This window comes from Mastigoproctus giganteus, chromosome 3 (assembly GCF_048544385.1).
Source record: "Mastigoproctus giganteus isolate SK-2022 chromosome 3, ASM4854438v1, whole genome shotgun sequence".
Lineage (NCBI taxonomy): Eukaryota > Metazoa > Arthropoda > Arachnida > Uropygi > Thelyphonidae > Mastigoproctus > Mastigoproctus giganteus.
In genome coordinates this window covers 144480030-144715311 of record NC_143577.1, presented here as the reverse complement: position 1 = coordinate 144715311, position 235282 = coordinate 144480030, and the positions used below count along the sequence as shown (strand labels likewise).

Sequence of the window (235282 nt, the reverse complement as noted above, 5' to 3'; positions counted from 1 at the left end):
TGCCAAGGCCATACTCACATCTGGTGAGTATGGAGTTTGGCACAAACAAGGTACTCAGCTGGACATGACCAGTCTTCTCTTTCTTGGTGATTCCATTCTATTTCTAACTCTCGCTCTCTCTCTCTCTCTGCCCCCCCCCCCTACTTCCCTCTCTCTCAGGGGTAACTCAGAAATTTTTTTTTTTTTTTTTTTGCCTGGTGCAGCAAAAGCCTCAGGCTTCATTGCACCATTTGGCAAATAATAATAATAATAATAATATGAGACACAATCCGAGCTATATGTTCCATAGGCAGTGGGACTTCTACCCACCGGTTCGTTCGCTGTGATTGAAAGATCTGGTCCTGTGAGTAATTTTCTGCATTTTTTCGTTAAATGCGTGAAAGCCTGTGTATTGAAGGTTACAGAATGTGTGTGTGTGTTTTTACTAAAGATTACAGAACACACTCACACATGTACATGTGCTGTCGGTAATCTTCGATCAGTTCCTCCGTTCTTCGCTTAAATCCCTTCCGAATTAGTAGAGTAGTAGTAGTAGTAGTGGCATGTGATGCCAGAAAGCAAGCATATGAGCTTCTGTAGCATCAGCCAAAAAAAAATATACATATACAAAACAATCCCCTCGAAATATTTGTCCAGTTCCTCCTTAAATTTATTTAACCTATGGAAGTTTGTTTCAGCAATTAACCACCCGCCGGCAAAAGGCACATTTACACACATCTATTCTGCATCTGTCTTTTCTTAATTTGAATTTATGCCCCCTTAAGTTCGTAATCTGAACAAGTGGAAGAATCCCATCAGAATTCAGCGTGCTCAACCCGTTCAAGGCCTTAAACACCTCAATCAGATCACCGCGAAGGCGCCTAGTCTCATGCTGCTGCAATTTGCAGAACTTAAGCCTCTCTTGGTAAGAGGATCCCTTCATTCCCCTCACCAATCTTGTTGCCCTTCTCTGTACACGCTCAAGCAAATCTACATCCTTCCTAAAATGAGGCCTCCAGACCTTCACGCAGTACTCAAGGCGTGGCCTGACCATTGCCTTATACAGAGGGATAATCACCTCCTTTTTCCCTGCTAACAAAATTCCTGTATATCATTGACAACACCCCATGACCTGCCCTGACAGCCTGTCTTCATTGCTCAGAAAACTTCATATATGACTGCACAATTACTCCCAGGTCTTTTCATTTTCTACCTCCTTAAGTGTAGTACCACACATTTGGTACGTTTCTCTGGGGTTACTTTTACCCATATGCAGTACTTGGCATTTTTCAATGTTAAACTTCAATTGCCACTTCTCAGCCCATCTGCCCAAATTTTCTAGATCCCGTTGCAGTAACACCCTGCCATTAATTTCATTAACAACCCTACCAACCTTTGTATCATCTACAAACTTCGATACTAAGCCTGATATACCTTCATCAATATCATTGATAAATATACAAAACGACAGTGAACACAACACCGAACCCTGTGGAACTCCACTAATAACATTAGTCCACGAAGTGCAGCACCCATTGATTAACACCTTCTGTCTTCTCCCACTCAACCATTCTTTTATCCATTGTTGCAACGTACCCTTAATACCATTCCGCTCCAATTTGTACAGTAGTCTTCCATGCGCAACAGTGTAAAAAGCTTTCTTGAAATCAAAGTATATGACATCAAAATTATTTTTTGCATCCAGTTCCTTTTTAACCACATCATAATAACCAATCAAATTTGCCAGACAAGACTTTCCCTTAACAAACCCATGCTGTGTCTGAATTATTGCTGCACTCTTGTCTCGATGATCCTGCAATGCATTTTTAACGAGTGATCCATTATTTTACCCGGAACGGAAGTTAAACTAACTGGACTATAATTACTCGTGTCACCCTTCGATCTTCCTTTGTGAATTGGGGTCACATTTGCACATCTCCAGTCCGTGGGAACCTCCCCTGAGTCCAAGGATGCTCTCGTGATTATGGCTAAGGGTTTGCTTAGTGCTTTGCCGCCTCCTTTAATATAACTGGATAGATCCCATCCACCCCAAGTGCCTTTTTTTTTGTTTAACTTCAACAATTTCTCCCCCATTTTGTTCTCAGTTATAACAAAATCATTAAGCATCCTGTTTCAACTTGATAACCTTGTAGCATTTTCAAACCTCAATAACTCCTCATGTATGAATGTAGATGCAAAATACTCATTCAGTTTGTTTGCTATCTGAGCAGGATCATCAACGTTCGAACCAGCGATATCAAGTGGACCAATCAGATTCATCCCCTTCCTTTTAGAGTCAAACGGCACAAGGGGTTTCCCCCATCTCCGCGTAGTATATACATTATATAAGTAAAGAAATCCTTGCACTTTTTCTTAGCATCCTTTGCCAAAGATTTCTCGTAATCTGCCTTCGCCTGCCTAACCTCCTTTGTGACTTGAATACATACTAGCTTATATATCCTAAATAAATATCGTAACCTGTTTTTGACTAACCGAATATGAAAGGACAATATCCATTATTTGGGTACCACTTGTCGTGCATTGGGCGTGGTCGTAGAACAGATTAATGGTATGGTCGAGTTCTGTGATTCGGTGATTTTTGTACAGGTGTTTTCTTTCCGATTGTTTAGTATCGCCGAGGAGGGGGATGTTTTACTTAAGTCGGGTGTTTATCCCCCCCATCCCGCTGTTTTAAAATTGGAAAACGAGTTCGCGATTTAAAAACAGCGGCAAAGTGGGGTGATAAACATCCAGGGTATATCAACCTCGGAGGACTGGGGATGGAGAAAGCATTGAGTGGCACCTGCCTTTCTTCTGACTTTAAGTCGGAGAATGAAGTGGTACCCAAGATCTGGAGATTTCCCTATGAAAGATATTAGGGAGGGATGGGAAAGTATCGAAATTGCTAATCTATCAACAACGGAGGTAAGGTTTACCGGTCTCTATATGGTATTCCTGCAGGCTGTAGTCGTTTGAGAAACGACATTTACTCTACGCAAATTCGCGGTGATTAGCACTCAACCGAAGGTGGGAGCTAGACTTGCCTATTACTTGTAGCACACTGGTGTGGAGTGTAGAGTGTGTTTAGTGTCAAACGCACAAGGGGTTCCCCCCTTCTCCGCGTAGAATACATTGTGGGTGTGGAACAGAACACTGTCAATGCCAGAGGTTTAAAAGTGTATGGGTTTTCTATATGTGTAGTGTCGTGTACCATTGTTCCTCTGGTCATTTAGCCGCTGGGCCCCTAATGGGTTCCAACGTGCTCCACACTCTGCCCCTGGGAGGCAGACCAAGTACACCAGTATCATAGTTATTTACTCTGGCAGGTCCGGCCACCTAATTTCCTGAGATTTCACTGGCTAGGACCTAAAAGAAAAACAAAAAAAAAAAGACGCTACAGATAGGGGTCAGCCAAAAGGATTACTGATTACGCAAATGATGTTGTTATTAAGTTTTTGAGTGTAGGGCTCAGGCAATTTAGAGATTGTTCAGACGCTGGTGATAAGTTAGAGAAGGGGGAGGGAGACTGAAGGCTGAGGGGAAAAGACAGAGATAAGGGGGTGAATAGAGAAGATGACCCCCAAATCAATGGAGCAGGCCCATGCCACACCAGAGGGAAAAGAGGGATGGTGCAGGGGCATGCGACCAGGGGTAACCTCCCCCCTGCCTGGGTGGTGGAGAAAAAGAACCACGCAAGGGAGCGTGGCAAAGAAAGCTTAATGGCAGCAGCTGAGCTGTGCTTTGGAGTGTCATAGCTGGGACGAAGGTCCCACGAAGGTCTCGTCTTATCTTCTTTTTCAGAGTCTGGCAAGGCTGTCACACTTGGGACTGTACGTAATGTGTCCCACCCGATGTATACTTGTCACTACGAGTTCGAAGCTTTCAGGTCTGGTTGTCAAGTGTGCGGTTATCACTAGACTGTGTCACTAGTACGGGTCTCACCGCGGATTTGTCCGTTTTATTAAGTCAAAATTAGAGATGTGTGTTCACTGCAGTCTGACTTGGGGGCAGTTTCAGGGATTCTGTGCATTTGGTGACTGGGTTCAGGGCTTCTGTCCATTTGGTCACTGGGTCAGCAGAGCTGCATAATATCACAATTTATAAAGAGTGTAAATCAGGAAGGTCCAAAACAGTGTTGTCATTCATGGAACAGAGGTCCCATCCCAATAACGATGGTAGTCATTGACAGTCCAGCTTGAATTTGGGAAAGATGAGTTAATCAGGTGCACGTTCGTTCCAGCGATAGGGATCTTCTTCTTCTTGTGAATAGCTCCTGGCAGTATTGCGAAAAGGCCATGTACTCTCTGTCGCTGTCCAACAAGTAATGCTCCTGGAGTTTTGGATTTAAGTTAATTCTGGTAATCAGAATGTAGCGAGACCAACTTTCCAGCTCTCCACAATAGCAGAGGGGATCATCAATAATTCCAAGACTTGAGAGTTTAGCTCTGATTGATCCGTGACCTGTTAGCATGAAAGTTGTGTACAGTCCGAGAGAGAACCACGAAGGAGACTTGAGATATAACTTGTTGATATGTGGAATAAATTTCCTAGTGTTATCTACTTTAGTAGAGTTAGCCCATTTATCTTGCGATATCTGCTGTAAATGGAGGCTAAGGCGCTTCTTTTGAGCAATCAAATTATTAGTGGGATCAATGGTGTGGTCCATGAACGTCACCGATGTACCTTTTCATAGTTTGTAGAGGAGCCTGGAAGTTATCACCTCCAGGTTCAAAGGAAGGGCGGCTGCCAGCACCTGAAGGGCATAGGTGCTGACAGTACGGCAGGCCCTGGTAATGGTGAAAAGGATAAATCCTTGAATAGTTTCGAGCTTCTTTCTGTTTATTGCTATTTTTGCTCTCGGATACCATATCCCTGCAGCGTTTGTAATCGCCGGTAGAAATACTGCTTTGTAGAACAGCGAGAGAGTGCGGCGGTTGAGGCCCCAATCCCGACGCGTAACTTTGGTGACCAAGGCAGTATAGTTCCTTAACTTTGTCTGCGGGTGTTTCAGATGTGGGAGGAATGTAAGTCCTGAGTCCAGGATTATTCCTAGATATTTCAGTATGGCTCCAGCATGGTTCACGCCGGGACTCCACACGACCTTCCTGCTAACAGGACATGGTGCCTTTAAGGCTAAACTTACAGCCCTGGGCATTACAGATGACCCTACTTGCTGCTGTGGAAAGCTGGAGAGCTGGCACCACCTTATGCATGAAGGCCAGATTTATGATGACCTCCGCTGCCAGCTTATCAGCCGGATCACCTTTTTGCCCAGAGATAGAGAACAACACCTCCTGGACTGGAGGCAGGAATATATTGCCTTCTCAAATTTCGCTGAAGCCTTGTACAGAAGAAGACGGGACCTGAATGCACACTAGCCACATAATGGCTGGAAGCCAAAATGTGCATAACACCAAAGATGACCTACCAAGCAACCATGAAGATAGACAAAAAATCTGAATGAAGGATGAATAGCAGCTGTTCTGGCGGCCTGTGCCAAGCACTAGCCTGGCTCTCCTTTAATACCCCTTCCTGGCAGGAGGACGAGATGACCAGTCGCCTCGTTCCCCTGCTAACGTTATTCTCTGTTTTCCTTTGTTTGCGAGACCTGCATGGTCATCATGCGGCTCGAGGAGGGAGAGTAGAGAAGTGCTCCGGTATAACGCGGCCGCCGCGCTAGGATCTGGCCCTTGACTTGGGAAGTGCTTCAACGTGCTGCAATAGTAACTTTGGACAGGGAACGTGTCTCAACCTTTCCTACCAAACTCTGTGCAATTTCAACCAAAGAAATGATTTTTGTGTTTCTTCCCCCCAGACCATAGACTTTCCATGGTGAGGACCCATCAATGCTCTGAAACACATTACAGCAAATCTGATGCCACCATTGTCTTTGCAGATAAGGGGAACACCCTAAAGAAAAAAATCCCGACCTTGTAGGGATATTTTTGCACTTGGCTGTTCTCTTCCCCCCCGCAAACTGTCAGTGGGGGATAGCCAAAAATTTCAAAAGTTCGTTAGAAACCCCCAAATTACACCACAGACTTCTGGAAAACACCATTCGTCAACATTCCCAAAAGCCCAATCCAGGCATAGAGGTGTAACCCCGATAATCCGAACTGTTCTCGATTGACCGGATTACACTAAAAATGGAGGGAAAACAAGGTAAAAACGGCGATAACCAGTTGCAGAGGACATAGTGACATAGTGACATAGTGTTTTTTGACAAGCGGCACCGGTGCTTTCGCACAACTCCGCATTTGAATCTCTTGTGAAGTAAGACAGTACAGTACTGTCAAGGCCAGATATCATATGTTAGTGTATGTTCATGTTTGCTTAGTGCGGGTTATGTTGTTCATCTGGCCGCTTAGCCTAGGGTCTGTGGAACACCACAGACTGCTAGTTACCGTCACTGGCACTGGGAGCCGGACCAGGTATGTGGAAAGAGAACTCTGGCTGGCCGACCCTGGGGTTAGCCTGAGCTTCCCAGGGAGGGCCGAGAAAAAAAAAAAAAAGTAAAATAAAATAAAAAAGAATAATAATAAAATAAAATAAAAATAATAAATAATAAATAATATAAAAAAAAATAAAAAAATAATAATAATAAAAAAAAATTAATAAAAAAAATAAAAATAAAAAATAAAAAAAAAATAATAAAAAAAATAAAAAAATAAAAAAATAAATAAAATAAATAAAATAAATAAAAATAAAAAAATAAATAAAAAAAAAAATTTTTTTTTTTTTGAAATAGGAGAAGGGGTGAGAGATTGAGGAGAAGAAAGAAGGTAAGCAGAAGAGAGAGGGTGAGGTAGTGTGGGCTCCCCCCCTGGGGGGAGCCCACCCTACCTCAGGAAGAAGAGAAAAGGTTGTGAGGTCAAGTGACCCACAAAGTCAGATTGCCTATAGCATGATCCTGCATTTGAAAGTCAAATGCCAGCCCCACTCCCAGAGGAGTATTTATATGAGTTCCTGCACAAGTAGGAAAATCAGATATTGTCATACACCTTGAAGAGAAGAGGTGCCAGCAAGTGAGTGGGTCCCACAATGGGCAAGGGGCCCAGTGTCAAGCAATTTAATCTTCTTCATCCAAGGGTGACTTGTAGGCAATGAGCAGTGTCCCACACTGGGACTTGGATAATCTTCTCTTAGGGGATGAGAGGAGGCACATGGATTCATGAAACTCAAGGATTGCTTGGAGTTCTTGGGGCTATTGTAGAAAAGTCCTTTTTGGGTTCGTGGGTTTGTCAGATAGCTTCCTTTGTGAACGTCGAGAGATTCCTGTTAGGTCATGACAAAGATCAATATTCTGCAGAGGAAGAAGGATGATCCTGTCATCATTTACCTACAGGACGAGGGGGAGGACATTCCATCCGGGTTCCCCCCCAATGAAGCGGAAAAACCGCAAAGAAAATGTCCCAATACCTGAATGGGAAATGCGCTCCAAGACGGAGAACAGGGAACAGCCAGAAGCTACTTCGGTGCAAAAGAACACCAATGAGGACAAGCAGCAAGACTCACCCCTCGACTCTGCCCTACCACAGAGAACTGTTTACGAGAAGACCCTCTTCCTTAAAACAGCATTAGAAAATATATTTAAGGAGAATTCAAACAGAGTGTCCGCCGGAGTTAGATCTCAAATTGTGACAATTTTCCACAAGATGGAACCAATATTACATGACCAGTACCTTGAAAGTAAAGTGAAGTGTGTGTGTTTAGGGTCAAGGGGCACCAGGGGTTTCCCCCATCTCCGCGTAGTTTACATTGTGGGTGAACCAGTTGACTGGAAAAGCCAGAGATTCAAAAGTGTATGGACTTTGTATATGTGTGATGCCTTGTACCGTTGTTCATCTGGTCATTTAGCCGCCAGACCCCTACTGAGGCCCGATGTTGTCCCACTTTCGTCCCGTGGAGGCAGACTAGTATATAATTCACTCTGGCAGGTCCTGCCACCTAATTTCCTGAGATTTCAGTGGCTAGGACCAAAAAAAAAAAAAAAAAAAATCGCGTACGCGTCGCGGGGAGCGCTAGAAGTCCAAAATGTTGGGCAAAATTAATTTAGATTGGTGATTTTAGATTGTCTGGGGCATGTTCACGTTGCTGTCAGATAGAGTGGGGTGAAGGCTGAAGACTGGGGGGGGGGGGCAGATAGACAGAAATATGGAGCCGAAAGGAAGGCAACTCCAGTTTACAGTGGGGCATGCCCATGCCCCACCAGAGGGAAGTAATAGGGTGGCAGGGGGGAAGGGGACAGCAAACTGCCCCCTCCCCGCTCTGCCAGGAATAGGTAAGACAGTGAGCCAAACAAGGGAGCTGGCTCAAGTTGCCAACGTGGCCTGTGTGCACGAGTGGGAGCAAACCAGACCGTAGGGTCAGGACCACACCATCCAGAAAAACTTGAGGCCCAGCAGAGGCGATCCAATGTTGGTTTGGCTGAATAGGTTGTGCAAAATGTCACAGTTGGGAGTCATTCATGGGACTGTTGTCCAGTGCGGTAGTCAATGTTCTGGGAAGTGGAGTTTTGTCACTTCTCATAAGAGTTCCAGTTTTGTCTTGCATGAAGGATCAAGCAGTGAAACTTGACATCTGGTTGGGGGTCTCTGAAAAGCTTTGTTTGACACATCTATTCGAAGTTTGCAGGCAAAGGAATGGTCAAGCGTCTAGCATACAGGTTCTGGGCAAACTTGGTGAATGTTATATATGAGGCTTCATCTTCCAGTACGTAGTGTTCCCGGTTTTTGGGATTAAGGCGCACTTGGATGATTAATTCAACACGAAGATCATCATAAAATTCGCAGTCATACATCTGGTGTCCCCAGGTCTCCACAGAGCCACATGCACACATTGGAAGTGTGTGTGTGTGTGTGGGAAGTAAAGTAAAGTGTAAAGTGTTTGGGGTCAAACGGTACAAGGGGTTTCTCCCATCTCCGCACCAGTACCTTGAAAGTGAGCGAGCCGCCACTCGACTTCATGCTTACCTAGAATGCGGGGCAAGTCAAATGCCACAGCGCGCCCCGACATATTCTGAAGCGCTGAGGCATAAAGACGCTACTGCTGCCGATACCATGACCACTACAACCACAAAATCAGCAACTAGGAAGACGCTGCTCCCCACCCCACATCTCGTGCTACTCAAACCGACCAACTCAGATACGCTGAAAACAAGTGAAGAAGTAAAAAAAACAGGTTATTGACTCGCTAACGCAGGAATTTAAAACAGCCAGAATCCGCTCCATACGGAAAACTAGAAACACTGGTGTGATAATCGAAACGGAAAATAAAGAAGACGCTAAATTGATTATCAACAACACCAAGATCCCTACACTCGGTCTCATGGCGGAAATTGGTGTAGACCCGAAGCTGACTCCGGAGACAATCTGTAAAGAAATCTTCATGCGAAATCTGCAACAAGACTTCCCTGACGGAGACTACAAAAGTTTAGTAGTGCCCAAACATCAAACTAGGACCATGGATGGCAGCTCGACCAACTGGGTGGTCGGATTGACCCCTGAAGCCTGGAGAGTCATCACAAAACAAGAAAGGATCTACATATGCTGGAGCTCCCACCGATTTAGGGAACACATCGCAGTGCCAAAATGCTTCCGATGTTGCCTATTCGGCCACACCACCCACACGTGCGCCCAACAGGAACCAACCTGCGGACACTGTGCCGAGCAGGGGCACAACTATGCTAACTGCCCGAACAAAGGAAAAGAACCAGCCTGCGCAAACTGCAAGTGGCAGAAGCTTCCCCATACGCACTCTGTACGAGACAACAAATGCCCGGCATACGTAAAAGCAAGAAGTGCACAACAAATAAGAATAAATTATGGGAACTCTCCCTAAAAGGTACAATAACAACTGTATCAAATTTCTTCAACTGAATGCGCAGCGGGCTATTGCTGTAGCTGGTCAAATTAGACAAAAAGCTGAAGAAGAGAACCTGGACATCGTTCTGCTGCAGGAACCTTACACCTGCGCAGGTGCTGTCCGGGGTTACCCACTCAGCTACAAAATTGTTCAGGTAGAGGGAGCAACCACCTGGGCTGCGGTGGCTGTCAGGAATCCCGACATAACTGTAACAAGAATAACACACCTGTGCTCGGAATGGGCGGCCTGCGCTCATATTGTTACTCCATTGGGAGAGCTATATATCATCTCTCTGTACTGCCGCCCAGGAACAGACATCCAACCAGCCATCCAATACCTAAATCAAGTACAAACGGAACTTTTGGGTTCAAGGATCCTCGTATCTGCGGACCTAAACTGTCGTTCGCCACTGTGGCATAGTGACACTCCTGAACGTCGAGGAATTAGGAATGGCCAATATGTGGAGGAATTCCTGGCTAACAGCAGCTTCGTTGTCCTAAATCGACCAAACAATCTCCCCACATTTAGTTCAACTCTCTGGGAGGTCACTATAGATGCAACAATGGCTACCAGATCTCTTGCTGGGCACCTGAATGATTGGACGGTGCAGGAAGACTGGACCTCCTCAGACCACAGGGCTATCACCTTCATGATGCACAGATCGCTTCACCGGGCTCCAACAAACGCTACAAACTCAACAGATATGCCGTTGACAAGGCCAACTGGAACAACTTTAAAGAAGCCATAATTAGGAACACTGAGAACCTGTTTTCCAATAACCTCAACAACCAAATCCCCGATCAACACCAGCGTGCTGTCACTAACGCCATCCTACAAGCAGCGGACCAGTCGATCCGGAGAAGGGCCCCCGGCCAGGCGCTGTGCCGTGGTGATCGCAGGAACTTGACCTACTTAGGAGAGATATGAACAGGAAAAGACGTGCCTTCCAAAGAGCCAGGCGGTCCTGGTCTCCTCCTGAGGTTGAATCCCTCAGACAACAATACAGGGAGGCCAGGAATAACTACACTGCGATGATCAGGCAGCGGAAGAAACTGTCCTGGGAGCATTTGGTTTCCACAGTCGGCAATACAGACCCATGGAGCATCATATATAGAATAACCACAAACAAGTTACCAAGGGGAGAGGTTACGCCCTCCACCATCACCCTACAAGGCGCCATGACCAACAACTGGCACGACACCGTCAACAACATTCTCAATGCCACCTTCAAACCCATCAAAGAGGACAACACACCTCAACAGCATCAGCTGTGCCACGCCAACAAAACCTACCAATCGGCCCGAGTGGAACAACCATTCACTCTGCAAGATTTACAAACTGCCGTACAAAAAATAAAAAACAAAAGAACCCCAGGACTGGATATGCTTGAACCAGAACTGGTAAAAAAGGTGGCCGAGTATGCCCCGAACTTGCTATTAGACTTATATAACCACTGTCTTCGTCAGGACTGGTTCCCCTCGGATTGGAAGGTAGCCAGCATAAAATTAATCATAAAAAACTCATCAAAGCAGCCACATATACCGGAGTCCTACCGACCTATAGCCCTTCTGTCTGTACTCAGCAAAGTCCTGGAACAACTTCTTAGACTGAGGCTTGAAGTACATTACACCGCGGCAAATTTAACAACAGGCAAACAATTCGGATTCAAAACGGGGAAATCCACTCTGGATGCACTAGAATATATCATGAATGCCGCGTCAAACTGCCAACGAAAATACCTTCTTCTCATCTCTGTGGACTTTGTAGGGGTGTTCGATGCCCTCTGGTGGCAGAGCATCTTCGCAAGACTAAGAGCTGCCAACCTGCCAACAAACCTATATGGATGCATTCAGAGCTACCTGAACAAAAGGAAGATCCTAGTGCAGGCTCCCTACTGCAAGGTTGAACGCCAGGTACACAGGGGCTGCCCTCAGAGCTCTGTACTGGGTCCCCTCCTATGGAACTACGTGCTGGATGAGTTCCTCTCCCTGGAACTGGGGGGCGTGCAAGCGCTCGCATACGCAGATGACCTCTCCCTAATTCTCTCTGCTGATTCAAGAGCACAACTGGAAACGCTTGCCAACTCAGCACTTTCTACATTAAGAGAGTGGACTGAAACTCATCACCTTAATATCTCTGCCACCAAAACCCAATCTATCCTACTAAAGGGATATCTAACTCCTACCAGACCACCGCAGATAAAAATCTACAACAGAACGATCAAGTTGGCCACAAAACTCAAGTACCTCGGAGTGATTCTGGACCGAAATTTATCATTTACACCCCACTTAAAATACATCCAGAAGAAAATGAAAAACTATGCTGCCATGCTTGCCAGGATTACCCACCGCGACCGGGGGCTGAATCAAGAATCCTAGCAATACTTTACAAAGCAGCCATTATCCCTGCGATTGCATATGCTTCTGGTGTCTGGCACCATAAGGCCTCTACGGCGGTAAATCGTCGGCTACACAACATCATTCACCGACCGATTTTATAAACCCTCACCAGAGCGTGTCGCACTGTATCTACTCATGCGCTGCAAGTATTCACTGGGACCCTCCCTCTTTATCTTGAAGTGTTTCGCCTAGGCATCTTACAGCAGCTTAGACGCGGAAATCCAACTACCTTCCAGGTTCACACCACAGACCCAACTGCAAATCGGACAGTGGAGAAGAAAAGACTCCAGATCTATTTGCGCTCAATATGGCAGCAGCGCTGGACGACTTCCACAAAAGGGAAAGTCACGCGGAGGTTCCTCCCCGATCTACAAAAAATATACCCACAGTATCCGGTATGGCTTTGCCCTGGATAGTACAGCACGTATCTCCTAACAGGACATGGAGCGAACCGCCACAAATTACACCTTCTCGGACTCGAAAACAACCCAATGTGTGCATGTGGCTTTGTGGAGACCTGGGGGCACCAGATGTATGACTGCGAATTTTATGAAGATCTTCGTGTTGAATTAATCATCCAAGTGCGCCTTAATCCCAAAAACCGGGAACACTACTTACTGGAAGATGAAGCTTCATATATAGCATTCACCAAGTTTGCCCAGAACCTGTATGCTAGACGCTTGACCATTCCTTTGCCTGCAAACTTCGAATAGATGTGTCAGACAAAGCTTCTCAGAGACCCCCAACCAGATGTCAGGTTTCACTGCTTGATCCTTCATGCAAGACAAAACTGGAACTCTTATGAGAAGTGACAAAACTCCACTTACTAGAACATTGGTACCGCACGGGACAATAGTCCCATGAATGACTCCCAACTGTGACATTTTGCACAACATATTCAGCCAAACCAACATTGGATCGCCTCTGCTGGGGCTCAAGTTTTTCTGGATGATGTGGACCAGACCCTACGGTCTGGTTTGCTCCCAGTCATGCACACAGGCCACATTGGCAACCTGAGCCAGTTCCCTTGTTTGGCTCACTGGCTACCTGTTCCTGGCAGAGCGGGGAGGGGACAGTTTGCTGTCCCCTTCCTCCCTGCCACCCTATTTCTTCCCTCTGGTGGGGCATGGGCATGCCCCACTGTTAACTGGAGTTGCCTTCCTTTCGGCTCCATATTTCTGTCTATCTGCCCCCCAGTCTTCAGCCTTCACCCCACTCTATCTGACAGCAACGTGAACATGCCGCAGACAATCTAAAATCACCAATCTAAATTAATTTTGCCCAACATTTTGGGCTTCTAGGGCTCCCCGCGACGCGTACGCCATATTTTTTTTTTTTAGGTCCTAGCCACTGAAATCTCAGGAAATTAGGTGACAGGACCTGCCAGAGTGAACTATATACTAGTGAGTACCTGGTATGCCTCCACGGGGCGAAAGTGCGACAACATCGGGCCTCAGTAGGGGTCTGGCGGCTAAATGACCAGATGAACAACGGTACAAGGCATCACACATATACAAAGTCCATACACTTTTGAATCTCTGGCTTTTCCAGTCAACTGGTTCACCCACAATGTAAACTGCGCGGAGATGGGGGAAACCCCTGGTGCCGCTTGACCCTAAACACGCTTTACACTTTACCCCACCTTTCCTTCTGGTGAGGAATGGGCATGCCTCACTGACCACCTGGGGGAATCTCTTCTGTGTCCCCCATACTTCTGCCTTTCCCCCCAACCTTCTTCCTCCCCTCCCCCACTCTATCTATACACAACGCGAGCACCCTACACACTAAATTTAATATAGCCCAAAAATAATCTTCGCCCAGTCTCGGCCTAATTACCCTACGCACTGCTCTACTCCTGCTTGCATGGATGCGTATATATTATATACCACTGTTATGTATATGTGCATATATGTGTATGTGCTTGTATGTGTACGTGTACATAATTTTTTTTTTTTTTTTTTAGGTCCTAGCCGCCGAAATCTCAGGAAATTAAACGACAGGACCTGCCAAAGTAAATTTTAGTCTACTGGTGTTTGTTGGTCTGCCTCCACGGGGCAAAGGTGGGGCAACGCTGAACTTCAGCAGGGGTCCAGCGGCTAAATGACCAGATGAACAATGGTACACGACATTACACAGGTACAATACCCACACACTTTTAAACCTCTGGCATTCCCAGGAAACTGGTACATCCACAAAGAAAGCAACGCGGAGATGGGGAAAACCCCTGGTGCCGCATGACAACAATATACCTTACACCTTAGATATTTCAGTTCAGTAGTGAAACATATTGTGGTCTCGTTAATCTTGATTTGTGGACGTCTTCTGAGGGACCCTTTCAGTAAGATGGATTTAGTCTTCATTAAAGAGATTTGAAGATTATGATCCCTTGCCCAGTTTTGTAATATCAAGGGAGCCTGATTTGCAAAATTTTCTAGCTGGGCTCTGCAGTCCGCAGACAGGGCCAGGAGCAGATCATCTGCATAGGCCTGGGAGACAACTTCATTCAGGTTAGTATTGAGGAAGTCATCAAGTGCGACATTCCAAAGGAGCGGCCCCAGCACCGAATCCTGGGTAGAACCCTGTAAACCTGGCGTTTGACTCTGTAGTATGGTGCATTGACAATTATTTCTGTGGCTGTGAGGTAGCTTCTTATGCTGTTATAAAGGTTTCCGGGAAGACATGCAGGTCTTAGTCGGCTGAGGATGCTCGGCCACCAGAGTGAGTCGAACATCCCAGTAAAGTCTATGGCAATAATCAGGAAATATTTTCTATTGGAGTTTGTGGCAGTTGTAAGGATATTCTGGAGTTCGTCAGCTGTAGAGCATCCTTGTTTGAAACCATATTGGCTTGTAGAGGATAAATTTGCTGCATTATAACGTACTGTAATTCTACTGTGTATTAGGTATTCAAAAAGTTTGCTTAGCACTGATAACAAGGCAATCCGTCTATAAGAAATGGGATTTCTGGAGGCTTGGTTGGGTTTTTCAGAATCAGGTGTATGTTAGCTGCCTTCCAATCGAATAGAAAGACTCCTGTCTGCAGGCAATGATTGAACAGGTCAAGGATGAGGTATGGGGAATGCTCGACAGTCTTCCTTATAATCTCTGGTCAAGTAGGTCCGGTTCTGGACATTTATTGTTGCGGAGTCTGTCAGTTGCGGTGTGCAGCTCCTCAATAGTGAAGAGCGGCTCTTGATGTTCTGGACTGTATATACTGTTGTCCTGGCAGAGTTATTGTTGTTGACTTGTACCAGGATCCATTGCTGGTTGGATAATTGTATCCAATATGTTATTGATGGATCTGTCCCATGAGGTTGTTATGTTACCTTGAGGGGTTATTGTTGCTGTCATTACCTCACCCTCTTGGAAGTTTGTTGGTTGTGATTTTATAGACTACACCCCGGGGATCTGTGTTTCCGGTTGTGGAAACTAGTTGTTCCCATGATGTTTGCTTGCGTTTCCTCATAGTAGCCGTGTATATATTTCTAGTCTCTCTGTTTGCTGGCGGAGAGCCTCTACCTTTACAGCTGGCCAGGACCGTCGTGCTCGTTGGAAGGCTCTTCTTCTGAAGTTGACCTCCCGCCGAAGGCGCTGGAGTTCTGGGCACCAACACGGGACAGCACCAGGAATGGGTTTCTTCCTAGGAATGGCGCAGTTGCTAGCTTCTATAATTATATTTGTGACTTTTCTCTGGTAGGCATCAGGATCAGTGAGATGGTAGTTATTAACTTGCAGCTGCTGGGCTAAGGAGCGCAGCTTCTCCGCGAAAATGTCCCATTTTGCTCAGGAGATGGCATACCTTTGAGGGGTGAATCTTGGAGTTGCGATTCTATCCAATGATCTTGTTATCTGGTATGTTATGGCCCTATGGTCTGAGGTGGTCCAGAATTCCTGGACGGCCCAACCCACGATGAAATTTGATATATTTCTCCTAGCCAAGGTTTACATCAATTGTGAATTCCCACAGGGTATTACAAAAGGTGGGAAGGTTGGTTGGCCTGTTTAGAACAGTAACCTGGGAATCTGCCAGAAGATCTTCAAGTTTTTGGCTGTTTCTACAGCCACACCTCTCAGCAGTAGTGCTGAACCAAACAGGTGAATTGAAGTTTAGGTCAGCACACTGCATTGCAAAACTTAAGGACCAACACTGTTTCTAAAGGTTACAACCACAAAATCAAACGAAACAGCCTGTGGCGATTTGCATAACTGTGGCCGTTCAGTAGAAAGCAGATATACATGCAAAAACAAAAAAGCAAAAGCAGATATACACGTAAACAAAACACCCAATGATGACCGCTATATACTCCTCCAGGCCAAGAGGGACCGACATCAGACGCCGGATACATTGCAAACCAGTTCCACAGGATGCAGGATATTGTGGTTTACTGTGGCCAGGCTACTCCACAAAGGTGGACTGTTTGCCCGATGGCCAGCAGACTTTGTCCCTTTAACACCTGCCCATCGGAGACACCATTTAAAATGGTGCATCGAACGCAAGCACTGGACAGCAGTGCATTGGGGTAAGGTACTCTTTACTGATAAGAGTAGATTAAGTCTCAGCAGCGATTATGGACGTCAGTTAATTGGTGAGAGGTTGGCACACTCTCAATGCACCATTCGTAGCTCATGGTGTATTGTCAATGATGTATAGGAATTTTTCCAGCGGGGATAAGGAGGTGATTATATCCTTGTATAAGGCTATGGTCAGGCCACACCTAGAGTACTGTATACAGGCCTGGAGGCCTCATTTCAAGAAGGATGTAGAGCTGCTGGAACGAGTACAGAGAAGAGCAACAAGATTAGTGAATGGAACAAAGGGATGCCCTTACGAAGAAAGGCTTAAGTTTTGCGAATTACAGTGTCTGGAGACTAGGCACCAGCGAGGTGATCTGATAGAGGTGTATAAGGCTTTGAATGGTTTGAGCATGCTCAATGCTGATGGGATTCTTCCTCTTGTTCAGAATAATCACCTGAGAGGGCATAAGTTCAAATTGAGGAAAGACAGATGTAGGATAGATGTGCGGAAATTTGCCTTTAGCCAGCGGGTGGTTGGTAGGTGGAACAGGCTTCCATCCCTTGTCGTGGAAGTTGATAGCCTAAATAAGTTTAAGGCTCAGCTGGACAGTTATTTCGAAAGAACAGAGGGGTGAAGTGGAAGTGGTTATTTTTTATTTATTTCTTTTACTTTATTTTTTTTTTGGCTGATGCTGCATAAGCTTGCTTTCTTGCATCAAATGCCTCTACTAATGCTAATGTTATACTCTATTTTTACATTAAAAATGAATGTTTTATAAAGATTGTTTAATGGTTAAAACATCTTAAAATAAAAAAAAACAAACAACAAATTAGCATTTACCTTCGACTTGAAGTGCACAGCTGATGACATCAGCAGGTGGCGTAGTGGAGGTGTTCGGACTATATCAAGAATTAGTTGTCTTTTCCGTCTTTTGTCTTTTTGCTTGAATTTGGACAATTTCTTCGTCCAAAGTGAAATGAAGTAAATTACTATTACTATATTAGGGTTACCCGTAAATGATTACATTAACCCGTATTCATGTCTGTAAATTGCGTGTGTTCTCTGGTCGATTTGCCTGTATTGCTGGAAGAAAAAACCTCAGTTTCTGAGGGGAAAAAACCTTGCTATCTAAGCTTGAGACCGACTAACTCAGCCACGGAGTGAAAAAAAGCCCGCTAAAGTCCTCGCGTCATCGACGGCATTCGAACCCGGGCCTTCTCCACCCGGTGTGGAGAGGACGGTGACGCTACCAACGTGCTACCCACGCAGACTGAAATGAAGTAAAGTGGTGTTAAATTTGAATTGAACAAAATCAAATTGCGATTCAAGAGACTGAACAAGTTTGGGATCATGGCACCTCGCACTATCCAGCAGGAGGAGTTCCTACATAGGAAGCTTATTTTTCTCTTCACTAAAGCATAGAAAACTTCAAGCTCCCATTCACTGAAGAATACAGTATCCTGTGAACTAGGCCTTCTTGTTACTGCGTCAAAACACTCCCAACATTCCTTTGTTGACCTTCTGTTGTTTAAATAATATGGGGTTGTTAGAGTGACACAGACACAAGCAAAAGCTTCAGCTTAAAATCACAAGAGGCATTGGTACCTAACAGGAGAATCAGCCTATGATTCATCAACATTAGCATTACTAGAGCCATACGAAGCAAGAAAGCAAGCATATGCAGCATTGGCGAAAAAAAACCCCTCCTATTTCACCCCTCCATTCGTTCCAAATGCCTCTTCAGCTCAGCCGTTAAATTTATTTAAGCTATCAAATTCCACAACAAAAGATGGAAGTCTGTTCCACATCAACTACCCGCTGGCTAAAGTCAAATTTCCGCACATCGATTCTACAACTGTCTTTCCTCAATTTGAATCTGTGTCCTCCCAGGTTCTTAATCTAAGCAAGAGAAAGAATCCCATCAGAATTCAGCTTGCTCAACCCATTCAAGGCCTTATGCTCCTCAATCCGATCACTTCGCAAATGACTACTCTCCAGGCGCTAAAATTTGCAGAATTAAACCTTTCTTGGTGAGAGCACCCTTTGTTCCCCTCAGCAATCTTGTTGCCCCTCTTTGTACTCGTTAGCAACTCTACATCCTTCCTAAAATGAGGCCTCCAGACACGTACACAGTAATCTAGGTGAGGCATGACTATTGCCTTATATAACGAGATAATCACCTCATGTCGCTGCTAGAAAATTCCGATATATCATTGACAAGAATCCATGACCTCCTCTGGCAGCCTCTCTGCACTGCTCTGTGAACTTTATATTTCACTACACAATTACCCTAATTTCTTTTTCACTTTCAACTTCCCTGAGTGTAGTACCACACAGTTGGTGCGTTTCTCGTCGTTTATTGCTACCCATATGCAATACTTTGTATTTCTCGATGTTAAACTTCAGTTGTAAATTTTTCAGCACATTTTCCCAACTCATCTAGATCCAGTTGGAGCAGCATACCGTCTTAACTGCCGTTAACAACTCTGAAAACTTTTGTATCACTTGCAAACTTGGATATTTTGGTAAGAAGTAATCACAGAGTAACGTATCAACTCTATGGTACTACAGTGAAAGTGGTAGAGAACGAAAATGACCTGGGGATAATTCTGCAGGCAAATATGAAGTTTTCTGAGTAGTGCACACGGTCTGCAAGATTAGCTCATGGTGTCCTGTCATATACAGGAATTTTTCTAGCAGGGATAAGGAGCTGATTATCCTCTTGTATAAGACAATTGTCAGTCAACACCTTGAGTACTGTATACAGGTCTGGAGGCCTCATTTCAAGAAGGATGTAGACTAACCTTCTTTGTGATTTGATTACAGACTAGTTTATATCTGCCATAGACTTCTGTGTCACCTGATACTTTATATGCAACCGATACATTTTTCTTCTCTGCTACGTGCCTCATTACTTTCTCTGCCATCCATTTAGGCCTAAACGTTGAACACTATTTCTTAGTTGGAAGGAAAAGCCTAGTAGCCTGCAAAATGATGTCCCAGATGGCTTCCCATTTAGAATTCAGCTTTGGTAACATCGTAAGTTGATCCCATTGTACAGAATTTAAAACCTGTCTGAGACCCCTGTAGTCACGTTTACGAAAGCAAAAGCTCTTCCCTTTAGCTTTGATGGTAGTTACATCATTAAGTATTTCCCACATCAGTACATTGTGATCACTGTCTCCCACATGGTTCCTTTATCTGCAAATCCTTAATGCATGATTAATCACTGGTGATAATCAGATCAAGAGTGTTACTCCCTCTGTTGCCTCTCGAACATGTTGCTGTAGAAAACAGTCATCCAATAAATCCACAAAAGTCTTGCTAGTGTGTGAGTGATACAAGACCGAGTCAGTATCTCGAAAGTTAAATCCCCGATTATAAAACATTCTGATTTACTAGTTCAGTCTATTTGTCTGCACAATTGCTCATTATACTAATCAGATTCATTAGGCCTATAATACATACCTACTCTCATTTTTCTTTCCCACTGCTTATGTTCCACCAAAAAGACTCAACATTGCATTTTCTACCAACATCAATTTGATGCTCTTTCTTAGATTTTTATGTGTTTCTTAAATACCAGCCTAACCCCTCCTCCCTTCCTGTCCTGTCAATCCTTTCTGTACACATTGTACTCCCCAAATTCCAATTCTGCACTGCTTATGTCTGTGTGACACCACGTTTGTGATCTACCAACAAGATGTGCCTTTGATGTCTTCACTAGCACATCAAGCTTATCAAATTTATTAACTATACTCCTAGTAACTTTTTTTTTTTTCATTCATTTATTAATTACACACAATATAGTCTCAACATTATGTAATAAAAGTATATACATGATTTATATACAAGATATATTTACATATAATTATATGCTCTGACAAACATTAAACTCTCGTGTGTGTGTGTGCAAGTGTGTTCTTATTCAGGGTAGCTCCCAGGCATAAGCCCGAATCTACCTTGAGAACTTGGGAATATATAGTCTTTACAAAGCAGTCCTTAAAAAGTATGTTAAATTACCTGAGTCTGATTTTACTGTAGCGCTATTCGCACTTGAAATCCCGCACCCACTGGAGGTAGTGCAATACCAGTGAGTGCCAGCTGTGAAAAATATTTTCACTTTTCAGTCCTTTCGCTTACTTTCAAGAAGTAATTTTGCCTAATAGTGCCTGATATTTTTTTTTCACGGTCTGTACAACGAACATAGCGTCACTAGACAGAGCTAAGCTTTTACTTTCGATTCCAAACACCCCAGGGGTGCGCTCGCCGTAATGCTACACTCGTGACGTCACCTGTTCTTCGGTGTAACTCCGTGCATGGTACAGTATCCATTTAATTCTTCCCCCCCCCCCATAGTTGACTCGTGAGAATAACACATTCTTAGGGAGCGCAGTTGAGGGGAAGTGGGGAGGATATATTTAAAAGGGGAAAAACAAGACACAGGGAGACACACAGTTATCTTTGAGCAAGACATGACTGAAAGAAAGAGTAGTGATAGTTTTGGCCGATTTTTGTCATTGTGTAAAGAAGAGCTAAATTAATGATTACGAGGGAAAAGATGAGAAAAGAGCTATATTGATGTCTGGAACAGATTTCCCCCTTACCGACGCGGTCCAGAATATTTTCGGGTAAGTCAACCCTTATTGTAAATAACAAACGGTATTAAATCACTCAAAGCCGAACTTACTACCTGCATACGTTTTAATGCATTTATAAGACATCTTTTCTCACATAAATATATATAAATATACCCCGACAATTGTATTATTTTCTTAGAACTCAGTTTGATTGATAATGCAACTTACTAATTAATTGTCGAATATTAATTACACTATTAAGTTAATTTAATTCCCTGTTCTAGTGTTTGAACAAGGTTATGTTAGGAAAAACACAAGGAATTGTGTACTTGATAGAGAATTAGTGTAAAAGCCACATGAAGAACATTACAAAATTATAATATTGCTAAAACAAGATACTGCTTGTATCCAGTTAGTTTGCTTAACAATTACATACCAATTAATCTAACTTATGTACCAATTATATTGTACTTATTTGTATACATATATGTTAAATAAACCTTTTTGTTTGTTATAATTATGTCGTGATCATTCTTCTTAAATACATGCAAATCACTAACAATCATTTTTTAAGAATCATTAATTGCGGCATTTCGGGTCAGCCCTTAGTTAAGAGGTGTCCCGGGATGAAAAACACAACGCGTCTAGATGTTGCCATATGCTCTTTACTTCTCAGAGTAAATGTAGAACACTAGATATATTTGTCCTAACTTAAACTGCTAGAGAGATCACTTAAAACCCAGGGTTTCTGGATTCACATGATATTGTGGTCTTGCTGTAGCGAGGATTCACGAGTACATTGATTGGCAAGAGCATAATATAACGGAAAAGCCTGTGGAACACAGCAATCCCACGCCCCGGGTTGCCCATACCAGGGAGCCAGCAGGGAAAAAAAATAATAATAATAAAATATATATATATATATATATAATAAAACAACAATAATATTCAGTAGTCTGGATGGCACAACTATAAACTTCAAAAATCACAGTTCAACTGAATATTTCCTCAGCTGCTGTTTCACATGCACTGGAACCTCCAAAACCAATAACGGTACTATCCAGCAATCTCCAACTGTACGCCATGGATAACATGGAGGCAAATTGCTGCTATGGATAAAGGGGTGGTTGAGTGGGAGAAGACAGAGAGTGGTAATCAATGGACACTGCTCATCGTGGACTAATGTTATTAGTGGAGTCCCTCAGGGCTCAGTGTTGGGTCCATTATTGTTTTCTGTATTTATAAATGATATTGATGATGGTATTCAAGCTTAATGTCCAAGTTTGCAGATGATACAAAGGTTGGCAGGGTTGTCAAGGACACTACTGACACTACACTGCTGCAACAGGATCTGGAAAGGTTGAGCAGATGGGCTGAGAGGTGGCAAATGAAGTTTAACATTGACAAATGTAAAGTACTACACATGGGAAACAGCAACCCCAGGGCAACGTATCAACTCTGTGGTACTACACTGACAGTGGTAGAGAATGAAAGGGACTTGGGGGTGATTGTGCAGGCAGATATGAAGTTGCAAGAGTAGCTCATGGAGTATTGTCAATGATATACAGGAATTTTTCCAGCAGGGATAAGGAGGTGATTATTCCATTGTATAAGGCAATGGTCAGGCCACACCTAGAGTACTGTATACAGGTCTGGAGGCCTCATTTCAAGAAGGATGTAGAGCTGCTGGAACGAGTACAGAGAAGGGCAACAAGATTAGTGAATGGAACAAAGGGGTGCTCTTACGAGGAAAGGCTTAAGTTTTGCAAATTACAGTGTCTGGAGACTAGGCACCAGCGAGGTGATCTGATAGAGGTGTATAAAGCCTTGAATGGTTTAAGCATGCTCAATGCTGATGGGATTCTTCCTCTAGCTCAGAAAAATCACCTGAGAGGGCATAAATTCAAATTGAGGAAAGACAGATGTAGGATAGACGTGCGGAAATTTGCCTTTAGCCAGCGGGTGGTTGGTTGGTGGAACAGACTGCCATCCCTTGTGGTGGAGGTTGACAGCCTAAATAAGTTTAAGGCTCAGCTGGACAGGTATTTTGAACGAACAGAGGGGTGAAGTGGAAGTGGGTTTTTTTTTTTTTTTTTGGCTGATGCTGCATAAGCTTGCTTTCTTGCATCAAATGCGTCTACTAATGCTAATGCTAATGCTAATAGAACCTTTAGACCACCAGACCCGACGCAATGAATCTGATCCAGCACGGCAGAATCCAGAATGGAGTATTCATGATCGCAGCACAAAAGACAACCAACCATAGCACCAGACCCAACACCATGAATCAGGTCCTGCACCCCAGCCGCCAGCCAGATGTAGAAACATATAGTGAAACTCCATGAAGACAATTAAGACACTAGGTTTGCCGAAGAAGAACGGCTCTGAGAACAGTTCTTCTTGCAAAAACAGCAGCTGAAAACTCCTGAAATAAATTAAAACAGTCACGATTTGCAATAAGCATATGCACTGTATCAAATGATAAGTCAGGAATATGCGCCATCAAAATCCGCCTTTGGCGGATTTTGATGGCGCATAAAATACTCCCGACATAAAAAAATTACATGCATCCAAGTCTCCTGCTCGCCACATGTACAGAGAGGATCTGTCTCCAACCCTCTCTCATATAATTTGGCCCTAAGTGAGCCGTGTCCTGTTAACAAATAAGAAGTGTACATAGAAGGCGTAAACCAAGATGCCACGGTTTTTGCCAATGCATAGTTCACCTGGGGAATATATTTCCTCGTCACAGCTCCAACATCACCACTTTCCCATCTGGTCTGCCATAAATCCATTAATTTGTTCCATATTCGTTGTTTTTCTTCTTTAATATTATTCTCCAAATCAATTGTAATATCCAAAAACGTTACTGATGTACCCTTTTTCAATTTGTACAAAAACCCTCTGTAGACAATAAATAAATCCAATAGCATGGTACCAGCAATTACCTGTAGGGCGTTTGTAGACGCTGTTCTAGGTACTTTCAATAAAGTTAATAACATAGAGCGCTGAAGCCATAAAAGTTTCGATCGAATCCTAGTTTTAGTTGCCACAGAAAACCAAACAACAGCCGCATATGCCACTATCTGGAGCAAAATAGTCTTATAATACAATGACAACACCCTCTTATTCAATCCCCACTCCTTACGAGAAATCCTAGCAATGGAGCCTGTAAAGTGTCTTACTTTTACATTTAGGTGTGAAACATGTGGGAAAAAGGAAAGTTTGTCATCTATGATTAATCCCAAATACTTAGTTTTAGCAACATAAGGAATTTGAACTCCACCTAAAAGAACTCTTGGAGGTCTGCCGTAATCAAATTGTTTCTTAAAAACCATAAAACAGGTCTTACTTGCAGAGATCTTCAATTTGTTCAAATTGGCCCACTGCATTAAATCATCTAAAACTGACTGTATTTTTCTTTCCAATATAAGTCTGGAGCGCCCAGAAACTCCAATCACAAGGTCATCAGCATAAGCTATCTTAGCAATCTCTGTACTCTCCTTAACAAGCCACTGATCTAAAACTGCATTCCAAAAGAGAGGTCCCAAAACCGAACCTTGAGGACAGCCTCTCGAGACACTGGCACTATATGACAGATGACGTGCACGGACAGTAATAAATCTGTCCTGAAAGTATGACCTTATAGTGTTAAATATGTAACTATTATACTCTGCAAGCACTAGAGGTCGAAGGGCACTTTCCCACCATACCGAATCAAATGCTCCTTCGAAGTCTATAAAGACCATAAGAACATATTTCTCAGAAGAATCCTTAATGTACTTTAAAAGAGATGTTATGGCGTCCTCTGTAGAGTGCCCCTTCTTAAATCCATGCTGAGCAGCAGAACACAGATGCTTATCCTCTAACATCGCAGAAATTCTGGGAGCAAGTAACCTTTCATAAACCTTACCCATGTTCGCCAAGAGAGAAATTGGTCTGTATGCTCTCGGATCAGTCCTGGGCTTACCAGGCTTATGCAATATCTTTAGCAGTGCCATCTTCCACGGTCTTGGAAAAGTACCTTCAGTGAAACATTTATTAAACAAATTTAACATAATTTGAGGAAAGTAATCATAAAACTTAATGATTACTTGATTTTCAATTAAGTCCAAACCTGGACATTTCTTAACTTTCAATTTAGCTACTGCTGCACCCAACTCCACCAAACTGAAGAGTTCAGCTTCAGCGTCACCTGCTCCTGTAAACTCAGAGTTCATCCGAAGTATCTCCGCTTGTTCGGGTGAATCATCTTCAGGAAGATCCTGAGGAAATAGTCTTCTAACAATCGTTTCCACAGTAGAAAACCAATCCGATGTCTCATCATTATTGTTCAATACAGTGTTGTATATTTCCCCACAAAGCAATTTATTACGAGAAATTTTATACACGAGACCCCAGGGATCTCTGTTACCAACTTCATTAACCAAATTTTGCCAACAAGTTCTCTTGCTCTCAGCAATAGCCTTAGAAAAGCCTTTCTTCTCTCTTTATAGGTATTTTTAAATTATTTCTCATCAACACTAGAGAGATGTCTATTTCTTTGGTATACTTTCCTAGCCTGGCATACCTGAGACCTCAGAGAAGACAAAGCAGGAGTCCACCACGGCACAGACAACTTTTTAGTCCTTTTTCTCCTCGTGGAGTGCACACAAGCCTGGAAAATATGATACTGTACATAGTTTACATATTCATAAGCTGTCATATCATTTAAACTCTCTCCAGGTATCTCACAATTATCACTATCGAAAACTGTAGTCAAATAATTTTTAAAATTGTTCCAGTTAACACGGTCCATAGAAAATCTAGACAGATCACTCGTAGCGAAGCTCTTTTCCCTTACTTCGAAACAGAGATCAAATGAAATTGCACGGTGATCACTATTTACTAAACCAGAATTGACTTCCCAATTCAAAATAGAATCGCACATACGAAGAGATGTCAGAGTTACGTCAATATTAGACTCTCCATTTACAGTTGAAAAGGTGAACGGCTTATTTGGAAGGTTTTGAACAACAAGATTATGAGATAATAAGAGGTCTTCAAATTGGTTCCCTCTCACATCAGTATATCCACTGTGCCAAAAATGTGATTTTGCATTAAAATCAGCAGTCACAATGAGATTATGGGATGCATATCTTAAACAAATATTTTCCAAATTATGAAGCGCTATCTGAATATTTTCCGATGGAGGACAATACAGTGACACTAGGCAGAAAGAAGAAACTTGTGAAGACACAATAATGCTTGTCATACACGCCGAGCACAAACCCGTGATTGACGTTACAACAAGGTCTTGATTAAAAATTACAATAGCGGATTTTGGAGGAACATCCACAGCTGCTACTATTCTAGTAGAAGAAGGAAAACCCATAATCTTATGAGCTGCCCCTCCCACTTGTGAGGAATAAAATGGCTCCTGTATACAAACAATATCTATACAATGCTCCAAGGCAATCACCCTTATTTCATCAGCAACTGCCCGACAGCGCTGACCATTTATTTGCAAAATTTTTAAATCTCTATGTCCTTGCAAAGCTCCAGAGGTAAAATCAGAGGAGTTATTATCCATGATTGATGCGCATGTTTGCTAATTCCACTGCTCTCATGTACTCAGGACACTTAATGTCCCTTACGGAGTGATTACAATCTCTGTTTCTTCTCTTACAATTAATACATTGTGGAGGATCCTCCTTGTGAGGGCACTCAGCGAAAACATGACTCCCATTAGCACAGTGACCACAAGAAACAGTCTTGTGTGAACATGACTGTGCATCATGTCCAAAACCCAGACATCTAAAACACTTGTTCACCACCGTGAATTTCCGAAACCTGTGTGAACCGAATCCAAGGAAAATTCTTTCATTATGAAACAAGCATTTATATAATCGAGGGCTGAAACCAATGACCCAATTAGTTGCATTAGTTCCAGATCCAGAATTAAATCTGAATGTTACTTCATCTTTTACCTCATCCTGAGTAAATTCATAATCTTTAAAATTTTTATAATATAAATCCTCCAGGATTTCGTCCTTTGTAAACTCCTTGGGCACCCCGTATACAAGCACTGTTGGATCTGACATTTTAGGCCTCTCGATCAATATACCAACTTCCTTTAAAGCTGAAACATTCCCTATCCTAGTTGCATCTTCCGAGTTTGTGGTTTCTAATAAAACCCCTTTATTCCTCAGGAGACGAATATTTTTAATTTTCATATTCTTATAATCCTTCTTAATTGCGTCTGCCACCGCATTCCTGACGTCTTGGCTTGAAGCCAAAGCAGAATTCTCTGTTGGTCTAAGTATAACAATGTTTTTAGGGTCCGAAATACCACGAGGACTAACCGAGGACAACCGAGTTACTCCTAGTAACTGTGCTCATAGGCTTATGCCCAGGTGAACTAGCCTCAACCTTAATGATGTACATTGTGGGTATTAGTTTCCAGAAGAGGCCGGTGTCGCCAGTGTTAAAATTCTGCTGGGGAAGATAACCCTCCTGGTCAATAAACACTTGGAATTCAATTTCAGCTGCTTTTTTTTTTTGTCAGCACTGGATGCCTCGCCATGCCTTTCAACACTTTTGATATTCGTTCTTTTATTTTAGCGCTCGAACCAGCCGATGCTGGCTTTAAAGTTTTCAAAGCACAGAGCACTGCCCCAGGTTAATGGAGCTTGAAGTTTCAGATCGTCATAGATCTGAAAGAATCGTTCGAGTGATGATCCGCCCGCCGCATGGGGGCTCACATCTGGTGAGTATGGGCTTGGCAAACCCAGGGTCCTGAGCTGGATATCATCATTCTTCTCTTTCTTGCTTTCTTGGTGATTCCCTTCCCCCCCCCCCCCCTCTCTCTCTCTCAGGGTAACACAGGAATTTTTTTTTTTTAGCTGGTGCAGTATAAGCCTCAGGCTTCCTTGCACCTTAAGGCCAATAATAATAATAATAATAATAATAACAGTAACGTTGTTGAACGATAACAAAGACGCTTATTTAGATAGGCCGCCGTAGCCTAGTGGTCAGGCGCGCGGGTGCATAAGTACACCTGCCTTTAGTGACCGGGGTTCAAACCCGTGACTGCTGAATACGGTGCTGTTTCTTATATTCTGTCTATCTTGTGAACTCCTCTGACCGTTTGGTCGTCCCAGAGTATAAACAGAATATTTATTATTTGTTGAAAACAATCGTACGAGGGATGAAAGTGATGACGAAAGATGAAAACTTCCACCCATGTATCGGAATGTCATGGATACCTGCAAATATCATCGATCCTTAAAATAAGATATTGTATAAAAGGTATAAAACCAAACTATTTTATTTAGGTCACCCGAATAATTAAATTCATCTGCCGTGCTGTATGTCTTATGTTTGTTAATAGGAAGTGTTCTATGGTTGATTTGTCTATTTTTTTCTGGACGAAAAACCCCGTTTCAGGGGAAAAAACCTTGCTATCTAGGCCTGAAACCGACTAACTCTGCCACAGAGTAAAAAAACCCTTTAAAATTCCTCGCGTCGTTATGGAAGGTATATCGGTTCCTGAGAATATCGGATATCAATGTCATCATAAGTCTAAGCCCGACAGATGCATTCAGGGCCGATGAAATCCTATGTGTCACCTGTAAGCGAAATCAAATTTGCCACCCCAAAATATTTTGATTTAAAAAATAGAATAAGGCTTAAACAATATTTATTTTATTGAAAAAAAAAAAAAAAAAAAGTATTACAACATATCTCACATATAGTGAAATGAAACAACAAACAAAAATAACAAAATCATTCTGGAATCCAGGAAATAAAGTTTAAATTCTAAATCATAGTAATCGTCACGGCTGCTGCAACCATACGTGCCGCCGGAAAGCAAAATCATATTTTTCGTCCCAAAATATTTCAATTAAAAAATAATATAAGGCGTAAATAATCATTATTAATTTATTGAAAAAGAAAAGAATTATAACAAATCTTACATATACTGTATAATATAATGAAACAACAAATAAAAATAGCAAAAGCATTCTGAAATTCTGGAAATAAATTTAACTTCTAAATCGCAGTAATCTTATTCTATCGAAATAATAAAATAAAAGGAAAATTATAATATATAAAAAAATATTATACAAATTTATGTTTCCTTGCTTTAAGAGATGCGAATTTATTAATTATTTCATTTATGTTTATTTTTATCTAAAATTTCATTTTCTATTGAAAATATTGTAAAATTAGAGTCATTGTTGAGACATTGTCGATCGTAAATAATTTTTGATTAATTTTAATTTTGAAAATCTCCGTTCACATGAGGCAAAATGGTAAACTCAGAAAAGGTATTAGCATTAGTAGCGGCATATGAGGCAAGAAAGAAAGCTCACCTCTCCATCAGCTCCAAAAGTTTGTTCAGTTCTTCCTTGAATTTATTTAAGTTATGAACTTCCACAACGACAGTTGGAAGTTAGTTCCGGCAGTCAACTACCCGCTGGCTAAATGGAAATTTCCGAACATCTATTCTACATCTGTCTTTCCTCAATTTGAATCTATGCACCCTCAGGTTCGTAATCTGAGCAAGAGGAAGAATCCCATCAGCATTCAGCCTGCTCAACCCATTCAATGCCTTATACACCTAAATCAGATCACCTTGCAGCGTCTAGTCTCCAGACGCTGCAATTTGCAGATATTAAGCCTTTCTTGGTAAGAGCATCCCTTTGTTCCCCTAATTGGCATAAACTCTTAATGCACCTACTACATTTGGAAAAGTACCTTTAAAATTGTTTTTAAAAATATATTGTAACACTTCAGATAGAGTAATATTGCCTTTAATGTAAATTTGAAGTAATCTTAAGTTCTTTAGTAATGCTAAACCGTCAATATCAGACACATTACGATTAACTTCATTTAATTTAATATGGAAATCTTTTCAAAGATTTAAGAAATCGTTATATGACCACTTTTTTAATTCACAAATATTATAAAATATTTTAAATATTTTATAATATTTAAATGCAAGAAAGTAAGCTTATATAGCATAAGCCGAAAAAAAAAAAAAAAAAAAAACACAGACCCTTCTCATTTCACCCATCCACTTGTTCCTAATGTTTGTCTAGTTCTGCCTTGAATCTGTTTAAGCTATCAATTTCTACAACGACAGATGGACGTTTGCTCCAGGAATCAACCACCCGTTGGCTAAAGGCTAACTTCCGCACAACTTCCTACAACTGTCTTTCGGGCGCTTCCGTAGCCAGGTGGGCAGGAGCAGTAGTGCCTAGCACACGCTTCTTGATTAGACCGGGGTTCGAGCACGTGACCACCAAATACGGAGGATGTAGAAAGTTCAGGGAATGACCACCGCATATCCCTGGAGCAATATGGCCTTAGTTGCTAATGCTCCTAAAAACCAAATAACAAACAACTATCTTTCCTCAATTTGATTTTATGCCCTCTCTGGCGATTATTCTGAACAAGAGTAAGAATCCCATCAGCATTATTATTATTGCTGCTCTTATATTATTTCTCCCTGATTGGGGGTTCCACCTCATGACGGGTATTGCTACCAAGTTCACAGGGTGGTTGTTGTCATGTCTGATGTTACTTTTGGTCGAGAAACTCTCTGACATTCCTACAGGTGTTCAGGATTGCGACTTTCTGGGGTTCCTTGTAGTTATTCGCTAGGAGACCTATTGCTGCTAGGCTGTCATATAGGGTCTTTGGCACCATAGCTGTGGTTGACACGATGATCGCGATGGTCGTTACTTGTTGCATATGCCACATCTCTTTAATCTCCTGTCTTAGGTTCGTGTACTTCCTGATTTTTTCCCCGTTGGTTTTCTGCAGATTGCCAGCGTTGGGTACCGCTATTCAATCAGATATGTAGTCTTTTTCTTCTTGTCCACGAGGGTTATGTCCGGACTGTTGTGCGTGATTGTCCTATCCGTTATTATGGCGCGGTCCCAGTACAGCTTGTGGGTTGGGGTCTCTATTACTCCCTGGGGTTGATACTTGTTGTACGGTACACTTTCTTCGATCAACTGGTATTCCCTTGCTAGCTTCTGATGTATTATCCTTGCTACTTGGTCATGTCTATGATTGTATTCAGTCTGGGTGATCACCTTGCATCCTGGGGTTATGTGTTGGACCGTTTCTGAGGCCAGGTGGAATCGTCGATATGTGTCATCTAACACTCTGGGCTCCTTGACAATGTATTTTCTATAGTTCCTGGTGTTGATTACTTGGTCTTGGATGGCGAGCATAAATCCTTCAGTCTCGGAGAAGAGCGTCCCGCTCGTGAGCCATGCATTGTAAGCAATTTTATTTATGTGACTCTGATGGAGATCATTGTAGTGTCTGCCATGGAATGTCTTTTCTTCCCATCTTTCTAGCTTCATTTGTACCTCGTCGTTGGGGGGGACTCCTCACTTAATTTGAGTAGGGTATACCGCTTGTCTGTCTTCCTTATGGCCTGGTGGAGTGCTGCTGTGTGTTTCTGGAAGTAATCCTTCAGGTTTACTATCGCTATCTTCTGTTGTTCAATGAGGTCTATCAGGCCCCTTCCTCCTCCTTCCCGGGCAATTGTGAGTCTCTCCACGGCACCTCTTGGGTGGTGTTGGTGGCTCTTGGTCAACATTGTCCTTGTCTTTCTCATGATATCTTCCAGTTCGGTGTTAGTTCAATCCATGACCCCGAAGGAGTATGTTAGCACTGGGACTGCCTAGGTGTTTATGCCTTTAACTGTGTTCCCTCCGTTCAGCTTTGCTTTCAGTAGGCTTCTGAGTCTGTGATGGATTTTTCGGTCAGGCAAAATACTAATATTTTTCGGTCAGGCAAAATTGCAAAATCATCACCAGATGACTTTTGCAATTATAGACCAATAACAATACAGTCAGTTATAAATAACGTAATAGAAAATTATATTTTTTCCTATATAAGCGAATATCTCAATATGGACTGTTAAACAACTCTCTATTCCAATATCAGAAGTGCAAGAGCACAAAGATATTATCAGAGAATTTAGTAAACTCTTTTAACTTACATTTAAACAAAAATAACTTCATAATGATTTTATTTATAGATTTGATTTTGACTTAATTGATATCACAATATTGCAATAGGAATTACTGATATGTGGTATAAGGGGAAGAATCAATAAACTCTTAGCATGTTATTAACCAAAAGAAAAATAACAGCTGAAGTAGAAAATACAAAGGGAAAATCATATAATATAAAGAGAAGAGTACCTCAGGGAACTCATGCAGGGCCAATCATGTTCAACGTCTACATGGTGTCTCAAAAATATTGGTACAAACGTTTAGGGGAGGTAAGTATCATCTAAAGGAATGCGAATCGCATAGGAACCCATAACCAGAAACGTCACGGGAAAGTAGCAGCAGAGGCACAAAAAGCAGAAATGACACAAGACAGTAATTAGCGGCAAACATTTATTTGACATAATATTAACAATGGAGTACGAAATGGATGTATTTCATGATGTTACAACAGATGCTCTAAGGTTCCACCATGAGAAGCGATGCAAGCTTGACACCGACGCAGCATGGATTGGCGGACACAGTTGAACACACTTGGAGTTTCTTTGGCAGTAACAGCAGCGCAGACGAGTCTCGCCACGAGATCCATTTCCGTCTCCACAGGCGATTCCTACACGACAGGTTTGAGGGCCCCCACAGAAATAATTCAAGGCTCGATAAATCAGGTGAGCGTGGGGGCCAAACAACGGGTCCACCACGGCCAATCCATCGACGCCCAAAACGCCTGTTCAAATGGTCACGAACACACCTTCCATAATGGGCAGGCGCCCCATCATGTTGAAAACAAATGTTGCGTCTCACATTTGCTGGAACATCGTCAAGTAACCCCGGTAGAACTTGTTCAGGAAAGATCCGATATTTAGCGGAGTTCATGCGGGATGGTAACAGGTATGAGCCAACTAAGCAGTCACCGACCATACCTAGCCACACATTTATTGCGAAGCGATGTTGTGCCGCATGGGGGCGCACACCGTGTTGGGTGTCGTGAGCCCACACATGAACATTGTACTGATTGAATAAGCCTTTCCCAGTGAAATAAGCCTCATCCGTGAACAAACATAGGCTGGAAAATTCAAGTCTTGAACACTTTCTTGGAGAAATCACTGCACAAAAGCCACACGTGCAGGATGATCTTGGGGAGCAATAACTGAACCCTTTGGAGATGAAAGGGGTGTAAGGAATCGTTGTGCCAGACACGCTGTATACTGCAACGAGACACTACTAAGAGGCAACGTCACGTGTGCTGGTAGTAGGATTATTCTGGATGGCATTCAACACACTTTCTTCCATGGCGGGAATTCGCGTCGAACGTGATCTGCCCGCACTACTCCTGTTACCTCTAAATGACCCATAGTCGCACAAATTTTGATGCACGCGCGCAAACGAATGGTGGTCCGCTATATGCGTGTCGGGGATGCGTTCTCCATAAATTCATTGAGTGGCTCGTCCATTGCCCTCTGCTAATCCATAACTGGGTGCATGTCTGCCAGCTCACAGTTCGTATATCGATATATGCTCTTCGGTGCAGCGACTACTGCTTGAATGAGTAAACCAGAAATTTTCCCTCTCGCGAACTGATGAACAGCGCCATGTACCGACTTACGGTGACGTTTGCGGTTATGGGTTCCTATGCGATTGGCGCCTCCGTAGCCAGGTGGGAAGGAGCAGCAGTGCGCAGCACACGCTTCTTGATTAGACCGGGGTTCGAGCCAGTCACCACCAAATACGGAGGATGCGGAAAGGTCAGGGACTGACCACCGCATATCCCGGAGCAATATGGCCTTAGTTGCTAATGCTCCTAAAAACCAAACAACAACAACAACAACCTATGCGATTCACATTCCTTTAGATGTTACCTACCTCTCCTAAACGTTTGTACCAATATTTTTGATACACCCTGTATATAAGTGACATGTTCGAAGTAATAAAGAACTCCTTTAAAAAATTTATGCAGATGATATAATCTTATATACAATTGGAAAGAACCTGACAGAAATGGCTAAAGATTTACAGCAGGATGTAATACATTTACAAACTTGGTTGCATGATAATAAATTAGCACTCAGCTTTGAAAAAACAAAATTTTTGTTAATCAGTCCTCCTCATCATACCTTGGACATTCATCCCTCTATTAAATTACATAAACATGAATGCCTACATGATCACAATTTCCAGAATTGCAAATGTCTAACTGTGGAAGAAGTTTCAAATCATTGTTTCCTTGGGTTATGAATTGACAATGTTGGGCAATGCATATAAAAAATTTGTATAAAAAAATGAGATTTTATGTGTACTTTTTTTACTACATTAAGGAAAAGTTAAATTTTAGAACAAAAGTTACCTTATATTATGCATTAGTGGACCCCCAACTCAATTATTTAGTAAATATATGGGCACGAGCAAATATAATTGAAATAAGGGTAATAAACAACTTAATTAACAGGATTTTGAGATAAACTTTTAATGGGGATAAACTTTTGGAATGACCTGAATAAGAGAAGGCAATTTTTGTTGAAATATAAAATACTTTATCCAGTTCGAAGTTGAAGTTTTTTTTTTTTTTTTTTTTGGCTGATGCTGCATTAGCTTGCTTTCTTGCAGTATATGCCTCTACTAATGTTAATGCTAATATTTCTTATCCATTTAATGTCGACTTAGATACGAAACAAATTGCAGAAAATATCGCTTAATTTTTCACAATGAGAAAATATTACTTGAAAATTAAATTATTACATCGTGAAAAGATATCTTCCTAAAAGCCAGATCATCAGAAAAAGAGTTTTGGAAATATGTTTGAGAGAAGTACCCAAATGTAAAAAAATGCAATGAACTTTTAAATTACTGTTTCTGTTCCAATATTTATGTGAATCGACCTTTTCGCATTTGAAACAAAGAAAGACGAAGAAACGCTGTTCTCTTACGGACTTGCATACAGAAGATTCTTATTGTTGGCCTTATCACAGTATATCCCCCATTTTGAAAACTTGGCAGAAACTTCACATAAATTAAAAATTTAAATACGTATGAATTTAAAATAAGAATTCTGAATTATATTTAATTTTAAAAATTTATAAACAACATTTTTCAATGTATTGATTAACTTTTTTAACCATGTGCAATGAAATTCTTGAGATGGTAGATCGCGGCACATTTTGAAGGAAAAAGTAGACGCATCACAATTTAAGTTGGCCACCTAACTGATATATCGGAATTTTGCTAGCAGGGACAGGGAGTTGATTATCTCATTATACGATGCAATGGCCAGGCCACACTTAGAGTACTGTGTACAGTCTGGAGGCCTCATTTTTGGAAGGATGTAGAGTTGCTAGAACGAGTACGAAGAAGGGCATCAAGATTATTGAGGGGAATAAAGGGGCGCTCTTACCAAGAAAGGCTTAAGTTCTGGAAATTGCAGTGCCTGGAGAGTAGGCACCTGCGAGGTGATTTGATTGAGGTGTATAAGGCCTTGAATGGGTTGAGCAAGTTGAATGCTGATGGGTTTTCCTCTTGCCAGACTAAGAACCTGAGGGGGGGGGACAGTTTCAAATTGAGGAAAGATAGTTGTAGAATAGATATAGATGTGCGGAAATTTGCGTTTAACCAGCGAGTAGGTGATTGTGGAACAGGCTTCCATCATTTGTTGTGAAAGCTAATAGCGTAAATAAATTTAAGGCTTTGCTGGACGGGCATTTGGAACGAATGGAGGGTTGAAATCGGAGTTTTTTTTTTTTTTTTGGCGGATGCTGGATAAGCTTGGTTTCTTGCATCTTACACCTCTACTAATGCTAATGCTAAATATGTATACAACCATTACAAAAACTACTGCTTTCCTATGAGGTGTTTCACTTAAATTTCCCCGTTGCAATTTCCAGAAGTTAAGCTATCTTCGTAACAGTAACCCTTTGTTCCACTGACTAATCTCGTTACCCTTCTCCGCACTTGTTCTCATAGCACATCTTTCCTAAAACGAGGCCTGCAAACTCGTGTGCAGTACTCAAGGTATGGCCTGACCATTGTCTTGTTCATGGGGATAATTAACTTCTTATCCCTGCTAGCAAAATTCCTACAATCTTTGACAAGACCCCATGAGATACTCTTATAGCCTGTCTGCATTACTCAGAAAACTTCATATCTGACTGCATAATTATTCCCAGGTCCTTTTTATTCTACACTACGCTGAGTAGTGTAGAATAAAAAAGACAGTAGGTGGGTTACTGTGGAGTTTTTTGTAAGTTTGATTGATCCATTCAACTATATCAATCCACATAGACATTCCTCCGCTATTCATCAGGGGGTTTGAGCGGTGAAATATTGTATATTATTATGAGCCGTATGGTGCAAGCAAGGCTGAGGCTTATGCTGCACCAACGCGGGGAAAAAAAAAATTCTTGCGTTACACTGAGAGAGACAGAGAGTCAGAAGTAGAAGGGAAATACCAAGAAAGCAAGAATGATGATAACCAGCTCAGGACCCTGGGTTTGCCAAGCCCATACTTACCAGATGTGATCCCCTGGGGTAATATATATATATATATATATATATATATATATATAATACTGTACAAGTGTACAACAATACAGAGAGAGAATATGACAATATAAGTTTTAAAGTCTTTTTTTTTTTTTTTTTTTTTTTGCATTTAGACTAATTTTGTTTTTAATCATGATTATTATGCTATGGTGTAGCGCTGAAGTAGCAGTATGATGATTTCTGCTTGATATTTTGATTGTGAGTTCTTTCGTAATTAAGGAAACTTCTGCTATTACTCTTCTGTGATGTTATGTTGCTATCTTTCTGTTAGTGTTATTTGCACTTTGACGTGCAACATACAGTATTGTCAATTAAACTGGAGATTAGTAATAGGTCATGCATCAATAAACTGTATGTGTGTGTATGAAGTTTACTTACGTAAATATGAGTTTGATTTTAACGTACGGTTATTTATGTAGCAATTTCAATTTATATGTAATATCATCTGTGGCGGTATAGGGGTTTCGTTGCCCATTGCGCAAGATATGGGCTTGACTTACATAGGGCGAAGGGTATTGTTTTTTAACTTGTCAAGAAGAATTATGGCATTTCATGCTGTCGTTCATTGCGCAGATGTAGGTCTTCCACGCTCCACTCACATTACTCCATGACAAACTTTTATGTTCTACTTCGTTTCGTACACATGAAACGAAGTGTACATAAAGCATTTTTCCAACCCATATACCTACTCCCCCCCCAGCATTTCAATAGTTTTCTATCAAGTATGCCCCACCCACAGAGTAGTAACATTACTCGGAGTAGTATTATCTTCTCTGTGGTCCTACCAAAAATTTTACGATAACTTTATACACTCTGGAATAAAAGGACGACATGTATTTTGTTTGCCTGTATTGCAAAAATATGTTCCTGTCATGTAATTAAACTGAATTAATAAAAATAAGTGAAAATGAAATTTAAAATTTAATGAAGTTTCATGTATTTTTTAATTTTTGTATTAAATCTTTGTATATCCGAATAGTTAGTAGATTCGGTGTTCCGACAATGTTTTATTCAGTCTAATGTGTGTTTTTCAACAACCAAGGAGGCGAACAACGCTAGTAATAGTACTGAGATGATTGTTCAGCGGCGAGGGAGAAGGGAAACTGAATTCGGAACCACGTTTAGGCGACTTCCCCAATATCGTTTAACTGTATAAGGTAGGCAATTTTTTTTTTTTTTTTTTTTTTTTTTAACTCGGTAAATGACATTTAGTTTGATAAAGATAAAAACAGTCACCTGTTATCAAGTCCAATTTTATCAGCAATCGAAAAAAATTGTAAATCTTTATTACGACAACAGTCTTTGGAGTAATTATTATTATTAGCAATATGGTGCAAGGAAGCCTTTGGCTTATGCTGGACCAGCCAAAACAAATTTCCCCAAGTTACCCTGAGAGAAAGTCAAAAGTAGAAGGGAATCAGAAGAATGATGATATGCAGCTCAGGCCCTTGGGTGTGCCATAAATGTCTTTTCAATAGAGCAAATAAAATTTAATGCGAAACTTTTTTTTTTTTTTTTTTAACTTAGGGTTTGAAATGGATTTATAATATTTGACAAGTGTTAACTAAATTTTATTTTAAGATAAGATTACAAGGTCACAACTATACAAGTGTGTTCATAAAATATGTATTAAATTCTGTTATGAAGCAAGACATGTGACAGGATCTGTGTGCAGTATTAGGAAACCAACAGCAGTCATATTCCTTTGGAGTAGTTAGGGCTGCACACAATTCTTCCCCCCCCCCATTATTACATCTTTTGGAGTGCAGAGTATGATCAGAAAGTTAATGTAATTTGAGAAGTTAAATATGAATAATAGTGAATTTTAAAAATTGTTAATTTGTGAATAATTTTTTAGTGAAACAATGACGACAAATATTGTTCAAAATAAAACCAATGCAGAGAGTGTAACTACTATCAAGGGTAAAGGGAAGGGATTTTGCTTTCATAAAGGTGGTTTCAGTTTTTAAATTCTGTGCAGTGGGACTAACTGATGATGTTACCATCAGCAAATTCTAAATGTGAGGCATTCAAGGAATTAATCATAGAAGCAACTAGGCTTTTCATACCAGCTATGGCGCCTCCGTAGCCAAGTGGACAGGAGCAGCAGTGCGTAGCACACTTCTTGATTAGACTGGGGTTCGAGCCCGTGACTACCAAATATGGAGGATGCGGAAAGGTCAGGGAATGACTACCGCATATCCCCGGAGCAATATGGCCTTAGTTGTTAATGCTCCTAAAAACCAAACAAACAACAACATGCCAGCTAAGAAATACTCTTCAAGCTATAAATGGATGACAGATGAATGGATGGGACTTGTGGCAGAGAAGAATTCATGGGATGCATATAAATTATCAGGCAACACAGTAGCCTATGAAATAGTCTGTAATCAAGCCACACAGGAGATTAGTCAAGCAAAGGCTGATTACAAGAAATCTTTGGAGAAGGATGCAAAGAAAAACAGCAAAGACTTTTTTACCTATATAAACACTAGAAGGAAGGGGATGAATCATTGGTCCACTTGATATCAATGATTTGACTGTTGATGATCCTGCTCAGGTTACTGACAAACTGAATGAGTATTTTTTTTGTCCACATTCATACATGGCGCCTCCGTAGCCAGGTGGGCAGGAGCAGCAGTGCGTAGCACACACTTATTGATTAGACCATAATTCGAGCCCGTGACCACCAAATACAGAGGATGCAGAAAGTTCAGGGAATGACCATTGCATATCCCCGGAGCAATATGGCCTTAGTTTCTAATGCTCCTAAAAACCAAATAACAAACATTCATACATGAGCAATTCTTTAGGTAAGGAGATGCCAGAAGTTTATGAAACTCTTAACAGAGAGATAAATGATTTTGTAATACTGAGAGAAAATTGGAAGAGAAATTGTTGAAGTTAAACATAAGAAAGGACCTAGGTTGGATGTGATCTATCCAGTCAATTGTTAAAGGAGGCAGTGAAGGAAGTAAGCAAACCCTTAGCCATAATTATGAGAGCGTCCTTGGATTCAGGGGATTTTCCCGCAAACTGAAGATGTGTGAATGCATCCCAAATTCACAGAGGTAATTAAAGGTCACGCAAGTAATTACAGACCTGTTAGTTGAACGTCTGTTCCAGGGAAAATAATGGAGTCTCTTGTAAAAGAAGTAATGTGGGATCATCTAGAAAAGCTGCAATTATACTTCAGACACAGGATGAGTTTGTTAAGGAGAATTTTTGTATGACCAGTTTGATTGGAAACTAGGATGTGGTGACAAAGGATCTGTATGCAAAAAATAATTTTGATATCATATACTTGGATTACAGGAAAGCTTTTGATACTATTGCACATAAAAAATATAAATTGGAAGAATGTGGCATTAGCATTAGTAGAGGCATGTGATGCATGGAAGCAAGCTTATTCAGCATCAGCCAAAAAAAAACACAACCATTACTCCCATTTCACCCCTCCTTTCGTTCGAAATACCTGTCCAGCTGAGCCTTAAATTTGTTTAGGCTATGAACTTCAACAACAAGTGATGGAAGTCTATTCCACAAACCAACTGCCCGCTGGCTAAAGGCAAATTTCCGCACATCTATCTGACATCCATCCTTCCTCAATTTGAATTTATGCCCTCTCAGGTGATTATTCTGAGCAAGAGGAAGAATCCCATCGGTGTTGAGCATGCTCAAGCCATTCAAAGCCTTATACACCTCTATCAGATCACCTCGCCGATGCCTAGTCTCCAGACACTGTAATTTGCAAAACTTAAGCCTTTCTTCATAAGAGCAACCCTTTGTTCCATTCACTAATCTTGTTTCCCTTCTCTGTACTCGTTCCAGCAGCTCTACATCCTTCTTGAAATGAGGCCTCCAGACCTGTATACAGTACTCAAGGTGTTGCCTGACCAATGCCTTATACAAGGGAATAATCACATCCCTATCCCTGCTAGAAAAATTCCTGTATATCATTGACAAGACACCATGAGCTACTCTTGCAGCTCATCTGCATTGCTCAGAGAACTTCATATCTGCCTGCACAATTACCCCCAGGTCCTTTTCATTCTCTACCACTGTCAGTGTAGTACCACAGAGTTGATACGTTGATCTGGGGTTACTGTTTCCCATATGTAGTACTTTACATTTGTCAGTGTTAAACTTCATTTGCCACCTCTCAGCCCATCTGCTCAACCTTTCCAGATCCTGTTGTGCAGCAGCATAGCGTCAGTAGTGTCCTTAACAACCCTGCCAACCTTTGTATCGTCTGCAAACTTGGGCATTAAGCTTGATATACCATCATCAATATCATTTATAAATACAGAAAACAACAATGGACCCAACACTGAACCCTGAGGAACTCCACTAATAACATTAGTCCACGTTGAGCAGTGTCCATTGATTACCACTCTCTGTCTTCTGCCACTCAACCATCCCTTTATCCATAGCAGCAATTTGCCTCCAATGCCACACTGCTCAAATTTGTGCAGCAGTCTGCCATGCGCAACAGTATCAAAAGCCTTTCTAGGATCCAAATATATAATATCAAAGTTTCCCTGCATCCAGTTCTTTTGTGACTACATCATAGTATCCAATCAAATTGGTCAGACAAGACCTGCCCTTAACAAAATCATGCTGTGTCTGAGCTATAACTGAATTCTTGTCTAGATGATCCTGCAGTGCTTCTTTAACCAGTGCCTCCATTAATTTTCCTGGAACCGAAGTTAAACTAACAGGTCTATAATTACTTGTGTCAACTTTTGATCCTCCTTTGTGAATTGGGGTTACATTTGCACATCTCCAGTCTATGGGTACCTCCCCTGAGTCCAAAGAAGCTCTCATAATTATGGCTAGGGGTTTGCTTACTTCCTTTGCTGCCTCCTTTAATATAACTGGATAGATCCCATCCACCCCGGGTGCCTTTTTTATGTTTATTCTCAACAATTTCTCCTCCACTTTCCTCTCAGTTATTAGAAAATCATCTAGCTCACTGCCAATGTTTACTTCACCTACGACATCCCCTTCCTGAATAACTCCTCATGTGTGAATGTAGATGCAAAATACTTGTTTAGATTGTTAGCCACCTGAGCAGGATCCTCAACTGTTGAACCATCAACATCCAGTGGACCAATCTGATTCATCCCTTTCCTTCTTGAGTTTAAATAGGTAAAGAACTCTTTTCTGTTTTTCTTTGCATCCTTTGCCAAGGATTTCTCATAATCTGCCTTTGCCTGCCTAATCTCCTTTGTGACTTGGTTACCGACCAACTTATATCTATCATACGCTTCCATGTCACCCATTAATTTGTATGTATCCCATGCATTTTTCTTCTCTGCCATATGTCTCGTTAGTTCATCTGACAACCATTTAGGCCTGAACCTTGAACAATATTTCTTGGTTGGTATGTAAAGCCTGGTAGCTTCCAAGATTAGTTCCTTGAATGCTTCCCATTTTGAATTTGCTGTTGGTAACATCGTCAGTTGGTCCCACTGTATAGAATTTAAATACTGTCTCAGACCATCATAGTCGCCTTTACTAAAGCAAAAACCCTTCCCTTTACCTCTGATGATAGTTACGTCCTTGAGTAAATCCCACTTCAACACACTGTGATCACTGCCACCTGGTGGTTCCTTTATCTGCAGATTCTTAATGCATGAAGAATCACTACTGATAATCAGATCAAGAGTATTACTCCCTCTAGTTGCCTCCCGAACATGCTCGTGTAGAAAATCATCCAATAAATCCACAAAAGCCTTGCTAGTGTGTGAGTGACCAAACCACAAATTCCAGTCAATATCTGGGAAATTAAAATCCCCCATTATAAGACTCTCTGATTTACTGGCCCACTCTATTTCCCTGTACAGTTTCTTATTATACTCATCAGAGTCATTAGGCCTATAGCACACTCCTACTCTCAATTTTGATCTCCCAATGCTTATGTCACACCAAACTGACTCAACACTGAACTGTCCAGCGATGTCGACTGGCCACTCCCCCCTTCCTATCCTGTCTATCCTTTCTGTAGACGTTGTACTCCCCAAATTCCAGTTCTGCATCCCTTATTTCTGTGTGACACCACGTCTCTGATATCCCAACAATATCTGTCTTTGATGTTTTGAGCAATACCTCAAATTCATCAAATTTATTTACTAAACTCCTAACATTGGTGTACACACAAGTATACCTGCACCTGTTTCTATTCTTAGCTACCCTAACACAACCCATGTGTTTACTTGTACCGCAATGGCTCCCAGCAGTCTCTGAAATATCCTGCATCTTGTTTTTCAGGCTTCTGCTCATTCCAATAGAATCAGTGCAAGAATCTCTTTCACCTCTGCCTGTGGCTACTGTTAATCTATTAGTCTTTGTCTCCCCCCAAGCTAGCAGTTTTCCGACCCACCTAACACTGCCTCGATAGCATCAGCAAATATTCTTGCACCCTTTCTATTTAAGTGTATCCCATCCCTGTAGAAGCAATCTCTCCTGTTAAGAAGTACAGTCCAGGCTGAAAAAAATTCTACCCCTTGAGCCTTGCACAATCTTTCCAGGGCTGAATTGATCGACAAAGCTCTCATCATATACTCCCTCCTATCGTGTCTGGGCAGAATTGCAGACACTTTCAAATTCAACCCTACTTCACGGCTTTTTTTTCAACAGTGACCTGTACTTGTTAAGTAATTCCGCTGGTCTCCTACTCTTAATATCATTAGTGCCAACGTGTACAACTATATCACCTTTTGTGCTCTTAAAAGATGATATCCGCTCTACAACGTCATCAACCTTTGCCCCTGGCAGACATACCCTGGTCCTGTTCCACCTATCCTTTTTACAAAGCATGTTCTCCGTTTCCCTGACAATAGAGTCACCAACAACTACTAGTTCCTGTGGGCCAGTGCATTCTGCCTTATGGGCTGCCTCTGTTTTAAGGGCAAGTTGCTGCTATGGATAAAGTTATGGTTGAGTGGTAGAAGGCAGAGAGTGGTAATCAATGGACACTACTCTTCATGGATTAATGTTATTAGTGGAATACCCGTGATTCAGTGTTGGACCCATTGTTTTCCTTATATTTATCATTCATCGTGGGCACTGGCTGGATATTTTGTGAAATGTGCATGTGGGCATAAATTGTTTGTTCGCCAGATTTTCGAATATATGCAATATCTTAATTAAGTCTCACGTTTCACTGATTTACATGTAAAGCGGAGCCAACCTTTCGTGATTGGTGGGATAAAGTACTGCACAGTACTTTCTAATTTTGTTCTTGTTTTGATAAATTATTTGTAGAATTTTTGTTTTAATGTTTCAATTAAATTATTGAAAATATTAGAAATTGTGTTTTACTTCGAAATCCAAGGTGGTGCATTTGCACCATGGTGCTGGCACCTATGTCAATGATAAGAATCTGCAGATAAAGGAACCACTAGGTGGCAGTGATCACAGTGTGATGAAGTGGAATTTACTCAAAGAGGTTAACTACCATCGGGGGTAAAGGGAAGGGTTTTTGCTTTCATAAAGGTGACTATGGTGGTCTGAGACAGTATTTAAATTCTGTACGGTGGGACTAACTGATGATGTTACCAACAGCAAATTCAGAATGGGAAGCATTCAAAGAATTTATCTTGGAAGCTACTAGACTCTACATACCAACTAAGAAATATTGTTCAAGGTTTAGACCGAAATGGACATCAGATGAACTAATGAGACATGTGGCAAGAGAAGAAATGCAGTGGATACATATAAATTAATGGGTGACATGGAAGCCTATGATATCCCCTATGATATCCCCATTTTGTGGGTATGGGCTTGGCACACCCAGGGTCCTGAGCTGGATATCATCATTCTTCTCCTTTTTTTGTTGATTCCCTCCTTCTTCTCTCTCACTCTCAGGGTACCAAAATTTTTTTTGGCTGGTACAGCATAAGCCTCAGGCTTCCTTGTACCATATAGCTATTATTAACAATATAATAATAGATATAAGCTGGTCTGTAACCAAGTCACAAAGGAGATTAGGCAGACAAAAGCAGATTATGAGAAATCCTTGGCAAAGGATGCAAAGAAAAACAACAAAGTTCTTTACCTATGTAAAGTCTAGAAGGAAAGGGATGAATCAGATTGGTCCACTGGATATTGATTGTTCAACTGTTGATGATCCTGCTCAGGTGGCTAACAAACTAAATGAGTATTTTGCATCTACATTCACCCATGAGGTGTTATTCAGGGAGGTGGGTGAAACTCTGGCAGTGAGCTGGATGATTTTGTAATAACTGAGAGGAAAGTGGAGGAGAAATTGTTGAAGATAAACATAAAAAAAGGCACCCGGGGTGGATGGGATCTATCCAGTTATATTAAAGGAGGCAGCAAAGGAAGTAAGCAAACCCTTAGCCATAATTATGAGAGCTTCTTTGGACTAAGGGACAGTACTCATGGACTGGAGATGTGCAAATGTGACCCCAATTCACAGAGGAGGATCAAAGGGCAACACAAGTAATTATAGACTTGTTAGTTTAACTTCTGTTCCAGGAAAATTAATGGAGGCACTGGTTAAAGAAGCACTGCAGGATCATCTAGACAAGACTTCAGTTATAGCTCAGAGACAGCATGGTTTTGTTAAGGGAAAGCCTTGCCTGGCCAATTTGATTGGATACTATGATGTGGTCACAAAGGAACTGGATGCAGGGAATAAATTTGGATCTTAGAAAGGTTTTTGATACTGTTGCACATGGAAGACTGCTGCACAAATTGGAGCAGTGTGGCATTGGAGGAAAATTGCTGCTATGGATAAAGGGATGGTTGAGTGGGAGAAGACAGAGTGGTAATCAATGGACACTGCTCATCGTGGACTAATGTTATTAGTAGATTCCCTCAGGGTTCAGTATTAGGTCCGTTGTTGTTTTCTGTATTTATAAATGATATTAATGATGGTATATCAACCTTAATGTCCAGGTTTGCAGACGATACGAAGGTTGGCAAGGTTGTTTAGGACACTAATGACAGTATGCTGCTGCAACAGGATCTAGAAAAATTGAGCAGATGGGCTGAGAGGTGGCAAATGAAGTTTAACATTGACAAATGTAAAGTACTATATATGGGAAGCAGCAACCCCAGAGTGACGAATCCACTCTGTGCTACTACACTGACAGTGGTATAGAACGAAAAGGACCTGGGGGTAATTGTGCAGTCAGATATGAAGTTTTCTGAGCAGTGCAGACGGTCTGCAAGAGTAGCTCATGGTGTCTTGTCAATGATAAAAAAGAAATATTTCTAGCAGGGATAAGGAGGTGATTATTCCCTTATATAAGGCAATGGTCAGGCCACAGCTTGAATACTGTATACAGGTCTGGAGGCCTCATTTTAAGAAGGACGTAGAGCTGTTGGAACGAGTACAGAGAAGGGCAACAGGATTAGTGAATGGAACAAAGGTTTGCTCTTGTGAAGAAAGGCTTAAACTTTGCAAATTACAGTGTCTGGAGACTAGGCACCTGTGAGGTGATCTGATTGAGATGTATAAAGCCATGAATGGTTTGAGCATGCTCAGTGCTGATGGAATTCTTCCTCTTTTTCAGAATAATCATTTGAGAGGGCATAAATTCAAATTGAGGAAAGACAGATGTAGGATAGATGTGCGGAGGTTTGCCTTTAGCCAGCGGGTAGTTGGTTGGTGGAACAGACTTCATCCCTTGTTGTGGAAGTTGATAGCCTAAATAAATTTAAGGCTCAGCTGGACAGGTATTTTGGATGAATGGAGGGGTGAAATAGAAGTGTTTTTTTTTTTTTTTTCGGCTGAAGCTGCATAAGCTTGCTTTCTTGCTTCGCATTAGCATTAGTAGAGACATTTGATGCAAGAAAGCAAGCTTATGCAGCATCGGTCAAAAAAAAAAAAAAAAAAAAACCCACTTCCACTTCACCCCTCTGTTCGTTCAAAATACCTGTCCAGCTGAGCCTTAAACGTATTTAGGCTATCAACCTCCACCACAAGGGATGGAAGTCTGTTCCACCAACCAACCACCCGCTGGCTAAAGGCAAATTTCCGCACGTCTATCCTACATCTGTCTTTCCTCAATTTGAATTTATGCCCTCTCAGGTGATTTTTCTGAGCTGGAGGAAGAATCCCATCAGCATTGAGCATGCTTAAACCATTCAAGGCTTTATACACCTCTATCAGATCACCTCGCTGGTGCCTAGTCTCCTAGTCTCCATATGCCTCTATTAATGCTATTATTGATGACGCCTTATGAGTCTTATCAAGTTTGCAGATGATATAAAGGTTGGCATAGTGGTTAAAGATTTGAATGACAGTAATCAACCCCAGAGGCTCACATCTGGTGAGTATGGGCTTGGCACACCCAGGGTCCTCAGCTGGATATCATCATTCTTCTCTTTCTTGGTGATTTCCTTCTACTTCTCACACACACACACACACACACACACACACACACACACACACACACACACACACACACACACACACACACACAGGGTAACTCAAATTTTTTTTTGGCTGGTGCAGCATAAGCCTCAGGCTTCCTTGCACCATATGACTAATAATAATAACAAGCCCTAGAAAAGTTAGGTAGATGGGCTGAGAAATGGCAATTGAAGTTGGATATGTGCAAAGTACTGTATATACACTGGTGTTCAAAGGAAGTGCATCACCCCTTAAAATTTTAATTGTCGTCTGAATAACGTAAGTATATGGTAGTATTTCTTACAGATTGCATCAGATAAGATTGACACGCATAGATGATGATGTAATATTGCATCAGCTGTTACTTTCACCCATACAGTATAAGCATGCTCTGCAGAGTTGCAGTCATTCCTTGCTTGTGTCAGGATAGTGAGTTACATGCAGTTGACCCACAAAGAAAGAGTTATTGTTGCTTTACGTGAGGAAGGATGTTCTTCCCATCATATTGCTTATAGTGTCTTTTAATCAGTCGACAGTGAGTAGATTTCATTCCAAACTCAAGAATACTGGTTCTTCTGATAGGAAAGAAGGAACCGGATGCAAACGAGTCTCTACGCCAAAACAGGACTGCATTTTGAAGCACTTATGCCTTAAAAACCGTAAGTTTCTTTGTCTGAGCTGAAAAGAGAATGGGAAGAACATACAGGAGTGGTAGTAAGTGCAGTAACAGTCAGAAGACGACTCTTCAGAAAAGGACTTGTAGCCCATTGTCCTAAGAAGCCCTTCCTCACACAAAAAATGAAAAAGGCCTGATTAATTTGGTGTAAGGAGCATGTCAAATGCACCTCCGAGCAGTGGAAGTCAGTTATTTTCTCGAATGAGAAAAAATTCAACCCACATGGCTCTGATGGGAGACAAATGATTCATTGTAGACGTGAAGAATACCATCCGGACTGTATGGTGTCTTCAGTGAAATTCCCTACCAGGCAAATAAAACGGGAGTGCATTTTGTATCGCGGTCTAGGTCACCTGCAGTTTATAAAAGATTCCGTAAATGCCAATGGATACCTGGCTATATTGGAAGGCAAATTGCTGCCAACCATTGGAGACCATTTCAACCTGCCAAGCAGCTGCATCTTTCAGGAGGACTCTGCTCCTTGTGATTGTGTGAAGAGTGTAAGTAGACGCTTCTGTAGTTGCTTTAGCTTCATTTCTGCATTAGAGGTTCAACAGTAATATGTTTACATTTGTTACAGGTGAAGAAATGGTTGGAAGAATGGTCCATTACAACTGTTAGCTGGCCAGGAAACAGGCCGGACCTGAATCCTATAGAGAACTGTTGGCATCGTGTGGAATCTGCAGTTGCCAGAAAGAAACCAAAGACCCTTCATGAACTTCAGGAAGCCATAATTCATGTTTGGAACCATGAACTATCAGATGATTATCTTCAGAAATTGATTTTGTCAGTGCCTCGACGGTGTGCTGCTGTCGTCAGGGCCAGAGGCAGTTCAACTAAATATTAGTTTGCACCTGGTGAACTTTTGATTTTGTTTTCCATTTAAAGTAGTAGTAGTAGTGCACGTGATGCAAGAAAGCAAGTGTATGAGCTTATGCAGCATCAGCCAAAAAAAAATCACACCATTCCCTCCAAATGCCTATTCAGTTCCTCCTTAAATTTATTCAGTCTATCAACTTCCATAACGACAGATGGAAGTTTGTTCCAGCAATTAACCACCCGCTGGCTAAAGGCAAATTTCTGCACATCTCTTCTACATCTGTCCTTTCTTAATTTGAATTTATCTCCCCTTAGGTTCGTAATCTGAACAAGTGGAAGGATCCCATCAGAATTCAGCGTGCCCAACCCATTCAAGGCCTTATACACCTCAGTCAGATCACCGTGCAGGTGCCTAGTCTCCAGCCACTGCAATTTGCAGAACTTAAGCCTCTCTTGGTAAGAGGATCCCTTCATTCCCCTCACTAATGACGAATTGAAGCAAATTGAGGGCTTCTGATAACATTTCAGCCTAATTGTCATGTTTACCAAAACTGTTGTTGTTGCATAAAGGTTGCAGATGCTCATTTTGGAATATTTTGAGAGCACCTGTCAAATATTACTTATCTTTGCGTTAACTAGTAATAAATCTCTTTTGTTTATATTTCTATTTGTGATGCTAGTCATTAATGTAACATGCCATCGCAAAAAAGGGTTAGAAATGTGAAATTCCTAGGTGATGCATGTTATTTGAACACCACTGTAGAACTCCAGAGTAATAACAGCTCTGTGGTACTATACCCAGGCTAGTGGAAAATGAAAAAGATCTGGGGAGTGGGTAATTGTGCAGTTAGATATGAAGTTCTTTGACCAATGCAGATAGGCTGCGAAAGTGTGCCAAACGAATGCAGTAATTGTGGTCTGACGAATGCTAAGCTCAAGGCAATGGTCAGGCCACATCTTGAGTAGTGCATATAGGTCTGGAGGCCTCCTTTTAGAAAGGATATAAAGCTTCTGGAATGAGTACAGAGAAAGGCAACAAGATTGATGAGCAGAACAAAGGATTGCCCTTACCGAGAAAGGCTTTGATTCTGCAGCGTCTGGAGAATAGGCACTTGTGAGGTGATCTGATTACAGCCTTGAATGGATTGAGAAAGCTCCACGCTAATGGAATTCTACCTCTTGCTCAGACTACGTACGAGGAAGCACAAATTGATGAAAGATGGTTGTAGAATAGACTTTCAGAAGTTTTCCTCAGCCATTGGGTAGTTGATTGCTGGAACAAATTTCCATCTGTTGTTGTGGAAGTTGATAGCTTAAATAAATTCAAAGAAGAACTAGACAAACTATTGGGAGGAATGAATAAGTGAAATGTCATTGTTTTTTGCCTGATGTTGTATAAGCTTGTTTTCTTACATTATTTTCTACTACTAATGTTGTTTCTTGAAGAATTAACAATCAAGAACAACTGAAGTCTGAAAATCCAGGTTCAATCCTGTATCTGTTTGTGAGATTCTGAAGATATTCCACTATAGTAGTTACTTCAGAGAATGGCTAATTGGCACAGACATCCTAGTTTTGAAATCTAGATTGCAATTCAAGGCCAAAGAATTTGTCAGTACCAAACCCATACCAAAGGAATTCAGTTCTTGTGAAATACTTAGAGAAGCAATAATGATAGAGTTTAAGAGAAGTAGAATTACCACCATACTCTGGTGAATCTTAAGTTGTACTCAAAGCCAGAGAAACTATGCAGATGATACAAAGGTTGGCAGGTCAGTTAATGATAGTAGTCGGGTATGCCATTGCACCAAGATCAAAAAAATTAGGCAGATGGATTGAAAAGTGGCAATTGAAGTTTAACATTGACAAGTGCAAGATACTGCATAGCTATAGAAGTAATCCCAGAGTAACATACCAGCTATGTTGAGGATAGTGGAGAACAAAAAAAGAACTGGGGTGAATTGTTCCATCAGACATGAAGTTCTCTGAACCGTGCAGACAATCTGCTAGGACAGCCTATGGGGTTTTTTCAGTGGTATATACAGAAATTTTAACAGCAGGTGATTTTTTTTATATATTGTATAAAGCAATGCTTTAGCCACATCTCTGGAAGTCTCATTTTAGAATAGATGTGGATCTGTTGGAATGGGTGCAGATAAGGATAATGAGATTGTGAAGGGAATAGAACAGCACTCTTGCCAACAAATGCTAAGTTCTGCAAATTGCAGCATCTGGAAACTGCTCACCTGTGAGGAGATTGGATTGTATTTATTGCTTTGAATGGATTGACTGATCGAAATGCTTCCTCTTGTTCAAATAATACACATTAGAGACAAAAAGTTAAATTGAGGAAGGATGGATGTGTGGAAATTTACTTTCAGCTAGCAGGTAAGTAGCTGATTGTTGGAACAAACTTCTATCTGTGTTGTCGAAGTGGGTAGTTTGAATAAATTTAAGAAAGAACTAGGCAAATTATTAGAAGGGGTAGAGAGGTAATGACAGTAATGGTAACTTTTTTATTATTTTTTGGCTAATAGTAGTCAATTGCTTGTCCAGTTCCTCCTTAAATTTATTCAACCTATCAACTTCCACAACGACAGATGGAAGTTTGTTCCAGCAGTTACCCACCCAGCAGTTAAAGGCAAATTTCCGCACATCTGTTCTACATCTGTCCTTTCTTAATTTGAATTTATGCCCCCTCAGGTTCGTAATCTGAATAAGTGGAAGGATCCCATCAGAATTCAGTGTGCTCAACCCATTCAAGGCCTTATACACCTCAATCAGATCACCGTGCAGGTGCCTAGTCTCCAGCCACTGCAATTTGCAGAACTTAAGCCTCTCTTGGTAAGAGGACCTCTTCATTCCCCTCACCAATCTTGTTGCCCTTCTCTGTACACACTCAAGCAAATCTACATCCTTCCTAAAATGAGGCCTCTAGACCTGTACCCAGTACTCAAGGTGTGGACTGACCATTGTCTTATACAGAGAGACAATCACCTCCTTTTTCCTGTTAGCAAAATCCATGTATATCATTGACAACACCCCATGACCTGCCCTGGCAGTCTGTCTGCATTACTCAGAAAACTTTATATCTGACTGCACAATTACTCCCAGGCCTTTTTCATTTTCTACCACCTTAAGTGTAGTACCACACAGTTGGTACATTTCTCTGGGTTTACTTCTACCCATATGCAGTACTTTGCATTTGTCAAGGTTAAACTTCATTTGCCACTTCTTAGCCCATCTGCCCAAATTTTCTAGATCCTGTTGCAGTAGCACACTGCCATTGCTGTCATTAACAACCCTGCCAAATTTTGTATCATCTGCAAACTTCAACATTAAGCTTGATATACCTTCATCAATATCATTGATAAATATACAAAACAACAGTGGACCCAACACCGAACTCTGTGGGATTCCACTAATAACATTAGTCCATGAAGAGCAGCACCCATTGATTACCACCCTCTGTCTTCTCCCACTTAACCATCCTTTTATCAATTGTAGCAACTTACCCTTAATACCATTCTGCTCCAATTTGTACAGTAGTCTTCCATGTGCAACAGTGTCAGAAGCTTTCCTGAAATCCAAATATATGATATCAGAATTATTTTTTGCATCTAGTTCCTTTGTAACCACATCATAATATCCTATCAAATTTGTCAGACAAGGCTTTCCTTTAACAAACTCATGCTGTGTCTGAATTATTGCTGCAGTCTTGTCTCGATGATCCTGCAATGCATCTTTAACTAGTGACTTCATTATTTTACCTGGAACAGAAGTTAAACTAACTGGTCTGTAATTACTCGTGTCACCCTTCGATCCCACTTTGTGAAGTGGGATCGAAGTGGGAACCTCCCCTGAGTCCAAGGATGCTCTCATAATTATGGCTAAGGGTTTGCTTAGTTGCTTTGCTGCCTCCTTTAATATAACTGGATAGATCCCATCCACCCCAGGTTCTTTTCTTATGTTTAACTTCAACAATTTCTCCTCCACTTTGTTCTCAGTTATTACAAAATCATTAAGTATTCTGCTACAATTTGATAACCTTCTGCCATTTTCAAACCTTTATAATTCCTCATGTGTGAATGTATTAGCATTAGTAGAGGCATTTCATGCAAGAAAGCAAGCTTATGCAGCATCAGCCAAAAAAAAAAAAAAAACCCACTTCCACTTCACCTCTCTTGTTCGTTCAAAATACCTGTCCAGCTGAGCCTTAAACTTATTTAGGCTATCAACCTCCACCACAAGGGATGGAAGTCTGTTCCACCAACCAACCACCCGCTGGCTAAAGGCAAATTTCCGCACGTCTATCCTACATCTGTCTTTCCTCAATTTGAATTTATGCCCTCTCAGGTGATTTTTCTGAGCTAGAGGAAGAATCCCATCAGCATTGAGCATGCTTAAACCATTCAAGGCTTTATACACCTCTATCAGATCACCTCGCTGGTGCCTAGTCTCCAGACACTGAACTTTGCAAAACTTAAGCCTTTCTTCGTAAGAGCACCCCTTTGTTCCATTCACTAATCTTGTTGCCCTTCTCTGTACTTGTTCCAGCAGCTCTACATCCTTCTTGAAATGAGGCCTCCAGACCTGTATACTCTAGGTGTGGCCTGACCATTGCCTTATACAATGGAATAATCACCTCCTTATCCCTGCTGGAAAAATTCCTGTATATCATTGACAATACTCCATTAGCTACTCTTGCAGCCTGTCTGCACTGCTCAGAGAACTTCATATCTGCCTGCACAACCACCCCCAAGTCCCTTTCATTCTCTACCACTGTCAGTGTAGTACCACAGAGTTGACACATTGCTCTGGGGTTGCTGTTTCCCATGTGTAGTACTTTACATTTGTCAATGTTAAACTTCATTTGCCACCTCTCAGCCCATCTGCTCAACCTTTCCAGATCCTGTTGCAGCAGCATAGTGTCAGTAGTGTCCTTGACAACCCTGCCAACCTTTGTATCATCTGCAAACTTGGACATTAAGCTTGATATACCATCATCAATATCATTTATAAATACAGAAAACAATAATGGACCCAACACTGAGCCCTGAGGGACTCCACTAATAACATTAGTCCACGATGAGCAGTGTCCATTGATTACCACTCTGTCTTCTCCCCCTCAACCACCCCTTTATCCTTAGCAGCAATTTGCCTCCAATGTCACACTGCTCCAATTTGTGTAGCAGTCTTCCATGTGCAACAGTATCAAAAGCCTTTCTAAGATCCAAGTATATAATATCAAAGTTATTCCCTGCATCCAGTTCTTTTGTGACTGCATCATAGTATCCAGTCAAGTTGGTCAGGCAAGACTTCCCCTTAACAAAACCATGCTGTGTCTGAGCTATAACTGAAGTCTTGTCTAAATGATCCTGCAGTGCTTCTTTAACCAGTGCCTCCATTAATTTTCCAGGAACAGAAGTTAAGCTCACAGGTCTATAATTACTTGTGTCAGCCTTTGATCCTCCTTTGTGAATTGGGGTCACATTTGCACATTTCCAGTCTATGGGTACCTCCCCTGAGTCCAAGGAAGCTCTCATAATTATGGCTAAGGGTTTGCTTACTTCCTTTGCTGCATCCTTTAATATAACTGGATAGATCCCATCCACCCCGGGTGCCTTTCTTGTGTTTATCTTCAACAGTTTCTCCTCCACTTTACTCCCAGTTATTTTTGAAGATTCTGTAGCTTACTGCTAGAGTTGAATACACCTCTGGCATTCCCCTTGCTGAATAACTCCTCATGTGTGAATGTCGATGCAAAATATTCATTTAGTTTGTTAGCTACCTGAGCAGGATCATCAACAGTTGACCCATCAATATCAAGTGGACCAATCTGATTCATCCCCTTCCTTCTAGAGTTTACATAAGTAAAGAACTCTTTGCTGTTTTTCTTTGCATCCCTTGCCAAGGATTTCTCGTAATCTGCCTTCGTCTGCCTAACCTCCTTTGTAACTTGGTTGCATATCAACTTGTATCTATCATAGGCTTCTGTGTCATGTGTTAATTTGTAAGTATCCCATGCATTTTTCTTCTCTGCCATATGCTTCATTAGTTCATCTGACATCTATTTTGGCCTAAACCTTGAACAATATTTCTTAGTTGGTATGTAAAGCCTAGTAGCTTCCAAGATAGGTTCTTTGAATGCTTCCCATTTTGAATTTGCTGTTGGTAACATCATCAGTTGGTCCCACTGTATAGAATTTAAATACTGTCTCAGTCCATCGTAGTCGCCTTTACGGAAGCAATAACCCTTCCCTTTACCCCTTATGGTAGTTACCTCTTTGAGTAAATCCCACTTCAGCACACTGTGATCACTGCCACCTAGTGGTTCATTTATCTGCAGATTCTTAATGCATGAAGAATCACTGCTGATAATCAAATCAAGAGTATTACTCCCTCTAGTTGCCTCCCGAACATGCTGATGTAGAAAAGAATCATCCAATAAATCCACAAAAGCCCTGCTAGTGTGTGAATAACCATCCCCCAAATTCCAGTCAATATCTGGGAAATTAAAATCTCCCATTATAAGACTCTCTGATTTACTGGCCCACTCTATTTCCCTGTACAGTTCCTTATTGTACTCATCAGAGTCATTAGGCCTATAGCACACTCCTACTCTCAATTTTGATCTCCCAATGCTTATGTCACACCAAACTGACTCAACACTGCACTGTCCGGCGATGTCGACTGGCTTCACTTCCTTGGTTTTTATGTGTTTCTTAACTAATAGCATAACCCATCCCCCCTTCCTATCCTGTCTATCCTTTCTGTAGACGTTGTACTCCCCAAATTGCAGTTCTGCATCCCTTATATCTGTGTGACACCAAGTCTCTGATATCCCAACAATATCTGGCTTTGATGTTTTGAGCAATACCTCAAATTCATCAAATTTATTTACTAAACTCCTAGCATTGGTGTACACGCAAGTTTATTATTATTTATTATTATTATTATCAGCCATATGGTGCAAGGAAGCCTGAGGCTTATGCTACACCGGCCAAAAGAAAAAAAAAATTCCCTATTACCCTGAGAGAAAGAGAGAGAGAAATAGAAAGGAATCACCAAGAAAGAGAAGAATGATGATATCCAGCTCAGGACCCTGGGTGTGCCAAGCCCATACTCACCAGATGTGAGCCCCTGGGGGTACAATACCTGCACCTGTTTCTATTCTTAGTTACCCTAACACAACCCATGTGTTTACTTGTACCGCAATGGCTCCCAGCAGTCTCTGAAATACCATGCATCTTGTTTTTCAGGCTTCTGCTCATTCTAATAGAAGCAGTGCAAGAATCTCTTTCACCTCTGCCAGTGGCTACTGTCAATCTGTTGGTCTTTGTCTGCCCCCAAGCTGGCAGTTTTCCGACCCACCTAACACTGCCTCGATAGCATCAGCAAATATTCTTGCACCCTTTCTATTTAAGTAGATGGAAATACTCATTCAGTTTGTTTGCTATCTGAGCAGGATCATCAACAGTCGAACCATTGATGTCAAGTGGACCAATCAGATTCATCCCCTTCCTTTTAGAGCAGGGGTGGGCAACCTTTTTCGTCAGCGAGCCGAATGAAATTTTCGTATCATGATGCGGAAAGGAATAGATTGAACGATTTAATAAAAAAAATCAGAACCTAAAAATGTTATATTACTTGAATTACCAAATTATTATTTTTTTTTTTTTAAAAAATATCTGAATGTCCAATTATCATTGAAAATGCGGCATTCGGCATCAATTTTTCTTTTTTTTTTAATTGGCTCATTTTATGGGCTATAAATTATATTAAATTAAAAATTGTAATAATTAGAAAAGGCATAAAACATAAAATATCTTGCACCAATATTATTTTTTTCAATAAGAAGTCAAACCCAAAGGAACTTCGTTCGATCGATGCTACAATAATAATTAGGAAATAACTCTTTGACGCTGCGTAGAATCACTTGGTTACTGTTGTACTGGCCGCGATTCCCAATTGAACCGAATTAAGCCGAACGTTTACGGCGAGTGTAGTCAGGTATGGATTTTCTATATTTATGCATTTACCGAGGGGGCCGGATCCAACATCGTTGCGGGCCGGATGTGGCCCACCCCTGTTTTAGAGTTTATATAAGTAAAGAAATCCTTGTTCTTGTTTTATCCTCCCCCCCCCCCCCACTGCTAATATTAACCACAGATATATTCTATAACAGACTGTTAGAGACTAATGCTGAAATGAAAATTAAAAAGATTTATGAGAATTTTGTCATGTAGGACTTATAATCAGTTTGAATAACAGTTATCTGAAATTGCAAATGAGGTTTCCTAATTATCATATAAAAGTCCAGAAGTATATTCTGAATCCCTTTCTTACAATAAAATGTCACAAAATAACTCAAATTGTGGAAGCACCCTTGTTTGAATAAAATTGAAATATAGACTGTGTGATGTAATTTAGATGCTTTTTGAACAGAATATGAGAGCTAGATTGTTCCCACACAATGCTTTTTCCTTTTGTTTTTTCAGAAAGGGGAAAGCAAGAACCATTGTGAAAAAGTTTTTTGTGACTGCGTTATCAACTTTTATAAAGCAGTTCAAATTTATGTATTTGTGTGTTGTTTCAGATAAGTACAACAGTAGAGCTTTGTCATCAAAAAGTGACAAAGGTTTGATATGACAAATCTGGTTATGTATCTGCTTGCAAATTGTTTGGTTTTTGTTTTTATGACATGATGTGCTGATATTGAGCTGCTACGTCATTGATGTTACAGAAACACGAGGTTAGTACTTTTTTATTTTTCTGATGCTGTATAAGATTTCTTGCTTGCATCATTTGCAACTGCTAATAATAATTTCCAGGTTTGTTTAATATAATAAGATTTCCACATATTGAAGGTCCAATGTTGGTGCTGACTTGCCCATGTAGGGTGCAGTTTCTTGTGTGTCTCAGTGAGCATGGGTATCTGTGATAGCTGTCGACTGCCATTGTATAATGTTAGCTAATGTCTGGTGCATAGTCCATTTGGATATTGGCTTTGCTTTTCTAAATTTTACTGGATGGATAATTGGGCCGCTGTGCTGTATTATGAGACGAGATACAAGATGCTCACCATGGCATCAACCACATGTGGCTGTCCCATGTGTGACCTTTGGTTGGTTGTTTGATTACTGTTGAGCCAGTCACAGTAGACTGGTGACACAACAGAATGTGAACACCTGTGTTGACTGTTGTTGATCTTGTCCACACGATCATTCCACGTTCAAAGTCTGAAAGATCATCATGCCGACCCATTCTTTCTTGCAGATGTAAAACTGATCGCCATGTGTGCGAAACTGCAGCCTTATATCAGCCATTTTCGACTTTAAGCATTCACCAACACCACAGACAGCCCGTTCCTACACAAAGGGGTGTTACCAATGCAAAGCCAACTCAATGTATGTTTGTGAAAGTATAGGTGGCATCATAATTTAATTTTCTCAACTCGGTTAAAACCTTTAACACTTAAATTAGGTTACCATGCAGATGCATATTCTTGGACATTTTCAATTTACAGAAGCTCAATATTTCTTAGTAAGAATATCCTCTTGTGTAGTGTTTTTTTTTTTTTTTTTGTGCATAAAGTATTTCTGTATTTCTTCATTGTGACTGTTTTTAATTTTGGTAAATGAATTTTGCCTGGAATGATGCAACATTTCACCCAAATATCTGTCACAGTTAATGTTTATGCTATTTAATTCATCAGTCGGTAGATAATTTTCTGTTTAAAACTTTTTTTTTTACTGAATAACGAAGCAGTTCTAGCAGAATTCAACATAGTTCTCCCCTTTTTCTCAATTGTTACCCTTTCATCAACGTATTTGGGTAAAAATGTGTCTGGGTATGTCTGCCAGGGGCAAAAGGTTGATGACGTTGTAGAGCAGATATCATCTTTTAAGGGCACAAAAGGTGATATAATTGTACACGGCACTAATGATATTAAGAGTAGGAGACCGGCGGAATTACTTAGCAGGTACAGGTCACTGTTGAAAAAAGGCCGTGAATTAGGGTTGAATTTGAACGTGTCTGCAATTCTGCCCAGACACGATAGGAGGGAGTATATGATGAGAGCCTTGTCGATCAATTCGGCCCTGGAGGTATTGTGCAAGGCTCAAGGGGTAGAATTTTTTTCAGCCTGGACTGTACCTGTTAACAGGAGAGATTGCTTCTACAGGGATGGGATACACTTAAATAGAAAGGGTGCAAGAATATTTGCTGATGCTATCGAGGCAGTGTTAGGTGGGTCGGAAAACTGCTAGATTGGGGGGATACAAGGACTAATAGATTAACAGTAGCCACTGGCAGAGGTGGAAGTGATTCTTGCACTGCTTCTATTGAAATGAGCAGAAGCCTGAAAAACAAGATGCAGGATATTTCAGAGACTGCTGGGAGTCATTGCGGTACAAGTAAACACATGGATTGTGTTAGGGTAGCCAAGAATAGAAACAGGTGCATGTATACCTGCATGTACATCAATGCTAGGAGTTTGGTAAATAAATTTGATGAATTTGAGGTATTGCTCAAAACATCAAAGGCAGATATTGTTGGGATATCAGAGACGTGGTGTCACACAGATATAAGGAATGCGGAACTGGAATTTGGGGAATACAATGTGTATAGAAAGGATAGACAGGACAGGAGGGGAGGAGGGGTTATGCTATTAGTTAAGAAACACATAAAGTCCAAGGAAGTGAAGCCAGTCGACATCGATGGACAGGGCAGTGTCAAGTCAGTTTGGTGTGACATAAGCATAGGGAAATCAAAATTGAGAGTAGGAGTGTGCTATAGGCCTAATGACTCTGAGTATAATAAGATATTGTACAGGGAAATAGAGTGGGCCAGTAAATCAGAGAGTCTTATAATGGGGGATTTTAATTTCCCAGATATTGACTGGAATTTGTGGGTTGGTCACTCGCACACTAGCAAGGCTTTTGTGGATTTATTGGATGATTGTTTTCTACATCAGCATGTTCGTGAGGCAACAAGAGGGAGCAATACTCTTGATCTGATTATCAGTAGTGATTCTTCATGCATTAAGAATCTGCAAATAAATGAACCACTAGGTGGCAGTGATCACAGTGTGTTGATGTGGGATTTACTCAAGGAGGTAACTACCGTCAGAGGTAAAGGGAAGGGTTTTTGTTTTCGTAAAGGCGACTATGATGGTCTGAGACAGTATTTAAATTCTATGCAGTGGGACCAACTGATGATGTTACCAACAGCAAACTCAAAATGGGAAGCATTCAAGGAACTAATCTTGGAGGCTACCAGGCTTTACATACCTACTAAGAAATATTGTTCAAGGTTTAGGCCTAAATGGTTGTCAGATGAACTAATGAGACATGTGGCAGAGAAGAAAAATGCATGGGATACATACAAATTAATGGGTGACATGGAAGCCTATGATAGATATAAGTTGGTCTGTAACCAAGTCACAAAGGAGATTAGGCAGGCAAAGGCAGACTACGAAAAATCCTTGGCAAAGGATGCAAAGAAAAACAGAAAAGAGTTCTTTACCTATTTAAACTCAAGAAGGAAAGGTATGAATCAGATTGGTTCACTGGATATTGATGGTTCAACAGTTGAGGATCCTGCTCAGGTGGATAAAAATCTAAACAAGTATTTTGCATCTACATTCACACATGAGGAGTTATTCAGGAAGGAGAATGATGTAGGTAAAGTAAACATTGGCAGTGAGCTGGATGATTTTGTAATAACTGAGAGGAAAGTGGAGAGATTGTTGAGGATAAACATAAAAAAGGCACCTGGGGTGGATGGGATCTATCCAGTTATATTAAAGGAGGCAGCAAAGGAAGTAAGCAAACCCCTAGCCATAATTATGAGAGCTTCTTTGGACTCAGGGGAGGTACCCATAGACTGGAGATGTGCAAATGTAACCCCAATTCACAAAGGAGGATCAAAGGCTGACACAAGTAATTATAGACCTGTTAGTTTAACTTCTGTTCCAGGTAAATTAATGGAGGCACTGGTTAAAGAAGCACTGCAGGATCATCTTGACAAGAATTCAGTTATAGCTCAGACGCAGCATGGTTTTGTTAAGGGCAGGTCTTGCCTGACCAATTTGATTGGATACTACGATGTAGACACAAAAGAACTGAATGCAGGGAATAACTTTGATATTATATGTTTGGATCTTAGAAAGGCTTTTGATACTGTTGCACATGGAAGACTGCTGCACAAATTGGAGCAGTGTGGCATTGGAGGCAAATTGCTGCTATGGATAAGGGGATGGTTGAGTGACAGAAGACAGAGAGTGGTAATCAATGGACACTGCTCAGTGTGGACTAATGTTATTAGTGGAGTTCCTCAGGGTTCAGTGTTGGGTCCGTTGCTGTTTTCGGTGTTTATGAATGATATTGATGATGGGATATCAAGTTTAATGTCCAAGTTTTCAGATGATACAAAGGTTGGCAGGGTTGTTAAGGACACCACTGACGCTATGCTACTGCAACAGGATCTGGAAAGGTTGAACAGATGGGCTGAGAGGTGGCAAATGAAGTTTAACATTGACAAATGTAAAGTACTACATATGGGGAAACAGTAACCCCAGAGCAACGTATCAACTCTGCGGTACTACACTGACAGTGGTGGAGAATGAAAAGGACCTGGGGGTAATTGTGCAGGCAGATATGAAGTTCTCTGAGCAGTGCAGACGAGCTGCAAGAGTAGCTCATGGTGTCTTGTCAATGATATACAGGAATTTTTCTAGCAGGGATAAGGAGGTGATCATTCCCTTGTATAAGGCAATGGTTAGGCCACATCTTGAGTACTGTATACAGGTCTGGAGGCCTCATTTCAAGAAGGATGTAGAAGTGCTGGAACGGGTACAGAGAAGGGCAACAAGATTAGTGAATGGAACAAAGGATTGCTCTTACGAAGAAAGGCTTAAGTTTTGCAAATTACAGAGTCTGGAGACTAGGCACCGGCGAGGTTATCTGATAGAGGTGTATATGGCTTTGAATGGTTTGAGCATGCTCAATGCCAATGTGATTCTTCATCTTGCTCAGAATAATCAGCTCAGAGGGCATAAATTCAAATTGAGGAAGGACGGATGTCGGATAGATGTGCGGAAATTTGCCTTTGGCCAGCGGGTGGTTGGTTGGTGGAACCGACTTTCATCACTTGTTGTTGAAGTTGATAGCCTAAACAAATTTAAGGGTCAAGTGGACAGGTATTTCGAGCGAACGGAGGGGTGAAATGGGAGTGGTTTTTTTTTTTTTTTTTTTTTGGCTGATGCTGAATAAGCTTGCTTTCTTGCATCATATGCCTCTACTAATGCTAATGCTAAAATGAAAATCTGCATATTTGGAAAGTTTTTTTATTTTTTTTTTGAAGAGTTTTTCGATTTTAATTTCTGATTTGGAGAACATATCTAAAAAAATTGCATTCAATAAATTTATTGATTTTAACAATTCTGCTTCAGTAGTTTCATTGTTGATGTTCATTTGATTTGAAATAATCGGGAATTAAATAAATAAAATATATGAGTTGTTTCCTTCTAAAATTTAATTTTCATTGCAGGGTGGTCATAAAGTCCTGCACCAGTTTTAAATTTTAATAACTAAAGTTATACTAATGAAAGAACCATTTAGTAAAAATTACATGAAAGTTCAAGTCTTAAAGTTTTTTATATAATAATTTCATCCATATAAATATTATTTTTCTTTTGTTGTATTTATATTTTATCAATTTCTGTTTTATTTCCAGATATTTAATGACCCCAAATGGTAACAATTGAAGAAAAAGTTAACTGCGTGCTTTGGCTTGCAGAGTTTAAATCAATAACAGCTGTGAGAAGAAAGTTCACTACTCATTATAAAAAAGTTGCACCTCATAAAAAGTCAATAAGTATTTGGATGAAAAATTTTAAAGAACTGGATCAGACTATGTACAAGTTAGTGCAAATGCATCATATCAGTACACAGCCAGTTCTAGATTAGCAAATTGTTTGCAAACGCGGCATCGTTTGAGTCATATCTCATATTGTGAATACCTTCACGACGAGTTGCCATGACGTTGCACTACTTCAAATAAGTAACGCTTCACCAAAAAACTCTCTTGCAGCCTGAGGCATAAGCCTTTAATGCATTATAGTCTTAATTCATCTTATACACCATCAGGCATCTCTCATATTGTGGAGTTAACTGTTTTGCCATCATTATATCACTTGGGTACCTACTCCCTCACTGAAGAAGGGCCAAATAGCCCTGAAACGGTGCCGTCTGGGTGGTGGTATTATCCACTGAGAATAAGTAACAATAGTCTTCTCCTTTAGGTGAAGCATTACTTATTTGAAGTAGTGCATTGTCATGGCAACTCGTCGTGAAGGTATTCACAATATGAGATATCACTTAAACGATGCTGCTTTTTCAAATAATTTGCTAATCTAGAATTGGCTGTGTACTAATATGATGCATTTGCAATAACTTGTACATAATCTAACTCTCTTGCAGCCTGAGGCATGAGCCCTTAATGCATTATAGAACTGGATCAGTTAAGGAGAAACCACGATGTGGGAGACCCCCGAATCAGGCAACAATGATGACAGCCATTGAAGTATAATAATTAAAAACTGCATTAAGAATAATTTAAGACTTAAACTTTCATATAATTTTTACTAAATAGTTCCATGGGCTGAGAGGTGGCATATAACTAAAGATATACATTATTTGTATATCTTTAGTTATAAAAATTTAAAACTAGTGCAAGACTTTATATGGCCACCCTGTATTTTTCCTTGATACAGGGTGGTATCTAATTTCTACCTAACTGTAGAAATGTGATCAAAAGGTTGGATCGCACTTGTACAGTTAGGAAGAAATTAGATAATTTTTGCACCTGCTCTTATGTGATCAACACTGCACAGTGCTAAACTGCAAGGCAATAAATTTTTGTTGCAGTCCTTCACTCCTTTATGAAACACATCAGAACCTTACAGAGAAACAATGCCACTGTTTTAATTGATGTTACCCTCTCACATTCCTTGTTGCTAGGTGTAATAGCATTGTATAATAAAAATAACAATTCTTCAGTTGGAAACTCCATAAGTTATAAGATATTCAGTTTCAAAAATTTATTTTTAGTACATGTAGTATTGCTTTTCATGTTTTTGTATTGTGGCATCATTATTTGTTTTTGATTAAAAAAAAAAAAAAAAAAAAAATCTGTAACCTGTTTAATCTGTTGGTGTGAAAACAGGCAGTATCATCATTCTACTCTTCCATTTGGCATGGGTTGAATCTCTATTTAGATCTTGTCCTCCATTGTTATTGATCTCTTGAATCTTGCATCATTTGTTGATAACTCTGAAAGCAGTGTTTTCCTTTAGTCATTGGAGCCATTCTCTTTTGGGTCTTCCTGGTGGTCTCTTATCTCCAATTCTTCCTGTCATTACTACATTAGGCAGCTTGTGTTTTTCATCCGGTTCACATGTCCAAACCACTGAAGTTGTTTTTTGTAGATCTGCTCTTTTATTCTGAATTCAAAATTTAGATCTCTCCTTACTTGTTCATTAGTTTTATGTTCTCTAAAACTTGTTTTATTGATTTTCCTTAGACATCTCATTTCAAATAACATTTATTTTTTGCCTTTCTGTCTTATTTATTCTCCAATTCTCTGATCCATAAGTTGCTGTGGGTATGATGACAGTTTCATATAGACTATTTGAGATTTTATTGCTCTTCCATATGTTTTTGCGTGTTTGTTCATGTTTATCCATCCGATGTTCAGTCTGTGATTAATTTGGTCAATATTACTTAGGTTTCCGGTTATTAGAGAGCCCAGGTATACAAATTTTTGTACTTGTTCTATTTGTTGATTTTGGATGTTTGTTTATGTCTTCTATGTTTTATTTATATTAATATTAATTCCATAATTGTTGCTTGCTTTATTGATGTTTGTTAATATTTCTTTTAGTTGTTCTTTGGTTTCTGTTAAAATCACAATATCATCTGCATATTTTGTGGTTTATATTTTTTCCATTTATTATTGTACCTCTTTTTTCTTCAGTTGGTTTCATTAGTTCTTCTAGGTAGATATTAAATAGATATGGAGATAAAGGGCATCCCTGCATGACTCCTTAATCTATATCAAATTTCGCTGTTTTAAGGTTGTTTAATTTTACTATTGCTCTTGTATTTTTGTAGAAATTACTTACAAACGTAATTATTTCATGATCAAGTGGGATTTTTTTGTAGTTGCTTCACTAAATTTTCTCTGTTTATAGAGTCAAATGCTTGCTTGAAATTGATGAAACACAGATAAAGAGGTTTCTTCTTATTCCAATATTTTTCTGCAATGATGTTTAGTGTGAATATTTGGTCTATTGTTGATGTGCCTTTTCTAAATCCTGCTTGTTCTTCCCCTATTGTTTCTTCATATGTTTTAAGTATCCTATTTTGTAAGATCCTTTTAAATATTTTATATTTATGGTTTAAAAGGGGTAATGGGTCTGTAATTCTGACAATTTTCTTTATCTCCTTTTTTGTGTATAGGTACTATTATTCCACTTTTCCAGTCTTCTGGTATATCACCTGTAAATAAAATTAGATTAAACAATTGTGCGAGGTGTTTTTAACATTGCATTGCCTCCGAATTTCCATAGTTCTGCTTGGATATCGTCATTTCCGGGTGCCTTGTCATTCTTCATTTGGCTAATTGCTTACTGAACTTCTTCTTTTGTTATTGAGGGTGCTTTATCTCTTCTATTATCTAAGCAAGAGTGTTTTTTCCTTTCCCTTTGAACAGGGTTTGGTAATATTCTTAACATATTTTTTTAATTTCTTGCGCGTTTCCTGTTTTTATTTTTCATCGTGTGTTTTCAGGATGTATGTTTTAGAGAGTTCCTTTATAACCTGGTAAGTTGTTTTAGAGTCGTGACATTTGCCTCTTCACACTGCTTTGCTTTGTCTTCCAACCATTTCCTTTTAGCAGCTTTGCATAGGTTGTCTATTTTGTTTTTTAGGGCTTTATATTTTTCCCTTTTGTCTTGACTATTTTCTTTGTTTAGGAGATTTTTCATTTGTCTTTTTTCCTTCCATACATCTAAAATTTCTGCTGTAATTCAAGGATTATTTGGTTTTGTTCCCAAGGTTTCTAAGACTGCATCTTTAGTCAGTTGTTTGGTTTACTCCCATATATTTTCCACAGATAATGAATAGTTTATATCTTTTAATTTTTCTTGTAGTGTTGAACATTTTTCGATACAGTATGCCCCCGACTTGCGCAACTTCAGACTTACGTAAATTTTTTTTCCACTTCTTTTTTTTTTTTTTTTTAGGATTGTAAAATTTAAAACAAACAAAAAATAATAAACAATCAATAGCGACGATCACAGCATGCACAAATTGCACAAGTGAGATATGGAGTAACAAGCAAAAAAATAGGAAAGAAGAGAAGATTCTTAAAATTTATTTGTTTTTTTATATGACTGAAGATTTCAGGGGACACACATTTCACCATAATAACGGAAAAATTCACAGAATTCCAGCTAGCTATCTATCATCAGAAATGCAATAAGATCAAGTTTACTACCCATTTATAATTAATTAGATGCACTAACAGAAAAGACCAATAAACTGGAAAGTGCAAATTGTTTTTATGGTAGTGACCTCTAGAAATGTACTTTAGTAAAAATGTGAGCTCGCGTGGAGTGATAATAGTGAGTTTTTGCCTTAACTCTGAAGTTCTTTACAGAAAATTATTTTGATCGTTATCATGGTGCCGACTAAGAGAATAAGTGACAGCAGTACTAGTAAATCTACCAACTAAAGGAAAGCGATCGATTTGGATCAGAAAATTAAAATAAATTAGGATGTATGAAAATGTTCAAACATTAACAAGTAACGTGCCGAATTCAGATTTGTCAATAATAATGTAGTAGCATTATGTTATTAGCCATTCCTGAGTTACGTAAAAGTCCAGTTACATAAGTAGTCCTGGAACGTATCTCTTACGTATGTCAGAGACTTCTGTATTTTTGGATTAACTGGGAAATCGATTATTTGGGATTTTTTTTTTTACCATCTATCCCGGAAAATCGAGAGTCTACTGTATTTATTAAAATGTAGTCGATAGAGTTTTTTGTATTTCCATCTGGTGATATTCATGTATACTTATAAAATCAGTATACTTATAAGATCTTCATAAAAATAATCCAGGTACACCCCAGACTCCTCACACGATGATACAGAGACAGCTGCCTTTTATTTTTTATGAAGATCTATGATAGAACAGGTGTTGGTGATGAATAGTTTATTTTCTTTGCAGAAGTTCAAGAGTTCTTATCCTCGCTCATTTCTATTTCCTATTCCAAACTTTCCTAATACGTCACTGAAATCCGTCAAAACGCCTCCAACATTTGCGTTAGTCTCTCATTATTATTAAATTATCTTTTTTGTTTGTGTTATCTATGGTTTCTTGTAGGTCTGAATAGAAGGCAGCTGTCTCTGTATCATCATGTGAGAAGTCTGGGGTGTATACCTGGATTATTTTTATGAAGATCCTTTTTCTTTACCTTCTATTCTTAAACTTATTATTCTTGAGCTGTGTGGGTGAATTTCTATTATTGAATTTAATAGATATTTCTTTACTATGACAGTGACTCCTTCTCTATGTATGTTGTCTTTTCTCCCTGAGTAAAATATTCTTCCTTCTCTCATATCCAGTGTTCTTGTTAGACTGGTTGGTTCCTTCTTCTGTCCAATGTGTCTCTGACATTCCTACGATATCCCATTTGATCTTTTTCAATTCTTCTTCTACCAATTTTATTATCCCGGTCATGTAAAGTGATCTTATGTTTAGCATTGAGAGATACATTTGAGTTTTGGCTGACCATATAGCTTTCTTCACAGCTGTTCTCCCTGGTATAAGAACAGTCGAGCCGGCTGTTCTTATAACTGCGTCCAGTTACCCCGGATGTGGTAGCATGACTGTTTATCTTACAATAACTGAGATCCATAGGGCTTAAGGCAAATAATGCAGTTGGCTTGCCATTCCTCTGCTGCATAGTCCACAATTTAGATGGGACCAGCATCTTGGAAGAGTGACAGATTTCCACTGTTGCTGAAGATAGATCCTCCGTCTTCACCTGTAACCCAGGTACTGTAGGCCAGAGACAGCCGAGCCCGGGTTTTTTTTACATGAGGTATGCTCCTTCCCCTCCTCCTTTCTCATCCGGGCTTGGGACTGGCAATGGTGGAGTTAAGAGGCAGTTACCTAAACTAATTTTTAAAAATGTAAATCTTTAAAAAAATGTTTGGAATTAAATCTGCTGACAACAAAATGATGCTTGCTTAATACAGGTGCCTCATGGGACTGAATGCACTGCTTGCTGTTGTTAGACTGGTTGGTGCTTAATAAAGGTTGTTCATAAGACTGATTATTAAGGGACCAATACAACGTCTTTGGACTATACTGATACATTTGGCAACCCTGGATGACTATACTTTGACTTAGATTGTTGCCATGCGTTATAAACTCATACCTATTTGGAACAGATAGTGGTGAATCGTACATTACGATTATTTTCTTTGAGTACTTTTAACTTGAAACATTATCAGTATAATGTCTTACTTTTGAAACAACGTTACAGGTAAAAGTGAGATCAGTTTATAAATGGAAAAATGATGTCTTGATGCCTTGTAGAACACTTCAGTGCTGATACTGTCCATAGTTGAATAATTTTATAAATAGATTACATGTATTCCACTCCCTCATAGACAAAATTAATGATCCCATTCTTTGAGTAAGAGAGTACAATATGGTCATATTTTAAATGCTTTGAAACCAAATAAATACATAGTGAATCTATACTTTTAATACTTTAAAAACTAATATTAAAACATAAAAAACATTAAGAATCCTCTAAAATATTAAAGAGACTAAAGAATTTTGTTACTTCCCTGAAGTGAACTGGGCTTTTCGACCAGGGTCATGATTACAGGAAAGTGAAACTGCAGGTATTGTGGAGGAATTTTATAGCATGGAGATTAGTTGTGATCCTGGTGCATGCATGTGAAGGACCATGAATCTGAGATGGGGTAGGGGCCGACGTACATTGACTGAATTTTGACGTAATTTAATTTCAAGCGTCTCTGAAATTAATAGTTTGGTGTAATCATGCTGGGTGCTGAGAATTTTTGCTTCATTGAATAGAAAGGTGTGGCCTTCACTGATCGCATGGAATTTGAGTTTCGAAGCTGAGGAGCAGGATGAAAGGACAGATGTTGAATGTTCTCTTTCTCATATTGAGTGTACAGTGAGTGGATCCCTGGTATGAGGAATTGCAGTCCTTGCAAGATACATTGTAGACTGAGTCATTTAATTGGAATGTGGAAGAGGATTGGACTTCGTGATTTTTTAGGGCAGCATGCAGTTTTGTTATGGGTTTGGCTATGATTTTAAATTGTGTTTCTTTGAAAATACTATTGGTACAGAAATATACCAAATTAATACTTAGATATTCAACCCAGGATCACCACAAAACTTTCCTAAAATATTGCCTGAAACAAAACATTACTCAAAATTTGCTATGGTCAAATTCAACCAAAATTTACCGGGAATGAACAAACTAGCTTACACCACATCACTTAGTATCATTAACCTTGCCCTGAGATCTCATTATTCTATCATACAACAATATCTGCATCAAGTCAAACACATCTGTAATAAATTAAGAAAATACCTTCACCCTAACAATTAGTCAACCTTGAAAACCACTATAAATTTTTGTCGAGAAGCACTAGCTTTGGAAATTAGAGACCGTCACAGAAATAAACTAAACAGGCTATCCCAGATATCTGACATTTCACACACTAATTGCCCTGAACCGCCACTCTCAACTTGCGGCACAGCTTCCCAGCCCTGTCATTAATCTCTCTAAAAGCTCCCTAACCTGTGACCGGATTTTGCTTCTGTCCAAATGCTTAAACTACAATCTACCTCTCCACAATTTGCCTAAGAAACAGCTTGTTATAGACGTCGAATTTGGTCTTCAGAATGCCCTGCAGAAAGACATAATCATTCAACAGATAAACCAGGTAGTGAACAACCCTAAAAGCCCACACTTTCCCAAATTAAATAGTAAAGAAACCTCAGCACTATGTAACCTTAAAAAAAAACAAAGATATCATGATACAAAAAGCAGACAAAGGCAATATGGTTGTAGTTTTAGACAAGCAATATTATATCAACAAATTAAATTCGATAGTATCAGATACTTCCACTTACGAAGAAGTCAATCTGGACCTTTTTTCCAATTTAGTCACCCAGTGTAATAAGACTTTAACGACATACTGAAAAAACAATTACGTTTTGATGGCCCAGTTAAAACAATTAAAAGCTAGAACATACAATATACCCACACTTTTTTGGCCAGGTCAAACAACATAAGACAGGTTTCCCCATTTGTCCCATTGTTTCATACAAACATTCTGCATTTGCAGTGTTAGCTTCCCACATATATAGTCAAATTGTTCAGACAAACCATAAAGTTTGGAATGAAAAACTGTGATTCACTATTTAACATCCTAAAAGATAAAACACTTATAGATGATGACAGCCTATTTTCCCTAGATGTCACCTCTTTATATACCAATGTGAATGTTGCATACACCCTGGACGTAGTGTGTTAATTGTCTGATGGCACTGGGGTTCCCCCATCTCCGCTGTGCCATACAAACCTCCTGATTACTGCTATATTCGACCTTATAAAACTTTTAACTGAAGCCAATTATATCACCTTCCTAGGTAAAGTCTTCAAACAGGTTTATGGCCTACCACTGGATTAAACCTAAGTGGTTTACTTGCAGAAACTTATTAATGTTTGTATTTCTGTGTTTAGGGTTGAATCAGATGTTGAGTATTTGTAGGCATTAAGAAATTGATTAAGGATAATGGATTATCCCGCTCCTCGGCAGATATTGGTAATATCTTACCAATATCGAAACAATACATTTAGCATCCTTTCTTCCACGGATCACCTACACTTCCACGGTAGATATCTACTATCACTTCCACGGTAGATATCTGGACGATATGCTCTGCATCACAGATGCTGGAACCTGTATAGGACATCCTACAAAACTTTAATAATATCCATGCAAGATTAAGCTTCACACTAGAATCTGAAAATACTGAAACAAAATCATTACATTTTTTTAAATTTCACCCTCACACTAGTTATGAACAAAATTGAATTCAGCATATACAGGAAGGTCACCAACACTGGAATGCTTCTTCACTACAATAGCTACTGCCCCTTCATCTATTAAAGATCCTTAATCAATTTCTTAATGCCTACAAATACTCAACATCTCTGAATCAGCCCTAAACACAGAAATACACTAAAAAACAGATTTCAAAATAGAGGTTACCCTCTACCTGTTATAAACGAAATAAGAGTACAAACAATAAACAGATTATGTAATACCTCTCCTGTTATCAACAATAATAACATAAAAAAATATTTTGTTGCATTACCATATATTGAACAGTGGTTCAAGCAACTAAACAGTATTTTCAAAGACATACAATTCAAAATCATAGCCAAACCCACAAAGAAACTACATGCTGCCCCGAAAAACCACAAAGTCCAATCCTCTTCCATATTTCAATTAAATGACTTAGTCTACAATGTTTCCTGCAAGGACTGCAACTCCTCATACCAGGGATCCACTCGTACACTCAATACAAGAAAGAGACAGCATTCAACATCTGTCCTTTCATCCTGTTCCTCAGCTTCGGAACTCGAATTCCATGCGATCAGTGAAGGCCACACCTTTCTATTCAACAAAGCAAAAATTTTCAGCATGATTATGCCAAACTTACGTCAAAATTCAGTCATTATGCATCACCCCTACCCCATCTCAGATCCATGGTCCTTCACGCACACGTGCCAGGATCGCAACTTTTTCCTGTGATCATGACCCTGGTCAGAAAGCCCTGTTCGCTTCAGGGAAGTAACAAAATTCTTTAGTCTCTTAATGTTTTACAGGATTCTTAATGTTTTTTATGTTTTAATATTAGTTTTTAAAGTATTAAAAGTGTGTATTCACTATGTATTTATTTGGTTTTAAAACATTTAAATTGTTTTTAAAATACTGACTTATTGTATTCTCTTGCTCAAAGATTAGGGTTGGTGATTTGATGTATTTTGGGGTCGGGCTTTGGTGTCTACAGGTCTCTGATCCCGTGGTGTATGAGATCATTGATTTTGTCTACGAGGGACTGGAATACATGTAATCTATTTGTGTATAGTTATTCAACTATGGAGAGTATCTGAACTGAAGTGTTCTACAAGACATCATAGAGGTAACTCTTCCATTTCTAAAGTAATTTATTTATAACATAGAACGTATCGAGCATTTGCTGCTCTGTTATCTATTAATTAGATAACAGTGAAAAGCTTATTGGAGGCTTGAAGTGGTGAAACCCATGTTTAATCTCTAGAGCAAAGTTTCCGGCATCCCCTCCCCCCATACTTCTCCTTCAACTCATGCACGGTACTAAGTACTATAGGCTTTGATACCTTTCGTGTTTGGGGTTTTCATAAAAAAAAAAAAAAAAAAAAAAAACACGCTTCTCTTAGATACAACAAAGTTGTTTATAGCAATTCCCTAGGGGAATTGGAAGAGTGATTTTTGCATTGAACGGACGTCATAATGACAATTATAAAATCAGCAGAACAACAAAGAAAGGGTTGAACATTTAATGTAATTAGCATTAGTAGAGGCATATGATGCAAGAAAGCAAGCTTATGCAGCATCAGCCAAAAAAAAACCGCTCCCATTTCACCCCTCCGTTAGTTCCAAATACCTTTCCAGGTCAGCCTTAAATTTATTTAGGCCATCAACTTCCACAACAAAGGATTGAAATCTGTTTCACCAACCAACTACCCGCTGGCTAAAGGCAAACTTCCACACATCTATCCTACACCTGTCTTTCCTCAATTTCAATTTAAGCCTCAGGTGATTATTTCAGAATAATCACCTCTCAGGTGATTATTCTGAGCAAGAGGAAGAATTCCGTCAGCATTGAGCCTACTCAAACCATTCAGGGCTTTATACACCTCAATCAAATCACCTCGCAGGTGCCTAGTCTCCAGACCCTGTAATTTGCAAAACTTAAGCCTTTCTTTGTAACAGCAACCCTTTTTTCCATTCACTAATTTTGTTGCCCTTCTATGTACTTGTTTCAACAGCTCTACATCCTTTTTAAAATGAGGCCTCCAGACCTGTATACAGTACTCAAGGTGTGGCTTGACCATTTCCTTATACGAGGGGATAATCACCTCCTTATCCCTTCTAGAAAAATTCCTGTATATCATTGACAAGACACCATGAGCTACCTGTATACAGTACTCAAGGTATGGTCTGACCATTGCCTTATACATGGGGATAATCACCTCCTTATCCCTACTAGAAAACTTCCTGTATATCATTGACAAGACACCATGAGCTACTCTTGCAGACCATCTGCACTGCTCAGAAAACTTCATATCTGCCTGCACAACCACCCCCAGGTCCCTTTCATTCTCTACCACTGTCAGTGTAGTACCACAGAGTTGATACATTGCTCTGGGTTTGCTGTTTCCCATATGTAGTACTTTACATTTGTCAATGTTAAACTTCATTTGTCACCTCTCAGCCCATCTGGTCAACCTTTCCAGATCCTGTTGCAGTAGCATAGTGTCAGTAGTGTCCTTGACAACCCTGCCAGCCTTCATATCGTCTGCAAACTTGGACATTAAGCTTGATATACCATCATCAATATCATTTATAAATACAGAAAACAATAATGGACCCAATACTGAACCCTGAGGGACTCCACTAATAACATTAGTCTGCAAAGAGCAGTGTCCATTGATTACCACTCTGTCTTCTCCCACTCAACCATCCCTTTATCCATAGCAACAATTTGCCTCCAATGCCACACTGCTCCAATTTGTGTAACAGTCTTCCATGTGCAACAGTATCAAAGGTTTTTCTAAGATCCAAATATATGATATCAAAGTTAATCTTTGCATCCAGTTCCTTTGTGAATACATCATAGTATCCAATGAAATTAGTCAGACAAGACTTCCTCTTAACAAACCCATTCTGTGTCCGAGCTATAACTGAAGTCTTGGCTAGATGATCTTGCACTGCTTTTTTAACCAGTGCCTCCATTAATTTTCCAGGAACAGAAGTGAAACTAACAGGTCTATAATTACTTGTGTCGCCCTTTGATCCTCCTCTGTGAATTGGAGTCACATTTGCACATCTCCAGTCCATGGGTACTTCCCCTGAGCCCAAGGAAGCTCTCATAATTATGGCTAAGGGTTTGCTTACTTCCTTTGCTGCCTCCTTTAATATAACTGGATAGATCCCATCCACCCCAGGTGCCTTTCTTGTGTTTATCTTCAACAATTTCGCCTCCACTTTACTCTCAGTTATTACAAGATTATCTAGCTTACTTCCCAAGTTGAATATACCTCTGGCATTCCCCTCCCTGAATAACTCCTCATGTGTGAATGTCGATTCAAAATATTCATTTAGTTTGTTAGCTACCTGAGCAGGATCATCAACAGTTGAACCATCAGTATCAAGTGGATTAATCTGATTCATCCCCTTCCTTCTAGAGTTTACTTAAAGAAATCTTTGCTGTTTGCATCCTTTGCCAAAGATTTCTCGTATGTGTCTTTGACTGCCTAATCTCCTTTGTAACTTGGTTACGGACCAGCTTATATCTATCAAAGTCTTCTGTGTCACATGTTAATATATATGTATCCCATGCATTTTTCTTCTCTGTCACATGTCTAATTAGTTCATCTGACATCCATTTAGGCCTAAATCTTGAACAATATTTCTTTGTTTGTATGAAAAGCCTAGTAGCATTCCAAGATTAATTCTTTGAATGCTTTCCATTTTGAATTTGCTGTTGGTAACATCATCAGTTGGTTCCAACGTATAGAATTTAAACACTGTCTGAGACCACTGTAGTCACCTTTACGAAAGCAAAAACCCTTCCCTTTACCCTTGATGGTAGGTACCTCTTAGAGTAAATCCCACTTCAGCACACTGTGATCACTGCCACCTAGTGGTTCCTTTATCTGCAGATTCTTAATGCATGAAGAATCACTACTGATAATCAGATCAAGAGTATTAGTCCATCTATTTGTCTCCCGAACATGCTGATGTAGAAAACAATCATCTAATAAATCCACAAAAGCCTTGCTAGTGTGTGTGTCCAACCCACAAATTCCAGTCAATATCTGGGAAATTAAAATCGCCCATTATAAGACTCTCTGATTTACTGGCCCGCTCTATTTCCCTGTACAGTTTCTTATTATATTCATCAGAGTCGTTAGGCCTATAGCACACTCCTCTCAATTTTGATCTCCCGATGCTTATGTCACATCAAACTGACTCGACACTGCACTGTCCAGCGATGTCAACTGGTTTCACTTCCTTGGATTTTATGTTTCTTAACTAATAGCATAACCCCTCCTCCCCTCCCCTCCTGTCCTGTCTATCCTTTCTATACACATTGTAGTCCCCAAATTCCAGTTCTGCATTCCTTATATCTGTGTGAGACCACATCTCTGATATCCCAACAATATCTGCTTTTGATGTTTTGAGCAATACCTCAGATTCATCAAATTTATTTACCAAACTCCTGGCATTGGTGTACACACAAATATACATGCACCTGTTCCTATTCTTAGCTAACCTAACACAACCCATGTGTTTACTTGTACCGCAGTGACTCCCAGCAGTCTCTGAAATATCCTGCATTCTGTTTTCCAGGCTGCTGCTCATTCCAATAGAAGCAGTGCAAGAATCACTTCTACCTCTGCCAGTGGCTACTGTTAATCTATTTGTCCTTGTATCCCCCTAAGCTCGCAGGTTTCCGACCCACCTAACACTGCCTCTATAGCATCAGCAAATATTCTTGCACCGTTTCTATTTAAGTGTATCCCATCCCTGTAGAAGCAGTCTCTCCTGTTAACACGTACAGACTAGGCTGAAAAAAATTCAACCCCTTGAGCCTTGCACAATCTTTCCAGGGCCGAATTGATCGACAAGGCTCTCATCATATACTCCCTCCTATAATGGTTGCAATTAGCAGGAAAAAAACACTTAATAGGTAATGTTTTTAATTTACTTTCATTTTTGTTTAGTGAAAAAAGGTTAGTTTTTTTTATGCAACTTCGGGACGGGTTCAAGCACAAGAAGCAGCATGTCATCCATTTTGACGGTTCATTGGGCAGTCCAGGGCTAGTGGATACTAAATTTTTACCTTTTTTTTTTTTTTTTTTTTATCTGCCACTGTCAGCATTGAGGTCCAATTTTCTCTCTTCATCTGGTGAGTTAAGCACCTGAATATTGAACTAGTAATTATGTTTAAATATAAGGCACAAAAAGAATCCATACATAAAAATACTAACTCCTTGGTCAACTGCCACTCAGTGATGTCATTGCTTGTTTGCAAAGATTTTAAATGTTTTTTTCTCATTTATATATTTATTATAAGTACATACATTACATTATATTTAAACAGTTTAGTTTATCTGCCATGTTAGTTTTTTGATGTCTCACTGTTTGATTGTTACATGATTGGTAACTTTATATATGTTTATTATTCATTATTATGTTTATTATTGTTAATCCCTTTAGCTTTGACCATACAGGACACTTCTTGTGAAATTCCTTATGACAAATTTATTTGTATTTATGAATTTTCTCTTTATACATCAGGATAATTATATGGAGGTTTATACTTCAGGATAATTATATGGAGGAATTAACTATAGTATAATTAATGATTTTAGAAATATTACTGTAATTTGTAGTAGTATTACATATACATGTATTCAAATGTTTGCAGAACTGCAGACCAACATTCTGATCATTTGAATGTGGTCTTCATCCAAATGAACTTTTGTTGATGCTCCCAGAAACCTGATGTGTATACAGAAACCTGTATACTTATCAGGTTTCTGGGAGCATTGGCAAGAGGAGTCTGTCAGTAGCATGGTCTGATGTGTATTGGTAAGATACCTGAAACATCACCTTAACATAAGCTAGTTTAGCAAATAGTTTAATAAACTACCATGTTAATTTCACATGGTATGTTGTTTGTTTGTTTGTTACTTGGTTTTTAGGAGCATTAGCAACTAAGGCCATATTGCTCCGGGAATATGCGGCAGTCATTCCCTGACCTTTCCGCATCCTCCGTATTTGGTGGTGACGGGCTCGAACCCCGGTCTAATCAAGAAGCGTGTGCTACGCACTGCTGCTCCTTCCCACCTGGCTACAGAGGTGCCTCACATGGTATAAGAGTGGTATTAAATATAGTAATAATCTTAATGGAAAACAAGCACATAACGTCCTTCCCTAACTGTATTAGATGTTTATTTGCTTATCAGACCTGAATTGGAATAATCTGAAATTGAACTATTAGAACAGTGGTTTTCAACCGGGGTGCCACAACAACATTCCAGGGGTGCCACGTAATTTGGGTTTAAGTTACTTAAACTTATTATTATTTTTTAATTTATGTTTATTTCATTATAAAAAGGAGTACAGTATCTTTTTAATTTTGTGGTGATCTAAAATTGCCGTTTACTTAATACCTCTAAAGAATAAAATTATATACTGTATATATGTAATTTTTATAATTATATTATTGTAATAAATATCATATAACATATATATTTTTTAATATTATATATATGTATATATATTGAGAAAGTAAAATAAATTACTGGTGCCGCAAAATAAAATAAAAATTACTTAGGGGTGCAGTTATTAAAAAAATGGTTGAAAACCACTGTATTAGAAGAATATACTAGTTCTGAACTGTTAAGTGTATACTTTGTGTGTATTAATAACTAATTCCAATTGTATTCAATGTTTTGATTGAAGAATGTATAAAATGGTGTGTGTGTGTGTGTGTGTGTGTATATATATATATATATATATATATATATATATATATATATATATGTATATATGTATATATATATGTATATATTAAATCTTTTGTTCAGAAAAGGAATGCTATAGTTGTCATTCTCTTTTGGGGGGGGGACAACAAATTAAGAACTTTTAATGATAATTTTTTTTGAATTGTATTATGTTTGTAAGATAAGAGATTGAGACAGTATTTATTTTCTAATTTTTATTATTATTTTATTTTTCTAGAAGAAAACTAAATGGATATGATGACTACTGATGTTGATGCAGCAACTTTCAAATGCCGAAAATGCAGGCATTATCTTTTTACAAGTGAGAAAGTCTTTAACTGTCATGGAGAACCAGTAACAGGATCAAAGCTAATAAATAATTTTTCTTGTAATGATCAGAATATAGAAAAGTTATGGTATTTGAGAGATGATAATCTTGAAAATTGGATTGAACAGCAGCTTAATATGGTAACTAGATAAATTGGCAAGAATGTAGTTTCTAAAGAATTCTTAACACATCAGCAATCCCCAAGGCAGAATGACCTGGCGGTCCCACAGGAGGTAGTTATTATTGGTGACTCTATTGTCAGGGAAATGGGAAATATATTTTGCAAGAAGGGTAGGTAGAATAGGACGACCAGGGCATGGCTGCCAGGGACAAAAGTAGATGACGTTGTAGAGCAGATTTTAAAGGCACAAAAGGTGATACTGTTGTAAATGTTGGGATTAATAATATTAAGAGTGATGATATTGATCTGCGGACTTACTTAAAAAGTACAAGCAATGTTGGGATTAAGTCATGAGTTACGATTAAATTTGAAAGTATTTGCAATTCTGTCCAGACACACAGGATGGAGTACGTGTTGGTAGCCTTGTTAATTAGTTTTGCCCTGGAGAGATTCTGCAAGGCTCATGGGGTAGAATTTTTAACAGGTAGCAGTGCTTGTTAACAGGAAAGACTGCTTCTACAGGGATGGGATACACTTAAATAGAAGGGGTGCAAGAATATTTGTTGATGTTGTCAAGGCAGTGACAGTTGGGTCAGAAAACTTCTAGCTTGGTGGGGGGTGTATAGAGATTAATAGGTTAACTAAAGCCGCACACAGAGGGGAAAGTGATTCTTGCACTGCTTCTATTGAAACATGCTTCCTGGGAAGCAGGGTGTTAAGGATTTCAGGCAATGCTGTAGATCATCATGAAACCTGTAAATACATGTGTTGTGTTAAGGTAACTAAAAGTAAGGACATGTGCATGTATACTTGAATGTACACTAATGCTAGGTGCACTGTAAATAAATTAGATGAATTTGAAGTACTAATTAAGTCATCAAATGCAGTATCCCCCAATTCACAAAGTGGAAACAAAAGGTGACATGAGTAATTACAAACCATTTAGTTTAGCATCTGTTCCCAGGAAAATAATGGAGTCACCGGTTAAAGAAGTGATACAGAACCATGTAGGAATGCAGTTATACGACAATCAGAGCATGGATTTTTTAAGGGTGGTCATGTCTCACCAATCTTATTTGATATATTATTATGCAGTTGGATGCAAAAAAAATAATTTTGATATCATATGTGTACTTGGATTTCAGGAAAGCTTTTGATACTGTTACACATAAGACTGCTGTAAAAAAACTGGATCAATGTGGTATTAAGGGCAAGTTACTGCTATGGACCAAAGGATGGTTGAGTGGCAGAAGACAGAGAGTGGTTAACAGCCACTTTCTTCATGGACTAATGTTATTAATGGAGTCCCTCAGGGTTCAATGCTGGGTCCATTGTTTTCAATATTTATTAATGATATTGATGAAGGTATACTACGATGTATATCAGGCTTAATGTCTAAGTTTGCTGATGGTACAAAGGTTGGCAGGGTGGTTAAGGACAATAATCAGGGTGAGCTGCTGCAACAAGATCTAGGAAAATTAGGTCAGTGGGCTGAGAAATGGCAGTTGAAGTTTAAAATTGACAGATTCAAGGTACTGTATATAGGTAGCAGTAATCCCAGATTGACATACTAACTGTGGTACTACACTCAGTATAGTTGAAAATGAAAAAGGCCTGCGAGTAATTGTGCAATCAGATATGAAGTTCTCTGAGCACACCAAACAGGCTGCCAGGACAGCTCATATTTGTCAATGATATACAGAAACTTTGTAAGCAGGGATAAGGAGGTGAGTATCCTTTGTACAAGACCATGGTCTTTAGGACAGATGTACATGTGTTGAAACAGGTGCAGAGAAGGGCAACCAGATTGGTGATAATAGCAAAAGTGTTCTCTTACCAAGAAATGTTTAGTTCTGCAAATAGCACCTGGAGACAAGGGACCTGCAGCAAGATCTGTTTGAGATGTTTAAGGACTTGAATGGATTAATTAAGCTGAATGTGGATGGTATTCTTCCTCTTGATGATCCCACACACATGAGGGGGACATAAATTGAAGTTGGCAAAGGATGGTTGCAGGATAGATGTGAAGTTTTGGAGGGTGTGGATGGGTGAAGTGTGTAGTTTTTTTTTTTTTTTGGCTGAATCTTTATAAGTTTGCTTTCTTTATGTCATATTAGCATTAGATGAGGCATACAATGCAAGAAAGCAACCTTATATGGCATCAGCCAAAAAAAAAAAAAAAAACCCTTCCCATTTCGCCCATCCGGTCGCCCCAATTGTTTGTCTAGTTCAGCCTTAAATTTATTTAAGCTATCAACTTCCAGAACAACAGATGGGAGTCTGTTCTAGCAATCAACCACCCATTGACTAAAGGCAAACTTCTGCACATCTATCCTACAAGTGTCTTTCCTCAGTTTTAATCTATACCCCCACTCAGGTTCTTAATCTGAGCAAGAGTAAGAATCCCATCAGCATTAAGCCTATTAGCATTAGTAGAGGCATTTGATGAAAGAAAGCAAGCTTATGCAGCATCAGCCAAAAAAATAAAATAAAATAAAATTAAATAAATAAATAAAAAATAACCACTTCCACTTCACCCCTCTGTTCATTCAAAATACCTGTCCAGCTGAGCCTTAAACTTATTTAGGCTATCAACTTCCACGACAAGGGATGGAAGTCTATTCCACCAACCAACCACCTGCTGGCTAAAGGCAAATTTCCTCACATCTATCCTACATCTGTCTTTTCTCAATTTGAATTTATGCCCTCTCAGGTGATTATTCTGAGCAAGAGGAAGGATCCCATCAGCATTGAGCATACTCAAACCATTCAAGGCTTTATACACCTCTATCAGATCACCTTGCCGGTGCCTAGTCTCCCGACACTATAATTTGCAAAACTTAAGCCTTTCTTTGTAAGAGCACCCCTTTGTTCCATTCACTAATCTTGTTGCCTTTTTCTGTACTCGTTCCACCATCTCTACATCCTTCTTGAAATGAGGCCTCCAGACCTGTATACAGTACTCTAGGTGTGGTCTGACCATTGCCTTATACAAGGGAATAATCACCTCCTTATCCCTGCTAGAAAAATTCCTATATATCATCGACAATGCACCATGAGCTACTCTTGCAGCCCGTCTGCACTGCTCAGAAAACTTCATATCTGCCTGCACAACCACACCCCAGGTCCCTTTCATTCTCTACCACTGTCAGTGTAGTACCACAGAGTTGATATGTTGCTCTGGGGTTGCTGTTTCCCATATGTAGTACTTTACATTTGTCAGTGTTAAACTTCATTTGCCACCTCTCAGCCCATCTGCTCAACCTTTCCAGATCCTGTTGCAGTAGCATAGTGTCAGTAGTGTCCTTGACAACCCTGCCAACCTTCGTATCGTCTGAAAACTTGGACATTAAGCTTGATATACCATCATCAATATTTATTTATAAATACAGAGAACAATAAAGGACCCAATACTGAACCCTGAGGGACTCCACTAACAACATTAGTCCACGATGAGCAGTGTCCATTAATTACCACTCTCTGTCTTCCTCAACCACCCCTTTATCCATAGCAGCAATTTGCCTCCAATGCCATACTGCTTGCTCCAATTTGTGCAGCAGTCTTCCATGTGCAACAGTATCAAAAGCCTTTCTAAGATCCAAGTATATAATATCAAAGTTATTCCCTGCATCCAGTTCTTTTGTGACTGCATCATAGTATCCAATCAAATTGGTCAGGCAAGACTTCCCCTTAACAAAACCATGCTGTGTCTGAGCTATAACTGAAGTCTTGTCTAGATGATCCTGCAGTGCTTCTTTAACCAGTGCCTCCATTAATTTTCCAGGATCAGAAGTTAAACTAACAGGTCTATAATTACTTGTGGCGCCCTTTGATCCTTTTCTGTGAATTGGGGTCACATTTGCACATCTCCAGTCCATGGGTACTTCCCCTGAGTCCAAGGAAGCTCTCATAATTATGGCTAAGGGTTTGCTTACTTCCTTTGCTGCCTCTTTTAATATAACTGAATAGATCCTATCCACCCCAGGTGCCTTTCTTGTATTTATCTTCAACAATTTCTCCTCCACTTTACTCTCAGTTATTACAAGATTCTCTAGCTTACTGCCAGGGTTGAATACACCTCTGGCATTCCCCTCGCTGAATAACTCCTCATGTGTGAATGTCGATGCAAAATATTCATTCAGTTTGTTAGCTACCTGAGCAGGATCATCAACAGTTGACCCATCGATATCAAGTGGACCAATCTGATTCATCCCCTTCCTTCTAGAGTTTACATAAGTAAAGAACTCTTTGCTGTTTTTCTTTGCATCCCTTGCCAAAGATTTCTCGTAATCTGCCTTCGTCTGCCTAACCTCCTTTGTAACTTGGTTACAGATCAACTTATATCTATATTCTGTGTCACGTGTTAATTTTATGTATCCCATGCATTTTTCTTCTCTGCCATATGTCTCATTAGTTCATCTGACATCCACTTAGGCCTAAACCTTGAACAATATCAAACCATTCAAGGCCTTAGACACCTCAATCAGATCATTTTGCAGATGGCTAGTCTCTAGATGCTGCAATTTGCAGAACTTAAGCCTTTCTTCATAAGAGCACCCCTTTGTTCCTCTCACCAATCTTGTTGCCTTTCTCTGGACTCGTTCTAGCAACTCTACATCCTTCCTAAAATTAGACCTCCAGACCTGTATGCAGTACTACTCATGTTGTGGCCTGACCATTGCCTTATACAAGGGGATAATCACACCTTATCCTTGCTAGCAAAATTCCTATTTATCATTAACAGAATTCCATGACCTGCTCTTGCAGCCCGTCTGCACTGTTCAGAGAACTTCATATCTGATTGCACAATTACCCCCACGTCTTTTTCATTCTCCACTTCCCTGAGTGTAGTACCACACAGTTGCTACGTTTCTCTTGGGTTACTGCTACCCATATGCAGTACTTTGCAATTGTCAATGATAAACTTCAGTTGCTACTTCTCATCCCATCTGCTTAATTTTTCTAGATCCTGTTGCAATATCATACTATTGCAACAGGATCTTTACTGTCATTAACAACCCTGCCAACCTTTGTATCATCTGCAAACTTTGACATTAAGCCTGATATACCTTCATCGATAAATAGATAAAATAACAATCGGCCCAGCACCAAACCCTTGGGGACTTCACTGATAACATTAGTCCACATAGAGCAGTATCCATTTATTACCACTCTCTGCCATTTCTCACTCAACCATCCCTTTATCCATTGTAGCAACTTGCCCTTAATGCCATATCACTCCAATTTGTACAGCAGTCTTCCATGTGCAACAGTATCAAAAACCTTCCTGAAATCCAAGTATATGATAACAGAATTATTTTTTGCATCCAGTTCTTTTGTGACCATATCGTAGTATCTAATCAAATATTCATCCAAACCCTCCCTTTAACAAACCCATTCTGTGTCTGAACTATTACTGCAGTCATGTTTCGACAATCCTGCAGTGTTTCTTTAACCAGTGACTCCATTATTTTCCCGGGAATAGAAGTTAAACTAACAGGTCTATAATTATTTATGTCACCCTTTGAACCCCTTTTGTGAATTTGGGATACATTTGCACATCTTCAGTCGATGGCGACTTCCCCTGAATCTAAGGATGCTCTCATAATTATGGTTATGCATTTGTTTACTTCCCTCGCTGCCTCCTTCAGTATAACTGTATAGATTCCATCCATCCCAGGGGTATATTTTTTTGTTTTACTTCAACAATTTCTCCTCCAATTTTCTCTCAGTTATTATAAAATCATTAAGCATCCTATTACAGTTTGGTAAACTTAATTACTCATTTGTGAATGTAGATGTAAAATTTTTTATTGAGATTGTCAGCTATCTGAGCAGGGTCATCAACAGTCAAACCGTCAATTGGACCAATCTGATCCATCCCCTTCCTTCTTGAGTTTACATAAGCAAAGAAGTATTTGTTGTTTTTCTTTGTATTCTTTGACAAGGATTTCTTTGAATCAACCTTTGCTTGCCTAACCTCTTTTGTTACTTGATTACAGACTAGCTTATATCTGCCATAGGCTTCTGTGTCACCTGATAATTTTATATGCATCCCATGCATTTTTTTTTCTCTGCCATGACCTCATTGCTGACCGGGCTAGCAGGGTAGGTAAGGTAAGTGTAAGTGTTTTTAGGGTCAAGGGGCACCAGGGTTTCCCCCATCTCCGCCTAGTTTATGTTGTGGTGTATTACAGTACACTGTAAATGCCAGAGATTTAAAAGTGTATGGATCTTGGATCATATAATGTTGTGTACCGTTGTTCTTTTGGCCATTTAGCCGCTGGACCCCTGTTGGGATCCAACGTTGCCCCACTTATGCCCCGTGGAGGCAGGCCAGGAACTCCGTAGACTTAGTTTACTCTGGCAGGTCCTGCTGCTTAGTTTCCTGAGATTTCAGCAGCTAGTACAAAAAAAAAAAAAAAAAACTTTAGGTGGCACATTCCAATGGTCATCAAGAAAATAAAATAAAGTGATTTTTATTATTTGCGTTGATGTGGGGGATATTATCGCTTTAATTTCTTAGGCCGAATGCTGGGCGTATGGCGGTTTTGATGTATTAATTTTGATGTGTGGGACTTCTCTAGCATGAAGATAGAGGGGAAGGAGGCAGAAGACTGGGGGGAAAAGGCAGAAGTATGGAGCCAATAGAGAAGGCGGCCCCAGTTTCAGTGTGGCATGCCCATGCCCCCACCAGAGATGAAACAGGGGATGGCGAGAAGGGGGGACTGTGTGGCTGTCCCCTCCTACCAGGGAGTTAGGAATTATAGGTGAAGAGGGCTAGAGTGCCCTCTTCAGGTCTCCAATATGGCCTTTGTCTCACATCTGTTTCTCTTCATTGTCACCCATGGGGCAAGTCGCATCCTTGTGTTCCTCTTTCTTTGGTTCAGCATCCTTCTCTGATTGTGTGATAGCTTTTTTTTTTTTTACTTCCCTATCAGGTGGGTTCTGTTATCTTAAACGGGTGGCATTCCGTTCTCAACTTTGGGTGGCCTATTCCAATGGTCATCAATCATTGGTTGATATCCCCGTCCTTAGTTTCTCGTATTCTTTGGTGTCCATATTTGGTTTCATTACTCCTGTTGGCCTTGGTGGATGGCTATTTGAAGTTTTCTTCTGGAGAAGACGTCCTGGGCAAAGGGACTAAAGGCCGCAAATTCTTCTGGTGTGTCCAGAAGATGGTGTTCCTGGGTGTTAGGGATGTATTTAATTCTCGTGATCATTTGACATCTGATGTCTTCGTATATTTCACACTGATGCATAACGTGATGCCATGTTTCTAGTTCGCTGCAGAGACAGTGTGATTCCTCGATTATGCCCATGGCATTTAATTTGGCCTTGAAAGGCCCGTGGCCAGTGAGTAGAAAAGTAGTGTTTAGGCCTGGGTACAGCCATGTGGGAGCCTTGGGATACAGCTTGGTTACTTGGGGAATAAATTTTTTTGTTACCGCTCCTTTTTCCATGTTTGTCCGTCTTCTCTGCCAAATTTGTACAAGGTGGTCCACTATTTTTTGTTTCTCGTTTTTCCTGTTATTGGTGATGTCAATGGTAAGACCGTTGTAGGTGGTTTGGGTTCCTTTGGCTAGTAGATACATAAGTCCGCAGCGGGTTACCTCTAAATCCAAGGGTAGGGTCCCGGCAAGGACCTGTAGGGCACTTGTACTAACCGTGTTACATGCTCTTGTTATTGTTAATAATATGTTGCGTTGGATCGTGTCCAGTATCCTTTTATTCACTGCTGTTCCTGCTTTCTTGTACCATATGGGAGCTCCATATGTTATTATCGGGACGAAGTTGGCTTTATAATACAGGGACAGGGTTCTCCTGTTTAGCTCCCAGTCCCTGCATGTAACTCTGGCAACGAGCGCTGTGTATTTCTGCAGTTTCTTTTTTAGATAGATTATGTGCGGTTTAAATGATAAGTTCTGATCGACGATCAGTCCCAGATATTTAATTTGCATTGACAGTTTGATTGTTTGTCCTGCCAGCTTGATTTGTAGTGGTCTTCTAAGGTTTAACCTCCCTCTCAATGGTACTGAGTCCATCTTCGTTGTCGAGATTGTTAAGATGTGTAGTTTTGCCCAGTCCTGCAAGGTTTCAAGTGCTTGGTTTGCAAGCGTTTCAAGGTTCTGTCTGGAATCCGCCGTGATCATCAGTACGAGGTCGTCTGCGAAGGCCTGGGCCTCCACCTCCCCCAGGTCCATGGTGAGGAACTCGTCAAACACTATATTCCACAGGAGCGGCCCCAGGACAGATCCCTGAGGGCCAGCCTCTGCGGACCGGCCAGGTCAACTTCTTGTAGGGCGTTATTACTTGGACGTTTCTGTCTGAGAGATAAATAAATAAATAAATAAATAAATTTTCTGTTTATACTCCGGGACTACCAAACGGTCAGAGGAGTTCGCAAGATAGATTGAATACAAGAAACAGCACCGTATTCAGCAGTCACGGACTTGAACCCCGGTCACTCAAGGCAGGTGCTTATGCACCCGCGCGCCTGACCACTAGCCTACGGCAGCCTTAGTTTTGATGCTCCTGTACAAATTGCTTGGTGTTCTCGCTGCCCTGAGCCTGCAAAGGACGCTCGGCCACCAGAGGGTGTCGAACGCCCCAGCAAAGTCGATGGCTACGACAAGGAAATATTTCTTGGTACACTGCATCGCTTTGGTGATTAGGCCTTGGAAGGCATCTATGGTCGAAGATCCTGATTTGAAGCCGTATTGCTTGGGTGAATTCAGGTTTGCCTCATTATAGTGGTTGTGGATCCTTTTATGTAATAATCTTTCTTAAAGTTTGCTTAATGTCGACAATAAGGCTATGGGTCTATATGAATTGGGATTTTCCTGGTGTCTGTTTCGATTTTTGAGGATCAGTTTTAGATTGGCCGTCCTCCAGCTGGTGGGAAACTGGCCCTCTTTGATACAGGTGTTGTACAGTCGGAGCAGGAGGTCCGGCATAACCTCCGCTGCTTTCTTGACCATTTCCGGCTCGATGAGATCGGGGCCAGGGCACTTTTTGTTCCTGGTTTGTGATACCGCTTCTTGTAGTTCGTTGGCTGTGAAATGGGGTTCTAGTTGTTGGGTCTCATATTCTTCATTTGCTTGGCAGATGGCTTTTTGGTCCTCTGTTAGTATGCCTGGTGGGTCTTGGATTAGATTGCTGATTATGTTCTTTATTGATTCCTGAAATGTTGCAGTGAGTGTTCCTTGCGGCGCCTTTGTTGTGGTCATCACTTCGCCTCTGGGGAGTTTCTTTGTGGTGATTTTATACACCACTTCCCAGGGTTCAGTATTTACTGTTACTTGGACAAGTCGTTCCCAAGATGTTTTCTTGTTTTTCTTAATGGTTTCTGTATAAAAGTTTCGGAACTGTCTATATTGTTGTCTCAGTTCCGTGACTTCCGCCTGGGGCCATGTTCTTCGTGTCTTTGATACTGCTTTCTTTTATCCTGTACTTGTCTTCTCATTCTTTGCAGCTCTGGGGTCCACCACGGACCGGCAAAGAATGCCATAAATCCCATATCAGTACACTGTGATCACTGTCACCAAGTGGTTTCTTTATCTGCAAATTCTTAATGCATGAATAATCACTGCTGATAATCAGATCAAGAGTATTACTTCCTCTGGTTGCCCCTCAAACATGTTGCTGTAGAAAACAATCTTCCAATAAATCCACCAAAGTCTTGCTGGTGCGAGTGACCAATCCACAAGTTCCAGGCAATATCTTTAAAGTTTAAATCTCCCATTACAAGACATTCTGATTTACTGGCCCCCTGTATTTCTGTGCACAATTGTTCATTGTACTCGTCAGCATCATTAGGCCTCTTACACACTCCTATTCTCATTTTTCCTTTCGCAGTGCTTATGTCACATCAAATTGACTCAACATTGCACCGTCCACCAATGTCAACTGGATAAACTCCCTTTGATTTTATGTGTTTCTTAAGTAACAGCATAACTCCTCCTCCCCCCGTCTATCCTTTCTGTACACATTGTACTCCTGAAATTCTAATTCTGCACTGCTTATTTTTTTTATTTTTTTTTTATGTGAACCCCAAACACGAGAGGTATTAGAACCTATAGTACTTAGTACCATGCTTGGGTTCGAGGTTGAGAAAACGAAAGAAGATATTTGTTGACATTGGACTTGAACTTCTGTAGACTGTAATTTTCAGGAAACATGTATGAAGGAAGGTTGTTCCAGAAAACGGCAATTGAATGAATAAATGAGGAAGATGAAAAGTTGGTTCTGTGGGTTTGAAGTTCGGCAGTAAATGGATGTTGGCTGGTGGCCGCACGTGTTCGGACTGTTTTGAAAGAGAGCAGGAATTATAGAAGCCAGTTCAGAAGAATAGTGCCCATGAAAGTATCTGTAGAAGAGGCATGCAGCAGAAACAGTACGTCTATGAGAAAGCGAGTGGAGAGACTCTGTTAGAGATGAATCATTAATTAACCTAACTGCCCTCTTCTGAATGGAATCAAGAAGCCTGAGAGAGGTTTTGGGGGCACCACCTCACATGTGGGAACAATATTCCATGGCAGGGCAGATTTGTGATTTATACAGAGTCAGCAGCTGTCTGGAAGAAAAGTAATGCCAAGAGCGAAAGAGAAAACCAAGTTTTTTAGATGCAGAGGAAGCAATATTTGTAAAGTGCTTGTGCCAAGAGAGATTAGAAGTCAGGGTAATCCCCAAAAGAGATATATCATTTTGTCTAGAAATCGGAGTGTCACTAAAGATAAGCATAGGAGCAGAAGAATCCTTTTTGCGAGATATAAGACAAGACTGAGTTTTAGAAGGGTTGAAATCAACTAAGTTGTCTTTGCCCCACTGGAGAATTGCCTGAAGATCGGCATTTAAGGAATTGGTAGCAAATTTACGAAAAATTGAAGCTGATTGAGCAGGACAAGATTTCTCAAAATGGAAAGTGGAATGCAATGTGCTGTCATCAGCAAAACTATGGATAGGATTTCCAGTCAATGGAAGAAAGTCATTAATATACAAGAGGAAAAGAGTGGGGGAAAGAACTGAACCTTGGGAGACACCGGCATTAGTGGAGAAGTTAAAGACAGAGAGCCATCTACCATCACCTTCAGTGAGTGATCAGAGAAAAAACAGGATAACCAATTACTAAAAACAGTTGGCAAGCCATAAGATGGAAGCTTGTTTAGAAGACCTTTATGGCAAACACGATTAAAAGCCTTTGAGATGTCAAGAGCAACTACTTGTGTTTCACCGAACCTTTCCATTGAATTAGTCCATAAATGGGTAACATAAGCCAAAATATCACCGGTGGATCGACACTGACTGAATCCACACTGGCAATCGTTGATCAGACGGAAGGTTTCAAGGTAGTTTAAGAGTTGGAGGTTAATTGATTTCTCCATTACTTTAGAAAGAGTAGAAGTAATTTCCAATGGGACGATAACTGGATGGGAGGGATTTGTCACCCTTTTTAGGAACTGGCTGGATATGAGCAAATTTCCAAGCAGAAGGAAAAACACCTTTGGAATAAGATAGTGAAAAAAGGTGGCAAAGAATAGGAGTAAGTTCAAGAACACAGGTTTTGAGAACAAGTGGAGAAATACCAACAGGACCTGGAGCTTTCTTAGCATCAAGATTCATCAAAACCCTTCTGATATCCTTTTGACAGAAGACCACAGGAGGCATTGAATGGAGCGTGTTGGGAATGGTGGGAGCTGTTTTACCAAGATCATTAATACATGAGCTGGAAGCAAAATGGGATGCTAGCAGGTCAGCTTTATCCTTGGCTTAAGTGACAACAGAACCATCTGATTTTGACAGAGGTGGGAGCAGAGATGGGCAAAAGTTGCGGCCAATAGCTTTGGCAAGAGACCAGAATGCTTGGCTACAATTAGGGCAAGAAGCAAGTTTTCTACTCTTAGCCTGTTCAAACTCTAGTTTGGACTGATTAATAACTGCTTTACAATTGTTGCAAGCTTTGGTGTAGGCAGAAAATGAAACTGAAGATTTCGAAACAAGCCAATACGGTATGCAACATTCTTCTCTTGAACAGCCTTAGCACATTTATTGGAAAACCAAGGTTTAGATGAAGGATGAGATTTTAAAGTGGAGTGTGGGATAAAGGATTCCATTCCTTCAAGAATAATTTCACTGACACGATCTGAGGAAACGTTGACATCAGAAGTTTTGAAACAGTAATCCGACCAAGGAAAAGAAGAAAAGAAGTCTCGCACGTCATCCCATTTTGCATTCTTGTAATGCCAAACAACACGAGGTTGGGAATAGCCATGAGATAAAGGTTCCATTGGAGAAGAGACAATCACCAAGTTGTGATCTGAAGTGCCTAAAGGACCTCTCACTTCGATCGCGTACTTAGAAGGGCTGTTTGTGAGAAAAAGATCAAGCGTATTGGCTGTATGATTAGGATTGTCCGGTATTCTTGTAGGTAAATGTACAATCTGTGCTAGATCATTAGTAATTGCAAAAGCCTCAGCATCTTGACCTGCTGGGTCGGTGTGACTAGAAAACGGAAGCCAGCTGGAGTTGTGAACATTAAAATCACCAAGGAAAATTACCTCACTATTAGGAAAGTTGGACTGGAGATAGTCAAGTTGCAAAGAGAGGAAGTCAAAGAGCTCCAAGTGATTAGTGGAGTTGTGAGAACGGTAGACACAACAGATGAATTTGACACAATGAGGTAGAGAGATTTTAAGCCAGAGGAGATCAAAGAGAGGAGATTCCAAATTGCCAAGTCTCTCACAGGGAATATCAGAACGGACATATGCACAAGTACCACCGTTGAGGCGAAAGGAATCATACAGCGAATAATTTGGGCATCTGAGATGAGCAGTACTTGAATCAGCCGATAACTGAGATTCTGTCAGAAAAAGTATATGGGGTTTGGCAGACTGCAAGTGGAAATGGACATCGTTGAGATTAGAATTGAGACCACGTTATATTTGTGAAATGAATTGGGAAGTGCTTGGGAGGTTTAGATCTTTTCGCAGATAAGCTTGCTCTATTAGTTTGACAATTCATGGTGTATTCAATAGTTAGAAAAAGTGGGTGGGACATGCTGTATGAAGTAATGAAATTTTTGGATATGGCGTACACGTGGTAAGAATATACCCAGATCCTTCACATAACGTGGCCTCAACAATGCTCCCCGCATACACACTACTCGGAATTCCTCCAGTCACTATCTGGCAGATTAGAGGTAGCAAGATTATACACTAGCTGATCCAGAAGTCTCCTAGAGAGTTACCAATAGGTTCTTTCCGGTGTACTAACTAGCGGCCGGCCTGCGAACACCGTTTTAAAGCTCTACCCTCGAAATGTAAGGAATATTGGATCTACCACCTCGTTCCCTGCTTACGTTGGTTCACACCTGGGTGGTCACCCACCATGTACTTGTGTATTGAGGTTATACCCAGGATTACTAACAGTCCCACCATCGTGAAGGTGCAAGCGGAGGATTTTGCTGTCACATACCGTCCGGACTTCGCTGAAATAGGGTCCACTTGACTTGAGTGTCACCCAAATATCAGTTCCAAGTACCGGGTAGCAAGTACAGCTTGACTGGCATATCTGAGAGAATGTCTGTGACAATCTCAAGGACCTAATATGTGTGACACCATATTTCTGATATCCCACCAATATCTGCCTTTGACTTGACCAGCACTTTGAATAAATCAAATTTATTTACTATACTTCGGGCATTGGTGTACATGCAAGTATACATGCACCTGCTCTTACTCTTAGTTACCCCTAATGCAGTCCATGTATTTACCTGTTCCATGCTGACACCCAGCAGTTCTTGAAATCCCCAGCAATATACCAGTACTAATACTAGTAATATTTCCACATGGTTTGGTAAAAAGTGCAATGTGTATTAGAATACAAGAAATGCACCATAGATTGAAACATTCATACCTCAGCACGTACTATGCCAATTCAGATTCTTTGGTGTTACCTTTAGCCATGTTTGTTGTGTTTATCTGTGCAGTTTCAACTCTTGTCTGTATCTTGTCAATGATATACCTTATCACATTAACCCTTATTTTTGTGTAATACATGCATTTTATTGTAAAAAAAAATACATGCTTGGATTTTTTAACCAAACTTCCCATTTTATTAATTTTATTCACCTGAAGACCATACTTTTTACAGATACATTTTGCTGATACATTTTATGTGTGGAATAGTTTTCTATGGTCTTCATGATTAAGACCTTGGGTATCTAGTAGTAGTAGCATGTGATGCAAGAAAGCAAGTGTATGAGCTTATGCAGCATCAGCCAAAAAAAAAAAAATCACACCATTCCCTCCAAATGCCTGTCCAGTTCCTCCTTAAATTTATTCACCCTATCAACTTCCACAACGACAGATGGAAGTTTGTTCCAGTAATTAACCACCCGCTGGCTAAAGGCAAATTTCCGCACATCTATTCTACATCTGTCTTTTCTTAATTTGAATTTATGCCCCCTTAGGTTTGTAATCTGAAAAAGTTAAAGGATCCCATCAGAATTCAGCGTGCTCAACCCATTCAAGGCCTTATACACCTCAATCAGATCACTGCGCAGGTGCCTAGTCTCCAGCCACTGCAATTTGCAGAACGTAAGCCTCTCTTGGTAAGAGGATCCCTTCATTCCCCTCACCAATCTTGTTGCCCTTCTCTGTACATGCTCAAGTAAATCTACATCCTTCCTAAAATGAGGCCTCCAGACCTTTACGCAGTGCTCAAGGCGTGGCCTGACCATTGCCTTATACAGAGGGACAATCACCTCCTTTTCCCTGCTAGCAAAATTCCTATATATCATTGACAAAACCCCATGACGTGCCCTGGCAGCCTGTCTGCATTGCTCAGAAAACTTCATATCTGACTGCACAATTACTTCCAGGTCTTTTTCATTTTCTACCACCTTAAGTGTAGTACCACCCAGTTGGTACGTTTCTCTGTGATTACTTCTACCCATATGCAGTACTTTGCATTTGTCAAGGTTAAACTTCAGTTGCCACTTCTTAGCCCATCTGCTCAAATTATCTAGATCCTGTTGCAGTAGCACACTGCCATTACTGTCATTAACAACCCTGCCAACCTTTGTATCATCTGCAAACTTCGACATTAAGCCTGATATACCTTCATCAATATCATTGATAAATATACAAAACAACAGTGGACCTAACACCGAACCCTGTGGGACACCACTAATAACATTAATCCATGAACAGCAGCACCCATTGATTACCACCCTCTGTCTTCTCCCACTTAACCATCCTTTTATCCATTGTAGCACTTACCCTTAATACCATTCTGCTCCAATTTGTACAATAGTCTTCCATGCGCAACAGTGTCAAAAGCTTTCCTGAAATCGAAATATATGATATCAAAATTAATTTTTGCATCCAGTTCCTTTGTAACCACATCATAATATCCTATCAAATTTGTCAGACAAGACTTTCCCTTAACGAACCCATGCTGTGTCTGAATTATTGCTGCAACCTTGTCTAGATGATCCTGCAATGCATCTTTAACCAGTGACTCCATTATTTTACCCGGAACAGAAGTTAAACTAACTGGTCTGTAATTACTCGTGTCACCCTTCGATCCCCCCTTTGTGAATTGGGGATATATTTGCCCATCTCCAGTCCGTGGGAACTTCCCCTGATTCCAAGGGTGCTCTCATAATTATGGCTAAGGGTTTGCTTAGTTGCTTTGCCGCCTCCTTTAATATAACTGGATAGATCCCATCCACCCCAGGTGCTTTTCTTATGTTTAACTTCAACAATTTCTCCTCCACTTTGCTTTCAGTTATTATAAAATCATTAAGTATCTGTTATTTAATAATCATCCTTTAATATTGTGATTATTTTGTAATCACAAATTTAACTTTCTGCTACTTAGTTTTGTTAATACTTGTTTTAATTTAACGAAGAGGAGAAACATGAGAACTGTGAAATAAGAACACTAGGCACTGGATTGGACATGCCTCTTATAACATGATTTCAGTAGTTTGAAAAAAAGTGATAAAGTAATCAATAATCATTAGTCTGACAAATGAACATTTGTCAGACTAATGATTATTGATTACTTTATCAAAGACAGTCACATTAGTTGTAGTTAATGTGCTGAGATAAGTGCAGATGTTGCCAGAACCATGCCTAGTGCAAAGATTGTAGTTGCATATATTTAAGCCATTGCTAGAAGTAAAATAACTAGCACTCCACCAGAATGTACCTGCTGATCTAAAGAAAGTACTCTGTACTTCATTTATATATGCAATTTCTTTAATTGTCAGTTTTGCAAATTGTCAGCTGCTGAATTCCCAGCTTTTTGCTCAGTTTTGTGATGAAATGAGCAGTGACTACATGCAACTCCTATTTCACACTGAGGTACATTGGCTTTTTCATGGGAAAGCTCTTGCAGCTCAGAATAGAAAAGTTAGAGCTGCATGCATGACTGGGAATGGCATATATTGGAGATACCTTTGCTCATTTGAATAGGCTAGTGGCAGTTCCAGATAGGTAGGCTAAAATGGATTATTGTCCCTTTCCCCCCATAATAAAATTGTGGATTTTTTTGTATTTACTGTTACTGATTCCCTGGAACACAGCTTTAGTGCCCACTTTCTTCAAGGAAATCCTGGGAGTGCTACCAGAACTAGAACAATCTGAATTACATCTATACAAGTCAAGGTTGTATTTTCCATGTTCAAGGCAAAAAGTGAGTGCATTGATCACAAAATTGTAGCCGTGGAGTTATTCTAGTATTCTCCCCCCCCACAGCTTTTGTTCTTCCCTGGTTGGTGCTTTTATCATGGCAGATTGGTTTCCTTTCTGTCCTTTAATGATTCTGTGGCCAGTTAAGATGAAGACTGATGTTGATGTGTTTAAACCATTTTCCTATCAGTGTCCAAATATTGACAAATAACCTCTGAGTTTTAGAAGACTTTGGAGGTCTCCTCAGATGCCTTTCTGAAATATTTAGAAATGGCATTTCAAGAAATGACATTGATAATCATTTTGATTGAGCATTCATTCTGTGTATGTTTTGCTGTTGGACAGTGTGATTAAGTATCTTTTGGTTTTCCCCAACTTATAAATGTGCTAGTTCAGATTCTTTGCACTGGTTGGCATTTAAAAAAGAGAGAGCCAGAGAGCGAGCTCTCATACATGTGGAACTGCATCTCTATCTTAAGCTCACCAATATATCAAGCTGGATATCTCTGCACTGCTGGGGTCCAGTCACAAGCAGTTCAACTTCTCACGTTGAACAACAACTCATTTGTTTCCAGCTACATATATTAAATTAAATTTAGCTGGTTGATACTTTTATCAGTATTGATAAAAGTTTCTGTGCATTTGTATTATCTCTTTTTCCTTTTGTTTAATCATCTAAGAGTTAATTAATTTTCATATAACTAGGAGGTGGGGGGTATACTGATAAGATGAAGTTCTGGAAGTGTTGTATGAATGTTTAAGTTTGAGAAATACTGTGAATAGTTCAAGGCTGATGATGGCTGCTTATTTATTTGAAAAATTAGGGTGTTATTGGTATACAAACAAAAAAAAATCTCACTTATAATTGAAAATATAACATTATTCATTAGATCTAACCAGTCACTCTAATTGGAAGGGGTGAAGTGATTGTACCCAAAGTACATTCCTACTGATCAATGGCTAGTAATCCAGGTTTAAAAATGTTTCTTGGACAGCTATTGAAATTATCAAGGAGGTAAAATCTATTTTTTTTTTTTTAAATAACAATTTCTCTTGTCAACTGATTTGCTACTCCTTTAATATATATTTTTGCTGTAGCCATATGCTTCTAATAAACTAATTATTCTTCTTTTAAAATAGTTGAGTTTAGTAATTAATTAAATATTTATTGTTGATATGTCTCTTTGGATGACTGCATTCAGAAGCTCTGGTTGCAGAATGTTGTTGTTGCAGAATGACATTTGTTATTCAGAAATGTCAGTTGCTGTCTTTGAAATATTTTCACCATCTTCTGACATTACTTATGGCTGCAAATTTCCCCATAAACCTTTAGCTGTTCGTTAATATTCACAGTATGAAAAACTGTGAATATTATCACAGTAGTTAAACTTACAAGTCTGTAGTTATCCACTTTGCATTTTGAACCACCCTTGTGAACAGGAGATACATTTAGACATGTGTGTAAATTTTTTTATTAGTATTAGTAGTGGCAAATGATGCAAGAAAGCAGGGTTATATAGCATCAGTCAAAAGGGAAAAAAAAAACACCTCCCACTTCACTCTATCCATATCCTCTAAGAAATTTTTCTAGTTCTTCCCTAAAATTATTCAAACCAACTACTCCCACAGTGCAATCTGGCTGAAGGCAAATTTTTTGCATACTTAAAATGCAACCGGCCTTCCTCAAATTGAATTTATTTCCCCTCTTGTGTTGTCTGGAAGGATGCCATCATCTTGCATGCTTAATCCATCCAAAGCCTTAAGCACCTCGATTGCATCTCCTCACATGTGTCTAGTTTTGAGACTCGGCAATTTGCAGAACTATAGTCTGTTTTGGTGAATGCACCATTTTGCCCCCCCCCCACTAATCTATTTTCTCTGCACCCATTCAAATGGATCCACATCACTTCCTAAAGTGATGCTTCCAGACCTGTGTGCAGTACTCAAGATGTGGTTTAACCACTGCCTTACACAGTGAAATAATATCCTTCTTAACCCTGCTGGCAAAATTTCTTATATCATTGACAAAACTATGAGTTGACCTATCAGCCTGTCTGCACTGCTCAGTAAACATGTCTGACCACAAAATTACTCCCCAGGTCTTTTTTTGTTCTCCACTTCCATTAGTGTGGTATCATCTAACTGATATGTTATTCTGGCATTACTGATATGCCATTCCCAAAAAAATTGGAAATTTAGATGCAGAATATCTCTGCAGTTCTTGCATCTGTCAATGTTAAACTTCAATTGCCACTTCCCAACCAATCTGCCTAATTTTTTTTTGTATTTTGTTGTGGTAGCATTCCCTGATTGCAGTCATTAACCACCCGGCCAATCTTCATAACATCTGAAAACTTAGAAATTAATCCAGATATGTATTCAATCAATATCATTAATAAATATGAAAAACAACAGTGAGCCCACTGAATCCTGGCGGACTCCACTAATAACATTAATTCCAGGAGAGCAGTACACATTGATAACAGCTAGTCTCCTTGCATTCTACCATCTCTATCTTTAGCATTAGCATTAGTAGAGGCATTTGATGCAAGAAAGCAAGCTTATGCAGCATCAGCCAAAAAAAAAAAAAAAAAAAAAAACCCACTTCCACTTCACCCCTCTTCGTTCAAAATACCTGTCCAGCTGAGCCTTAAACTTATTTAGGCTATCAACCTCCACCACAAGGGATGGAAGTCTGTTCCACCAACCAACCACCCGCTGGCTAAAGGCAAATTTCCGCACGTCTATCCTACATCTGTCTTTCCTCAATTTGAATTTATGCCCTCTCAGGTGATTTTTCTGAGCTAGAGGAAGAATCCCATCAGCATTGAGCATGCTTAAACCATTCAAGGCTTTATACACCTCTATCAGATCACCTCGCTGGTGCCTAGTCTCCAGACACTGTAATTTGCAAAACTTAAGCCTTTCTTCGTAAGAGCACCCCTTTGTTCCATTCACTAATCTTGTTGCCCTTCTCTGTACTCGTTCCAGCAGCTCTACATCCTTCTTGAAATGAGGCCTCCAGACCTGTATACAGTACTCTAGGTGTGGCCTGACCATTGCCTTATACAATGGAATAATCACCTCCTTATCCCTGCTGGAAAAATTCCTGTATATCATTGACAATACTCCATGAGCTACTCTTGCAGCCCGTCTGCACTGCTCAGAGAACTTCATATCTGCCTGCACAACCACCCCCAAGTCCCTTTCATTCTCTACCACTGTCAGTGTAGTACCACAGAGTTGATACGTTGCTCTGGGGTTGCTGTTTCCCATGTGTAGTACTTTACATTTGTCAATGTTAAACTTCATTTGCCACCTCTCAGCCCATCTGCTCAACCTTTCCAGATCCTGTTGCAGCAGCATAGTGTCAGTAGTGTCCTTGACAACCCTGCCAACCTTTGTATCGTCTGCAAACTTGGACATTAAGCTTGATATACCATCATCAATATCATTTATAAATACAGAAAACAATAATGGACCCAACACTGAGCCCTGAGGGACTCCACTAATAACATTAGTCCACGATGAGCAGTGTCCATTGATTACCACTCTCTGTCTTCTCCCCCTCAACCACCCCTTAGCAGTAACATCCCCTTAATGCTATACTGCTCCAGTTTGTACAGCAGTCTTTTATGTGCAAGAGTATCAAAAGTCTTTTTGAAATCTAAACATATGATGTGAAAATTGTTTGCACCCAGTCCCTTTGTTACTGCTTCATAGTATCCAATCAGATTGGTCAGACATGATCGCCCCTTAACAAATCCACACCACAATTGCAATATAAATGCATTCCTGTCTAGATGATGATGCATTACTTCTTTAACCAGTGACTCCATAAATTTTCCCTGGAACAAACGTCAAGCTAACAGGTCTGTAATTACTCATATCACTCTGTGTTACCCCTCTGTGAATTGGTGATACACTTCATATCCAGTCTGTATGGATTTCTCCTGAATTTTATGGCCCAAGACTTGTTTTGCTGCTTCCCTTATATGATTGGATAGATCCTATCTGCTCCAGGTGCCTTGTTTCTTTTTAGCTTCAACAATTTCTCTTCTACTTGCTTATCAGTTATCACAAAATTGTTTATTTACTAATTTGATATACTTCTGGCATCCCAGAAGTATATCAAATATATCTATAATCCCAAAAAAATTGGGATTATAGATGCAGAATATCTCTGCAGTTTGCCAGCAACGTGAGCAAAATCATCAGCAGTTAAACCATTCATATCTAGTAGAGCAATGTGATTCATCCTCCTTCCTTCTAATGTTTACGTAAGGAAGTCTTTGCAGCTTTTCTCTGCATCCTTTGTCAGAAACTTGTAATCTGCACTAACCTCTTTTCCTGACTTGATTGCAGACTAGTTTATATCTACCATAGGCTTCTGTATCACCTGCTAATTTGTATGCATCATGCATTTTTCTTCTCTGCCACAAGTCTCATCAGTTCATCTAATGAGACTTGTGGCAGGAAAGAAAAATGCATGTTTAGTTGGTATGAAAAGCTTAGTAGCTTCTATGATTACTTCCCTGAAAACGCCAGGTGGGCAGGAGCAGCAGTGCGTAGCACATGCTTATTGATTAGACCGGGGTTCGAGCCCGTGACCACCAAATACGGAGGATGCGGAAAGGTCAGGGAATGACCACCGCGTATCCCGGAGCAATATAGCCTTAGTTACTAATGCTCATAAAAACCAAATAAACACAAACTCCCTGAAAACTTTTTTGTTATTATGGGCATTGCATCAGGCATGCATGTAAAATTTTCACTTATTTTCATTGATTGCAATAAAGATATAGATATCATCAGATCATCCCACCCTATATAATTTAAAAACTGTCTGAGACCACTGTAGCCACTCTTACAAAAGCCCTACCCTTGACAGTAGTTGTCTTAAAGTGATACCATTAGCACGCTGTGATCGAATTGCAAGTAAAAGACCCAGACGGTCTTTTACTAGCAGATTTTTAATGTATGTAGAATCACTGTTGATAAGTAGATCAAGAGTATTGCTACCTCGTGTTGTCTCTCTAACATGCTGCTTGTGAAAGTAGTCATGCAATTAATCTAAGAAATTCTTGCTTGTGTGTGTGTGTGTGTGTGTGTGTGTGTGTGTGTGTGTGTGTGTGTGTGTGTGTGAGATTAGTCCACAAGTTCGTCTATATTTGGAAAGTTAAAATCTCGCATTTTATGGCATTCTTATTTACTATATATACTATCCTATTTCTTTGTATTATTTTTTGTTATGCTTATCACAATCATCAGGCCTATAACACTTTCCTACTCATTTTTATTTTCCCATTGCTTATGTCACACCAAACTGAATCAACATTGCACTAGCCACCCATGGCAACTGGATGCGCTGCCTTAGATTTAATGTGCTTCTTAACTGAAGGCATATCTCACCCCTCTTCTGTATGTCATGTCTCTATTCTCCCTATATTCATATTCTGTAACCCTTATGCCTATGTGACATGACATTTCCAAATTCATCAAATTTATTTACTATAGCATTAGTGTATGTATGTATACTTACATATACCTAGCATTAGTATATATGTAAGTATACATGCACCTGTTTTTACTCTTAGCTATTCTAACACAGGCCATGTATTTACTTGTTCCATGATGACCCACAGCAGGGCTTGAAATCCATGACTCCTTGCCTTCCACGCTGCTGCATGTTCAAATAGAAGTAGCACAAACAAGTGCACATATCCTCAGAAAAATTCTAACCCATGAGCTTTGTATAGTCTCTCTAAAGGGACTAATTGATTGACAAGGCTCTCAACATGTACTCCCTAGTATGTTTGTCATATTCAATAAGCAATTACTAAAAATTATATTTTCCAAAAATTGCATAATAGTTATATATATCAGTTATGTGCATTATGTCATTAGTTATGTGCATCAGGCGATTGAAATGTTTAAATTTGTGCATTGAGGAGAAATTTGTTCCCTTAAGTAATTGCTAAATTTTAACTGATCACAAGTTCAGGGTGAAGAAATTATATTTTAAGATAATACTTGATATATTTAAAATGACTTATGCATACCTAGAAAAATGGGCTGAACCCTTCAGTGAATTCAAATTTGTGGAATGGATTATTTTAAAAATACACCATTCTTGGAGGCAGCACCAGTAAAAATACACGTAAAAACACTTGTTCTTTGATTTCAAATTGATGGAAACCCATTATTTAATCAATTTTCTTTGTTTAAAAATTTCATTTTAGAAGAGTTGAAAGAGGGATGACTGTAGTCTTAAGTGATGTGGTTGTTGTTTCAAGAGCAGACCTCAGAAATTAAAAAAAATTATCTGGCTTTTTGTTTGCCATTCTATCAGTTGATAGAAATATTGAAAAAATATTTTCGTAAATTTTATTATTCATTGTTAAAATTTATTATAATTGGCCACGCTTCAGCTCTGACACACTGTTGATGAGTTCTCAATTTATATTTGAGAAAAATCTATAATTCATTTAAAATATTTTGTAATTTATATAATATTGATCACACTAAAAACTGTTTTCTTGGAAAATTTGCTTTCATAAAATGTAATTTTTAACACATCATATTAATCGAAGTATGTGTTTAGAATGTTACTTCAACCTGTCAATATTCATTGGCCAGGTGGACAAAACTGTCTGGATGTAAAAACTGTTTAATACTTTTATGTTATTTAAATTTAACATGTAAAGATTTTTATTTATCAAGATATGATTAGGGTAGAAAGAAATTCAATAAAATATGATTGAGTAAATTTGGCTGCTGATTTATTTTATGGCAGTACTGCTTAGATATTTTTGAACTATATATTAATGTAATTGTTTTGCAGTTTGCAATTAACCCATATTTTCTCTTTTATATTTGTTTAATTTTTAAAGCACGTGTTAGCAAAAGTACCTTGGCAAAGTTATCACTGTCTTGGATTTTAGGCTTTAAAACTCATTTTGTCCGGGTTGTAGCTATCAGCATCTAGTCACCTTACTCTTATTTTATTTAATTTTATCCAGTCCCTGTAAAAACAGTCCCACCTGTTAACGAATGCAGCTATGCTGTAAAAATATTCTAGTGTAGAATCTGGGGTTCAATTAATTGAAAAACCTCTCTTCTATCATGCCAGGGAAAAATTCCAGTTTTCAAACTTAGCCATAACTTGTAGCCATTTTTCTAAAAATGGCTTCATACTGACAAAGTAAATCACCAGATTGTTAAAACTTAGTACCATTAGTACCAACATGTGCAAGGATATTATCATTTGAGCCCTTGGCGCCTCCGTAGCCAGGTGGGCAGGAGCAGCAGTGTGTAGCACACGCTTCTTGATTAGACCACGGTTCGAGCCCATGACCACCAAATACGGAGGAAGCGGAAAGGTCAGGGAATGACCACCGCATATCTCCGGAGCAATATGGCCTTAGTTGCTAATGCCCCTAAAAACCAAATAACAAACAAACATTTGAGCCCTTAAAAGCTGACTGTTTTATGATATTAATTTTTTCCCTGACTGACATAGCATGGTCCTGCTGTGTGCATTCTGTTTTGCATAATATGTTTCCTGTTTCCCTGACAATAATTATTAACAGTAGCTACTTTGTTTGGGTGTCACTGTTGTTAATGATATCTTCTGCCCTTGGTGAACCCATTGCACTGTCTGATGCACAAGAGTAGGTTTGTGCATCAAGTGTGGATGTGCATCAGATGGAGGATCAAGTACTCATCTGCAAAGCTCAAGTGTTGAGCTTTGCAGCTGAGTACTTGGTCCTCCACCCCATTTTAATTCTTTTGAGGATTTTAATTCTCTTTTCTTCAAGCATGCAAATTAACCTATCAGAAAGCTGAATTTTTGCTTAATTTCCTTGCACTCTTTGCATTGTAAAACATGAAAGCTTATGTGGCTATATATCTTGCTGTAGAAATCCATATACATGCTGCAAGCAGTGCAAATGATAAGACCCTGATTCCAATGAAAAATTCCTTTGCCTTCCTCTGCAAAGCCTAAGCATTCTCACTACTTTAAGCTCTGCATTTTGCTGCTTTAGTGTGAGGCATGGTTTTAGTTAAAATTTAATTAACATAGCAGTATGCCTCAATGCTATCACAGTAATAATGAGAGATACACAAATATAGTAATAATGGTATACTATTCTCAGTTACCACTTCATTATATATGTATTATGTTATTCATTACATTATAAAATTTATAATTTATCATCATCATGAAATTTGTCTGGCTTAGGTCTTTTAAGACCTGTTCCGTTGTAGCTCTTGGAGGTGGTCTTGATCTCGCCATCGTTGTCTTGGTCGACCAACATCTCTCTTGCCTGTAGGTTTGTAGTTAAAGGCTAATTTTGGGATACGGTCTGGGTTCATTCTTTCTACGTGGCTGATCCATTTTTCCTGATACCGTTTTATGTCATTTACTATGTTATCTACTTTTAATTTCTTGCGGATATCTATATTTCTTTGGTGGTCTAGTCTTGTAAAGCCTAATAATGGTCTTAAAAATTTCATTTGTGCTGCTTCTAGTTTGTGTGCATCTTTCTTATTTATGACCCAAGTCTCACAGCTGTAGAAGAGGGCTGGTTTTGAAGTGATGTTGTACAGTCGTAATTTTGTTTCGGTTGTCATTTGTTTTCCGAAGTGGAATAATATTTAATCGTTTAATCGTTCCATTCATTTTATTATATTTTTGTAGTTTAATGTGGATGTCTTTCCCTTCATTTGATATTAAATTTCCCAAATAGGTGAAGTCAGATATTTGTTCTATTATTTTATCATCAATAACAGTTTTGACTCTTTGTATGTTTTTTCCACATAATCCCATTGATTTTGTTTTTGAGGTGGAGATTTTCATCTCGTACTTTTTACCTATTTTATTAAGTTCATTTTCTGCTATCTGTAATTCATCTTCGGATTTTGCAATTATAACTTGATCATCAGCATATAATATAGTTTAGATTTTATTCCTGTTGTTCAACTGTATTCCATTGTTAATTGTTTGTTTCCATTCTTTAAGAATTTTATTGATGTAGATATTAAATAAATTTGGTGATAGTCCACATCCTTGTTTCACTCCTTTATTGGTGTTATTTGGGTCTGATAGTTGGCCATTAGAATATTTTATACAGACTTTTGCGTTTTTGGATCGCTTTCTGGAGTTGGGTTGGAATATTTTTTTCACGTAGAATCTGCCAAAGTTTTTCCCGGTTTACATTGTCATATGCTTTTTCATAATCAACAAAGAGCAGAAATGTTGGTAGATTGAATTCTCTTCTTTTCTCCAAAATTTGCTGTAGTGAGAAAATGGCATCTATTGTGCTTCTCCCTTTTCTGAACCCACATTGTTCTTCTTCTAAGAATTGTTCACTGTATTTATTAAGTTTATTCATTAGTATTTTAGAGTATAGCTTTGCAGCGGTTGACAGCAGTGTTATCCCTCTGTAGTTGTTAGGTTTATTTCTGGAGCCTTTTTTGTGTAAATTGATTACTATTCCTGTTTCCCAATCTTTGGGTATCTGTTGCTTATGCCATATGATGCTAAATAATTTTAGTAGTGTGTTTATTAGTAAGGTGCCCCCATATTTAAATAGTTCTACATTCAAATGGTCTATTCCTGGGCTTTTTCGTTTTTTTAATTTTTGTAATATTAACTCTAGTTCTTCTATTGTTATATTTTCGTCATCTTTGGTTATCACAGATTCATCTTCCAATTCTCTAGTGCCTGGGTTATACCATAGTTTGGAATAGTGTTGCTTCCATTCTGCTTGGGAGATAGAGTTGGTTTTTATTTGATCATTTGTGTCTAGTTGTAATTTCTTAAACATTTTAAAACCTCTTCTCTGTGGGCCCATGATATCACTTTCTAAAGATTTAACAAATTTATCCCAGTCATCTCGTCGGATTCTTCTGGTTAGTTTTCTGACTTCTGCTCGAAGCTTTTTATATTTTATGTGTAGATGTAGGTCATTAGTTTGTAGGAACAGTTTCTAGGTCTTTTTTTTTTCATTGATTGTTTGTTTCAATTCTTCATTCCAAGTTCTTAGCTAGTTTTTATTTTTTATAGGTTTATTAGCATTAGCATCAGTAGAGGCATTTGATGCAAGAAAGCAAGCTTATGCAGCATAAGCCAAAAAAAAAAAAAAAAAAAAAATAAATAAATAAAAAATAACCACTTCCACTTCACCCCTCTGTTCGTTCGAAATACCTGTCCAGCTGAGCCTTAAACTTATTTAGGCTATCAAATTCCACGACAAGGGATGGAAGTCTGTTCCACCAAATAAACCCGCTGGCTAAAGGCAAATTTCCGCACGTCTATCTTACATCTGTCTTTCCTCAATTTGAATTTATGCCCTCTCAGGTGATTATTCTGAGCAAGAGGAAGAATCCCATCAGCATTGAGCATATTCAAACCATTCAAGGATTTATACACCTCTATCAGATCACCTCGCTGGTGTCTAGTCTCCAGACACTGTAATTTGCAAAGCTTAAGCCTTTCTTCATAAGAGCACCCCTTTGTTCCATTCACTAATCTTGTTGCCCTTCTCTGTACTCGTTCCAGCAGCTCTACATCCTTCTTGAAATGAGGCCTCCAGACCTGTATACAGTACTCTAGGTGTGGCCTAACCATTGCCTTATACAAGGAAATAATCACCTCCTTATCCCTGCTAGAACAATTCCTATATATCATTGACAATACACCATGAGATACTCTTGCAGCCCGTCTGCACTGCTCAGAGAACTACATATCTGCCTGCACAACCACCCCCCAGGTCCCTTTCATTCTCTACCACTGTCAGTGTAGTACCACAGAGTTGATACGTTGCTCTGGGATTGCTGTTTCCCATATGCAGTACTTTACTTTTGTCAATGTTAAACTTCATTTGCCACCTCTCATCCCATCTGCTCAACCTTTCCAGATCCTGTTGCAGCAGCATAGTGTCAGTAGTGTCCTTGACAACCCTGCCAACCTTCGTATCGTCTGCAAACTTGGACATTAAGCTTGATATACCATCATCAATGTCATTTATAAATACAGAAAACAATAATGGATCCAATACTGAACCCTGAGGGACTCCACTAATAACATTAGTCCATGATGAGCAGTGTCCATTGATTACCACTCTGTCTTCTCCCCCTCAACCACCCCTTTATCCATAGCAGCAATTTGCCTCCAATGCCACACTGCTCCAATTTGTGCAGCAGTCTTCCATGTGCAACAATATCAAAAGCCTTTCTAAGATCCAAGTATATAATATCAAAGTTATTCCCTGCATCCAGTTCTTTTGTGACTGCATCATAGTATCCAATCAAATTGGTCAGGCAAGACTTCCCCTTAACAAAACCATGCTGTGTCCGAGCTATAACTGAAGTCTTGTCTAGATGATCCTGCAGTGCTTCTTTAACCAGTGCTTCCATTAATTTTCCTGAAACAGAAGTTAAACTCACAGGTCTATAATTACTTGTGTCAGCCTTTGATCCTCCTTTGTGAATTGGGGTCACATTTGCACATCTCCCCATGGGTACTTCCCCTGAGTCCAAGGAAGCTCTCATAATTATGGCTAAGGGTTTGCTTACTTCCTTTGCTGCCTCCTTTAATATAACTGGATAGATCCCATTCACCCCAGGTGCCTTTCTTGTGTTTATCTTCAACAATTTCTCCTCCATTTTACTCTCAGTTATTACAAGATTCTCTAGCTTACTGCCAGAGTTGAATACACCTCTGCCATTCCCCTCACTGAATAACTCCTCATGTGTGAATGTCGATGCAAAATATTCATTTATTTTGTAAGCTACCTGAGCAGGATCATCAACAGTTGACCCATCGATATCAAGTGGACCAATCTGATTCATCCCCTTCCTTCTAGAGTTTACATAAGTAAAGAACTCTTTGCTGTTTTTCTTTGCATCCCTTGCCAAAGATTTCTCGTCATCTGCCTTCACCTGCCTAACCTCCTTTGTAACTTGGTTACAGATCAACTTGTATCTGTCATAGGCTTCTGTGTCACGTGTTAATTTGTATGTATCCCATGCATTTTTCTTCTCTGCCATATGTCTAATTAGTGCATCTAACATCCATTTAGGCCTAAACCTTGAACAATATTTGTTAGTTGGTATGTAGCCGACCGGGCTAGCCGAGTGGGTAAAGTACCTGCCCGGCAACCCAAAGGTCGCGGATTCGATTCCCGCCTCGGGCTTGGATCAAAGTACTGCAAAAACCTTAGGAGGTGCAATATGGCCACAGAAGCCGATGCGCCAACAACTACCAAATCAAAAAAAAAAAAAAAAAAAAAAAGTTGGTATGTAAAGCCTAGTAGCTTCCAAGATAAGTTCTTTGAATGCTTCCCATTTTGAATTTGCTGTTGGTGACATCATCAGTTGGTCCCACTGTATAGAATTTAAATACTGTCTCAGTCCATTGTAGTTGCCTTTACGAAAGCAATAACCCTTCCCTTTACCCCTAATGGTAGTTACCTCTTTGAGTAAATCTCACTTCAGCACACTGTGATCACTGCCACCTGGTGGTTCATTTATCTGCAGATTCTGAATGCATGAAGAATCACTACTGATAATGAAATCAAGAGTATTACTCCCTCTAGTTGCCTCCCGAACATTCTGATGTAGGAAACAATCATCCAATAAATCAACAAAAGCTTTGCTAGTGTGTGAGTGACCAGCCCCCAAATTCCAGTCAATATCTGGGAAATTAAAATCCCCCATTATAAGACTCTCTGATTTACTGGCCCACTCTATTTCCCTGTACCGTTTCTTATTATACTCATCAGAGTCATTAGGCCTATAGCACACTCCTACTCTCAATTTTGATCTCCCAATGCTTATGTCACCAAACTGACTCGACACTGCACTGTCCAGCGATGTCGACTGGCTTCACTTCCTTGGATTTTATGTATTTCTTAACTAATAGCATAACCCCTCCTCCCTTTCTATCCTGTCTATTTTTTCTGTAGACATTGTACTCCCCAGATTCCAGTTCTGCATTCCTTATATCTGTGTGACACCACGTCTCTGAAATCCCAACAATATCTGCCTTTGATAGTGACAAATGGGCCTGGAGTACTGGGGTCCATAGTTTAATAATTTCAAATAGATATTTACAGTATACCCAGTTATAAAATATAAGTACAAATTCAGTAGCTTTCGGAACACGTGTCCCTTTATCAACTGACAAATTTGAATACATTACAAGCAAAGTGTGGCACGTTACTCATGTGTCATTGTTGTAGCACGGATGTGTGCTGCCTTACGCCAGTGATCATCCATCAATAAAACGGTTGTCTCTAGGATGGGATGTATATGCATGCCTTTCTGGCGATTTAATGCCTTAGGGTTGTTTATTATGTTTAGTGACTCTAGCCATAGGCGGTGGCGCGCGTGGTCCACTATCTCAAAGTCGCGCTTGGGGTCAAGATCGTGGTTGGTAGCCCAAAAATGTTCTGCAAGCACGGACTGGTCAGTTTCGGCAAGCCGGATTGCTCTGTCGTGTTCCGTGAGGCGATCCTGGAGACGTCTCGATGTCTCACCTACGTAGCAACTGTTACAGGCCCTACAGGTGATACGGTACACTACATTGCTGCATAAGACAGGTGTGACAGGGGTCTTCACACTGGAGACAAGTGAACGCAGGTTCCTACCTGGTAATTGCACACATTTGATGTTGTAACTTCTCAGGATCTTCGAGATACGTCCTGACACTCCTGGATAGTACGGAATGTAGGCGGACGATATGCCGACTTGCTTCGGAGGTCTTGGGTTGGAAGTAAGTTCTTGTGCCTGTAACAAGCATCTGTTTAGTACATGGGATGGATAACCGCATCTGGTTAGGTCCGCCTTCACACGGGAGATCTTGTTACGTCTAATTGTGTCGGTGCTGGAATGGCTCCAGGCCCTGGAGAACAGGGTGCGGGCAGTGCTATTGAGATGGCTTGGAGCGTGGCCGGACCCGTAGTTGGTGAATTGACCGCACCACATGGGTTTGCGGTATACTGAGGTCTCTAGACGTGGGCCTACGCGATGCACTAGCACGTCCAGAAACGGGAGCGAACCGTCCACCTCTGATTCTACGGTAAACTTGATGAAATTGGATCGAGATTTGAGGTGTTCTAGTAGTACCGTTTCAGAACCACGTGGTATTATGGTAAAAATATCGTCGACATATCTACACCACGTTGTAATAGGTGTAGGTGGGTTCTGGTGTATCGGCTCCTCCAGATCTTCCATGGCGATGTTAGCTACTACGGAACTGACAGGGGCACCCATAGCAGTGCCATGTACTTGTTTGTAGAGTGAGTCTTCAAAGGTGAAGATGCTGCTAGAGAGGCATAGGTTGAGGGCGGTACAGATGTCATCAGTGGATAGTGACGTCCTGGATTGGAGGCTTAAGTCGCTCTCAAGGAGCCTTCTGGCGCAGTGCACGGCCTGTTGGACGGGAATCGAGGTGAATAAAGAAACCACGTCAAATGATGCCATGACAGAGTTATCAGGGATTGAAATGTCCTTAATGATGTTAATGAATTCACTGCTGTTTTTAACGGTGTGAGATGTATTACCTATAAGAGGCGAGAGGAGGCTCGCGATGTGTTTGGACAGTTCATACGTTGGGGCACTGCAGCAAGACACTATAGGTCTGAGAGGAATACCCGGTTTATGGATCTTTGGTAATCCGTAGAATTGCGGTAGTTGGCAGCCAGTAGCACGTAGAAGATGGTGAGTCGCGGTCGGGATCTTCTTATCTTTAAGCCATGCGTGGACAAGTTTATTAACATTTGCTTCCAGACGTTTCAAGACTTTAACGGGAGGATCAGGTAGAGGTTCATATACATTAGGATCGAGTAATAGGGCCAAGGCTTTCTCTCGGTAGGCTGATCGGTCCAGCACAACAGTCCAGCGCCCTTTATCCGCAGGAAGTACAACGATGGAGTTGTCTTTTCTTATAGATGACAGGGCGGCATGCTGGCGGTGGTTGAGGTTTGAGTACGTTTTTTCGAGTGTTGCGGAGGACTGCGGCAGTCTTGAATCGGATCTCGTTGGCAGTTTCTTCGGGAAGGTTGGTAATACTGGCTTCTATACCCATAGCGAGCTGTGTGATGGGAGGTTTCGATGGTATAACGGCGAATTTCATACCGTTTGATAAAACACTCAGCTGCTCGTTGGACAGTTGTTTGTTACTTAGATTCAAGACGAAAGAAGTCGTGTCGTCTGAACGAGTGTTCGCCTTTAAGGAGTTAGCTTCTATGCTTAAGTTTATGAACTTGCGCTGTTGGCGTAAACGGTAGGTATCCGAGGTCTGACTAGCCCGATGGCAGATGGTATGTATAAGGTTTGTAAATACAATAGGCGAGACCTTACCTTGTAGATGTTGTAACAGTCTGGACTTGTAGTCAGCGTTCCTGATTTCACGGTGGAGATGGGATATCCACAAATTTAATGTGCGTAGGCTGAAGTTAAAGCAGGCACGATCCATATGAGAGTTGTGGAATGGGGCTTTGTATCGGAACCCTTTAGGTATAATTCGATTGCTTTTGCATCTGTGTGCGAAGCGTAAATGTTGCCTGTTGCGGGCTATTGAGAGGAAGGACTTTTGTAACTGCACACAATCGTTGTAGGTATTATGGCCATAAAGTGATCGAATAGTGACAAATGGGCCTGGAGTACTGGGGTCCATAGTTTAATAATTTCAAATAGATATTTACAGTATACCCAGTTATAAAATATAAGTACAAATTCAGTAGCTTTCGGAACACGTGTCCCTTTATCAACTGACAAATTTGAATACATTACAAGCAAAGTGTGGCACGTTACTCATGCGTCATAACTGGCGCATAAGTCTATAAGAAAAGACAACTCCATCGTTGTACTTCCTGCGGATAAAGGGCGCCGGACTGTTGTGCTGGACCGATCAGCCTACCGAGAGAAAGCCTTGGCCCTATTACTCGATCCTAACGTATATGAACCTCTACCTGATCCTCCCGTTAAAGTCTTGAAACGTCTGGAAGCAAATGTTAATAAACTTGTCCACGCATGGCTTAAAGATAAGAAGATCCCGACCGCGACTCACCATCTTCTACGTGCTACTGGCTGCCAACTACCGCAATTCTACGGATTACCAAAGATCCATAAACCGGGTATTCCTCTCAGACCTATAGTGTCTTGCTGCAGTGCCCCAACGTATGAACTGTCCAAACACATCGCGAGCCTCCTCTCGCCTCTTATAGGTAATACATCTCACACCGTTAAAAACAGCAGTGAATTCATTAACATCATTAAGGACATTTCAATCCCTGATAACTCTGTCATGGCATCATTTGACGTGGTTTCTTTATTCACCTCGATTCCCGTCCAACAGGCCGTGCACTGCGCCAGAAGGCTCCTTGAGAGCGACTTAAGCCTCCAATCCAGGACGTCACTATCCACTGATGACATCTGTACCGCCCTCAACCTATGCCTCTCTAGCAGCATCTTCACCTTTGAAGACTCACTCTACAAACAAGTACATGGCACTGCTATCGGTGCCCCTGTCAGTTCCGTAGTAGCTAACATCGCCATGGAAGATCTGGAGGAGCCGATACACCAGAACCCACCTACACCTATTACAACGTGGTGTAGATATGTCGACGATATTTTTACCATAATACCACGTGGTTCTGAAACGGTACTACTAGAACACCTCAACTCTCTATCCAATTTCATCAAGTTTACCGTAGAATCAGAGGTGGACGGTTCGCTCCCGTTTCTGGACGTGCTAGTGCATCGCGTAGGCCCACGTCTAGAGACCTCAGTATACCGCAAACCCATGTGGTGCGGTCAATTCACCAACTACGGGTCCGGCCACGCTCCAAGCCATCTCAATAGCACTGCCCGCACCCTGTTCTCCAGGGCCTGGAGCCATTCCAGCACCGACACAATTAGACATAACGAGATCTCCCGTGTGAAGGCGGACCTAACCAGATGCGGTTATCCATCCCATGTACTAAACAGATGCTTGTTACAGGCACAAGAACTTACTTCCAACCCAAGACCTCCGAAGCAAGTCGGCATATCGTCCGCCTACATTCCGTACTATCCAGGAGTGTCAGGACGTATCTCGAAGATCCTGAGAAGTTACAACATCAAATGTGTGCAATTACCAGGTAGGAACCTGCGTTCACTTGTCTCCAGTGTGAAGACCCCTGTCACACCTGTCTTATGCAGCAATGTAGTGTACCGTATCACCTGTAGGGCCTGTAACAGTTGCTACGTAGGTGAGACATCGAGACGTCTCCAGGATCGCCTCACGGAACACGACAGAGCAATCCGGCTTGCCGAAACTGACCAGTCCGTGCTTGCAGAACATTTTTGGGCTACCAACCACGATCTTGACCCCAAGCGCGACTTTGAGATAGTGGACCACGCGCGACACTTTCGCCACCGCCTATGGCTAGAGTCACTAAACATAATAAACAACCCAAAGGCATGCGTATACATCCCATCCTAGAGACAACCGTTTTATTGATGGATGATCACTGGCGTAAGGCAGCACACGTCCGTGCTACAACAATGACGCATGAGTAACGTGCCACACTTTGCTTGTAATGTATTCAAATTTGTCAGTTGATAAAGGGACACGTGTTCCCAAAGCTACTGAATTTGTACTTATATTTTATAACTGGGTATACTGTAAATATCTATTTGAAATCTGCCTTTGATGTTTTGAGCAATACCTCGAATTCATCAAATTTATTTACTAAACTCCTAGCATTGGTGTACACGCAAGTATACGTGCACCTGTTCTTTTTCTTAGCTACCCTAACACAACCCATGTGTGTTTACTTGTACCCCAATGACTCCCAGGATTCTCTGAAATATCCTGCATCTTATTTTCCAGGCTACTGCTCATTCCAATAGAAGCAGTGCAAGAATCACTTTCACCTCTGCCAGTGGCTACTGTTAATCTATTAGTCCTTGTATCCCCCCCCCCCCAATAAATCCCATTATATCCAAGACTTTCTTCAACAGCTCCCAGAATTGATTTTTTCATGTTTGACCAGATTTCCTCAACATTATCACTTTCATCTGATTTGAGTTTATCTTTCAATTGACTTTCATACAGGAATTTAGTGTTTTCGTCTTCCAACAAATGTATTTTTAATTTCTTAATTTGTTTTTGTTGGTATTTTCTTCTTTTTATTAAGATAATGTCTTTTTATTTTGAAAGTGCTTTCTACTAGGTAGCGATCACTGTCAATTTCACTGCCTCTGAATACTCTAGTGTCTCTAATTTTGTCATTTAAATTTTCATTAATGATAATATAATCTATTATAGACCTTGTGTTTCTTATTTCCCATGTGAATTTATGGATATTCTTGTGTCTGAAAAAAGTATTTGTAATTTTAAGTTTATTAAAAATGCAGAAGTCTATTGGGCATCTTCCATTATTGTTGACCATGGGTTCGCCTTCTGATCCTATACATTTGTCTACTGATTGAGCACCAACTCTTGCATTAAAATCTCCTGCTAGTATGAGATACTTGTTTTTGTTAGTTTGGTGTATGATCTGTTGTAATTCGTCATAAAATTCTGTGGTTTCATCAATGTTGCCTTCTACTGATGCGTAGATGCTAATGATTGTTATTGTATAAGATAGAATTTTTAGTCTTAATTTCAATATTCTGGGTGATAACCAAGAGTAGTCTAGTATTTTGTTTTCCCATTCTTTCTTTATTATAACATTATAATTTATCGAATTTATTATTATTAATAATACATCTACAAGGTTATATTAATGAGTGCTTGTGTATGCTCATTAATTGTGGCAAATGATGCAAGGAAGTGAGGTTATACAGCATCAGCCAAGATAAAAAAAATGTACCTTTCTCATCTCTCCAATCCCTCTAATAATTTATCTAATCCTTCCTTAAATTTAATCAAAATATCCACTTCTACAACACCAGATGCAAGTTTTGTTCCCAAAATCAGTTACTTTCTGGCAGAAATCACATCTATCCTTATTTGTATTGTACATCTGTCCTGTCACCATCTTTTTTCAGTTTATGTCTTCTTATGTGTAGGTTTGGATGTGTCATCAGCATTTAGTTTACCCAATCCATTCAAAGCCTTAAATTCTTAAATACTTTAAAAACTTTTAAAACACTTAAACACTTTTATATTAGCATGGTGAACATAGTGCTGGCAAAATTTTCTTATATATATTCATATCATTTTTATATGAATTCGTCACCCATGCAAGAAAAAAATTCCTATTTAATCAGATAAATACAAATAATTTCACTACAAATTTGAAACAAATGAAAAATCAAACTGCAATAAATTTCAAGCAATAAAATACTTAGCACAGATCCAATCATGCCTGTGCATTCTTTATCCTGGTTGATGAGTTGGATAGGATGTAGGGTCTGCTATTAAAAAATTTGCCAGAAGTAGTATGGGGGTACACAATGAGTTTTCCATGTCAGGGCCCTTATTTTCTAAGCGAAGTTGCTTCTGGAAATTGAATTGTGATTGTATTCAGCAAAAAGTGGCTAATAGCTCTTTCTACACAATAACCTCCAGTGGAGCTACCACTTCTCCTACCATATTGTCCTCAGAGTCACAGGCTAATGGCAAATTCTGCACAACTAATAAATATTTGAATAGAAAAACAGTTTTTCTATGCAGCATGTCATGTATTATTCCAAGCAATTTAATTAAATATCATGATACTGCTTGATAAATCATGTTAATAGTATACAACACATTATCTGTTGTGAATATTATTTAGGCACCGATAAGGGCTTTCAGAAAATAGCTGCAGTATTTGGTTCTAATTAAATTTAATATACATAATATTCCAAATTGATTTATTAAGTGCATACAGTGTTTACACAGTGAAATGTTTTCAAGTAATTCTATACCTATGTATAAAATGTCCTTTCAGTCTATAAGATTGATCAACTTTGCACCTTTTACTAACTTTTTTAATGGGGTATTCAAAATATATTCAAATTCTGACCTTTCCAATACCGAGGAAAGATCATTTTAGACCTCATAATTAGCAATAAATTTCTCTTATTGGATTCTCAAAGCAGAATCATCTATAATGTTTTAAGAAATAAACATAGTTGTGATTTTGCATAGTTATTTGGAATGCCTTCAGTACTACATGGTGCCACAGTATTCTTCAAAGCCTGTATTCCTTTAGATTATGCTCGAATCTTTTATATGTAATTAAAAACAAATCTACAGAACAGAATCTTTCAGTCTCACTGTTGAAAATGCTCTTTCTCAGCCTTTTCATCAGGAATAGGAAATTCTGCAGAAATTTATGTATTCATTTATGTATCAATTTTTGTATTCAGAAATAACGATATGACAAAACACATCCTGTATACAAATGAGTTGAATCTCAGTGCAGATGATCTTATTATTTCGTGTCACTTTCAGATTGTGAGCACAGACTCTAAATAAAAAAAATTTCTTTTTAGATGAACATCTACTAGAATATCTACATTTGTTCTTATGTAGATATTCTACATAAGAACAAACCATTGCATGCATTTTTGCAAGAAGTATAAAATGTATCATGAACTGGAACTGTGGCTAAAAAATTTTTGTACACCCAAACAGGCATTTGTATGGGCCTGATTCTTGATAATAAACTTAACTACCTATAACATAAAATGTGTATGAACCAACTTCTTAAAGAAAATGAATTTAATCAGAACTGTCCCTTCTGTGAAATGCAGTTATGGGGTGCTGATTACGTTACCATACTGATATACTACTCTGAGAGAGAGAGAGAGAGAGAGAGAGAGAGCTTATTAGGATCTTAGGAAATGTGCTGAACAAGAGCTGCAAAACCTTTAACACTAGTATTATTCTATGGTGCTAAAAAAAATAAGTCACCTATTTGACTGCCTCCTCACATTGCAAGATGTAAAAGAGAAATATGTTAATCTAAGTGAATTCTTTACTTTTGTAAAGGGAAGCAGTTTTTATGCCCATTTTTAACTCTGAATTGTTAAATCTGACCTCAAACTTGGACAGCAATATCACCTCAGGAACCTCCAATAGTTTGACCATAGCAGTCTTAGTACCACTAAATACTTAAAGAACAACAACATCCTTTACAAAGGTCTTACAAACAGTACTTAAGGTGAATTCTTTCACTTCATTCCAGGCATACTTTTTTTTATTAGCAGTTGGAAAGAAGGATAGGTCTGAGTGTCTTTTCCTCTTTTCTACCTTTCCATTTTACCCCATGTAATGTATCAGTTATTCTTAGGTTACTATTTTCCAGATGTAAAAAAGATATTGCAATTATCAGCTCACAGATTGTCTTGCCTGGTATATCAGTAACATTCAGCAACTGAGAGAGTTTCTACTTAAAATAATACATGGGGTATCAAAGTGTGATGTGAGTAATTACAGACCTGTTAACTTGACTTTTGTTCCAGGTAAAACAATGGAGTCATTGTTTAACCAGGAATTAGTTGCACAGGGTTTGAATTTGATCCTGATAATATTTCAACAATTTGTTTATCATCTACACAATCCACAAAACTGAAGTGCCTAATTTTTAAAAATATTTTCTTTAAATTCTCCACAGAAAATTCCAGAAATGTCTGTTAATTATCACGCAATTAGCAAAAATTCATGATTAATTTAAACCTAATTATATGTGCATGCTGATTGACATTCACATTGAGTTGTTGATAATTTGCTTTCTTTATTGCTGTGTGCTTTCCTCCAGTCGGTAGCACTTTGTTACATTATTGTGGATTTGTGGACATTGATGCATCATCTGGAAATGAACTGTTGACATGGGTGCCTCACATTTAATGCATTAAGTAAGCTTGTTACTAACAAGCACATGTATAATCGAAGTGTTTGTCGAAGGGGCAGTTTTTAAATTTGCATTGGCTTGTTGACAGGGAGTTTAATTAAATAAAAATATGTTTTTAAATAGAGAAACTGGATTTTTCACTATTGTATTCAGAAAATATTGAAAATATAGGTTACATAAAAAAAAAAAAAAAATTAGCAATTTTGAATTATTTTTCAAATGGTCATGTGCACAGATGAATTTCAAATTTTTCTGTGACTAGGTACAGGTAAAAGAAGTAATGCAGAACCAAGACAGGAATGCAATAATGTTGCAGTCACAGTATAGATTTCCTAATGATACAGAACAAAGGATCTGGCTGCAAAAAATAATTTTGACATTGTGTACTTGGATTTCAGAAAAGCCTTTTTTATACTGTTGCCCATAAAAGATTGGTGTACAAACTGGAGCAGTGTGGCATTAAGAGCAAGTTTTTGCTATGGATAAAGGACAGTTGATTAGGCAGAGAATAGTTATCAATGAACACTGCTCTTTGTGGATTAATATTATTAGTGGAGTTCAACAGAGTTCAGTACTGGGTCTATTGTTGTTTTCTGTGTTTATTAATGAAGGCATGTAAGGTTTGATGTCAAAGTTTGAAGATGATGTGAAGGTTGGTAGGGTGGTTAATGACAGTGATTAAGGTAAGCTATTGCAACAAGATACAAAAAAATTAGGCAAACAGGCTTAACATTGACAAATGCAAGGTACTTAATATGGTTAGCCATAATCCCAGATTAATGTACCAACTGTGTAGTACCACACTTAAAAATGACTTGGGGGGGTAGTTGTGCATTCAGATACAAAATTCTCTGAGCAGTGCAGAGAGAGAGAGAGAGAGAGAAAAAGAAAGAGAGAGAGAGCTCATTGGACTGTGTCAATGATATGTAGGAGTTTTGCCATTAGGGATGAGGAAGTGATTATACCATTATATAAGGTAGTGGTTAGGCCACATCTTGTATACTGCATTCAGGTCTGGAAGCCTCATTTCAGGAAGGATGTGAATCTGTTGCAATGGGGTGCAGAAATTTCCCTTCAGCCAGCAGTTAGTTGATTATTGGAACAACTTTAAATCTGGTGTTATTGAAGTGAGATATGAAGATCTCTGAGCAGTGCAGACAGGCTGCCAGAGCAAGTCATGGAGTTTTGTCAATGATATATAGGAATTTCGCTAGCAGAGACAAGGAGGTGATTATACCTTTGTATAAGGCAATGGTCAGGCCACACCTTGAGTACTGCATACAGGTCTGGAGGCCACATTTTAGGAAGGATGTAGAGTTGCTAGAATGAGTACAGAGAAGGGCAGCAAGATTGGTGAGATGAAGACTGGGGTTTTCTTACCAGAAGAGGCTTAAATTCTGTAAGTTGCAGCATCTGGAGACTAGGCACATGCTAGGTGATCTGATTGAGGTGTACAAGGCATTGAATGGTTTGAGCAGGCTCAATACTGATGGAATGCTATTGCTTGCTCAGATTAAGAACCTGAGAAAGCATAGATTCAAATTGAGGAAAGACAGTTGTAGAATATATGTGCAGAAGTTTGCCTTTAGCCAGCAAGTAGTTGACTGCCATTCTTCCAACAGACTTCCATTTGTTGTTGTTGTGGAAGATGATAGCTTAAATAAAATTTAAGGTTGAACTAGACAAACATTTGGAGTGATCAGATGGGTGAAATGGGAAGGGTTTTTTTTTGGCTGATGCTTGATTTTTGCATCATATGCCTCAACTAATGCTAATGTGGGTAGTTTGAATAAATTCAAGGAGAAACTAGACAAACTTAGAGGAGGAGGGACTAGTGATATGGGAAGTGTTTTTTTTTTTTTTTCCCTTTCTGAAGCTGTATAAGCTTGCTCTCTTGCATTGTTGTCACTGCTAATACTAGTGCTAATATTACAAGATGCAGCCCCAACTATGGACTGAAGTAAGGAAGTGTTGGTTGGGAAAAAAATCCTTACATTAGAGAAAGGTTAAGCTGTTTGCATGGAATATTTTGTTCTCAAAATATTACTCTGTTTTTAAATATTTTATATTTTGTTCTGAGACGGTTACAAAATTTTTGAGAACAAAATAAAATATTTAAGAACATAAAAACATACTTGAAGTACAAAGTAGTCCATGCAGTTGGACTTTGTGGCTGCCACATTGGTCATTAAGATGTATATGGTCTTATGATATTGTCAGTGACAAGTAAAACTTTGATAGCAGTGTTAAAATTAGTTAATAATGCCCCACCTCATGACAGATGGAGTTCAGAAACTAGCCTTCAAATGACCCAGTTATCCAGTTGTGGGGCATCTCCGTAGCCAGGTGGGAAGGAGCAGCAGTGCGTAGCACATGCTTCTTGATTAGACCGGGGTTCGAGCCCGTCACCACCAAATACGGAGGATGCGGAAAGGTCAGGGAATGACCACCACATATCCTGGAGCAATATGGCCTTAGTTGCTAATGCTCCTAAAAACCAAATAACAAACAAACATTATCCAGTTGTTTTTATTAGATCTCAATGGGCTGCTAGGGTTTGTTGAAGATCTTTCAAAACTTGGGGTTTGGATTGGTACACTAGTTGGGATTTAAGTCACTAACAATAATTATACAACAATTTAAGTCAACTTGAATTGTAATAATAGAAGTGTGCCATTCTTTTTTCTGACTTTATCCCAAAAGTGGTCCTCTCTTTTCCTTTGAAATATATGATCTGCCCAGCATGATTTCAAATATAGTTACATCTGTGTTATAAACTTACTGTGTTCAAGGATAGTACTTATAATTTGACTGGTGGTCATCTTGTTTAAAGGTGAACATAAACAAGGATGTTTATGCCCACCTTCAAAACATCTTAATATATCTGAGAGGACACCTAAGCCATCCTCATAAGGATGACTTAAGTGTCCTCTCGGATCTACTAAGATTTTGGTTTGCATTAAACTGCAAGCAGTTTTGTCAGGTGGGTGGGAAGAGAAAAACTAGTGCAACTGACTGTTGCCCTTAATATTACTAATTAGCAGAACTACATAAATGAGCATCCAGGAGCAAGAGCTCACAAAATTTTTCAATTTGTTGGACCTCTTGCACAACACCAGATTTCACTACTGATAAATGCTTCATACTGTCCATGAAAGGCAGTTGGGATTAAATATAAAATTTTTGTATTGAAAATTTTAAAAAAGACTGGTAGTTTTTATATCTATAGCTAGTAAATAATAGAACACTAAACCAGATTTTTATTAATATTAGAATGATACCCTAAAACATAATTTTTTATTAATAATGATTTATCAACTTATTTCTTTAGGGTGATTGGATTAAAGGAAAATTAACATGTCCAAAATGTGGTGGACGTCTTGGATCATATGATTTTATTAGTGGGCTGAAGTGTTCCTGTGGAAAGATGGTACTTCCTCCTGTCCATATTTCCAGAAGTAGAGTTGATTGTGAAAGAAAATTTGAAGTTGAAGAAATTAAAGCAAAAATTCATATGCCAATAGTTGTCCATAATCCTGATAAGATATGCACATCTAAATTTCAAATTGGTACTGATTTGTGTAAGAGAAATACAATTGACCAAACAGGTGAGAGCTATTTAAAGCATTTAAAATTCTAGGAATTGTATTTTCTTGAAGCTATTACATGATATATCAAGTATTTTATTTGGAGTATGTTACTTCAAGATTTCCCTCAGCATGAATTGTTGAGGAGGCTTCCATCCTGCGGTGGGTTGATAATGGCTGCAATTTACTTTTTTTTACTTCAAGATGATCTAGATAAACTAGTCAGATGGGCTGAAAAATAGCAGTTCAGTTTTAATGATGATTAGTATTAATAAAGGCCAAATGACATAATAAAGCCAAGCTTTGGCTTTTTTTTTTTTTCGCCTTCAAAAAATAAACACTACGCAACCTGTATATCCATTCAAGAAAGTAGTTTATTTTTGTGATTGACATGATTACCAAATGGAAACTTTGTGAATTCCAGTCTGTTTTTTTCGGTAATATATGTTTACCTGTCCCAAATCCAATCTAAAAATTTCACCACTGTTACATATGCTCCCCCATCCCTAGTGCTTTTATATGTCCCAATCAGATTCCTCTCCCCAACCTCTGTAACTACATTTATAGTCTCTCCTTTAACCTTTTAGTTCTATAGTCTCTCCTTATATGGATGCCCCTTTGCCATGTTCCCCAGACCAGTTGTCTTTCTTTGGATCCTTTCAAGAAGCTTAAATGTTTTTCTTTCAATACAGAACTATAGCTTTTTTTTCTCCCTAGAGGCAAAAATGTATGGAAAATCATTGATAAGGCATTGTTTGCTTTCCTGGCCACTTTATGTTACACCCCATGCTGACCTTCATGTTTGATTAGATCGGAAACCAGAATGTCTTTTCTCATTTACATCCATCCGTTTTACTCCACCTAGTGTATGTTATTCTTAGGTTGCTGTTTTCCAAATATATACTCTTGGAATTTGGCAGAATTTAAAATATAACTGCTGTTTCTCCAACCATTCATGAAGCTTGTCCAGATGATTCTGAAGAAGCTCATCCTGACTTGCATTGTTATTCACCCTCTGGACCTATAAACCATCTACAAATTTCAACATCCTTTCTTCCTTCTTGATATTATTCAAGATGATAGAAATAAGTGCCATCCTTGATCCACCTCATGATATTTCCTGTAATTAGTATTAGCAATGGCCACATGGTGCAAGGAAGCCTATGGCTTATGCTGCACCAGCCAAAAAAAATAATAATAAAATAAAATAAAATAACAAAAAAATAAAATAATAAGAATAAAATAATAATAATAAAAAAAAAATAATAATAGAAAAGGAAATAGACAACCTATGCATTTCCCTCCTCCTTGTAGGTAATTATTCAGCTAACCTTTGAATTTCCCCAAACTGTCAGCCTCTACCACCCAAGTAGGTAACTTATTCCAGTAATTTATAACTCGCTGGCTAAAATAAAACTTCCTGCAATCCAGTCTAAACATCTCCCCCCCGTAACTTGAAATTATGGCCCCTTATTCTAGAATCATTTATAACTGTGAAAATTTCATCCTTGTTTATTTTGCTTGTGCCTCTCAGAGCCTTAAACGCCTCAATCAAGTATCCTCTGAGGTGCATAGTTTTCAAGCTCTGCAACCCACTTATTTGAAGTCTTTCTTCATATGGATGCCCTTTTGCTGTTCTCACCAGGTGAGTTACCCATCTTTAGACCCTTTCAAGAAGCACGATGTCTTTCTTTAGGTGCAGTCTCCATACTTGATCACAGTATTACAAGTGTGGTCTAACAATAGCCTTATATAATGGGATTATGACATCCTTATGTCTACTCACAATTGTTCACTAAATCATCGATAGGACACCATGGGCCTTCCTTGCAACCAGTCTACAGTGCTTGGAGAACTTTGTCTGACTGTATCATAATACCCAAGTCCCTTTCCTCCACTACTGGCTTCAGCTCAACTCTGCCAAGTGTATAAGTTATTTTGGGGTTACTGTTCCCCAGGTGCAATACCTTACACTTTGCTGGATTAAAGCATAGCTGCCATTTTACTGACCATTCCCGAAGTCTATCTAGGTCATTCTCAAGAAGCTCTGCTTGGGGGTGATCATTAACTACTCTACCAATTTTTAGATCATCTGCAAATTTAGACATCACACCCTCTACCCCTTCATCGATGTCATTTATGAAAATCAAAAACAACAGTGGTCCTGGTCCTAATACTGATCCCTTTGGAACACCACTTCTTACGTCAACCCAATCTGAGGAATAACAATTTATCACAACCCTCTGCCTCCTGCCCTGAAGCCATCCAGTTATCTAAGGATTTTCCCTGTTATTACAACCTGTTCCAGCTTATAAAGTAACTGCTCATGTGGGACTGAATCAAATTCTTTGCTGGAATCCAAATAAACAATGTCGACGTTATTCCCTAAGTCCAGCTTTTGAGTGACCCTGTCAAAATAGCTAACCAGATTAGTTAAACATGATTTTCCCTCTACAAAACTATGCTGAGTATTCTTCAGAATTCCATTTCCATCTAAATGAACCTGAATTCTACCCTTGATCATTGTCTCCATGATTTTTCTTACTACTGAATTTAAACTAACTGCCCGATTTCATTCTTAGACTGCCCTTGTGTATTGGAGATAACTTGGCATTTTTCCAATCCAACGGAATCACTCCTAAGTCAAGTCCAGTAATGCTCTCATAATTAGATCATAATTAAGATTATAGCATATATGCCATCAACCCCAGGAGCCTTACCGGCCTGTAGGTTCGAAAGGTTTTTCATTAAATAAACGTGAAATTTCAACATCATTAATTACATTTTTTTAAAATTTCACTCCCATAATTTCTCATTGACATATAGGGTTTTTCTTCTGTAAATATCGATGCAAAGTAACTGTTGAGTTTATCTGCAACATCAGCTAAGTTATCTAATACAATCCCACATCCATTACATAAGGGTCCAATCTGGTTTGTCCTTCTCTTCTTTGCATTTATATATGTGAATAATTCCTTATCCCCATTCTGTGTTCTCTTTGCTAGCAATTTCCCATAATCTGCCTTTGTCAGCCTAACCTTTTCTGTGGCACTATTACAGATCAATTTGTAGCTGTTATGATGAGCTTCGGTACTTTTTATTGCTCTGTAACATTTCCATGCCGTCTTTTTTCTGCTCAAGTAATCTGGTAACTTCATTATTCGTCCAACTTTGAATCTTCCTCATGGAGTATTTTTTTTTTTTTTATGATATATAAGCATTCAAGGCTTCCGTGATTAATGTTTTAAAGGTATACCAGAATTCAATTGTATTTGCTCTCTGTGAGATATCTACCCAGTTAGAGGCAATGTAGCCATCATAATTTCCTTTCCTGAAATTATAACCCATTCCTTTGCCTTTAATTATTGCTACCTCTCTCTCTCTCTTCATCATCCACAGTAGAATTCCCTGATCACTTCCTCCTACTGATTCCTGTACTGTCAGCCCTATCATGTCATCTGGTTCATGGGTGATGATGAGGTCTAGAGTATTCTCTTCCCTAGTAAATTCCCATGACATGTTGATACAAATAGTAATCATCTAGTTGATTTAAAAATTTTGTCCCCCATACGGAGTTTCCTTCCCATTTGCTCCAGTCAATTAGAGGCAAATTAAAATCACACATAATAAGACATTCATGCTTACTTTCCCATTCCATTTGCATGTACAGGTTCTCATCATAACCTTCACAATCACCTGGCCTGTAGATTACTGCCACTCTCATTATACCCTTGCTTTCAACAATCTCACATCATACAGATTCTATACTAGCATGTGAAACATCTGAATCCAGGAAAGCTTTCATCGTGCTCAGACTGCTTTTGATGAGAAATATGACCCCGCCACCCCTTCTATCTGCCCTATCTTTCCTAAATACATTACTGTACTGAAACTCATCATCCCCTACCTCCAGGTGGCACCACGTTTCCATAAGCCCTATTATGCCAGTGATACTTGTCCTAACCAGCAGTTTGAATTCATTCATTTTATTGACGATCCCAATACTATCTCAAATGTTCTTCCAAAATCCAACTATTTAATGTCAGAATTTCTTCTTACATTGAATTCTTGTGTAACCACATCGTACTTATTTTTCAGATTGCTCATCCAAGCTTTGTCCTTCATAAAGCTGTTTTATGATCCACTTAGTTTATTGTACTTTTAAAGATGATCATGTAATGCAACTTGAACCACTTTCCTGCCACTGTACCTCGAATTGACTGGTCTGTAATTATCTGGTTCTTAACCCTCATTTATGTTTAACCCAAATTAACCCAAATTAACACGTGACACAGAAGCCTATGATAGATACAAGTTGATCTGTAACCAAGTTACAAAGGAGGTTAGGCAGGCAAAGGCAGATTACGAGAAATCCTTGGCAAGGGATGCGAAGAAAAACAGCAAAGAGTTCTTTACTTATGTAAACTCTAGAAGGAAGGGGATGAATCAGATTGGTCCACTTGATATCAATGGGTCAACTGTTGATGATCCTGCTCAGGTAGCTAACAAACTAAATGAATATTTTGCATCGACATTCACACATAAGGAGTTATTCAGCGAGGGGAATGCCAGAGGTATATTCAACTCTGGCAGTAAGCTAGAGAATCTTGTAATAACTGAGAGTAAAGTGGAGGAGAAATTGTTGAAGATAAACACAAGAAAGGCACCCGGGGTGGATGGGATCTATCCAGTTATATTAAAGGAGGCAGCAAAGGAAATAAGCAAACCCTTATCCATAATTATGAGAGCTTCCTTGGACTCAGGGGAGGTACCCATGGACTGGAGATGTGCAAATGTGACCCCAATTCACAAAGGAGGATCAAAGGCTGACACAAGTAATTATAGACCTGTTAGTTTAACTTCTGTTCCCGGAAAATTAATGGAGGCACTGGTTAAAGGAGCACTGCAGGATCATCTAGACAAGACTTCAGTTATAGCTCGGACACAGCATGGTTTTGTTAAGGGGAAGTCTTGCCGGACCAATTTGATTGGATACTATGATGCAGTCACAAAAGAACTGGATGCAGGGAATAACTTTGATATTATATACTTGGATCTTAGAAAGGCTTTTGATATTGTTGCACATGGAAGACTGCTGCACAAATTGGAGCAGTGTGGCATTGGAGGCAAATTGCTGCTATGGATAAAGGGGTGGTTGAGGGAGAGAAGACAGAGAGTGGTAATCAATGGACACTGCTCATCGTGGACTAATGTTGTTAGTGGAGTCCCTCAGGGTTCAGTATTGGGTCCTTTATTATTCTCTGTATTTATAAATGATATTGATGATGGTATATCAAGCTCCAAGTTTGCAGACGATACGAAGGTTGGCAGGGTTGTCAAGGACACTACTGACACTATGCTACTGCAACAGGATCTGGAAAGGTTGAGCAGATGGGCTGAGAGGTGGCAAATGAAGTTTAACATTGACAAATGTAAAGTACAGTCTGTCCTCGTATAGCACGATAGTTGTGTTCCTAGAAACACTTGTGCAATGCAAAATTGTGCAATATAAACAACAGGCCCTAGGGGAAAAGTGGGGTTAGGTGCCGACCACCCAAGATTGAACACACATTTGGAACCAAAACATTACCAAACACAATAAATAACCGGGTAATTTTAATCGTTATAAAATACATAAGTATTTTATAACGATTAAAATACGTAATAAAAAATATAATATATTTTTTATTATAATATAATAAAAAATAAATATTTTTTATTATTTATTATATTATAATAAAGTATTTTTAGTATTTTTTAATACTAAAAAAGTATTTTTTACGAATAAAATACGTATTTTATTCGTAAAAAATTTATTATATTAAATAAAATAGTCGTAATAAAATGCTTACGTATTTTATTACGACTATTACGTAATAAAATATTGCTAATGCTTTGCTTCTATCGTAAGCAAACTTGTTTTTTGTTTGATTTTGTTCCATCTCTTCCAATTCTTGTCTTAATCTAATGGATTTTAATTACACTTTGAGTTGTTCCCGCTATGAAAGTTGTTTTTATTTTCTCCGCATTCTTTGTAATTCTCGGCGTTGCCTCATTTAGGTCTGTAGCACGTGCAATATCACATGGTCTTTCATTTCGCTCAAAGCGTTTCACAATTTCATATTTTTTTCTCTATCGACAGAGGCGGACTGGCCATAAGCTTTACCCTGGAAATCCCGGTGGTCCAGAGGCCGGTGTGATTTTGGCCATAAACCGTAGTATGAGGCCACTATAAATTTTCCCGGGTAAGAATTTTTGACCCAGTCTGCCTCTGTTTATCGATATTGCTTTTTTTTTTCTCTCTCTCTGAATCTGCAGTGTCTTCGCCAGGACGCTTCCTTTTCACACCTTTTAAGTATTTTACTCATTTTTAGGGAATAACGCACAATTACAAAACGAGGAGGCACGCTGAATATACATAAACAAAGCTGCGCGCGTATAGCAACTGAATAAACAACACCGTAAAGGCCGAGATACATTATAACACCCCACATTTTACTAAAGCACATTTCCGGGGGTTACTACCATAAAACAATAAAAACAATTTCCAGTTTCGTTTCTGCTAGTGGAATCTGTTATAAACTGGTAGTAAACTCCATCTAATTGCATTTGCGATTATATCGATAGATGGAATTGTGTTGGTTTTTACGTTATTATGGTGAAATGTGTTTCCCCTTCACTGATATAAAACACATAAATACATTTTCAGAATCTTTTTCATTCCTATCGTGTTGCGTTCGGTTGGGGTGATTACGCGTTGCACTGCCATTTCTTGTAAACACAAAGGCGAATCGTGCATAAGCGAATTCAGTTCATGTTATATAAGATATCGTTCCCCTATTTATAAATCGTGTAATGTAAACACGTGTTATACGAGGACCGACCGTACTACATATGGGAAACAGCAACCCCAGAGCAACGTATCAACTCTGTGGTACTACACTGACAGTGGTAGAGAATGAAAGGGACCTGGGGGTGGTTGTGCAGGCAGATATGAAGTTCTCTGAGCAGTGCAGATGGGCTGCAAGAGTAGCTCATTTTGTATTGTCAATGATATATAGGAATTTTTCTAGCAGGGATAAGGAGGTGATTATTCCCTTGTATAAGGCAGTGGTCAGGCCACACCTTGAGTACTGTATACAGGCCTGGAGGCCTCATTTCAAGAAGGAAGTAGAGCTACTGGAACAAGTACAGAGAAGGGCAACAAGATTAGTGAATGGAACAAAGGGGTGCTCTTACGTAGAAAGGCTTAAGTTTTGCGAATTACAGTGTCTGGAGACTAGGCACCAGCAAGGTGATCTGATAGAGGTGTACAAAGCCTTGAATGGTTTGAGCATGCTCAATGCTGATGGGATTCTTCCTCTTGCTCAGAATAATCACCTGAGAGGGCATAAATTCAAATCGAGGAAAGACAGATGTAGGATAGATGTGCGGAAATTTGCCTTTAGCCAGCGGGTGGTTGGTAGGTGGAACAAACTTCCATCCCTTGTCGTGGAAGTTGATAGCCTAAATAAGTTTAAGGCTCAGCTGGACAGGTATTTCGAACGAACAGTGCGGTGAAGTGGAAGTGGTTATTTTTTATTTATTTATTTTACTTTATTTTTTTTGGCTGATGCTGCATAAGCTTGCTTTCTTGCATCAAATGCCTCTGCTAATGCTAATGTATTTGTGACAGTTTGACATTTCTCCAATCCCTTGGATTGGAGCTCTGTCAGAACTCCATCTATACAATGCAATTTTACAAAACTGTATTATATAGAAAGATTTCTAAGGATGTCATACTTCTAAAGATGATCATGGAATGATCTTTCACCACAGACTCCATGGCTCTCACTGCCACTGAAGCTAAAGTGACTGATCTGAAATTATTTAGTATATTCTTAATTCTTGTTTTTGTATTGGTGAGATTCTAACATTTCTTTAATCCAAGAGGACCCTGAATATGATGATGTGCCTCTTAATTGGCTTTAAAAGCTTGGTGCATTCCTTTGCAGCCTCTTTTAGTATAATTGGTGAATACTATTGATACCCAGAGTCTTACCCACTTTTAAGCTCAGTATTTTTGATGTGAAAACATCTATGGCAGCACTAGAGTAAAATCGGTTGGTAAAAAAATTTTCTTATGGTAATGGAAATGACATGATTGTTAATGAAACTTTTTACGGAAATGACGCAGTTGATTGGTAATAAAATTTTTTTTTACGGAATTGACGCAATCGACGTCACTTCCTAAATGGTGCTAACAATGCTAACTCAGTCACTAACATTGATTCAGTAGAGTAAGTTCATACTAAAGTGCCGACCGGGCTAGCCGAGTGGGTCAAGTACCTGCCCAGCAACCCAAAGGTCGCGGGTTCGATTCCCGCCTCGGGCTTGGATCAAAGTACTACAAAAACCTTGGGAGGTGCAATATGGCCACAGAAGCCGATGCGCCAACAACTACCAAATAAAAAAAAAAAAAAATCATACTATAGTATGGAAATGACGTCAATTCCTAAATGATGCCAACTCTGTCACTAACGTTGATTCAGTAGAGTAAGCAGCGGGTAAGAAGAAAAAAAATAATAATTATAATTAATAAATAAGAGAAAAGGAAATGGACAACCTAAGCGTTTCCCTCCTCCTGTAGGTAATTATCCAGCTGACCTTTGAATTTCTCCAAACTGTCAGCCTCTACCACCTGTGTAGGTAACATTCCAGTAATTTATAACTCGCTGGCTAAAATAAAACTTCCTGCAATCCAGTTTAAACATCTCCCCCGTAACTTGAAATTATGGCCCCTAGTTCTAGAATCATTTATAACCGTGAAAATTTGGTCCTCATTCATTTTGCTTATGCCTCTCAGAACCTTAAACACCTAAATCAAGTCTCCTTTAAGATGCCTAGTTTCTAAGCTCTGCAACGCACCCATTTGAAGTCTTTCCTCACATGGATGCCCTTTTGCTGATCTCACCAGGTGAGTTACCTGTCTCTGGACCCTTTCAAGAAGAAGAATGTTTTTTCTTTAGGTGCAGTCTCCATACATGAACACAGTATTTCAATTATGTTCTAACAATAGCCTTATACAATGGGATTATGACATCCTTATTTCTACTAGCAATTGTTCGATAAATCATCAATAGTATACCATGGGTCTTCCTGGCAACCTGTCTACAATGCTCAGAGAACTTAAAGTCTGACTGTATCATAATACCCAAGTCCCTTTCCTCCACTACTGGCTTTAGCTCAACTCTGCCAAGTGTATAAGTTATTTTGGGGTTACTGTTCCCCAGGTGCAATACCTTACACTTTGCTGGATTGAAGCATAGCTGCCATATTTCTGACCATCCCTGAAGTCTATCTAGGTCATTCTCAAGAAGCTCTGCTTGGGGGCGATCATTAACTGCTCTACCAATTTTTACATCATCTGCAATTATTCCCAAAGTCCCACTTTTGAATAACCCCTGTCAAAATAGCTAACCAGATTATTTAAACATGATTTTCCCTTTACAAAACCGTGCTGAGTATCCTTCAGAATTCCATTTTTATCTAAATGATCCTGAATTCCAACTTTTATCATTGTCTTCATGATTTTCCCTACTACTGGAGTTAGACTAACTGGCTGGTAATTTCCCACTTCACTCTTAGAACTGCCCTTATGTATTGTTGATACATTGGCACTTTTCCAATCCAACGGAATCACTCCCGAGTCCAGTGATGCTCACGTAATTAGCCTCAGTGGTTCAATGCACTCACTTGCAACCTCCCTCCCTTAAGATTATAGGGTATATGCCATCTACCCTAGGAGCCTTACTAGCCTGTAGGCTTGAAAGTTTTTTTTTATTTTTATTAAATAAGCGTGAAATTTGAATATTATTAATTAAATTTTTTTCAACTTCACTCCCATGTCTTATTTCAATGGGATTATGCAAGAAAGCGGGTAGTAATATTATGCAAGAATAAAATGCAGACTTTAATAAAATCTGATTCTCAAGATTTGAATCATCATCAACCTTCTAAGTAGCACAAGTAAGTTTGATCGAACCGTTCAAAAATTTAAACTTTTTTTCTCAAGTGCTGCCATAGATGTTTTCACATAAAATAAAACATCTTTCATGCATACAAGGTACACACACTGCTTTTTGGTAAAAAAAATACTGAGCTTAAAAGACTGCTCTGTAATATTGATATTACAGCTACAGTGCTCAGTACAAATTTCAAATTATTGTGTTAATGGTGCTGGAGGTCCACTGATATAGTGGGTAATTTTGTGTCTTTAGTAATATTTGTACCCCAGGTAATTTTCATGTTGTGGTTTGAAAACCATGGAATAACTCATGTGGTCAAACGTTATTCCCTCCACCTGAGATTGGCTAACTGTAAGCTCAATTAAAATGACTTCAATAATTTCTTCAGTCTTTGATGGGTAGTTTGTGTATGTAATTGTGTCAACTAAATTGCCAAAAAGAATCAATATATTAGTCAATCCAAAAAGGACTTTCTAATGTGAAGGTTGAAAGATCTTAGTCAGCACAATGCATCACTGTCTACCATTTGGCGAGGCCTGGATTTGAATCCAGTTGGCTGTAGGAATTTCTAAAGTCCTCTTCAGTCTAGGCTGTAGTTAACTGATCTCAGATGGTGGAAGTAGGGTTTTTTCCCCTGGAAGTTATTTCAGGCTTTCCTGCTTGCACAACATGACCAACTCAAGCTGCGAATATGCCCTTATGTAGGCAGCTATTGGTCCTTGAGACTGTTGCAGAAATTCTTTCAGATATGCCAGACAAGCTTTGCTTGCTACCTGGGAGTCTAAAATGCTGATGGAACTGACTCATTTCGAGTGGACCCAATTTTGGCGAAGTCTGGATGGTCTGTGACAGCCAAATCCTCTGCTTGCACCTTCGTGATGGTGGTACTGTTAGTAATCCTGGGTATATACATATGTGAACTGTGGGTGACCACTCAGGTGTGAACCAACATAAGCAGGGGTCAAGGCATGGCACCCACACCACATGGAGGAATGCCGCCCCTCTGTGTTACCAGGCAATACTAGATGCTAGATAGCTCTCATCAACCGGCACAATACCACCACTTTGCTTATTGGAGGCCTGAAGTGGTGGAACCCATGTTTAGTCTCCAGAGCTAAGTTCTGGTCAACTCTTCCCCATCTCTTTCATCATGCAGTGTGATTGATGTCTTTTGAGGTTATGATGATCACCATGGTGAGATCCAAAATTAATTACATTTCGAGGGTACAGCTTTAAAATGGTGTTTGCAGGTCGGCTGCTAGTTAGTACACCGGACCAAACATACTGGTAACTCTCTAGGAGGCTTCCGGATAAGCTGGTATAATCTTGCTACCTCTATTCTGCCAGATAGTGACTGTAGGGATTCCGAGTAGTGTGTATGCGGGATGCATTGTCGAGCCATATTATGTCAAGGATCTGGGTATATTCTTGCCATGTGTATGCCATATCCAAAAATTTCATTACTTCATACAGCATGTCCCCCCCCTCCCTCTTTTTCTTACTATTGAATACACCATGCGTTGTTAAACTAATAGAGCAAACTTATCTGCGAAAAGATCTAAATCTCCCAAACACTTCCTAGTTCATTTCACAGATATATGTGGTCTCAGTTCTAATCTCAATGATTTCCACTTAGTCTGCCAAATCCCATGTACTTTTTTTGACAGAATCTCAGTTATCAGTGATTCAACCACTGCTCACCTTAGTTGCCCAAATTATTCACTATATGATTCTTTTTGCCTCAAAGGTGGTACTTCTACCTATGTCTGTTCCAGTATTCCCTGTCAGAGACTTGGTAATCTGGAATCTTCTCTTTTCGATCTTCTCTGGCTTAAAATCTGTATACCTCATTCTGTCAGACTCATCTGTTATCTCTACCATTCTCCCAACTTCACCAATCACTAGAAACTCTTTGATTTCCTCTTCCTGCAACTTGACTTTTTTCAGTCCAACTTTCCTAACAGAGAGAATTTTTCTTGGTGATTTTAATGTTCACACTCCATTTGGCTTCCATTTTCTGGTCAAACAGACCCAGCTGGTCGAGATGCTGAAGCTTTTTCAATTACTAATGACCTCGCACAGATTGTTCATTTACCTACCAGAATACCGGACAATCCTAACGATACAGCCAACATGCTTGATCTTTTTCTCACAAACAACCCTTCTAAGTACACTGTAGAAGCGAGTGGTTTTTTAGGCACCTCAGATCACAACTTGGTTATTGGCTCATCTCTAATGGAGCCTTTATCTCATGGCTATTCCCAACCTCGTGTTGTTTGGCATTACAAGAATGCAAAATGGGATGACATGCGAGATTTCTTTTCGTTGGTCGGATTACTGTTTCAAAACTTCTGATGTCAACGTTTGCTCAGATCGTGTCAGTGAAATTATTATTGCAGGAATGGAATCCTTTATTCCACACTCCATGTTAAAATCTTGTCCTTTATCTAAACCTTGGTTTTTCAATAAATATGCTAAGGCTGTTCAAGTCAAGAATGTTGCTTATCATAATTGGCTTGTTTCTAACATTTCAGTTTCATTTTCTGCCTACACCAAAGCTTGCAACAATTGTAAAGCAGTTATTAATCAGTCCAAACTAGAGTTTGAACAGGCTAAGAGTAGAAAACTTGCTTCTTGCCCTAATGGTAGCCAAGCATTCTGCTCTGTTGTCAAAGCTATTGGCTGCAAATTTTGCCCATCCCTGCTCCCACCTCTGTCAAAATCAGATGGTTCTATTATCACTTCAGCCAAGGATCAAGCTGACCTGCTAGCATCCCATTTTTCTTCCAAAAATATTATTGACCTTGGTAAAACACCTCCCACCATTCCCAGTACACTCCATTCAATGCCTCCTGTGGTTTTCTGTTAAAAGGATGTCAGAAGGATTTTGTCGAGTCTCGATGCTAAGAAAGCTCCAGGTCCTGATGGCCTTTCTCCCCTTGTTCTCAAAACCTGCGCTCCTGAACTTACTCCTGTTCTTTGCCATCTTTTTCAATTTCTTATTCCAAAGGTGTTTTTCCTTCTACTAGGAAACTTGCTGCTATCCAGCCAGTCCATAAAAAGGGTGACAAATTCCTCCTATCCAATTATCATCCAATTGCAATTACTTCTACTCTTTTTAAAGTAATGAAGAAATCAATTAACTGTCAACTCTTACAAACTATTATTTGTAAGAGTATCTAGAAACCTTCCGTCTGATCAAAGATCGCCAGTATGGATTCTGTCAGTGTCGATCCAGTGGTGATATTCTAACTTATGTTACCCATTTATGGATAAATTCAATGGACAAATTCAAAGTGTTTGGTTGTGCTTAGCAGGGATGAAGAGGAAGAAACTTAAATGAACGTACATTATCTGGCATATATGTATCACAGTTTGTAAGGCATTTGTTCAGTTATTACTATTTTTAATAAAAATTAAGTTTCCAATAGTCAAAAAAATTATGTATTTTTTGTTAGCTTTTGGAATAAAACCCCCTTTTTTTTGTACTGGTTCTCAGTTCCGTAACATGGTTTCGCACTACACGAGATTTTATAGGAACCTAACTACTGTGTTATACGAGGATTACCTGTATTGTAATAATTCAATTATAAATAAATTCAGTTTTTTTCAAATATTACAGCAGTCCCTCACCAAACGTGTATTTGAGAGAACACAGTTTAATATTTGTGTTGCAAAATTTTAAACCCCACATTCCCAACCCCCCCATATGCCTGGTTCTAATCAGTAAAATATCTTTATTATTAAAAGGAGAACTGTATAAATGCCTTCATGATATTGGAATGCCAGCAGTTTACAATTTGAGTAAGGCACTTAAAGTAACATAACAATTAATAGAAAAATACACTGGGATGATATGTTAATATAATTATACAGTATGAATGACAAATAGGTCCTCTGTCAAAACCAGATGGTTCTGTTGTCACTTCAGCCAAGGATAAAGCTGACCTGCTAGCATCCCATTTTTCTTCCAACTCGTGTATCGTCAAAGCCTCCTGCTGTCTTCCATCAAAATGATGTTAGAAGGATTTTGACGAATCTTTATGCTAAGAAAGCTCCAGGTCCTGATGGTATTTCTCCACTTGTGCTTAAAAAACTGTTCTCCTGAACTTACTTCTGTTCTTTGCCACCTATTTTCACACTCTTATTCCAAAAGTGTTTTTCTTTCTGCTTGGAAATTTGCCCATATCCGGCCAGTTCCTAAAAAGGGTGACAAATCCCTCCCATCCAATTATCGTCCCATTGCAATTACTTCTACTCTTTCTAAAGTAATGGAGAAATTCAATCAATTAAGAGCCAAATCTTAAACTACCTAGAAACCTTCCATCTGATTAATGATCGCCAGTATGGATTCACTCAGTGTTTATCCACTGGTGATATTCTGGCTTATATTACCTATTTATGGACAAATTCAATGAAAAAGTTTGGTGAAACACAAGCAGTTGCTCTTGACATTTCAAAGGCTTTCGATTGTGTTTGGCATAAAGGTCTTCTAAACAAACTTCCATCTGGTGGTTTGCCAACTGTTTTTGTAATTGGTTATCCAGTTTTCTCTCTCATTGCTCAGTTGAGGGTGATTGTAAATGGCTCTCTGCCTTCTAACTTCTCCATTAATGCTGGTGTCCCCCAAGGTTCAGTTCTTTCCCCCACTCTTTTCCTCTTGTATATTAATGACCTTCTTCAATTGACTGGAAATCCTTTCCATAGTTTTGCTGATGATAGCACATTGCATTCCACCTTTCAGTTTGAGAAACCTTGCCCTGCTCAATCAGCTTCAACTTCCCTATTATCTGCTACCAATTCCTTAAAGCCAATCTCCAGGTAAGTCTCCAGTGGGGCAAAGTCATCTTAGTTGATTTTAATCTTTCTAAAACTCAGTCCTGTCTTATATCTTACAAAAAGGATTCTTCTGCTCCTATGCTTCTGTTTGGTGACACTCCTATTTCTAGGCAAGATGGTAGATGGTATATCTCTTTTGGGGATTATCTTGACTTCTAATCTCTTTTGGTACAATCACATTACAAATATTGCTTCCTCTGCATCTAAAAAACTTAGTGTTTTCTTTTGCTCTCAGCATTACTTTTCTTCCAAACAGCCGTTCACTCTGTAGAAATCACAAATCTGCTCTACCATGGAATATTGTTCCCACATCTGGGGCGGTGCCCCTAAAACCTCTCTCAGGCTTCTAGATTTCATTCAGAAGAGGGAAGTTAGGTTAATTAATGACTCGTCTCTCCACTCTTTGTCTCATAGATGTACTGTGTCTGCTACATGCCTCTTCTACAGATAGTTCCATGGGCACTGTTCTTCTTAATTGGCTTCTATAATTCACCCTTTCTCTTTCAAAACAGTCCGAAACTGTGCTGCCAACATCCATTTACTGTCCAACTTCAAACTCACAGAAGCAACTTTTCATCTTCCTTGTTTATTCATTCAACTGCTGTTTTCTGGAACAACCTTCCTTCATACATATTTCCTGAAAGTTAGTCTACAGAATTTCAAGTCTAATATCAACAAATATCTCCTTTTGTCTTCTTAACATCCAACTCATGCATGGTACATATACAAATACATGATACAGGTATAAACAGTAATCTATGATGTGATTAAAATAACTTGAATTTAATTTTTGTGAAGAAGATTGACATGGAGTGTAGTTAAATTGAACTGAGATTGTCTGGTTTATTCTTTGTATTTATGTACAAATAAAACTCCTTGTTCTCATCCTCTTTATTGATTTTCATGGCTAATAATTCTCAAACTCAGACTTTGCTTGCATAATCCACTGTGTGGTCTTTGGCAATACATTGAATCTGAGCTGGCTATCACCCTAATTGCCCCTTGCAGCCTTTTTTTACTGTTCTTTCAAGCTCACAGTCTTTTTTCATCAATCTTGTCATCCTTTTCCAGTAGTAAATTACCTCCTAAATGTAATGAATATACTTGTGGCTTTGATGACAAATGTCTTGAAAGTATTCCATTGTTCAGTTCTGCTTCACTTTATTTCATGCTGATTGAGTGCAAGGATCTCAGTAGTCTGTTTTGACATTTTTAAATAAAGTATACAAATATATCTTCAAAAAAAATGGAAATAATCTATACAAAGACCTGTTTTTTTATGAATTGGACATTGTTACAGGAATTAATCTAGATTTTTAAAGACAGTGGCCCAAATAAACTGCACAATACAAATAAACTATTAAAGAGATTTGGAGTAAGTCATAATCACTTGAATGATTATTTAGGGATTCATGTACACATTGTTTTGCCAATATGAGTATTACCGTTTGTGTGATGGAATTGTTCTTTTCTGAGTTAAAAGGGGTTATGCTAAAATAAAATAAAAAAAGAAAGTAGTGGCTACTAATAATTAGATTTAAATGAATGCAGTATTTGTTGATGATATTAAGTGTTTATATGTAAAAATGTTTGTTCTTTTACTCAGTGATATAAGCCACAGGCAACCTAGCATCTCCTTACCTTGGACTATTGGGAACCAATGGCCACATTTTAGGATAGTTTACACAATTTGTTTTGGGCAGAGAATTTGCTTGGGAGAGATCGAATACACCATTGTATAAAAAATATTCTTAAAATGAAGTTTTTATCAAATTTATCTGGTACACCATTCTTAACCCAACATCAAAAAACCTTTAACTGTATATCAACATGATACTACTTTTGCAGGCCAAACTATTTTCTGTGAGTTGTAATATTGTCTTCACTGTCATCTGTAGGATATTTATTTCTATTATATAATTCTAGAACTTCAGCAATGATTTCAGCATGTGAATGTGGTCTGCAATACAAGAGTCCTTCAAAATAGTACCAGTAGTGACGTCATGGCAGATGGCTTCATCTCACAGCTCATCTCTAACTGTATCATTAAGAGTATCCCAAGATTAACATGTTTTTAATACTGTTTCAGTTTAAGCAAAATTATCACAAGAATGAAATCAATTTGATCAAATAGTGTTATTCAGTTAGACTGAATGACATTTGTCTCTTATTCATTAGTAGTAATAAAATATAAATAGGCATATAAATGTTAACTTTTATTTTTATTAAATTACCAGTTAATGTTATGTTTTGTCTGACATTACTATGTCAAACCATTACTTTTGATTGAACATTATAGTATAACTTTTACAAATTATTATTTTTATTTTTTAATTTTTTGTGTGCTATTTATAAGTGTTACATTCATGGTATCTGTCATTCACACAAAACATATCATTCGGTTGGATTAATTGCTGTCATGTGACTAATTAAATTTCATTCATAGGAAGTTTTTGTACTCATTAGTCCATTTCCAGTTGCAGCAAAACCATAGGTTTTTTTCTTGCATAGTTGGATTTCAGTTCTGTTCAGAACTTTTTGGTATTTAAAATGCACATTATACCTCAAAATGTCATTTTAAAAAAAATGACATTTTGAGGATATTTAAGTGGATGACTGTACTTGAAGCAGATACTTTTTTCTGTCCACTAGTATTGAATAATAAATTCCTGTTAAAAGCAATATCTTTAGTACACATTTTAAACTCTAAATTGAAGCAGTTGTAATATTCATTCTAACCATAAATCCATTATAAGTGACTTCATTATGATACTGTTATTATAATAATACTACTACTACTACTGCTACTATTATTGTATACTGCTATTATAATGATACGTAATACCATTACTCTTATGTAATAGTATTAGTAGTGGCAAATGATGCAAGGAAGCATGCTTATACAGATAGATGGACAAATTTCTGCAGGATAGATGTGCAGAAGTTTGTCTTCACCTTCCCTCTGGTGTTGTAGAAGTAAGTAGTTTGAATAAATTCAAGGAAGGACTAGACATACTGTTAGAGAGGATGGAGCAGTATAATATGGGAAGTTTTTTTTTTTTTTTCATTTTGCTAATGTATAAGCTTTCTTGCATCATTTGCAGCTATTAACACTACCATTACCCATGTAATAATAATATTACATGGGTAATGGTATTATAAGTATTTACCTTCAAGTGAAGTATTTATCTTCAAGTGATTTCATGTTGTAATAAATAATTCTTGAAACAAAGGCACTGAATAACAGATACAAATTTGATAATAAAGAATTAGTTAAATTGTGATGGGTGGTAGGTTATTTTACGACAGCTAACTCTTTCTGAAAGGGACTGATATCATTATTGTCAATCTAGAATTAAAGTACAGTACTGTCCATTCATGGAAAGGAGCCAGCAGAATAATTATCATATGATCATTTCTTGCAGATGGTACAGTAAAATGTTGCATTGAGATAGTAGATGTAAACATTACAATTTGTTTCCCCATAATGCTTATTACATAATGTACTGAGCTCACTTAACTACAAAGGCAAGTGGTACTTATCTTTGTTAGATGAATGTGGAAAAGTCATTTTCTCCCTATTGAACTGTGTATAATAAATAGAAATTGAACTCTTAAAGCAATCGTGGAGTGCAGATTAATGTTTATGTAATTTGTTTGATCACTAGCTCAGCCTAATTGAATTATTTTTTGTATGTGTGCTTGTTAAACAAGGGAGATATTTCTGATTTATTATCAATAGTGAGTTAGTAATCTTCATAAATAACTGAATTTATATAATTTATTTCACTTGCTTGCCTTTGTTATTGTTAAATGACATGCCTTTTCCAGACATTTAGTATGTTTGCTCTTTAATTTATGATTGTATTTCTGATATATTAGCATTAGCATTAGTAGAGGCATTTGATGCAAGAAAGCAAGCTTATGCAGCATCAGCCAAAAAAAAAAAAAAACCCACCCACAAACATATGTTGCTATTGTAGTCAGTGCTGCATGATAAATATATTAATGAGAGAGAGAGAGAGAGAGAGAGAGAGAGAGAGAGAGAGAGAGAGAGAGAGAGAAAACAGTGACAGGGACTTTTAAAAAAGTATATTGTTGTTGCCATTTGCAAGGAATCTTAGTTTTTATGAAAGATTTGTTGTTTGTAAAATTAAATTGCTATTAGGAATTTTTGTATGATGAAAGAGTTTTTTCCATATACTGTTAGAATTGAAGAGTTGCAATTTAGATAGTGGCATGCTGTATACTAGATTTGAAGCTCCCTATCAAATTTTCATTCACTGTTCTTATCAGGTGAAATACTGGTCATACCCCCATGTTTAACCTTTGTTGGATGTTAAGTAAAAAGTTTATACAATTACAGAGTACAATTTCAGCTCACTGAAAACTTAACTTATGAGAATAAGTGATGTAAGACTTTTGCTATTCTTAAAAGGCTTAAATTTTGTAAATTAGTGTCTGGAGACTAGGCACCTGCGAGGTGATCTGATTGAGGTGTATAAAGCCTTGAATGGTTTGATGCTGATGAACGCTCAATGCTGATGGGATTCTTCCTCTTGCTCAGAATAATCACCTGAGAGGACATAAATTCAAATTGAGGAAAGACAGTTGTAGGATAGATGTGCAGAAGTTTGCCTTTAGCCAGTTGTTATGTTTGTTATTTGGTTTTTAGTAGCATTAGCAACTGAGGCCATATTGCTCTGGGATATGCGGTGGTCATTCCCTGACCTTTCCGCATCCTCCGTATTTTGTGGTGACGGGCTCAAACCCCGGTCTAATCAAGAAGCGTGTGCTATGCACTGCTGCTCCTTCCCACCTGGCTACGGAGGCGCCTCTTTAGCCAGTGTGTGGTTGTTTGCTGGAACAAACTTCGATCTGTCGTTGTAGAAGTTGATAGTTTAAACAGATTCAAGGTAGAACTAGACAAACATTTGGAGTGATTGGATGGGTGAAATGAGAAGGGTGTTTTTTTTTTTGGGTGATGCTATTTAAGCTTGCTTTCTTGCATCATTTGCCTTTGCTAATGCTAAATTATTTTTTTAGGGAATTGGAAAATTAAGTTTTCCCATTCCCTAAAAATATATATGAGCATCTCAGATTAAGAAATGACACAATTTATATCTTAAAGTCACATTTTCAAGTATTAAGCAGAAGCTCCTACAGGTTTGATAAGAACTTTTTGAACTTGTTTCCCCTATCAGGACATAATGGTTTTGATTAATTGGAGAAAAAAAAAAAAAAAGTCTATCAAGCAAGTATGTCATATAAATGTTTAACCTTGCATATCTGTAATTAATAAGTGTAGCTACCTTCTGGTGACTCAAAGTTAGCTTTAGTGTTAGTATTGGCAATTGCTTATCCTTTGTTTTGTGCAAAATTTTATAATAGTTTTTCTTTATAAAAACAGAGCAAAAATTGTGAAGTTAAGAGTTTGTCTAAAGAACCTTTGTGCTGAAAACTGAAGTGTGTTTGACTTAATTATTTAAAGTACTAAAATGGTTCAAACAGTTATACTGTGCATGTAAGAAACTTTTATGATCACAGGAACAGCTGGCATTTAGTTTATTTGTAACATTTATAAATACTTAAACTTACCAAATGAACCTGTTTAGTAATTTCAGGTGTGCATTCACTTGTTTTGGAACCTGGCAGAGGAAAAAATATATCATTCAACTGTTCCCTGCAGCTGATTGCTGTCTTGTCTTCTGTGGTATTCCTTTGGATATTGCAGGTGATAAGTCAATAATCAGAAATGGAAATATGTGGCGTGTCGTTTAGTTTAATATTGGTAAGTTGATAACATTGGTAAGACATTGTATAATCACAAAACTTTGTGATTATACACTGCTTTCATTAGACAATGATCATAGAAGATATATTACAGTTGATAGGTCAATTTAAGAAAGCACACTCTTTCTGAAAGAAACTTATAATTGGCAAACAAGAAGCCAGATGGTAACCAACAGGTTGATTATCAAATGATTATGATATTACAGGAGAATGTAATATTGGGATGTTAGAAGTAAACTCAATAATTAAATGCTCATAATTTGCTTATACTTAATATACTCAGATCACCTGGTCCAATAAAATTAGAAAGAAAAAAAAAAAAAAAAAAAACTCCCTGACTTTAACAGTTTAACTTATAAAAGTTTCAGATTTTCAAGTTTTGATTCAATAAAATAACTGATTCAGTTAGCCAGTTATCTTGTAAGTGGAACTTGCTGTGTATTTTAATTTGTATACTTTATATGAGCAGTAATAAATTCATTTAAATGCCAGTTGTTTCTACAGAATGAGAGAGAAATTCAAAAAATTGTGTTAGTATTTCAAAAAAAATTGTTGTGGGTGTGGGTTGTTTGAATAAATTTAAGCAAGAATGAGACAGACAGTTGGAAGGACAAGGTGATCTGGGAAGTTTTTTTTTTTTTTAAATAGTTGGAGAAGAATGTTACGTGGATGGTTTTCTATGAAGTCTAGATTTCTATAATGTCCACTCTTATACCACATGAATATTAAGATAGTCTTAAGAAAAAATTTTGGGCTAAAGCCTCAAACTACGGAAAGATTCACTAAATGGACAAGTTTATGCATTGCATCATGTTAGTACATAGTGAACCACTGTAGTAGGTGAAGTGGCATCGTTTTTGTCATATATCATATTGTGAATGCCTTTCACAACAAGTTGTCCTGATATTGCTCTCAAATAAGCAATGCTTCTTGGAAAAGACTAATGTTACTTATTCATGGTGGATACGACCATCCAGATGGCACTGTTTCAAGGCTTTTTGGCCTATTTTTGGGGTGGGCTGAAGATAGGCCAAAAAGCAACACCAGGTAGGTATCCTGGTGTTGCAATAAGTGACAGCCCGGTTATGAAGTATAACTCACAATATGAGAGATGCCAGATGGTGTGTAATAGTATCGACTAAAAAAATTTTTGTGCTAAAGCCTCAAACTGCAGTTAAAGTTTATGCTGTGTATGGATAGCAGTAATGCTAGATTAACGTATCAACTGTATGGCACTACACTCAGTGTAGTGGAAAATGAAGAAGACCTGGAGGTAATTGTGTGGTCAGATATGAAGTTCTCTGAGAATGTTGATAGGCTGCCAGAACAGCTCATGGTGTTTATCAGTGATATACAGGAACTTTGGTAGCAGGGATAAAAGAGGTGATTATACCGTAGTACAAGGTAGTGGTTAGGCTGCATCTTGAGTATTGCATACAGGTCCAGGGACCTCATTTTAGGAAGAGGGCATAAATTCAAATTGAATAAGGATGGTTGAAGGATAGATGTGCAGAGTTTTTTCTTCAGCCAGTGTGTGGTAGATCATTGGAACAAACTTATATTTGTTGTTGTGGAAATTGGTAGTTTGAATAAATTCAACAATGAACTAGACAAATTACCGGAGGGGATGGACAGGTGATGTGGGATTTATTTTTTTTGGTGATGCCTTACAAGCTTTTTTTCTTGCATTGTATGTCACTACTACTACTACCAGTAATAATAATTAATTAAAAAGAAATGCCAAGTACCACATTTTATGTTCCATGATTACTGTCATTAATCCTCTGCCCATATTTTTGTCAGCTAACTTAGACATCAGACTTAAGAGTTATCCCTTGATTTACCCATCAGTTTATCAATAGTTGTCACTTGCCTCTAATGCTACATTGCTCCAGTTTATACAAGTTTTTTATGTGGCACAGTATCAAATGCTTTATGGAAATTTAAGTATTATGATGTAAAAATTACTTTTTGTTGTTTCAGGCTCCTCTGTAACACTCTTATAATAGCCAATCACTTTGGTCAGGCATGATCTCTCTTTAACAAATCTATATGGGGATTGCCTTATAGTTCTACTCTATCAAGATGATCTTGTATTACCTCTTTAACTGTTGACTCCATTATTTTTTTTTTAACACAAGGTCAAACTTACAGGTCTTATTTATCCACATCACCCTTTGAACCCATCTTTGTGAACAGGAGATACATATGCATATTTCCAATTTGTAGGGATTTCTGAATCCATGGATTCTCACATTATTATAGCTAAAGGCTTAACTACCTTTTTTGCACCTTATTTTAAAATATTTCAAGAGATTCCATCAGTCCCAGGTGCTTTGTTCACTTTATTTTCAATACTGTCTCTTCCACTTCCTTTCTTTTATCTTAAAATTATTTAATCCAATAAGTATTAGATAGACTATTCTGTAGTCTATCTAATACTTATTGGGGTCTACATCATTTCTGTACGTAGCCAACTACTTGAACTGCAGCCATTATCAACCCACTGCAGGATGGAAGACTCCTCAACAATTCATGCTGAGGGAAATAGACCATAATCTGCCACGCTGGTCCAGTGCGGGTTGGCAGATCGACCATATTTAGCAGTCAAGGGCTTGAACCTCGGTCTACTCAAAGAGCGTATGCTACTGCACTCCTGCTCTTGACCACTCGGCTATGGAGGCCAATTACTCACTCAAGATTTCTAAGAGGTACAAGCTAAAGATTATAATGATTTATGCACCAACATCGAGCCATGATGATGAAGAGGTTGAAGAAATGTACACTGAAATTGAGAGTCTTCTAGATGAGCAGAAAACCCACTACACTATTATTATGGGGGACTTCAATGCTAAGGTTGGAAAAAGGCAAACCAGCGCAGAAAGAGGAACTATAGGAAATTTTGGAATTGGTGAAAGAAATAAAAGAGGTGAAAGACTTGTGGAATTTGCAGAATCTCAAGGAATGTCAGTAATGAACACTTTTTTCAAGAAAAGGGTGAACAGAAAGTGGACATGGAAGAGTCCAAATGGATTAACAACTAATGAAATCGACTTCATCCTCACTAACAGAAGATATATTGTGAATGATGTTACCGTCCTGAATAAGGTAAATGTTGGAAGTGATCACAGAATGGTAAGATGTACACTTGATATAGATGTAGGAAAGGAAAGGAAAAAACTGACTCGAGTAAATAATACAAAGGTCTTTGAAATAACAGAGGAGGAGAAAAAGCAGTATGCACTGGAACTTAAGAACAAGTTTGAGCTTCTGCAGACTGCTCAGGACCAAGATATCGACGAGGAATATTACAACTTTCTGAAAGTGATAAAGCCCAAGAAACCTATAGGGAAACAGAAATTCAAAGAAGAAAAAATTAGTCAAGAAACACTTGTCATGATGAACCAAAGACGACAAATGAAGAGCAAGAAAAACACTGACAGGGAGAAAATTGAGTATACTGAGTTATGCAAAGCCATTAGAAAGAGACTCAGAGAGGACATAAGAAGGTTTAACACAAGAAAAGTAGAACAAGCATTAAGGGAAAACAAAGGATTTAAATCAGCAGCCACGAGCAGTAATACAGAAAGACAAATGATACTGAAACTGAAGAATAGCGATGGTGTACTTATAAACAGCAGAGAAGGCATAATTCAAATAGCAGAAGACTACTATAGAGAATTATACAAGGAGCGAGGGAATGATACCAGCAGTGGGGAAGATGGATTGCAAAGTAGCAACACATACGACATACCCGATATTCTTCCTGATGAGGTAGAACATGCATTGAAGAAAATAAAGAATCGGAAAGCCCCGGGGGAAGATGAAGTTACTGTAGAGTTGTTAAAATTGGGAGGAAGAGACATAACACAAAAACTGGCAAGGCTCTTCACAAAGTGCATTAGAAAAGGTGTGATGCCTAAACAGTGGAATAATGCAATCATAGTTTTGCTGCATAAGAAAGGAGATAAATCAGAAATTGGAAATTATAGACCAATTAGCTTGTTATCCCATATCTACAAGTTGTTCACAAGGGTCATTACTAACAGATTAGAAAGAATACTTGATGAGAATCAACCGAAAGAGCAAGCTGGCTTTAGGACAGGATTCTCAACTATGGATCACCTTCATGTAATATCACAGCTAATGGAGAAAGCAAATGAATATAAAACACCATTATGCCTGGCATTTGTGGATTATGAAAAGGCATTTGACTCTATACAGCATAAGGCAATGTTTCGGGCACTAGAAAGACAAGGCATAGATACTCCATATATTATGATTTTGAAGAAAATATATGAGAGTGCTACATCCTTTATTAGACTAGACAAAGACAGTAGCAAATTTAAAATCGAGAAAGGAGTTCGACAAGGAGACACAATATCTCCGAAGCTGTTTACTGCTGCCCTTGAGGAAACTTTCAGAAGATTAGACTGGTCGCAGAAAGGAGTCAATGTGAACGGAGAGTACCTAAACCATTTACGATTTGCAGATGACATTGTGGTCATAAGCCACGATCCCAAAGAATTAGAGGAAAATCTTAATCAGTTATGCACAGTTAGTAAGGATTTTGGACTAAAGATGAATATGGCTAAAACAAAAGTAATGATGAACAAGTATGCCACTGAAAGGGAAATAATGATTGAAGGAGCAGTAATTGAAAAGGTGGAGTCATATACTTATCTGGGACAAGTTATTAGCTGTAATAATGATAAATGGCTGGAAGTCAAGAGAAGAATAAATTTTGGATGGATAGCATTCAGGAAATATAGTCACATACTGAAGAGCAATATCCCAGTTTGTCTGAAACGTAAAATAATGAATCAATGTATACTCCCCACCATGACTTATGGAAGTGAAACTTGGGCACTCACCAAAAGAATGGAAGAGAAGGTAAGAACTACACAGCGAAGAATGGAACGAATTATATTGGGAATCAGACTGTTAGATAAGAAGAGAAACACATGGATTAGGCAGCAAACTCAAGTAAAGGACATTCTTATCAAAACTAAAGAACTAAAATGGTCTTGGGCAGGACACATAGCTCGAAGACATGATGACAGATGGACTAAGAAAATAACAGAATGGTACCCAAGAGGAGCTAGAAGAAAACCTGGAAGACAAAGGCGGAGATGGATGGATGAAATTCATGAGTTTTTGAGTAGTAAATGGATGGCCAGTGCTCAAAACAGAAGGAACTGGAAAGTTGCTGGAGAGGCCTTCATCCTGCAGTGGATTGAAAATGGCTGATGATGATGATGAATATATCATATTGTGAATGAATACCTTTACAATGAGTTGCCATGGTATTGCACTACCTCGAATAAGTAACACTTCACCATAGGCAAAGACTATTGTTATTTATTCTCAGCAGATACCATCACCCATACGGCACTGTTTTGGAGCTTATTGGATCCTCATCAGTGGAGGGCATAAGTTACCCTGGTGTTGCAGTGATAACCACCCAGTTGCGAAGCATAACTCCACAATATGAGAGATGCCTGATGGGGTGGAGTAATTTAGATTACAGAATAGTTTAATACTGAAGCCTCAGGTTATGTAGGGAGTTAATTAGCATACAAGTTAGTGCAATTGCATCATTTCTGTACATTGTCAACTACTTAAGTAGTTATAAACTGGCATCATTAAGTATATTAGAGAGACCTAGAGAGACTTCAGGGATGGTCAGAAAAATGGCAGCTATGTTTAATCCAACAAAGTGTAAAGTATTACACCTGGGAAACAGTAATCCCAAAATAACTTATTCACTTAGTGGAGTTCAACTAAACCCAGTACTGGAGGAAAGGGACTTGGGATATGACACGGTCAGACATGAAATTCTCTGAGCATTGTAAACAGGTTGCAAGGAAGGTCCATGGTGTCCTATCGAACTTTTGCAAGTAGAGATAGGGACGTGATAATCCCATTATATAAGGCTTTTGTTAGACCACACTTTGAATACTGTGTTCAAGTATGGAGACCGCACCTAAAGAAAGACATCGAGCTTCTTGAAAAGGTGCAAATGCGGGTAACTCACCTGGTGAGATCGGCAAAAGGGCGTCCTTATGAAGAAAGACTTCAAATATGTGGGTTGCAGAGTTTTTTTGAAACTAGACACCTTAGAGGAGATTTGATTGAGGTGTTTAAGGCTCTGAGAGGCATCAGTAAAATGAATGAGGACGAAATTTTCAAGATTATAAATGATGCTAGAACTAGAGGACATAAATCCAAGTTACGGGGGGGAAATGTTTAAATTGGACTGCAGAAAGTTTTATTTTAGCCATCGAGTTATAAATTACTGGAATAAGTTGCCTACATGGGTGGTAGAGGCTGACAGTTTGGGGAAATTCAAAGGTCATCTGGATAGTACCTTCGGGTCAGGGAAGTGCATAGGATGATAGGTTTAATTTCCTTTTCTTTTATTAATTATTATTATTTATTTATTATTATTTTTTTTTTATCATTGTTTTATTCGTTTTTTTTTTTTTTTTTTTGGCTGGTGCAGCATAAGCCATAGGCTTTCTTGCACCATGCGGCCAATACTAATACTAATATCTCATATTGTGAATACCTTCACTGTAATCTCCCATTATTGAAATTTAATTATTTAAATTAGAAACAATTTCACTTTTTTTTTGTATAATTTAAATAATAATGTCTAAGTCATTACTTATATGACTGCATTTTATGTAAAATGTTTTTTAATTCAACTATTGTTAACAGTAATAAGAGTTTCTTTTATTTAAAATACGCTTTGAATTTTTTTTTCATTTTACAAAAAATAAAATAGAAATATTTTCTACTCCATTCTTTTCTTCTCCATTGACAGTTATCATTTTTCATGTGAGGGGCCAGTACCCAGTGCTGGGTTTGTAATTTTTGGGTACTGAAAATTTGGCTGGGTATGCCAGGTAGTGAGTAATAACTGGGTACCTGATGCATTGCTAGTCATTACATTTGACATTAAAAGTGATGTAACAAGAAGAGTGTGAAGAGAAACCAGGAGGTTTTCTCTTACAGATATGAATTGGGAGCAGTTTCTCTCACTCATGCTAGCTACCCTAGACCAGTGTCAGAATTCGCATGTGTTTACTGCCAGTGAGAAAGCAAAAATTTTAGTGACCGGCCTAGGAAACACTTGTGAGAAATGGGGTGAGAAGGAAGCATCATCCCTTAAGACCCTTGCTGTGGCTATCTGCAGAGTTGACAGATTTCTATAAGAAAGCTGATGCTTTCAGCAGGCCAGACATAATCATTCTTTTGCAAGTGCACAAGAACTAAAATTGACTTATCAACACAGTTATGCAGGACTTATTCCAACTTATCACATATAACATTTTGGTAACGTTTTTTGGGTAAAATTTTTTGTAATAAAGATAGGTGGTCCAGAACCAGAGTGTGCTTGCCAGGAGCAACGATTGATGATGTTATCAACAAATTGTCAGATTTTAAGGGAGGTAAAGAGAATTATTATTCATGTGGGGACTAATGATATTAAATGTAGACCTGACTATCTGTTGGATAAATATAGGACTATGTGAAAAAATTCTGCAAGTTAGATCAGAATGTATGTGTCTGCAATTCTGCCAAGACATGATAGGAGGGATTATATGCTGAGAGCCTTGTGGATTAACTAGAGAATTAAGGGAATCTGCAAGGCTTGGGTGGGGGGGGTGGATGGATTTTTATCACTATGGCCACATTTGTAGTTAGAAGAAATCTGTTTTTTAAAGATGGTATTCATTTGAACAAAGGAGGTGCAAGGATTTTTGCCAGTTACATTGAGGATACTATAAGGGTTCAGGGAAACTGCTAGTTTAGGGGAAGAAGGATAATTTAGATCCCTGTTTATCTGATGATATGGGTCAAAGTAATGCTGGCACTCACCTCATGAATTTTTGTTTGTTGCCACAACTGTTGATGTTGATAAGATGTTGTGAAAAGAGCTTTTCTGAGTCTGAAGTTATGTCTGCCAACATAGAATCTGTGTAGTATGAGTTAGTTGGAAGCAAAGGAATAATGAGAGTGGGAGTAATCTAAAGACCAGAAGATTGTGAAGAATATGACGAGAGTCTTTACATGCTGCTCGAATGCGCAAGCAAGCATGAGTGTCTTATTATGGTTGACTTTAATCTGTCCTAAATTGATTGGAATAAGTGGGAAGGAAATCCACAATGGGGAAAAACTTTTTAAAATAAACTAGATGATTATTATTTGTACCAGCATGTTAGCATTAGTAAAGGCACATGATGCAAGAAAGCAAGCTTATATAGCATCAGCCAAAAAAAAAAAAAAAAAAAAAAAACGAAACTTCTAATTTCACTGATCCACTTGCTCAAAATGATTGTCTAGTTCTGCCTTAAATCTGTTTAAGCTATCAACTTCTACAACGACTGATGGAAGTTTGTTCCAGCAATAAAACACATGCTGGCTAAAAGACACCTTCTGTACATCTATCCTACAACTGTCTTTTCTCAATTTGAATTTCTACCCTCTCAGGCGATTATTCTGAGCAAGAGGAAGAATCCCATCAGCACTGAGCATGCTCAAACTATTCAAGGCTTTATACACCTCACTCAGATCACTTTGCAGGTGCCCAGTCTCCAGACACTGTAATTTGCAAAACTTAAGCCTTTCTTTGTAAGAGCAACCCTTTGTTCCATTCACTAATCTTGTTGCCCTTCTCTGCACTTGCTCCAGCAACTCTACATCATTCCTAAAATGAGGCCTGCAGACCTGGATACAGTACTCAAGGTGTGGCCTGACCATTACCTTATACAAGGGGATAATCGCCTCCTTTTCCCTCCTAGAAAATTTCCTATATATCATTGACAAGACACCATGAGCCACTCTTGCAGACATCTGCACTGCTCGGAAAACTTCATATCTACCTGCACAATTACCCCTAGGTTCTTTTCATTCTCTACCACTATTAGTGTAGTACCACACAGTTGATATGTTACTCTGGGGTTAGTGTGTCCCATATGCAGTATTTTACATTTGTCAATTAAACTTCAGTTGCCACCTCTCAGCCTATCTACTCAACTTTTCTAGATCCTGTTGCAGCAGCATACTCTCATTAGTATCATTAACAACCCTGCCAACCTTTGTATTATCTGTAAACTTGGACATTAAGCCTGATATACTATCATCAATATCATTAATAAATACAGAAAACAACAATGGACCCAACACTTGAACCCTGAGGGACTCTACTAATAACATTAGAACACGAAGCGCAGTGTCCATTGATCAGAACTCTGTCTTCTCCCACTCAAAAATCCCTTTATCCATAGCAGCAATTTGCCTACAGTGCCACACTGCTCCAATTTGTGCAGCAGTCTTCCATGTGCAAAAGCATGGAAGCATCAAAAGCCTTTCTAAGATCCAAATATATGTTATCAAAGTTATTCCCTGCATCTAGTTTTTTTGAGACCATGCGCCTAATAAATCCCCAAACCAACAACAACCAAGCTATAACTGAAGTCGTGACTAGATGATCCTGTAGTGCCTCCATTAATTTCCCTGGAACAGAAGTTAAACTAACAGGTCTGTAGTTACTTGTGTTGCTCTTTGATCCTCCTTTGTTAATTGGGGTCACATTTGCACATCTCTAGTCCATGGATACCTCCCCTGAGTCCAAAGAAGCTCTCATAATTATGGCTAATGGTTTGCTTACTTCCTTTGCTGCCTCCTTTAATATAACCGGATAGATCCTATCCACCCCAGGTGCCTTTCTTATGTTTATCTTCAACAATTTCTTCTTCACTTTGCTCTCAGTTATTACAAAATCATCCAGCTCACTGCCAGAGTTTAATTCACTTCGGCATTCCCCTTCCTTAATAACTCCTCATGTGTGAATGTAGGTGCAAAATACTCATTTGGTTTGTTAGCTACCTGAGTAGGATCATCAACAGTTGAACCACTGATATCCAGTGGACCAATCTGGTTTTTTTTTTGCATCCTTTTCCAAAGATTTATCATAATCTGCCTTTGCCTGCCTAACCTCCTTTGTGACTTGGTTACAGACCAGCTTATATCTATCATAGGCTTCCGTGTGACCCATTTATATGTATCGCATGCATTTTTCTTCTCTGCCACATGTCTCATTAGTTCATCTGATATCCATTTTGACCTAAACCTTGAACAGTATTTCTTAGTTGGTATGAAAAGCACAGTAACTTTCAAGATTAATTCTTTGAATGCTTCTTATTTTGAATTTGCCATTGGTAACATCATCAGTTGGTCCCACTGTATAGAATTTAAATACTGTCTCAGACCATCGTAGTCGCCTTTACGAAGGCAATAACCCTTCCCTTTATCCCTGATGGTAGTTACCTCTTTGAGTAAATCCCACTTGAGCACACTTTGATCACTGCTACCTAGTGGTTCCTTTATCTGCAGATTCTTAATGCATGAAGAATCACTGCTGATAATCAGATGAAGATATCACTCTGTCTTCTTGCCTCCCGAACATGCTGCTGTATAAAACAATCATCCATTAAATCCACAAGAGCCTTGCTAGTGTGTGAGTGACCAACCCACAAATTCCAGTCAGTATCTGGGAAATTAAAATCCCTCATTATAAGACTCTCTGATTTACTGGCCTACTCTAATTTCCCTGTACAGTTGTTTATTATACTCATCAGAGTCGTTAGGCCTATAACACACTCCTACTCTCAATTTTGATTTCCCAGTGCTTATGTCACACCAAATTAACTTGACACTGCATTGTCCAGCCATGTCGACTGGCTGTAATTCCTTGGATTTTATGTTTCTTAACTAATAGCAGAACCCCTCCTCCCTTCCTATTCCATCTCTTCTTCCTGTACAGATTGTAACTCCCCAAATTCTATTTCTGCATTCCTTATATCTGTGTGACACCACGTTTCTGATATCAGAACAATATCTGCCTTTGATGTTTTGACCAACACCTCAAATTCATCAAATTTATTTTTCAAACTGTTATAGAAAGTACTAGGGGTGAGAATATTCTTGACTAATGAATTAGAAGACATCACAGGGCTTGAAGTACAGGAACCGTTGTCAGAAAGTGATCGTACAATCATCAGTTGGAAGATGAATAAAGAGGTTGCAGTAGTTAAAGGCAAAAGCATGGGTTTTAACTTCAGAAGAGGCTTTGATGGTTTAAGGCTCTATGTGGCATCTTGTGAATTGGACAGATTGTTGAGGGATGGCAAATACATTTGAATTATGGAATACTTTTAAAGCAAAATTCACAAAAGCCACAAATGCATACATATATGCCATTAAGAGGAGGATGACAAAATGGATGACTGTGGAGCTGGCTGGTCAAATGGAACAGTTACAGAGTGAAGAAAAGTAGATAAGCCTACAACAGGTACAAAATGATCTATAATAGTACCACAAATATGGTCAGGGTGTCCAAGGCTGCACATGAGAAAGCTAAGAGAGTAAAGAATGGCGACAAGGAATTTTTCGTATATGTGAATACAACGAAGAAGAAAGGTAATCAGATCAGACCCTTGTGCACTGGGTGTAGGAAAGTCTTAGATATTGTGGATGAATTCAATAGGTACTTTGCAAGTCTTTACTGATGAAATACCCTTCATGGTGAGAAGCGGCTCAGGCATATGAAATTATTGATGTCATAATTACAGATGATAGTTTATTAAAAAAAAAATTTGAGCATAAAGGCAAATAAAGCTCCCAGAATTGATGGGATATACAGGGTATATGCCATCAATTCTGGGTGCCTTAGATATTACATCAACTCCGGAATGTCTTAGATATCACACCTGATGTTGTGGATGAATTGAATAGGTACTTTGCATTGATCTTTACTTACGAAAAACCCTTCATGCTGAGTAGAGGCTGAGCCATACGAAATTAGTGATGTCATAATTACAGATTATTGTTTATTAAAAAAAAAAATGTTTCAGCATAAAGACAAGTAAGGCAGACTAATAGATTAACAGTAGTCACAGGCAGAGGTAGAAATGATTCTTACGCTGCTTCTATTGGAATGAACAGCAGCCCAAAAAGCAAGTTACTGGGGATTTCAGGAACTGCAGGGAGTAATGAAACAAATAAATATATGGGCTGTGTTAGAGTAACTATGAGTAAGAATTTTTTTTGCTCCTTGACGTTGTCACAGACATTCTCTCAGATATGCCAAACAATCTGTACTTGCTACCTGGGAGTCTAAAATGCTGATGGAACTGATATTCGGATGAAACTCAAGTCAAGTGGACCCAATTTTGGCAAAGTCCTGACGGTCTGTGACAGCAAAATCCTCTGCTTGCAGCTTTATGATGGTGGAACTGTTAGTAATCCTGGGTATAACCTCCATACACAAGCACACAGTGGGTGACCACCCAGGTGTGAACCAACGTAAGCAGGGGTCGAGGTGTGGCACCCACACCACATGGAGGAATGCTGCCCTTCTGTGTTATCAAGCAGTACTAGGTGGTAGATGACTCTTATCAACCGGTGCAATACCACCACTTTGCTTATTGGAGGCTTGAAGTGGTGGAACCCATGTTTAGTCTCTAGAGCTAAGTTCCGGCCAACCCTTCATCTCTTCAGTCATTCGGTATGACTGATATCTTTTGAGGTTATGATGAACATCATGGAGAGATTCAAACTTCCTTACATTTCAAGGGTACAGCTTGAAAACAATGTTTGCAGACCGGCCGCTAGTTAGTATACCAGACCGAACCTATTGGTAACTCTCTAGAAGGCTTCCAGATCAGCTAGTGTATAATAATCTTGCTACCTGTACTCTGCCAGGTAGTGACTGGAGGGAGTCCGAGTAGTGTGTATGCAGGGGCATTGTTGAGGCCACGTTATGTCAAGGATCTGGATATATTCTTACCATGTGTACGCCATATCCAAAAATTTCATTACTTCATACAGCATGTCCCACCCACGTTTTCTTACTATTGAATACACCATGAATTGTCAAACTAATAGAGTAAGCTTATCTGCAAAAAGATCTAAACCTCCCAAACACTTCCTAGTTCTTTTTCACAAACATACGTAGTCTCAGTTCTAATCTCAATGATGTCCATTTCCACTTGCAGTGTGCCAAACCCCCATGCACTTTTACTGACAGAATCTCAGTTATCGGTTGATTCAACTACTGCTCATCTCAGTTGCCCAAATTATTCACTGTATGATTCCTTTCGCCTCAAAGGTGGTAATTGTGCATATGCCCGTTCCGATATTCCCTGTTAGAGACTTGGTAATTTGGAATCGCCTCATTTCGATCTTCTCTGGCTTAAATCTATCTACCTCATTGTGTAAAATTGATCTGTTGTCTCTACCGTTCTCCCAACTCCACTAATCACGTGGAGCTCTTTGACTTCCTCTCTTGCAACTTGACTTTCTCCAGTCCAACTTTCCTAACAGCGAGGTAATTTTCCTTGGTGATTTTAATGTTTACAACTCCAGCTGGCTTCCGTTTTCTAGTCACAACGACCCAGCTGGTCAAGATGCTGAGGCTTTTGCAATTACTAATGACCTTGCACAGATTGTTCATTTACCTACAAGAATACCGGACAATCCTAACCATACAGCCAACATGTTTGATCTTTTTCTCACAAACAACCCTTCTAAGTACACGGTCGACGTTAGAGGTCCTTTAGGTGCCTCAGATCACAGCTTGTTGATTGTCTCTTCTCCAATGGAGCCTTTATCTCATGGCTATTCCCAACCTCGTATTGTTTGGCATTACAAGAATGCAAAATGGGATGACCTGCGAGATTTCTTTTCCTTGGTCGGATTACTGTTTCAAAACTTCTGATGTCAGTGTTTGCTCAGATCGTGTCAGTGAAATTATTCTTGCAGGAATGGAATCCTTCATTCCACTCTTCACTTTAAAATCTTGTCCTTTATCTAAACCTTGGTTTTCCAATGAACGTGCTAAGGCTGTTCAAGGGAAGAACGTTGCATATCGTAATTGGCTTGTTTCTAATTCTTCAGTTTCATTTTCGGCCTACACCAAAGCTTGCAACAATTGTAAAGCAGTTATTAATCAGTCCAAACTAGATTTTGAACAGGCTAAGAGTAGAAAACTTGCCTCTTCCCCCAGTGGTAGCCGAGCATTCTGGTCTCTTGCCAAAGCTATTTGCTGCAACTTTTGCCCACCATCAGTCCAAACCAGATGGTTCTGTTGTCTCTTCAGCCAAGGATAAAGCTGACCTGCTAGCATCCCATTTTTCTTCCAAATCGTGTATTAATGATCTTGGTAAAACACCTCCGACCATTCCCAACATGCTCCATTCAATGCCTCCCGTGGTCTTCCGTCAAAAGGATGTCAGAAGGATTTTGATCAATCTTGATGCTAAGAAAGCTCCAGGTCCCAATGGTATTTCTCCACTTGTGCTTAAAAAACTGTTCTCCTGAACTTACTTCTGTTCTTTGCCACCTATTTTCACACTCTTATTCCAAAAGTTTTTCTTTCTGCTTGGAAATTTGCCCATATCCAGCCAGTTCCTAAAAAGGGTGACAAATCCCTCCCATCCAATTATCGTCCCATTGCAATCACTTCTACTCTTTCTAAAGTAATGGAGAAATCAATTAATCGCCAACTCTTAAACTACCTAGAAACCTTCTATCTGATTAATGATCACCAGTGTGGATTCTGTCAGTGTTGATCCACTGGTGATATTCTGGCTTATGTTAACCATGTATGGACTAATTCAATGGAAAATTTCGGTGAAACACAAGCAGTTGCTCTTGACATCTTAAAGGCTTTTGATCATGTTTGGCATAAAGGTCTTCTAAACTAGCTTCCATCTTATGGTTTGCCAACTGTTTTTTATAATTGGTTATCCAGTTTGATCGCTCAATGAGGGTAATGGTAGATGGCTCTCTGTTTTCTAACTTCTCCACTAATGCCGGTATCCCCCACCCCTCGACGTGGGCACCTGTACGTGGTGAGGGGACCTCCCAGTGACGCTGCTGGGTTTCCAGATTAGCATCACTGGGATCTAACGCCCATACCTTGGTTTCAGGGTTACATCTTTGAAATCCGGCGTGTGCAGCCGTGCGCCGCGACCCGTGGAAACAGAAAGGGGGATCCTGGTGGTTGAGGGGCCCAGCTTCAATACACCACTTTGGCCCCTGCTTCGACAAGACGGGTGGTCCCGGACTGGCCCGACTGGGATCAATCGGCGGGTGGTTTTACCCTGCTAGGGTCAACTGCGTTCCAGTAAGTCTCCCTCCCTTTGGTCCTGGGACGGGATAAAGACTTATTGGTAACGTGGGTATGGTGCTCTAAGCGAACTCGGCGTCCCATTCGTGTACGCAGTACCTGCTAGTTCACGAGTGGGCGTCCCCTCGTAGGGCTCCGTGGTGGGTGAGGTACTTAGGCATCAGACATTTTCTCTTTACTCATATGAGTAATTTAAATCCTTCTTCTGGGGCCCCAACAAGGCCCCTACCTAATCGAGATGATGACGCAGATAACACCTCTGCCAAACGAGCCAGAACTGAGGATAAACAACCACCATCAGTTACACCGCTTTTCCTCATTCTCCATTCCACCGGAGAGCAGTCCATTGGAAAGATGTCACCCTTCTTCATCCAGAAAGGATTAGAAGGGTTGGCAGGTTCACCTAAAACGGTAAAAAGACTGCGTTCTGGCGACCTTTTGGTCGAAGCTACATCTATTAAACAGGCGGAAAAAATCCTGAACGCCACATCAATAGGGGGAATACCTATCATTGTAACCCCCCATAAAACTTTGAACTCTTCTAGAGGCGTCATTTCAGAGTGGGACCTTCTTCATGTTTCTGAAGAAGAGATCTGCTCTGAATTGAAAGACCAAGGAGTGACAGCTGTAAAGAGAATATCGATACGGAAGGATGGGAATCTCGTCCCTACCCGAGTTCTCATCCTCACGTTTAACACCCCACGGCCTCCAAATTCCATCAAGGCAGGTTATCTAAACTGCCCAGTGAGGATTTATATCCCAAACCCACTGCGGTGTTTTAGATGCCAAAAATACGGCCACTCACAAACATCTTGTCGTGGTAACCCTGCCTGTGCTCGATGTGGTGTGAAAGACCACGAGAGCAAGGAATGTACAGCTCCAAAACCCACCTGTGTTAACTGCCAAGGTGAGCACCCTGCCTACTCAAGAGCATGCCAGCGGTGGAAGGACGAAAAAGAAATCCAAAAACTGAAAACAGAGCTGAATATTTCCTACCCAGAGGCCAGAAAACGTATCCAACCAGTAAATAGCGGGAAACCTTCATATGCCCAGAAGGTTTCTGCTAAGAGCACTATCGGGACACAAACTGAGATGACTATACCACCAAGAGAGTCATTCACCCCGATTGCACGCTATTTATTGAGTTCTCAAAAGCCCACCAAAAAAACACAGTCAGTTGCCACTCCTATATCCGTACCTCCTAGTGCTCCACCACTACCAAAACCAAGTGGTAAAGAGCCTGAAGTTACAACAGAAAGAATGGATGTAGAGAACAAGGAGGTACAGGATGAATCAGTCTTGGAACTCTTTGCGGAGGAAGAAATGGACACGGGACATCGTCCATTCTTCCCCAAAAAAGATAAAGCCAAGACTGATAAAAGTAAGCCCTCAGCACCTCGGAAGCCGCCTGATGGACCCACCAAGCCAAAATAATGGCTAAATTCCTACAATGGAATTGTCGTGGATTCCGGCGAAATACAGATGACATCAAGGCCCTCCTGCAAAAGCACGAGCCAGTTTGCTTTTGCTTGCAGGAGACTTATCTAAAGGCAAATGATGATCCCACCATGCATAACATCACAATCTTTCGTAAGGATAGAATTGCGGATGGTCCTGCTCATGGAGGAGTGGCTATCCTTGTGGGTAACCATACCCCAGTCCAGCCCTTGCTAATTACAACCAGCATAGAGGCTGTTGCAATTCGCCTTACGGTGGGATTTTTATTAACTGTGTGCTCTATCTATTTGCCACCTGGGACTGACATCTCCCAGGCAGACCTTGATGATCTTCTAACGCAGTTGCCTCCCCCTTTCTTACTTCTCGGGGACATGAATGGACATAACACCCTGTGGGGTAGTGCTAACATCAACGGAAGGGGACGAGTCATTGAGCGTATGCTCAATGACAACGACCTTTCCCTTCTAAATACTGGAACAAACACCTTTTTCCATACGCCTACCCGTACCTTTTCTGCCATTGATCTCTCTATCTGCTCCCCTTCTCTACTCCCTTCACTCACTTGGGAAGTGGAGGAGAATCCATACGGAAGCGATCACTTCCCTGTGATAACCTTGTTACACAGTGGGAGACCATGTCTTCCTTTTAGGTTACCACGGTGGAAGATTGATCAGGCTGACTGGACTGCCTTCCGACATCAGGCAAATTTCGATCTTAGCACAGTCAGTCAAGAGCCGATCAATGATGCAGTAAAGTACATCACAGAAATCATCGTCCAAGCAGCTGCTAATGCTGTCCCAAAAACATCAGCCCGGTTTCCACCATTTCCCAAACCTTGGTGGAATTCACAATGCACAGCAGCAAAAAAGGCTCAAAACAAAGCGTGGGGGATATTTCGCCGATATCCTACCACGAACAACCTTATAGCCTTCAAACGTGCACGAGCCAAAGCACGCTACATCCGTCGTCAGAGTCAAAAGGAATCGTGGATCCGTTTCACATCATCTATTAACCAGTCTACCAACTCTAAGGTAGTCTGGGATAAAATCCGGAAAATGAAGGGAAAATATACCTCCCACCCTTCTGCAATCCTAGATTATAATGGATGCGCTATTGCAGATCCAACTGCAATAGCCAATGCTCTTGGGGAAACATTCTCTAACATCTCTGCAACATCTTCGTATTCCCCAGAGTTCCTGGTCCTTAAACATAAACTGGAAAAGCAAGCACTTAATTTTAAGACCAAGGGCCTCTATCCCTACAACGGGGCATTCACTATAGAGGAACTGAAAAGAGCCCTCACTCTTTCCAAAGCAAGTGCTGTTGGACCAGATGGCATCCATTATGAAATGATTAAACATCTTTCACCAAAATCTATGGATTGTCTGCTCCTTCTGTATAACAGAATCTTTACTGAGGGCCAGTTTCCGGATTCCTGGAGAAAGGCAATCGTTCTTGCCTTTCCTAAGCCAGGAAAGGATCCAAAAGTCACCACCAATTATCGTCCTATTGCTCTGACCAGCTGTCTGTGCAAAATCCTGGAGAGAATGGTTAATTCTCGTTTAATATGGTATCTTGAATCAAATGACCTTCTCTCCAACATTCAGTGCGGCTTCCGAAGGAACCGGTCCACCTTGGACCATCTTATTAGATTGGAAGCATCCATCCGGGATGCTTTCCTAAAACGCGAACACTTGGTGTCGGTGTTCTTTGACATGGAGAAAGCGTATGACACAACTTGGAGATTTGGCATATTAAAAGATCTTCATAGCCTAGGCCTTAGGGGGCAACTCCCCATTTTTATTAAAAACTTTTTGGCCAATCGATCTTTCCAAGTTCGTGTTGGATCCTCACTCTCTCGTCCCTTCAGCCAAGAGGAGGGAGTACCACAAGGATCAGTATTAAGTGTCACGCTTTTTGCCATCAAAGTCAATTCCATCACAGAACAACTTCCTCCAACTGTAAACTGTGCCCTCTATGTTGATGACTTTAGCATATTTTGTCAGTCATGCAACATGAGGGTTATTGAAAGACAACTGCAGAAAGCCATTGACCGCCTCAACTCCTGGGCACTTGCAAATGGCTTCAGGTTCTCGCCGGAGAAGACCGTTTGCGTACATTTTTGTCGTAAGCGTAATCTTCATCCTGAACCTGAATTAATGCTCGGACAAAATGCTATTCCAGTAGCAGCGACACAAAATTCTTGGGACTCGTATTTGATAAAAAGTTGACCTTTCTGCACCACATTCGTCAACTTCGCACAAAGTGCACACGCGGGCTTAATATTCTCCGCTCGCTCTCCTCTACATCTTGGGGAGCGGACCGATGCACGCTTCTTCGGCTTTACCGTGCACTTGTGCGATCCAAACTTGATTATGGGTCCCAGGTATATTCTTCAGCCAGAGACAGTGCCCTTCGATGGCTGGATCCTGTCCATCACCAGGCTCTTCGTATCGCTACTGGAGCATATAGAACATCTCCTGTCCAGAGTTTATACGTCGAAGCAAACGAACCACCGTTATCGCTTCGACGTAAGCAGTTGTGTCTAAACTACGCTTTTAAACTGAAATCCCTGGCAGACCATCCTACGTGGCTATCCGTTTTTGAGCCACGATGGGAAAATTTGTACAATACCCGTAAGACTGCTAATCGTCCTTTTGGTATTCGTCTCCAAGAGCTACTCATAGAACTTGATATCAAGGTAGACAAGGTTGCCCAAACACCGAAGCAAGCCCTTCCACCCTGGCATGCTCGTATTCCAATATGTGACTTGTCCCTTAAAAATTGGGGAAAGTCGGACACCCCATCATCGGTCTACCTGCAGCTTTATTCAGTACACCGAGCTGAACATTCTGACTTCGCGCCAGTTTACACAGACGGTTCGAATTCAGAATCATATGTGGGATCTGCTGCTGTCTTTAGAGACACCACTACATCGGAGCAGATTCCCTCTGAATGCAGTATATTTACTGCAGAGCTGCACGCTATTGAGTTAGCTTTGGATCACATCAGTAAATGCCAAAACCAACGGTTCATTTTATATTCTGATTCTCTTAGTGTGTTACAGGCTTTAATAACCGTGAGATTTAATTCTCATCCAGTTCTGTCTAGCATTCAGCAGAAGATTCACTTCCTCCGTGAACGTGAATATGATATCCGCTTCTGCTGGATTCCTAGCCACATTGGGAATAAGGGAAATGATTTGGCTGACACCGCAGCCAAATCAGCAATTCCCAGAAATAATCGCTGCCTGTCAGTCCCCTATACAGACTACAGGCAAAGAATACTCGAGAAAATACACTCCCAATGGCAGGACTCGTGGAATAGACAGACTGGAAATAAACTATATCGTATAAAGCCTGTAATTGAACCGTGGCAGTCTAGTCTGCGCAGGAATCGTAAGGAGGAAGTTGTTCTTGCCCGGACCCGCATAGGACACAGTCATTTAACTCATTCATTTTTGCTGAGGGCTGATGACCCTCCTATGTGTGAGTCTTGTGGCACAGTTTTATCAATTAGACACATTTTAATCGAATGTCCAGTTTTTAGCAGTATCCGTCTTACCGCTTTTAATCATCTGACTGAGCCATATACACTCAGTCAGATTTTATCCGACAATGACAATGTGTCTGCTATTTTTAGATTTTTAAAGTCAATAAATATTTTTACTCGTTTATAAAATCTACATTTTTCTTATACTTCTTGACATAGTGACCTAACTAATTAGGTCACTGAAAGTTTAAATTATTTTATAAATGACATGGTCTTGGCGCATTATAGCCTTAGTAGCTAATGCGCCAATAAAACCAAAACCAAAATCAAAGCCGGTATCCCCCAAGGTTCAGTTCTTTCCCCCACTCTTTTCCTCTTGTATATTAATGACTTTCTTCAATTGACTGGAAATCCTATCCATAGTTTGTCGATGATAGCACATTGCATTCCACTTTCCATTTTGAGAAACCTTTCCTTACTCAATGAGCTTCAACTTCTCAAAAATCTGCTACCAATTCCTTAAATGCCAATATCCAGGTAATTCTCCAGTGGCGCCTCCATAGCCAGGTGGGCAAGAGCAGCAGTGCGTAGCACATGTTTCTTGATTAGACCGGGGTTCGAGCCCGTGATCCACCAAATATGGAGGATGCAGAAAGGTCAGGCAATGACCACCGCATACACCCGGAGCAATATGGCCTTAGTTGCTAATGCTCCTAAAAACCAAACTACAATAACAATTTCCCCAGTGGGGCAAAGACCACTTAGTTGATTTCAATCTTTCTAAAACTCAGTCTTGTCTTATATCTCGCAAAAAGGATTCTTCTGCTCCTATGCTTTCTTTGGTGACACTCCGATTTGTAGGCAAAATGATATATCCCTTTTGGCGATTACCCTAACTTCTAATCAATCTCTGTTGGCACAAGCACATTACAAATATTGCTTCCTCTGCATCTAAAAAACTTGGTTTTCACTTTTGCTCTTGTTATTACTTTTCTTCCAAACAGCTGTTCACTCTTTACAAATCGCAAATCCACCCTACCATGGAATATTGTTCTCACATCTGGGGTGGTGCCCCCAAAACCTCTCTCAGGCTTCTTCATTCCATTCAGAAGAGGGCAGTTAGGTTAATTAATGATTCATCTCTAACAGAGTCTCTCCTCTCGCTGTCTCATAGATTAGTATTTTAGTATTAGTATTAGTAATGGCTGCATGGTGCAAGAAAGCCTATGGCTTATGCTGCACCAGCCAAAAAAAAAAAAAAAAAACCCTGAAAAGAACAATGATAAAAAAAAATAAATAAATATCATCCTATGCACTTCGCTGATCCGAAGGTACTATCCAGATGACCTTCGAATTTCCCCAAACTGTCAGCCTCTACCACCCATGCAGGCAACTTATTCCAATAATTTATAACTTGCTGGCTAAAATAAAACTTCCTGCAGTCCAATCTGAAGCCAGTCAACATTGCTGGACAGTGCAGTGTCGAGTCAGTTTGGTGTGACATAAGCATTGGGAGATCAAAATTGAGAGTAGGAGTGTGCTATAGGCCTAATGACTCTGATGAGTATAATAAGAAACTGTATAGAGTGGGCCATTAAATCAGAGAGTCTTATAATGGGGGATTTTAATTTACCAGATATTGACTGGAATTTGGGGGCTGGTCACTCACACACTAGCAAGGCTTTTGTGGATTTATTGGATGATTGTTTTCTACATCAGCATGTTCGGGAGGCAACTAGAGGGAGTTATACTCTTGATTTGATTATCAGTAGTGATTCTTCATGCATTAAGAATCTGCAGATAAATGAACCACTAGGTGGCAGTGATCACAGTGTGCTGAAGTGGGATTTACTCGAAGAGGTAACTATCATTAGGTGTAAATGGAAGGGTTATTGCTTTCGTAAAGGCAACTACGATGGACTGAGACAGTATTTAAATTCTATACAGTAGGACCAACTGATGACGTTACCACCAGTAAATTCAAAATGGGAAGCATTCAAAGAACTTACCTTGGAAGTTACTAGGCTTTACATACCAACTAAGAAATATTGTTCAAGGTTTAGGCCTAAATGGATGTCAGATGAACTAATGAGACATATGGCAGAGAAGAAAAATGCATGGGATACATACAAATTAACACGTGACACAGAAGCCTATGATAGATACAAGCTGATCTGTAACCAAGTTACAAAGGAGATTAGGCGGGCGAAGGCAGATTACGAGAAATCTTTGGCAAGGGATGCAAAGAAAAACAGCAAAGAGTTCTTTACTAATGTGAACTCTAGAAGGAAGGGGATGAATCAGATTGGTTCACTTGATATCTATCGGTCAACCGTTGATCCTGCGCAGGTAGCTAACAAACTAAATGAATATTTTGCATCGACATTCACACATGAGGAGTTATTCAGCGAGGGGATTGCTAGAGGTGTATTCAACTCTGGCAGTAAGCTAGAGAATCTTGTAAAAACTGAGAGTAAAGTGGAGGAGAAATTGTTGAAGATAAACACAAGAAAGGCACCTGGTGTGGATGGGATCTATCCAGTTATATTAAAGGAGGCAGCAAAGGAAGTAAGCAAACCCTTAGCCATAATTATGAAAGCTTCCTTGGACTCAGGGGAGGTACCCACAGACTGGAGATGTGCAAATGTGACCCCAATACACAAAGGAGGATCAAAGGCTGACACAAGTAATTATAGATCTGGAGTTTATCTTCTGTTCCAGGAAAATTAATGGAGGCACTGGTTAAAGAAGCACTGCGGGATCATCTAGACAAGACTTCAGTTATAGCTCGGACACAGCATGGTTTTGTTAAGGGGAAGTCTTGCCTGACCAACTTGATTGGATACTATGATGCAGTCACAAAAGAACTGGATGCAGGGAATAACTTTGATATTATATACTTGGATCTTAGAAAGGCTTTTGATACTGTTGCACATGGAAGACTGCTGCACAAATTGGAGCAGTGTGGCACTGGAGGCAAATTGCTGCTATGGATAAAGGGGTGGTTGAGGGGGAGAAGACAGAGTGGTAAACAGTGGACACTGCTCATCGTGGACTAATGTTATTAGTGGAGTCCCTCAGGGTTCAGTGTTGGGTACATTATTGTTTTCTGTATTTATAAATGATATTGATGATGGTATATCAAGCTTAATGTCCAAGTTTTCAGATGATACGAAGGTTGGCAGGGTTGTCAAGGACACTACTGACACTATGCTACTGCAACAGGATCTGGAAAGGTTGAGCAGATGGGCTGAGAGGTGGCAAATGAAGTTTAACATTGACAAATGTAAAGTACTGCATATGGGAAACAACAGCCCCAGAGCAACGTATCAACTCTGTGGTACTACACTGACAGTAGTAGAGAATGAAAGGGACCTGGGGGTGGGGTTGTGCAGGCAGATATGAAGTTCTCTGAGCAGTGCAGACGGTCTGCAAGAGAAGCTCATGGTGTATTGTCAATGATATATAGGAATTTTTCTAGGAGGGATAAGGAGGTGATTATTCCCTTGTATAAGGTACCCTTGTATACAGTACCCTAGGTGTGACCTTGTCAGGTCACACCTAGGGTACTGTATACAGCTCTGGAGGCCTCATTTCAAGAAGGATGTAGAGCTGCTGGAACGAGTACAGAGAAGGGCATCAAGATTAGTGAATGGAAGAAAGGGGTGCGCTTACGAAGAAAGGCTTAAGTTTTGCAAATAACAGTGTCTGGAGACTAGGCACCAGCGAGGTGATCTGATTGAGGTGTGTAAAGCCTTGAATGGTTTGAGCATGCTCAATGCTGATGTGCTTCTTCCTCTTGCTCAGAATAATCACCTGAGAGGGCATAAATTCAAATTGAGGAAAGACAGATGTGGGATAGACATACGGAAATTTGCCTTTAGCCAGCGAGTGGTTGGTTGGTGGAACAGACTTCCATCCCTTGTCGTGGAAGTTGATTGCCTAAATAAGTTTAAGGCTCAGCTGGACAGGTATTTCGAACGAACAGAGGGGTGAAGTGGAAGTGGTTTTTTTTTTTTTTTTTTTTCCTGATGCTGCATAAGCTTGCTTTCTTGCATCAAATGCCTCTACTAATGCTAATCTAAACATTTCTCCCCATAACTTGAATTTATGTCCCCTAGTTCTAGCATCATTTATAATCTTGAAAATTTTGTCCTCATTCATTTTGCTCTTGCCTCTCAGAGCCTGAAACACATCAATCAAATCTCCTCTAAGGTGTCTAGTTTCCAAACTCTGCAACCCACATATTCGAAGTCTTTCTTCCTAAGGACGCCCTTTTGCCGATCTCACTAAGCGAGTTACCCATCTGCACCCTTTCAAGAAGCTCAATATCTTTCTTTAGGTGTGGTCTCCATACTTGAACACAGTATTCCAAGTGTGGTCTAACAAAAGCCGTATATAATGGGAATATCACGTCCCTATCTCTACTTGCAAAAGTTCGATAGATCATCGATAGTACACCATGGGCCTTCCTTGCAACTTGTTTACAATGCTCGGAGAATTTCATGTCCGACCGTATTGTAACACCCAAGTCCCTTTCCTCCAGTATTGGGTTTAGTTGAACTCCACCAAGTGAATTATTTTGGGATTACTGTTTCCCAGGTGTAATACCTTACACTTTGTTGGATTAGAGCATAGCTGCCATTTTTCTGACCATTCCTCAAGCCTATCTGGGTCTTTCTGAAGAAGCTCAGTTTGACAGTGATCATTAAATAGTCTACCAATTTTAACATCATCTGCAATTTAGACATCACGCCCTCTATCCCTTCATCAATGTTGTTTATGAAAATTAAAAACAACAGTGGTTCTAATACTGATCCTTTGGAACCCCACTTCTTACATCAGCCCAATCTGAGGAATAGCCATTTATCATAACCCTCTGCCCCCTGCCCTGAAGCCATCATGCTATCCATCTAAGGATTTTCCCAGTGATTCCAATCTGTTCCAGCTTATAAAGCAAACGCTCACGTGGGACTGAGTCAAAAGCTTTGCTGAAATCTAAATAAACAATGTCGAAATTATTTCCTTAATCCAGCTTGTGAGTGACCATTTCAAAATAGCGAACGAGATTTGTTAAATATGATTTTCCCTTTACAAAACCATGCTGAATATCCTTGAGAATTTCAATTCGATCCAAATGATCCTGAATTCCACCCTTGAACATTGTCTCCATGATTTTCCCTACCACTGAAGTCAGACTGACAGGTCGATAATTTCCCACTTCACTTTTAGAGTCACCCTTATGTATGACAGATACATTGGCACCTTTCCAGTCCAAGGGAATCTCCCCAGAGTCTAGTGATACTTGCATAATTAGCCTCAATGGTTCAATGCACTCACTTGCCACCTCCCTTAAGATTATAGGACATATTCCATCAACTCCAGGAGCCTTACTGGCCTGTAGGCTCGAAAGTTTTTTCATTAAATAATCTTGCGAAATTTCAATATCATTAATTGCATATTTCTCAACTTTGCTCCCACAATTTCCCATTGCCACAAAAGGTTTTTCATTTGTATATATTGATGCAAAATAACTGTTGAGTTAATCTGCAACGGCAGCTGGTGTATTTAATACTATTCCATTTCCCTTACGTAAAGGTCCGATCTGGTTTGTCCTGCTCTTCTTGGCATTTATATATGTGAAGAATTTCTTATCCCCCCTCTTTGCTCTCTTTGCTAGTGATTTCTCATAAACTGCCTTTGCCTGTCGAACCTTTTCTGTGGCTCTATTACAGATCATCTTGTAGCTGTTATAGGCTTCAGTACTTTTTATTGCTCTGTAACCTTTCCATGCCACCTTTTTCTTCTCAAGTAATGTGGCAACTTCACTATTCATCCAACCAGGAACCAAAAAGTGGAGTATTTTTTTAATGGTAAATATGTAAATACAGCAAAGATGTACCATTTCTGCTGCATGCCTCTTCTACAGATATTTCCATGGGCACTGTTCTTCTGAATTGGCTTCTATAATTCCCACTCTCTTTCAAAACAGTCCGAACACGTGCCACCACCAGCCAACATCCATTTACTGTCCAACTTCAAACTCACAGAACCAACTTTTCATCTTCCTCGTTTATTCATTCAACTGCCGTTTTCTGGAACAACCTTCCATCATACGTATTTCCTGAAAATTACAGTCTACAGAAGTTCAAGTCCAATGTCAACAAATATCTTCTTTCGTCTTCTCAACCTAAAACCCAATCACAGTACTAAGTACTATAGGTTCTAATACCTCTCGTGTTTGGGATTTACATAAAAAAAAAAAAAAAAAAAAAAAGAACAGCTGCATGTACACCATTGCTAGGAGTATAGTAAATAAATTTTAAGTGCTGATCAAGATATTAAAGGCAGATATTGTTGGGATATCAAGACGTGGAGTCACACAGATATAAAGAATGCAGAATTGGAATTTGGGGAGTACAATGTGTGCAGAAATGATAGACACGATAGGAAGAGAGGAGGGATTATGCTGTTCATTAAGAAACACACAAAATCTAAGTAAGTGCATCCAGTTGACATAGATGGATAGTGCAATGTTGAGTCAGTTTGGTGTGACCTAACCACTGGGAAAGCAAAAATGATTGTAGGAGTTTGTACTCATCAGAGTCATTAGGCCTATAACAATGAACAATTATAAAGAGAAATAGTGGGCGAGTAAATCAGTGTCTTATAATGAGGGATTTTAACTTCCCGGATATGGACTGGAACTTGTGGGTTGGTCACTCGCACACTAGCAAGGCTTTCATGGATTTGTTGGCTGATTGTTTTCTACAGCAGCATGTTCAGGAGGCAACTAGAGGGATTAACACTCTTGATCTGATTATCAGCAGTGATTATTCATCATTAAGAATGTACAGATAAAGGGAACCACTAGGTAGCAGTGATCACAGTGTATTGATGTGGGGTTTACTTAAAGATGTGACTACCATCAGGGCTAAAAGGAAGGGTTTTTGCTTTTGTAAAGGTAACTGCATTGGTTTCAGAGATTTTTTAAGTTCTATACAGTGGGACCAACTGATGATGTTACCAACAGCAAATTCTAAATGGGAAGCATTCAAGGAAGTAATTTTGCAAGTTACTAGGTTTTTTGTTCCAACTAAGAAATACTGTTCTAGGTTTAGGCCCAAATGGATGTCAGATGAACTAATGAGACTTGCGGCAGAGAAGAAAAATGCATGAGATGCATATAAATTATCATGTGACATAGAAGCCTATGGTAGATAAAAGCCAGTCTGGAATCAAGTCACAAAGGAGGTTAGGCAAGCAAAGGCAGATTATGTGATATCTTTGGAAAAGGATGCAAAAAAAAAAAAAAAACCAGCAAAGACTTCTTTACTTTCATAAACTCTAAAAGGAAGGTAATGAATCATATTGGTCTACTTGATCTTGTAAATGATTTTGTAATAACTGAGAGTAAAGTAGAGGAGAAATTGTTGAAGTTAAACATAAGAAAAGCACCTGGGGTGGATGAATAGTTTGAATGTAGATGATCATTCTCAGATAGCTGCCAAAATAAATCATTATTTTGCTTCTACATTCACACATGTGGAGTTGTTCAAGGAGGAGAGGGCCAGATGTTTATCAAATTCTAACAGGGCAATAAATGATTTTGTATACAGTGTGTCTCAAAAATATTGGTACAAACATTTAGGGGAGGTAGGTAACATCTAAAGGAATGTGAATCGCCTAGGAACCCATAACTAGAAACGTCATGGGAAAGTAGTAGCAGAGGCACAAGAAGCAGAAATGACACAAGACAGTAATTAGTGGCAAACATTTATTTGACATAATATTAACGATGGAGTATGAGATGGATGCACTTCATGATGTTACAAAATATGCTCGAAGGTTCTACCATGAGATGCGATGCATGCATGACACTGACGTAGCATGGATTGGTGGACACGGTCAAACACGTGGAGTTTCTTTGACAGTAGCAGCAGTGCAGACAAGTCTCGCCATGAGATCCATTTCTGTCTCCACAGGCGATTCATACACGATAGATTTGAGGGTCCCCACAGAAAGAAATCAAGGCTCAATAAATCAGGCGAGTGTGGGGGCCAGGCAACGGGTCCACCACGGCCAATCCATCGATGCCCAAAACGCCTGTTTAAATGGTAACGAACCACCTTCTATAACAGGCAGGCACCCCGTCATGTTGAAACCAAATGTTGCGTCTCACATTTGCTGGAACATCGTCAAGTAACCCCAGTAGAACTTGTTCAAGAAAGATCCGATATTTAGCTGAGTTCATGCGGGATGGTAACAGTTATGGTCGGTGACTAATCAGTCACCTACCATACCTGCCCACACATTTATTGTGAAGCGATGTTGTGCGCATGGGGGGTGCACAACGTGTGGGTTGTCGTGATCCCACACATGAGCATTGTGTTGGTTGAATAAGCCTTCCCGAGTGAAATAAGCCTCATCAGTGAACAAAACATAATCTGGAAAATTCAAGCGTTGAACACTTTCTTGGAGAAACCACTGCACAAAAGCCGCACATGCAGGGATGATCTTGGGGGAGCAGTAACTGAATCCTTTGGAGATGAAAGGGGTGTAAGGAATCGTTGTGCCAGACGCTGTACACTGCAACGAGACGCTTCTAAGGCAGAGGCAACGGCACGTGTGCTGGTAGTAGGATTATTCTGGACGGCATTCAACACACTTTCTTCCATGGCGGGAGTTTGCATGGAACGTGGTCTGCCTGCACTACTCCTGTTACCTCTAAATGACCCATAATCGCACAAATTTTGATGCACATGCACAAACAAACGGTGGTCCGGTACATGTTTGTCTGGTAAGCGTTCTCCATAAATTCGTTGAGCGGCTCGTTTATTGCCCTCTGCTAATCCATACACTAGGTGCATGTCTGCCAGCTCACAGTTCATATATCGATGCATGCTCTTCGTGTGGCGACTACTGCTTGAATGAGTAAACCAGAAATTTTCCATTTCGCGAACTGATGAACAGCGCCGTGTACCGACTTACAGCGACGTTCCTATGCGATTCACATTCCTTTAGATGTTACCTGCCTCCCATAAACGTTTGTACCAATATTTTTGAGACACCCTGTATAACTGAGAGTAAAGTAGAGGAGAAATTGTTTAAGTTAAACATAAGAAAAGCACCTGGGGTGGATGGAATTTATCCAGTTATATTAAAGGAAATGGCAAAGGAAGTAAGCAAACCCTTAGCCATAATTATGAGAGCATCCTTGGATTCAGGGGAAGTCCCCACTGACTGGAGATGTGAAAATGTATCTCCAATGCACAAAGTGGGATCGAAAGGTCACGCAAGTAATTACTGACCTGTTAGTTTAACTGCTGTTCCAGGGAAAATAATTGAGTCACTGGTTAAAGAAGCATTGCAGGATCATCTAGACAAGATAGCAGTAATAATTCAGCCAAAGCATGGGTTTGTTAAGGGCAAGTCATGTCTGACCAATTTTATTGGATACTATCACATGGTCACCAAGGAATTGGATGAAAAAATAATTTTGATATCATATTCTTGGATTTCAGGAAAGCTTTTGATACTGTTGCACATGGAAGAGTACTGTAAAAATTGGAGCAGTGTGGCATTAAGGGAAACTTGCTACAATGGATAAAAGGATGGTTTAGTGGGAGAAGTGGGACACCACTAATAACATTGGTCTACGTGGACTAATGTTATTCGTGGTGTCCCTCACGGTTCGGTGTTGGCCTCATTGTTGTTTGTATATTTATCAATGATATTGATGAAGGTATATCAAGCTTAATATCAAAGTTTGCAGATGATACAAAGGTTGACAGAGTTGTTAATAACAGTAATGGCAGTATGCTATTGCAAAAGGATTTAGAAAAATTGGGCAGATGGTCTGAAAAGTGGCAACTGGTGGTTTTAGACTCAGGGTAGTGGAGAATGAAAGAGACCTTGGGGGTAATTGTGCAGTCAGATATGAAATTTTCTGAGCAGTGCAGACAGGCTGCCAGAGTAAGTCATGGGATTTTGGTAATGATATACAGGAATTTTGCTAGCAGGGATAAGGAGGTGATTGTCCCCTCGTATAAGGCAATGGTCAGGCCACACCTTGAGTACTGCATACAGGTCTGTAACCCTCATTTTAGGAAGGATGTAGAGTTGCTAGAATAGGTACAGAGAAGGGCAACAAGATTGGTGAGGGGAACAAAGGGGTACCATTACGAAGAAAGGCTTAAGTTCTGCAAATTGTAGCTTCTGGAGACTAGGCACCTACAAGGTGATCTGCTTAAGGTGTATAAGGCTTTGAATGGATTGAGCAGACTCAATGCTGATGGGATTCTTCCTGTTGCTTAGATTACAAACCTGAGGGGCATAGATTCAAACTGAGGAAAGATAGTTGTAGAATTTGTGTGTGGAAATTTGCCTTTAACCAGTGCGTAGTTGAATGCTGGAACAAACTTCCATCTGTTGTTGTGGTAGTTGCTAGCTTAAATAAATTCAAGGCAGATATAGACAAACATTTGGAACGAATGGGTTAGTGAAATGGGAAGGTTTTTTTTTTTGCCTGATGCTGTATAAGCTTGGTTTCTTGCTTAATATACCTCTACTAATGCTAGCTCCTGGAGTTGATTGCATATACCCTGTGGCTTTGAGGGAGTGTGTTGAACCGTTGAGGTTAATTATGAGGTAACTTTGGACTTGGGGGATATTCCTGTGGATTGGAGAAGTGCCAATATATTGCCAATATATAATAAGGCAGTTCTAAGAGTGAAGCTGGTAACTACCGACCAGTTAGTCTGTTTTCTGTGGTAGGGAAAATCTTGGAGGCAATTATTAAGAGTGCAGTTCAGAAACATTTAGATAGATTGAATACTGTGCTCAAGTATGGAGACCTCAACTGAAAAAAATAAAATTAAGCTTCTCTTGAAAGGGTCCAAAGATTGGCAACTTGAATGGTGAAATCGGCAGAAGGACGACCATATGAGGAAAGACTGATTATGTGGGCTACATAAGCTTGGCAACCAGGCACCTCAGAGGTGACCTGATTGAGATTTATAAGGCCTCTGAGTGGAATTAGTAAAATGATTGAAGATTGAATTCTCATTGTTATAAATAATTCTAGAACTAGAGGTCATAAATTCAAATTAGGAAGTTTTCTTTTAGCCAGTGAGTCATTGATTTCTGGAACAAGTTGCCCTCTCAGGTAGTTGAGGCTGGTAGTTTGAATAAATTCATAGGTAATCCACCTGTGTGAGGAGGGAAGCATATAATTTACATTTTCTTATCTACTTGTTTTTTTTGTTTTTTTTTGCCAGTGCAGCAAAAACCTGTGGCTTCCTTGTACTATATGACAAATACTATTACATTATCTAAATGGATATCTTGGCAAGAGTTTGTACAGACCAGTGGGTTGGCCAACTCCTGGTCTTCTATGTATCTGTTTATTAAAGATAAATTTTATCAACTTCGGTTCACTCAGTTGTCCTCGATATGTGATAAGGTATAGTAGAAAGAATCCTTAGGTTAGTCAAGTTCTATTACAACAATTCTAGATGAATTGTTTGTGACAAATAGTCCTGATAATGAAAACCAGCTGGTGATCATACAGAAGAATCAAATATATGTTAATGACTTCAGGAAAGCTGGAAACAGCTTTACAACTAACTAATGATGGCAGAGCTCCTGGTTATGATGACTTCTTGGAGGCAGTTGTTCTGAAAAAAAAAAAAAAAAACTCCATGATGCCTGTCCAAGTTTTTTTTTTGTAAGACCTCTTTAATAACTGCTTGGCAAAGCATGTTTTTACCTTATTTATTTTACTTTTGGAGATGCTTTTGGAGAACCACTGCTTAGTGGTTGCCTTGTAAACTCCTTCTCCATTGTGAATGGTTGTCCCAGAAACCCTCATGCAACCTTCTGGCTCGCATTGCCTCCACAACTCCTCTCCATGTAAGTTTAGGCTGTCCCTCCTTCTGTCTTCTTGGTGGTGACCAACTCATCACTCTCTCTCTCTCTCTCGGGACATCCACTGGACATGCCCATACTTATGCAAAAGATGACGGAAGTGTGGACTGGCTTTAAATGGAAAATTTTATAAACAGAATGCTCCGTAATGAAGTACTTATTTTTAATATCCAGGTATAGTTGTATGCCAGTATAGCACTGTTCACTCAGCTTCGGTGCGCAGCACATGCTTCTTGATTAGACTGGGGTTTGGGCCTGTGACCACCAAATACCGAGGATGCAGAAAGGTTAGAGAATGACCACCGCACATCCCCGGAACAATATGGCCTTAGTTGTTAATGCTCCTAAAAACCAAACAACAACAACACTCATTCGGTTCACTCAGTTATTCGCTATAGCATTTTTCATATTTTGATACTCCTCCACCCACCCGAGTTGTTGCACGCCGTTTCCCCCCTCCCCACCTTCCTTCTTGAATAATGCTATTCATTGCCATTCCAAGCACCTGGGAGGAGTTACCCATTAGGAGGAGTTTGGGTAGCCGAGAGGCTCCATCAAAAAATTTTAATAATCAGTTCAATTTTCAAATAAAAATCAATCAGTCTACAGTACTTGTGTTCAAATGTATTTTTTGATTTAAACCGACTTTTGGCCAATACTGTAATTAAGGGGAAAATGACTAAATTTCAGTCCACCAGAAATGCTGCAAAGAATTTCCAGTTTATGACAAGGTCAAATTTTAAAACTGTTTATTACACCAAATGTTAGTTTAAAAGTTATTTTTATATATGTGTTAATTTTCTGTAGTTATTCATACTTCCACAAGAAACTTGTGGAAGTGCAAACAGCCACACATCTGCAAAAAAATGCTATGGTCAATCACTGCTATAGTCTTTTCATGGTATAGAATCGTGAAAAATAATTGGTTCCTCATTTTTCCAAAGAAGGCTAAATGATATATTAAAAGTATTGGTCTGCTGCTTGGCGATCAACTAGATTACACAAAAATGCCTTGCTTTCTGTGTGAGTGGGATAATCAAGCAAGATGTGAACATTGAGACAGGAAAGTGTGACCACCAAGACTATATGACCCCAGGTTCAAAGAACATTAAAGACGAGCAACTAGTGTTTAGAAAGAAAGTATCGTCACCTTCTCTGCACATAAAGCTATCTTTAATGAAGCAGTTAATTTTTAACAGTTAACATAAAGAACAAAATTGTTTCAAGTAGGTCTGAATTAAATTCCCATTACGTGCATATGAAAAATCAAAGCAGGAATTTTGTTGGGCCTCAAATCCACAAGCTGCTGTTAGACTCTGTATTTGAAGATTCCATGAACCAAACTAAGAGTGATGCCTTGGACTGGCTTTAAAAATGTAGTGCACAATTTTTGAGAAACAATATACACCCAGATTATGAGATGATTGTTTGTGACATGTTAGAGCAGTTCAGAAAATTATGCTTCAGTATGAGTTTTAAGGCACATTACTTGCACTCTCATTTCAACTATTTCCCAAAAAATTTAGGTATTTTAAGGGTTGAGCAGGGGTAAAGATTCTATCATGGAAAAAGGTACCAAGGGGGATGCAGAGTCAGTGTGGCTGCCTACTGCTGAATGCTAAAAAGAGGTTGCACTGAGTCATTCATCCAGCTAAAAATTCTAAATTTCTCAGGAAGCTAATTTCTGCCTGAGGAAGTCAAAAGGACACAAGTTTAACTCAGTCTAGTGTATGAGAAATACAGTTTGTGAGCATCTGTGCTCAACAGGAGGATGTGGCCTTTGATATTTGTTTTTACTTATTTTTATGTAAAAATAACCAATTTGTAAAGTCTGTAAAAATACAAAATAAACCAGAGGCCCCTCCACCAATATTTTCATTTTTTTTATTTATAAAACATTCTGATACAGTATGATAGAGCAAATTTCAAGTAACTTGAAGTTTCCATTAAAAATCTAGTTCAGATTACTTGGGTATCAGCAGGTTATTACATAGTTATCAGCAGTAAAAAACATTGGAAATTTTTTAAAATGCACACTGATGTTATTAGAGGGCAAGACATATGATGTTGAGAGGTGTGTGTGTTTTGGCTGATGCTGTATAAGCTTACTTCCTTGCATCATTTACCAATACTAAATATCCCATTGATTATTTCAGAACTCGATTGTGGGTGTTGCAGTACCTTGGGGTGTCGTATCCTGAAGGATGTCACAAAATTTTGTCATCATGTCATTGTTGATTTCACTTCGTTTTCATTTCACTGCATATATTGATGTAATTGATTGATTACAATACAGTTATTGTGTAATGCATAAAAATTTATGCTGTTTATTTCTTCGTGTATTTTATACTCCGGCCAGTAAGCTGCAATCTTGTTTTTCTATTTGAAAGCTAACTATTGTTGATTTTTGATTTCTTTGGTTAAGCCTGTGCTTAGTCTTGCATATATCATCTTCTCTCGTACCCTTGTTCATATGTTTTTGAATGGAAACAAGTGCAGTTGCATACTGTTTGTTTTACCATAAACTTGAGGATAGATAGGGAACAAAAGGTGCAGAGGTGTTGGATAATTATGAAATTCTGCGTTTGGTAGTCAAATTATTTTTGTAATATGCATAGTGTGTTGCCATCAGCAAAAGTTTGGAAAGCATTGGATTATTGTGTAGGTAAAGAAATTATCAGTATGGTTTTCTGAACAACAGTTAGTTGTTCAGAAAATGTAATATATTTATAACAAGTTTTGCTGATACTGATGTTATTACAGAAATTAATATAGAAATTACAAAATAGCATTAGAGTAATAAAATGTTATGTTAATACTGAACTTTAAGGTTTTTGTAATACATTGTGTTATCATTAGTTATTGTGTTATATTATTCGAATTTGATTTTTATATTTTCTATGTAATCAGATTTTCTTCTGAAGTAATTAATTAGCTATAAGTGAAATAGATATTTTTAGTTATCTCCCTCATTTGAAGCTGTTCTGTCCTTATTACTATAGAACTAGACAGTTTCAATTTTTCAAGTGAAGAAGAGAGGGAAAATGTTGAAACAGTTAATACTAACAGGACATCTAAAATTATGAAAACACTGCAGGAAAAGGAACCAAGTCAGGAGAAAACAAGGTTGGTGACAAGAAAACAAAATCGAACATTTAACAGAAATCAAAAAGAGGTAAAGATAAACTTAATTGAGAAAATTCAAAATTATTTTAATCTTTTCATGTCTACAAAATAAATTTTTTCTTGTTTAATTTATATCAGGGGTCTTCAACCAGATGAGGCTAAGGGTGGCACTAGTAAAACTATGTTAGATGCTGAGGCCACATTTTTTAAACTTTTATTTTATTTTTTTTTAATATACAGATGATATGGATTTAATGCAAAGTGTTCCTGTAAGTAGTCATGTGAAATCACATACACATGATATTGCCAACTTTGAAGGCTCATTTTCACACTATCCGTAGACTTCTCATATTTGTAATAGATAAATATGTTGAAAAGCACATTTTTTTTTTCTTTTTCTTGTAAAGCACAATGAACATGATAGGTTTTAATCAAAGTTTACTGAAATAGAAAATAATATTGGCTCAAAATTGACTCCTAGTTAACGAGCTGGCAGCCAGGTGAAATTATATATACAAGTTATACAATTTCACCTGGCTTATACCAAGTTATACAAAGTATTGCAAACTTTGTAGTTCGTTTTTATTGTGAATGATACAGACTTGCATTTTTAAGAGAGAAATTGTAGGGGGAGAAAAAAGCACATTGGAAACCACTGAGTTACTCCATAGAGAACATTAGTGTTCCAGTGATGTCAGAATAAAAAAAAAAAAAAGTGAACTAAAATGATCTTATGTAACTTCTAACTGGTTAAAAATTTTACTTATTACTACAACTGTAAACAACGTAGAGGTACACCCTCTAAACAGCAGTGGTTATGGAGATATCAAAATAAATGCAGATATCAAAATAATTTAAAAATTTTCTTTTTTATGTTCAGTACTCTCGGTAACAGTGTAATGGTTTTCCCTCTCACTACTTTAGGTCAAGTTTAAAATCCCATTGAACATTAGGAATTTTTAAAGGCCCCCCCCCCAATCAAGGCTGTAGTTGACTAACCTAAGGTGGTAGAAATATATTTTTTCCCTGTGAGTTATTCTAGATTTTTCAGCCCACACAACATATAAATCAGCTCACAAACACATGCTGAATACAGACATAATGAATGACAGACGCACATGAACTAGAGCAGCATATAGGAACTAGCACACCATCGTCTGAGTAGTCATAGTATTAAGAATTTCTAAGGACAGTAAGAACTGTGTTCATTTAATGTTTTTTTCTTACACCACTTAGATTAGATGCATTAATTACAGATTGGCTAATTGAGGCTACCCATCATCTGAAGCAATTAGTATTCTTGAAACAACTGTTGCAGTGGTTCAGTATTCTTACAAACAGCATATTTTCCTTATACTGATATCATTTGTTTAAAATGACATAGTGTTAGGAGAAAGGCATCTTCAGTTGTTTCCCACATCTGTGCCATATGAACTCTGTGTAGACAAACAGTATCACTATGAAAGCCAAAAAGTGTTGTTTTGTTTATGAAGTATTGTGTTGGCTTTTGTTGTGTGTTCTGGCTTTTAGATGTAGGGTCCCTGATGGGACCTCACATTGCCTGCACACACTGCTAGGAGATAGCCAGGCTGCCCATAATTTTCTGGCTGGTCTCTACCATGGTCGCCTAAGCTTCCTGGGCAGAGACCAAGTAAAAAAAAAATTAAGTTAGTGTGGGGAAATAAAGTCAAGTGGGAAGGGTAAAGTTAGAAGTATTGGGGATGTAGAGGTAAGGCATCCCCAAGGGAGAATGGTGATGATTCCATCAGGTGACTGGGGTGTGTGGGGTTAGGAATTGAAAGTATACTGGGTAGGGAACTCAGTGCTGATTTCCATAAAGCTAGTGAACCTATGTCATGACAAGTCTGTGCTGGAAATTTCCAGCTGGGTAGAAGTTTGTCAAGTCCAATAATTGTCAATGTTTTAGTTGTGTAGTCACAGTCAGTTTCTTTAGTCCATTCAGTCAATAGTTGGCAATTCTTTTGGCTATATTTAGGTGGTATGTCAGCAAGGCTGAAGCAATTAGTGATGGAAGGCCATTGTGCATGCCGGGGAGGGGTGTCCATTGCTGGGAGGTCAGTAGGTCTTGAGTTTGTGGTTATTGGTGATTAAGGCTTGCTCTTGACAGTTCTGTGCCTGTTGAAGAGCAGTTGCACGAAGGAGGTGAAGTGTTTGTAGTTGTCTTGATACTGAATTACAATTTGTTCCTGGTCTTTTGGGAGATTTATGATTCTTGGGATTAAGATTGATCTCAGGTCCTCATATTCCTTGGAGTCATACATAATATGCAGCCAGGTTTCTTTGAGACCTCACAGCGGCAGAGTGGGTCATCAGTGGTACACAAGGATGTTAGCTTCTCTTTGATCGACCTGGACAGGTTGAATCATAGACAGGATCAAGTTGTCTGCATAAGCTTGGGATTTCACTGGTCCAAGGTCCTGGTTGAGGAACTCGTCCAGGACCACGTTTCAGAATGTCAGCCCAAGAACTGAGACTTGTGGACAGCCCTTGTTGATCTTTCTATCAACCCTGGAGTATGGCATCATTACAGACTGATCTCTCACTGAGGTAGCTTTAGGATGCAGGAGAAAATGTTATGGGGTATCTGTGCTTCTCTAAGCCTGCCTAGGACGCTCGGCCGCCAAAGTGAGTCGGACGCCCTGGCGAAGTGGACTGTGATTGCTGGGTAGTACTTTGCCATTGTGGATTGGGAAGATGTGAAGAGGTTGTTCAATGCATCAACAGTCGAGTGCCCCGGACTGAAGCCGATTAGACTGAAGTTAGCATTTGCATAGTGCTTGTCATTCCTGTAGAAGAAATGCCTCTTGAGGAGTTTGCTGAGGACTGAGAGAAGAGTTATTGGTCAGTAGGATGTTGGCTGTTCAGGTGGTTGGTTGAGGTTTTTCAGACGTAGACAGAGATTTACTATTTTCCAGTCTGTAGGAAAGGTCCCACTAGTGAGGCAGTGGTTAAATACTTTGAGGAGAAGGTTTGGAGAGTTGTTTGCCACCTTCCTGACAGTCTCAGGCTCAAGGTGATCTGAACCTGGGCACCTCCTGTCCTGTAGTTTGGATATAGCTTGGCTGAGTTCCTCTAGCATGAAGGGGGATCCTTGGTTGCTGGAATGAAGTAGCTATTGTTGGCAACACACATTTGAGCTTGAGACTGGGTAAGGCCTGAGATAGGTGGTTGGAAGATGGTGTCCAGAATGTTATTGCTAGATTATTCTCAGGTTGTAGTGATTATGCCCTGTGGTGTAATGGTGGATGTGAGGACTTTGCCTCTGGGGAGCTTGTTGATGGTAATTTTGTATACACACCAAATGTGTATACAAACCCACTCCCCAAGGGTTGGTATTCCCAGGTTGTGGCTACAAGGTGTTCCCGCAATGCCCTCTTTTTTTTTTGATGGATTGAGGCTGTGTTGGAGTTTCTTGCTATTTGATACTGTGTTCTGATGGCCTCTACCTTTGGTGGGTCCAGGACCTTCTAGTACTTTAGGTCTTCCTCTTGTTAACTTCACACCAGAGTCTGCAGTTCTGAGCACCACCAGGAAACAGTGCTGAGAGATGGATTCTTGTGCTTAAAGATTGAATTGCAGATATTTGTTATGGCCAATGTGACTGCTCTTTGGTGTGCATCTAGGTTTTAGAGGTTGAGGGCCCTTGGCAGACAGCTGACTGGTGGAGACACCCAGTGCTTCTGTGAAGGTGTCCCAATTGGCACCTATTTTAAACCTGTTTAGAGTGAGCTTGAGATTTGGTGGCATTCTTGTCTCTTGCCAAAGCTATTGGCCACAACATTTTGCCCATCTCTGCTCCCACCTCTGTTAAAACCGGATGGTTCTGTTGTCACTTCAGCCAAGGATAAAGCTGACCTGCTAGCATTCCATTTTTCTTCCAACTCGTGTATGAATGATCTTGGTAAAACAGCTCCCACCATTCCCAACGTGCTCCGTTCAGTGCCTCTTGTGGTCTTCCTTCAAAAGGATGTCAGAAGGATTTTGATGAATCTTGATGCTAAGAAAGCTCCAGGTCCTGATGGTATTTCTCCACTTGGTCTCAAAACCTGCACTCCTGAACTTCTGTTCTTTGCTGCCTATTTTCACACTCTTATTCCAAAGGTGTTTTTCCTTCTGCCTGGAAAGTTGCTCGTATCCAGCCAGTTTCTAAAAAGGATGACAAATCCCTCCCATCCAATTATCGTCCCATTGAAATTACTCCTACTCTTTCTAAAGTAATGGAGAAATCAATTAACTGCCAACTCTTAAACTACTTAGAAACCTTCCATCTGATTAATGATCACCAGTATGGATTTCGTCAGTGTCAATCCACTGGTGATATTTTGGCTTACGTTACCCATTTATGAACAAATTCAATGGAAAAGTTCGGTGAAACACAAGCAGTTGCTCTTGACACCTCAAAGGCTTTCGATCATGTTTGGCATAAAGGTCTTCTAAACAAGCTTCCATCTTGTGGTTTGCCAACTGTTTTTTGTAATTGGTTATCCAGTTTTCTCTCTGATTGCTTACTGAGGGTGATGGTAGATGGTTCTCTGTCTTCTAACTCCCTCCACCAATGCTGGTGTCCCCCAAGGTTCAGTTTTTTCCTCTTTTATATTAATAACCTTCTTTCATTGATTGGAAATCCTATCCATATTTTTGCCAATGATAGCACATTGCATTCCACTTTCCATTTTGAGAAACCTTGACCTGCTCAATCAGCTTCAACTTCTTGAATATCCATTACCAATTCCTTAAATGCCGATCTCCAGGTAATTCTCCAGTGGGGCAAATACAACTTAGTTGATTTCAATCGTTCTAAAATTCAGTCTTGTCTTATATCTCGCAAAAAAGGATTCTTCTGCTTCTATGCTTATTTTTGTGATACTGTGATTTCTAGGCAAGTTCATATATCTCTTTTGTGGTTTACCCTAACTTCTAATCCCTCTTGGCACAAGCACATTACAAATATTGCTTCCTTTGCATCTAAAAAACTTGGTTTTCTCTTTTGTTCTCGGCGTTACTTTTCTTCCAAACAGCTGTTCGCTCTGTACAAATCGCAAATCTGCTCTACCGTGGAATATTGTTTCCACATCTGGGGCAGTGCCCCCAAAACCTCTCAGGCTTCTAGATTCCATTCAGAAGAGGGCAGTTAGGTTTATTAATGACTCACATCTCGCTGTGAGGCTCCTCTGTAGCCAGGTGGGCAGGAGCAGCAGTGCGTAGCACATGCTTCTTGATTAGACTGGGGTTTGAGCCCGTGAGCCACCAAATACGGAGGATGTGGAAAGGTCAGGGAATGACCACTGCATATCCCCGGAGCAATATGGCCTTAGTTGCTAATGCTCCTAAAAAAAAACCAAAACCAAAAATCCACTTGCTGTTTCATAGATGTACTGTTTCTGCTGCATGCCTTTTCTGCAGATACTTCCATGGGCACTGTTCGTCTGAATTGGCTTCTGTAATTCCTGCTCTTTCTTTCAAAATAGTCCAAACATATGCTGCCACCAGCCAACATCCATTTACTGTCCAACTTTTCACCTTCCTCGTTTATTCATTCAACTGCTGTTTTCTGGAACAACCTTCTGTCGTATGTATTTCCTGAAAATTAAAGTCTACAGAAATTCAAGTCTAATGTCAATAAATATCTTCTTTCAACCTCCAATTCAAGCATGGTACTAAGTAGCATAGGTCCTAACACCTCTCGTGGTTGGGGTTTTTCATAAAAAAAAAAAAAAAAAAAAAAAATTCCTGTTTAGTTGGTCTTGCATTACTTCTTTAACCAGTGCCTCTCTTATTTTCCCTGGAACAGAAGTTAAGCTAACAGGTCTCTAATTACTCATATCGGCATTTTATCATTAGCATTAGCCAAAGCATACAATACAAGAAAGCAAGATTATGCAGCATCAGCAAAAAAAAAAAAAAAAAACGCCTCCCATTTCACCCCTTCATTCGTTCCAAATGCCTGTCCAGCTCAGCCTTAAATTTATTTAAGCTATCAACTTCCACAACAAAAGATGGACATCTGTTCCACCAACTGCCAGCTGGCTAAAGGCAAAAATCTGCACATCTATTGTACAAATATATTTCCTTAATTTGAAACTGTGCTTCCTCAGGTTCTTAATCTGAGCAAGAGGAAGAATCCCATCAGCATTCAGCATGGCCAACCCATTCAAGGCCTTATACACCTCAGTCAGATCACCTTGCAGGTGCCTACCCTCCAGGCACTGCAATTTGCAGAACTCAAGACTTTCTTGGTAAAAGCACTCCTTTGTTCCCCTCACCAACCTTGTTGCCCTTCTTTGTACTAGTTCTAGCAACTCTACATCCTTCTAAAATGAGGCCTCCAGACCTATTCATACGCAGTACTCTAGGTGTGGCCTGACCATTGCCTTGTATAATGGGATAATCACCTCTCTGTCTCTGCTAGCAAAATTTCTATATATCATTGAGAGACTCCATGACCTGCCATGACAGCCTGTCTGCTCAGTGAACTTCATATTTGACTGCACAATTACCCCCAGGTTTTTTTCACTTTCCACTTCCCTGAGTGTAGTACCACACAGTTGGTACATTTCTCTTCAGTTATTGCTACCCATATGCAGTACTTTGCATTTGTCAATGCTAAACTTCAGTTGCCGCTTCTCAGCCCATTTGCCCAACTAATCTAGATCCAGTTGGAGTAGCATACAGTCTTTACTGGTGTTAACAACCCTGCCAACATTTGTATCATCTGCAGACTTGGACATTAAACCTGATATACCTTCATCAATATCATTGATAATTATACAAAACAACAATGAGCCCAACACTGAACCCTGGGGAACTCCACTAATAACATTTGTCCACGAAGTGCAGTGTCCATTGATTACCCCTCTCTGTTGCCACCCACTCAACCATCTCTTTATCCATTGTAACAACTTACCATTAATGCCACACCTCTCCAATTTGTACAGCAGTCTTCCATGTGCAACAGTATCAAAAGCTTTCCTGAAATCCAAGTATATGATTTCAAAATTATTCCTCCTCTGTGAATTGGGGATACATTTGCATATCTCCAGCCCACAGGGACTTCCCCTTTATCCAAAGATGCTCTCATAATTATGGCTGAGGGTTTGCTTACCTCCTTTGTTGCCTCCTTTAATATGACTGAATGGATCCCACCCATCCCAAGTGCCTTTTTTTATGTTTAACTTCAAAAATTTCCCTTCCACTTTTCACTCAGTTATCACAAAATCATATAGCTCTCTGTTACAGTTTGATGAACTTCTGGCATTCCCTTTCCAAAAGAATTCCTCATATGTGAATGTAGATGTAAAAACTCCTTTAGTTTGTCAGCACACTGAGCTATATAATCGACAGTTCAACCATTAATATCAAGTGGACCAATGAGTCATCACCTTCCTTCTAGTGTTTACAAGTAAAGAAGTCTTTGCTGCTTTTCTTGGCATTCTTTGGCTGATAATCTTCTCATAATGTCCATTAACTTGCCTGATTTACTTTGTAACTTGATTGCAGACTAGTTTATATCTACCATAGGCTTCTGTATCACCTGATAATTCATATGCATCCCATGCATTTTTCTTCTCTACCACATGTCTCAATAGTTCATCTGACATCCATTTAGGTCTAAGCCCTGAACTGTATTTCTTAGTTGGTATGAAAAGCCTAGTAGCTTCTATGGTTATTTCCCTGAATGCTTCCCATTTAGAATTTTTTGCTTAGTTTGCCCCACTGAATAGAAGTTAAAAAATGTCTCAGACCACTGTAGTCTCCTCTACGAAAGCAAAAGCCCATCCTCTTACGATTTATGGCATTTACATTCTTAAGTAAACACCACACCAATCGTTATAGTAAATTTAAATTTTAAGTAAATCTCACCTCAATCATTATCCAGATTGCTATAATAGGTATAGTATTAGTAGTGGCAAATGATGCAACAAAGCAAGCTTATACAGCATCAGCCAAAAATAAAAAAACAACACATTTCATATCACCTGCCCATCCCTTCTAATAGTTTGTGTGGTTCTTCTTTGAATTTATTCAAACTACCCTCTTGTACAACACTAGATGGAAGTTTGTTCCAACAATCTATTGTCTGCTGTCTGATTTCCACATATATGCCTGGCAACCATCCATCCTCAGTTTGAATTTATGCACCTTGTGTGTATGTGCGTAGTGTGAGCAAGGGGAAGGATGCCATCAGCACCTTCAGCATCAGGATCTCTTCACAGGTGTCTAGTCTCCAGACATTGCAATTTGTAGAACAAGTCTTTCTTGTTAAAAAAAATTGAGGCCTTTTTTGGTAAATTCCTGCAATTAGTTGATAACCAAGATAATCATTAAATTGTCAGATTTGATGATTATCTGGGTTACTTGCTATTACTTGCTGTTACTTGCATCACTGATTAATGGATCTTGTCATTGTTCTACATTTGTTTTTATTTGGCATTAACTATTTGCTTGCCGACCGGGCTAGCCGGGTGGGTAAAGTGCCTGCCTAGCAACCCGAAGGTCGCGGGTTCGAATCCCGCCTCAGGCTTGGATCAAAGTACTGCAAAAACTTGGGGAGGTGCATTATGGCCACAGAAGTCGATGCACCAACAACTACCAAAAAAAAAAAAACTATTTGGTTTTTTGTCAAAATATATTGTTAAACACAATGCGTGTTTATAGCACTCATTATGTTTCTTCTTCTGTCCCTTCTTTCCTTAGGTTTAGTTCATTTATCTTTTTTCAGTGTTCTGTGCTTGACTTTGTTATACTCTTTGCTTATTCTTATGTCATGACTATATTGCCTGTACAATAATGCCACGAGCATTGTAAATAAACTTGATGAATTTGAAGTATTGATTAAGTCATCAAATGCAGACATTGTTGGGATACCATAGACATGGTGTTATTCAGACATAAGTGATGCTGAATTTGAATACAGTGATTTGAATACAATACAGTGATGCTACACTGTATACAGGAAGGATAGACAGAACAGGAGGAGTGAAAAAGTTATGCACTTATGAAGCATATTAAATCTAAGGCAGTGCATTCAGTCGACATGGGTGACCAGTGCAATGTTGAGTCAGTTTGGTGTGATATAGGTATTCATTCAAAGTGCCATTAAGTACCATTGCCCAAGCCTAGGCTTATATGTGGCATAGTGCTTAACGTCACTTAAACTTAGCCGTTAAAACTCTAAACTCTGAATTTAACAGTTCAAAATAACTCAAAATATAAACCACGAGAGCTCTTATGCCGCTTGGCCCAAGCAAAGTGAGATAGATGTTAGGTTCATTACTAACTTTACTTATCCCAGTGGACCTGGTTTACATCCCTGCCACTGGGAAGCAGGCTCTGCTATCCAGCTTGATACATTCTCTTCTTTTAAACACAGCATGTATAAACTTGTTAAAATAAAATCTGTACTTCTCCACAAACATGGTCCATAATGTACTCTACTCAAGGGCACCCAATAATAATTCTAGTTGATTCCTAAGATCAGCATACTGGCTGCAGTAAAACAGAATATGTTCTGATGTTTCCTCCTCTCCACAAGTGCAGTTCTGATCTCTCACCAGAGCCAACTCATACAGGCTCTTTGCGAGCCCATGCCCAGTAAGAAGGAAGGCCGCATGTACTCTGAACTGTTGCCAGACTTTCTTTCTTCTATAATATTCACTTTAGGTAGAAACATAAGTAACTTTTCCTTTTTCAGATGTTTCCCACCTCATCTGCCATACTTGCATCATTTCTGACGATATTCCCTTTTTCTCCACTTTAACATCCTGTCCAGTATACAGCCTCCCCTCCTCTGGACATGAACTCACACCCAAGACAATCTTCCTTACATTATGCCTTATGTAATGTATCAACGCAGATAAAAATGATCTGCAGATCAGCAGGTAATCTACCCGAAATCACTTGGAGAGCATCTGTAGACACTGTCCTGCACACTCTAGTGATAAATAGGGGGGCAAATCTTTGGGCCTGCAGTATATGCTTCTTTATCAATGAATTAGTCATCTTATGTAGCCAAGCTGCCAAGGCATAGGTGACTATAGGTACAAATAAACAATCATATAGCAAGTTTAATGCATGACCTTTGATACCCCAGTCAACTCTAATGACTCTCTTTAACTTGGCATATAATATTTTAATTTTCTGTTTTAAATATTTAGCATAAGGGACAAAATTCATTCACTCTCCTATCACCACCCCTAGATACTTAACAGATGTTACATAATGTTACATATCATACAGACACTCCTTGAGTCCTCACAAGAGGGTGTCTAACTCATACTGAGTTGACCTTTCAATAGTAATTGCACTGTCTTCTTTTCTGAGATTTGCAGGCCATTAGATCTTAGACCATTCCATCAGATCCCACATAATTCTCGCAGCCTGTTTTTCTAGGTATGATCGAGCATTACCATATATCAAGAAGAGAAGGTCATCAGCATAGCCAGAGCATCAATCTCAACGTAGTTCTGCATCAAAATATGTGATATAGGTATTGGGAAAACAAAATTTACAGGAGTGTATTATAGGCCTAATGACTGTAATGAGTATACCAAACATCTATACAAACAAATAGTGGGCCATTAAATCAGAATGTCTTATGGGGATTTTAACTTTCCATATGTTGACTAGTATTTGTGGTGTGGTTTGGTCGGTCACTCACTAGCAAGACTTTTGTAGATTTTTTGGATGACTGTTTTCTTCAGAAGCATGTTAGAGAGGCAACAAAAATGAAACAGTACTCTTGATCTGGTTATCTGCAGAAAATTTTCATGAATCTTCAGGTAAACGACCCACTGCATAGTGACCATCACAGTGTACCATTGTAGAATTTAATTAAAGACATAACTGCTGTCAAGGATAAAGGGAAAGGCTTTTGCTTTCATAAGGGTGACTATAGTAGTGTCAGATAGTTTTTAAATTCTGTGCAGCAGGAATGACTGATGATGTTACTAAGGCAAATTATAAATGGGAAGTAATCATAGAAGCTACTAGGCTTTTTGTACCAATAAAGAAATACTATTCAAGGCGGAGACCTCAGTGGATGTCAGATGCACAATTGAGACAAGCAGCAGAGAAGAAAAGTGCATGGGTTGCATATAAATTATCTGATGATTCAGGAGCCTATGATAGATATAAATTAGTCTGTAATCAAATCACAAAAGAGGTTAGGTAAACTAAGGCAAATTACGAGGTTTCTGGCAAAGAAAAGCAGAAAAAACTTCTTTACTTCTATTAACAGTAGAAGAAAGGAATTGAATCATATCGGTCCACTTGGTCAGTGGGTTAACTGTTGATGACCCTGCTCAGGTTGCTGACATATTGAATAGGTATTTTGCATGTACATTCACCCATGAGGAATTCTTTAGGGGAAGGGATGCCAGAAGTTTATCAAACTCAAGTTGAGGTAAATGACTTCGTCATAACTGCAAGGATAATTGAAGAGGAATTGTTGATGTTGAACATAAAAAAAAAAATTGGGGTGGGTTGTGTATGGGGACACAACCGCAATCGTTTTGAGGTGTGAATCCGACTTTGTGTTATTAGAGGAAGGGTAAGATGTAAATGAATAAAGTCTTGGTGGTTATAAGTGAAATATAATTTTATTTATCAAAGGCCGATGTTAGGAGAAGTAAGATACATATGGCATAGTATTTATATCGATGTTTCTTACCAAGGTAAGCTTTACAAGTGTTGCCCAGAGTAGTGGGTGATGTAGAAATGTACTTCAAGTTGAACTCACGTTGAACTTTTTAATTTTTCTTTCCAATGATATACGTTTCTTACATTTCTGTTCATATTTCCTTTGCAATTTTTTCGACATTATGAAAATTTTCTTCAACTTGGTACACTTATCAGCTTATAACTTTACAAATATTATTTTATCGGTTATTATTGCTAAATAATATTGTAGATCCTGTTATTCTCTACAAATCGACACCAATTTCAACGTCCTATCTCTTCGCAATCCAAAGTTACACTGCCCAAACGCCACGCGTCGTCGCCATTTTCAGTGTTCATGTGCAAGCGCTACCCTTCCCTCCCACCGCTGCACACCCCCACTACCCACCATTTTAGATAAGGACATAAACCCTCTATCCAACAAAATTTAAATCATTTGATTATCATTTATAGTTTATGATATATAAGCATGACAAATCTTGCCATTTTTTTTGGTCGCTAGAGTTTTTGTAGAGACCCCCTATACCAGACTGAATTTAAAGACGTATTCACATCAAAAAAGCACCTGTGGTGGATGAGATCTGTTCAGTCCTATTAAGAGAGGCATCAAAGAATGTAAGCAAGCCATTAGCCATACTTATGAGGCATCCTTGGATTCAGTGGAGGTCCCTGTGGAATGAAGATGTGCAATTATATTTCCAGTTCACAATGGGGAATTAAAAGGCGACATGAGTAATTATAGACCTGTTAGCTTAACATCTGGTCCAGGGAAAATAATGGAGTTGCTGGTTAAAGAGTAATACAAAACCATCTGGACAGGAATGCAATTATACTGCAGTCACAGCATGGTTTTATTAAGTGGCTGTCTTGTTTCAATCTGATAGGTGACTATGATGCAGTGAGAAAGGAACTGGATGCAAAAAAAATAATTTTGATATCACATACTTAGGTTTCAGGTTGGCTTTTGATAGTGTTACACATAAAAGACTGCTGTATAAACTGCAGCAATGTGGCAATGTTACTGCTATGGATAATAGGATGGTTAAGTTGAAGACAGAGAATGGCTATCAATGGGCACTGCTCTTTGTGGACTAATGTTATCAGTGGAGTCCCCCAGGGTTCAATGCTGAGTCCATTGCTGTTTTCAATATTTATTAATGATATTGATGAAGGTATATCAGACTTAATGTCGAAGTTTGCTGATGATACAAAGGTTTGGAAGGTGGTCAACGACAATAAGCAGGATGAACTACTGCAACAAGATCTAGGAAAATTGAGTCAATGGGCTGAAAAATGGCAGTTGAAGTTTAACATTGACAAATGTAAGGTACTACATATGAATAGCAGTAATCCCAGAGTAACTTATCATCTATGTGGTACTACACACTGTAGGAAGTGGAAAATGAAAAAGACCTGGGGTAATTAAAAAGGCCTTCAGATATGAAGATCTCTGAGCAGTGCAGACAGTCTGTCAGGACAGCCTGTTTTGCCAGTGATGTACAGGAGCTTTGCTGGCAGGGAGAAAGAGGTGATTTTTGTATAAGGCCATGATTATGCTTCAACTTCATTATTGTATACAGGTTTTAAGGCCTCACTTTAGGAGCGATGTAGATTTGCTGGAATGGGTGCAGAGAAGGGAAACCAGATATGTGAAGAGAAAGGGTGCTCTTCCCTAGAAAGGCTTCAGCCATGCAGATTGCAGCTTCTGGAGACTAGGCACATGTTGGGTGATCTGAATGAGGTGTTTAAGGACTTGAATGGATTTAGTATGCTGAATGTGAATGGCATTCTTCATCTTACTGAGACTACGCACAAGGGGGCATAAATTTAAGTTGAAGGATGGTTTTCAGGCTAGATGTTCAGAAGTTTTCCTTCAGCCATCAGGTATTTGTTGGAACAGGCCTCCATCTGTTGTTGTGGAAGTGGAATGTTTTCCACATGAAATTTGATGTGCCATTTCTTTGACTTCTTGTGTTAGGTCTGTGTATTTCCTAGTGTTTTCCTTGTAGGTTTTCTGGAGTTTGCTGGTGTTCGGCTCTGCTATGTCAATCAGGTAGGTAGTCATTTCTTTCTTGTCAGTGAAGGTTGTGTCTAGTGTGTTGTGTGGGATCATTGTATCTGTTATTAGGCCATGTCCCAGTATAGTTTGTGAGTAGGGGTCTCCAGTATGGCCTAAGGTTCTTACTTGTAATACAGTAAATGCGCTTTCATCAGTTGGTGTTTTTGCATTAATTATTGTTATTATATATTTGTTTTCCCCCTTAAATTATTTTTCCATTCATCATGGAAATGTCATGGGGTTTATTTTGATATACAGATATTGCAATTCAAATCATATTGAGTACCTAAAATATCCTGCTATTAAGATATATAAATTATTATGCATGTATTCAAGCTTGAAACAATTTTGCAATTAATGAATATGACAATTTTGCTGTTGGGAATAGAGATAAATGAAAAAGAAAATGTACTTGTAGATATATATAAAAAAAAGTTTGTCTATAATTTGAGTATAATTTTTTTACTATGCCTCATCTAACTTTGTACATTTTTGTCTCCAGCACTTTAGTTTTTGTATTCCATTTAAATTAGCCATTGAAACTGTATTGCTGTTTTGCAAATCTTATTGATTTGATTTTTTTTTTTTTTTTTCTGAATGTATCTAATGCCTCAGTGTAGGTAACAGTCGTGGAGTTCCAAAATTCAGTTAACAGCCTGGCTCTTCTTGAACTTTGAATTTGGACATAGAGATGTTTTACGGAGAAATTCCGTGGATTTACTGTTGTTTTCCAAATCATAGTAGTGAATTCAGATTAATACAATAATATCAAGTTATAATAGCATTTTAAAATGCATCTAACATTTTTTGGCAACAAGAAACTGAATAACTACACATTATTTGAACCACATGTTCAAAGTTACTTCTGTTTAAAACAATACAACTTGTAAATATTCAAATATTCTACTGCCCACATATTAACTGAAACTATTAGCCACATGGAGACCCTTGTTGGAACTTGTGCGAACTGAGGTTATGAACTCAGGTTAGGTATGAACTAAGAGACATCACTTTTCATTCTGACCTGATATATAACTTATGCTGTATATTACTGAAAAAAAGTTTTTTTTTTTTTCAAAGTTCAAAAATTTGTAGAAGAATGTAAATGTCATTCATGTTTTTGATATATCTGTGCCAGGGAACTATGAGTTTTCTGGTTACATGGTTATTAAATGGGACAAAAATGTTTATGCCTTTTAGTTCAAGGTTTTTATATTCTTGAGCATTGCAAATTTAGAAATCAAATAAGAAATGCTATATTTTAATTGCTTTAGTAATAAATAAAACATAGAGCATTGGCCTGTTTTTATAGGTGAGACAAAGAATTATTATATAATAATTGGGAATTAAATTCATAAATCTCTAATAGCTTGCCTTGTTATATTTCAGTTCTTGTGTATTTTTTAATTGCAGGAGCAAATGGGGAATTCATCTGATTCATTCTTAGGCACAGCAGAAACTTATGATGCAGCACTGGATCCCATGTTATGTAGTAGTCTTGTTTGTCCCATATGTCTTGACTTCTTTTTCAGCCCATTTACCTGTCGTCCATGTGGCCATGTTTTCTGTGAAGTCTGTCTCAGAAAGGTGGCTAAGCCAGATCCAACAAATACTTGTTGTCCTTTGTGTAGACAGCTGATTGGATGTTGTGAAATAAACAGAGGTGAGTTTGTAGTTCATATATTTGTTTTAAGAATGCAAAATAATAGGATCTTATTTTTGGAATAAGATATATTCAGCTCATATATATTCCTTAGGTTGCTTGTGTAAATTCAGGATTGTTTTTTGTAATTGAGGATCTTTGTCATTTTTTATGCAAAAATGCATAAAAAATTAAACACTTTTTTTTGTAGTAAAGGAACTTCCTAATTAGACAGATTTGTTTGAATTTTCTGTTTATCCAAATATTTAGAAACATAAAAATAAAGTTGGCTATTGTTAACATGAAGATCACAGTATCAAAGTAGGAGGTTTGTAAACAGAACTGAAGGATAAGTATAATTCGTGAATATTTTCTTTTGTGAGGTTCCGGTGGGCATATAATCAGTACTGTAGTGTTTTATAAGTTTTACACAATGCATATATTGCTGTAGTAGCTGGGAATAGCCTAGGGTTATTGCATATTGTACAAGCATATCATATGCTTGTAAGTGGATTTTGTGAAAATGTGCAGATTTTCAGTACTCTGTATTCTCTAATTTTAGCTGTTGATATTGCTACTAAGGTAAAACCACACTTCACGAGTGAAATCAAATTTTATCAAAAATTTCAGTATCTTCACAGCAGAGTAAGCTTTTAAACCAGCAACAGTAACAATCTTTTAACATTATCCTGAAATTAGAGTTCATGCATATTGTGGATTTGGCATGGAAAACATTTTAGGTGTTTCTTACAACAAAATGAACTGGACCAAGTGATCCTTTCGAATTCTGAGTTTCTTTAGAGATTTGTTTGTTGTAAAATTGTTTATCTCATGTCATTTAAAGAGGTGGGGAAAATGGGTTTTACTAGGAAATGCTTCAGTTTTGCAAATTGCAGTGCCAGGAGACTAGGCACCTATGAACCAATTTATAGCAGAGGGATTAATTCCATTAACCAATAGGGTGGGATAATTTTTTTTATCCTGGATCCAGGCTTATTGTATAGTAGAAGCCAGGGGTGACCTCTGCTCCCATACTCTGGACACAAGGGTTCATGTGCAGGCTGGTTCAGGATCTTACCGATATTAATTATCAGACCATGCTGCTCCAGGTTTTTATCTTGGATTTGGGATTCTTGTGTAGTCGAAGCCTAGGATAACCTTTGCTCCCATACTCCCTCTTCACTCTAGATGACAACTCCATGGGTCTCTTTTTGTTTACAATATCATAAACTCTGTTATCGATTCTCCATCTCTTCTTGAACAAATACCTTTCGCTATACCCCATTTAAATTCTTGTTATAAAATTAATTTCTCACTGCATGTTCCTCGTACTGATCACTTACTTGGTAGTCCTCTGTTTTGTTTCCTTCAAGTAATGAATTATTACAATATTGATTTTACTCTTAATCTGTCTATCTATAAGAATCTGCCCCTTACTCTGTTTTCTTAATGTAAATTTTGTATATATTTTAATTCTAGTTCTATATTTTGTATATATTTTAATTCTAGTTCTATATTTTGTATATATTTTAATTCTAGTTCTATATTTTGTATATATTTTAATTCTAGTTCTATATTTTGTATATATTTTAATTCTAGTTCTATATTTTGTATATATTTTAATTCTAGTTTTATACTGATTACTACTGTTTTGTATTTTATGCAATTTCCTAGCGTTTTCACCTTTATTTAGGGTGTGTGCCCTGTGTGTGAGAAACCTGTGTATAAATAAATAAAAACTTTGAACATCAGAGTTGGTGTGCAGGCTGGAAAGGGATTAGGAAATCCCGAATTACTGTCTCTAATGCCTGTTGCTATTTAATGACATGGTCAAGATTAATGGATTATTTTAATGATGTTTCAAAGAAAAACTTTGAGTGGAAATAACAGAATTAATATCTAACAAGACTAAGCTGATAACACAGAGTCAATAATTAATCAATATTAATTAACCAACAAACGTTAAAATAATCTGTAAAATGTTTTTTCATAAATTTTATTGTAATCTAATGTAAACATTCATTTTTACGACAATTGAAATATTCTTGGGCTGGTTAAAATTCTTTCATGGGCCATAGTTTGGGGAGCCATGGTGTAGATTATGCTGCCAAATTCAACTTCAGTGAAATACAGTACTGCTATGCTCTCAGTTAAGAAATAGCAGATTACTTTGTTTTCACAGTAAGAATGTACGTACTCTTTGTGACATATTAGGTAACTTTTCAAAATCTACTGGAACTATTTTCTTTCATACAACAAATCCACTTTGACAAACATAACAAAACATGAGTTTCATGAAGAGATCCTAGATAACACATCTTGGCTTTACATCACCTTTTTAGTTATGAAACATTTGAATAAAAACCTCCTTATCAATTTGATTATATAGATTTTTATCTTTTTCGTGTTGCAGTTATGTTTAATAATTATAATTTTGAACTTAACTTTTTTAGATATTTTAAGATAACAAAAAAAAAGGCAAAATTTGCTCAATTAAATGTTATAGTATGTAGTATAGTACCCCCTTAATAGTACGAATGAATGCACTCATGGCTTTGATGATTAGCATTAGCAGAGGCATATGATACAAGAAAGAAAGCTTATACAGCAAAATCAGTCAAAAAAAAAAAAAAAAACCCTTCCCATTTCACCCATCCATTTGCTCCAATAGTTTGTCCAGTTCTTCTTTGAATTTATTTGAGCTATTAACTTCCACGATGGATGGAAGTTTGTTCCAGCAATAAACTACCCACAGGCTAAAAGCAAATTTCCATGCATCTGTTTTACAATAGCCTTTCTTCAATTTGAGTTTATGGCCCCTCAGGTTCGTAATCTGAGCAAGAGGAAGAATCTCATCAGCATTGAGCCTACTCAAACCATTCAAAACGTTATACACCTCAATGAGATCACCTTACAGGTGCCTAGTCTCCAAATGCTGCAATTGCAGATCTTAAGCCTTTCCTGATAAGAGTACCCCTTTGTTCCCCTCAACAATCATGTTGCAGTTCTCTGTACTCAGTCTCGCAACTCTACATTCTTCCTAAAATGAGTTCTCCAGACGTGTACGCAGTACGTAAGGTGTGGCCTGACCATTGCCTTATACGAAGGGATAATCACCTCCTTATCCCTGACAGCAAAATTCCTGTATATCATTGACAAGACTCTGACTTGCTGTGGTACCTGTTTGCACTGCTCAGAAAATTTCATATCTGACTGCACAATTACCCCCAGGTCTTTTTCTTAATATCCATCTTGAAAGTACACCATAGTTCACTTGAGCTTTTCGTCTTACATATCTCATCCCAACTGATTGAGCACAAGATGTGCATTAGTCTGCGTTAGTCTGCTTTCTTGAAATTGACACTTGCTCTTACCCTCAACTGGTGAAATCTCATTTGTCATTGTCCACTGACAATGACAATCAATTCGGCCCTGGAAGGAATGTGCAAGGCTCGAGGGGTAAAATTTTTTTCAGCATGGTCTGTGCTCGTTAACAGGAGAGACTGCTTCTGCAGGGATGGGATACACTTAAATAGAAAGGGTGCAAGAATATTTGCTGATGCTATCAAGGCAGTGTTAGGTGGGTCGGAAAACTGCTAGCTTGGGGGGGATTCACAGTCTAAAAGGTTAAAAGTAGCCGCAGGCAGAGGTGAAGGTGATTCTTGCACAATTTCTATTAGAATTAGTAACAACCTGGAGCAAGGGGTGCTGGGGGTTTCAGGGACTGATGGTAGTCATCGTGAAACAGGTGGGTATATGGGATGTGTCAGGGGGAATAGGAATAGGTGCATGTATACCAATGCTAGAAGTATAGTAAATAAGTTTGATGAATTTGAAGTGTTGGTCAAGACATCAAAGGCAGATATTGTTGGGATATCAGAGACATGGTGTTACACTGATATTAGGAATGCAGAATTGGAATTTGGAGAGTACCATGTGTACAGAAAGGATAGATAGGATAGGAAGGGAGGAGGTGTCATGCTGTTAATTAAGAAAAACATAAAATCAAAAGAAGTGCATCCAGTTGATATAGATGAACAGTGCACTGTTGAGTCAGTTTGGTGTGACATAAGCACTGCGAAAGCAAAAATAAGGGTAGGTGTGTGTTATATAGGCCTGATGACTCGAATGAGTGCAATGAACAATTGTACAGAGAAATAGAGTGGGCTAGTAAATCAGAATGTCTTATAATGGGGGATTTTAACTTCCCAGATACTGACTGGAACTTGTGGGTTGGTCACTCACACAGTAGTAAGACTTTTGTGAATTTATTGGATGATTGTTTTCTGCAGCAGCATGTTTGAGAAGCAGCCAGGGAGGGTAATACTCTTGATCTGGTTATCAGCATTGATCATTCGTGTATTAAGAATTTGCAGATAAAGGAACCACTAGGTGGCAGTATTCACAGTTTACTGATGTGGGATTTACTTAAATATATAATTACCATCAGGGGTAAAGGAAAGGGTTTTTGCTTCCGTAAAGGTGAGTACAGTGATCTCAGACAGTTTTTTTAAATTCTGTACAGTGGGATCAACTGACGATATTACCAACAGTGGGAAGCATTCAAGGAATTAATCGTGGAAGCTACTAAAAGTTTCATACCATTAAGAAATATTGTTCAAGGTTTAGGCCTAAATGGTTATCAAACGAACTAATGAGACTCGTGACAGAGAAGAAAAATACATGGGATGCATATAAATTATCAAGCGACTCAGAAGCCTATGGCAGATATAAGCTAGTCTGTAATCAGGTCACAAAGGAGGTTAGGCAGGTGAAGGCAGATTACAAGAAATCTTTGGCAAAGGATGTTAAGAAAAACAGCAAGGATTTCTTTATTTATATAAACTCTAAAAGGAAGAGGATGAATCTGATTGGTCCACTTGATATCGATGGTTCGACTGTTGATGATCCTGCTCAGATAGAAAACAAACTGAACGAGTATTTTGCATCTACATTCACACATGAGGAGTTAAGATTTGAAAATGGCAAAAGGTTATCAAATTGTAGTAGGGTGCTTAATGATTTTGTATTAACTGAGAGTAAAGTGGAGAAGAAATTGTTATAGTTAAACATAAGAAAGGCACTTGGAGTGGATGGGATCTATCAAGTTATATTAAAGGAGGCGGCAAAGCAACTCTCATAATTAGCCATAATTATGAGAGCATCCTTGGACTCAGGGGAGGTCCACACGGACTGGAAATGTGCAAATGAATCCCCAATTCACAAAAGGGGATCGAAGGGTGGCACGAGTAATTTCAGACTAATTAGTTTAACTTCTGTTCCAGGTAAAATAATGGAGTTACTCGTTAAAGATGCATTGCAGGATCATCTAGACAAGACTACAGCAATAATTCAGACACAGCATGGGTTTGTTAAGGGAAAGTCTTGTCTGACAAATTTGATAGGATATTATGATGTGGTTACAAAGGAACTGGATGCAAAAAATAATTTTGATATCATATATTTGGATTTCAGGAAAGCTTTTGACACTGTTGTGCATGGAAGACTATTGTACAAATTGGAGCAGAATGGTATTAAGGGTAATTTTCTACAATGGATAAAAGGATGGTTGAGTGGGAGAAGACAGAGGGTGGTAATCAGTGGGTGCTGCTCTTCGTGGACTAATGTTATTAGTGGAGTCGCACAGGGTTTGGTATTGCATCCACTGTTGTTTTTTATATTTATCAATGATATTGATGAAGGTATATCAGGCTTAATGTTGAAGTTTTCAGATGATACAAAGGTGGCAGGGTTGTTAATGACAGTAATAGCAGTGTGCTACTGCAACAGGATCTATAAAATTTGGGAAGATGGGCTAAGAAATGGAAACTGAAGTTTAACCTTGACAAATGCAAAGTACTGCATATGGGTAGAAGTAACCTCAGAGCAACGTACCAACTGTGTGGTACTACACTTAAGGTGGTAGAAAATGAAAAAGGCCTGGGAGTAATTGTGCAGTCAGATATGAAGTTTTCTGAGCAATGCAGACAGGCTGCCAAGGCAGGTCATGGGGTTTTGTCAATGATATATAGAAATTTTGCTATCAGGGAAAAGGAGGTGATTGTCCCTCTGTATAAGGCAATGGTCAGGTAGGCCATGCCTTGAGTACTGTGTACAGGTCTGGAGGCCTCATTTTAGGAAGGATGTTGATTTGCTTGAGCTTGTACAGAGAAGGGCAACTAGATTGGTGAAGGCAATGAAGGGATCCTCTTACCAAGAGAGGCTTAAGTTCTGCAAATTGCAGTGGCTAGAGACTAGGCATCTGTGCGGTGATCTGATTGAGGTGTATAAGGCCTTGAATGGGTTGAGCATGCTGAATTCTGATGGTATCCTTCCACTTGTTCAGATTACGAACCTAAGGGGACATAAATTCAAATTAAGAAAAGATAGATGTAGAATAGATATGCGGAAATTTGCCTTTAGCCAGCGGGTGGTTAATTGCTGGAACAAACTTCCATCTGTCACGGAAGTTGATAGGTTAAATAAATTTAAGTAGGAACTGGACAGGCATTTGGAGGGAATGGTGTGTTTTTTTTTGGCTGATGCTGCATAAGCTCATACACTTGCCTTTCTTTCATCACATACTACTACTACTTTAGGATGTCATGGTTGCTTTCCATGAACGATCTTCTTCCATCGTGTTTGTGATATTACTTGGATCTTGATGACCAGCTCAATGATATTCACACCGCTTATACTCTTCTTGATCCGTTGATACAAATAATTCATCAATTTGATTAAAAAAATTTACCCAAAAGGTAAATATTTTTGTAAATTTCCAACTGTTGTCAAATTGCAGATGGACAATTTGAACTGGTGGGCAAATGAGTGGAAAGTGGAAATGATTCATAACAAAGCATGTTGACTTAATTTCCATTAAAATTACATAGAGTAACATATCATGCACAGTGCTGTCATGGAGACTGTAGTGCGTACACACACACACACACACACACACACACACACACACACACACACACACACACACACACACACACCATTCAACTTTCTTTTACCACTGGCTGTGATGCACCAGATACTTTCCTGAAATTGTTCTAAATCATGGTTTGAACTTGCTGCATTCATACAGCTTTTGATCAGAAGCATAACACCTCTCTCTCTCTCTCTCTCTGTCCATTCCTGCTATTCTTCCTGCAGATATTGTATTTCAAAATGAAGCTCATCATCCCCTATATCAGGATGACACCAGGTTATAATTAACCTGATTATAACACCATCAGTAGCATAAATTCTTGTTTTATTGACAATATTCCTGACGTTATTATATAAGCAGTTTAAACTCTTTATTTGTGTTTTATTCAATTCCCCTGATGTTCCTTGTTATTATTTAATCACGTTGTACCTTTGCCAGCCTGTTATACATTTCTGCCCTGCTTGTACTTGCTTATGAGTGATCATCTATGGACCTTTGAGACCGCAGCTCAAATTGACTCTGGAATCCTCTCATTTGAACCCTTTCGTCATCATTATCATCAGCCATTTTCAATCCACTGCAGGATGAAGGCCTCTCCAGCAACTTTCCAGTTTCTTCTGTTTTGTGCAATGGCCATCCATTTACTACCCACAAACTCATGAATTTCATCTTTCCATCTCCGTTGTTGTCTTCAAGGTTTTCTCTTGGGTACCATTCTGTTATTTTCTTAGTCCGTCTGTCATCACATCTTTGAGCTATGTGTCCTACCCAAGACCATTTTAGTTCTTTAGTTTTGATAAGAATGTCCTTTACTTGAGTTTGCTGCCTAATCCATGTGTTTCTCTTCTTATCTAACAGTTTGATTCCAAATATAATTCGTTTCATTCTTCGCTGTGCAGTTCTCAGCTTCTCTTCCATTCTTTTGGTGAGTGCCCAAGTTTCACTTCCATAAGTCATGGTGGGGAGTATACATTGGTTAATTATTTTACGTTTCAGACAAATTTGTGATATTGCTCCTCAGTATGTGACAATATTTCCTGAATGCTATATATCCAAAATTTATTCTTCTCTTGACTTCCATCCATTTATCATTATTACAGCTAATGACTTGTCCTAGATAAGTATGACTCCACCTTTTTAATTACTGCTCCTTCAGTCATTATCCTTTTCTGTGGCATACTTGTTCATCATTACTTTTGTTTTAGCAATATTCATCTTTTGTCCAAAATCCTTACTAACTCTGCATAACTGATTAAGATTTTCCTCCAATTCTTTGGGATCGTGGCTTATGACTACAATGTCATCTGCAAATCGTAAATTGTTTAGGTACTCTCCATTCACATTGACTCCTTTCTGCGACCAGTCTAATCTTCTGAAAGCTTCATCAAGGGCAGTAGTAAACAATTTCAGAGATATTGTGTCTCCTTGTCGAACTCCTTTCTCAATTTTAAATTTATTACTGTCTTTGTCTAGTCTAATAAAGGAGGTAGCATTCCCCTATATTTTCTTCAAAATCATAATATATGGGGTATCTATGCCTTATCTTTCCAGTGCCCGAAACATTGCCTTATGCTGTATGGATTAAAATGCCTTTTCATAATCCACAAATGCCAGTCTGCTGACGAGGCTAGTAGAGGCGAGACGTGTTCAAAGCCGCTAAGTGGATTTTTCTAATTTATTGATTTGAAATTATTGTTTTTCTAAAACTTGATTTAAATTTAGTAGTATTTTGGTCCTTGAGGTTATCACAGACATTCTCTCAGATATGCCAGACAAGCTGTACTTGCTACCTGGGAGTCTAAAACGCTGATGGAACTGATATTCGGGTGACACTCAAGTCAAGTGGACCCAATTTCGGCGAAGTCTGGACGGTCTGTGACAGCCAAATCCTCTGCTTGCACCTTCACAATGGTGGGACTGTTAGTAATCCTGGGTATAACCTCCATGCACAAGTACATGGTGGTTAACCACCTAGGTGTGAACCAACGTAAGCAGGGGTCGAGGTGTGGCGCCCACACCACATGGAGGACCGACGCCCCTCTATGTTACCAGGCTGTACTAGGTGGTAGATGACTCTCATCAACCGGTGAAATACCACCACTTTGCTTATTGGAGGCTTGAAGTGGTGGAACCCATGTTTAGTCTCTAGAGCTAAGTTCTGGTCAACCCTTCCCTATCTCTTCCATCATGCAGTATAATTGATGACTTTTGAGGTTATGATGAACGTCGTGGCGAGATCCACAATATTCCTTACATTTCAAGGGTACAGCTCTAAAACGGTGTTCACAGGGCGGCCGCTAGGTAGTACACTGGACCGAACCTATTGGTAACTCTCTAGGAGGCTTCCGGATCAGCTAGTGTATAATCTTGCTACCTCTACTCTGCCAGATAGTGACTGGAGGGAGTCCGAGTAGTGTGTATGCGGGGAGCATTGTCGAGGCCACGTTATGTCAAGGATCTGGGTATATTCTTACCACATGTATGCCATATCCAAAAATTTCATTACTTCATACAGCATGTCCCACCACTTTTTCTTACTATTGAATACACAATGAATTGTCAAACTAATAGAGCAAGCTTATCTGCGAAAAGATCTAAACCTCCCAAGGACTTCCTAATTCATTTCACAAATATACGTGGTCTCAATTCTAATCTCAACGATGTCCATTTCCACTTGCAGTCTGCCAAACCCCATGTACTTTTTCTGACAGAATCTCAGTTATCAGTTGATTCAACTACTGCTCATCTCAGATGCCCAAATTATTCGCTGTATGATTCCTTTCGCCTCAAAGGTGGTATTTGTGCATATGTCCGTTCTGATATTCCCTGTCAGAGACTTCGCAATTTGGAATCTCCTCTCTTTGATCTTCTCTGGCTTAAAATCTCTCTACCTCATTGTGTCAAATTCATCTGTTGTCTCTACCGTTCTCCCAACTCCATTAATCACTTGGAGCTCTTTGACTTCCTCTCTTTGCAACTTGACTTTCTCCAGTCCAACTTTCCTAACAGTGAGGTTATTTTCCTTGGTGATTTTAATGTTCACAACTCCAGCTGGCTTCCGTTTTCTAGTCACACGGACCCAGCAGGTCGAGATGCTGAGGCTTTTGCAATTACTAATGACCTAGCACAGATTGTTCATTTACCTACAATAATACTGGACAATCCTAATCATACAGCCAATACGCTTGATCTTTTTCTCACAAACAACCCTTCTAAGTACACGGTCGAAGTGAGAGGTCCTTTAAGCACTTCAGATCACAACTTGGTGATTGTCTCTTCTCCAATGGAACCTTTATCTCATGGCTATTCCCAACCTCGTGTTGTTTGGCATTACAAGAATGCAAAATGGGATGACCTGCGAGACTTCTTTTCTTCTTTTCCTTGGTCGGATTACTGTTTCAAAACTTCTGATGTCAACGTTTGCTCAGATCGTGTCAGTGAAATTATTCTTGAAGGAATGGAATCCTTTATCCCACACTCCACTTTAAAATATCGCCCTTTATCTAAACCTTGGTTTTCCAATAAATGTGCTAAGGCTGTCCAACAGAAGAACGTTGCATATCATAATTGGCTTGTTTCTAATTCTTCAGATTCATTTTCTGCCTACACCAAAGCTTGCAACAATTGTAAAGCAGTTATTAATCAGTCCAAACTAGAGTTTGAACAGGCTAAGAGTAGAAAACTTGCTTCTTGCCCTAATGGTAGCCAAGCATTCTGGTCTCTTGCCAAAGCTGTTGGCCGCAACTTTTGCCCATCTCTGCTCCCACCTCTGTCCAAACCAGATGGTTCTGTTGTCACTTCAGCCAAGGATAAAGCTGACCTGCTAGCATCCCATTTTTCTTCCAGCTCATGTATTAATGATCTTGGTAAAACACCTCCCACCATTCCCAACATGCTCCATTCAATGCCTCCTGTGGTTTTCCAATAAAAGGATATTAGAAGGATTTTGATGAATCTTGATGCTAAGAAAGCTCCAGGTCCCGATGGTATTTCTCCACTTGTTCTCAAAACCTGTGCTCCTGAACTTACTCCTATTCTTTGCCGCCTTTTTTCACTTTCTTATTCCAAAGGTGTTTTTCCTTCTGCTTGGAAATTTGCTCATATCCAGCCAGTTCCTAAAAAGGGTGACAAATCCCTCCCATCCAATTATCGTCCCATTGCACTTACTTCTACTCTTTCTAAAGTAATGGAGAAATCAATTAACCGCCAACTCTTAAACCACCTAGAATCCTTCCGTATGATCAACGATCGTCAGTATGGATTCCGTCAGTGTCGATCCACCGGTGATATTCTGGCTTATGTTTCCCATTTATGGACTAATTCAATGGAAAGGTTCGGTGAAACACAAGTAGTTGCTCTTGACATCTCAAAGGCTTTTGATCGTGTTTGGCATAAAGCTCTTCTAAACAAGCTTACATCTTATGGTTTGCCAACTGTTTTTAGTAATTGGTTATCCAGTTTTCTCACTGATCGCTCACTGAGGGTGATGGTAGATGTCTCTCTGTCTTCTAACTTCTCCACTAATGCTGGTGTCCCCCAAGGTTCAGTTCTTTCCCCCACTCTTTTCCTCTTGTATATCAATGACCTTCTTCCATTGACTGGAAATCCTATCCATAGTTTTGCTGATGATAGCACATTGCATTCAACTTTCCATTTTGAGAAACCTTGTCCTGCTCAATCAGCTGTAACTTCTCGGAAATCTGCTACCAATTCCTTAAATGCCGATCTTCAGGTAATTCTCCAGTGGGGCAAAGACAACTTAGTTGATTTCAACCCTTCTAAAACTCAGTCTTGTCTTATATCTCGCAAAAAGGATTCTTCTGCTCCTATGCTTATGTTTAGTGACACTCCAATTTCTAGGCAAAATGATATATCTCTCTTGGGGATTACCCTGACTTCTAATCTGTCTTGGCACAAGCACATTACAAATATTGCTTCCTCTGCATCTAAAAAACTTGGTTTTCTCTTTCGCTCTCGGTGTTATTTTTCTTCCAAACAGCTGCTCACTCTGTATAAATCGCAAATCCCCCCCCTGCCATGGAATATTGTTCCCACATCTGGGGTGGTTCTCCCAAAACCTCTCTCAGGCTTCTTGATTCCATTTAGAAGAGGGCAGTTAGGTTAATTAATGATTCATCTCTAACAGAGTTTCTCCACTCGCTTTCGCATAGACGCACTGTTTCTGCTGCATGCCTCTTCTACAGATACTTCCATGGGCACTGTTCTTCTGAATTGTCTTCTATAATTCCCGCTCTCTCTTTCAAAACAGTCCGAACACGTGCCGCCACCAGCCAACATCCATTTACTGTCCAACTTCAAACCCACAGAACCAACTTTTCATCTCCCTCATTTATTCATTCAACTGCCATTTTCTGGAACAACCTTCCTTCATATGTATTTCCTGAAAATTACAATCTACAGAAGTTCAAGTCCAATGTCAACAAATATCTTCTTTCGTCTTCTCAACCTTCAACCCAAGCACGGTACTAAGTACTATAATTTCTAATACCTCTCGTGTTTGGGGTTCACATAAAAAAAAAAAAAAAAAAAAGTATAGCATTATTTTGTGATTTTCTGATTAATTTGGTGTATTTATTCTTTACTCGGCCTTGCAATTGCATAAAAGTATCGGTAAGGGTATCCACGTGTACAAGTCGCAACTCCGCTGAACGAGAAGTTTTTTAGCCATACTTAGCCACTTATTGAATATTTTTTACATCAAATTATTTTTTGTAAGTAGCTTATAGACCTAGTAAGGATCGGTAGTTTATTCTGAATTGAGACAGCAAGATTTGAAACTTAATTAATACTTAAGTGTCCATAGATTACCGTTCATAACTTCCCGCCTTTGTCTTGTCATATGATCGTTATATATCGAACCTAGATAGCATTAATATAGTATAGGTTATAATATTTTCGGTGATCGGTAAAATCTATTAAACTTGTTGAACTTCGTTGGCATTTAAATTGTACTTTTAACTGAATACATATACCGACTTAGATTACAAATGTAACATAATTAATTAATACATAACTGATACGGAAATTATATAAAAGGAACTCGGAGATAATTAATACTTGACACTAAAAAATATATATCCCGTTATAACTGTGTTGGGAGATAAGTTAGGGTTATAAACTGAAATTGAAATTTTATTTAAATTAAAAGAAATCATGACTCAAACCAGAGCAGCAAAACAAAAGACTCAAGCTAATGGAAGTGCTGTGGCTCAGAGGAGAACTGAGGGGGGCAGTTGCCTTCTGAATCACAGCCTTCTAAAATGCACAGCTTGCATGATGTTTGTGGAGCAATCAGGTACGGGACATGATATTGCCATGGGGGATGTCTTTGTGTGTGCGCGATGCAAAGAGTGTATCGAAATCAGGCAACAACTCAGCGTTCTTATGGGCCTATATGAGAGCTTGAAGGACAGGGTGGATGCCCTCGAAGGAACTAAATTGAGGGGCCCATCAAGCTCTCAGCTGCTCACATCAACGCCAGAGCTTGCACTTGGTCATCGCGCAACACAGCGGCAACCCCCAAGGCAGAATGCGCTGGTTGCAAAGGAACTAGTAGTTGTTGGTGATTCTATTGTCAGGGAAACGGGGAACATGCTTTGTAAAAAGGATAGGTGGAACAGGACTGGGGTATGTCTGCCAGGGCCAAAGGTTGATGACGTTGTAGAGCAGATATCATCTTTTAAGGGCACAAAAGGTGATATAGTTGTACACGTTGGCACTAATGATATCAAGAGTAGGAGACCGGCAGAGGTGCTTAACAAGTACAGGTCACTGTTGAAAAAAAGCCTTGAAATAGGGTTGAATTTGAAAGTGTCTGCAATTCTGCCCAGACACGATAGGAGGGAGTATATGATGAGAGCCTTGTAGATCGATTTGGCCCTGGAAAGATTGTGCAAGGCTCAAGAGGTAGAATTTTTTTCAGCCTGCACTGTACTTGTGAACAGGAGAGATTGCTTCTACAGGGATGGGATACACCTAAATAGAAAGGGTGCAAGAATATTTGCTGATGCTATCGAGGCAGTGTTAGGTGGGTCGGAAAACTGCTAGCTTGGAGGTAGACAAAGACGAATAGATTAACAGTAGCCACTGGCAGAGGTGAAAGAGATTCTTGCACTGCTTCTATTGGAATGAGCAGAATCCTGAAAAACAAGATGCAGGATATTTCAGAGACTGCTGGGTGTCATTGCGGTACAAGTAAACACATGGGTTGTGTTAGGGTAGCTAAGAATAGAAATAGGTGCATGTATACTTGCATGTACACCAATGCTAGGAGTTTAGTAAATAAATTTGATGAATTTGAGGTATTGCTCAAAACATCAAAGGCAGATATTGTTGGGATATCAGAGACGTGGTGTCACACAGATATAAGGGATGCAGAACTGCAATTTGGGGAGTACAACATCTACAGAAAGGATAGACAGGATAGGAAGGGGGGGAGGGGTTATGCTATTAGTTAAGAAACACATAAAAACCAAGGAAGTGAAGCCAGTGGACATCGCTGGACAGTGCAGTGTCGAGTCAGTTTGGTGTGACATAAGCATTGGGAGATCAAAATTGAGGGTAGGAGTGTGCTATAGGCCTAATGACTCTGATGAGTACAATAACAAACTGTACAGGGAAATAGAGTGGTCCAGTAAATGAGAGTCTTATAATGGGAGATTTTAATTTCCCAGATATTGACTGGAATTTGGGGTCTGGTCACTCACACACTAACAAGGCTTTTGTGGATTTATTGGATGACTGTTTTCTACATCAGCATGTTCGGGAGGCAACTAGAGGGAGGAATACTCTTGATTTGATTATCAGCAGTGATTCTTTATGCATTAAGAATCTGCAGATAAATGAACCACTAGGTGGCAGTGATCAGTGTGCTGAAGTGGGATTTACTCAAAGAGGTAACTACCTCTTTGAGTAAATCCCACTTGATGAGAATCAATTCGGTTGATTCTCATCAAGTATTCTTTCTAATCTGTTAGTAATGATCCTTGTGAACAACTTGTAGATGTGGGATAACATGCTAATTGGTCTATAATTTCCAATTTCTGATTTATCTCCTTTCTTATGCAGCAAAACTACGATTGCATTATTCCACTCTTTGGGCGCCAAACCTTTTCTAATGTATTTTGTGAAGAGTCTTGCCAGTTTTGTGTGATGTCTCTTCCTCCCAATTTTAACTACAATAACTTCATCTTCATCTACAGTAACTTCATCTTTCTGATTCTTCATTTTCTTCAACGCATGTTCTACCTCATCAGGAAGGATATCAGGTGTGTTGTACGTGTTACTAATTTGCGATCCGTCTTCCCCACTGCTGACATCATTCCCTCGCTCCTTGTATAACTCTTTGTAGTAGTCTTCTGCTATTTGAATTTTGCCTTCTCTGCTATTCTTCAGTTTCAGTATGATTTATCTTTCTGTATTACTGATGATTTAAATCCTTTGTTTTCCCTTAATGCTTGTTCTACTTTACTTGTGTTAAATTTTCTTATGTCCTTTGAACCCTTTAGTCAGGTACAAATATGACTTTGATGATATACCATCATAAAAATCGTGTATCACTGTATGTCATCCCTGCAAAATAAATTTGTTCTTCCAACTAAGCCACACAGGTAAAAATTTCCCTCTGAAAGCCTTGCAAAATCCGTGCAGCCTAAAGTTAATTGACACTGCTCACATTTTAAAATCCCTCCTATCATGCCTGGCCAGGATTGCAGACATAATTAATTTTTGCCCTGTCTTATGACACTGCACTTTGAAACTAAATCCTCAGTATGTCTGCATTTAATATAAATAAAACTCCATTAGCACCCTGAAGTCGTGACTGATTACATTATCAATAATGTGGGTGACACATTCTGGTTCTGTTTCACCACTGTTTTTTTCATATAAAACTACCTCTGGCATACCACTAGATGATTGATTCGTTGTTGAGTCCCTAATTTTAATCTGTTCCAGGGTATTGCCTGTTTTCTTAGTAACTCAGTTTTTATATTAATGTGCTAAGTTTCAGTCTAAGATCATCATGCTCCCTGCATCTAGTACTCAGAAACGAATCATTTGTTGAATTGAACACATTGGGAAAAAAAATAAAAATAAAATCAAGTACTTTTAGAACTTGTAAATGAAGAAAACCTTAAATGTTGAAAAATGGATCTGTATTTAAAACAGTTATGGATTTAGATTTCTAAAAGTTGGCAAGTATGCATCTAGTAGAGATAAATAAGAACAATTTGGGAATTTGAGACCTGCATTTTACAAGGTGTGGGTCTCGAAGCCCCAATTTGTTACTCCCTGACTTCTGTCTGTGGGGATGTCTGAAGTCTGTTTTTTGTCAGAACAGCTCTCACACAGCAAACCAGCTGAAAAGGACATCACAGCATGCAGAAAAGTTATCAAATAAATGTTTCACAGAGCAATTTTCAAGCTTAGAGAGAAGAATTCACATATGTATAAAAGATTACAAGGAATTCAGCTTGAATGTCTAATGTAAGTATCAAACTGCAAACATCTCTCTATGAGGGTTGGGGAGGTTGAAAAGTTTATAGCCTGAGTATGAAAGGGTAGTGATACTGTGTTAATCTCTATACTTAATGTATAGCACTTCAAATAGTAATCTACCAAGTTTCATACGGTTTTATTAGCAACTTTTTTTAATTACAGGTCCTGAAGCCAACAAAGTTGTGTGAATGAGTAAAGATGGACAAAATCAGTCACTGTGCAGTCATCCAAGATTTGAGAAAAAAAAGGGACTAATGCCAAAGGCAATTTACTAGGATATGGTTACAACACTGGAGGAGGTTGATCCTTCCTATTCCATGGTTACAATGTAGAAAGCAGAATTTAAACGAGAGAGGGAGAGTCTGGAAGATGATCCACACTGTGGAAGATCTGCAACGTCCATCACTACAGAAGTTGACAGTGTGCATGATCTGGTGATGGTGATCAGTGAGTGACAATTCAGTACATTTCCAGTGTCTTGGACATCTCATCTGAACGTGTATGCCACATAACAAAGGAAACTCACTATGAAAATTGTGTCAGCACAATGGGTTCCAAAGTTGTTGACAGCAGATCAAAAACGCACAAAAGTTGTCAAGTGAACATTTGTATAATTTTCAAGACGATCCAGCAAATTTCTTGCAAGGTTTGTGATCATGGGTGAGATGTGGGCTTGCAGCCAGGCTCTTCAAACACAGCTCTTTTCTGTTCCAAAGAAAGCCAAGTTGATTCTTCCTGCTGGCAAGGTGATGGCATTAGATTTTTGGGATGCTGATGGTGTGTTACTAATGGATTACCTTTAGAAAAGCCAGACAGTCATAGGGGCATATTATGCAATTCTTGTGAGGCATTTGTGTGAAAACATCACAGAAAAATGCCAAGCAAACTCAACAAAGGAGTCTTCTTGTTCCATCAGGACAACGTGCCTGCTTGCAAATCCGTCATTGCCATGGCTGCACTGCATGGATGCAACTTTGAAATCTTGGACTATCCCCCATATTCACCAGATCTGGCACATCAGACTTTCACCTATTTCCTAATTTGAAAAAATATCCTGGTTGGCATCCATTTTCTCATTAACAGTGATGTAATTGCTGCAGTGAATGCATTCCTGAAGACCAAGGGAAAATTTTCTTTGCAGCTGGAATCAATGCATTGCAGCACCAATGGCAGAAGTGTATTGACTCCAAAGGGGACTATGGTGCAAAGTTGTGTGTGACTGGGCCACTCAAATAAGCCCTTCATACTCAGGCCACAAACTTTTCAAATGCCCCATGTATCTCAACTCTAGTTGTGTGTGTGTGTGTGTGTGTGTGAGAGAGAAAGAGAGAGAGAGAGAGATCTTATTAATATTTAAATAATAATGAACTAACTACTGTTTGCAAATACTGAACTTAATTATTTATAAGTAATTTGATGAGAAACAATATGAAATTTAATTGATTGTGATTAGTAATCCTATCAGCACAAGCGTTCCTGAATATTCAGATTTTCCACTGCCAAGTTTGAACTGCTAGTCAGTAAGTTCTATGGTTGTGTTCATAAATGACATAATTTCTTAACTCTGGAGAAAGTACATTATACACTTTCAGTATAGTCTCCCCTTCCTTAGGCGCCTCCATAGCCAGGTGGGAAGGAGCAGCAGTGCATAGCACACGCTCCTTGATTAGACCGGGGTTCGAACCCGTCACCACCAAATACGGAGGATGCGGAAAGGTTATGGAACGACCACCGCATATTCCCAGAGCAATATGGCCTTAGTTGCTAATGCTCCTAAAAACCAAAACAACAACTCCCCTTCCTTCCTCTTCTATAATAATATTTTGCTCTCATTTTGGAAGATGGCTAATGCCATAATGTCATTGTGAGTGCTGTCCTTAGCTATGTGCAGCAGTGATAACGAGGAGAAGATGGAATTGATTCTGTATTGTCGTTCAGACTGGAACTGGCTTAGCCGGTTTGGCTGTTTCTTTTACAATAGATCCCAAATATGTTTTTTTAAAAATGAAACAATATTTTCTGTTGCTGTTTCACCTAAAGGTAAAATTTTTTTCATCTAAAGGTGGAATTTATCTGGTTCCATTTATGGATGATTTACCTGATGAATGCAAATAAAACTACCTGCAGAAGTGTAAGCAGCAGTGGCTATTATTTCATTTTCCTTGGCTCCTGCTGAACTTTCTTGGGTCCGTTTTGATGTTGGTTGGCATCATTCAGCAGATTCAAAACACCATACTTCATGAATTGCAATATTCATTGTAAAAAGGAAAAGAAAAAATCTATTTTCAATCTGAGCAGCAAAGGTGCTCAATGCCTATGATTGATCTTTTTCTCCTTCAGAGAGAAGTTAGGGTTGCAGAACGTGATGCCATTTTTTGCTTTGCCAAATATTCTCTCAAAAGGGTACGAACTGTGTCATGGCTGATGCCACCAACAGACAGTCTCATTACAGGTCAGTCTTCAACTTTGCAATAATCCTTGAATTTTTTTCAGTAATTCTGTCAGTTTTGGGGAGGATAAATAAGTTCTGTCAGAACTTATGAACTGACCCTCATATAGGTAAGGAGCTCTTTATGATCAAGATTTAGCTTCTGGATTCACTGATGAGAAAACTGTCTCCATCAAGAGGTTGTAGTTATATCAAATGGAAGATACTGTGTTGTTTTAAGTTTTCATAAATGTTCTGTGCTCTACCTATGACCATCAAAAAAATCACACAGTTTCACAAATTTTTGCTCATACCAAGCTACACAACCTTCATATGCATTGTTTCCAACCTGGAGTTTCTGATTTAGAGCCAGCTACAATTACTAATATAAGTTATTCAAAAACTTGAAATTCTGGACTTTATTTAATAAGATTTATGGAAATTTGGATTCCAGTATTAACTGAATGTAGTTCAATCCCAAATTTCTCTGTAAATTGAGTATCATATATTATGTTATTAATCGTTTTAACTTAAAGAATAACAAGGGTAATTGTTATAAAGATCTTTCTTTCTTGATGAAATCTTTCTTTTTTTAATGTTAAAACCAACTAAAATAACTAAATTTGCCCTTACTTATAAACGTTGATAATTTGCATTTTGCAGAAATATCTACTGAAGTGCGAGCAAACTTTCCAGCAGAATATAAAGCTCGTCTCAAGTCTGAAGACAGAGCTATACTGCAGACATCACCCTTGCCATGGACTCCCAACTATCATCTTCAACATTTGACTTTGTTTGGAAGAAATTTGTTTTCAGGAACTGGAGAGAATAGAATGCGAAACTTTTGGACAACCTTATCTTTATCTTTGCCAACTATTGGCATTTTAATATTACTAAATATCACTAGCATTCTGATGTTTCTGTTGAGTTACTTTGGGTGTTCTTATATTCCGTGTGCCATTGCACGTATATCATCTATAGTGTGGCATACTCTTACATCCCAGATCCACCTTAAAGAAGAAGGAATAACAAGACTACACAATGCAATTTCAAATTGCATGCTCTTAATAGCTTTCACCGTTGCACTTACTATTGTTGCATATAGAAGAATGAAATTACTAGCGCAGCATAACTAATATGAGTAGGTTTATATTTACAATGAAAATTTTTATTATTGTTGAATATTAGTTCATATTTAAGATATGAAAACAAGTTAAAAAAAAAGTTTCAGAAATAATTATAAGCTAAGTTTCCAAAGCCAGTCAACTTCTGAACCAGCTCTTTGGCTGAATGAAAATTTTTCATGCCTGTGAAATGGTATTGGCCTCTGCACTTTGCCAATAATAGTCTGGTAAAATTGCAGCACATAGTTTTACGAATTTTGTTCCATAAATGATTAATTATATGAACAAGGTCCTTATAGGTAAGAATAAATATTTTTACTTATTAAACAAACAGATTATATATTATCCTTATTTGTCATATTGTTGATAGAGAACAAGGGAGAAATGCAGATTTAGAGCATTTTTCTACAGAAATTCTATGATAAATATTTGTATTTTTAAAGTTAAGTGGGTTCTAAAAGCCAGTGACATGGATCAGTTTGGTGAATAAAAATTTTATTAAAAAAAAATAATAAAAATATTTTCAGTTTTGGTATTTACTTTTGAAATTCCGAATTTTCTAAATACTTAGAATTTATCCATTTTAATAGAATCTTCCATTTTAATGATTTTAAAATTACACCAGTTATAGAAGTTGTACAGATATTTTCTAAATTTGCATTACCTCCTGCCTTCTGTAGTTTTTTAGGAAAAAGAAAACATTATAGTATTACAAGGAGATTTTTTCACTTGTTCAAGTTTTCTTTACAACACTGTACATGTTTTTTTACATGAAAAACATTGTAAGGAGATACATGAATGTATAGTGCAAAAATGTATAGTATAGCAATTAGATTTGTCATAGAATTAATGCTTTTTTATACAAGATCTGTAGATAAAAAAAAAGCATTACTATTTTAAGTATATATGGTAGTGGATTTGTATTATATATATATATATATATTTTTTTTTTTTTTTTTTTTTTCTCTGAATAATATGCCTAAATATATTTAGATCATTTAAATATTCCTGTTCTCATTACTGAATATTACTGTCATTCTGATTTAAATTATTCATCATCAGAGATGTCAACACAACTCCTTGTACCTCCAAAACACTCCTTAAAGAATTGAAATCTTTAAAGGTTGTTGCCACATAGTAACAAATAGTAACTTTCTCAATGGGGACAGGTATATGGAACCATTGCTCTCAAGTTACATATTATTGTTTTATTTCTGTGATTTTGGCCCCTCTGAATGGATTCTGTTTTCATACTTGCAAAATTTTGAGCATTTACTGCTGTGCTAGATGCAAAATAATGTCAATAAATCGAACAGTTTCCGTGCTGAGAGAGAGGAATCCTTGATTAAAGGATTGAGAAAAAATGCTATTATCTGATTATTGGCATTAAAGAACAATACACAAGTATAATAATTATAACTATAAAGAAAAACACTTCTCTGCATGCATAGTAACAAATAAAAGTTTAATTTAAAAATAGCTGCTCAACTAAAATCATATTTTGATAAAAAATAAATTTTTCTAAATTTTATAAATTATTGCAAGCCCATTTAAGCAACATTTTCAGTTTTATGCTGTGTTGATTGGATTGTAAAATTTTGGACACTCAAGGCTGGTGGACAAAGACATTACAGTGAGCTGCAGCAGTTCGTACTCATTTGGCAATGGTATGGATATGGGAAATAGTAAATAAAAATTTGCTTGATAGTAGGATGAAAGCTTTGTCAGTGAATCAGTTGGTTGATAAGGATATCAGTGATATGTACTTCTACAGGTCAAATTTAAAAACCATTGAAATTACCATTAAATTGCAGAACACAAAAACAACTGACTGACTGACTGACTTGTGGAGACACATGCAAAGAAGATTTATAATCACGTGCAGGTATAAACCATCCTGGAAACAAATAGCACATACATTTGGTGTCGCGCCAACTTTCCTACTGGAGTAGTGTTAGGTGATTTGAAACATACCTACATTTATGTACCAGACACAATTCGAAATATATATGAAAAAGAAAAGAAAATAGTTGTCAGGTTTTAATGAAATTTGGAATGACTTGTGCGCGAATGGGTGAAAAGGGGGAGTCCACCACTTCCTCCTGACCAAAACATATATTTTCAGGCATTTGAAAAAAGTAATTTCTTTTCAGTATCAAAATTTACTGATTGTCATTGACAAAAAGCTGACTTCCCCTTGGAATTGTATACAGAAGTCAAAATATGACTGCGATGAAAGCATCTTTTATTCACCATTTTGATTGTTCAGGATTTCTTGTAATTTATTCAACTGCCATAGCTTTCTGATTTCTTCAGAATTTTGAACAACTAAACCTTACTTTCAAGTAAACGCTCCACTGATTTTTTAAAATCCAGATTAAAAACTGTAAATAATACATATGAAGATTTCGATATGGCTGCCTCATCAGCCAAGAATAGTACTAAAATTTTTTAATAAAAATTATTTTATTGTTCATATTCCAGGACCGACCATATAAGTCAGAAATTTATGACAGAGAATTACAGGACCATACAGTAATTAGCAGTCACATGAGCTATAACCAGGGTTAGTTGAAAGAAAGGTGTGTAATGCTGTACCTCATGTTTGACGAATCGGTATGGTGCAAATCCATTTCATGATTAAGTCTGTGTAAATTGGCAGGAAACTTATATGGCAGGAATTCAGCACCCACTCACAACCGAATTCTATGAATTATTCCCAATAACTTTGTTACATCATAGTAATGTTATACAGGCAATCCCTGTATAACACGGTACTTCTACAAGACGGTTTCACTTTAACACGATTGGTAAATTGCGGCAGTCGTCACACAGCACAGTACTTATATAACATGGTTTCGCTCCAACACAGAGAATTGTGGCAAATTTTGCATAACAAGGTATTTTTGAGCTTTTGTGTGTAGAAAACCCTGCTATTTTATTGGATATAATTTTTCAACGTTTCCATTATCTTTTGTGAATCCCCACTTTTGGCAAGTCCGTTATGCAAAAAAAAAAAAATAAATAAATAAAATATAGGTTCTGTGCTATTGAACTTTTGGAAAAAAATCTAGATTTAAAAGTTTTATTTCTGTTGGATAACGTGCCAGGCCATCCAAAAGATTTGTCATCCAAACATTGCAGTAATGTTCCTCCCACCTAATACAACTTTAATTTACCTTTAAAACTCATTTCATCAGAAAATTATTACAATCAATTTTGGAAAAAATTGATTCTGAAGCTATTGAAGTAATGGAGCCATGGAAACATTTTTCAGTTGTGGACTGTATTGGAATCGTAGCTCTATCACTCAAAGTAAAACCAACCGTCAACATTAACTGAGTGTTGGAAAAATGCATGGTCAGAGTCAGCTCATTTAGGAAATATGGTCAAACCGGCAGAAAACGAAATCAGTGCGATAGTACAACTTGCTAAGGAGGGGAAGGCTTTGATGATTTGCCTTTATTTATTACTGAAGACATTCAATAATTATTGGTAGAAAAAGAGGCTGGCAAAGCAGATTTGGTGGAAATGGCATTGGAGGTAAACCAGATCAATTCAGAGGATGATAGCGCAGATAAATCCTGAAGTTCCAAATTTTACACCAAACAGCATACGGGAAGGCATGAAGTTTGCTTTCTAATTGCCGAGCAATTAAAATCTTATTTATTGGATGCAGATCTCTTGACTGAAAGGAGCACAAAAGGGAGCTTCAAAAATGCTTAGCTCAATACCATGAAATTTACAAAGATCTATCAAGCATAAGCTAACAAACCAGTTTACTGATTTTTTAGAGAGAGCAGAAGATACATGAAATCTAAATGCTGCAGAAGAAAGTTCAGAAGGTGAAGATATTCTGCTTCTGCAACAGAAAAACGTTCTTGTTTGGTTGTGCTTAGCAGGGATGAAGAGGAAGAAACTTAAATGAACGTACATTATCTGGCATATATGTATCACAGTTTGTAAGGCATTTGTTCAGTTATTACTATTTTTAATAAAAATTAAGTTTCCAATAGTCAAAAAAATTATGTATTTTTTTGTTAGCTTTTGGAATGAAACCCCTTTTTTTTGTACTGGTTCTCAGTCCCGTAACATGGTTTCGCACTACACGAGATTTTATAGGAACCTAACTACTGTGTTATACAAGGATTACCTGAATTGTAATAATTCAGTTATAAATAAATTCAGTTTTTTCAAATATTACAGCAGTCCCTTACCAAACGTGTATTTGAGAGAACACAGTTTAAAATTAAACTGTGTTCTCTCAAATACACGTTTGTTAAGGGACTGCAAAATTTTAAACCCCACATTCCCAACCCCCCCCCCCTATATGCATGGTTCTAATCAGTAAAATATCTTTATTATTAAAAGGAGAACTGTACAAATGCCTTCACGACATTGGAATGCCAGCAGTTTACAATTTGAGTAAGGCACATAAAGTAACATAACAATTAATAGAAAAATACACTTGAATGATATGTTAATATTATACAGTATGAATGACAAATAGGTCCTCTGTCAAAACCAGATGGTTCTGTTGTCACTTCAGCCAAGAATAAAGCTGACCTGCTAGCATCCCATTTTTCGTCCAACTCGTGTATCTTAAAAGCCTCCTGCTGTCTTCCATCAAAAGGATGTTAGAAGGATTTTGACAAATCTTTATGCTAAGAAAGCTCCAGGTCCTGATGGTATTTCTCCACCTGTTCTCAAAACTTGTGCTCCTGAACTTACTCCTGTTCTTTGCCAGCTTTTTCACTTTCTTATTGCAAAGGTGTTTTTCCTTTTGCTTGGAAATTTGCTCATATCCAGCTAGTTCCTTAAAAGTGTGACAAATCCCTCCCATCCAATTATCATCCCATTGCAGTTACTTCTATTCTTTCTAAAGTAATGGAGAAATTCAATCAATTAAGAGCCAAATCTTAAACTACCTAGAAACCTTCCATCTGATTAATGATCGCCAGTATGGATTCACTCAGTGTTTATCCACTGGTGATATTCTGGCTTATGTTACCCATTTATGGACAAATTCAATGAAAAAGTTTGGTGAAACACAAGTGGCATCAGGGGTTTCCTCCATCTCCGTGTTGCTTTCTTTGTGGTCATACCAGTTTCCTGGGAATGCCAGAGGTTTAAAAGTGTGTGGGTATTGTACCTGTGTAATGTTGTGTACCACTGTTCATCTGGTCATTTAGCCGCTGGAGCCCAGCGTTGCCTCACCTTTGCCCCATGGAGGCAGACCAGGAAACACCAGTAGACTAAGATTTACTCTGGCAGGTCCTGCCGCTTAATTTCCTGAGATTTCGGCAGCTAGGACCTTACAAAAAAAAAAAAAAAAAAAAAAGTTCAGTTGTAGTGAACTGTTTGTATTGAACTATTTATGCTGCATAAATTCTCCGTGTTAGTGGAAGCCACCGAGAGAGAGAAATTTCAGAACCGTAGAAAATTGCTCGATAAAATGAAGTTACAAGACACCTTTTGTGGATGGAAGAGTCATAAACCTGGAGAAATTGCTGCTTGGTGGCCCACTAAGCCAAGACAGCTTAGTAGTTGCCATGTTGATGTGGCTATTTAATGCCATTTTGGCATCAAAGGCCACGCAGAGGTCGATGCATGCTTGAACTTCGTAATTCTTAATGAGAAGCCCATTTGTTATTAATAGCTGAAACAGGATGGGTATGCTTCAATGTCCTGAGGGTTGAATTAATGGTATTTGTAACCTATAGGAGATTATCTTCAGGGGTGATCTTTGTTAAGAGCTTGAGTTTATATGCATAACCGACTACACCTTTGAATGAGATCAGTGGTGTTATTACTGTGGTGAAAGGACTGTCTGACAAAACTCCTTCAGGAACACTTACGGTGATTTTAAGAGAGACTGGTTATGGTAGTACTGTAATAGTAATAGCCATATAACGCAAGGAAACCACAGGCTTTTGCTGCACTGGCCAAAAAAAAAAAAAAAAAAACCAGCAAATAAGAAATACAAATTATTTGCTTCTCACCTCACACAGGTAACTTTCCAGTTGACCTTTGAATTTATTCAAACAACCTGAATTATCTGTGGAGGCAATCTGTTCATGACTCGCTGGCTAAAAGAAAACTTCCTGCAATCTAGTCTAAACCTCTTTTCCTGTAATTTGAATTTGTTCCCCGAGTTCTGGTAATCTCTAAAAGTGAAAAATTCGGCTTCATTCATTTTAGTAATCCTCATTAACCTGGTGCCTGGTTACCAAGCTCTGCAGCCCACATCATCGGATGTATTTTGTCATATGGTTGTCCTTTTGCTGATCTCACAAGTTGCCCATCTTTGGACCATTTCAAGAATCTCAATGTTTTTTTTTTTTTTTCAGATGAGGTCTCCATATTTGAATATCATCAAATGTGCAACTGGGTTGCACAGCTGATATTCACATCCAACTGATATTATATCGGCCAACTGTGCAACCAGACTGCATAGTTGGCAGACAGTGATGGTATCATAATGCTTGGAGGATGTTTTCACGGACACACTCCCCCCCCCCACATCTGCACTGAACTCTCCTCCAGATCCTATCTCTACATTGTTTCGGACCAAGTTTTTGCCCTACATGGTGACAATGTATCGAGATAGCACTGCACACTTTCAACAAGATATGGCCTGAATTGTGCAGAAATGGTTCTGGATCATGTTCAAGCGTTTCGTGTGCTCCCCATGGCAGCCAACTTCAACCCTATTGAATATTTGTGGGATGCAGTGGAATGCAACATTTGCCCGTGCCTCGCTCCTTTACCGAACTCCGGGATGCCCTGTCCAGCTGGTCCAGGATAGCTGAGAACACCTTCATTTTTATGGTAACGCCATGCTGGGTGCAAGCGGTTATCACGGTGAAAGGCGACCTAACACACTTAGGCAAGCAGTCATAATATTTTAGCTCATGAGTGTAAGCTTGCTTCCCTGCATCAGTTGCCACTACAGGTCCCACGAGTGACTCCCAAATTCTGGTGACTCGGATAGGAATAACAACGGCAAAAGAGCAGTATTGCTGTATGGCCAGATTGGCTTTCCTGACTGCACTCCCTTGTGTGGTCCTATCTTTCTCTTCCCCATGGCAGGGGAGGAGGAGACAGTTTCTGTGGTCTCCTCCCCGTTCTTTGCCTGGTGAGGCATGGGCCTGCCTCACTGACAATCTTAAGGCACCTCCATTGTCCCTATACTTCTACCTTTCACTCCCAGCCTTCAGTCTCCCCCACTCTATCTATACACCAGTGCATGTCGCACACTGTAAAACTCTAACAATGTCTTAATTAAACTAAGTATACAAACTTTTAGGCCTTACAGAATCTGGTGTCAACCACTACGATGGTTTTTTTTTTTATGCCTCTAGCCACTGAAACCCCAGGAAACTAGGTGGCAGGGCCTTCCAGAGTAAAAATTTCAAACTACTGTGTGCCTGGTCTGCCTCCATGAAGCCAAGTGTGGGCAACATTAGGCCCCAGCAGGGGTCTAGTGGCTAAATGACCAGAAGAACAATACGTAACACTACACTTACAAAATCCATACTTTTAAATCTTTGGCCTTTGCAGTGAACTGTTACACCCACAATGAAAGCAATGTGGAGATAAGAGAGACTGGTTATGACCAAGACCTGTAACCTATAAGAGATTATCTTCAGGGGCGATCTTTGTTAAGAGCTTGAGTTTCTATGCATAACTGACTATATCTTTGAATGAGATCAGTGGTGTTATTACTGTGGTGAAAGGGATGCCTGACAAAACTCCTTCAGGAACACCTACAGTGATTTTAAGTGAGGTTGATAGCACAAGTGTTCTTGCATGGAACAAGGCATCTAAGAAGCAATCATATCTTTCCGAATATTAAAGTAATACTGTAAGGTAAAATAAAGCTGGAATGGATATTGTATCAAAAGCTGCATGGATATCGAGTTAAGTGATGGCTAATTCTGCTTTTTGTTCATGTGCTTGAAGGATAGACGACGTGGCTGCTGCTAAGTTTCTGACAGCTGATTTGCCAAGGATTTCATAATGAATATTGTCTGGCTTCTGTGAGAGAATCAGATTTGTTATGGTTGTCAGTAAGACCTTTTCCAAAATCTTTACGAGGTTCGATGCACAGGAAATAGGCCCAAATTGGTCGATTTTTGGTGAAAGTTGCTTTTTAGGAACAGGACTAACGTGGCATCTGTGCCACATTGGGGGAAAGCCGTGCTGTTCAAAACACTGATTCAGAGAAGCAGGTATATGACGAATGGGTTAATAGTAGTATTAACTGTTAATAGTATCGTGGTATTTCATCAATACTAGCAGTGGTAATGATGAATGCCCTACTGGCATTCAAGTACATGCCCTAATTTGCAAGTACATCAGAGGAATGGTCGTAAACGATTAGTGAAGGCATTATGGGAGCAGTAGCTTGATTAAAAAACCTGATTATATGTTTTAGCCATAGATCAAGGCCAGCGTTTCTATTATTGGTTTTGTAGAATGGTTTAACCCGTTTTAGAGTGGATTTCGTGTGACTGTCATTTGCAGCCAACTTGCAGTGATGAAAGATGGCTCTAGAATCAGATGCAATATCGTAGATGCAACTGCATCTACGATATTGATATTAGGTGTGAAAGCACTGTTTGGTTTTAGACACTCAGCTCAGCTGTCCACCATGCCTTAGAACAAAAGGTGACTCTTAGAGTTTGTGGCTGTATAGTCAGAAGTAGTAGTGGCATGTGATGCAAGAAAGCAAGTGTATGAGCTTATGCAGCATCAGCCAAAAAAAAAAAAAAAAAAAAAAAATCACATCATTGCCTCCAAATGCCTGTCCAGTTCCTCCTTAAATTTATTCAACCTATCAACTTCCACAACAACAGATGCAAATTTGTTCCAGCAGTTAACCACCCACTGGCTGAAGCAAATTTCTGCACATCTATTCTACATCTGTCTTTTCTTAATTTGAATTTATGCCCCCTTAGGTTCGTAATCTGAACAAGTGGAAGGATCCCGTCAGAATTCAGCGTGCTCAACCCATTCAAGGCCTTATATACCTCAATCAGATCACCGCACAGGTGCCTAGTCTCCAGCCACTGCAATTTGCAGAACTTAAGCCTCTCTTGGTAAGAGGATCCCTTCATTCTCCTCACCAATCTTGTTGCCCTTCTCTACACGCTCTAGTAAATCTACCTTCCTAAAATGAGGCCTCCAGACCTGTATGCAGTACTCAAGGTGTGGCCTGACCATTGCCTTATACAGAGAGATAATCACCTCCTTTTCCTTGCTAGCAAAATTCCTCTATATCATTGACAGAACCCCATGACCTGCCCTGGCAGCCTGTCTGCATTGCTCACTAAATCAAGACTGCAAGTCTTGATTTAGTGAATGAGAAGGTCAACAGCAGGACAACACAAAAAAGCCAAGGAATTGAGCAGGCAACCCCCAGGCAGCGCGATGAGTTGATTTATTTAGGAGCTGTTAAGATTCTTTATGGCTGTGTTGATTGGGATGTGAAAGTCAGGAATCTGTGGAAATGCAGGGAGAAAGATGAGAGCGTTGTCAGATCGGACAAAATCACAGCCATCTTCATGATGGAGGCAAGGCACCGAGGAGAACGTCAAGGGAATTTTGTCCTCTTGTGGGCCTGTGATTAACTCGAATCATCTCAATAGACCGGAAGAAGTGAGATTCTCCGCTGACGGTGATTCTGAGTTGGAGGCAAATTGAAGTCTTCACATACCAAGTGTTGAGCTGTTGGATACAGATGATTGATGAGTGCGTGAACTCATGAATAGTTTGGCTAGATAGATACAAAATCATTAAGAATAGGCTTGGTACCTTAGACATACCACGATAGTTTCAAAGGATTGAGTACTGCTTGAAGCTGATTGGATGAAGGAGAAGCACGAGGTGTGTATCACCATCACCAATTCTGGATCCCGTGTGGTGCATAGGGCACAAAATCTTGTGGAAGCTTCGCATAAGAGGAAATTTTGGTACACGTCCAACCAAGTTTTGGCAATGCAAATGACAGTCGATTTTGCAGAAATCGACTGTCAAAAGACAGTCGAAGAAGTGGTTCACTGGATTCTGATTTGCACCTTAAATAAATTTTCTGTCCAGGACAACAACATTGTCAAAGGAGTTCACAAGTTAGAGAGAATACAAGAAACCACCATATTTAGCAGTCATGGGCTCGAACCCCAGTCGCTCATGGTTCGTGTACTTATGTACATTGAAGCATGACCAGCCGACTACGGCGGCATAACACCTATGATGGAGGATCTAGTGATCTTTCTCTTTACTGGAGAAAGTATTTGTTGGCGGATACCCAGGGCAGGCAGCCATCTGTTATGTATGATATTGACAGGGATTTTAGATGATTTGTTTAGCGAAAAAACACGATAATTACTATACATCCTGTAGTGTTTAAAATTAAGTTGGGTAATGTAAAATTAAGTTGGGAATATTATTGCACAATTATTACTGGAAAAAGTCAGATTTAATTACAAGTCTATTAATTGGAACAAGTTTATAGATTCTGTAAAGACTGATATTACCTCTTTGGATAATATGAGTTTAAATGAGCTAAATGTTCAGGAATATGCATTCTATACCCAGAATAACGTTTAGAGCACAACAATATGCGGTTAAGCTTAGAAAAAAAAGTACAAAGGGTGGTTGCATGGTGGAATTCTGATTTGGCTTGATTAGGATGGGAGGTAGTTTTTTTGCTAGGAGACAATATCAAAGGTATAGGTCACTGGGGGGTCACTAGATTCAGAATACTTTAAGGAAGTATTAGATAGTATGAATCAGAGCTGTAATACTCAATATGTTCTACGTTGATAATAATATTAGTAAATTGATAAGAGGAGTTTACCTCAATATAGTACGTAGAACACTTCCGTATGATACCCTCCAGAAATTAAAACGGAAAAAAACTAAAAAATCGACAACTTACTGGTACATTAAAGTAAAATATAAATAATTAAATAATCAATTTAACACAATTCAAAATCAATTTAACGCAATAGAAAGAATCTAACGAAAATATTCAAAAATCGTTTTGAATATTTTCGTTAGATTCTTTCTATTGCGTTAATTTGAATTTTAATTGTTTTAAATTGATTTTGAATTGTGTTAAATTGATTATTTAATTATTTATATTTTACTTTAATGTATCGGTAAGTTGTCGATTTTTTCGTTTTAATTTCTGGAGGGTATCATACGGAAGTGTTCTATGTACTATATTGAGGTAAACTCCTCTTATTAATTTAAGGAAGTATACAGGAATAAAAGGAGGTTATATCACAGAGCTATAGTGGTTAGTAAACTTGAGTCATGGAAAACTTTGGTCCAGGGGGCTGGAAATGCTAACCCCTGTGGTTTTGTTTACAAATTAGTGGTACACAAGATGCAATTGAACCCCTTACCGTCAATAAGGCAGGAGGATAATGAAACCAGAAATTGGCTTATAACTTTGCAGTTGATAGCTGACAATCTTTTTTGATTGTTTGGAGGTTGAATTGTGATTATTCTGCCCCTTAATGACCAAATTTTATTTACTGAGCTAGAGGTTATAAATATAAATGTCAGTAAAACACCAGGGCTAGATCTTACTGAAAATAGTGTGATTATGATGATGTTGGAAATTTATCCACACTTTTTGGTTAACGTATTTAATTAATGTTATCTTGCAGGGCTTTTTCCTGGGTTTTGGAAAGTAGCCGTGATAAAATTGTTGTGCAAGCCTGGGAAAGAGTTAAGTGATCCAAGGAGTTATAGGCCAATATCTTTGTTGCCTAACATAGCAAAAATTTATGAAAGGTTGTTGTTAAGATTGACTGATTGGTTGAATGAAATTGATTTTCCGCTGCAATATCAGCATGGATTTAAGAAGCAATGTTTAGCTGAGGATGCTGTCAAAGATCTGGTGGATTACATAAATCAGTCAGCTAGCAGATATGTTCTTGTGCTGTATATTGATTTCAAGGGTGCCTTCGACAGCGTATGGAATGACAGCATTCTCTGCGACAGCTTTCACGTCCCACTCTTCTATATAGAGTTATGGCCAGTTATTTAAAAAGCAGAAAAGTGGCTATTAGGTCTCAGCATATGGCATTTTCCAAAATGGTAAGTCGTGGGTGCCCCCAAGGCCCAGACCTGGGACCCATCTTCTGGAATCTAGTGTTAAATTTGTGGATTCAGGAGGATATTGGTAACTGTCATCATGTTGCCTATGCCGATGATCTTATGGTTTGTGTACTTGGAAGGTCCATATGGGATTTGCAGGACACAGCCATGACAGCAACAAAAAGTTTATCTTTGTGGGCCATAAAGCACAAAATATATACTAAGAAAATAGCCACGATGCTGTTCAAAGGTAATTTATAGAGAGGCCTCCAGTAGTTTTTCTGGATGGTAAACGTGTGCCAATGGTTGCCCATATAAAACAGTTGGGTATAGTAATTGACAATAACTTGTCATTTAAGCTACATCTAGAACATTTAAGTCAAAATATTAAACATTTTTCCTCTGCTATTATCCAGATAGCAAGAACTGATTCGGGGTTGCGCAGGAAGGCCTTGTCTTTCTGCCGATTGTAACATGGTTCTAATATTTGGTATATTAGAGTTGTAAATGTGGAATTTAAACAGATGCTTCTTTAAATTCAGAGACAAATGATCCTTTCATTGTTCAAAATTTGTAGAACAGTGTCCACCAATGCTATGCAGGTTCTGTCGGGCTTTCTGTCACTTGATTTGTATGTGGCTTATAGAGCCTTTATTTATAATCTAAGGAAGGGTTTGTCGTTAGAATTCATAGTATTAAAAGGGAATATAACAATGGAATACGGAAAGGCAAAAAAATTAATTACGAGTCAACTGCTGGAAGTATGGCAGCAAAGATAGGAGGAGAGTGTGTCACCAAACTCTTCATACCTAGGGTATCTTTTGCTTTAGATAAAAGAGATAATATATGGCCGACCGGGCTAGCCACGTGGGTAAAGTGCCTGCCTGGCAACCCAAAGGGTCGCGGATTCGAATCCCGCTAGACATGAACCGATATATACCTACTCTATATTCTGGAAAAGACCACAAGAGGGTGCATGGTGCTTGTAGTGTATTTTCATACTCCATTAAAAATTAAAAAAATTCTGGTTATTTTGTGCCATCTTGGATATAGTATCAGTGGTCTACTTGACTCCTTTTAAGTTGATGAGTTAGTGCATGTGCTTCTTATGGCAAAATTTTAGGGGAGCGACTTGTTTTTGGCATTTATAAAATTTCATTTGGTAAGCTTCTTCAACGCTGTTGTTTCGTTTAAAATGGCTGCTCCCATGCTAGTTCTGCCATTGATTTTTCTAGTGATAAAGTTTTATTTGATTGATGCCTTCTTAACTGTTCAGTATTAGTATTTTTGGGGGACATTATACTGTCATTAAAAGTTTTGCACTGAAACCTAAAGACTTATAGGTATTTAGCATTTCTGTAGTTTCGCTAACGTTAATTTGTTTTGTAAGTCGGCGGCCTCTGCTTCTCCGAACATAGTGTTTAGGCGCCACCTGTGGTCTCCCACAGCTGCACCATCTGTACTCTTGTGAAGTATGCAGAACTCTGCAAATGCCAGAAATGTGTGACATGTATGTGTATAGTATTGTGTTGGGTTTTGTTGTTTCTCTGGCTTCTTGGCCGCAGCGCTCCTAATGGGACCATACGTTTCCCGCCACCACCACTGCGAGATGAGCCAGGCTGCCCATCATAATCTGACTGGCCTCTACCAGGGTCGCTTGAGCTTCTTGACAGGCCACAAAAATTTATTTTTTTTTGTTGAAGAGAGTTCAGGGAATAAAAGGAAGTGGTCAGACTGTGGGGTGAAAGAAAGTTGGACTAATAGAGAAGACAATCCACCATGGATTTAGGTGAAGCAGGGGTAGGGAAGGGGATTAAAAGTCGCAGGAGCCCCTGTGATCTAGCACCCAGTTGAGTGCCAGTAGCGATCCCGTACCCTAAATTGGGTGTCAGCATGAATCCTACCCATAAAGGCTTTGCAGTATTGTTTCTGTAGCATAGATTTACATTTATACTACCCCCGAAGGGGTTAGCAGGGAGTGGGGGGTATTCTGGAATGTCCTAGCAACGATGAGTTTGGCATGCCTTGTGGTGAAGACAGCCTGGGCAAATCGAGTGAACGCAATATATTTATCTCCGTCATTTAGTAGATCTTGCTCCTGATTGCGGGGAGTTCCTCGAATTACTGTAAACATTTGTAACCGGTGGTTTTCACACGAGGGGCACTGATACATAACGTGGGCCCAGGACTCCTCATCTCCACAATGGCAAAATTGATGTGGTTCGATACCCATAGAGTTGAGTTTTTGCTGGAATGATCCGTGTCCTGTTAATAAAAAGGTTCGCAATCCAAGTGAGTACCAAGGAGGAAGCTTGGGAAAGGTGAAACTGATTGAGGGGAAGAACTTTGTTATTTCTCCTTTGTGGGTTGAATTCCAGAATTCCTGCCAGAGGCACTGCACGTGATCTGAGATTAGTCTTTTTTCCTGTTTGTGGTTGCTTGTCGGGTCCAGTTGGAGATTCAGTAGCTGTGTAGGTATGCCTTGTTTTTCGACGATGTAAAAGTCTCTTTTGGGAACTACAAGGATTAGGGGCATATACTCTGCGATGACTTAGACCACAGAAGTGCTGACAGTGCGGCATGCCCTGGTTACCAACAGAAGCATAAATCACTATGGAGTCTAGCTTGCGTTTGTTTCACTCCAGTGCATATTATTTGGTGCACCAGACTGAAGCACCATAACAGACAATCGGAACAAAAACTGCTTGGTAAATTAGGGAGAGTGCTTTGTGCTTTAGTTCCAATCTGGCCTAATCATAGCTGCATATTTCTGTATCTCGATTGCTCGGTATTTCAAGTGAGGATAGATGATTAGCTTGGTGTCAGTGTAGAGGCCTAGTTATTTATCTTTCTCAGAGGCGAAATGAATATTATTAATCTTCATAACTGGGAGTCTGCGTATCTGGAGTTTCCCCTTCAATAAGATCGACATTATCTTCTCACCGGAGAGAGAAAGTTGACGTGTGCTGGCCCAACTCTGGAGGCGTCAAAAAGCCACATTGGCCTTAACCTACAAGGCAGCTCTAGTGTCCGCGTAGGCTAAGGGAAGAACCCTACCAACGGTCCATCCCCAGGAACTCATCCAAGACAAAGGACCATAGAAATAATCCCCGAGCAACCCTGAGGACAACCCCGGAAGACACTTCTTGTGACTGTTTGAAATTTAGTGACAATGTGAACTCTGGCCTGTCTGAAGGTATGATTTTAAACTGTTGTAGCGGTTGCTGGAGATTCCAGCCTCCCGAAGTCTTCGAAGGACACTAGGCCACCACAGTCGATCAACGGCCCCAGCGATGTCAACCATAATAGCTAAGGAGTATTTTGCTTCCGTTTGTGTGGCATGAGTAATTAGTCTGTGGATGGCATCTTCAGTGCTACATCCAATCTTGTAACCAAATTGGTGTGGAGATAAGAGTTGCTTCTCGGTATCATAGTATTTAGGGTCAGGCACCACCGGTGGTTTCCCACATCTGCTTCTTCGTATCAGTAACAAAGGCCTTTGTCTCCAACAATAACACATCACGTGAACCAGAGGGTGAGTGGACATTGGTCAACTGCATGGGCAGACTTTGCCAATCAAAGCTTCCCATAATCTGTATAACAATCAAACGCTACTTTTCCAACGTGTCAATCACTGTCAATGCTCCATACAGGAAAATAACCAGACGGGTCTATAGAGCATGCCCACAGGGCTTGGTCCTGGATCCATTCTTATCGAATCTTGTCCTTGATGAATTCCTCGCCATGGACCTGCACCTCCCAGGCCTATGCAGATAATCTTATTATCACCGTTACTGAAGATTCTGGGGACCTCTTCTGAAGATTCTGGCAAACAATGCACTACAGAAGCTATAGGACTGGCCAAACACCAGTCTCACCATTTGCAACCAAAACCGACTCCATCCTTCTCGAAGTGTCAGTGCAGCCAGACCACCACAGATAAAAATTGATGAGAGGACCATAAAATTCTCTACTCAACTTAAGTATCTAGTAGTAATCCTTGATAGCAAACTAAATTTCTAGCTACATCTCAAATACCTAAGAGGAAAGATATACAACTACACTGCCCTTGTTGCCAGGGTCTCCAAACGGGACTGGAGATTATTGGTACAGCATACTCTGTCCTTATTCTATAAAGCAATATTTACCCCGATTATAACTTATGCAGCAGGCATATGGTACTCGAAAGCCATCACTGTTACCGATAGAAGAATTCTCGACTCTATGCAAAGGAACACCCTGCTTGCCAGTACCCGCATCTGCTGCAGGGGTGGGTAAAGAGGCATCTGCCCCTCCTTAACCCTAAAGTTTTTTTGAATGCCACCTGCTTTCTAAAAAAACTCACTGGCCGCCATAACCCCTCCCCCTTAAGATGATAGCTGGATACGCCACTGATCTGCTGCACTGCACTGTCAGTACCCATGCTCTGCAGATCCTGGTGGGTGCCATGCCACTGGACCTGGAGGTCGTCTGCTGTTCCATATCTCCATAGCAAATTTTAAGACCATCCTCGACTTGACAACACCCTGCAAATGACAGAACAGCAGAAAAGTGTCTTTTTACTCATCTATAGCGGGCGTGAAAGGCAAGATGAACTACCTCCAACAAATGTGAAATTACCAGAAAGTTCTTCCTCCATATCGATAGGCTGTCCCCCCTCCCCTGCTTTTGCCTGGCCTATATGCTACGTACTTGTTAACTGGCCGTGGATTATTAAAAGGCAAACTGCTGGCCCTTGGAATCACCGATGATCACACCTGCATCTGTGGTGGAAAAGAGTTGGTTCCACCTCGGACTGTCCCCATATGAGGATCTCCTCTGTGCTCTCATTTCCTTCGTTGACCTACATACCCAAAGATCAAGAAGCAAACCTACTTGATAGTAGGGAGGAACATAGAGCTTTCATGCATTTCGCATAAGAGCTCTACAGCTGAAGGAAATTCTTACCCGCAGTTTCTGTACTGGCAGAGCAATGGGCCCAAGGAAGACAACAGACTGGTTTGAGACCATGACGGACTACCATCCAGAATACAGTCATGTGACTTGACCATTAAATGGACAACTATCTGACCATTCGAATGTGATAACTACCAGTGGATTGACTTAAACCCCTGGATTGGACACCACCTGGAACTTGACAGAGCCGCCGAATGGTGATCCTATCTGTCCTGCCTTTCAGTCACTTTGGACCCCCATCCCTTCCCCTTTCTTCCTGATGAAATTTAGCATCCATTGACCACTTGGGATGCCTTCGCCTACATCCCCAATACTTCTACCTGTTCTTCCCATCTCTTGACTCATTATGCCCCACTATCTTTTTTTCCCATTTTTTTTATTGGTCCCTGTCAGAAAGCTTAGGCAACCTTAGCAGAGACCAGCCAGAGAATATGGGACTGCTTGGCTTACCTCCGAGAGGTAGTGGCGGGCAACGGATTTCACTAGGGGCTCCACGGCAGAGAGGCATATGAACAACACAGTGCAACACTACACTCAGACAAAACAACACACTTCTAGGTTTTACAGAGCTCTGTCTTACTGCACAAGAGAAATAATGGCGCAGTTGTGGGAAACTACCAGTGGTGCCCCGACCCAAACACTATGCCACTATATGCTCTACATCTACATCTGTGTGTGTGTAATGCAATGGTATCGTCACCGTCCTCTCCATAGGCGTGGGTTCGAATCCCGTCGATGACACGAGGTACTTTTATGGAATTTTTTCAATTAGTCGGCCTCAGGCGTAAATAGCAAGGTTATTTCTTATGTAAAACTGGGGTTTTTCGTCCAGCAAAGCATGTAAATCGATCAGAGAACACCTGCAATTTACGGACAATACACATGGATAGATGAAATACTTTCGTGGTGACCCTAATAAATTATTTTTTTTTACTTTACATCATAGAGCAGTGGTTTTCAACTGGGGTGCCGCAACAACACTCCAGGGGTACCACATAATTCGGGTTTAAGTTACTTAAACTTTTTTTTTTAATTATATATTTATTTCATTATAGAGCTGTACCGTATCTTTTTAATTTTGTGGTGATCTATAATTGAAATTTATTTAGTACTTCTATATAAAGAATAAAATTATTATATAAGTATATATAATTTGTATTATGAATTGTGATTTTGTTTATAATTATATTATTATAATAACTATCATATAATATATTTTTATATTAAATGCATATATACAGACAGACAGACAGACAGAGAGAATCGTATCTAACAGGCAGAAAATCGAGTAGGGGTGCACAAAATAAAATAAACCATTTAAGGGTGCCATTGTTAAAAAAAAAAGGTCGAAAATCACTGTCCTAGAGTGTAGACGGAGATAGGGCATACTTTTCAGATGATCACCTTCCTGTGACTAAATGGCCAGAAACAACTAAACAAGGTCTCAACACACATACACTGTACAAACATAACATTACGCACATTTTTTGCCTTTTACAGAGTTTTGTATTCATTACAGCGCCCTTGAACGTCTCCGGTCTGCCAGATGCTCCTTTCATATGTACAAATTATTTCAAAACTATTTCTCTGACCGCTCAATAATTGTCAAGTCCAAATTCCTCCAAGTCTCTAGGAAGGTTTTTCGAGGGTGTCCCCAAGGTTCAGTCCTGGGGCCCCTTATCTGGAACATTGTGCTTCAAGACTGGCTGGGCCACTCTCTCCAGAATTGCAAAATGTTTTCTTTCGCCGATGACCTGGCAATTGTGGTCTCAGGCAGTTCTCGTGCAGTGTTAGAGGTGAATGCAAACCGGATTTTAACTGGCCTTTCCACCTGGTCATTGGCTAACAAACTTAAAATTAATCCAGCGAAAACAAAAATGATGCTTTTTAAATCCAAATTAGATCTCAGGTGGCCTCCCCAAGTCAAAAATTTTGACAAGCGGCTTCCTATAGTCACTGAGGCAAAACTCCTTGGGGTCAATATTGACCATAAGCTTTCCTTCTATCCTCATCTGATTCACATAAGTACCAAAATCAAAAAGTTCACAGGGTCAATTATTCGAATTTCCAGAGGGGAGTGGAGTCTCTCTAGGAAGTCACTCTTTCTCTACTATAATGCTGTTTTCCTGCCCATAGTCACCTATGCAGCAGGAGCTTGGTTTCATCGGGCCACCAATAATTCCAAAATGAGGTTAAAACTGAATTCCTCCAGCGGAGCATGCTCCTCTCTATTCTCAGAGTCTGTAGACAGTTTTCACCGCTGCAGTGCAAGTTATTGCGGGGTCCCTCCCATTGGATCTATTTGTCATCTATCGTGGCATCTGCTTTCGACACAAAAAACAAATACCTTCAGAATTACTTGGTATCCAGCTAAATTTAAATGAAGATCCTAAAAAAGAGAAATCCAGATGGTTTAACGAGCTAATTAGCATCTGGCAAACCAGATGGGACACCACCGCACTTGGAGCGACGACAAGAAAATTCCTGCCTGATGTGACCTTCTTACTCTCTAAATCGGTTAAAACCTGGTGCGCTTTAACTATGCAAACTTCCTTTCTGATAACAGGACATGGCTCTCTCAATCAAAAACTCTTTCAGTTTCGCTTGCACCACACCGATCTCTGCAGTTGCGGGTATACAGAAGATTGGAGTCACCTGCTCTTTAACTGTGCAATCTACGACGATCTTAGGGTAAAGCTCCGAACTGACGTTCCAGATTTCTCTCTCCGGGGAAAGAGGAAATGCTTCTGTATAATGAGAATCATCTCTCAGTGTTTGCTCGCAGAAAAAGAATCAACGCCAGATTAGCGCACCAGAACAATCCACCAAATCCAACTGTGTAACCGGGACAATAGTTTGCTTCTCTGATCTATTTTCTTCTATGGTTCATGTTTGCATGAATTGTCATTGCACTGATCCTAAAAGTCATCAGTTCCACATATGAATTATTCTGGATACAAGAGTATTTATTGAAGACTACCCTTTTTTTTTTCTTTCTTTTACTATTAGTTTATTATTATTTTATTTTATTCTTTTATTTATTTAGTATTTTTTTTTATCGCGTGTCTTTTTTTTTTTCTCGCTAATGATTTTTTTTTTTTACCAGCACCACGGGTTGTGTTTACTTTATTATTATCATTATTATTATTTTCTTTTTTTTTATTACTATTATTTTTTTATTTTTTTATTTATTTTTTTTCTTTTCTCTCTCGCTCCTTCCTTTTTCTCTGGAATGGGCCCCCGGAGGAATCTGGCCCACCTTTTGGCAACATCAGGTGGGTCAGACTCTCTTTTGAGGCGTTACGTGCTCTACTGGAACTGGCCCACCTTCCCGTGGTGTGGACGAGGACCCAGAATCATCTGTCCAGGTGACTGTTGCTTCTGGGTAGCCAAGTGGCCAGAACATAACAACAGAACACACACACAATACACACAAACCTACGTCATACACATATCTGGCCCATTTGTAGTGATACTGTTCTTCACAGAGACACGAGGCGGAGTTGAACAGACGTTCTAGGTGCCGCCCATTACATATACACATGTCCACATTCATCACAGTGTACCAAGGCGGAGTTAAATGAATTTCTGGAGCCGTTGAACATAAGATACTATATATGTCTGCATCCTACAGAACTACACAACTAACAGGCCGCCTCCCCTTGGTAGGTCACCGTTTTTGCCTTTACAAATTAACAGCAGTATTCAATACTGAGATTAGTGTTTGAAGTGAACACACTATATGCTGACCTAAATAGTGTGCTTTGTCAGTTCCTGTTCTTGAAACTGTGACCTTACCCCTTCTGATTGAAACAGAGCGATAAGGGTAAACCCCACAATCAAATTGACCCTTCCCTCTCGGGCAGAGACAGGATATCAATAGCGACAGCAGATGTGACTGCAACAGCCGATTTGGCTCTACAAAATAACGTCGAAAAGTATCCTGCTTCTACAGAAAATACTTCTAATGAAGAAAAATCTGATAATCCCCCTATGCCTGTCCTTATAGAAATGGACTGTTCTAAACTGACGGATTCAAATACCAGCGATAACTTGGAGTGTACTGCCCAAGACACTGCTATCTCCTACAGAAATAGATCCCAAGACTACAAACACCGGAATGGAAAACCCGACCTGTGAGGATGTTCCCTCAGCATACGAAGCCATGTCAAAACTAAAAAAAACAAGTCGTCGGCTTTTTAACGCGTGATTCGAACAAAGTGACTAAGTCAGCTATTAACTTCATTCTAGACAAATGGGCCAACTTGGGACTATAGCCAATGCCATCCTAATCGAAAATGAGCGTCTAAAGGTTCGTTCAGACGAATTGCAAACACGTGGAAACCTTTATGACAATTTCATGAAAAACGCAAATGGGAAACAAGTTTCCCCTTATTTTGCACAGATTCTTAAAAAAGATATTTCTTCTGCCTCTACTAACCAAAGATATCACACTTCTATCACTGTTCATAATGAAACTACACACATTGATGATCCTTCAAAGGAAAAGCAGAACCTGTTAATACTGAGAGCTTCCGACCAATGCAAGCTAAATACAAGTCAGGAAAATCAAAGACACTGTAACTGAAACATTAAAACATGTGTACAAAGATGTAAGAATTAAAACTCTTCGTCTCATTCGCAACAAAGAAGTACTGATAGAAACTGCATCCCAAAAAGATCTTGAAAAGATTGCTTCTTCATCTTCCTTCTCTAATATAGGAATCTTTACCGATAAACCCAAACTTTCAAATCCAAATCTGCTCATTTATGAGGTTCCAAAAGAAACGACTAAAGAAGATATAGTGAGTGACCTTTTCTAAAATAACCTCAGAGACTATAGCTTTTCTCATGAAGAAGTAGCACAAAAAACATCTTTCTGTTTTAATACAGCTTCAAAATCAAAGTCAACTGTGAATTGGGTAATTGGCTTCTCTCTGAGAATTTTCAAGCTCTTGCAGAGTAATAATAGAAGACACTTAGGGCATAATGCACACAAATATCGGAGGTTTACTGTTATAACCAAATGCTTTAAATGCTTGGGATACGAACACTTCTCATCACTACACCAATAACTCAACATCCTGCGGCCACTGTGCCAATGGTGGACACATTTTTTCGGATTGTCTGCACAAAGCTGAACCACCCAAATGCATCAACTGCAAAAGAAGAAAGAGATCACAACCATTCGGTCAGGGATACTCAGTGCCCTGAATACTTACGCGCTCTTGAGATAGCTCGTACGAAACTAATAAATGAATAATACGACCAATGGCAACCTTACAGATATAAACACCAATACAGTAATAAATCCAATTGAATTACTACAAATAAATGCACACAGATCTCGGAGTGTCACAGATGAATTAAGAATTGTCAGAGAAGAACACCATCTGGACTTAATATGCATAGAGGAGCCCTATTTCTCAAAACAGTCATAGGGTGGATATTCAAAAGTCACGGGATTCTCTTTGGCCTCTCGGGTTGTCCATGCTCAAGTCCCTGATCCTAAATCGGCCATTGTCATATTAAACAAGAAACTAGATATTACAGTCATTTCAAGTCTGTGTGATCAATATTCTACTTGTATTCTTGTAACCGTATCGTCTTTTTCTTTCTACATTATATCCCTGTACTGTCTGCCTTCTTCAGACCTGAAATTTTCCTTATTGTACCTCGAAAAAGTCTTTGAAACTCTCGGAACAGCCGATTTATTAATAACAATAGATTCAAATTCTAAATCATATTTATGGCACAGCGGCGTATTAGATAACCAAGGAAGATTATTTGAAGAGTTCATCTTCGCGCACAATCTGACTATTCATTATCTGCCACATCAGCCATATACTTTCTCTAATACTCTGGGAGAATCTAATATAGATCTTCCTTTGTCTTCAAACGGAATCTCTCCAAAAATTGTAGGCTGGAAAGTAAACACTGACCTTACAAATAGCGATCACAGAGCTATCACCTTTAACATCTCTATAGGATCTCTAACAGGCTTAAACTGGTCTCCCCCACAGGATATAGTGATATACTCAATCAAAAACATCAAGTGGAATAGTTTCTGCTCGTCTATTCGACTTGACTTCTCTCCAGATATATCTTCTTCCCTGGCCTCCTCCTCTGCTACTGAACATGCCACTTATGTGCAAAACGCTATAATAAAGGCTACAACCCGATCCAATAAGAAGAAAGTTGTTCGCTCACACACTGTTCCTTGGTGGACTGGAGAGCTTTCTGATTTGCGTAAGCAAGTGCATAAAGCACGCAAAAACTATCAGAATTAAAGGAATTGGCCTGATCCAGAAGTAGAAAGACGCGATTTGAAAAAGAGATATGTAAAAGCCATCGATAATCAGAAACTTGCATCATGGCAAAACTTTGTCCAAACTGTTGCAACGCCGACCCATGGGGCTTGTTACATAAACTCAGCAAAAATAAAATCCACTCTATTGAGGTCTACAATACCGTCATTAGCAACAATGTCAATGCCATACTGGACAGGCTTCTCCCACACGATGAGCAATCCACTGATTCCCCTGAGCACTGTTCCATTAGAAATAACAACTGTGCATACCAACCTCTTGAAGATGCAGAACTCTTTACTATGAGTGAGTGAATTG

General features: G+C 39.2%; 1 protein-coding gene across 5 annotated transcripts; it reads left to right on the top strand.

The window, feature by feature from the left end:
- Positions 1 to 36775: 36775 nt before the first annotated feature.
- On the top strand, positions 36776 to 211959 carry LOC150088301 (uncharacterized). Of its 5 annotated transcripts, none has more exons than XM_090370688.1 (6): positions 36776 to 36873; positions 77993 to 78222; positions 120080 to 120356; positions 176057 to 176229; positions 191350 to 191599; positions 211123 to 211959. In XM_090370688.1, the coding sequence occupies exons 2-6, from the start codon at positions 78004 to 78006 to the stop codon at positions 211593 to 211595; spliced, it is 1392 nt and encodes a 463-aa protein (XP_090226814.1). In that variant the 5' UTR covers positions 36776 to 36873; positions 77993 to 78003; the 3' UTR covers positions 211596 to 211959. The 5 variants fall into 5 exon arrangements, with proteins under 5 accessions (XP_090226814.1, XP_090226815.1, XP_090226812.1 ...); XM_090370689.1 differs by lacking the exon at positions 36776 to 36873 and adding an exon at positions 37154 to 37239 and having other exon boundaries at positions 77993 to 78076; XM_090370686.1 differs by lacking the exon at positions 36776 to 36873 and adding an exon at positions 37154 to 37239.
- Positions 211960 to 235282: the final 23323 nt, after the last annotated feature.

Bases quoted from the DNA above. Each gene is read 5' to 3' on its own strand.
- LOC150088301 (XM_090370688.1), top strand. From the start codon at position 78,004: ATGGATATGATGACTACTGATGTTGATGCAGCAACTTTCAAATGCCGA. The intron at 176,230-191,349 runs GTAAAGATAAAC...TTTTAATTGCAG, and splicing joins TTAACAGAAATCAAAAAGAG to GAGCAAATGGGGAATTCATC. The intron at 191,600-211,122 runs GTGAGTTTGTAG...TGCATTTTGCAG, and splicing joins ATGTTGTGAAATAAACAGAG to AAATATCTACTGAAGTGCGA.